The sequence below is a fragment of the Pleurodeles waltl genome, chromosome 2_1 (genome assembly GCF_031143425.1).
Source record: "Pleurodeles waltl isolate 20211129_DDA chromosome 2_1, aPleWal1.hap1.20221129, whole genome shotgun sequence".
In the NCBI taxonomy this organism is placed as follows: Eukaryota; Metazoa; Chordata; class Amphibia; order Caudata; family Salamandridae; genus Pleurodeles; species Pleurodeles waltl.
The window spans coordinates 729,162,040-729,400,468 of record NC_090438.1 but is presented as its reverse complement, the minus strand read 5'-3'; the positions used below and the strand labels follow the sequence as shown (position 1 = coordinate 729,400,468).

The following is a 238,429-nucleotide window of genomic DNA, read 5'->3' as shown; positions in this document are numbered from 1 at the left end:
TTGTCCTGAAGAATAGCAGCATCCCAAATGTGATGTCCCAGCTACAGATGCACAGGGTATGGCTAATAGGTGAGCCCTGGTTCCCACCCAGTATATGTTGGTGTATGGGTATAGTCTGGTACATATATGATAGTGTGTGGCTAAATATTGTCCCTCAATATTTGCAGGTACTCTGGTTACCCAAACCTATCATGGCTGCTGACCCCTGTGAGGAATGCCAGGACAAGGGCAGAAGAATGTTATAATGAGGCACATGGGCGAACAAGAAGGATAATTGAAAGGACCTTTGGCCTCCTGAAGGCCAGGTTCCGGTGCCTCCATCTAACTGCTGGCTACCTGTGCTACTCACCCAAGAAGGTCTGCCAGATAGTAGTGGCATGTTGCACAACCTGGCCCTCAGACACCATGTCCCTTTTCTGCAGGAGGAGGAGACTGGAGATGCCCATGTGGCAGCAGTTGACCCTGTGGACAGTGAGGATGAGGAGGCAGAGGATGAGGATGAGGACAACAAAACATCAGTTATTCGACAATACTACAAATGACACACAGGTAGGACAGTGTAACTTTACATTTCAATGACTTTGGTTGTAATCTGTGTGTCAATGGCATGCTGTAATTTACCACTTCTATGCCCATTTACTGTTCCTTCTGCCAATTCATTTTGTAGATGTTGGTGAATTGACATATACTACTGGTGTGATCACGACAGCCAGCTACAGGTCATTAATTTATGCTCATTCTATGTACAGTTAAATTGCAATGTTTGTACCTGTTTCAATCAATACATATTTGATATATATGACATACTCCAAATTGATTTTTTCAAATGGTTTTTATTGAAGTGCTAACATATAGGGGGCAAGTGCATTGGGATGGGGTGATGATGGAGGAAAGTCCAGGGTATTGTTCCATTCTGTTTGTAGCACAGGTGCATTGTCCAAGGGGACATAGGAAGGGGAGCAATGGCAATTCAAGATGGACAGGGTGACTGTGTGGGACACACGGGGACAGTCAGGAGAGTCTCATTTCCTTGCGGGGGTCTTGGCAAGTGTCTCTGGCTTCTGTTTGGATCGCAGGGTATGTTTGCGGGGTGGTTCACCTTCTGCAGGGGAGGGGTGCTGGTGGCCTGTGAGTCCTATGGCGGGGCCTTCAGGCCACTAGCGGCAGTGGAAGACGAAGGCTGTTCAGATGTCTGGCTAGTGGCAGGGACCCGCTGGTGTGAGACTGCCTCCCTCATAACGTTGGCCATGCTATGGAGATCAGGGTGTTGTTGATGGCCTGCAAGTCCTCCCTGATCCCCTGGCACTCTCCCTCCTGCAGCCACCTGTTCTCCTGCACGTTGTCCAGGATCTGGCCCATCGTGTCCTGGGAATGTTGATAGGCTCCCAGGATCTCGGAGAGTGCCTCCTGGATAGTCGGTTCCCTGGGCCTGTCCTCCCCCTGGGAGCAGTCCTCCCAGTTTCCCTGTTGGCCTGTGCCTCTGTCCCTGAACTGTTTGCCCAATGCCACTGACCCCAGGCCCCTGATTGTCTTGAGGGCGAGGTGTGGCCTGGGGTCCCTGTAGAGGTGGACACACTGTTGATTGACGTGTCCTGGGGACAGAGGTGTGGGTATGCTGGCTGGGTACTGTGGTGGTGTTTCCAGATGGGGGAGGCTCTGCGGTGTTGTGTGACTGGGCCTGGGTAACCGGCTTTCCTGTGGTCCCTGATGGGCCAGGTAGGTCATCCAGATCCTGAAGGCCACAGTTGCTGTCATCCCTGTGGGCTTCTTCAGTTGGGGGGCTGGATAGTGCTGGCACCTCTTCTCCACTGACATTGGCTGGGGTGCCTGTGGGAATGTAAATGATGTGTTAGGGTTAATGTGTCTGACATATTGTGTGCCTTCTACCTCTACGGTTGGATTTGCCCTGCCAGCTTTCACTTGTGTATGTTAGTGTATGGTGGGATTGTTAGTTCTCTCTGCTATGCATGCTTTAGTGATGAGTGTCCATACAGGGCTGTGAGGGGTGTCCATGCATTGGTACAGCATGCAGGACTTTGTATTGGGATGAGATAGATGTGATGGTGGGGTGTGTGGGATGTAGTGGAGTGATGGGGGTGAGGGTGAGGGTATGTGATGGCCTGCAGGTAGGGGGGTGATAATAGTAGAGAGTTGACTTACCAGAGTCTAGTTCTCCTCTGACTCCGGCCAGGCCCTCAGGATGCAGTATTGACAAGACTTGCTCCTCCCATGCTGTGAGTTGTGGGGGTCCACCGCCAGTCCTCTGGATAGCGAGCTGGTGTCTTGCTGCTATGGAACGTACCTTCCCCTGCACGTCCTTCCACCTCTTCCTGATGTCATCCCTAGTTCAGGGATGCTGTCCCACGGCGTTGACAATCTTCCTGGCTATTTATATCTGCTGCACATGTGCTCCAAATAGCTGTGGCTCTACCCTGATGATTTCCTCCACCATGACCCTTAGTTCTTCCTTTGTGAAACGGGGGTGTCTTTGTGGTGCCATTGGTGTTATGTGATGTGTGTTGGTGAGGGTGTGTTGGGTAACGTGTTGGGGTGTGTGAGGTGGAGTCCATGAGTGGCGTATAGGTGTGAGTAGTGTGTGGCCCTGGTTGTGTCAGTGGTCTTGGTGTCTCTGTTAGCAATGCTTTGTAGTCGTAAAGGGTTGTGGGTAATGTGGGTGTGTGTTTTATAGTGGTGTGGATGTGGTGTGCGTGTATGCGTGTCAGGTGTGTGTTGTTTCAATTGGCCAATGTAGTGTTGTTTTGTATGTGAGTGTCCATTGTGAATGTCTGCCGTGGTGATTCGTGGGTCATAATGTGATGGGCGTTGTTCTGTTGGCATAACGGTGTGGGTTTTGATAGCACCACTTTATCACTGACCTTTGGTCTGGCGGATTTGTGTGTGTGGCTGTATTCTGGCGGATTGGTGTGTGTGTGTGTCATCATATGGTGAACGGATATCCACTGCGGTAATTTTGGCTGCCATCAGCGTGGCGGTAAGCAGGATTTACCGACAATGTCATAATGAGGGCCTATGTCACTGTCAGGTCATTTAGATTAGATAGTTTTGAATATTTGGGTGGATTGTCTGGACCATGCAGACACCTCTAATCTAATCAAAGCATGCAGGATCCTAGGACTTTCCCAGTTTGTCTAGCTTCCAGCTCATATCAAAGGGCATATCTTGGACCTGATTTTTTTTCATCATTACCAGATGTAACTGTTAAAAGGGTGTTACCCTTTGTGTTCTGATAATTCAGTGTTTTTCTTTTGTGAATAGAAAGGAAAGCTTACTGCTCTTCTATTTTAAAGAAGGAATTATTGTTAGGCCTTGCCCCAGAGTCATTCCAGGGGTCTTTAACATGGCCTTAGAATCCTCAGACAGAAACTTTGATTGTAAAGCTAGGAATATTTTGGTAGGAAATTTTAACAAGTGTTTTGAATGTCCTAGATTCTAATGCCCAAGTCAATCCCTTCCTTTATTGAAAAGCAACACCTTCTGCCCTTTGGTTTATGAAGGAATTAGCACAAGCAAAGAGAGAATGTAAGAAATTCAAAAGAAATTAGAGGATAGACTGAATAAGGAAAAAAGAGTTTACATGGTTTCTCTCTGCTAATATAAAAAAAGCTAATTAAAACAGCTAGAGAAGTTTTAGCTCTCACCCACCAGACAGCGCAATATCTCTGTTGGTGAAAAGAGCCAATGACAGCTTCAGTCAGCTTAGAGCCTACCCATTACTTGCCTGGCTTTATTGTCTCTGTCATTTGCTTGCTTTTGCCCATTAGCTTGTGTGAGTTGTACAATGAGGCAATTGCCCACTAACCCTCATGACCAGGGTAATATATGTAATAATAATATGCCTTGACACCCCTAGAAATGACGGTCCTCGAAAAAGGTTTATCATTCGTACCAACTACTAAACCGCATTTCTTTGAGACTAAAATTGAGTTACAGAGGTTCTTCAGACGTATTCGCCTGAGTAATTTCTACAGAGATAAACCTAGACAGAGCCCTTGTACCACCACGGTATTTAGACCACCCTCCTCCTTTACCCCTCCTTCAAACGCGATGCCTGTAGAAATCCTTACATTTGAGAAAATGGTACTTAAGGATGTGGAAACTCTAAGCAAAGGGAGGGACTACACTAGATTCAACCTTACATATGAAGAAAACATGGCCCTGCAAGACCTGAAGCAACGACGAGACGTGGTAATCAAGGCCGCTGACAAAGGGGGCGGTATAGTGCTACAGGACATTGACAACTACAAACGGGAAATCCGTAGACAACTCAGTGATCAAGACTGTTACAAAGCAAGTATGACTGATCCCACCAAACAATTGAGTAAAGAAATATTAGAACTAACAACTAAGGGCTTGGCTTTGGGCTTCATTTCTAAGAAAGAACACCAATTTCTTAACAGGAAAGATCCACGTATCCCAGTCATCTATACCTTGCCCAAGATCCACAAAAATTTGATGAACCCTTCAGGCAGACCAATTGTTTCTGGCTGTGGGTCCATCTTGGAACCCCTATGCAAATATTTAGATTATTTAATTAAACCTTTTGTACCCCTCACTGAGGCATACACCAGGGACAGCATGCATGTGATCATGTTGTACGAAGGCCTTAATTTTTCATCGGAAACAGAAATCCTTGTCACCATGGACATACAATCATTATACACCAACATCCCCCAGATACAAGCACTCGACACCCTCGCTAAGTTTCTTGACAGCCGAGACCAACCGGTACAGGTACCCACATGGTTCCTGGTGGATATGATGGGTATAGCCATGGGAAAAAACTACTTCATGTTTGCCAATCAATTCTATTTCCAGACCAAGGGTGTAGCATGGGTGCTACTTTCGCACCTAATCTAGCAAATCTATTTATGGCTGACTATGAAACACAACATATCTTCAGCCATATAAACCCCTTTCGAGGCCATTTGAGAAAATGGTCTAGGTACATTGATGATGTTCTACTAATTTGGCATGGTACTATGACTCAACTGTGAGACTTTCACGTCTGGCTAAACTGCCAATCTAGGGACATCCAATTCACTATGGAATTCAATAAAATAAGCATTCCATTCCTTGACCTGAAATTGGGAGTGGAACATGAAAAACTTTACGTGACCCTTTATCGCAAACCAACTGACAGGAACACACTATTGCATTACACAAGCCATCACCCCAGGGGTCTTAGGGATAATCTCCCCTTCGGACAATTCCTCAGAATTTGGAGGAATTGCACGAATAAAAAAGATTTTTTCAAGGAATCTGACTTTCTGATTAACAGACTAATAGAAAGGGGGTACCCCAGGAGACTGGTGAAAAGATCGAGGAAACAAGCCTGGTTCAATCATAGGGAGAACCTTCTAGAGCCTAAACTACCTGAAATAGAAAACAATAGACTTGCATGTGTCACCACCTTTAACCCTACCAGTAACAACAACCGCAAAATAATTCTACAATACTGGCCATTGATTAAGGACCACCTGCATACACAAGAGGTGCCCTTGTTTTCATACAAGAAGGGTAGGAATTTGAAAGACAGACTCACAGGTGCACTCTTACCCCAAGAACCCAAAAAGAACGTTAACACATTGTGGGGTTTAACTGCGGTAGTGGGTCACTACAAGTGCAGCAACTGTGCAGCCTTCAAAACAACTTTTAACACAACAGATTTCGATCACAATAACTACATGTTTACATTGCCGAAATTAAGCAATTGCAACACGCAGGATGTGATTTACGCCATTTGGTGTCCCTGTGGCCTATTGTATATAGGACAGACCATGCAAAAAGTCAAGTGCAGGATCCTCCAACACCAAAGTAGGATTAGATGCAAAAAGACAGGCGCCCCATTGGTGGAGCACTATGAGACAGCTGGACATAATAGTGAGGAGTTGAAATGGCAAGTGATTGAACGTATCTCCGTGGGACCAAGGGGTGGAGATAAGGAACGCATCCTATCCAAGCGTGAACTTTTTTGGATCGAGAAATGTGACATGATTAGTAAGGGACTCAATACTATCGAGGACTGGCGTCACGCAGCTTTATAAGCTTTCACTGTATGTCTGACCTACCAACGCTATCGTTGGACACCTCCAAAACCGAGATATGTGGTTGGTTGTCGTTGTGGCTAGTTCTCCTCTACACTGATTTCCCAAGGACCAGGGTCCACTCTGATGACCATTATTTATATGCTAGGACTCGTTTGTATGAGCCCTTTGTCTTCATTGTGAACTTTTACAGTGTGTTTATATTATATTTTACAAATGTTTCCATCTATGTATGGATTTATCTAGAACTTTGATTTGCCAGATATATTTATACGGTCCAATGTGACTTAATTTAGTTTATATGGCACATATATGATGTTGTTCACCAGTGCTATTGCATATTTATTTGTTGGGTTTTACACCATCGAGTCGCCGTGCATGCCCACGTACTTGGACGACTTGCGGGATGTTATTACACACATTCAAACACCCCCACCCCCTTTATCTCCCCTTCCCTGTAACTGATATGATCTCTCGTAGCATTAGCGTCCGCCTAATACCGTAGCGCCGACACCCACATGCAGGTCACGGCCTCGGCTTCACATCGAATCCCCCGGCAGTGCGGACCAGAAGGGGAACCCCCACTTCTCGGTCCGTCTCCTGCCTGTCTGAGGCTACTCTGTGATTGGAGGTGCTCTCCTCCAATCACACGCTGGATTACTGGCTCCATTACCCTCGCGGAGCCAGGTATATAGAACGTTCGCCTTTTGAGCGGCGTTCTGCTGGTTGTTTTTACACCGAACTGGACGCTAAGGAAACAGGACGGGGGCCGACTGATGCGGCCGTCTGTCTACAACGAGGAAGTTCTCATTATTAGGTGAGAATACATTTGGCAATTGCCTCCTACTGGCGGCATCATTTACTATGTACCAGCCTCCGTTTTGATAGATATTTTGAACTTTTTTATTCCTAGATAATCAGAACCTCGCCTCCCCGGCTATTTTTAGCCCATGGTTGTTTCAAGTTTATGTGAGTTTCTAAAACCCCCCGTTTTTTTAAAACAATCATAATTCACTATTGAGAGACTCTATTCATTGATCTATTCACTAATTTTGGTCTTTGTTTTATAGTTCACTTTACTTCTACCTTCTTGACGCTTCCTGTCTATACTTAGCCCACGGATTGTTCAAGTCGGTGTGAGTCATTTTACTTACTTTTCAGAATTATTAGCAATACCTGATCCTTATTTAGAGATGTCTAATCAATATATCCTATATATATCCTTAGTAATTCCCTCACATCTGATTTATACGACACTGGGCCTGCCTAATTCACAGTAATTGAACAGAGTGATACCTACCTACAGCCCCTCGGGACTACGATTACTGTAAGTCCCACCTTATTTTAAAGTAATTTTTATTTACTCCACATTTTGTACGATGGCCGTGACTCATGGTTCATTTTTCAAGCAGGGAGATCCCAGCCATTACTGGTCCTTTCTCACCACTGGAACTTAGGTGAGTTGCACTCCAATCTCCCTATTAATAAGATACTGAATCATTAGACTCCGAGTAATTCGGTGCTTTATGCCCCCCGTAGGTGCCTCCACCATAATCATCTCTGTCCTGATGATGACCCCGTCCTGACTCACCTGTACAAGGGGTCGAAACGTCAACACTTTCCAAAAGAGTGAATGAGAAAAGCATATAAGAAACCTTGTGACACACCAGGGCCTCCTTGATTGCAGGAGCCACTGGAAGTCATCAATTTTTATACAACCACACTCTGCACTACTTGTACATATCACCGCCACTCACTTGCACCTCCACACTCTCACTGTTTGTTCTGGAGCACCTACCGTCGTTCATGATGCATAATATGACAATTTATTATTAATATTATATGTTAACATAAGATGCAAATGAAAAAAACGTTTGAAATGCTCAATAAATCTTGTTTGTTTGACATTTATGGCACAGAAAGATTTCATTAAGTTGTTAGCATACCGTGGAAGTCTAGGCCATTAGCTTGTGTGGGCTTTTCTTCTTCTTGTGTGTGTTCCTCCACTTGAGCATGGCCTCATTACTCATGTCCTTCTACTGTCAAGTACTTTTTTTTTCTTTTTGGGTAAGCACATCATGAAAGCATCTTCCTTGTGTTGCTTTCTCACCTGTGTGCTTCTCCTTCCTGAGTGTCACGTTGCTCTTGCTTGTCTGTGTGGCACTTTCTGCCCCACCGTGCTGCATGCAGCCCTGTCTCCCTGTCTTGTACACCTCCATCCACCTTCAGTGTTGCTTATCCCCACCTACATTCTTTGTTTTGCTTCTAATCCCAGCCCCCTCGTTGCTTCCGCTCCAATCCATGCCCTCTATATTGCTTCTTGTTCCTTACACGCCCTATCTCTTTGCTTCTGCCTCCCCACCTTCTGTGTTGCTTCGCTCCGGCCACTTTAAAAAACAATGCTTTCTCTTCCAACCAAGAAATGGCTAAGGAGATAGTTTCCACGCTAAGGAATTTAGGAATAATCCTTGGTAAATGTTTGACTTTTGAACCATGTGTTAACAAAATGATGGGAACTTGCTTTTATTTTATTATTAGGCTGACATAAATACAGCATTTTCTCCCCCAAAGTGAGGAAGTGTGTTTCGAGCAACAGTGTTATCCAGGCTGGACTGCTGTAATGCTTCCCTAGTAGGTAGTCCTAAACAAGCATTTTCAATGCAACGGGTCTCGCATTTGTTCGAGTTAGAGCTATTAGCATTGTAAAGCAAAAACAAAAATGCAGCGCGATCGCGCTATGTAAAATGCAGCCCGATCGCGCTGTGTGGAAAATAAACAGATAAAGTAGTCCGGACTCCAGGCTGAAAACATCGAGCCTTGTATGCTTTTGGTACTTTACCGGTGCTGTGTAGGTGGGCTGAACACCGGAAAAGGCATGACGTGTGCATGCCTTTCACAAATGAAAGCAAGCGGATTTTAAAAGGCAAGCCAACAAACCAATGTAAGTGACTGACGTGGCATGGGCGTGGTTTCAAGCCCAAACAGAGATTACAGAATGGACGGAGCACTTTGTGCTCGCCCATAAAAACTGATTTCCAGACTTCAGTTAAAACAAAACATGGCATTGGTCATTTTCGGAGTTCAGAGATAGAATCCCTTCTCTGCTTGGTTGGACAAGTTGCATTGGCTAATGATTGAGGAAAGAATAGTATTTTAAAGACTCTGCCTGAAACACCAGTAATTAATAAAGTGAACGGTGCTGTCTGCAGACGAAATGTAAATGGTACATGCAGCCTTAAAGATTGGTGCGACCAGCATCTAGGACCAGTCCGCGATATAAGAGCGAAGAGGGGACGGACCTTTTGCGTCTATGAAGCCTGGAAGTGGAAAGCTTTACATGCAGGGGCATATTTATACTCCGTTTGCGCCGGTATTGCGTCGTTTTTTTTTACGCAATTCTGACGCAAAACTAACTCCATATTTATACTTTGGCGTTAGACGGGTCTAGCGCCAAAGTCCATGGAGTTTGCGTCATTTTTTAGCGTGGACACCTACTTTGCGTTAATGAGATGCAAGGTAGGCGTTCCGTCTAAAAAATTGACTCCGAGGCATGTGCGTCGTATTTATACTCCCGGGCAAAATTCACGCCCGGGAGTGGGCGGGTCAAAAAAAATGACGTACGGCCGCTTTTGCGCCGTTTTTTAGCGCCTGCAAAAGGCAGGCGTTAAGGGACCTGTGGGCTCTGAAGGAGCCCAGAGGTGCCCTCCCATGCCCCCAGGGACACCCCCTGTCACCCTTGCCCACCCCCAGGTGGACACCCAAGGCTGGCGGGACCCATCCCAGGGACATTTAGGTAAGTTCAGGTAAGTCTTTTTTTTTTTTTTTTGGCATATGGGGGCCTGATTTGTGCCCCCCTACATGCCACTATGCCCAATGATCATGCCCAGGGGACAGAAGTCCCCTGGGCATGGCCATTGGGCAAGGGGGCATGACTCCTGTCTTTGCTAAGACAGGAGTCATTTCTATGGTGGTTGGGAGTGAAAAAAAATGGCGCAAATCGGGTTGAGGCGAAAAATTTGCCTCAACCTGACTTTCCCCATTTCTTGACACCCAAGCCCCATATCCCCCTACGCCGGCGCTGCCTGGTGTACGTCGTTTTTTTCCACGCCGGCTAACGTCATTGATTAAATACAGCGCCCGCATGGTGCTTCAGAATGGCGTTAGCCGGCGCTAATTCTTTTGACGCAAAACTGCATTAGCGCAGTTTTGCGTCAAAAAGTATAAATATGGGCCGCAGTGTTTCACTGTGGGGCGGGACTCGGTTTTTGGTGGGTTGTGAAAGACAGAGCAATAAACAAAGATCCCTTTAAATTCTGTGTTTAACTTGTCACGTTTGCTGGTGATTCAAAGACAGAGATTAAATGTGATCCTGCGACTGGTATTTACTAGTCTTTCTCTGACTGCAAAGTGAGAGGAGATTTTAAAGTGAATTATTTGACAATGTAGGGTTTTACACAATAAAGAGTAAATACCTGTAAATGAACTGTGTACAACCAGTAGCTACGAAAGCAAAAATAAGGCACTTTTTTGTAATTCTGAAGAGTGCTGGAAACTGAGATTTTAATATGACCAGAACAAATCAAGACACTTACTTGGTGATGCACAAATCATAGATACTCAGGGAAGCCTTTTCCACACCTTATCATTTGTGTGTTATATCAGTAAAACTGTCTGTCTGTGCAAATTTAGTCACCATTTCAATAGAAAATATGTTGTCTGTAAATGACAATCTGCAACCACACAATGCTTTATTTACATTAAAAAATCGCGTTGCTTAATGTCCATTAAGGATAGGTGGGTCGCTAAAATTTGTTAACCTGAGAAGTTGTGTATCTCAAAATTTTGGGAACCATTGCTTACAGGAATCCCTTAGAATATTATAAGACTGTCTGACGTTTAGAAAAGCCCCTTAGACATGGCTTGTAAATGACGCTCATGTTTTTTTTGTGCTCAATTTCTGTCTGTGAGTGATGGTTTGTCTTACCATCAGGCCACCCTTCAGGTATCAGCTGTGCCCCACAAATAATTAACGTAACATAAATAACCACACGGGGATGTCAGTGCAGGGTATGGGTGTTACATGCAAGTGTACCTTTACATATGTGGGATCTGTAGGCAGCCCTCACATACCTGAACAGAAACTACTATCACTATCAATCAGAAGAAAAAAACATTACACGGCTGCCACCACCACTTACTGTGTATAACCCAGGACATGAACAGTAGTCCCAGGTTGACAAGAAAGCATACTTGTAAACCCCACCTCCCCAGATGACAGAGCTAGGATCTGGGTCTCATAACCATGATGAAAAACGTAGAACTCTTCTTGCACACTATTGTTTTGCGTGCTGGGCCAATAAAATCAGGATATGGATAACCTGTAGTTGTGACTACTTCAGACAGGCGTGAAAGCCTGTAATACCCTTCCTCACACTTTCCTGACAGATCCTAATTCTCTCCTTTTTTGATCTGTTGCCTGGCTGACATCTGTGAATAACGAGATCTGGTTAGACTTAGAGGAGAACCCTCCCTTCGTCTGTACACTGGCCAGGGCCTCCGCGTTAGCTGCTCCATACTTGATCAAGAGCATTATTGTTGCATTTCCACTGTCTTCTCCTGAGGACCCTCTGACAGAATGAGAATCCACTACTTCCAGTTTATTCTTCTGTTGTGCTGGATCTAATTGGTCTTTCAGCCAGCATTTCACAACATTTACGATCCTTGCCTTCAGCCCCAGATCATTTACAGTTTAACAAGTCTCATTTCGTTCTCTATTCTCTCAGTATGTGATGCTAGCTGCATGTTCTCTCTTTAAAGGGCATGGTGCATTGCTAGCATATTTAGCATCTTTGCAGCATCTGATCAGCTGTATTCAGGAGGTGTCCTCCAAACCATCCATCCTCTTCTCAGTATAAGGACAGATATTTTAATTTGTCAAACTGGGTACGTCCTATTGACAGTTTTAAAAAAAATGTTTTAGCATTTCCATAAATGCCTGTTTGGATGGGTAGACTGCTTGAAGGGAGTATAGTCTGGAGGCCTCTTTGGTATAGTTGCCGCTCCGTTCCCATATTACTTATGACTCCTCAGCTTTTGTGTTATCTGCTAATATAAAAGGGGATGTGATCCCTGCTTACCTCTGAACCCTCCTTCTCCCTCTCCTGGATATATTAAATGGCTGTCAGGACTGAAATCTTACTCCATCAAGGCTCATAGCCTCCCATATCTAGACCAGCAAACTCAATAGGATTGAAACCAATGAGACATGACCAGCAGATGGTGCATCAGAGTACATGGAATGCTCTCTCAGATCACTGTCAAATTTTCAGGAGCAAATGCTGTCCTGAAGAAAGCTGGGATAAATACAAGTGGGCCACAGATGTTTGTGGAACCGGCCCAGTTTCCTGTGAAAGAGCTGAGATTTGCAATACAGCACCACCTGTATTTACTGCTACACTCTCCTATCCAAGATGACGTGGAAATACTCCATGGGTTTGAAGTTGACAGAACTTCATCATAAGGATGTAAGAAAAGTTGGAGCAGGGAACAAAATATTTTAAAGTAAAAAAATGTAAATGCCTACTATTACAGAGGTGGAATTGCGAAATCTTAGTCTCTGCCAAAATTTCTGCCAAATGTTACTAAGTGTCATGCGGCTATGCACCACTAAACCAATTCCAAATTAAAATTCTGCCGAGTTGACACTAAATATATCCTTGTGTAGCTTGGTATGTAAATAATTTGCACAGAAATACTGCTAAACGACTCTGAAATGTATCTTATGCCTTTGACTGTTGGTGGATATATGAATATAGCATCTAGATAAAGGATGAGAAATTGATCAGAAATATCTCTCAAAACAGAATTAAATGTTCCAACAAGGGAGGCAATGCTACACAAGTAAAACTATATTACAAGACACTCAAAGATTTCATGCTTAGTGCAGCAGTCTGTTTCTCCTTATTTGCACCTCCATAACTCTGCAGTTCACTGTAGACTGTCATTGTGGATTTTGTCTCAGAGCACCACTGTAAAAAGAAGAGGATATCTGTTTGAGTGTTATGTTAGCTATGGCTCAGTAGTCAATACAAGTGTGCATCTTTTCTCTTTTTTTCTTTTCAAAAGGCAGAGAAGACACTGGGAGAAATTTGATCGTAATTTTCCTTCAGACAACTATCCTCTATTTCAGTGAGCACATACATCATGCCTTATCATATCTTGGCACAAGGGACAAAATCAGTGTAACAGTCTTTGGTATATGTGTGCAAAGCATTTGTGTTTTCATGTTAAGGCATGTGGGCTCTTGGTAGAACGTAGGATAAGAATGTTTAATGGGTGAGAGGGGTCTGCTTAATTTGAGCTGTCTGTTGCAGATGGGCCCACCTGCACTCGTTTTTATGGCCGTCACTTATTTTTCTTTTTCAGACTTTCACCACAAGCACAGAGAGAAAAACACAAAATGACGATTTTTGGCAACTCCAACGCCCCGACCTGGGTTCAGCTGGCTCAGGGCTTCTGAGCAAATGTTTGAGCACCGGACATATTGTTTTACAAATTAAGCACTGCTGATGTGGTATGTATAAACCAATGTGATGTCTGCAAGCAAGGGCGTTCATTTCAGCACTTGCAGGAGATTGAGGATTATTCTAAAGGAACCAATTGTGAGTGAATATTATGGGCCTCAAGGAAATACACAGAGAACCCATCAACCTCCCGGTACTTAAGATCCTGAACTCCATATACAACTAAATGGAGATTAGTAGTCCTGCCATAAGGAAACAGGAGAAAGTTTAGGACACCCTTCGTAAATAACTGCTGAGAGAAGAGTTTCTCGAGAGACAAAGGCTCAGGCCCTCATTACGACTTTGGTGGTTTTCGGGCAAGACCACCATGTGAAATGCCACCACCATACTTCCAGTGGTGGCGGAACGTGACCGCTGTATTACGAGTCACAAAGAAGAAACTGCCCAAATACAGCCACAAAACCACTACCGCCAGGCCACCCGAAAGCAAAATGGTGACTGACTACCACGGTACATGCACAGCGGTAAACCGGCGGTCTGCACTGCTGCGGTACAAAAAGGCACCGCCAGAAGTAGCGAACACCACATTGGACTTTACGAATTCTCCACACCTGAAACACATACACACTTCACACACACCTGCTCATGGTACTATATAACACCCCCCACACACACCCACAATCCCTTGTGACTACCACAACTAGCCACAGAGACACGAGCTACGAAGCATACCTAACAAACACCTGCACATTGCACATATGCACACACTGCCACCACAACCCCATCCATACAACCCCTCACTACCAATCATCCCGCACTGCACCCCTCAAACAGCATGTTACGCCAGAAGCACCCATGTTTCACAGACAATGAGTTGCAGGTCATGGTGGAGGAGATTGTCAGAGTAGAGCCACAACTGATGGAAGTTCAGGTCCAGCAATCATCAGTGTCTATGAAAACTGAGTTATGGCAGAGGATCGTCAACAAGGTCATTCAGTCGGAACCTATCCACGCACAAGGGAGATAGGCACCAGAGCAATGTGGGTGCCATCTATGGCCCCCATCACATGAGGGACATGTGCCAGATCGTAGAAGGCAGCTTTTACAGTGGCCAAATCAGCACGATGGGGGAAACCTCATGTAGCTGCGCATATGTTGTAGCAGGGCACATAGGGCGTCCCTAAGGACATTGCTGAACATGGGCTGTGACATCCCCGCTGCCAAACCATCTGTCATCTGGAAGGACCCTGAGGAAAGGAAGTGGAGGACTGACAACACTTGCACTGTGGGAGGGATGGCATTGGGATGACAAATGGCAGGCAATAGATCCGGCTCCAACTGGGTCACCAGCTCCATGATGGTCTGATCGTTCAGACGATAGGTCTGTATGAAGTGTCGCTCTTCCAGAGTGGCAAGGTCGACTAGGGACCTGTACACCAGAGCATTCCTCATCCTCAACCTTCCACCGTACCTGCAAATAGGAGGGAGTAGAAATCATGATGTGCAGCATTGACTGTGTGGACATAGTTGAGCTGTGCACAATTCACAAAATGTCACCCATGACGCACCTTAAATGCACCCTCAAGGCACATTGGACATGTAAAATGGCAGCCACCTCTCCAGCATGCACTGGACAGATGGAAGTGAGTTCATCCCGCCGGCTTAACACATCATGGTGGTAGGCAGTCTAAACCGCTGTGCAACTCCTTATTGGTTAACATGGTTCCCTTTGGGAGATTGGAGCCAATGGTGATTGCCACTGGTGTTGACGGTGATGTCCGCTGCAGCCATGACCGCCATTTCATGTGCTGTTGCTCACTCGACTCATGCACAGAAGACCTCCACTACGTGTGCTGCTGTGTCCTGGTAGCCAAGAAGCCACATCTTGCAGGAGATAGGGCCCCAGCCTTTACCCAGGAGGAATTGGAGAAGCTTGTGGAGGGGGTCCTACCCCTGTATGGACAGTTGTATGGGGCACCAGAGCAGCAGGTGAGGCCAGTGTCACTGTCCTGTCTCTGAGTGGTGCGTATGGGGGCCTTGGGATGAGGCAGAGTGACTGGAGTTTGGACATGGATGAGGAGTCTGAGCCTACGTGGACTGATGACATGTGAGTGTGATTGTGTGATGTGTGCTGTCCCTGTTATGCCCCACTACATGACTTGTCCCTTCTGTCTGTGTCACCGCAGGTCAGCGCCCATCAGAAGAAGGGGATATGGCATGCACACAACCATCTTGAATGCCATCCAAGGACTGTCATCCCAGATGCAGCAGACCAGTGCGTTCCTGGACACAAAGCGCATTCAGATGCAGATATGCCAACATCCACTCCCATCACCGATTCTCCCACCACCTCCCCCCTGACAGTCACAACATCACTCACACCTGCAGTCAGCACCTCCTCAGTCCTAGATCCTGCCACATGTGCCCGTACTTGCACTGTCACCACAATATCAGACCCCAATACATGCACCACATGCGCACACACCACGACTATCAACACCCCCACATGCAGCACATCCACCCTACTTGCAGACACCACCCCAACATTCACTTACACATCCCACCTGCCATGTCCCTGCATCTCCTCCCCACCTCCTCCTCCCAATACACCTAAACGTCCACACTTACCCACCCAACAGTCACCCAGCACACACATGGCATCCACCCACGCACCTGCATCCAAGGCACCTCCACGTACATACCTCACAGCCATACCCTCTCCCTCCACTCCCAAACATCCTCCCCCCCACGACCTACCTTGTGCCCCTAAGAAACGTTTCCTGACCGAGTTTTCCCTGTTCCCCACCACTGTCCCAGTCTCTGTTCCCCCAAGCGCCCTGCAGTGCTCCCCAGACCTCTGCCTTCCACCTCCCAAGCCTCCCCTGGTCATCGCCATGCCCCTCCCCCACCTAAGACTTCCACCCCTACCAAGTCCACAGTTGCCCCTCCCAGTCCAAAGGCCAAGCCCACTCCCTCCACTTTCAAGGCCAAGCCCACTCCCTCCACTTCCAAAGCCAAGCCCAGCCCAGCCCAAAAGAACCCCATCCAAACCCAAACACCCCCACTCCCCTCCACCTCCCACCCCTAAGGTGCCTGCATGCCCCATTGATGCCCCTGCCCTGTGGAGGCCAGCACATTGCAGTCAGGAGTCAAGTTGGGGCGTGCTACTGTGCCCCGTGTGCTCGGGGCATTACAGAACTTTGGGACTGGCCCTCAGGCGCCTTTGTACATGGTTTTAATGCTATTTTAACTTTAATAATATATCTGCACCATTGTTGTCGATGATAACAATCTTGCTGTGGCTTTTGTTCAACATGTATGTGTAGTGAATGTGCGATTTTACGTGTGTGTGTGTGTGTACTAATGTGTGTGCTAGGCTGGTATACTTATGTTTAGTGTCTTGGTCGGCGTCGGTCAATAGCCAACAGGAGCATTGGGAAGACTTGCAATTTGCATGCCATGGTGCCTGTGTTCCTGAAGGTGAGTCTTCCCTTTTATGTTGTTCGTTTCCACCATGCTTTTCATGGCAGTGGGACGGCCCCGGAAATCCTGGCAGTGTGCAGCCTCGTAATAGGGTCGTGGAGAACTGCCTGACCCCCTGCCTGGAGATGCCTGCTGCCGTCCACAGTTGCCTTCCCCCTACTCGAAATGTGGCGGTCTTCACCACCGGGCTCGCAACGGAATGACTGCCACCTCCACCATACTCGTAATGAGGGCCTCAGTCTGCTCCACAGACTTGTCACTTAAAAAAAAGAAACAGCCCACAGCCAATGCCAGGTATTTGGCCGTGAGATCCACCTGACTGTTCTGCAGCTGTAAGCAACCTTGACCCTGTTAGCGCATCTGTCCTTATTTGTTCTTTTAATGTTTAAGTCATAAGGGGAAGGGTTAGAGGTTTGATGGACCTTTTGACTTCGCTTACAGTGATTCCATCATAAGTCTCAATTTTAATGCCAACACATCACTACAGTCTATGAACATCATCAAATATTCTTTGGAGTCAGTAATCTTCACACACCATGACCCATTTGATCACAAATAACCACACTTTTATGTAAAAGTTAGAATGTTTATTTCCCTACATTAATAATGCTAATATCATGTAAATTAGGCGGTCATTACAACATTGGCGGTAAAAGCCGCTTACCGCCGTGCAGAAGACCGCCAACACACCGCCGCGGCCGCGGAAAACCGGCACAGCTATTATGACCCACAGCACGGAATCCGCCAAAATTCAGACACCCACACAAGTCTGCCACTCCAAAGGTCAGTGATAAACTAGCGATAACAAAACCTCCACCGTCACGGCAACAGAAATACGCCCACACTATCACGACCCACGAATCCACGCGGCGGTCTTTCAACCGCGGTATTCCATTGGCGGTACACACCGCCGCGCTCAAAATACACACACATCTCCAAAACACAGCCACATTGGACAATTCGAAATACACACACCTGATACACATACACACACCACTCCCACACACTCAATACAATATAAAACACACACCCACATCACCCACAAACCCTTACGACCACAAATCACGAACGAAAGCCAGAGAGAGACACCACCATCAACAACACTAGCATCCACAGGCACACAACACCATCACCCACATAACTTCCACGCACCTCACACAACACACCACTACATATCAGCACACTTATCACCCCACACACCACCCCACACATCACCTACACCACCCCATGGCACGACAAAGACACCCCAGGTTCTCGGAGGAGGAGCTCAGGGTCATGGTGGAGGAAATCATCCGGGTAGAGCCACAGCTATTCGGATCACAGGTGCAGCACATCTCCATTGCAAGGAAGATGGAGCTATGGCGAAGAATAGTGGACAGGGTCAATGCAGTGGGACAACACCCAAAAAATCGGGAGGACATCAGGAAGAGGTGGAACGACCTACGGGGGAAGGTGCGTTCCGTGGTCTCCAGACACCACCTGGCGGTTCAGCGGACTGGCGGCGGACCCCCACCTCCTCCCCCACAACTAACAACATGGGAGGAGCAGGTCTTGGCGATTCTGCATCCTGAGGGCCTCGCAGGAGTAGGTGGAGGAATGGACTCTGGTAAGTCAAAGCTTTACTATTACATCCCCCACCCTACCTGCATGCCAGCACATGCCCCCACCCTCACACTCACCCCATCACACCTACTCCTCACAAATGTCCCACTATCACAAACCAACCATCCCAACACCAAGCCCTGCATGCAACACCAAAGCATGGACACCCATCACTAAAGCATGCCCACTGCACATACCCATACACCCCCCAAACCATCATCACACAAGGTCCCACACAGGAATGCTAGCACTGGGGTACACGGTCACCCACCCATTGCACACCTTGACACACACAGGTGCAATAATCATGCTTTTATACCCCTGCAGGACCCCTACCCAACCTCACCGGACAGGAGGGTCCACATATGTCCACACCACCAACAGAAGAGGCCCACAGTGATGACAGCACCTCTGTCCAACTGGATTTAGATGACCAGCCCGGCCCATCAGGGACCTTGGGACAGTCGGTTCCCCACACCCAGTCACAGGCCACTACAGAGCTTCCCCCCTCTGGAAACACCAGCACAGCACCAACCCAGCGGGCCCATACCTCCGTCCCCAGGACATGTCAATCAGCAGTGTGTCCACCACTACAGGGAACCCAGGCTAACCCACCACCCCAACAACAACAGGGACCTGGGGGCAGTGGTAGTGGGCACACGGTCCAGGGGACGGAGGCCCAGGAACACAGGGGAACTGGGAGCGCTGCTGTGCCCAGGCCCAGGGAACCCACTCTCCATGAGGCCCTCTCCTCCATCATGGGAGCCTACCACCACTCCCAGGAGACGATGGCAACGGTACTGGCCAAGTTTCAGGAGGAACAGTATATGGGTTACAGGGAGGAACTCAGAACCATCAATTCCACCCTGGGCACCATCGTAGGGGTGCTGAAAGAAGTACTCAACACCAGGAGGGACACTGCGGCACTACAAGGGACCCCTGACACTAGCCTGGACGATGAACTGCCCACCACCTCTGCCGGCGCTAGTGGACAGGAGGCACCGCCACAGGACCACCACACCAGCACCCCACCCCCTGAAGATGGAGAACCACCTCGCAAACGGTCCCTGAGATCCAGGACAAAGACAGAGAACGATGCCAAGACCCCGCCAAGAAAGGAGACCACCCTGATAGTCATCCTACAGTCCCACTTAGTCACCCTGTCCATCCTCAAACTGCCCTAGCTCCACTTCCTGTGCCCATTTGGGCAATGCACCTGTGAGACTAATAGACTGGACTCCGCCATGGACATTCCTCCACCATCACCCCTCACCATTTTACAACCCCCTCCAATATTGAGCACTTAAATAAACACCCTCAAAGCACAAAAAAATCTGAAGTATGTCTGTGATTTCGGAATACTGTATTAGCAATAACTGTGACAAAAAGATTTTTCATTGGTAATGGCAACATACCTATGTCACACAGCTCTAGTCCATGAGGAAATCAAAGCAGATGTCACACAGTGGGACCCACATCTGTGAAATCGTAAGGGAAAGTGGCAACTCAGTGACCATACACTGGGTGAAAACGACAGACAGTAGAGAGGTAGTAGTGTTTATGTACATGTAGTAGGCAGGTTTGTATTCTTACCTGTGTGTCACTGGAAATATTGCTGGATCACTGAGTCCCTGTTGTCAATGTCTTCTTCCTCTGCTTCCTCGTCTTCACTGTCCACAGGCTCCACAGCTGCAACAACACCGCCATCTGGACCATCCTCCTGCAGAAAGGGCACCTGTCGTCTCAAAGCCAAGTTGTGAAGCATACAGCAGGCCACGATGATCTGGCACACCTTCTTTGGTGAGTAGAATAGGGATCCACCTGTCATATGGAGGCACCTGAACCTGGCCTTCAGGAGGCCGGAGGTCCGCTTGATCACCCTCCTAGTTCGCCCATGGGCCTCATTGTAGCGTTCCTCTGCCCTTGTCCTGGGATTCCTCACTGGGGTCAGTAGCCATGACAGGTTGGGGTAACCAGAGTCACCTGCAAATGGCGAGGGACAACTGTTAGACACACACTAACCTGGAGGGATATCCACAGACCCAGACAACCATTCCCACTGACTAGCTTCCAGGTGCTCACCTAATAGCGGTGCCTCTGGAGTTGACCCATCACATAAGGGATGCTGCTATTCCGCAGGATGTAAGCGTCATGCACTGAGCCAGGGAACATGGCATTCACATGGGAGATGTACTGGTCTGCCAAACATACCATCTGTACATTCATCGAATGATAACTCTTCCGGTTTCTGTACACCTTTTCACTCCTGTGGGGGGGTACCAAAGCCACATGGGTCCCATCAATGGCACCTATGATGTTGGGGATATGTCCCAGGGCATAGAAATCACCTTTCACTGTAGGCAAATCCTCCACCTGAGGGAAAACGATGTAGCTCCGCATGTGTTTCAGCAGGGCAGTCAACACTCTGGACAACACGTTGGAAAACATAGGCTGGGACATCCCTGATGCTATGGCCACTGTTGTTTGAAATGACCCACTTGCAAGGAAATGGAGCACTGACAGCACCTGCACCTGAGGGGGGATTCCTGTGGGATGGCGGATAGCTGACATCAGGTCTGGCTCCAACTGGGTACACAGTTCCTGGATTGTGGCACAGTCAAGCCTGTATGTGATTATCACATGTCTTTCCTCCATTGTTGACAGGTCCACCAACTGTCGGTACACCGGAGGATGCCGCCATCTCCTCACATGTCCCAGCGGACGGTGCCTATGAAGGACAACAACGAGCACAGAGTCAAACAACTCAGAGGTACTTACCCACAGCTTACACAGAACACCATTCATACTCAAAAAGTGGCCTGTATGTGTGTTGAGTCTAGGCCTAGGTATGTGTGACGCAGTTGAAAATGAAGCCATGTGGGCCCCTGAAATGGCGGCTGTCTGACCTCTAAAGTGGGACAGTGGGATGTGAGGTAACTGCGCTGGTGTTGTACACCGTTGCGGTAGGCGGTCGAAGACCGCGGCGTAATGCTGCATTGGTTAACATTGGACCCTATGGGTCCCAGGAGCCAATGATGATGTACGCCGGCGGTGACGGTACGCACCGCCGCGGACATGACCGCCATTTTCTATCTGTTCAATCACTCGATACCTGATCTTCGACCGGAGAGGACCTACACTGCAAATGCTGCTGTGACCTCGGTCTGGAAGAGACAATGGCTCGAGTGTCTGGGAAAGGGCCCCTGCCTTCACATCGGATGAGTTGGAGAAACTCATGGACGGGGTCCTCCCCCAGTACACGCTACTCTACGGTCCTCCAGACAAACAGGTAAGTACACTGGAAGCATGATGTATGGGCTATGCCTGTGTGGAGAGGGGTGGATGTAATAAGGAAGGAGGGAGAGTGCGGCGTGCATGAAAGGACGGTGATTGCATGTGCCACATGGCAAGGGTAGGGATGGGGGCCAATCACTTTGACGGTGCAGTTGGTAATAACTTTCTCTTCCCCCTGTACAAATCATGTAGGTCAGCGCCCACCAGAAAAAACATATTTGGCGTGGAATCGGCAAGGACGTCTGGACCCTGGGGGTCTACCACAGACGGAGCACCCACTGCCGGAAAAGATGGGAGGACATTCGCCGCTGGAGCAAGAAGACGGTGGAGGCTCAGCTGGGGTTGGCCTCCCAACGTGGGAGGGGTGCCCGTCGCACCATGACCCCCCTGATGTTCAGGTGGCGTACCCGGAGTTGGATGGGCGCTTGAGGGCATCACAGCAGCAACAAGGGGGTGATTACACTCGCATTCTGCTGACTTTGCGCGCCGTGGAGGGGTCTGGGTGGGGTAGGTGGGCTGTGGGTTTCCCTAGGCCAGGGCGAGTTTCGTAGGCAAGGTCCCTCCGTAAGGTGGCCATGTGGCACCCCACCCCACCTCTGTAGAGTGACAACTACACCTAGTCATGCCCCTGTGTCATCCATGTGTGCAGATGTCGTGCATAGCCTTGTAGGCCATTTCCCAGGAATTGAACAGTGGAGCCCAAGAGCGCGGCGTAGTGCAGGGGGCTTCTGTGTCTTTCGTGTCCGCCAACGGTAGCGGTAATGCATGCACTCAACATGTCTTTCTTCTGTCGTTCCCCCCCTTTTTTGTGGTCTCCCTGTTCTTGTGTGCATTAGCATCATCAGGCGGAGGAGCAGTGGCACCGGAGCACCAGGGGGCTGCATCCCACATGGCCATGGAGGGCCACACTACGGAATCGGACTTCACCAGTGGGACGGAGGGCGAGGGGAGCTCCACGGCGGGGACAGGAGCTGAGACCAGTGACACGGACTTGTCCTCTGATGGGAGCTCCCTTGTGGTGGCGGCAACATCTGTGCCACCCCCATCTACAGGTACAGCCGCCACCCCCCCTTCCAGCACCGTCCTCCCAGCAGCCCCTCAGCCTTCTCCCCGTGCCCGCTCACCCAGAGGGTGGGCATCACCTTCGCCCCAGGCTCATCAGGCCCTGCCCCAGTCACCCCTGCTGCCCTCAGTGAGGAGGCCATTGACCTCCTCAGGTCCCTCACTGTTGGGCAGTCTACCATTTTGAATGCCATCCAGGGTGTAGAAAGGCAGTTGAAACAAACCAATGCATTCCTGGAGGGCATTCATTCTGGTCAGGCGGCCCTTCAGTGAGCTTTTCAGACTCTGGCCTCAGCACTGATGGCAGCCATTGTCCCTGTGTCTAGCCTACCCCCTCCAACTTCTTCCACCCCAACCCAATCCCCTGTACCTCAGCCTATCCCAAGCACACCTACAGACCAGCATGCACACACGTCAATACACAAGGGAAGCTCAGGCAAACATAAGCACCACACATCCCACAGGCACTCACGCAAGCATCACACACATGCAGACACACCAACATCCACTGCCTCCACTGTGTCCCCCTCCTCCTCGTCTCCCTCCTCCCTCCCTGTCTCGTCTACACTCACACCTGCATGCACTACCTCTACAGACACTCGGTCCCTCTCCAGCACACCCACCACCACACCCCGCTCACGTGCAGTCACCACCCCCACTACCATTCACACGTCCCCTGTGTCCTCTCCCAGTGTGTCTGTGACGCTCCCTCCAAAGATACACAAACGCAGGCACACACCCTCCCAACAGCCATCCACCTCACGACAGCCTCCAGCGCATGCACCTTCACCCAAAGTCAGCAAACGAACACCTCCTACAACCACAACCTCTTCCTCCACTCCCAAACCCCCTCCAGCTACCCGTCCCAGTGTGTCAAAAAAACTTTTCCTGTCCAACCTTGACCTCTTTCCCACACCTCCCCCACCCCGTCCGTCTCATAGGCCCCGAACTAGCACCTCAGCCACAACATCTCCGGGACCAGTGATGCCTATAGTCACCGGAATCTGGAGTGCACCAGCCACCAGGGCAGCCAGTGTGGCACGAAGCCACAGCACAAACAGTCCCCCACCTGTGAAGCATCAGAAGTTGGCCAGTGCCCGGCGGGAGATGGGGAAGACTCCAGCCACCAAAACCGCTCCCACGGGTCCCGGTGGGAGTGTGGGGTCAGCTGTGACACCTTCCAAGGTGGGGAAGGGCCACAAGAAACCCGGCAAGTCTGGGAAGAGCAGCACGGCGGAGAAGACTGCCATCATCCCTGGTGCCCAGGAGGCCACCGCCAGCACAAACCCAGCTGCCCAGGAGGCCACCGCCAGCACAAGCCCTGCTGCCCGGGAGGCCACCGCCAGCACCACCCAGCTGCCCAGGAGGCCACCGCCAGCACAAGCCCAGCTGCCCAGGAGGCCACCGCCAGCACCAGCCCAGCTGCCAAGGAGGCCACCGCCAGCACAAGCCCAGCTGCCCAGGAGGCCACCGCCAGCACAACCACAGCTGCCCAGGAGGCCACCGCCAGCACCGGCCCAGCTGCCCAGGAGGCCACTACCAGCACAAGCCCAGCTGCCCAGGAGGCCACCGCCAGCACAAGCCCAGCTGCCCAAGAGGCCACCACCAGCACAAGCCCAGCTGCCCAGGAGGCCAACGCCAGCACAAGCCCAGCTGCCCAGGAGGCCAGCACCAGCCCAGCTGCCCAGGAGGCTACTGCCAGCACCAGCCCAGCTGCCCAGGAGGCCACCGCCAGCACAAGCCCAGCTACCCAGGAGGCCACCGCCAGCACAAGCCCAGGAGGCCACCACCAGCACAAGCCCAGCTGCCCAGGAGGCCAGCACCAGCCCAGCTGCCCAGGAGGCCACCGCCAGCACCAGCCCAGCTGCCCAGGAGGCCACTGCCAGCACAAGCCCAGCTGCCCAGGAGGCCACTGCCAGCACAAGCCCAGCTGCCCAGGAGGCCACTGCCAGCACAAGCCCAGCTACCCAGGAGGCCACCGCCAGCACAAGCCCAGCTGCCCAGGAGGTCACCGCCAGCACCAGCCCAGCTTCCCAGGAGGCCACCGCCAGCAAAAGCACCTCTGGGCCATGAAGAACCGCCAGCAAAAGCCCCGCTGGGCCATGAAGGACCGCCAGCACAAGCCCCGCTGGGCCATGAAGGACCTCCAGAAAAAGCCACGCTGGGCCATGAAGGTCTGCCAGCAGCTGAGTCCCTGCAATGGAGACCGTCGTCTCAAGCACCGCTGAACAGGGCACCGCCGCCTCAAGCACCGCTGAACAGGGCACCGCCGCCTCAAGCACCGCTGACCAGGGCACCGCCGCCTCAAGCACCGCTGAACAGGGCACTGCCGCCTCAAGCACTGCTGAACAGGGCACCGCTGTCTCAAGCACTGCTGAATAGGGCACCGCCGCCTCAAGCACCGCTGGCCCATGAGCGCCAAGGGCACTGACGCTACTGAGTCCGTCACGGGCAGAATGAAGCACTCTGGGCACCATGCCCCCTCCAGAACCAGTGGAGAGATCCATCCACTACCTCTGTCCTTAGCAGGATGAAGCACTCTGGGCACCATGCCCCCTCCAGAACCAGTGGTGACTGTTATCCACTTGAGAGACTGTGGCTTTGCACTCCCCAGGATGGAACAGTGGGCAACCCACCCACTGTATAGACTTGAGAGACTGTGGCTTTGCACTCCCCAGGATGGAACAGTGGGCAACCCACACACTGTATAGACTTGAGAGACTGTGGCTTTGCACTCCCCAGGATGGAACAGTGGGCAACCCACACACTGTATAGACTTGAGAGACTGTGGCTTTGCACTCCCCAGGATGGAACAGTGGGCAAGCCACCCACTGTACAGACTTGAGAGACTGTGGCTTCGCACTCCCCAGGATGGAACAGTGGGCAACCCACCCACTGTAGAGACTTGAGAGACTGTGGTTTTGCACTCCCCAGGATTGAACAGTGGGCATGTGGCCCCCTCGTGGATTTGGCTTTGTGCACTCAACCGGCTGAGGTGCCCCCCTTTCCCTCCCCCTGAGGTGCCTGTTTAGTTGCTCTCTGATGCCCCTGCAGTGTTCTCTCCGTCATGGTCAGGAATCTTGTGTGGGCCTCGCCCATACCGTGTGGGCCCAGTGTTCCACTGACTTAATTGGAGCACTACCTGGACTACTATGCTTGGTATATATTTTGTAAATGGTGTATATATATATTTTTGCCTACTTGATTTTAATATATTACAATGGTTACACTCATTTTCTATTGTCTTTGCATTCTTCCGAGGGGTTTGGGGGGTGTAACTGTGATGTATTAATATGCTTTAGTGTGTGTGTGTTGTAGTGGGTGGGGGTGTTGCGTGTGTGTGTCCCTGTTTTTTTCCTCCCCTGTGTCGTAGGTGCAGTACTCACCGTGGTCTTCGCCGCCGGCGTTCGTGCTCCTGGTAGAGGAGCAGGAAGACTATAGCAGGTAGAATTTGGAGTTCCGGGTCCATGGTGTCCTCGTTCCTCGTGGGGTGTGTAGAGGTGAGCGTTTTCCCTTCGGAATTCCTGTTTCAGCCGTGTTTTTATCCGCGGTGAATCCGCCCCGGAAAACGTGGCGGATTGGTGGGTTGTAATAGTGTGGGCGGTACATTGTCTCCCGCCTATCTGTTGGCGGTGACCGCCGCGCTGTTTGTTTGTACCGCCGCGGTGGTTGGAGTGTTAAAGTGGCTGTCTTTGTTGGCGGTTTCCGCCACGGTCGTAATTGCAAATTTTTTACCGCAGGTCTGTTGGCGGTCTTACCGCCGCTTTAACACCGTCCGCAAGGTTTGTAATGACCACCTTAGTCTCAAAACCAAGTGATATACTTACAAGAACAACACTGGTTGACCAAATGTTCTGAAGAATCTCAATTTATCTAACGCATTGATCAATAAACATTCAAGAGTCACAGTACAAATCAGTAGCAAGAATAACTGCACAATGGAAATAACATACATCTAGATTCAGCAAATGTGCAACATCAATTGTTATTCATTTGTTTATTTCTCTAGGTCTCCCTTACTGAGCTTCTGATTAGAATAGCATGTTTGGACTTCATGCAAAACAATTTAGTCAAAGTCAATTTGGAAAACATCTAACTATGTCTCTACCCAAATAGCAGGTGGTACTTAGAAACAAAAGACAAACTTACAACAAGAACAATAGCATTTTGTTATACCTCTCCTCATATGAATCAGCAAGCTGTGATTATCTTCGTCATTTGGGCAACAGTTCAGTCAGCATCAGCATCGGGCAGTGAAAGGGAATGGTTCAGACATGGGGGTTTCCAAGCAATCTCTGAACCGTTTAAGAAGCCACACCTAAGGGATCATCATTCAGCATCAGAAATGTAAGCAACAAAGTTAAATGTAGAAAGAATCGTCAGGAACCATTCAGCTCCTTAACCAGAAAAGAATAAGCCTGTCCTCCCTCTGTGCAGCTGGGCTAAGTTAACATTATCTAAAGAACTTCCCACATTGTCATTAGTCAAAGAATCGTATGTTAACATTTAGTACAATAAGGATCAAACCTCAAATCTAAGATATAACTAATCTGTCTTTCACATGTCGATGATTGGCTCCTCTTCTCTTGTTCCCATCGTCTGGCTCGTCAAGTTACGTTTTTGTATCTATCCGTACTCCACTTAGCGCATCCATTATTAGCTCCTTGGAACATCGCTGTCTCATGCATCAAACTATACAGTGTAACAATTATTAATACAACATTTTCTAGCAAGCAGTTCTCATGAGAAAGTTATAGACATCTGCTAACGTTTGATCAACACGGTGTGAATAATACATGTATTCATTTTCTGGACGTACATTCCCACGATTTTATTAAACAGTGCAGCTTAATATGAGGCTGTGCAAAACTAGGCCAAAACCTCGCCAACTTAAGGCTTATAATCAATAAAGTGAATACATAACATGTAATCATTAGTATAACACACTGATAGATTTTCCCCAATGCAGGCACTTTAAGTAGCATTTTTATGCATTTAATAAAGACATTTCATATTTTAATGACCGCCGCTCAAGTGGGCACATTTTCCAAGTTGCACATTATTTTCTATATTAGTCAAACTATATGCAAATTCTTAACCCAAAATACATGAAATGAACTAGTATTAAATTTCATGTTCACAGTCCCTCCTCTGATGACTAAATATGTCATCACACTTTACATCATCCCATACATATTTTTGTTCACCTCAAATGTCTTCTCCATATAAGTTGTATTTCTCCTTTCCCTTTTTGAATTTTCCCTAAATAATCTTTCCATTTAATTTCTTCCCTCCTCTGATAATTTTTAAATTTCCTTATTTTAATCACATGATACAATTTATAAATTCCCCATGCTCCAATTATACAAATCACAATAATCAACATTATCTGTATTATTTTCACTATTATCCCTTTCCCTAGGATGCCCAGCCAATTTCCCACGGAAGCAAAACCTTTGCCAACATTTTCCCAAACTCCAGGTTCTTTTAGTTCTATCAAATCAGCGCTAACATTAGTCAGATTGTCAATAAGGCTTCTAATTTCTTTGATATTGTTAAGTATAAATGAGCAACAATGTTGTGAATTCAGCATTTTGCAAACTCCACCCTCCTTTGCTAAAAGGATGTCTAATGCAAGGCGGTTCCGAAGAGTCATAGATTTTACCGCAGCCATTTCTGTGTCCATTAATATTATGGCTCCTGAAAATGTTGTCAGCATGTTATCCACAATAGTAGACAACTTTGGAATTTTCAAAGAATTCAGAATAACTCCCACTGAAGGAGTTATTGCTGTAAATATGTCTTCAACTATGCCAGAATATGATTCTCACTTTTGTCTAACATGATGTAATTCAGTCATTCTAGGTATTTTACTCAGGTTCTCAAGTTGATAAAGCTTTGGGAAAACTATCTTCAAGTAACATGTGCCATACCTTCCTCTAGGAAGACGGTAATATGCATTTGGTCCAGAGATGTAATAAACTCCTGGAATTGCTGGGTCTTGTCCATTTAACATGAACGTCCATTTACTCTGAAACAAAAACACGTGACTACATTCACTGGTTCCCATAAACAATGTATCCGTTCTAGATTTTGGCCTATATACTCAAAGCTTCCCTACATGTTGGGCATCTAAGGCTAACCTCCCTTATGTCTTTATGTCACTAAATGCATGATAATTTCTAAATGTCCTTTTCTCTAATCTTTCCTTCAATGCCTTTCTCCTATTATCTGTCTGGTCTAAGAAACTCTTTTCTACTGGTGTGAGCAAGCATGTTAAATTGTTGCGATGGGCGTAAGCTGTGCCAAATGTCAATGTAGGTTCAAAGAATCCTCTCACTAATTCTATGGTGTATTCATTAGCTATTCTGCTCAGAGACGTAATTATAAGGACAAAATAGCACATCATGGTTGGAATAGAAGTACTTAATGTACTCCTGGTTATAAAATCTTGTTAGTAAAAGACTGCAACTTATTCCATAAGTAAGGGGCAAACTGTGGTAAGTAACTCCTTCCTCCACTGATGAAGGAATCTGCGTACAGACATAGCAATCTCTTGCATCCATCGTCTCCACATACTCATGCAACAAAAAAGAGAAAACATTAGAAGAAAGTTCTCCTTGGTTGCTATCTATGTGCAAATATTTCTCATCTATCCTAAACCTAGCTACTTCAGTGATTGTAGTAGTTGTCTCCAAAGCAGAGGTATGGTTGGCAAAAATCTTATCAAGAAAAGTCATTCTCACAATCAACATGAGACACAATATCATACATACAATTGCCAAACCAATACCTATGTATTTACAGCACCTATTCTTCCAACCCTGTTGGCTATGGTTACTCATAATGTGTAAAGAATCCGGAAGTAGAAGGGAAAAATTAAACTATACAGCAAAACAAAAGTCTTCCATCTTTAGCGGTTATTTACAGCTTTCAGTCCTTTCTCCCAGGACCTTTGTCAAAATTAGGTAGCTTGTCAAAATCGGCAGTTTGTCAAAATCGGTTTAGCAGCTTGTCAAATCAGGTCGTTTAAAATCTCTTCTGGTTACTTTCAATAGTCTCTTTTTTCACTTTCCTTTAGACTAAAAGTTTTACAAAGTTCAGTTCATTGATCTTCTTTACGTGCCAAAATATTGACCTGGGATGTCTCGATCAAAACAAAAAGACAAAATTTTGCTGTGCCATTTACTTGTCGTTGCATACACCCAATGCAGGACCTGCGTGCCTTCTATTTGCAGTTCTCTTTCTTTTCAATCTCCGATCTCCATTCAATTCTCCATCACTCAAGTCTTCTCTTCTTGTTGTGTCAATTTCTTCCTCAGTTGTTGTCACTGTAATTGTCTCTTTCCTTTTTGCTTGTGATTTTGGCCACTTATCTCCTTTCAGTGGAACTTTTGTCAATGCTCTTTTCAGTGCTGGACTTGTAATTTCTCTTTGCTCTGTAGGATTTTCTCTCGATGTACTTGCTACTGGTTCAGGAGGAGTCAGATCATTTTGGCTTTGATCCACCTCAATCCCTTCCCCCTCAGGGTCTGTAGTTTGCTCTGCTTGTCTTTCAAGACCATCTGCTTCTGGGAGAGCCCTCCTCTGACTAGACTCTCCTGTTACCTCAGTTGAGGTTGGTTCACTGTCACTCTCCTGTAGGTTTTCCACTTTGTCTCTCACAGGAGTATTTGCACTGGTTTCATTCTGCTCAGATTCACTCTCTTATTCTCCTGTTTCTTTCTCTGAGCCTGGGTTTCATCTAGAAGTTGTTGGTACTCTGAACAACTCTTCTTCATTATCCAAAGGACAGGGTACTTTCTTTGTATGGCTGGCATGAACCCAGTTCGAAACTCCAGCGCACTTCTCAGTTGTAGTAGTAATCAGTACTAGTTGGTAAGGGACTTTCCACTGAGGCTCCAAGCAAGCCTTCCTCACAGATACCATTTATCTGCTCAGCAAGTCCTGAGGCTTCAGGGCGATAGCTACAATGCAGCTTCTGCTCAATGTTTAAAGCAGAACATAGTAATTTAATTATTTCATTGTTGCACTGCATTTCACCACAGATATATTTACAGGCATTTGAATAGCTTGCGACTAAGTCATGGATTCTTTCACCATTTATAATTGGTGACTGTGACCACAGCTGGCCAAAGTCGTGGACTGTTCCAGATCCATATTGGCTGTCTGCATAAATGGTAACCTTAAGCTGTGCAGAGACATGGCATACTCTTCTCAATCAATCAATCAGTATTTGTAAAGCATGGCTACTCACCCATGAGGGTCTCAAGGTGCTGGGGGAGGGGCCTCATCTGAAGAGCCACGTCTTGAGGTTCTTCCTGAAGATGGTGAGTGACTGGCTTTGTCTGAGGCGGAGGGGAGGTTGTTCCAGCTCTTTGATGCAGCATAAGTGAAAGATCATCCTCCGGTGGTGGTTTTGCAGGTGCGAGACACAGTGGCCAGGGCCATCTAGGAAGAGTGGAGGAATCTGGCGGGTGTAGAAGGAAACGCAGTGGTTCAGGTAGGCTGGCCCCACGTTGTGTATGGCCGTGTGGGTGAGAAGCTTGAAGGTGATTTGCTTCTTGACCAGTAGCCAGTGGAGGGTCCTCAGGTGTTGGGGGATGTGTTCTCGGCGAGGGAGGTCCAGAATGAGTCTAGCGGCAGCGTTATAGATGAGTTTACGTTTTTTGATGTTCCTATTTGAGGTGCCGCGTAGACGGCATTGCCTTAGTCGAGCTTTCTCGTGACTAAGGCGTGGGTGACTGTCCTGTGACAGTCTGCTGGGATCCATCTGAAGATCTTCTGGAGTTTGCGGAGTGTGCGCCAGCAGGAGGAGGCGACAGAGTTTACCTGGCGGGTCATGGATATGGAGGAGTCGAGGATGATTCCTAAATTGCGGGTGTGCTCGGTCGGTACAGGGGGAGCTGCTGAGGGATGTGGGCCACCAGGAGTCGTCAAAAGTTGAGGTGGCTTTTCTGAAGATGATGAGCTCCGTCTTGTCGGAGTTGAGCTTGAGGCAGCTTTCTGTCAGCCAGGAGGCGACGGCTTCCATTCCTGTGTGAAAGTTCCTTTTGGCAATGTCCGGGTCTTCTGTGAGGGAAATGATGTGTTGTGTGTCATCGGCATATGACACGATGTTGATACTGTGGCTTCTGACGTTGGTAGCAAGAGCGGCCATGTATACATTGAACAGTGTGGGTCTTCTTCCCTAAGTGCTTCAATAGTATCATACTTGCATGGTTCTTTTGTCTTATCTGCGATTAATAGGTCATCAATGTATTGGACTAATGTCGATCGGAAAGGCAATTCCTATGACTCAAGGTTCTTTTTCAGGATCTGGTTGAAAATGGACGGTGACTCTGAAAATCCTTGAGGAATTCCGCACAATAGACTTGATCCAAAAATTGTAAACTGAAAATAAATTGACTATTCTCATGAAGAGGTATGGAGAAGGATGCTTGGGACAGGTCCACTACGGTGAACCATTCAGCATCGCATGGGATCTGAAACAATATCACTGCTGGATTTGGAACCACGGGGCAACACTTAATCACAATGTCATTTACCTTCCTCAAATCCTGAACAATTCAAAATTTCCCGCATGGCTTTCGCAGTCCCATTATCGGTGAATTACAGGGACTGCTCAACTCCTCTTTTAAAACACCTTGGTTTACAAACACTTCAATTATAGGTGCAATTCCTTCAATTGTATCTTGTGCCATGTGGTATTGTCAAGGAGACCAGATCCTCGGGGCTTGCGCATGTTCCCAGCATGTCCACCTCTTGGCAGCTCCAAACTCCACTAGTTATTATAGCACAGAGTAAAAGAATAGCCAAGTGGGAGAATGGGTTTTGGGTTGGGAACAGCGGGGAAGGAGACCTGTGGAAGCAAGAGTTAAACAACACAATTGAAAGATTAATCACAATGACTTTCAATAAGCTTTGTTTCAAACAACAATTATACTGAAAACATGAATGGCCTAAAGCTTCACTATAACTAGGCCTCAGGAATTTAGGTACCTGGAAATCAAGAAAGGTTATACAAAGTTTCATATGAACATTCCAGAATTAACATAACATATTTTGAACAAAGAACGCTCTCCAAATAGTTCTTAGAATAATCTCTGCATTACAACAAAAATCAAAGAGCACCTGGTTTTCTCTGCATGAATGAACTGTACTAGAATCATGAATAACACTGCTACGTCACACTCTGATTAAGAGTTCCAAAACTCAAATGTTGAGGAATTATTATGCACCTTAATCAAACTGCACATCAAGATTTCAATGTCTAGAAATGATCGCGCACTCTGCCGATCTGTATTTCAAAAGTTAAATCGCCTGCAATGCATCGCGCACACTGTTGCCGATTCGAACATCTAGATTCAAATGCAATGAAACAATCACGCGCACTGCCGATCTGTAATTCAAGAGTTAAATGCCTGGAATGAATCGCGCACACTGTTGCTGATTCGAACGTGAAGAACCAAATGCCATGAAATGATCGCGCACACTGCCGATCTATACTTCAAGAGTTAAATGCCAGAAATGAATCGCGCACACTGTTGCCAATTCGAACATCAAGAATCAAAGGCCATGAAATGATCGCGCACACTGCCGATCTGAATGCCAAGAGTTAAATGCCAGGAATGAATCGCGCACACTGTTGCCGATTCGAACTTCACGATCCAAATGCTATGAAATGATCGCACACACTGCCGATCTGAATGCCAAGAATTAACTTCCAGAAATGAATTGCGCATACTGTTGCCAATTCGAACTTCATGATGCAAATGCCATGGAATGATCGTGCACACTGCCGATCTGAATGCCATGAATTAACTGCCAGGAATGAATCGCGCACAATGTTGCCATTTCGAACTTCACAATGCAAATGCCATGAAATGATCGCGCACACTGCCGATCTGAATGCCAAGAATTAAAGGCCAGGAATGAATCACGCACACTGTTGCCAATTTGAACATCACAATGCAATTGCCATGAAATGATTGTGCACACTGCCGACCTAAATGCCAGGAGCCAAATGCCAAGAATGAATCGCTCACACTGTTGCCGATTCGAACATCACAATGCAATTGCCATGAAATGATCGCGCACACTGCCGACCTGAATGCCAAGAGCCAAATGCCCGCAAAACAATCACACGTGGTTTTATGTTTAGGCCCAAAACTCGAATTTCACTGGAAACGGAGTCGGGGCCTATCCCGACCTCCGCCTTACCGCCCTGCTTGAAGATCACCAAATAAATTAGGGCAGGCCTGGAAATTACTTGATAGGCCTCCGGGACAGGAGCTCAGGAAAATGCTGCTGCTCTGCACCAGGACATCTGAATAGTGAGCACGTGGAGCTGGGCTGGCTCCCTTATATAGAGCCCAGCCCCGCCCACGAGCCACACCCAACCATGCTGCAGGAAAGGCTTCTAGAATGTCTTAGAATAAGGACCACAACCTGTAATCCTGCAAACAAACCTTGCAAATGAACAATGTATTACAAACAGCATTAATTACTTTTCAAGGTAAAAGCTCTGCAATGCAAAAGGTTAACATACTGCATAGAAACACAATGCATGAAATATGCCCTTGCATAAGGACTGGGTTTTTGCATTTACGTTGCCCGTAGAGCGCACACTGTCCTGATGTTGACAGGTAGTGAGGAATCTGGGGAAAAATTGCATTTGGCTTGAATGGGACCTTAATTGGCTCAACTCCTTTTATGAGACCAATGTATTTTCCTGTAAAATTCCACCCACACTTTCATTTTAATTGTTCCCTGTAAGAAGGAAGATCTCTCACAGTAAAAACTGGAAAGACACTAATCAGGGAGTACTCCTCATTTACTGTGTCACAATCTGTTTGTGGGGACAAGTCATACTCATCATCATTGTTTGTCTAAATGGCAATTCCATCATTTGAGCAAGTAATTGAACATCTTGTTTTACATAGCAAGACCCTTCCTAATAAGGATACTCGACTCAAAACTACGAATTTGTGTAATCCTTCAAAATTGCCAATTTTAACCTGAACTGGTTCTGCAGTTGGGTTTGTCAAATACTGATTTGCCACTCCTACAATCTGGATGGTTTTCCCTGAATGGGGCAGATTTGGAACTTCTGCTGTCCTCACTGTAGAGCGTGTAGCTCCTGTGTCAATTAAGAATGAGACTTTGTGACCCATCACCTTTCCTTTCACATATGGACTTTTCTGATCTACTTCTAATGAAGCTGCTAACATGCATTCCTGCTCATCCGAACTCTCACTTACCCAATCATCATTCGCTTCATCCTCACTGTGCAATGAGAATTAGTGTACTGTGTTATTACTCTGATTAAACCTTTGACCTGTGACCTGTGACCTGCTGAGGAAGCATCACCTGCTGCTGCTCCATTGGGGCTTGACATATTTGAATTTGCTGTCTAGGTACCATTTGAACTTATGGTTGCATTTGCTGCGAGAGGGGAATCTACAATCGTGGCATTTGCATCTGTTGCCTGGGCTGGAAGCCTTGCACTTGATTCACATTGTTTTTGGAAATTTGGATTGTGTCCTCTCATATTTGGAAATGAATTGATTTTGCTAGTTTGCTGAACAACACCTTCCTGCACTAACATGCTTCCAATGTCCAAGGCCTCTGCAAGTGTGACATGACAATAATTATTTCATTCCTTACACATTATTCTGAACAACCACTGTATTCAAATCAGGACCACGGTTCACATTTCCAAGTCCACCACGACATCTACCTTCTGAAACAACACGTTTCCTTGTTGCTGGTGTGAAAGATTTCCCTGTATTCCTGTTTGTACCGCTTTAATCTGCATCACTGTTGCTTTTTCTTTCAGTTTTCTCTGCTTCAACTCAATCTTGTCACTACAGTACTTTGCATACTGCAAACCTTCATCAATCAGCTTTGCTTGCCAACAAATCAAATGGCTCTTAATCATCCGGCTACTTTTGGGTCTCAATCCTTTAACAAATCTGAACACAAAATGAATCATGTCTTTTGTCTAAGTTTTTTTTGTGCCACAATAATGTTTAAATGCCTGTAACAATCTCTCGTAGTATGCATGTATGGACTCCTTTGCTTCCAGGGCTGTCCTGTCTATTCTCTGCCAGTCAATGTTCTTGGCTAGTTTTCTAAAATTTGATCACCTTATAGTAATACTTCATTACGTCAGGAGATGGTGCAGCTGTTGCTGGATCTCTCTGAGGTTCCCTTGTTGGCCAATTTATACTCCTTTTGCACTCAACCCATAAGTCTGCTAGAGCCACTATCTCTAACAAGGTGTTCAAATCCTCCCAAAGACATTTTGTGAGTTTCACAAACCTATCTGTTTGCTGATACCATTCTACTTGTTTCTCTCTCAATCTAGGATAATCATTTGTAAATTAAAAAATGCAACTTCTGCTCCAAGGGACATGGACAAAATTCTCTCTGGGAATTTCCCTCATTGGTCAGATTTTCACTGGATCCTCAACATGCTGCACATTCACAAAAAGATTTGTAGAATCTTTTTTCTTCTTATCTTCGCCCATCTTCCTTCTCATTTATTTAATGCTCCCCATGTTTGAATGCTCTGAATTAATTTCCTAATGTGAATTTTCATTCCTGGGACGCTCATGTTCTCAAAATCCTTTGAGTCAAACTCTAATCTGTAACTCCTCTTTAAATGTTTTGTTTTCTCAATTTCTATGTCATATCTTCTTGCCAAGTCTGCTAACTTCTGATGTGTCATTCCTGCTTTGTTGGTGATCAGTTTGCCCAAATAACGCAACACATCTTCTCTGAAGATGTTATTCCTGTCCCACCCCATTGTTCCCTCAATTAGGTCTTCTACCAATAGCCTACGCCTAGTCAAATTCAATGCATTTCCTCCGCTGGAATCTCCTTGTGTGCTACTCAACCTTTCTAGCCATTCGACCAACTGCTGAGCTATCAAACCTTGCAATGAGATGTTGTTATTACTTACACCGAGCACTTGCTGAGGCTTGGGGACTCTGGTGTCACCATGCTTGGATTAGGACCTATGTATGATCTCACCTCATTATTTGGAGGAGTCCTGAAAGGACTTAAATCAATTAATGGACCAGTTCCATCAAATGTCGGTCTCATGGGAGTCCTCGTTCTGAAAGGACTTAAATCAATTAATGGACCAGTTCCATCAAATGTCGGTCTCATGGGAGTCATCATTCTTGCATTTTCAGTGAATCTCTCCCTTTCTGTTCTTGGATTCAGGATTGTTTGCTCACTGCTCTTATTGTTTCCCTGGGCAAACAACGGTATGACTGGACCTATGGTAACCGGTACTGACACTGCATCTGAACTTGATCAGACATTTGGATCTCTAGGGTATTCTATTCCTGTATTCTGACTGGTCAAAGTGAACATCTCTGTCTGTGATCCTGTTAGGTGAGTGTATCTCGGGATTGAGGATATCAGATTCGGGGTAGAATCTATCTGGACCAAGGTCAGCTTCTGGTAAACTTGTCCTGTCTGCATTATTAGGTTGGTTGCAATATCTACAATAGATACATCTAGATACAATCTGGGACTATCCATCTCTGGCATAGGCCTTTGAATCGCTGAGGTCACTGGAATATTATGACTAACCTGAATCCGGCTCTGTGTAGAGTCAATTGGTAAAGGAGCTGTAGGGTCTACACTTGTACTTGAGCTTCTCTCATGTGCTGCATATGGTGGGGGAAGATTTCTCAGCAACTGCAAAATAAACTCATCATCTTCTGACTCTTCCTCACGTTATAGACTTCCTACTCTCTGTGGATTTCTGCTCTATGTTGTCTGAAGGATAAGAATCCCTCTTCTTAGTACTCCTTTTAGCCTTGTTCCCATTCTCTTGGGTAATTGCCGGAAACAGCTTAATTCCCTGTTAAGTCTAAGTTCTCCAAAGTTTCTGCTCATTATCCCAGCCAGCCTCTGCTAGAGTCTTTGCGGCTTTCCTCATTCGTCTCTCAAATTTTAGTTGCTGTCTAGCTACTAGTTTCCAACTCGCTAATGCCTCAAATTGTGCGGGTCTCAGAGGAGGTTTCAAATCATACAGTACTCTCCTCAAATTTTCTAAAATTCTCAAATTAAATGTTCCATGGATAGGGAATGCTAAGCACCCATCTCCCTCTGTTTCTTTGCACCATTGTTTCAGCCAAAGATATGGCACAGCACCTTGTTCTTCAAATACAATATAAGTGGGTGCACCTTTTGGCGGTGTAATCTCTCCTATTCTACTTGGAATAAATGTATCTCCCCTTAGGGCACTCTTCAAAGCTTTGAAAATTTTAATTTCTGTAATGTATGCTACTTTCAATCAAATCAGGAAGTGACTTTCAATACCAAATCCTTTTCGCCGATCTTCTCAACAAATTACGCTTCACGGTTGTCCACCAATCCATTTGTGGCTTTTCTCCCTAACCAACCAATCCCAGCGCATCTCCAGTGACGTCACACTCACACGTACAGCAGCTGAAAAAGTCTTTCGGCATGTCCTGCTACTCTCAAATTCATACAAAACTATAAGCAAATAATGCGAGCACTAAAAAAAATCAAAAACAAATTTGTCTCTTTGTTACAGGTAGGGTAACACAATCACTTCAGAAACATTCCTGATTTTTCACTGTGGCATTTCAGTTTCACAGATACTCCTTCTATCTCAGCTTCCCTGACTCGCAAGGAAATTCAACCAGCAAATTTCACTCTCAACTGATCATTGGGTCTATCCTGGTGCACATAGGACTCACCAAATCTCAGTCGAAAACCTTTCACTCGCTTTAACATGCACTCTTAATTTGTCAACCACGCCCGATTGACCTATTAAACAGACAATTTACAACATAAACCAGGTGTCTCATACACTTTTCAATACTCCAGAATCTTAGACCACGCAGGGTCCAAAAATCAACAACCACATGGACAATTTCTGAGCACAAAGTGCCACACACATACAGTATAAAGTTTGACGACTTCCCTACTCTCACACTTTGGAGTATGCAAACCCCCTAAACAACTTCATCTGGAGTATTCAGACTGCCTAACCACTCTCAAAGATCACAATTCACCTACGATTTGCTTAAGCTGTGCAAGCACAAAACCTATTTCATTCACACCATCACTAGAATGCCGAGAACGTCCTAAAACAAGCATTGTCAGATTTCAAGGTTCTGGGAAAGTCATAGTAGGTTCTTATGGAGACATAGGGGGTCATTCTGACCCTGGCGGTCATGGACCGCCAGGGCCAACGACCGCGGGCGCACCGCCAACAGGCTGGCGTGCTCCCATGGGCATTCTGACCGCGGCGGTACAGCCGCGGTCAGATACGGGAAACCGGCGGTGTCCCGCCGGTTTCCCGCTGCCCAAGGGAATCCTCCATGGCGGATGGGGATTCCGACTCCCTTACCGCCAGCCTGGCTCTGGCGGTTTTGACCGCCAGAACCTGGCTGGCGGTAACGGGTGTTACGGGGCCCCCTAACAGGGCCCCACCAAGATTTTCAGTGTCTGCCAAGCAGACAATGAAAATCGCGACGGGTGCAACTGCACCCGTCGCACCCCTTCCACTCCGCCGGCTCCATTCGGAGCCGGCATCCTCATGGAAGGGGGTTTCCTGCTGGGCTGGCGGGCGGCCTTCTGGCGGTCGCCCGCCAGCCCAGCGGGAAACTCAGAATAACCGCGGCGGTCTTTGACCGCGCAGCGGTATTCTGGCGGTTCCCGCTTGGCGGGCGGCGGGAAATGACCCCCATAATCTTTACAATTTGTATCATCGCATCTGGAAATCTCAGCCTTTACCAATTTCTCTATCACATCTATGAATTATTTTGAGCTCTTAAGGAAACTAACCATGCTACTCTTCTACCTATTTCTTAAGGGGAAACTTCATAGTCGCTGGCCTCATAAGGAGACGTAACCTTACAAAGGACTCTATGATGCCCCCCTAGGGAGACAAACCATGCTACTCTGCTACCATTTCTGTTAGCACATCTGTCCTTATTTGGTCTTTTAATGTTTAATTCATAAGGGGAAGGGTTAGAGGTTTAATGGACCTTTTGACTATGCTTAGAGTGATTCCACCATAAGTCTCAATTTTAATGCCAACACGTCACCACAGTCTATGAACATCATCAGATATTCTTTGGAGTCCGTAATCTTCACACACTGTGACCCATTTGGTCATGAATAACTACACTTTTATATAAAGTTAGAATGTTTATTTCCCTATATTAACAATGCTAATATCATGTAAATTAGTCTAAAAAACAACACTAGTTGACCAAATCTTAGGAAGAATCTCAATTTAGCTAACGCATTGATCACTAAACATTCAAGAGTCACAGTACAAATCAGTAGCAAGAATAACTGCACAATAGAAATAACATACATCTAGATTCAGCAACTGAGCAACATCAATTGTTATTAATAATTTGTTAACATTCTCTGGGTCTCCCTTACTAACTTTCTGATTAGAATAGCTTATTTGGACTTCATGCAAAACAGTTTAGTCAAAGTAAATTTGGAAAACATCTAACTATTGCTCTAACAAAATAGCAGTTGGTACCTAGAAACAAAAGAAAAACTTACAACAAGAACAATAGCATTTTGTTATACCTCTACTCATATGGATCAGTAAGCTGCGATTATCTTCGTCAGTTGGACATCAGTTTGGTTAGCATCAGCATCGGGCAGTGAAAGGAATGGTTTAGACATAGGGGTCTATAAGCAATCTCTGAACCATTTAAGAAGCCATACCTAAGGGATCATCATTCATCATCATAAATGTTAGCAACAAAGATAAAGATAGAAAAAATCGTCAGGAACCATTCAGCTCCTTAACCAGAAAAGAATAAGCCTCTCCTCCCTCTGTACAGTCGGGCTAAGTTAAAATCATCTAAAGAACTTCCCACACTGTCATTGGTCACAGAATCATATGTTTACATTTAGTCCAATAAGGATTAAAATCCAAATCTGAGATATAACTAAACTGTCTTTCACATGTCGATGATTGGCTCCTCTTCTCCTGTTCCCATTGTCAGGTAACGTTTGTGTATCTATCCATACTCCAGTCAGTGCATCTATTGTTAGCTCCTGGGAACATCGCCGTCTCATGCATCAAACTATACAGTGTAAAAATGATTAATACAAGATTTTCTAGCAAGCAGTTCTAATGAGAAAGTAAAAGAAATCTGCTAATGTTTGGTCAACACAGTATGAATAATACATGCATTAATTTTCTGGACATACATTCCCACGATTTTATTAAACAGTGCAGCTTAATATGAGGCTGTGCAAAACTAGGCCCAAACCTCACTTATAATGAATAAAGCAAATACATAACATATAATCATTAATAAAACACACTGCTACACTTCAGGCACTTCAATTAGTAGTAGTATGCATTTAATAAAGACATTTCTTATTTTAATGACAGCCACTCAAGTGGGCACATTTTCCAAGTCGCACATTATTTTCTATATTAGTCAAACTCTATGCAAATTCTTAACCCAATATACATAAAATTAATTAGTATTAAATTCTGTGTTCACAACCCGAAGTACCTGCAGCTACGAGTTACTGAGACAGGAGACACCTACAGTGACAAGCAACCTTGACTTGAAAAAGCAACAGCTACGAGTGACCGCTCGGCTTTCCCCAGAGGATAGCTGACTCCCTTACGGGTATAGTCTCTATGTAGTACACTCACAGACCTGGAGAGTCCATGTGCAGATTGAAGGCAGGCCTGTGATTTGGGAACCAGCATGTCCTATGTGCTGAGAGAGGCCGATAAAGGTAGGTCCGCCCTTGAATAAAACTCTTAATCTCCAGACGTGCTTATCGTAGCTGAGTGTCAATACCCAGGTTAAGCCGGGACCTGATGAACTCTCACATGTGCCCCATGTATTAACCTAAAGTGAGGTAGGACAGACCCATAATATTAAATACTAAGTATTAGTTTATAAGGAATGAGTTATAAAACCACACTGTTCTGTTTTGCAATGTGGAGACTTTGTGGTGAGAGAATCCCTAAGTTTGAGCAAGTCAATCCTTTAACTGGTCTGACCAGACCATAGGATTATGGCCATAATTGAGTTTGAGAGTGCTCAATATGATGCCATTACTATGATCCTGATAGTCTAAAAAGATGAAGCTGAAAACGGAGGTAAAACACCATATTGATCAAGGGTCTCATTGTGGGAAAAGGTTTCCATTGTTAGATTGCCAGAGCAAATGGACATTGCGTGGTGGGACAGACTGCCTACACTAAAAGGGGAGGCTTACCTAGGAGTGAGAGAAAAGCCTAATGTAAGAATGTGTGGCAGAGGCAGAAATCTAAAATGGCATCTTCCTGTAATATGCAGTATTAATGAGTAGTGTTAAACAGATTGGGGCATCACAGGCTGTGCCACTTGAGTGTCCAGTTCTCCAAGTGAATAAAACCTCTAACCAGGAGGTAGATTGTCAGTGTATTAGATGCCGGTGGGATCATTTAATAATAAAATTACCTTCTATACCTCTGAACATGCTTTACTTGGAAAAGGGGAGATGGGGTAAGATTAAAAACAAGAAAATGTTTATTGGGATGTTTGCTAAATCCTAAACATCTAAAAAACTGGTCAACATGTTTTGGCCTTACATTGCTCTATGGGTCCATTGCCTTCATCAGGACCGCATGTAGTAGATTGGTCGTGATGAAGGCCATGGACCCACACAGGCAATGTAAGACCAAAACATGTTGACCATTTTTTATTTAGATGTTTAGGACTCACTAAACTTCCCAATAAACATTGTCTTGTTTTTAATCATACCCCTGTTCCAATGTTTTCCAAGTAAAGTATGTTCAGAGGTGTAGGAGTTAATTTTATTATTAAATGAGCCTATGGGTGTCATACCCAGACAATCTACCTCCTGGTTGGAGGTTTTATTCACTTGGGGACCTGGACACTCAACTGAACAAGACCCGATGGTGAAGCTACCTGCGATATCTCCCCAATGGAGATAACATACCCTGTGGGTGGGTGAAGACGTGGGTGAGGGTCTCAGAAAAAAATATCTTGGGTTTTTTAAGACTGGTGCGGCTCACTCTGTCTTAATTTACATATGGGAAAAGCCAGTTGTCTGACATCCATTGTTTTGCTCCTAGAGAAGATAATTATACAGTTGATTATATTTTCCAGTTATTTCATGATACTGAGGTGTGTAGGGTATCAGCAGCGTGTACATGTAAGCCGGGGACTGGTGCAATTGACTTCAAAAGTGATATATCTAAGAATAAACCAACCCAGCCTCTGCAGTCCTTCAAACAAATATCCCAAGATGAATTTATGCATTTGGTCAAAGCAAGCAGACCTTCCGGTTGCCCTTCTGCCCCCTGTCCACCACAAATCTTCAAGAACATTATTTTATCTACTTCTGCTGCCACACCTGTAAGAAGAATCATCAACAACTCTTTAATTACAGGAACTTCTCCTGTAGACCTGAAAAAAAGCATACATATGACAGTTATTAAAGAAAACAAACCTAGACCCGCAGGACCCCAACAACTACAGACCAATCACAAATGGACCTTTCCTGGGCAAACTGATAGAAGGAGCAGCATTTACCCAGTTGTCACAATTCATTGGAGACAATTCTATACTTTCAGACTTCCAAACTGGATTCCGCCCAGGAAGAGGCACTGAATTCGCACTCATAGCAATCTGGGATGATCTTAAAAACACAGTCGACCGCAATGGAGTCGCTGCACTACTTCTCTTGGACTTCTTGGCTGCCTTTGATACAGTTGACCATGACACCTTAATTCAAAGACTCCACAAAGCCGTCATAGAAGGGACTGCTCTCAACTGGATTACATCCTATCTTCAAAAAAGATTTAATATCATCTATTCTCCCACTTTCTCGTCCATACCCTACCTCACAAAAGCAGGGGTCGCCCAAGGATCAATCATTTCATCTTTGCTTTTCAACATCTACATGCTATCATTACCAGAACTGATCAATGATTTTCATCTCACATGCTACAACTATGCAGATGACACACAAATACTACTTAAATTAGAATGCCCCAAAAACATTGAAAACTCAGAAATCTTCAGTTGCCTCAGAGCCATTGATAAGTGGATGACCTGGAGCCATCTCAAACTAAATGCCTCGAAAACAGAAATACTCATATGTGGTGACTGGAAAAGTTATGACCCACTGGGCGCCTGGCCTGACGATCTCAGACCACCTCCTCAATTATCCAAGGAAGTTAAAAACCTTGGAATCACCATGGACTCCAAGTTAACTATGAATGCCCAAGTGGACAAATTAGCATGAATAAGCTTCATCACCTTGAAGACTCTACGATGCATCTTCCCCCACCTCAGATTTCCACACAAGGTGCAAGCTACTATCTCGCTTGTACTATCCAAACTGGATTATGCCAATGGCCAGTACCATGGATCATCTCTATCTATTATGAAAAAACTACAATGTATTCAGAACTCCGCAGCCAGACTACTATTACATGTAAATCCACAAGCCCACATCTCCCCTGCCTTGAGAGCACTACACTGGTTACCCGTTGCCAGAAGATGCACTTTCAAGCTGCTTTGTATCACCCACAAAGCTATACATGGAACAGGACCATTTTTTATCAGAAACAAAATAACCAAATACATTCAACAAAGAAACCTCCGCTCAAGATTGGCACCCCACCTTAGAACACCACCATACATAAAAAGACTATAGGTGGTACATCCTTCTCCGTTCAAGCAGCCAAACTATGGAATTCATTACCCCCAACTATAAGAGCCACAGATAACTATCTTGTCTTCAGAAAACTACTCAAGAGTTGGCTCTTTCCTCCATAACCACCATATTCAAACAACTATGGACTGCATATGCCTATGTTGATAAATATTTTTTTCTGATTATGGGCATATTCTAGTTATATATAGTTCTTTAGAAAATATGTATTGCTACTATGTCATAACAATAAACTGCACATACACTCTTTAAACCTGTTTAAGTATATTTACTCATGGTTTAAATATGTATATGTATGTACATATATGTGTGTATTCATGTGTGTATGTATGTGTGTGTGTGTGTGTGTATATATATAAATATGTGTGTGTATATTTTCTATGCTTAACATGTTCATAGGTCATTGCATAACTCCTAGATAAGTTGTTATACTAGATATTTATGAATCCCTGCTCTCATCTTATATCACACTTATCTACCCATCACCATATGTCATGTCTCTATCAATCTATCCTCCATTCCCACTCTGACTCATCCCAAATCCACTCTACTGCTTTCATCTCCTAAGTAACTGCCTAAGCTCTTCCCTCTGCTTCCACATCTAACCCACCAAACCTCACTTTACTACCATGATCTCCCAAACAACCCTACTATATTCTCCCTCATTTATCTTACCCTGCTACTATGATCTCCCTAACCCCTTCCACAGACTCTTCCCTCCTCCATCCTCCCCTTAATTATCCCAAGCCTAAATCCTATTACCATAAACTCCCAATTAAAACTTCTGGGTTCTTTCCTCCTCCACCCCTCCATTACTTCAGTCAATCTAACAAACTCTCATATCCACGGCTCAAATTAACTCATAATAATACTAAAACTGTACTCATATTTCCCTATACTAATCCACCACTAATTCTTGTTGGGTTCCGGAGTAGCGTGCTACTCGCTGAAAAGCGATTTGACGCCTCATCAGGGGTAGTAAGCGCTATATAAATACTATTACAATACAATATATTAAAGAAATTTAAAAAATAATTATGCACCAGATAAAAAGTCAGTGAGGGTGCGATGAATATTCAGTGAGTGCGAAGAGACGCTTAACTGATTTAGTCCACAGGGGGCAGCCTGGGCATCAGGAGGACAGGCATGCCTGCTTTATGGCAGAGCATGGCTCCAACCTGCGGCCGGGCTTCTCCCCCTGAGACAGCACTGTACTCCCAGCATCGAGCAGCTACCAGTCGGGCAGGCTGCCCCATCAGGCCTGGCATCCGGTAATCTTAGCACACATTCCCAGGACAAACTTCTGCTGACATGTCTCTCGGCCCCGAAGCTGATGCACGCACGCCATCATCCCCGGGGCCGGAGCTCTGAGGAAAATGTGTGCCGAGATGGGGAAGGTGTTAGAAGAAAGTGTATTTATTTACTTTGCTTCCTTGTGAAAAGTTTACACCATCCCTGTAAAAAGTTTGAGAACGTTGGCAGTGAAGTGTTGATGCTTATGGTGATGAAGCGTTTATATATATACATACATACATATGTAGCCTCCCTGTTGCTGCTCTCTCCTCCCCACCCAGCCCCCCGCCCCCTCCTCCTCGCTCTCCCCTCCCTTCTTCTCTCCTTTCGCTTCCTTGTTAAAGTCTCTTTCTAAACCAACCAGCTCCCAGCAAAAAAATAGGGCCAGCCCAGCAGCAGCACCAGCACCAGGAGCACTTTTTTCTGCCTTACAGCAGGACCCTGATGCTCATCCATATTAAACCGTCTGAGCTCAGGAATCCGGCCAGATCATCTCCTCCTGCTGCTGCTCCGGGAGGAGGAGTACTGCCGGGAGGGTTTATTTTTAACCAGGACCCCCCTCTGCCCGACAGCATCAGAACAACATTTCGGATGGGAGGCGGCTGAGGGAGCAGGGAGCCATCCAACCTGTTGCAACTGACGGAGCAAACTTCAGGGCTCGGAGCTCGGGATGAACACGTCGCCCTCAAGGTAAGCCAGCCTGGGCTTTTCCTCCCTCTCGCCTCTCCCTCTCCTATCTGACCTGCAGGAGTGTATCTCTTACTCCTTCACCGACTCTCTGTTGCTGGGGTGCATTTTCCGTAGAGATGTGAATGTATTTATACTTTTTGTACCACTTTGGTTTTCTTACGGCAGGCGAAAGCAGATGGCCCTCTTTTTAAATACACTTTTGTTTTTATCCACACTCGTTCTGTTTTAGGTTTTGGAAGTAGAGCTCGCAATATCCGTGTGGGAGTTTTTTGCGTTTGCACTTTGATACTAGGTAGGGTGGGGGAAGAGGTGACACGTGATTCCCCCTTGTAGCCACCATCACTTTTTCGTAGTGTTGTACAGCACGACGCTGCTAGAAAATTGATATTACGAGTTATCGGTGTGTTTTTAGCACACATCTTTGTTTCTGACTACAAAACTATTCTACCTAAAGGCACGTGCTCCCCTATTGCACTTTGATACATTTTTCTCCTGGAAAAGAAGGAGGAGGCGATGATGTTGGCATTGCGTGAGTGTGGCGGGGGATGCCTCATCATGTTTTTTTTTTCTCAAACTTGTGCAGGGTGACACTCCTTAAGACGGAGTTTCTGGGTCGATATAACCACCCCATCGTCTTTCATTAACACGTCAAAAGGCAATTTAAATGTGATTGCGCACTTAAATAATGTACTTTGGGCTCAGAGTCTATAGTGTATGCGTTGCAGCAGGCTTGCACGGCGTGACAGTTGTAAAAAACAAAACAGAAAAACATGATCATGTCCTGCGTCCATCCTTTCCCTGTAGAACGTGTTTTCTTCGGCATCCTTGACGGTGCCTCATTTGCACTTCCGTGAGAAGAGGCGGGGGAGGAGGTAGTGATGGTGGGTTGGAGACGTTAACTTTTACACTCTTCCTCTTGTTTGCTGCAGTATTTCGTTGTGGTGGTGTAAACTTTTGCAAGTTACGAAAAGTTAAACTCGGACAAAAAAAAACGAGAAAGAAAAGTTGGTTTTGGAAGCCGTGGTATTTTTCTGCCCTCCCTCGTGCGTCGCAAATGTTGCGGAGTGTAGAAAGGAGCACAAGGGCTGAAGGCACCGTCACGAGTCCAGGAAGGAGGAGAGAGGCTGCTGCCAGCAGCATCCGAGCTCTGGGCAGGGGGAGGGGGAAGGTGGGCTGAGCTGGACCACGGAGCAGGAGCACCCCTCCCTTCTACCGTACACTTTCCATCAGTTTCTGCATCGTGCGCGGTGGTGTCCGGGAGGGGGCTGTTTCATTAACTTCCGCAGCCGCCCCCCACTTCTAATTAGGCAGCGGGCGGCTCTTCTTTGCACGGGGTGTGGTTGCTTTTGGGGGTGGGGGCTGTGCCGAAGTCTCCGGCCCCCGCCCCTCCTGTGCACCTTGGTGGTGTGGATGCGGCAGGGCCAGCCCGGACTCGTCTCTTAGGAGACTGCGACCTTCATGGTTGCTAAGAGGCGGCCCGGGAAGAGTTTGCTGCTCCCTCAGCCCAGCAGCAGTTTTCTCTTTCCTGCGCGGTGCTCCGGGGAGGGGAGGGCCCGGCTGCTGCTACAACTTTTCTCGTTCTTGGAGTTTGCTCTCAGTGGTAGTGTCGTTGCCGCTGAGGGCCCGGTTTTGCAGCGTTTCCGGTGGCATCCAGTGGATAACGAGAAGCAACAGGTGAGGAGGGGGAGGAGGAGGCGGCCGCGGGCAGCGAAGTGCTGGAGCGGGGGGAGGGGGCGCGGGGAGTGTGATGGGGAGCCGCCGGGCCTGAGCGCACTTCCCCGTAGTGGATGGAGTTTCGAGGGGAACGAGGCGCAAAGGGGAGCGGTTTATGGGTGTGGGCCCTGGTCAGGTGAAGATTTAGTTACCTGAAAACTCGGGGTTTCAAGATTCTACTCTACTATCAACTTTTTTTCTATCCCCATAGTTCTATATTTCGACGCAAAAAAATATATTTATTTTAGGACCATTGTTCCTCAGCATCCAGGAAATCTTTTAATCACCCCGTCCGGTTTTCTCACCACAGGCCATGGGTAGGAAGGATACAGGTGACGCTTGCCCCTGAAGAGGTTCTATATTCTTTCATCACATACAATTGCCATCTTTTTACCTCCCAGTATCTCATCATCCTTGATTGGCTGCGAAAGAGGAGGAGAGAAGTTTTTTTCCTCCTTGCTCAGCAGACCAGGCCTCCCTCCCTCCTCCCCCTGGCGGCTCCTTCCTCACTGTGGACGATAGAGATAGGAGAGCACAGACCCGGATGAGTTCACATTCCACTGCGAAACTATACACGGCCTCTGAAGGCCAACACCAGCAAAGACACAGCACTGGAAGCACCGCTCATAACCATCATCTACTTATAGACACGGGGCCGGCTTAAGTAGGCCTCAAACATTACGCAGTATTAAGTTAATAGAACAATACAGTCTTGTGTGTATCTTCGTGTGGTCCAAACAGTTGTTGCATACGTGTGTGTGGTTGTTCACGTTTGTATGTCAATAAATAGTCGTCTTAAGTCACACAGAAGCTGATTCAGGACAGTGTGCGCAAATCAGTACACGAAAAGACATACATAGTTGGGTAAAATGTATTTATTTATGAGTTTTGTATATGCCTCATTGCACCATAGGCACTCCATGGCGCTGTCGGAAAAGGAAAGACCTTTTTACAAATAAGTTTGGGGAAAAAAAAGGAAAACATAGGAGTTAGAAGTCAGCCAGTTGTTGGAAGTACTGTAATAGATGGATTTTTGAAGGACTCGTTTGTTGGATACTAATACAGTCCAAACATGGTGGATAGTACTTAAGAGTATAGAGCTGCCTTGTAAACCATTCTTGAGGTTGTTTTTTTTAAGTAAACAAATTTGAGTTCCTCGTTGGTCTTCAAGCAGGTTGCGTTAATTAGATCAGGCTTAATAATGCATTATGTGGCTAGAGTTTTTTTCCCTTCAGTCGGGATTATCTAAACTGGTGCTGTGCAGACAGACTGATTGTTTTATCTGTTGTGGTTTATCTTGTAGACCTAGTGATGTAGTCAGTTGTGGCCGTGACTTTCCCCAAGATATGCCTGGTTGTATTACTAGGGTCACCTATTTCCCCAAGGTCGACGTGGCGTTGTTACTAAAGACATCACATTACCCAAGACTCCCCTTGGCAGTACTAGTACCCCCCCCCCCTTTTTTCCAGCACCACCTTGCAATGATTCTAGTGGTGGTGATTAAACGTGTGCGAAGATGCTTAACTGCTGCAGTTCTTAGGGGGAAGTCAGTCTGGTTAGCACGAGGCATATACAGGCCGGGTTTGTAGCGTGGTAACTTCCTCATTTCCTAGGAACGCTGCCAAGCGTGGGACCTGGTACCAAAGGCCTCAGTGAGGCTGCTTTCCCCTGTGGGATGGTCACTTTTCAACCGTATGTTTTAAAGATGGAGACCCTGGCTGCCTGTGTGTTTTCATTTAATGAACTGGTCCGTTCAGCCATCTTTGTTGAGGGTTGTATATTCTCCTTGAAGGTTCAGTGTTTGTAAAGCTGTGCAGCAGCACACATCCATCACTCAACCAGTGAGTCAGGTTACCACAGCAGCTCTTCCAGGGACGCATCTAACGAGGCCTAACAGTTTGCCCTGGATGCTTTCCTACTTTCTAGTTTAATCATTTTCTTTCTGTTCACCGAAGCAATGTACGCTTGAAATGTTATATTCTTGTTGCATTCACTCTTGTTTTTATTAATGTTGCATGCTAATTAATCTGGTGAAAACCATGTGCCACTTTTGTTATGCCTGATTATCATGCTGCTTTTTTTGGGATAATGGTAAGATGGAGGGTTGAGAGCTCAGACAAGCACCACTCGCCCCATCCCATAAGACTTGCTTGTTGGTACACTCCGCTTAGTCTCCCCTCTAAAATACTAATACTCTTATTGTTTGTAATATCCTCTTTTAAATATTGCTCACCAGGATCCACCGAAACAACCCTGTTTGAACTCATTGTTTTCATCTGGTATTTTGGATGTAGTTTTCTTTTTAATGTTTGCCTCTGATGAGGAATGTTTTTTGCCTGATTATTTTCTTACGGGGGTGGATAGTGTGATGGTTAGTTTGTGCCTCTGTTTCATGCAGAGTAAATTGCAGCTGAAGAGTGCTGTGGCACCGTGTGAGACCTTCACTGGTACACGTGGACAGACAGGCTTTTCTACTTGTTGCCATCACTCTTAGCTCAGCCCTAGGACAACGTCTTCATTGTAGAATTTGCAGCTGTCGGAGTATGCAAAGCTGTTTTAAAAAACTAAAGTTCACTTGGTAGCCAAGTGTCCACCAGAAGCATTGACCCTGCCAGTCTGCATTTTCATTTGACAGTATGTATCATAGTTCTAGTCTTATTTGGCTGATTTACAATGAGGTAATCAAGTAAAAAGCAGATTCGAAACGCACAATGGCGCCCGCAATAGATAGAAGCACAAACAAAAATATTCTATTCTCGACAAATAAATATTTGAAATATAAGCCCCCGTTCAGATATATTTATGAGCCTTTTCCAAAGTAGAAAGAGCCTTTCCAGTTTTGTTAAGAGTATATGACCAGATTTAGTTTTTTATGTCGGGATTCAAATTAGGATTTCTTGTAACATGTGCCGACTACAGATGTCCTTGATCTGTCCCTCTGCATGCTAGATGGTGGCTGACAGTACAGGCTTGAGCATTACTCCTTCTCCATCGATTATGACATTTAGGAATATGAAAATCTGGTGCGCAACGTGGCACGCAAAAGTAAATTGAGATAGCAAGCTGGTTATGTTAAATTTGGGAAATGTCATAATTGATTAGCAGTTCAGTAGTTAATCCTTGACAAGTGGTTCTTGCAGATCAACTCCATCCTACGTTGATCGCATACTTCAATTCAGGCTTGCAACCTGAGAATTGGTCCACTCAAGAAGCAGTGATCTACTTACCAATTTGTCCCCTCTCCAGATAATGCATATTTGTCAGATGAATTAATAGTTAATTTATCCTTTGAAAGTGGGTATTCAGAATGTGTTCTAAATGTTCAGATTAAGATGTAGTAAATACAAACCTCCATAACCTTAGATACACAAAAACATAGATCTGGTAACAGAAAACTTTTCCTCACCCAGCTGGTTGTGGGAGACTTTTGAGAGTTTGAATCTTCAGCACAATATTTCCTCTCAGTATATCTTTATTGCAGTTTCAATTGTGCGCATCATTGTTGGCACAATTGAGCTCTTCCCCCTTTCTTTTAAATGCTATCTTACCCAAGATCTTGCCAAATGTTAATCTTTCTTGTGCCCCAATTGAGAAATTGACATGTTCATTTTCTTTTGCTTTCTTGATTTTCTTCTTCTGTCAGACATCTTTCCTCCATTCTGAATCTTAGTAAAAGAATCTTTTTAGCATCCCTCGACAGCTGCTTATGATGCAGTTATGTGCAGATGGGTTAATAGCTTGGGATGGAAACGTTGCAGCTGTTCTGTGTCTAATCTATGACTCCCTTCCCCACCTGTCCTCCAGGCCAGAGACAGTGGCCAGTGTTACATGTCTAAGTAAAGGGCACCACTGTTAACTATCACCTTTACCATGAGTAAGGTAAATGAACACATTGTCTAGAAGTGAATTTCAGGTGCCAACCTGAGCATTTGCAATTTTATGTTGGCTTCTACACGTGTATTCTGAGTTCATGCCCTTTACATATGCTTTTTCGAATAGGGCTCTGCATGCATGGGATTTCGGGCATGTCCTGCACTACTATGAATTCTGATTGTCTCCTTCACTTACATAGTACTTAAAAATCATACAAATATCATAGGCTGGGGAGGTGCTCAGACAGGCTCCCGGACACACTCTGAACCAAGCCATTGACAATCCAGTCTAACAATATTGTGGTTTAGCCTTTTTCAGACACAACCAAAATATTATTTACATACTTTGCACAGCAAGTAAATAGAATATTGTTCACTTCTGAATTTCGCACATCAATTTAAAACAGATAGCAACAGTATTGTTTACAGGATGATCAGCTTAGAAAAAAGTTTGTGGTTGTGTTGAATAACACTCAGATTTGTCTCTGCATTTCCCATCCAAGCAAAACCACCTTCATCATTGGGGACCATCCCAGAACACTACCCATCCAGAAACCTGTTGGATCCGCAAGCTCCCGCATCCCTACCACCTTCCCCCTCGGCAGTTGGTCAGATTACAAGGTCCTATCCCTAGCTGTGAGGTCAAAGGCAAAAAGCCCAGGCCCTGCACAGCTACTTCAACTCTTGTACTGCCAACCACACACATGAGGATAAATTCTCACAGAATGAAAATGTACAATTATAACCCCAGTGCTGTACCAAGATGGTTACCCTAAACATTACCGTGTAGCGAATGCTCATATTGTTACTACTTTGTGGCTTGCTACTTTATGTTCACTGCCCTACTCCATCCAGCATGTTACTTGAAAATATCCACATTTTTTGTTTTGGAAAATTCTTCATGCTTACATCAAATCTGGGTGGATCGCGTGGAAGAAAGTCTGAAGTCAAATTTGGTTCTCCTTAAAAGGCCACAACCTCCTACGATCAAAGCCCGGCAGTGACCTCACACTTCACTAGCATTATTTCATGTCTCAGTGACCTGAAAACCCTCTACAGGCGGTTGTGACACCTGAGGCATGGTCAGTGTGTTTAAATCTCAGAGGCCATGTTATGACGAAGCCTACGAGTGTGAGATAGAACCACGGGCACTTCCAGCCTAATTTTGGTCCTATCTAAGCTGAGTCTGTGTTCACATTCTGTGGCGGAATGGAGATTTCAGAAAGCAACTTGTACATTTAGTATTATTGTTCAGAGAAGGAGATTTCAGAGATGATCTTGCACACATGATAACGTTCTAGGGAAAAAGTTAATTTGACAAATGGTGTCACATTTGTGCGAGGATCAAGATTGGATAGGTTCTGCATATGTAAGGTTTCGGTGTGATCAGGCACGTGTGTTAATATTGTGTGTTGGGGGGATTAGGATTTCAGAGAGGATTTCATCTTTAGAGCAGGTACTTGTGAGGAGCTCCAGCCAACGGCTGTCACAGTAAAGAACGCAATTAACACTACATTTCCTTAATTAATATTGGATATCTTGTGAAAAGTGTCCACCGTATCCCTGATTACAAGTTTAGGTGCTACTTATCGCACTTGAGAAATAACAATACCAGAGTACGCTATCTATCATGAGCAATAAATAACACCTATTATTAGTTAGTGGGGAATAACATGCAGATTTAACACACCAAAATGTACATGATACGATAAACAGATTTGCTTTCCCCACGTTAGATTCTGGCAGGGCAAACCTGCTGAAATGTAATGAGGGTTGAGGTATTTAACACACCCGATAGTTGATGAATGCATTAAATACCCACCAACTTTTAATTCCACCCAGTGTGTAAACAGGGGTTTATGCATGAGTTGGAGTGCAAAGACCAGCTTGTAATCAGTGGGATCTAAGTCTTCATTCAGTTTCTTCTTCTGAATGGAGTTTTTTTTTTTTTTGCATTTGGAGCTTCAGTCAAATTCCCTATATAAGTAGAGAATGGTACAGAGAGAGATGTGATAGGGTTAAGGATGTGCAGAGTTTATCTGGATAACATTGGGGTGGTGTTGGGGGGGGGGGAGGGGAGTTTGTGAATACTGTGTAACAGAAGGAACAACTAGTGCTTTTTCCAGTTGTGCAATTGAGAAAATAGATTTTTGGAACCGGGGAGATGAAACCTAACTATTTGTTGATAGTTAATAGTTGGATGGGTAGTAGCACATGGTAGTTTTAACTTCGGTCCGAGCCTGACCTGCTGTTTAGACCTGTTGCCCATAAATCCATAAGTCTTGTGCATTGGGGAAAAGGTTCCCAAGTTTATCTTCATTGCCAAGAGATCTTAGATTTTGACCCCCTTGGGAAGCTCAACGCTGCTGTTTCATGCCTTCAAAGCCATTCCTGCAGGCACGAGACACAAAAATGGAAGATGCCCTCAATTTCCTTTAACTCAGTTTTTGTAAAGTATGTCATTTACGGGTTGCCTCGCCTCCTGGAACTGTTGCCTGTGATTGTGTCATGGCAGCTCTCTTAATTGAATGCACTCTTGTTGAGGGGCAGGAAGAGGTCTGGCTTCCCAAGTTTCCACCAAATCTGTGTTTGCGAGTCCCTTCCTATTTGTTCTGTAACTTGCCTGAAGCTGTCTGTGGTGACCTATGTTACTCTAGTGTTGGAGGTCGGAATTTTTTAGTTCCAGTTGGATCATTCTTCTGATCATGACTATAACGTAGCATCAGTCTCTAGTAAGAACCTTTAAGTATTATGAGAACTCAGCATAACATATTTGTCATTTTAGTAACAGAAAACCTACCATCTTTGTGTGCATTACTGAAAATCACCAGTGTGAGTTGTATGCACAGAGTCTGGATGCTTTATCAGGTCCAGGGTCTGAAACGCTCGATCAGGATATTCCTTGCTATCTCATAATGCTGAACACCACCTATGAGACAATTGGTGGGTATGGTTTTTTTTGGTATCAAAACACCAACCAGTTGCAGGTGGTGGGAATAATGCACTCCGATTCAGAGAGAATAGAGGTGTTTGGTTATTAGATTGCAAGCTGTCCAAAATGGCATTGTAATGATTTGGAAATTTGTCCTTCTTTACGATAAATATTATTCCACTGCCTGCCCCCTCTTTTTGCATTGGTAACTGGCACACATCTTGGCCGTCTTGTTTCTAAATGTAGATCTTTTTATTTGTATGGATTTCAGTCTTTTGTTGGGAAGTCTTCTTTTCAAGTACTTTACCAACAAGTGGAATATTTGAAAACAGACTGTTTCTCTGATCTTCTACAGTGGTGATTGTATCACATGGCTCTACATCCGTAAATATTCCTGCGGGTGCGTTTTTTTCAATTAATGTGTGGGCTTAATATCTATTTTAATTCCTCGATAGCCTTGATAAGCCATGATATGCAAAACATGTGCAGGTATATGGTGCGAAGTATTAACTGATAAAAATGAAAACCCAAATATAAAAAAATAGCTCCGGAATATTTAACTATATTTTTTAACTAATAGTTCGTACTTTTGTTTTCGACCAAAATTTTAAAAGTAATAGTCTTAGGCATGTCTTCTAAACCTTGCAGCAGCTTTATTGTGGGGGTCTCGACACTGGACATTGGCTTAGTTTTAGGATTAGCATCCAAATTAAGGTCAGGAGTAAGGCTAGACATTAGTTCACATTTGGCTTATGCTCGGGACTAGGCAACAGATTGGGATGAGCTGTAACTAAAGGCTCAGGATTTAAGTTTGCGTTAAGCTTAAGTTTAGTAATATATATTTTTCTTTATCTTATGAATTTCAGAATTATATTTTAAGCAGCTTTGTCCTAATGTTTAGAAACGTGTGAGTATTTACATCTTTAGTAATTTGTTTTTGGCATGCACGTTTCAGATTTGACTGTACTGTGACCTGAACTTAAAATCTACTAGAGAAAGTCTCTTGCTTAGTTTTTCAACAAGAGTGAAACATTGGAGATAACGTGAAGCGTCTACACTACACAACCTCCTTTTAACCACACTATCTGTTAGACAGACATTTCTCTCAGTCCACAGCTGAAAATATGTCCTTTAAATAAAAATCGGCCAACGTATTTTTTCACATGATTTCAGCCAAAAACAAAGCACAAAATATTTCCCCCCACTCCAACAGTATGCATTAAATGCAACCACAACCATCATCATACGCACAACAATGCTCCAAGATGTATAACCAGCTAAGCGTTTGCAGTTGAGCACCTTACACACATCTTCTCACCGATCTACAAATCAACCATTTAGAAGAAGTTAACTTCAGTATACCTCACACACATGCACATAACATTGCATCAAAGCTACCTATTCAGCAAATATTCCTCTAAACTTGGCCACCAGTTAAAGCAGAGCAGTAGGTTGTCATACCTTCCTGCAGAATAAAACTGTAAAATCCATCGGCACATGCTCGATACTGTACACAGATCAATAATAGGATCTTGCCTGCCCAGATCCAGTATGGTATAGTATTAGAAATTAATTATTTTATGCTGGTTTTGTTGCTCGCTATCAAATATTACTTATAGCAATACAAAATTAACCAAACAAGGCAAGAGAGATCACTCCAGTCACCAAACATCCAAGTACCGTAAAAGGGTGCCCAGGTTCTGTAAGCAATTTGGGATCATACAGGAGATTGAAATACGCTATACATACCCGTAACTTAACTACAGCCATTTTGTTTCTTCAAGAGAATATTGGTAAGCTGGCTGTGTGAGCACCTGGAAACTTCAATAAAAAAAACTATGAAACAAATGAAGAAAGTTCACCTACCGAATGCACTTCTCACTGGGTCTTTTGCTCCTCCAGCTGTGTTTTCTTGAGTTGGGCTGCATCTTATTTAGTACTGTTGAGTGAGTTTTCCTCTTATGACACCCGGGGCGGTATTACAGAAGTGCTCCGGGGGCGCGTAACAGGTGCTTGTGCCAGCTTTGTGCGCCCCCGGCGCACTTTGGTATTACAGAAGGCACTACAGATGCTCGTGCACCCCCTTCTGTATTACTGAAAGCACGGGTACACATATAGCGCCGGTGCTATCACCAGCATGTTCCTTCATTTGCATGGGGGCATGGCTCTATACAAATGAGGGAATCCCTTTGCCTCTGCACCTGTGCTGTATTATAGACTCGGACGCAGAGGCCAGGAAGCTGTCAGTAGGCGCACCAACAGTGCGCCTCCTGATGGCAGCCTTCTGGAGCGGGGAAAAAAGGATCCTATGGATCCCCAGATATCCCCTTTAAAAGTGCAGATGGGTTGCCTTCTGCACAATGAAACACGGAGCGGCTTTAAAGCAGCTACTTCGTTTCTAACTTGCATGTACTTGCCCCAGGGCAGCACAAGTATGCAACTGCTCTGGGGGCATCGCATTTAACGTAATAGGGCGCACTTTCTCTGTTTGCGCATGGCGCACCTCTTTTAAGGTGCGCCGTGACGCAAACAGTGAAAGTGTGCCCAGTGGGGAATAGGGCCCCTCGATCTAGTTTTCTGGGGTTCAGATTATAAGCAATCCGAGTCATGTGCTTGCTTAAAGTTTGATCTTTAATTAAGGGATACAGGGCTAGGGCAAGTTTTTCCTCAACTCGCCCTCACCTATTCTTCTTATAAAGCTGTTGAAGCTTCATATACCCCAGTCCGTGCCCCCCCCACCCCCCGTCTGTCCCTCGACATATACATTTTTTTTTAACCTGTGCTTTTTTGTTCCTTGGTAACATTTTGCCCCTTTGGATCTTCATTAAGCATATTTTTCCTGCAGTTTGGACATAGTTTATACGTCTAGTTTCGTGGTATCCACAAAGTTCATGTCTCTTGGAAGTAATTTAAGATGGATGCCTTTTTGTGTAGAGGGGGGCATGTATCACAGCTGGAAAGGAGGGGCAGAGGTGCTACACTGGGATTTGCTTTCATCTTGTAAAACACAAATATTTGGCTGTATCCCATTTTGTGATCCTTCAGGTTACCTTGCAACCGATCACCATGGCCTGCTCACAGTGAATAGGTGCTTCGTACAAAAGATGTAGGTGACGGGTGGAGACTGTTTGCTTAGTCTCTTTCAGGCTGGAAATGCGGAAAGGTGAAGACAAGGGGCCCAGATAGCTTGAAAAGGATTCCCAGGCAGCCTTGACATGCTTTTAGACTGTTGTTACTGAGAGGGAGGAGAGATCTAATGAAACCCCCAACCAGCATTGTTGGCTTTCTAGACCCCCCCCCCCCCTCCACACACATGAGGGGGGGGGCATTTGAGTCGATGCAAACCAAGTTATTTATTCTGTAGCAGGGAAACACTTAGACCTGTTTCTCTTCTACACTTGGTTTGTATAGAGTGCCTATTGACGGTGCTGTTTGTAGAAGGCTACTTGAAATGTTAAAGGGGACTATTTAGGTTACTGCTAAGAGTTAATAGAGAGGGTCGAAGTTGTTTCTTTGGGGTCTTGTAGACAATTAGAGGCCCTTCTGGTGATTGGTCCCTAAACACTGTGTTGTGCTGAGGGTGATGTCTTGATTGTTTCTTTCCGTGATTGTGTGGTAAACGGGGTTATTGCGAGCCTGTTGATGATACAGGGTTGTAGGTTGCTGACTACACATCATTAGTCGTTACTTCTTTTCTTGTGTTGCCTAAATGATCTCTTTTCATCTACGACAAAAGCACTATGCTTTGTAGAGTGGAAGGGGCAGTGTGTTAGGCAGCTTTTAGTTAATGGAAATGTCAGCTGAATGTTCAGAACTTTTACACCTCACCTTGAGAACAATATTCTGTGCGTCACCAGGGTAAATGTAATAAACTGGATGCTAAATGTATACATCTTCCCATAGGAACAAACACACATTAGAAATAATATATCTATATAAAAATGTGTTCCTTGTCCTGTCCTTTACTGACATCTTCATGGTCCCCCAATGGGCACAGTGAGCTTGGAAAAGTAAACTCGAACATGCATGCCACTGTTGAGGGAAGATTTTTATTTATTTATTAAATTTTTATTCATCCTGTTTTGTACTTTGTACACACTTGCAAAGTTTAAAAGCTAGAAGAAAGGTCAAAGGCATCCCAGACGGTTAGTACTTTTTTTCCACGAGGTGAGAGAGTGTCTTTTCGGACAGTGGTTAAAAACAAAAATCGCCTTCTACCGCCAACTTCTGTGGCACCTTATGAAATCGGGTATCTTGAAGTTATTAGTCGTGGATATTCTGTTCATGAGTACCTTAAACGTATGTCTTTTCATCAGTGGAATACAGCTGTCTCCAGAAGATGGGGGGAAAAACTTGCCAATGGTTTATATGTTTTGTATTAAATACTTGTCTATATAATACAATAGCAGAGTAGGCCACACATTATGGATACATTTTAAGTGGTTCGGAAGTGCCGCAATTAGTGAAGAACTCTATATAAATCAATGGACGTGTAATCAAAATGTGTCTTTACGGAAAACAGTTTACCAATATGGAGTCCTACTGTTTACATGAGCAATACTCTTGCAACGATATTAGCTGTAACAATTTGCAGTAGTAACTTATTCCACATGAGATCTTCCACTTGAATTATGAATTAAAAATGCTACTGTACTTACTTGGCACCTGTTCTGTATAGTTCTAAACCTAGATCGCCTGTCCAGAACTTTTATGGTTCGATTACCAAACACTGAAAGTGTAGGACATAATCTCTGATTTGCATGCAACGTTGCATATTTCAGCATACTTTTTGTATTCTCATCTTTCGCCAGAGTCTCTCAGAGGGACTCATTAGTCCAGGATTCTTCTTTGACCACTCTTGACATAACCCACGATGATTCTGATGGGCTTTTCACTTGTGCTTAAACCTTTCAGTTCTTGGTAATGGTTGTCTTTGTACGTGATTTACACACCAAGAAATGCTTTAAAGTATTGTGACAGCTGATAACATTTCATATTATTTTTTAGAAACTCCCTGCTGTTCTTTTTCTTCTCTCAATTCAGTAATGTTACTGTGTGGCTACCAAGCATTGAGCTCTTGAATAACGTGCATCATTTACGTAATAAACAATTAACCTCCTCATCCATATACCATCAATATCTTTGTGAAACCTTAGACAGGTGCAGGCTTTTATTGGGCTCTGTAATTCTTCGAGAGGGACCCAATTTTATTTTCCCTGGTTTGAATGGCATAAATATTAAGAAAACTGGTCAAGTATATTCTTCCGCAAGGATTCTTCTATGCCTCTTTCAAATCTTGAATACAATGGTTACACAGCCTTGTGATCGCAGTGGATCAATTTTGTAAGAAAATGGTGGATGAATACATTTACCTTTTAGAGACAGAAATGATATATAACAATATGATCGGGTATTTGGCTTTTTTAGACTTACAACAAGTTCTTTTTCATTTTTTTCAATTTGAGAGTGTGTAATTCAGCCCATTGAAGGAGTGGTGTGCCTAATGCATCACCCAAGGTACTTGAGCATGGCAAAGATGCCGCAACTTGGTGTCAGTTTGTCTTTTATTTTGATTTTTGTTCAATCTACTCCTGATTCGCTTATGTTTCTTGGTCAACAAATTCTAGGAAAAGACTTCGGCATACTTGCCTAGTAGCTCTATTTCTGTGGATCTTTTCATGACCTTGAACTGTTATCTTAACTGCGTTGGGTACTGAAAATGACTTGGCGGCACATTCCTTAAAGAGTGCATGACTCTAGACCTTCTCAGAGTACATTTAAGAAACTTGAAGTGTCACTTCACCATTATATTGGCCATCCATTCCATCCTTAGTGTTCATAAAGGCTATTTCAGCCATGGAAGAATGTGAAAAAGCTCTCCTCACAAATAATGCTAATATTGCGTGCATTGAGGCATAAAGGCACTTGGGTTTGTGGCTTTCAGAATATTGGAAAATTCTACTCCCCAGAATTCTGATCCTGTATGGTTTGGCAGGAAAATTCATCCGCAATTTTGATTGGTCTGTGACGACCTGCATCCGTTGATCATTATTACAATCCATGTCAGCTTTTGTGATGATGCAAAAATTGAACTTCAGATCAAAATATCTGAAAACAATGTAATGTTTTTAAGTATCTCAGCAAGCTAATGTTGAGCCTGCAGTGAAGCCAATTAGAATACAACTTATCTGGTAGTGCTAACAACAACAAAACATTTCTGATGAAAGTCTACTGTCTGTCTATGAATAATATGCTTGTGGGGTAAAGTTGTAGTTTCATCTAGGTCCAGAAAGATCTCCCCTGATACAATGTAATGACTTATGATGAGGATCGTTTGCAGTCTAAGCCTTCTGTGTGCCAAATCTCTGTATTTGGTTGGCTTGGTTTTGGAACTGGTCAATGCCAGATAATCTTTCCACACAATATGAAGCACAAAATATTCCAAGGTAGTCAAAGGGTGACTACAAGAAGGAAACAATAAGCATGTGTTATCCCATCATTTTAAACTATATTGTACTTTTACAGCAGAGATTGGTATGCTTTGTCCTGAGTTAGGGCAGATGGTTGCCCCCTCTCCGAACCTGGGGCTCTTTCATCTATGATTTTTTCCTCTGGCTTTACTCACTTTTTATAAATCATAGGGCCAACCCACAAAAGCTTGGTGGTTCTTTTAAATGTGAAGTGATTGAGGCTGTGTAATTGGGACTGAAATACCTGACATCACAGACTACAGGTTCGTGGTTTTTGGTTGCAGCCTTCGTATTGTTTTCTGTAGTATTGACTCTACACTGTATTTGATGTTTGTGACAGAACCTGCTTTATTTTACTATACTTGCTGGTTCACTATAAATGTAAGTGATGACTAGCGTTCAGTATGAAAAAAAGAACTGGCATTTCAAGGCGTAGCAACAGTGGCACGAATACATGGTGAGCTTATGTGACTAGTAGAGCACAGTGCTGTCTGTTACAATCATACAATAAGATAAGGGGGTGCAAAAAAGAATCTCTGGTGGCTCGGAGGAACTGCACCGCTTGATTCCGCTGATTGTATATTACTAGATGTTGAACTGTTTGGTCCCCCTTTCAGAATCTGAAATCACATCATGAGACACATCTAGTCCAGCCTGCACAGAGTATGTCACTGCTGAGAGGAATAGAGGTGTGTCCAAGGAGATGTGATGCGTTGTAGCAGGGTTCCTACTATTGTAATCTTCCTACGTATTCCTTTAATGGAAGAGAATAGAGAGGGAGCTCCAGTCCCTGCAGGGTAGCCATTAGGTGGACCAGAAGGCCAGGAAGCACTGCAGGCCTTGAAGGTTGGGAACCCAGTTCTGCAGGGTAAATGAGCTATGAGAAAAGACTGGGGAAATGTTGTTACATCCTTTAATGCTGTAAACAAGTATGTATGGGAAAGAGGACCAGGAAAGTGACTCCAGCATGGGGGCGCTCATTTGCTATGGGTAAGCCAAATCCTGCAAGAGTGGGATGGTGAAAAATTTGGGAGTCGCAGTGGAGAAGACCAAAGCAGAAACACAATTGGGTATTTTGGAACAGTTGTTACAACTGCCCTCCGTGTAGACCCAGTGCTTTATTTTTATTTCTCATTACCATGGTGCTAAAGCCGGTGGTTGGGTTTTTTGCTCCTTGGGGGCGGTCTCTGCAGGAGCTCATGGCCTCCCATAAGGACAATCGATACCAACATAGTATGTCTGGCTGTATTGGTACACAAGGTCAGGAGGCGGGCAGAATTGGTGTGTCATACAAGGCTACCTTGGTTTGACGGAAAATGTCAGTAGACCAACCAATCAAATAAATCTGCCTCCCATCCCTGCACGAAAACTAGTTTCTTTGTTACTCGTTACTTGAATGTTGTAACCAACTTAGAAAGACTTGCCACTGTTAAATGGTAGTCTTTATTTCATGCTTTTAAATTTTAAATGTTCAATTATTGCAATGATTGTAAGCACGTCGGCATAGTATGGATGGAGTTATATTTAAAGTCGATTGGTTTTTGAATATTTGATTGACTCATAAAATCATAGTTTTCCTGGAGTACCCCCGGAATGCTTGGTAAGCCCCCAAAATACAGAAAACGATACAAATCGTAGACCCGTTTTTTGTCTGTTCCTCACCCTGTTCCTTATAAAATGTTTAGGTGAAAGCTGAAAAACTAGTCTGGTGTTGGAGCATAACATGTGAACTGAAGACCATTTTACGTTGTAGTCATTTAGCTGTTAAAATGGCAGTCCAAACAAATGATACCATTCTTTACTGAAAGATTCCTGCATGTATAATATCTGACACTAATTTACATGAAATGTGATATATGCAATTCTTGTGCGATATGTGTGTGTATTCTATATAATTTTAACCAATAAACAAACTGGTGATGAGGAATGATGCACAAAGTGGTTACTAATGTACAGCCTGTGGACTAGACGAAGGATTACGTCTGTCAATTAGTGCTGTTAAGGGGTCATTAGGGCCGCAGGTCAGCAAGGCACTCTCACATGATGGCGTCACCGAGGTGTGGCAAGTTCTTGCTCCACACTGAACCATTGTCAAAATATGCTTTGTCTACCATGGTGTTGTTGGTACTTATTTTAATACTGGTAACAACTCAACCGTACACTGGCAGTAAACAAAAACACTTGTGCAACCATACACACACATATGAATTCCCCTCCTCCACCCCCCCTCCTTTCTTGACTGAGTGCCTTCAGAGCTAACCATGCTTATTCAATAGTTTCCTAAAGTCCCAACTGTGTTTTTTGTTTTTGTTTTTTTACATGTATTTACTTCGGTCACTAGCTATGTAAGCTTTTTCACTAAAAAAGAAATGCCACAAATCTGCTGTAATAAGCCGGCTATTGCATATTTTCACTTTTTAAGTAAGTTGGCGTATAGACTAGTAGGCACGTACAATACCACTTGTTAATCGATACTTTTATCAGCGAGCAATGAAGTGATTGATGTGCATGATTATTGGTGTGCATTTGTGTAGATATAAGATTTAAGGTCCAATATATCTGTGTGTTTGCAAACCATGTAAGGGTTAAATATTTTTTTATTGGAGAAATCAACAGATGACATTTGTCTATGATCGCCCACCACACTATGTTTTGAAGGCAAGCAGAAGCCATTTTAATATATATATAATTATATAATATATATAATATAATTATATTAGGGGCATGTTTACATAGAAAAAGCATCTTTTGACTTGCTTATATCTTGGGCACTGTTTGGCGAATTTTCACAAAATGTTCCAAAAAAATTGCCCTGGTGATTCTTGTTGTGCACTGAAAGCTTTGGTGTGATCCGTCAACTGGGGCTGAGAAAAGGGTGGGGGGTGAGTAAGGCGTAAAAAAGTTGCATTTACCATGATAATTCACATAGAACCTTTTAGACACAACTACAGCCCAAACTGCTAAAAGGAATTACACCAAAATGGGCAAAAAGCTAGCTTTCAGTATGCAGATTGTGCTTTCTTTCACTTATTTGATGTGAATCTGTTAAGTAGTTTTGGAGGTAATAAAGGAAAAATAAATGTGGATATCTCTGGCCGTGACAACTTTGCAAATAATGTCAAATTTGTGCAGGGAAATGCACAGCTCTGATTTAGTTGTCAACACTTCAAACCAGGAAGTGTTGGCAGCCATCTTGGGACTCTGCTTCAGCCGAGTCCCAGAAACAAAAATGCAATAAAAAAAAATGGGCCAGGGTGAAAATGCTCCCTTAGCTCTGGTGGTGAGGTCCCAGAAGGACCCTGCCAGAGCCAAAAATCATTTTTTTTTAAATAAGGTTTTGCCGCAAATTCCCATTATTTGCGAATTCGCTGCAAAAATTAACAAAACAAGGTGGACCAGGTCCAGGGAGCATTTATAATATTGAATATGGGAGGTCTTCCAGCCCCCCCCCCACGGCCCCGGGGACCACTACCAACCTTCACCTTGGCGACCACCACCTCCCCAGGGTAAAATACTTTTTATGTGTAGTGGAGGCCAGACAGCCTCCCCCACACCTCTGGGGACCCCCACTTCCTTGGGTGATAAATAAAATATGTGCGGGGGGGCTGTGTGCCCCACCCCCCAGTCTTACCCCAGATACACCCTCTTACACCTATTCTCACACCCAGAGAGAGAGGCTGCTGCCAACTCCCTTCGCGCACAGCGAAAGGGCCGTGTGCAGAGTAAGGTTAGGTGGTTAGGGGGGTTGGCTGCAGGGACTGGCTACAGGCCAGGCCTTGTGAGCAATCCAAGCTGCCCACGACCAAAGGCCATGCACGGTGCAAGGTTGGGTAACTGCCGCAGCACAGCCAAAGGCCGTTTGCGGCGGTGGTTGATTAATCTATAGTGATGAAAATTGCTGTACGTTAAAAAAATGTAAAAATTCACTAAAAAAAACAAAGGATATAGGGAGGTTATAGGTAGGAAATAGCATTTTAAAAACTATAGAAATTCACTGGTAAAAAAACAAAGGTTACAGGGACGTTATAGTGAGGCTCACATTTTAAACTTACAAAACCATAGAAATATATCTGTTACAGTTAGTTGTCTTAGGTAACTATAACTTGTGCCCTACGGTGACTATAACTTGCGCCCTCGCCATTCACTGCTAATTGGCCCACAAATTACGACACTAATGACATCTTTGATAACATCACTGATAAAAATCAGTGTAATATTTGCAGTAGCATTTTTGACGAAAAAAACTATGCCTGATGGGGGTGCGAGTTATAGTTACCTTAGGGTTTTTTAAATTCTATTTCCTAACTATAAAGTCCCGGTAACTTTTTTTTTTTTTTTTTTCAATGAATATATATCTCCACAAAGCCACCAACAAAATGCCGAATCTCACGAATGGGTGCTTCCCTTCAAGTGATGGTGGTGTTTGTCAATCAAACTGCATACCAAAATTCGGATCACTCATGAGAGATTAATATACATTCATTTGCACCAAACAAACACAATTGATCTCCGAAGTAGTCTCAACAAACTCCAATTTAAGACCACATCATAGTTAAAGAAAGCAGACTTTTGCTTCATTCCAAGATGTTTAATCAGAGTGCTGCCATCTTGTTGTTTTTCCATCACTCATTTCATCTTGTCTCTTCAGTAGAATTAACATTTATGTAATTTAAATAACCTGTTCTCTCCCCCTAGATTGTTGGCAATTAATTTGTAGTGTATGTCATTACATGTCCTTGTGGGAAGTTGTACATTGGGTCTACGTTATTCCCTGTGAAAAAGTGTATTTTGGAACATCGGCATGCCATTTCGAACAATGACGGTTCATATGGCACAGCCAAACACTTCAGTGAAGCCCATGCAAGTGACTGGAAAAAGGTCAGATTTTTCGCACTTGATTCCATTCCCAGAAGTTCAAGGGGAGCTAACACGTTATCTAAATTAGCCCAGTTGGAATCACAGTTTATTCTGGAGCAGGGTGCCTGAGTTCCAATGGTATGAATACCGAGGAAGGTTTAGCAGCCCACTTGGAATGAATAGTGCTTTCAGCATGATAGTAAATATACTTTTTTATTTAATATGTATTTTTTTTATTACAAATGTGTTTTTGTGTTTATTGGATGGTTAGTTTAGGCTCTCGATGGAAATACAACATGGTGATTATGAGTATAATACTGATGGTCTGATTGTATTTTTTAAATAGAAATAATGGACTTACACATTGTATTTTTATTTTAGTTTTTCAGATAATAGGAGTAATGTTTTTTTAAATAGGCCGATAAGGATTGATTGTCCAGATAAAAAGCAAAAATTAGTAGGCTGCCATAGCTTTTTTTTGTGGGACACCTGATTACCACAGATGTATATGAATTTATGTGTAACTGGGAGTGGCTACTATAGCATTACTGTCATGAATCTTAGTACCGCTGCAGACGTTCTGAGTTGACGGCTTTAAGGAATTAAATGATTTGTATTTCAATGTTGAATTTGTTTCTATGTCGATCATGATGAAGAAATATTACCATTAGTTTTTTTGTTATATTTGTAATTATGGGTTTGATTTCTTTGATGAATTTGGCATAAGCAAAATGGTACATGAATTTGATGTGTACGTCTTTTCTTTATTTCACTGGTAGTTCGATAAAATTAGTGGGAAGCATATGAATAATCAAGTGATCAAGACTTGTTCCTGGTCAAAACCTGTTTGTTTGTTTCGTTGCTCCTGAAAAAATACAGTGTTAGCACAATTTATCACTCTGTGGTGTGGCTTGTTCTTATCCACTAGTGTGGAATACCGGCAGAGTAGATTTTGGATAGTGTCGGCAGGGGGACGCAAGCCCTACGAGCCCCGAGCCGCAGCCTGGGCAAACTTCAGCATGTCGCTTTGTGTTTTTTATATATATATATCTCCATACAATTACGTTGCTATGCACAAGTTTAAAATCGAGTCGCACCCAAAATCAGGATTGAATCTCCGTTTAATACATGAAGTAGCGGAGTGGCAAACAAACAACCAGCACATTTTGGTCCCACTGGACCTTAATCACGGGTGCATAATTAAGGTCTGGGGGGGTGGAAAAGCATCCAGCATTTGTTTGCCATTCTGCGACTTTATGAATTAAACATAGATTCAATCCTGAGTTTGATTGCAGTTGCATATATATTGGTCTGTGTCCTGTGAATGAATTAATAAAAAAATAAGTAAGGGGCAGAGTGAGCACACCTACACCTCAAAGGGCATGTGTGGGGGGAAGTGGGGTCCTAATGGGACCCTTCTCCTATTGGTTGGCCACAATATGGACAACATGCTGTGGCAGCCGTTACAGGACTCTAGGGCATAATCCCCATTGAAATGCATTGAAGTGAATGGCAGGTTTTGAGGGTTACGGAAATGAGCACGTATAAAGGGTAATAACAGATTTATGTTACAATATAAGTCATTTGTTGGTGGTACTGTACTAATTTTAGGAATTGTGTGTTCTAAGGTGGTTATCCTGTGAAAAATGCTGACCTACTAGGATTTCATACATCATGTTTGAGAGAAAACGGTTTTCTCCTAGAGGTTATGGAAAGTGCTCCAGAAGCTCAAATGAGCGCATATTTTTTTGTAAATTCACACTATCTTTGTTAGCCATGTCAGAATAAAGTGTGACGTTCTCAGTAAAATGTACTTCCAGCAGCAGCATCTTCAGTTGATTCCTCTCTTATACTGCAGCCTCCCAGAGAGTTCTAAAGAACAACTATAGTGCTAACAATCTTACAAAAGTGTGGTACAACTGAAGTCATCTTGATTGAATTAAACTGGTAAAACTTAAAACATTTAATTCAGAAAATAATAAAATGAGGAGATGGTTAGTGCTGCAAAAATCAAAAATTAGGACACAATTTAAATAGTTTTCAGATAACTTCTCTTCTATTTAATTAACACATTCTGAAATGCAGAAAGAAACATGCACTTTCACCACTAGCAGCAGACTACCAGTTAACTCCCCAGTGATTAGTAGCTTTACCAGTGTTCTAATGAGCAACTAGAGTGCTAATATTCTTAGTTTATTGCAAAAGGGAGGCACATCTGATTGTCATCATGATGGAATTGAAGTGGAAAACTGAAAGTATTTTCTAATGATGTTACTGCCGTAAATGAGAAAATGAAGGATCTCCATAACAAAACAAACAAAAACAAAAAACCAAGATGGCCATCAGGGACAAAGGAGCCAAAATATTGAACAGTTATAGTTAGCCCAATGACGAAAGTGTGCCAAATGCTTACTTTTTTATTTCATTTATTTATTTTGCAGATTTATATATCCTAGACTTGACCTGAAGGTATTTGAATCCTTTACATGAGCATCTGTCACACTATACAAGAACACATTATTTTTGGTTTTAGGCATAGGAAAATTAAGTGATTTGCGAAGAATCACAGAATGTTGAGCTAATGCCAAAACTCGAACCTGGTTCCCCAGTTGCAGTCTGCAGCTCTGGCCATAATGCCACATCCTCTCCCTGAAGTGCAATAAATAATCAAGTGATCAACTGAATACAATAACAGAAATATGGCAAATAATTTATAAGTGCTTTGTCACTATTAGATAACTCAGAAAAAGCCCTCATTTTAGTTTGTTAGATCACTAACCATAATTTCTATGGGAAAAAGACCCCCTCATTTTTATTGCAATTTCTAAAGGAAATGCTACATTTATTACAGTTTTGATTACATCAGGATGTTTTTTCAGGCATGCCACACGTTTGCTATAACAATAGAATGTTAGCAGTCTAGCTGTTCATTAGAACACCGTGGGGAGGCAGAGGTCTGGGGCAGGGAGGAGGAGGAGTAGGCAGAGGCAGCAAGTTGATCATGGTGGGTAGGTGGCAGGGGCAGTCACAGCACAACAGACCATAGAAGGCAGGGAAATTCCCCAGATTTTTTTCATTCAAAATCTCCTTCTTACCCAGTTCAAAATGATGGCAACTATAATACATTGAGCCACGAGGGACAGAGAACATGGACTTGCAAGAGGGAGGTGGGCAGAGGCACCAAACTGACCTTACAGGGCAGGAGCCAGTACCGATACACCACACGGGAGGACAGCGCAGCACAACATACCATGTAAAGCAATAGGGAAGGGACAGGGCCTTACATATGGACAATAGAGAGCAGAGGGGAAAGAGGCATGGGCAGCAAGCTGACTATCCCAGACAGACTTGAGGGGCAGTTGCAGCATAATGGACCATGAAGGGCAAGAGGCAGGGTCCTCTTGGAATCTTGGAAGGCAGGAAGAAGGGATGGGGACGCGCATATTAAAAACAGAGGGCAGGGGGCAATGAGCAGCGCAGGAGCAGAATGCTAGCCATACAGGCAAGGCGGGATGTGCACCAAAAGCACAGCACACCATGGCGGACAACAGGGAGACTATAAGGGCATGCCCAGAGGCAACAGAGGAAAGGTAGAAGGGGGTCAGGGGCAGCAAGATGACCACCCAGAGGAGGTTGGAGGAGCAGTGGCAGCATAAAAGACCATACATGGCAAGCTGTAGGGTTAGTGGCAGCACATCGGCCATGGTGGGAAAGAGGGAGGGTGAAGGGCCATGCATAAAGGACTACGGAGGGCAGAAGTTAGCGGTAAGGGCTGGACCCATACAAGAGAGGGCATGGAACAGGGGCAGGAGCTTCACAACAGAGCACGCAGGACAGGGAGGAGGAGCATTGAGGACAGAAGGGAGTGGCAGCAAAATGGACCATGGAGGACAGGACATGGAACTCATACAATGAAAGGCAGGGTGGAGGCGGCAGGGACAGGTGGTAGCCATCTGACCGTGTTGGGCTGGTCAGATGGGCAGTGGCTGCTCAACAGAATACTCTAGACAGGAAGGAAAGTGACAGGTCCATGGAAATGTGTTGGACAAAAGGGAGAGAGCAGGAGCATTCACACAGGCATCGGAGGGCAGGAGGAAGGGGGTTAGAGTAGCAGGCTAAGCAGGAGGGCAATGATCGAGGCATATCCTCAGATAACAGAGTGGGTAGGGACATCAAACTAACTTGTGGGCAGCGGCAGCACATCGGTCCATGAAGGGCATGAGGGAGGGGGCAGGTGTATGGACTCAGACAACAGAGAGCTGTACCAGAGAGAAGGGGTATGGACTTGGACAATTGAGAGCAAGGGGGAGGGGGTAAAGGTAAGCAAGCTTGAAAGATGTCCGCACAATAGACAATGCCAGGCAGACCCTTCGTCCAGCACCCCTGCCATGCATTACAATGGCCATCTCACTTTACGTTACAAAAAAACCTAGAAATTTACTGAAAAAAGCAAAGATTAAAGTAATGTTATAGTTAGGTGTGATTAAAAAAAGATCAGATTATTTAAAAAAAAATTTAAAAAAATTAGAAACTTACTGAAAAAAACTAAGATGGATGTAACGTTATAGTGAAGTGAATTTGAGATGTCATAGAACATGTTGTGAGTGATGTAATATGTGAGGTCGTAAGCAGTGCATCTCAGGGATTCAAGTTATTGTTAGCTCTGCTAACTTTAACTGGAGAATTTCTGTTTTATTTTTTAGTTCAAAAGTTTGTCACTGGCAAATCCACCTCTTTCAGATTTAATTTTTATTTTTTAAAAATGGACCGCTTCTGTCTGGAATATGACACAGGATTTGCCATTCATCAACATTTTTAAAGAGGCCAGTACAAAAGAAAAAAAGTGAATTATACCCACCCGGCTCAAGAATTTCATTTTCACTCTTGGTGTTTTTCTTTCTCATCAGTGTGGTCAATCTTTGATGCTGAAAGAGGAGGAATTATCCACTCTGGACTGTGGGGACTGCTGCTCTTTTCAGTACTGGATTGTATAAATCTAGATCCTTAAGTGTCAAGATTATGGTGCCGCCACTCACAGTGCTGGAAGGCCCAGCAGAACTGGACAACAGTTTACATATAATCTTCTGCATAGTTTCAACAGAGGCCTGCCCAGAGGGAGGGAGACCAGTTGCTCCATAAATAGAATGCATCACCTTTGTCACTGCACTCACTGTCGAGATGGCAGAGAATCCCAGAACTCTGCTATTGGCGTTTTCTTTTCCCCGTGTTTCAATCGGCAGTGCTATTATTGATCCATCACATTGCTATTGAAGGTCATTTATGCGTACATCCTGTCCTCCTTGCTCCTCTCCTTACCCAGATCTCTGCATCTTGAGTCCACTGCCACTGTATTCACTTTAATCTCCTTTGCTCTGATCTCCAAGCTTTCCAGTCTAGATTCCACTGGTTTTCTGTATAGTATCCAGTTTCTTCAGTGTTGTGTTTGAAGCTGGCATAATGTCCTTCTTCTCTGCCAAGTTGCTAATTGTTGTGAATTTGTTAACGTTTGACACTACACTTATGTGCATTATCATGTGATGCAACATCAACAACCCATCCCCACCCCCAATTTATGAATATTCCGTACTACCGGCATTTCGACCCTTATAATGTGTTAGGTACCCATACAGTACATTTTTTAAGTTGTTTGGGGGTTTTAAAAGAATGGGGTTCTTTCTGTTATGAATTGCCTTAGAGTGGAGAGTATTCCTTATGTCTCCATTTCCCTGTTTAGCTTTTCTTTGCTTGGTCTTAATTTATGTGCAACAAAAGCTGTATGGGTTTTAATCGTAATGTAGTGTTCTACACCATGCTCACACTCAACCTTGTTCTAAAATATACTCTCTAATTTCTAAATTAAGTTCTCCACACAGTTGCTGTTCATTTCAAGGCATGCAACAGGCAAATCCCCAAGAACCATAGGGCAATCAGAAGCAGGTATTAAAACCACTCCTAGACTAGCTAAGTTCCTCCATCTTACAGTGCTTTTACTTCCAAAAGCCTCAAGGTTTTGTATATATAGATCTATAAAACTATAAATTGTCCCCAAAAAAATACCCTAACATGTTGATATCAAAATCTCCAATAGCTTTAAGGTTGACGTTAGTTGCAACAGGCAAATCCCCAAGAACCACAGAACGATTGGAAACCGGTATTAAAAGAACTCCTAGACTAGCTATGTCTCCATCTTATTTTTTTCAGTCTCTTGATATAGTTCACAACTCACTCCCCGAGGAGTATCTCTGCGCTGAGCTAAGCATTCAAGCTGAGACATTCTAAAACACCCAGGTTGTTAACATCTTTTTGAAGTCTATAAAATCTGGGCAAGTACGTAAATAAGGAAGGAGTTTATTCCAATAGTATGGGGCCGTGTATGAAAAGGATCTGCTCCCAAATCTTGAGGTGCGAATGTGTGGGGTCTACAAGAGCTCTTTGAGGACCTTAGTTGTCTGGAGGGCTGATAATGACTAAGTTGTGCATGCAGATAGGCAGGATGTGCCTTGTAAAGTGCCTCATGTGACAGACAGCAGAGCTAAAAAAACAGCTCACTTTCTGATAACCAACCAGAGCAGTTTTCTTAAAATGGGAGTAGGGGACGACCATGCTGGTAGATTGCAGATCAGCTGTGCGGCTGTGTTCTGAACTACCTGCAACTTGGTCCGCAGGGTGTCATTTACTGCAACCAGTAAAGCATTCCAGTTTGCTGCAAAAATGCTTAAAGCAGCACCATACTCTTCCACAGTTTCATCGGCATCTTGTTTTATTTTCACAAATGTAAGTCTTTCAAGTAACACACTTGAATCCACTTTACATTCTTGCCACAGCCTCTGTGTAGAAATCCCAATTACTAAATGAAGTACGGGGAGCATCCACTTCTGGTAGATTATCAAAAATCCTTTGACCACCATCACCAAGTTAATTAAAAAGCAAAGCGTTCATTCTTTCTGGACTGAAATCTTTGCCCTCTAGTGTTACCAGGTAGGCTTAATAAGATCTGTGTCAATATCTCTAGTTCATAGATGGTTTACCAGGGAGAAATAAAAATAAACTTGGTTGTACAACTTGATGTGAACATGCCATGTTAGAAATGCAGAGTTAATGAGGCTTAACCAAGCTCCAAACATAAATAAATAAACGTCTACTAAAAGACTTTAATGCCTAAAAATGTCACTCTGTCACGTCCCGAATTAATATAAATATATTTGCCAATAGCTGTTTCGCTACTTTGTAGCACTTATTTATTTCATTTTTGGAAGGGCGAAGAATACTGAGCACTTGCACATATGAACAGGTGTCACCTGCAATGGAAGTCCGCTGTAACCTTTGAAATCTTGCTGTAACAAAACTGCAATCGAATTCCTCGTGCACAGCGCAGAGTGCATACATAAATATGTATTAACCTCCAGCTATACTGCCTGCAGATTTGCCAATTGTCCAGAATGCTTAGACATAAAGATGAGCCGGTCCCGCTTGATAGTCCTGTAATTTGGTGAACTTCTTGATAACTGGCCCAAAATTCCCTTGTTGCCAGTTTGTTTTACTAAAGCGTTTGGCACTCTGGTGATTAACTATATTAATACTATTTAAAAAAACTACCAATGATAAGGCACTCAAGGAGAAAACAGGGTTGAGAAGGATCCAGCACTCACTACCATTTCAGCTGTCAGACCGTGGAATCCCCTTGATCACAGGATGACCTGCAAAACGGTCCATTTTTGGAGATGCATCAGGTATACAGAATAAACATGGGATGAAAATAGTAAAAACAACACATGAATATAAAAGCATAATGTAAAACAAACTACATAATGTGTATTTTACACTCAACAAGAGTGTGATTAGTTATTTGGTGTATCGTTCTACCTTCGAGGAAGTGCTGCCATTGGAATGTATGTGTATGTAGTTTACATTTGAAATATACACTCAGCCGTCACATTTAGTTCTTAATTTCCTGTATGCAATCTATAAGAAAAACAATCACTTTTTACCACCCTTTTCCATTGATTGGCATAACCAGTAGGACAGGTTATAGAGTGAAAAGCATCTGTATGTGTAAAGACATTTCTGAATTCCTGTGTTAACATGCATTGGCACATTAAAACCAGACCTACTGGTTTTGCCAGTGCTTGTTAAGTCTAGCAAGAAGTGGGGGAGACGAGGCCAAGGACCATTTTCTAGTTCATATCCCTCTCTACACACAAACTGCATTTATCCCTCTATTCCGAATCCGCATATATAGTCATCTGTTTTTAACTGGGTTTCCAGTCACGAAATGGTGAGCAGGAAGAATTTCCCAATTCCACATGGAGGATGCGGAGTTTGGAATTCGGATGCCTTTCTGATGTGAGCAGAACGCTGCCTGATGAAATGTTACTCAAGCCGAGGCCGAGAACGTACCAACTGCAGACGGGCCTTGCTCTGAGTGCATCGGATAGGAAGTGAATCGCTCTGCCCGACATGATGTGCTGTTAGAAGATGGAGGAAGTTGCTACAGTGGAAGCAATTGTTCTGGCCGTCCTGTTTCTTGTGTGTATGGGGGGGGGAAGCAGTGCCCAGAATGTCAGTGTGAAAACTCAATAATAATGGTGTTCTGTCTGCCTATAAACCGGAACGTTGATGTTTTGTGAAGTTATGCGAGTGGCACTGCTGCATTTTGGGGCTTTGAGTCTAAGGTGCAGCTGGGAGTGACGAAGGCTTGGAAATGAGGGGTTGCTGTGCTCCACTGAGAAATGCAGTCAGTGTGCACCGAGCGAGAATGGCCGCTCATCCCCAGACTCAACAGGTCTGTCCGCTTCCAGTCTGCATAGCCTGCGGATTTTTGTGAGCTCCCTGCAAGAAGTGAGGGTGGTGGTGGATAGAGGGAAGGGTGTGCCAGTGCTTGAGGCAGCAACTGTTGTTTTTTTCGGCTTCATATACGGAGAGCTTTCCTTTTTATACCTGGGCAGGTTTTGAAGGGCTGGAATTAACTTTTCTTATCCTACTTTTAACAACCTCTCGAAGATGTGGACAATATTCCCCCATATTAACACTTGCAGTTGTCTTAAAATCTCTGTTTGGGTCCTTCGGTGTGTAATAATACTGCCTTATTTTTTATGTGGTGTTTCCTACCGCAGTTTTGCCTACTTAAACTACTGTGAATGACCGGTGTTAAACTGTTATGCCAATTTTATTTCATTATCAACCTCTGAAGGGCGCAATTCTTTGTGCTATTAAACCTGTAACCTGGCATATTTTACCCTTAAGGGCTGAAACCACCAAGCAGCCTTTCTCGAATCTTATTATTGCTGGAGAAAATAATAGAAATATTGTTCCATACATGTAAATGGTTCACATTTGGTCTTGTGGGTGAAGAATGCATCCAGACATATGAGTGTTAATTCTGATTTGGTTGCAAATAGTCTTAGCAGATAAAACTTTAACACTCAGGCCAAGTTAGGCAGAAGTATCAGGCGAATCCTTTTTAGGGTCGAGCCTGCGTTGCATGCGCTCGCGCATGCGTATCACAGTGAGACGCTTTTGTATTTAGAAAAGGGCTCGGAGCCCTGTCAACTTCAGGTCAGTGTTTTTTATTGGTTCGTGGGCTTGCCTAATAAAATCTGCTTGCTTTCATTAGTCGAAGGCACGCATACGTCATGCCTTTTCTGGTAGCTAGCCCTCCTCGAGCGCAGTGACCAAGTACAGAAAACATGCGAGACTCGCTGTTTTCCATCGGGCTCGTGGACTTCTTTTTCTCTAATTTACGAGCGTGATCTCGCTTGGCAGAAGTCGAGCGCTTTACATAGCTAATTTCACTTTTTCGGGTTGTGTACATAAATGCACTTTTGCCCGATAGGTGAAAAGTCGGGTTAGGAGTTTACAACGCGATCAGCTCTAACATGAGCAAACGCGAGACCCGTTGCATTGTAAATGCTTGTTATATACTGTGTTTTGTCGAAACACTGCAGATTAGTGGATCCTCGTGGGAGTGCACTTTCAACACTCGAACTCCATGCTCATACTCTTTCAGGTTCAGCTTGCCTTTTTTTCTTGTGGACGATAAGGTGTGTGCTGATCTTGTTTAGTGACTCCTGCACTCTCAAAAGAGGCTGCATGATGTCCTCCTGGCTAGAGGCACTCTTGACCTATACATATTTACACGTCAGATCTTCAGGCCCACACAGTAGGGCTCCACCCTGTAATTCGTGCATAGAAGCTCCCCTCGGGATGGCCATAATTGTTTGCACTGACATTGTGCAGGTTGGGTGCAGCTTGTTTACCTGAAGGTTCAGTCCCCAGGGCTGCTGTTCTGTAAAGTAACTGTTCTGTCGCAGAGTGGGGCTTCTGGAACATCCTGTTGTGGGAGTCTGAGTCAAGGCAGTCTAGGTTGTTCACACTGTTCCGCATAGCTTCTTTGCCATAGGTTCTCGTCGGTGCCAAGCACTTACCTTACCAGACACTCTCTTCACGGATGGACCTTGTTCCAAGAGTGCGGTTTCATTTTAGTTATTTTTTTTATAATAACTTTTAATAGCAGCTATTTATTTTGATTGCACTTTGAGTTCCTGGTTAGATGGTCATTTATTTTCTGTCCCCTTTTTAAACGTAAATGTTTAGGCGACATTGTAGCTTCCTGCGACCTGAGTGCTTGGCTAGCTGGTTGTATAGTTGTGTCTCCTTTACTAAAATGTGTGGCACATCAAAAGTTGTTTTAAAATATATTAAAACCATCATCAGTGAAGCAACCACATTAGTGAACGTCTTTTGAATTTGAATAATTTAATACAGGCATATGGCAATCACGTTTAGGTAGCTGCACTTGGAGAAAACATTTTTTTTGCAGATTCTTGCAATAAAAAAAAAGATAAACAAATTTACCATCCCACCAGCATGCCAAGGCCAGTCCTATTGGCTATGATTGTGCTTGTTTTGTTACTTGGTGGATCAGTTAGCTCATCCTAAATTTCAGGGTTCTCTATGGTGATGTAGCCAAGACATTCTGAATGTCAGGTGCTAACTTTTGAATCTCTCCTTGATTACAGACTTGGATTCCTATCCTTATATCAGGCACACATCTGAGGGTAAGCATGTTTTGTGTGTATATATGTATATGTACACACACACGCGCCTACTGATGTTCACCATTAGGTAGTTATAGTTAGGATCTGGTTTCCATAGGAAAAGCATTTTTGGTTTGCTTATAACTTTGGTGTCGGTTGACGAATCCTAATGAAATTTTCCAAAAAATGTGCCCTCCTGTGATTAGTCAAGTGGGGGCCGAGAAAAAGGGGGAGTCAAAAAAGTGTTTCCAATGTTCGGTTCCATAAAGATTTTAGATTCAACAGCCCGAACTGCTGAACAGAATTATAACAAATTTGGCAGCAAGCTAGATCTTGGTCCAGGGAGATCTCTTTTTGTGAATCTGTTTAGTAATTTTTGAAATATTAAAGGGAAAAGAAATATAGATATCTAGGGACGAAGATCCAACAGATTTACATGCTGAGATCGTATTGGCTGCCAACACTTGAACCAGGAAGTGTCGGCAGCTATTGTGGGACTCAGAATTAGTAGAGCCCCCAAAAAAAGGTGGTTAAACAAAAGAGAGATGGGGGCAGGGTAGGAGTACCCTGACCCCCTAGGCCTCTTGGCGGTGAGGTCCTCCAGGGACCCAGCCAGGGCCAAAAAGCATTTAAAAAAAAAAAAATATATATATATATATATATATATATATATATATATTTTTTTTTTTTTTTTTTAACTGCGAAAATCACAAAGGATTGCTAATCCCAGCAAAAAAAGTAAGTTTTTTTTTTTAAGTGCGGTCTCCCACGCTTGTTTAAACATCGGCTTCCAGGTGGGCCAGGTCCTGGAGAAAAAATAATAATAATTATGTTGGGAAGGGGGCATACGGCGACCCCCCCCCCCCCCCTCCTCATGGCCGATCTCTGCCTCAGGGACTGCCACCTCGCTGGGACAGGGCAAATTTAAATTGGGTGGGGGAGGCACGTGGACCTTTTCCCCAAGCCATTTACGGCCCGGGGACTGCCACCTTCCTGGGGCTAGGCCAACATTTCAGAGGGGGGCCTTGTGGACCCCCCTCCTGAGCCCAGTAGGGCACCAAGGACCACCACTTCCTCAGGGCTACGGAGATATAGTCAAAGAGGGAGGTGGAGCCACCTCCTGGGTCATTTTTGGCCCTGGGGACCACCACTTCCCCCGGGCTTAGCCTAATTTTGAATGAGGAAGGAGGGCATGCGGCCCCCCTCCTGGGCCGTTTTATGCTACCCCTTGTGGACCATTTTGAGTCCCAGGAACCACCACCTTCCTGGGTCTGGCCCCCTTCCTTGAGCCATTGATGGCCCTGAGGACCGCCGCCAACCACATCCACCTGCCTATGTCCAGAGGTGCCCACCCGGACATGCTTGCTGTTGCTTGATAGGAGATTTGGCAGCTCCTGCCATGCAAGATCAAACAAAGTCCACTCCCAGTGGGTGGGAGCAGGAAAACTGCTCTTGCCCGCTGGGAGCGGACTTTTCACCAGAAAACAGAATAAAGAATTACTCCTGCACACAGGGAGCAGCATTTGTTGCTGCTTCCTGCATGCATGTGTGATGCCGGCTCCTGCTGGAGACTGGGAGCTGGCAGGGACCACAGGAGCATTGAGGCTCCGCTTTGGTCCCCAAAAGAGCATACTGGGTGCCCTGGGTGGAGCCAGGGCACCCAGCAACAAATGGCTGTGACCTGGGAGATGGGGGGGGGGGGGGGGCTTGTGGCTCACCTTTATAGAGATTTTTGTTGAGATGATTGTATTTGAGAGGTGTGCACTGCCAGGAAGTAATAATGTCCTTTATCTGTGGGCCTCTTCTGCACCAGGCCCAAGTCTCCTGCAGGCTCCCGTGGCTCTAGGGGTGGTCATCCAGCTGCCCCTGAGACCATGTCCTGGTTTTCAAGGGCTGTCATCCAGCTGCCCCTGAGACCATGTCCTGGGTTTTAAGGGCTGCTGCTTAGCAGTCTGTCTTCATGCACTCTATTTTCCATAGCTGCTGAGGTTTTTCCAGAGCCAAGTGCTTCTACAACTCTCTGTCTTCAGGAGAACGATCCTATGCCTCTGTGGCTTCCAAGGAATTGTTGATGTACCTGTGCTTTGTGTGGCATCAGGGGAGAAGAAACCTTCAGCGTTGCACTACAGGGGAATTAGGTGGCAAGCTGTGCTGCAGAGTACATTTCCAAGACCTGGCAAACTTCAAGCATCATTGGCACACTTGTGCTGTCCTCCATTACCTGTTTTTCTTTTCTCAGTCTGAAAATGTTGTTGAGTTACACATAGAACAAACTCTGTTAGGCAAGTCGTCCGGCGCCACCTCTTAGCGCGTCAAGCATCTTTGTTTATATCCTCTGGCGCCCATATGCAATATTTACATGCAGGATCATCTTACTGTTGGTTGGAAATCCTGAACAACTACTATTAAATTGTGAGAAGAAATGAATGGCTATTAGCACTGTGCATGGAATCCTGTGCTTGGCTCAGCCAATCAGAATGTATAGACTGCTGACTCTCGCTGCTGATGTTTGCCTGCCCTCTAATTTTATTGAGTGTGTGAAGCAGGGACATATAGGGCAGTGGTGGGCAGTTTGCCCGTTGTCTGCCTTTGTTGAGCGAGGCTCGGCTGAGAGGTGTTAAATACCTTATTGGCCACAAGCTGTTGGGTGCCAACAACTGTTAATAGATAATGCTCTTCTTACATGGCTAGCCTTCAAGTAGGTCTACTAATATTATATTGGGGTGGGCAATTAATAGCAGCTAACACCTTCTATAGAGGGCATTAACTGCTGTTAAAACTGTTAGGAGTGGACAGGAAAGTTTAAGTAGTATGTCTGAGGCGGCACCCAGCCTAGGCTTCTCGCAACAGGTCTCTCACAGTAAAGAGCTTCGGCCTAGGTTTTTCTCATTGTAAAGAGCCCGAGCACCCCTCACTATAAAGAGAGCTCTTCTTACAGGGTTAATCTCAAGCGGAGTCTAGACCTCTCACTGTGAGCCTTGGCTTGGACCACATTCGCTTTGAAGAGATAGAGGCTGCATCTTCTTCTTCAGGCTTTGCAGAGGATGGGAGGGGAAGGCCTCTCAAGTTTTGGATCTTTGTTATGAAGCTCCCCAGGCTTCCTTCAGTGAGAGCTTATGGACTCCCTTTAGCTTCCTGCGGGTCTAGCGCAGCCCCGTTGTAGCAGCCTCGGGCCAGCGAGGTTCTGCTTTCTCACGTTTGGGCGGCCCCGGACTCCATCGCCACGAGCAGCCTCGTGGTGAACCATCCATTTGCCACGCCGACACTCCTGTAAGGCCCAGGGTGACTTGGCTGCCCCTTGCCCAGGCTGCCTGCCTCGCACTGGCTGAAAAGGTACCATTGTTTGTTCTGCAAACACTGGGTGCAGTTTGTTTCCAAGGTGACTGTGCCTCCATTGCTTGGGAGCAGCACAGGGTGGAAGAAAAGTTACCTTAAACACCTAGTAGCATCCTGCTCTGGCCAAGGGCTGGGGAGGGGCTGACGGCGCTTTGTGCTCCTCCGTTTTCCCACAACAACCTTCATCTTAATGAGCCCGGCATTGTGTAAACATAAATACAAACCGCATCAAAATATGATGGGCGCCAGGCTGGAAAAGGGGGTATTAACCGTGGACCATGCTGTTTTTTTCTGGGTTTTTTCAGTGATGTGAAATACTGCACCTGTGTTTACCTTTCACGTGGTCGAGTGTCAGTTTTCCATGCGCTCAGTTGACAGAGAAATGTTAAAGAAATGCAGCGAAATCCCCCCCCCCCCCCCCCCCCCCCCCCAAAAAAAAAACCTGTCCATTTGCTCATTAAGAAATACCATTTAAGGAACTGGCCTTGCAGGTTTTTAGGTAAAGAAGAAGATTAATCGTCTTGAATTCAGTTAAGTCATAAGTAAAACGCCCAACAATAAGAATTACAAAATATTTTTTTAATTACTTTACTTCGTTTAATGTTAATTCAGTACTTGTTAGTACCGCTTTATGTGAGTTACCCATTTAAAAATATATTAACAAGAAGTATTTTTCCGGGCATGGATGCTGATTGTAGGGGAGAGAAGGCAAAGTTCTGCTATCGGGTTTAATGCGGTTCATGCGCAGGTTCCAGTAAACATTAACCGTTTTTATCAGAGCTCGGAGCTCGACGAATGGTTAGCAAAGAAAATGTGCCGAGACGTAGATGAAACAGAAAAGAGTCCAAGGTCAGGAATGATGAGAGACCATTTTAGAGCAATTGAAAGGACAAATGTCGCAGACTGTCTTGAAGCATATGTCGCAGACTGTCCTGAAGCATAGCGCTTTATTCGAGTGCCTTGCTTTGAAATGTCTGCTCCGTGTAGCTCTTCGAAGCTGGGTACCTTTGGCATCAGATTTCGAAGAAGTACTGGGTTATTCTTAAGAATATAGTTGTGGGTTGTACCCTTTTGTAAGCTTCACTTGCTCCGTGTTCAGGCTGTTTCAGGATACCACGCGAACACTTTCGCACACGTTTGTCATGCGAGGAGGACACGTGAGGGAAGCCGTGCTGCTGTTATTTATAAACTGCCTCACCGGTTCTGCTACTATTAAAGTGGTCTGAGAGGGGGGTGGGTGGGATAGCAAGTATCACCGCGAGCAGGGGGCGGGAGGGGCCACTTTAGCCACATTCTCTTCAGCTCCCTCTTCTGCACCCCCTGTTAATGCACATACCTGCAGCGCCTGTCACATAACCCAGTTTCTCTGGCACGGCGGCCCACCTTTCTCGTTCCTCAACTTTCTATTTACCCTTGAGGGGGTTAGCCGCGCGTTTTCCCGGAGAGGTGGGGTGGCGCGAGGAAGACGCGGGTGCATTGAGGCATATGAGGTGGAGGGAGGGCCGCCTGCAAAATGTACGTGTGGAATCATGGCTGTGAGGCGACGGGATGATTCCTCTGAGAGGTGGGGGCATAGTGCATTAAAAGCGAAAAATGACCTCACAGGGTAGTATGCTGCTACTGAAAATACGTCTGTTGTACCATACAACTGCACATTGAGATTTTTTTTTTTTTTTTAGTTGCACTTTAAAAAAAAAAAAATGTTTTACTTGCTGGCAGTGAGGTGGGGGCAGGAGGTGGATGGCGGACACTGCAGATGTGCAAGCCTGGGAGATGTCTAAAGTTTCTGGTACACTCGGAGAACACTGCACCCCTCTCTGCCCTGTGATGGATAACACCTCCTGCAGTAAGACAGCTCAGCTGTCAGTCAGGGGCGAGAGAGCCGAGCTGAACAGCTGGGTGGAGCATCCTGGTTGGTCCGGTGGTGCCACATGGAAAGCTGGGGAGGAGGGGGCTGTTTCAGCAGCAGTTGACCAATGTTCTTGCCTTGTACTTTGGCCTACATCTTCGTGCCTGCAGCTTTGAAGCCGAGAGCGAGAGAGCGCGAGATTAGCTTCGATTGCAGTGTTGCAACTTTTAGACATGCCCTGTCTACCTTACCATGCTTTTGGGAGGCAGGTTTATTTGTCTGGTAAAGCATTCAGTCGATGAGAACTCGACAGTTAAGGGGCAAAGCTAGTAGGATATTTTATAGTAATTTATAAATGTCGTTGTTTTCGTTTGTATAGCCTCTGGGGGAGTTATTCAAGTCTGCATTTCTAAACTGCACTGGGCACGTTTCTGGGCAAGGAGGTCCTGCAGAGCTATCTGCCTTGGCCGAAAATTAAAGTTCATGTTTATGCCAGTGAACCCACTCGTGGACCATCGAGGGGCAAAACTAGGTTGCAAATACATTGCAATATAGTGCTGCCATTGTTGCATTCCGAATTAATGAGCCTTTAAATATGTTCATCATAATATACGTTTCTTGGAACTGTGCTAGGGGAGTCTGTTGTGCTCTGTGGCTGTGTATCTAGGATACCGTCATATACTGTCGCGAGCTGCCCGGCCATAGCGTTCGGCGGAGAGCGGTTTGAACGCTCTGGGACGGAGAGCAGTGAGACTCATCAGCGGCGGCTTTCTGGGATATACGCTTGTGAAAGTAAAAGCGCAAACGAAGATGTTAAAGTGTTAAGTGTGTTTATACCACCAACCACAACATCATTTTTGGCGACGAGGAGCCAGGAGGCCGCCACGACTTTACCCACGCAATTCTTACTTGGCACGAAGGTGTGGGCACATTTTCTGCTCCCTTCTCGACGAGTCTCTGCTTCCTTCACTACCAACAGGAAACAACTGAATACTGGGAGCTCTGTGATTGGTGCAGTAAGGTGGAGGAAAGGACATATGATTTTGGGAGACGGTGATAACTGTAACCAGTATTTCCCAAGCTGTGGATGGCTTTTACAGGTGCCATCTTGGATGGGTTTCCAGTTTAATGCTCTATTGAAGCCTTAACAGTATTGCCACTGGTTGAACTGTACAGTGGTACAGATTGAACACACAGCCATTAGTTGTTCATGAATGTTTCCTTTTTTTAAAAGGAAAAGACAATGTTTCTATCTATTTGAGAAACTGGAAAAGGGCTTACTTGTAGCTGCTGTCTCCCTGGTTGAACAATGCAGTTGGTTAATCCTCCACCACCTTCCTTAGAGTCTCCAGGTGCACCAGCCATTCCATGGAGGCAATGGTTTGATGGATTCGAGACTTACCTGGGGGCTATAGGGGCCTCTCGTTTTAGACCATAAAGGAAAACGTGTTTGCTACTACATTCTCTGGGATATGAAGGAAAAGAGATCTTTAAACACCTACCAGATGTGGTGCAGATTGGAGAAGAGCTTGATGACTATCAGGTTGCTATTAAGAAACTATCCACAAGGTTCGATGCACTACTGAGTCTGGTAGTTCTGCGGCACAAATTTTTCAAGCGTTGTCAACTCCAAAGTGAAGATGTCGATGCATACATCAGTGCGATTAGACAGTTGTCTTCCAAGTGTGAATTGAGAGATTTTCAAGACCAGTTAATAAGGGACCAGTTTATTGGCCATTGCTCGGACAGGCATATTCAGCAAAAGCTGTTGAGCATGGGGAATCCAATGCTGGAAGATGTCATCAAAGTAGCCAAGAGTATTCAACTGGCGCAGATTTCACTGAAGGAACTCGCAGCTAGTGCTGATGCGAAAAACACTGAACAACTTCAAGTTAATGTTGTTGCAAAAACTGGGGTGGTTAAGAAAGGTGACCTGAAGAAATCTGACCACCCTTTTTTTAGGTGTTCGAACATATGTTTTAGATGTGGGTATGCACCCTATTTCAAGGATGGTAAAAGTTGTCCTGCAAAACATGTATGTAGGAAATGTGGTAAACTAGGCCATTTTGCGAAGGTTTGTCAATCTATGACCAATAGGCAAGCTAAAGTGAGTAGTGTAGTGGAAGAAGAGGATGGCAACAGGGAGGAGCTTTAAGCAAAGGCATTTCAGGACTTGATTGTTGTGGTCACAGATGATGTTTTGGGAGTTAGAGACCAGAACCAATGTATCGATCCCCTGGTGGATATTCAGGTAGGAGAAAAATGGTTATGCTTGTTGGTTGACTCAGGGGCACGCATTACAATGATCACGTCTGAATTGTTCCACAACACGTGGGGTGATAGAAAATTGTTGCCACCGGATAGATCACTTGTCCTGTATGAGGGCAAGAAAATAGATTTAGAAGGATATATAGAGGACAGTCTAGAGTTCAAAGGTCGTAAGATTTTTGGTAAAATGTATGTGGCATACAAAGGTTTGAACATTCTGGTTTGGTACCACCAAGGGTTGTTTGGTATGGTGCTGAAGCCCGGAACGAAAGAACAAGTCCTAGTTGTCGAAGACTCAAAATAAATGGTACCTTTTGAGGATGAGTTTCCCAGTGTTTTTGCCCAGGGTTTGGGAAAAATTGCAGGTTTCAAACACAGGATAAAAATAAAAGATAGGGCCATTCCTGTGAAACATAAGATCAGGTCTGTACCGTTTAGTTTGAGGAAGGATCTCTAAGCTAGTTAAACAGGCTTCAATAGAATGGCGTTATTGAGCCAATTGAGTCTAGTTTGTGGCTTTCACCACTGGTGGTTGGCCAAAAACCGAATGGGGACACACGTTTATGTGTGGTCTTGAGGAGTCTCAATAAAGAAATTTGGGTGGATTCATATCCTCTAACCAAAATCAGTGACCTACTTGAAGAACTTAGAGGCTCTGAGTGGTTTTCCAAGATTGATCTAGCATCTTCTTATCACCAGGTGGTGTTAGATGAGGAATCACGCCATTACACGGCCTTTAATTCCCCGTTTGGCTCGTTCCAGTTTTGCAGGATGCCATTTGGGTTGGCCTCTGCAGCGTCAGCTTTTCAACGTATTATGCACAAGCTGTTAGGTGATGTCCAAGGAGTTCTAATTTTCCAAGATGATGTTTCCATTCATGCTAGGGGTTTGGAAGACCACAAAAATAAAACTAGATCTGTTTTCGAGATTTTTCAGTTGCATGGTGTCTGTGTGAAGAAAAAAAAATGCGAATTTTTCAAGAGAGAGATTGAATTTTTGGGGCAATGTGTGTCCAGGAAAAGGGTAACACTGCAGCCCTGGTTGGAAAAGGCGGTCCTAGAATCTCCAAACCCCAAGGACAAAGATGAATTACGATCGTTTATTGGCATGTGCGAATATTACTCAAGGTTCATTCCCAATTATGCTAGTAAAGTGAAAGGGTTGTCCAATATGCTTCAGAACAAAGTCCCGTTTGTATGGGACAGTGAGTGTCAAACTGCATTCGACAAAGTTAAGCAGGAATTCGTTGATGCTAGAACATTGAGTCCATACGACCCCAGCCAGTTGTGCATCATTACGGTTGATGCTAGTGGGTATGGCTTGGGGGCAGTGTTGTCCCAAGGTGCGGGGGAAATTGAGAAGGTTATTAGTTATGCCTCAAGAGTTTTACGTGAACCAGAGCTCAACTACTCAGTAATTGAAAAAGAGTTACTGGCATGCTACTGGGCGAGTGAGAAATTTAGAAGCTATGTCTGGGGCAGGAACTATGTGATTCAAACGGATCATAAGCCTTTGGTGTACATTTTAAATGGTGACAAAATCAACTACACAACTCCCTGCATTGCACATCTCACCACGAAATTGTTACAATACAAATTCCAGGTTAGGTACATTCCAGGAAAGAGAAATTTTACAACTGACTTTCTCTCTCGGTTACCTATTCACGAGCGGAATTCTATTGACTTGGAGGATGATATGGAAGATTGTTTCATAGCACCTGTAGATGTAGATGAATCCAAGGTGTGCATGGAAACAGTGTGGAGGATGGCTGAGAGCAGTGATGTGGTGTTGACCATTGTTAAGCAGCACATAATCAATGGCTGGCCAAAGGAAAGGAATTTGAATTCAGAGGTCCAACCGTGTGCTAAAGTGAGTTACAAATTGTCTATTGAAGATGGTATTGTATTGAAGAATGACAAGTGTGTACCCCCTTGTGAGGTTCGCTCAAGACTGGTGGACCATGCGCATGAGGGGCATTTGGGTGCCACAATGACAGAGACGTGTCAGGGCTCATTATTGGTGGCCCTCTATGGACAAAGATGTGGAAAGGGCTGTGAGTGGATGTGTCGTATGCAACAGTGCTGAAAAGGGGTTAAAGGTTGTGAAACGACCATTCCAACCCATATCTATACCGGACAGAGCTTGGGTTAAAGTGGGTATTGATATGGTGGGGCCGTTAAATTTTCTCCCAAGTCAGATGCGCTATGCTTTTGTCCTGATGGATTACTACAGTAAATGGCCAGAAGTGCATTTTTTTTTTTTTTTTTTTGCTAAGCCCACAGCTGGTAGTGCCATACAATTCCTCAAGGAAATGTTTTGGAGGGAGGGGTTTCCGGAGTTTATAATCTCTGATAATGGGGTCCAGTTTGTTAGTAATGAAATGGAAACGTTTCTGGTTGAGTCTGGTGTGAAACATTTGAAGAGTTCTCTGTACCATCCACAAACAAATGATTTGGTAGAAGGAATTAATAGAGTGGTTGTGGAGTGTATTAAGTGGGCTAAAGCACGTAAATTTGATGTGGAAGAGGCTGTGAACTCTATGTTGTGGTTTTATGTTACCACCCGACATTCGGTAACAAAAATTTCTCCTTTTGAGCTTCTCAAGGGTAGATGTAGTACGTCTAGACTTTTTCTGGCTTGGTTACCAAATGTTGTGGCCGGTAAACTTACGGATACAGTGGACAAGGACATGTTGTTGGGAGAAGTAAAATAAAAATCAGGAAAAGGTGAAGGCTAGGTATGATCAGAAAAACTCTACAAAGGAACACTCAATTCAACCTGGAGATGTGGTATGCATCAAGTTGCAGACATTTGTGAAGAAGGGGGATGCCAGCTATGGGAGTCCGGTGACGGGGAGGAAAGTGTGTGGTAATGCTGTTATGGTTGAGGGTGGTCAGTGGTGGAATGCAAAGAAGGTTGTGAAGGTCAAAGATGTTAGTGGCAATGGTGTGAAAAAGGGTGATAGGTCGTTGTCTGATTGTGTGGACCAAGAACACAGTGTGTCAGACACCAATAAGTTGGAACCTCACACTCTGCGGAGATCTGACCGCGAAAAACAGGTACCATTCAGACTCATGGAATGTCATTGGTAGTAGTAGGGATGTTATTGTATTAGTGAATAGATATATTGATTTTTTTTTTTTTTTTTTTGTATTTTTTTTTTTGTACTGGTTAGTTTTTTGTTGGATGTTGTTGGGTTTTCTCCATAGTGAGAATATTACATCCTTAAAAAAGAAAAAAGAAAAAAAGGAGATAATATGTTGTGCTCTGTGGCTGTGTATCTAGGATACTGTCATATAGTGTTGCGAGCTGCCCGGCCCCCGAGCGTTCGACGGAGAGCGGTTTGAACGCGCTGGGATGGAGAGCAGTGAGACGCGTCAGCGGTGGCTTTCTGGGATATGCTTGTGAAAATAAAAGCGCAAATGAAGATGTTAAAGTGTTAAGTGTGTTTATACCGCAAACCATAACAGTCGATCACCATTACAGTGACAGCAGAGCAAGTCATTTGGAATTAATTGTGCCAACGACTGCAATTCCAGCCAAGAGGACTATTACAAGTTATAAAATAAGTAATTAAAGTGTCGATTGACACTACAAATAACTTCAAGTGACTTCCAACCTTGGAGACATCCTGTGATTAAAAGTACATGAACCAGAACCTTAGGGTATCACTGAAAATTGAGAAGTTATTGTGAAATAATCTTTTACGTTGTCTAAACCCTTCCAAAAGAGGCATGTTTCATATGTATCCCTTTTTAACCTTTGTATTCACTGACATAACTTAACAGGCTTGCATACTGGGACTGTGAAGCAATCACATAGCATGTATCCGTCTAGCATGATAGGCATGGGCACAAAATCTTTTTGATCATCCTAGACATCACCCACAAAATTCCCAATTTCTTTTCTTGTCCTAATCATCGTTTGGTGTGATAAATGCCTAACTCTTTTGTCATCCTCACCTTCCTTCTGTGCACTCCTTTTCTTCCTGTACAACGTATCTGGTGTATCCTGCCACCTGACAGCCCTTAACCCTCCTACTACCACCCTTCTCCTAACTCACAAAGTCTATGCTAGTTATCCATTTACAGTGTTGTGAGAAACACAGGACCTGAAATCAAACTGTCTCACCTTTGTCACACATGAAAGATGAAAGCTCCTCTAAAACAGACTCAAATTCTTATTAGTACAAAGGTCCTCATTCAAGTTCCCCAATGTTTTGCCTTGAAAATGGAGCATGACTTGCAGATTTTGGTCCACATAACTCATACTTTCTTCCCTTGCTTAAAGGGCCGGAATTTTGAGGTCTACTTGTAATTAGCGTTAAAGGGAGCTATTGGATCCAAGCCAACCATTGGAGGGCTGTGTAATTGGGTAGTGACCTGGCAGTGGACCCCTGCACTACCCAGGGAGTGTCTGTAGGACCATGGTAGACTGTTGATTTTATTTTTGTCTCCCGCAGCAGATTCTGGATTTCCACTGAATGGGCAGGAAGTCGTGTTGTTGTTTTCTGGTGCAAGCAGTGGCTTTTGTTTGGGATGCAGAGGTTTTGCCGTTAAAGACCCCCACACAAGAACAGTCTTCCTTTTTTCTCATCTGCCTTGCTGTAACATAAGGAATACCTCTTGTGAACACTTCACAAGAAGTGCCCCCTCCAGCCTATTATTTAACTGGTTGGTTTTGCAATTTTGTGTTGGGTATGACAAGCAGGGTGTTTAGTGAGTTTTTATCCTTGTTCTTTTGGCCACATTTTAGGGGTGGACTTGTCTAGGTAGGGTAGCAGCACTTTATTTATTCCTTTACTTTGAACATTGCTTTTCATGGTCAGTGAAATAATAACTGGCATACTTGTTCCCAGGTGTGGGTCATGAGGGTTAGACTTTCTTTTTAGGGGGCAGGGGGCTCTTAGCTATCACTCTTGGGCCGCGGCTGTTGGGACGGAAATGTCCCATACATGGTGAGCAGGAGTGTATCTTGGCCTTGAGTGCATGTGAAACTGGCATCCTGACTTACATTTTGGTCCTGGTGTCACTCTAATATAGTATGTGCACAGTGGCTGAGGCCTGCCCATGACAATGCAGGGTACAGGACCTGTCACGGCACCCAAGCGTACACTCACACCAGTTTTTTTTCTGTGTCAGGGAGAGTGTGGTCCTATGACTCCTCTTGTGAAAAGTACTTGTGGTATGTGACACCCAGAACCTTGTGCTAATATCCAGTATGCATGTGAAGTACGTTTGTATGTATAGTGATTGTGTGATACTTGTATAGTTGTAGGCTGTGTGTCTGTCTGTCTGTCAGTCTGTGGCTGGTGAGCTATATCTTGGATGTCCCTTGCTTGGCATGGCACAAGATTGAAGATGGGGTCAGCTTCCCCATGCACCGGAAATGTACTGCCTGCATTCCTTTGGCTGGAGAATGGGGACCTAGCCACTGAAGTAAAGAGGATGGAGACATACCCACCTTTAGAAATTCTTATGAAGGCTGTGTCGCAAGGGGCTGCTGATTAGTTCTTCCTGAGGGCTGCTGTTTGGTTGATTCTAGGGGTAAAGGGTGGAAAAGCAGTTTGTTGTTCAAGGTGAGGACATTTCTAGGTCAGGACTGCCCTTTGTCTGTCCCAGATTACTGGTTCAAGAAGGCTGATGGTAGCCAGATGTAAATAGTTCACAATTAATTGTGCCTATGTTTTGGGTACCCAAACCAGGTCTGAAGCATGAGACAGTAGATCCACAGACGCTGTCTGAAAAATGTGTATAAAAGCGGGATCCAGTCCTTTTTCCAGCTCTACGTTCTTCATTGCCAAGGAAGGGAGTGCTCCAGAGAATACTCCAAGGACAGCTACATTACTGGGGGTTGGTGTCTGCCTGACAGCCATTCTCCCAGAGGTGAAGGGATCTCGCCAGAAATTTGCACTTTCTGCTAGTGGAGAAAAGACACTGCCTACTGCCTGCCTGTCTTGCTTAGAGACAGAAGGGGTCTACCTGATCCTGCAGGAGGCGAGGCAGCAAAAGAGAAGCCCTGTGTAAGGAGCACTCAAAGAAAGTGGAATACCTAAGAGAGCAAAGCTAGGAGTGGCCAGTACTGCAAGTTTCCTGGTCTTCTCTCCGTGGCCCGTGCTGAATACCCAACAGACCGTACAGATTCAACCACCATTCTATCCATTGGATAAGGGCTTCAGGCTGCCTTCTGGTGCTCCTGCGACTGCTGGCAGAGTAAAAAGCTTAGTCGCTGCAGAGGTAGAATCAATCAGCTTTGGAAGCTGCAACTGCCAGGGACACATACTCGCTAAACATTCCACCCATAGGGGCAGGTGGATTGATATAGGACTAGTTTGCATTTGGCCTGTGGTGGACCGTAGCTCTAGAATACGGGTCTCGCCGTGTGCGTTTTTCAGAGGGACATGTTCATTTATGCTCTGAATGGACCCCACTAGGCACAACAAAGACATGGACGGTGCCCAAGATTCCTAGTTGTACAGACCCAGCAAGAAGTTTACACAGGCCTCTGCCTGGAATAAAGAGAATTTAACAGGCACGGAAGACTTAGGCGTGAAGATTCAAGGCTTTTGTGCCCGCACAAATAAATGGGGCAGCAATAAGTGAACTGATTGCATATCTAAAACCTGTGGAGTTATCATAAAGTAAGCTGTACCTGTGTCTAATTCATGTCTCTCTCACAGAACCTTGGGGCCTATAATTATTAGGGTTGCCCTGCGGGAGAGAGTTGTGGAGAGACCCACAGGAGATCGTAACCAACAGTACCACTCCGTATTTGCTAACCGATTTGTAGTATTTAATTCTTCTGTGTGTTCAAAGTGCTTTCTTTCCAATAAAGACAATCATGTGTGAAGGGGACATAATGTTGTTTGCCTATCGAGTTCTTGCCTCACTCACTGCGTCCCTGAGAAGCCTGTGATTTCTCACCCTCGCTACCCTGAGAGCCAAGTGCAGCAAGGGTTATACTTGGCCAAGTTTGCAGAGCCACAGTAGGATGGGCTCTAGGAACCAATGATAAAAATCCTCAACTACCATGGTTGGGGCCCAGCAGCTCCTAGCTGCCCTGTTGCCCCTTAAACGGGGTCTTTCAGTGACACTTATGGTGCCCAGGAAGGGGAGCGGGGCCTGGGATGTTGTCTTTGACAGTTCTCAAAATTCTCCCTCTAAAAGGATGCTTTGGAATGTACAATAACTTGAGCACAAATGTTAGGGTGCAGTTTTCTTCATTGTAACCTTGCGGTTTCGTATGCATTCTTGAATACTCTGCAGTGTTCAGCGAAATTGCAACGAAACCTTGAATTTGAATTGTGACATTTCTATAAGTAATGGTCAAAAATACAACCCTATGAGTAGCCACATGAGTGAGAGTTGCCAGTGTAATTTTTGAGCAGGTGAGGGATACAAACCCTCACCAGGTTCAATACCTGGAAACCACAAATGTAAAATTGCGTTGGGCAAAAATGTTCCTTGGGTCAGCCTGAAACTTGCTACATTCATTCGATGGCTATTGACTAAAGCAAGCTGGTGTATCCTGCTACACCGATTTTCTGTGTTGTGGCACACAATTAAGATGTATAATTCAGTTGTATGCCACTTTGTGATCCTTATCGTGGAGTAATACGTTGTGGGGCATGGCATAGTCTCAGGGGTGATTATCTCTGTCCTTTTTAATTTTTATTTATTTATTTTAAGTTGATTTAATCCTGTTTTTAATGGAGAAGCCTGCACTTCACCCATGTATTTAGTGTATGACCGTGAATGTCTGTCTTAAAATGTGACCATGTAGTATTGGTGATGTAGTGTCGCACGACTTATTGGACTTGATGTAGCACTACATTGCACAGTTCAGAGCTGTCTACTGACTGCCACAGTACTTGTTCCCAAAAAGTAGCTCTTATGAATTGAATGTTCCTCTGTTGTGCAGCTACATCAATTGGTTGCTACCTTCATAGCAGTAAACGCACTTATGTCAAATGTGGTGTTGAATGATTGAATCAGGCAAAGTCTTGCTGGTGACGATCATTTTCTCCTCTTTCTTGCTTAGTATTTCTCAACCTGAAACCCTCAAGGCCTTCTCTAAAGAAGGAATATAATTGAACATTGCTAAAAGGATTCATTTAGTTTAGTCCGGGATAATAATTGGCCAGTAGCAATATTAGACATTTTGCACACAATCCTTTCTAAGACAAACCCCCTTTTTTTTTTTTAGATAAAATAAGAGGGCTTTGTAACAACTGTACAGAGAGAAGGTGATTTATTGAAAGTAATTTACTACTGTTATACACTTTCTATTTTTATGAATTCACTCTTAATGCAGAGACTGCACATTACATGTACTGTATCGACCTCTGAACTGGCTTTGTTGTGGTGGACATAGACCTTATTTATGGTGTTATCCAGTTATGGCTCGCTACAACAAGATGGGGCGGGGGGCGCTGTGGGGGACAGGGGAATCGGGGGTGGGTTAAATAAAAATTAAAAAAGAAAAACACTTACCTCCTCTGTCGCGCGCTGCTCCTCTGTCCCTCGTCGCTGCTGCATGCACAGGCTCCCAGCCTGCCCTGTGGCCAATCCCGACGCTGCTCAGAGAAGCATCAGGATTGGCTGGGAGCGCCCAGTCAGGACGCTTCCAGGCATACTGGGAGCCTGTGCAGGCTCTACTGTGCATGTGTGTTTGCTCGGCCCCAGACGGCCGGTCAAATATACATGCGCAGTAAGGGGGAGTGCTGAGCACGCCCCCTCGCTGCTTCTCACCCCCGTGGACCTGCCCCTTTAAAAGAAAGGGATAGTAAACAAAGCTTTTTATCCTTTTCTTTTAAAGGTTTTGCAACTGCCGTTGCTGGTAGAGGGGGCAACACTCCTCCGCCCTAACGGAGGAGCCGCCCCTGGTGTTAACTCCCCTCTTTGGCATAGATCCATTGCTTCTGCAGCTTTTTTTTTTTTTTGCTGTACTCCACCAATCAGGAGAAATATAGAGCCTGATTTAGATATTGGCGGAAGGGTTACTCTGTCACAACGGTGACAGATATCCCGTCCGCCAAATCTGAATTCCATTATATTCTACGGGATTCAGATTTCAGCGGACGGGATATCCATCACCGTTGCGACGGAGTAACCTGCCTGTCAGTATTAAATCAGACCCATAGGCGTGGTCGATGTTAACCCCTTTCCAACTTCGAAGAGAAGTTCCTCTTTGGGTGTCCGGGTTTGTTATTTATGTCAACACACACACACTCCCCAACCGCTCCCTTCTCTTAGCCACAATAGCCTACACACAGCATAGACACCCACACAAACCGGCAGACATTTTAACCCCTTTAGAGACACATTCACTGAACTGTTTTCTGTTATTTATTGATATGTTGATTTGTTGGTTAACTGTTCAGTGACTGAAAAGGGCATTTGAGGACAGCATACTTAATGGCTTTTGTAACTCGTATTTCAGACAATCTGAAAACAATGTCTGCGTTTGTGTTAATTGCAGCTAAATAGCTTGGGTGCTGTCTCTCACGTGGTATTTTTCAAAGCAGATTCTAGTGTAGTGCTCTGACATTCTCCGCTGTTAGTCTTTCACAGTCGGACTGCTTTTCATCACAGAATAATACAAATATTGAAATACTGCTAAATGCCTCTCGGAAAGAGACTCGCTGCATTTAGTTTGAAACTTTATTAGGTAGACTGCAGTTTTATGCAGATTCTAAAAGTGTGGCAGTTTTCTGCCACAGTGCTTTGTGGCAGATAAATAATTTCTAAGCACAATGATACACTGGGAGGTGAACAACAGAGTATCTAAATCATTATCAGGGCCGGAGGCCAAAATTATGCTTTCTTACTTTGCTTTTATTCCAAAAGCAGCCATTTTAGAAAAAACACAACTCCCATGAACATCACGGAAAAGCTCATGAAACAAAACAGCCAATCAGAGTGTTCCACAGCTCATTATAGGTCCTCGTCAGCCCTTTTTCTTCCCCTTTCTTCGCTGCTCTTCACAACTATCCAATAAATTCCTTTGTTTTCCTGTGAGAATAAATGTGTTAATGTGCATGCCTCAACTGTTTATATCGATTTCTTCCCCTCAGAAGCATAGCCCTACAGTCCCACAAAAGCACATTAGCTTCTACGTGGTGAACACTGCTGTGATGTCGGGCTGTGCAGTGCGGACCTCAGACCGCTTGGGGGAGCCCGCACGTCACTGTGAGGTTTCTTCGCGTCCCCAATGGTCACGTTATCTCTGCGTGCTGATTCAACTACATTGTGGTGCAGCGTGCAGAGACACATCCGTGGCCTACTGTGTTTGACCCGCATAGCCTGGAGTGACACACCCAATACAGGGGTCTTTACTATCCCGCAGAGGCGTTATTGTGAGTGTTTGTTTTTCACACATGTGCGTGACCATAACAACCCGGCTAGCGTCAGTATCAGAGGTCAGTGGCCTGATATGCTTGCACATTACGTCCAGTTGGGGGTGTGCGTACCAGAGGTTTTGGACCTAGCTTTGATGCGCATTAGCGCTGGCTTGGGAACTCGCCACCCAGGCTTCTCTCTGGTGCCTAGTTGGTCAGATTGCTGACTCCTCAACTGCGCAGTCGAATCCAGCGACTACAAAAGCAGCAGTGTTCCCTGCTAATCAGGTGCCATTGGACCCCCCCCAAGATTGTGGCTTTGCCGAAACACCCCCCCGCCTCTCTCCCCGGGCCAGCCCACTATGCAGGAAATCCTGTATCCATCCGTGAGGAGGATGCCATTATCTACCTTCCCATTGATGAACACTTTTGTGACATTATGGATGCCTCTATCCACAAGGCGGCCTCGAAAGCCTTGGCGCCGCTGGAGCGGAAGCTCATGAAGCTCACAGTGCAGTGCCTTAAACCCCTCGACTTGAAGGCAGACCCAAAAGGGCTTCTTACCCTGCAGCCTTTGGGCATGCCCGAGACATCCTCACCCTCAAGGAAGTGCACCGGCATCCATCTGGACCCCTGTGCCCGGCTTAAGCCCTTTTTTCTTAATCAGGCTGCCATTGAACCAGCAGGCCCTTCTAATCCCCCCCACCATTGCCTGACCAGGACCCGCCTTCCCCTCCCTCCAACTTGCTAGGTGCGGGCAGCTTCCCATCTTCTGATGGCGACACTGAACCAAACAGACACTGGCGTCAGTGTTTAGACCCACCCCCTACTGATCGGCCTTCGCTGTTGGCTGCCGCAGATGCAATCTGCTGAACCAAGACTAACTCCTCCATCTATCTTTCTCTAATTGGGTCCCTGCCGATAAGGTGGTCACTTACATGACTGAGAGGCTGTGCAAGCCTCTTGACAAAGAAAAATGAAACCAGCTCAGAACGGAATGTCCCTGCCCATCGCTGACTGACAAAGTCCCCTTAAACTGGATATTGACCCACGTATGGCACCCTTTCTGGCAAAATACATGCCCATGACCCAAAGAAAGAGATCGACCGATCCTACAAGTCATGCCAAGACAAATTATTGGACTTAGTGGGTCCATTGACAAACATTGTGGATATGACAGAGGATGCCAAAGCCTTGGGGTAACTGATTTCCTCCAAACTCCTCTCAGGATGGGGGCAGAGGGCTATTATTTTCTTTGGCACCGCCAACTGCGCTATATCCATGTAATGGAAGCGGTATCTAATAATTATAATAGACCCTAAGCTGGGGGACCTGGCCGCTTCAGAGGCAGGCCTGGTAGCACAAGGGGGCCGCTTTGGCAAGCCGTTTATTAAAGAGCTCAGCAGGTTAGTAGCCACATTTAACTTGCTTGACAAGGCCCAGTCCCATATTAAGAAGATTTTTTCCCCCTGGATTTTCACCGGGGCCAGTCGTGGCAGGGCATGCTCGGCTGGCTGTGGTCAGCAACACGCCTCCTCCTGAGGTTCAGCCCCACACTGCGGGCTGTAGCAGGACCAATTCAGATTTGGAGGCTTCTACCTGACCCGGGGTACCCTGGGCACCAAGGTTCCAGAGGTGGTTTTAAGCAAGGAACCTCCCACGGTGAGTGTAATTCCCTTTTCAGCAGTGTTTTTTCCATACTGGCAATCCCTAACATCAGGCACCTGGGTATTGCAGACAATGCAGGGGTATCGGATAGAATTTTACGACTGCCTGATCCAATATAGGGACCTTCACTCTCTTCAGTTCTCCATAGAGGAAGCCTCTGGTTGACGCTGAGGAGCGAGAACTGCTGGACAAAGGGACCGTTGTCGCCTCATCTCCAGAGTTTCCTCAGCAACTTGTTTTTGGTGGACAAACAAGATGGCGGGAAGCTCCCAGTTATCAATCTCAGGCAGTTCAACTAATGGGTGGTTTACTGCCACTTCAAAATGGAGGGCATCCACCTTCTCTGAGATCTGCTTCTTCCCAACAACTAGTTAGTGTGGCTCGACCTAAAGGATGCCTTTCTGATGGTGCCTATTTTCCCCCTCATTGATGCTTCCTCCAGTTTCAATGGCATCTCTCCACTTACGAGTGCACAACTTTTCCCTTTTGGCTGGCCTCAGCTCCGTAGTGTTTCACCAAACTCCTCTGTCCGGTGGTGGAACTCCTCAGAGTCACCTACCTCATCATCTATCTGGACAACCTTCTGTTGATGAACCAGGATCGGCAGACCCTTGTGTTGCTTCTTCAATAGACAGTCTCTCTGTCCAGTCCTTAGGTTTTGTCATAAACGAGCGGAAGTCTGTACTAGTCCCGACTCAATCCCTCGTCTTTTGGGGATTTGTCATCTACTGAGTTGAGGCCGCTCTCAGCCTTTCTTCCAGAAAGATGTCCAAGATACAAAACGAGTTGACTCAGGTCCTAGTTAAACAAGCTCTCCGAAGGAACTTCTCTCCGGCAGATTGCTCGGGTGGTCGGACTTCTCTTGTCCTCTGTCCAGGCTATTTTTCCTGGCCCTCTGCATTATTGGGCTCTTCAAGGGCTTGAGATATCCCACCTACCTAAGGGCCCCGTGTACTCTGTGTCCCCCGCTTTCAGAGGAAGTGAGGGCGGAGATTTGCTGGTGGGTGGCAAACATGGAGGTGTGGAACAGTCGTGCCATTTTTGGGTCCCAACCGGACCAGGTGATAGTCAGTTGCCAGTGGCGTAGGTTAGGGCACATGCTGTGGGAACTGTCTACTGGTGAAAAATGGCCAGAGCACGAGAGTGCTCTTCATATCAACTGTTTGGAGCTGCTAGCTGGCTCCTTCGCTGTAAGATTTTGGATACAGAACTGGATCCAGTGCAATGTTCTTGTCAAAATGGCCAATGTAGTGGACGTCCTCTGCATCAATCGCCTCAGGCTAGGGCGTTTTGGGGTGGTTGGCATGATCCAAAACGCTATTGGGAGTATTGTCTTGAACACAATTTTGGTCACGGGCGCATTTCGGTAGAATTGGTTGAAGGAGAAAGGTTGTGCTTTTCCCTATTTCTCAATTATCATGAAATTTTCAACCCAGGTGCATTGGCAACAGGCAAAGGTGGTCGTGGTCACGCCTCTTTAGAGGTTTCAAATATGGTTTCCGGTTCTGATGGAACTTTCTTGGGATTCTCCAATCCGTCTACCCTTGTTTCCTCTGCTCCTCCAGGATCTGTCCATGGGTCCCCACCATCTGGTCCCTGACCCTCATGGCGTGAAGGGTTACCAGAGATGTTAGTGCGTCCAGGGCCTTTTGTGATCGGCTTTGGATCTACTCTTCAAGGCATGGGCAGGTATGACTGTTAAAAGACATTGATCGGCCTCGATCAGATGGTTGGGTTGGTGTTGTCAGCAAAGTCTGTATCCCGTGGGGACTTCCATTGTTCACATTTTGAACTTTCTGGCTTCCCTAGCTGCTGAGGGTATAGCTTATCGAACTACTAACTCTTTTTGGTCAGTGTTATCAACGGGTCATGCCCCCATCGATAGCCATTCATGGAGGAACATCCGTTGATTAGGAAACTTCTGTGAGGGGTTCCCCTGTGTCTCAGTATTCGGCCTTTTAGGATGTGAACATATTAATCTTTTCCTCTCTTGGTCAAGCAACAAACACCTCTCCCGAAAGCAGTTGTCAGCCAAATTAGCATCCTTGTTATGCTTGATCTCTTGTGGAAAGGTCTCAGATGTGAGAGCATTGGACATCACTGGCTGGGTTTTTACTCCGGTGGGAGTGACCTTTTACATTTTTAGGAGGACAAAAACTGACTCCAAAGTAATCTCTTACCCGGTGTTTCCAGATTACCTGAAATTATGTGTGGTGAAATGTTTGAAAACTTACGAATTGGTGAATGAGGGATTGCGCCCCCTGGAGAGCGGCAGCTTCTCAATGCCCTTACGAAACCTCACAAAGCTGTCTCTTCTCCTACGATTGCCAGGTGGGTGAAGTGGGCCATGAAAGAGGCTGGTATAGATACTCTGGAGTTTGAGGCTCATTCCACAAGAAGAGCTATGGTCTCCAAGGCTTTTCCTTGGGAGTTCGCCTGGAAGATATCTTGAATGCGGCGGACTGGTCTTCAGGTTCTGTTTTAAAGAGCTTTTACTTTAAACCACATCATTCCATGGCATCGTTAGTGGTGGAAAAGCTTTGAACTAGCACAATCCTTGCCTCCAGTCCTGACATCCTTGCCTGTGTCCTTCATAGAACTGAAACTTTCTGTTATGGAAGCTAGGGAAATTTATATTCACTACTACTCCCTCGAACAAACTGATTTGAAGTTTAAGTAGATTTAATAAAAAATGTGAAAAATGTGAGGTGGGATCATACTACTGAGATCTAGTTATGTTGAATATTCAGTTGGCCATTACTGCATAGGTGCTTCTGTCATTGAGTCTTCTAATTGTCAGCAGTGTTGCACCTACAGCACTGAAGGGTGGATGGGATGACAAAATAGAGTAGTTTAGCTGTTTTACTATCACTGTGGTAGAAAGGACAGCTGTAGAGACCATAAACTTTAGCTAAATATCACGTCCTCATGGAACCTGAATTTATACTTCACAACTCTTCCTCCCTTCACAATGGTTCTGCCCATACTACCCGTCTAATCAAACCTCTTCTTTTTAGGTTGCAGCCTACCAAACAGCACAGCTGTCTGGTTTGCTGAAGACATCTTGGGGACTTTCAGAAAGCTGACCTAGCAGTTCATTCTGCCTTTGCTTGCCATTGGCTTTGTGTTTTGTAACTCACATTTTCGGGCCTTCCATCTGCTGGCTTATTTTTTAGGCTGTCCAGCTTGCGTTCGTTCGTACCTTCCCTTGCCAAAAGCCTGTTTTCTATATCCTTCCATGCTCTCACTTTCTTTTAACAGGCCTTTAAATCTTGTTCTTATCTTGTCACATTTGCTGTGCATTCAAAGGCCGAGGTCAAATGTCAGGCGCAGTATAGCACACAACAATGTTTAAATGAACAGCGTAAGTATTTCAGAGTATATCAGAATTATGAACACAGAAATGAAGCACATTTTAGTCTGTGCACTGTATAGTTTTATTAGTAAAACTGTATGTCTTTGTAAATGTAATGGTCATTACAGTTGAAAATGTTTTGTCTGTCATGGCTGTATGCTACCACACGATGAATAATCCACTCTGTCACTCCACTCCACAACACTGCACTCTACTCTGAACCACTCCACTATAAACCACTCTACACCACTGCACTTTACGCCACTTCCCGCTACGCCTCTCTACTGTACCACTCTACGCCAATGCTCTCTTTGGCACTCTACACCACTCCAGTGTAGGCCACACCAGTCTACTCTGCACAACTACACTCTACTCCACTAATCTACCCAACTGTGAAACACTTCACTCTACACCACTCCACTCCATGCCAAAACACACTACACCAGTGGTTCCCAAACTGTGGTCCAGGGACTCCTGGGGGGTTCGCAAAGTCTCCTCTGGGGGTCCACAACTGCTTAGAAAATTAAATAATATTTACAGATTAGTCCCCAGCTTTCAGTAATGACCCAGTGAGAGGTCCCCGGGTTCCAGTAATGATAAATTGGGGGTCCACAGAAGTCAAAAGGTTGGGAACCACTGCTCTATGCTAATGCAGTTTACGTAATAACACTGACATCTGTTTCCCAGTTCAATACCAATCCACTGTACGCCACTTTACTACTCTGCACCACTGCACTTTACACCACTTAATTTTACGCCATTACACTCTATGCCACTCTACGCAACTGCACTCTACCCTGCACCACTTCACTCTTCGTTACTTCACTCTACTTTGAAACAATCACCACTGCACTCTGCCACTGCACTCTACACCACTCTACTCTTAACCATTGCAATCTACACAGCTGCACCCTGTCAATGCACTCTACGCCACTGCACTCTACTCTGCATCACTGTACTCTACGCCACTGCTCTATACGCCACTCTACTCCATACCAGTCTACCCCACTCTACACCTCCGCACTCTGACACTCTAATCTGCAACACTGCACTCTGCCACTGAACTCTAAGCCACTGCATTCTGATACAATACTCTACTCTGCACCACTCTATGCTACTCTATTCCGCACCAATCTACGCCACACTATGCCACTGCACTCTATACCACTCAACTGTACTCTGCCACTTGACTCTACTCTGCACTCTACGCCACTCCACTCTACTATGCACCACTCCACTCTGCACCTCTCTAATTTACGCCGCTGAATTTTATGCCACTGCACTCTATGCCACTATACTCTGCAACACTCCATGTCAGTGCACTATGCCACTCCAATATATGCCACCTGATGCAACTCCAAACCATGCTACTCCAATACACGACACTGTCTCGTACTCCACTCTACTCCACTCTTCGCCATTCCAATCTATGACAATCCACGCTTCTCTGCTGTATGCCACTAACTTTTACCCATGCCGATCAGCAGCCACCCTGGTGAACAACATGGCTAAAACACATTGGCAAAGCCAATAGCTCTTGCATAGGCGAGTCCTATTGGCATTGCCAATGCTTGTTGTAATTGCTGGACGTAAAATATGTGCTGAAACATCATTGACAAAATCATCCGTCCTCACTATCTAGCCTGCCCTTTCACGCTGTTGGGTGAAGGGACTTCTGCTCTACAACATCTAGTCCAATGCCTAGGCTGCTGCAGAAACAGGCGCCAGTGTCCTTCTTGTTCTGTTATTAAAATTCAGGCATAGATTATTTCTACAGCTGAACAACGTATTCATCAGTCTCCCCCACAGCCCACACCGCTCTCAAAAACAGTAAGTTCTCAAGCAGCCAGCCACTCGCCCAGCAGATTTCGCTGCCTCTTGAACAGGCGCTGTTATGAATACACCATTTGTTACTCGGTGAACAACTGGTAGATGCGAGGCAGCGCAGCCCACTCCGCTGTGGACTCACGTGCTTCTTTGCAACAGACCTGATTGGACCAGATATTTCCACTAAAGGACACTATTTCAATCTCACAAGTTTTTTGTTAATTGTCGGGGTGAGCTCTATCACACAAAGGAGGCGTATGGGTAGTGGGGTCGTTATTTCTCTTGTATTTATTTTATTTGGCGTTTCTTCTCTGTTCTGCAAGTAGTTCACTTGAGAGTGCCTTCTTCTGCGCACAATGAAATGAGGAATGCAAAATTAAAAGGAGTGTGAGCATTGCACTGAACTATCGTGAGTTTCATACCTGTTAAAATAAGCGAGGCCCTTGACTGAATCTTTTTTTGTTTGTTTGACCCAGTGCTACTGCACTGAGAGGAAGTAGAGTGAATTAATATAGTGCTTTGACTTATTCGAAAATTGTGTTTTTATTGGGCAATTTGGAGCCAGCAGCACATTGTTTTGAGAGGCATAGCAGTGTATTATAAAAGTTCAGCTGTTTCTGAGTTCTATAAATTAAGACGATTCCAGAACAACTAAAAATCACCGAAAGAAATCAGAGTCAGAAAAAGAATGAGGAAGTTTAGTAAGGATTGTCCTTACATAGGCAACCTTGTTCAGCTGACACCGTGTTCATGGAAAAAAGAATATATATACTATTGGGTGGAAATGAAGGAAGCTGTGTCGTTTGCATTTGCGTTTGCATTGGTCAGCTACCTCTTTCCAGGCGGTTTCGGGCGGGGTTAGCCCTTTGAAGCCCTTTGAAGCTGATAGGCAGAGCTGTGCAAATTCTTGGGGGAGGAAGTGTAACACCTCTACCTAGTAAGGGCTTTGTTCTCTGGACTCTGAGAGCACTAGCTCTCACTCCAGGGTTCCAGAATCTTGTCTGGTGGTGGCAGGTGGGTTGTGACCAGCCAGCAACCATACCAGGGCTAGTTAGCTTTTGCAGGGGTCACCTCTAAGATGGCCCCAGGATACTTTTTGTAGTAAATCCAATACCGGTACCAGTTTGGATTTGTTGTTCTGAGTTGTTTGATAGCAAACAACCCAGGGTTCAGGATGGCCATCCTGTAGCTATGAAACTCATACTGACCAGTGTTTAGCACATTCATTTGAAATGGCTGCTCTTTTGACTTACTATGTCCCTTTGGCAAGGACATATTAGGGGCATATTGCTGATGCATCTATGCCCACACATGCAGTATAGTGCACCCTGCCTTAGGGCTGAAAGGCCTGCCCAAGAGGTGACTTACCTATATTGCATGCAGTGTGTAGTGGACAGGGCACACATCCTGTGTGCCATGTCACCTTTGCATTTTAGGATTGCACCAGGACACAGCCTGCAGTGGCAGTGCTGGGTGCACTTGGATACATGGTCCCTGAGGGTAGCAGAAGCTGTGCTGCTGCCCTCAGGGGCCTACCCCTAGTACCTCATGCCGTGGGTACCTAAGTACCATTTACTAGGGACTTATAGTGGCAGCTAAAGGTGTTGCCAATTGCATCACAACAGTTTGGGGAAAGAGATCTGACCCAGGGAACCTGGTTAGCAGGGGCCCTGGGCACTAACAACTTTGAAATCACATCAAATACCAGGCAAAAAGTGGCAGGCTAACCATGTCAAAAGAGCCACTTTCCTACAGAGGGGGAGTTGCAAACTTGCCCAGCTCTCTCCACCTATGAGGAGGTGGGGTGCTGGGCAAACATAAATCTTGTGCCATAGTCTGCCTTTGCAGGCCAGGAAGTCATTAGTGCCCTTTTACATGTTACAACTGACAGTCAAGCCATAGAAGATGAGTGGACCGCTGCTGATGACTTTTAAATCCCAAAGCATCGAGGAAATTCTAAAACATATGGACCGGAATTTCTGCTTGAGCCAATGCGCCGGTTGTGAGTGGCGAGAGAAGAGAGATGGTGCTTTTTTCTGGGGTGGTCTAACCGGATGGCCTGTTGCCTAGTAGGTGCCATTGCTCATTTTGTTTACTGTGCATGCAGTGTTGTTGGCCTCTGTCCATCACCTTTTAGATGATTTCTCTGCAAAGAATATCTGCTTGAAACTTAACTGGACTGGCCATTTAAAATAATTATAGGCCTCGTTAGCGCCATTGCTTTTACGGGTCTAGGCATTAGTTTTCACCTTAAATCATTAAAGTACCTGGATGGTACATTGAGGTGTGGAAAAAGACAGCAATGTACCTTTAAAAAGAAAGTAGTGTGATGCAGGACTCTTCCTAACAATAAAGGTGTGGTAGTTGTGAAAAATGGTTTCCTTCTGTATTAGACTGGGGTTATTTTTCCTTCTCAGAAGTGTCCAACCATTTGCATGGTGGCTCCATTTTAGGTGCTCTTGTCCCTTTAGGGTGTGATGAGAGCAGCAAGAGACAAACAGGAAAAAGAAGACAGCGGCTTGCAATCTTGATTGCCAGAAAGAAGTTAAGCACAAAATGCAGCAGAACTGGTTGGACCAGACATCGCAAGCCAACCGCGAATCTACCAGCGCACTAAGGTAGCCTGAGTAAACACCTCCTTCCTCCTCTAAAACCTCTAAAAAGTTTTTTGGCTGCGCCTGTGAATCATTTTCATGAAGATCTTCGTTTAAGGAGTAGGCGGGAATTGTCACCCGGCATCACTCTTACACTGCCAGCAATCTTTTTCAGGAGGCATGCTGTGCGCTTGTGTGTACCCATCTCTGTATGCAGAAGTTGGCTTTCTTTCTGTGTACATCATGCCCTCGCCTTGGCTCTGGTCTCTGATCTGGCTCCTTTCACACATTTAAAAGTCTCATCCTCCTTCATTGAAACCTTCAATCGCAGGTCTCCCCAATTTTGAGGTCTGGTCCTTTCTCCACCTGCAGAACACGTAGCTTGATTAGGGACCATTGAGTTTGTAGTGTTACAAGTTAAGTAACAACACATAATACAATACACCACATTAAAACACACATTGCGTCACAACAGACCCGTTGCAACCTGACTGGAAAGTATGATATTTTGAGACGGTTCAACCCGTTTTTTGCTAACTAATTACTTGGTCATATATTATAATTGCTGGCCTGGCGAGGTCTCATGGGCATGCTTACTGAGATGTATCTGATAAGATGTATTTCCTAGTGTGGCATGGGGCACCCCTCCTGCTGAAAGCCCAGCACTCTCTGCCTGTCATTTATGCTGGACCGTGCCTGCTCTGCTCAACATCCTTCAGTAAACATACCATATATAGTGCACCGCAGCGCAGCCTCTTTGGTAACACCCAGATTGCTTGGCTTGCTGAAACCAGGCTAATAAATAGGATATGTTGCTTAAAAAATAAATATATAACTATGTCGCTGCTGCTCTATTTTCCGCCCTGGGGATATTGCATTTTCAATTTTAAGGCCTGTTGATTTGGTCAAGGTGAGAGGTAAATGGCAGATCTGGTTGCGGGTGCAAGAAAGTAAATAAGTGTTAGGGTATGTTTTTGATAAGCTCCTCTGCAGGGTTACCATCATTTAAGGTTTTGGTTTGAATAAAGATGTTAAGGGAATAAGAGCTATGATTTACAAAATATTAACTGGGAGATAGGAGCCTCCTTGTAAAATACCACCACTTTCTGTGTGAATTACTAGTGGACACTGCTGCAGACATATAATAGACAAACTCAAGTTACTGCATGGCAGCTAAATTAGTTTAGCCACTTAAGGTTTTCCTTTGGATTTTTGTACTTGTAGTGTTATTTTCCTTGCGTAAATGTGGCAAAATCAACACCGGAATGCAAAAAGAAATCTGGATTAGCTGTTATAAATGATACTGGGGTTCTTAAGACTGGTGACTTTATTTGGCGCAGTCTCCTTTTTTCTACCCTCCTTATACCCTCTTCCAGGAAAATACAGTGATGGAAAAGGGCAAGTGTTGACTGAGGGCAGCCTATATTGCTTAAAATGTTCTTGTTGTAGTGCTAGACACCCTATAATGTAGATAGAAGAAGAGCATTGGAACGTCGACTCCCTTGCTTGAAGGACACTTTTCACCAGTTCCCAAGCTTGCTCACGTATGGAGACATGACCGGACAAAGACATTGAGTGGGACAAGAGGCTTGTCCTCTGTGGAGCAACAGGCAGCTTCCTAAGCTTCCTCCTTTACAATGGGAGGCAGTGGAAGGATTATCTGTGGCCTCAAGCATTTTTGAGACTGCAGCGTAAGGTCAATTCTGACGGAGCTAAAGTTTTCAGCAGAGGCAGGGGGCCGGTTAGGAGTGGGGATAAAGCAGTCTTCTCCCATGAGTAGCTCGTGAGCGTTTGGTAGCTCATCAGCTACCTGTAAGTAGCTCTCCTGTGGGCAGCTTTTGCTTTGTTGAAATAATATATGTATACCAAAATTGAAAAGTGTGTATTTCGAGATGAAAATGTGCATATTTTTAGTACTCCTAATTTGTTGTTGCAGAATTTTTTTTGAAATTCCAAAATATATTTAAAGTTGATATTTGAGTGGTGCTGGGAGTCTTATTACTAATACTATTAACTAGGTGCGAGGAACAGTGCAGCTATGGCTGTTATGTGTTACATATGTAAAGCCATTCCACATTGACAAAGCAATTTTTGTATCATTTCCAGCAACCATGCCTGATGCACTGAGGTAATCACAGCATCTTGCATTTGGAGGCCACGAATATAATCTTGTCTTGTGTGGCTACTGTTGCATCTCTCATTGAACATCAGGTAGCTCTTATTTCAGAAAAGGTGGGAAACTCCTGGGTTAGAGGCTTGCACACCCACCACAGGAAGCCATAATTGATTGAGATAGAATTAAACCGGGATAACAAATATTTTTCTTCAATATCTGAGTCACAAAATTGTCAGGGATGATGTGTTCCTTGTAGTTGCAAAGCTAAGGCCTGAGCTTGTTAAGTGTGTTAAAGAATCTAGTGCTGCATAAGTTTCTCGCCGGATAGTGCAATAGAAGTGTCTAATTTATAGACAGTTGCGTGAGGAGAAATGGAATTTCTTTTAAACACATAATGGGCTTAGAATGTTACAGGAGTTTTCTCTATCTGGCACTGAAGTTGTTTTGCAGTTGCTCATTTCATACCCAACCACTTTAGATTTAGCACCCTAACTTAATGTTTCATTCCTTGGTATAGTCTGTCCTCTTCTTGGTGTTATTGTGCTCATCCCTCGTGTAGTGGCACTCCGTAAGGTTGTCCAATCTGGCAATGATCTTGGCAAAGTGGGGGCATCCTTGGTAATTGTATAACTCCTTTGGGTTTATGCCAGTTTACTATGGCACTGTGGTGGCCCTGATATCTTGTTAGCATCCCTGTCATTAGTTTTACCATCAATGGCACATAAATTGCCACCCCAAGCATTGTTACAGTTATCCAGGGCATAAGGTTGGCCATCGGTGACAGAAGTGGGTCCTTTGATTGCTCTGTGCCTCTCTAGCAAATTGAGTTCATCCTTTGCATCAAGTTGGCCACCCTTGACGTAAAAGGTGGTCATCTCAGGCATGGTCTTGGTTATATGTGAAAGACTTGTAGCCATCCCTGCTACAAATTGGACTTTTGCATTTTTGCATATTGTGGGCATTCTTTATCAAAATGGTGACCCTGCCATAGGGTGTATTTCCTTTGTGTATTGTGGGCATCGTTAGAAGAAATATTCCTCTGGCATTACTGTACCCACATTCAGCATATGGTGGCTTTTCTTGGCTTCTGTTAGACATCCCTGACAGGACATGGGTAGTCATGGCATCGGTGGCTATCTGTGTCCCAGGGTGAATGTACCTGGCATGTGATGCAGCTCCAGTCTCTAAGCTTGTGAAATGTTTTTTTTTAACCCAATGTTTAGCTCTTCTGTGTGAGAATACAAAATTTACATATTTTGCAATTCTCATTTCAGAAGAGTAGGTTCTCGCTCATGACATATGAGCCAGACTCTACTCTTTTAAGGGGCTAGATGAAAAGAATACGAAGGTGGAGAAAAGGTAGTTACATGATGTAAAGTGAAACGAGGTCCGGTTATATTGCTTCCTTAGATTATTTGGACTGCCTGCAAAATGTTTACCCTCTTAACCAGCGTTTCTTGGATGGCTTAACCAACAGCCCTTATCCGGTTTCCAACTGATGGCAGTAAAGTGCACATTCTCCATGCATTTTGAGCGGCTAAGTCCCATGACCTTCAATATTCAGTAGCTGCCACTGTTCAAGGCAACAGAACAGCACAATCCAAATACCCCCCAAAAACAAAAAACAAAAAAAGGAAAAAAATGCATTTCACTCAATGCGCGTGCATAACTAGTTTCACTAGTTAAGTTGAGCGCACAAGCAATTTTGGACCTGTTGTAATTCTTCTGTGAGCTTTTAACCACGCCCATCACTTTTACTTGTTCATGGGCTTGCCTTTCAAAAATCCCTTTACGTCATTGGTAAATGCTTTACGTTTGTCCCGCCTTCAGGTGGTTTTTTTACCGCCTTGCAGACTGACCCTGTTACATGGATTATTGCACAATTGCCTACATACTTCAGCGTGGGCAAACTATTTTTTTCTTTTGTCTCTCCCCTTTGTGCTCCATGGCGCTCACAGCGCAGAACAGCAGCACAAACTCCATCCGCGGTATTGAAGTGCTTGTCACATTGGTCCCACAGTTACCTAATCAGAGTCATTTCTTTTGGCTTTCCACTTCACACGCCATAGCTTTCTTTAAAATACTTGTAATTGATAAATGCTTTAGATAAAATTCACAGTAATCCTTCAAGTGGCTCTCGAGACACAGTGGGAGAGCTGATACTACAATATTCCCTGCACTCGGGGAAACTCACCCCATAATGCTTTGCAAGCATTCTTTTGCAAAACTTTTTTGCCCGTAACTCAGCCTGTGGTGGTTCTAGGACAATGGGACCACCATCCAAACGTTCAGCATGACACACTTTTTCTGTCTAGGTCATCTCTGGGTCCCCATGTTAGGTTAGTGGGGACTCCAAAAAATAACCCCTCCCACCGTTCAGTGTCAGTTTAGGCTCTCTCATGGCTGGAACTTGTTTTACAGCTGAGAGTAGTTAATGTTTTAAGGGCCTTGTTTGTAATATTGTTGCAGTGGGCCTGCAAGCCCTGAAAATGTGTAATGTACTATGCCCTCTTGGGGTTAAATATATGCTTGCACTGCATTATTTTCAGCCGTTCTGTTTTCATGTGGTTATGGCCTTTAGGGGCTAACCATATGGTTACATGACAATGTTCCTTAGAAATGCTATTTTTATCTTGGTGTTCTCCAGTGGCTGTTCTGAGCATTACAGTCAAAATACTACAATATTTGCAGCACTCGGAAACTCTCCTCTTAATGCTTTGCACAGCATTCCTTTTACAAAACATTTTTGCCCATAACTCACCCTGTGGTAGTCATAGGACAATGGGACCACCACCAAAAAATCACAACAATTTGATATTTCTGTCCACATCATCTCTGGGTCCCCACACTAGGTTAGTGGGGACCCCAAAATAATAACCCCTCCCACCATTCAGTGGCTTTTTAAGCTCTCTCATGGCTGAATATTTTGTTTTACAGCTAGGAGTAGTTTGTGTTTTAAGGGTCTTGTTTGTGATATCATTATGGTAGCCTGCTAGCCTTGAAAATGTGTAATGCACAACAACCTGCAGGGCCTAAATGTATGGTTTACTGCATTACTTTCTTCCATTCTGTTTTCATGTGGTTATGCCCTCTAGGGGCTAACTATATGGTTACATGACCATGTTCGGTAGAAATGCTATTTTTATTGTGGTGTCCTCTAGGGGCTGTTAGCATTACATTAAAGATACTGCAATCTTTGCAGCGCTCACAAACTCACCCCATATTGCTTTGCAGGGCATTCCTTTTACAAAACATTTTTGCTCATAGCTCAGCCTATAGTGGTCCTAGGACAATGGGATGACCTTCAAAACGTGTTCACCACAGCGTGCTCTTTCTGTCTAGATTGTCTCTGGGTCCCCACACTAGGTTAGTGAGGATCCCAAAATAATAACCCATTCCACCATTCAGTGTATTTCTAAGCTCTCTTATGGCTGGAACTTTTGGTTTGCACCTAGGAGTAGTTTGTGTTTTAAGGGCCTTGTTTGAAAAAATATTCCAGTAGGCCTACTAGCTCTTTAGTTATATGCAGGGCCGTTGGAATTACGTGGCTCAAAGGACCAAAATATGCAGCGGGGTTGACCAATTAATGGGAGAAAAGAATTCTAGTTATAATTATACAATGCCAATAGCTCCACCTCCAGCAAATGTGAGACCTATTGACTTGCAAATGCTTGTTTTTCTTGTTTTCTTTTCCACAGTGTGATAGACCTGTGATTTTTCAGGGTGTTCTGAACCAAGGACCCAAACCCATGTTTGCTTTTTATTAAGCTGTTGCAACCCCTGGGCTGATTTGCTCTTAGGCAAAGCAAAAAAAAGCCGCTTGGGGTTGATGGTTCTGATTTGTGTCTAGTAGCCGGACAGACTGCATGATACTTTTAGTACTGCTGTCCACCTGGTCATGTGACTATCGAGTGAGATCAGGACAGTTTTGAACAACATGCTCCAAGTAAAGTGGAAGTTTACTGTTAAGTTTTCTGCCAGTACTAATTTGTGTGTTGATTCTGTAAAACCCTGTGCCTTTGGCATTTGTGATTCGTTTTGTCTGTCACACCTTTATTTTGCAAGAATGTATCCTAACTATGTTTCCTGTGAGGTTGTGGTCCACATCAGCATCCCATTATCCTCTTACTGAACAGAGGGGGAGATTTAAGAGCCCCTTGCGCCACCTGAGCATCCATATTTTTACGCTAAGGCAGCGCTAATGTGGTCTTTTCCTCACGCCATATTTACAAAGTGGAGCAATGCGTGCATTGCACCACTATGTAACCCTGTGCACCACATTATCCATGCGCCATGCATAATGTATGCAAAGGGGGCATTCCCTTGGAAGGAGGCCCACAAAAATGGCATAAAGAAATCTACAAGATTTCATTGCTCCGTTTTTGGCGGAATTTTTAACACCTGCTAAGTGTGTTAAAAGGATGCACCCATTGTAATCAATGGGCCTCCTTGCACTTTGCTCCATTAGTGTCACGCTAATGGAGCAAAATGCCACAATAGCATCAAAAATGTTTATGCTATTGTTCCTAATTACCGCCATGGAGCGCCATATCATCAAACCGGCGCACACATGGCACTGTTGCGGAGGTGCAGGGGGTGCAAGAAAAGTGGTGCTGCATTGGCCACTTTTCCTAAGTTCGGCCCACAGTGTCCTCACAGGCACCATAATAGCCCTTCAAGCAAATCTTCCTCAACCATACACAACTAGTATGCCTCCATTATCTGTCATTTTAGACTGCGAGACGTCTACACACTCCACTCTTCATTTTATGTGTGGATTATTCGCAGTTCCACCAGACACCGAAGAAATGCAAGCAAACGTCCTATAGTATTTTCTTTCTTCTCAGATGTGTTCATCTTGTCTCATTAAAGTAGTCTCAAATTGGTACACTGATACTGGCAGTACCTACTGTGCCAGCAGTACCTACACATTTAAAGTGCTTGTTTGTACTTTGCATTTTCACCATTTGTGTGTCTTTCATCGATGGTTATTGCTTCATGGAATAGAATGGATTGAGGTGGGACAAGGGAGAAGCCTGTGGCCAAACATTAGATATTGGAAGTGTCATTAACTGTTTCTGCTTATCCTTTCATATCCTCGGATCTCTGCTTATTTATGTACTTTGGGCGTGAATGTGGAATACAAAACATTAGTTTCTGTGGAAGTGTGCAGGTACACAAACTGCTAAAATAGAACTAATGTGTTGGGGGACTGATGTGAACGTAAATGGCTATGGGAGGAACCATAGTCTAAAGGACAGTCTTGCTGAAGGCAGCTAAGGTCTGCAGGCATTTTTTGTTACCTTGAAAAGAGTACACAGCTACAGTGCAGCATGTGTCTTAAAGCACTTTGTGTATAGTATATTCTAGGAAATACACACTTGCTATTAAAATCTAGCCACCTCCTCGGCCTCATTTTCACAGGATTTAATCCTAGAATCGAGGCACAGGAAATGGCAGTCAAATCGGTTTTCGGTATTGCAATACGCTGCAAAACGCATATTCCTGCACAATGGGTAACTCGTGTAACTTATTCATTGGTGTTTCTGCCTGCGGCAAACTCTTAAACTGTACTTCATCCCCAGCTTCTTTTTACACTATAAATGCTGTGGCTACTTTTGAAAGCCCTGTCATCGTTAGAATTTGCAACCTCTTTTGGTGACAGTGTTCATAAGACACACGCCCTGAGCTTCAGTGTGCCTTTCAGAATCAAACATGCATTTTAAGCACCTATGTCTCAATAAGATGTGCAAAGTAAGCCATCTACAGAGGTAAATTCTGAGACCATATAGTACCAGAATCACTTACATTCACAGTTGATACATAGTACCTCGTAAAATTCACACTTACTGTGTTTTCTCCCTGCCTTAGTAAGTTTAGGGTTGGTTCCAGAAAGGAATATTATAGGGGGTTGGGCGTGCACAATGTATGGAACTCCCAAGTTTTTTTTGCTAATCCAATGTAAATGTGCCCTAACAAAAGGTTATAGAAAATATGCCTGAAGGGCATGACAGGCAATGTGTTAGTATTACACAAGCACACATCTTGTTGCTTGACACAAACTTCTTGATTCCAAACACAAAGCTAAACCTGTCATCTTTGTCCAGGATTGTTGTATCTCTTCTTATGCGACACTATAGGATATATAAGGTACAAGCAAGAGAAAGTACAAGGGACACCAGAAAAGCTGCACACAGGAACACTAAAAGAGGTAGGTGCATCTGGAAGCTGAAGACTGCACGAGTGCTATTTGAATGGACTTCTTACATTGGCCTCATCAAAGTGAATTATCTGTGGCTGCTTGCCAGTTTATTGGACGATCCTTTCCACATTTAAGCCGATAAGCTCTTCGCTGTCTGCCTTGATCAGGCTGAGGAGCTGCTAATACACAGCAAGTCATGGCACTTCATACTCTGGCCCCATTTTAGTGGCAGAGTTTGCCAAGAGTAATTTTATATTACGAGCCAGAGCTATGTACCTCATTTGCATTTCCTCTGGTGTATGCTTCAAACCACCTTGTCACTGGGGCCCGCATCATGAATCAACTTTAATGATGTGTTAAAACTTCTATATGAAAGTTGCATATCCTGCTGCACAGAGAACACCGTACCTCTGTGTGTGTGTGTTTTTTTTTTTTTTTAAACCAGTATCTGCCCTAATTTTTCTTCATGTACTTTTTAACCTGGCCTGAAAACCACAAAGGGTATAACAAGCTACAAAGTAATTGATGGTTTTATAGATTTGGTTTGCAGTGGATATTGATGTAATTGTTCAGAGGGATAGGTAGGGTGCCAAATTATTGTGGAACAGGATTTGTGATGGCGATTGAGGTGAGACTAAATAAAAAGGTCAGAGAGAGGTTGCTTTGTGGTACAGCTGTTATAGCGCTCTAGGAGAAAGCTTTATTTTGGTAGAGTAAACTAAAAAGGTCTTGTGACTAGTAATGTTTTGATTGTTGTTTTCACATTTTACTAAAAGATAAAACAGTACTGCTGTTGAAGTCATTCAATATAAAAGCAGACAATATCAAGAAAAAATAATGTACTTAAGAGTGGGCATTAAATGAGATGGATACTTTGGGTTCAGTTAAGGTGGATACTACTTGACCGTGAATACAGTGCATAGGTGTCTTCTAGCTTTGCCATATTCAGAGTTCTCGATATTCTCCCTCTTGTAACGATGTCCAGGGACACTATTTTGCATTTTTTTAAGAGACTACAAAAGACCAAGTTCTTTTTAATTTCTGTTGGATTTGTATGCTGTGTGCTCTGATGCAAAGTTACCAAACCCTAGTCTACGTAGTTTCGAAATCCTACTTTAAAATTCAAAGATGTTTATTTCGGAGGAGTGCGGCACACACTGAGACTAGCTCTCTCATTTGGTCGAAGCTTGATTGGTGAGCAGTGCACCTTCATCACAGTTGCGCAACATTGTTATAGTGCAGTTCACAAAGCACAACTCGACTTGTTTTTTGTTTTTGTTTTTTATGTGTGCCAATAAAAGCAGCTGTAACTATTATTAACGGCTGCTCTGGCTCATCTGGCTCCTAGTTGGGGGTATAAGTAGGAAGGAGCCTTAGGATAATCTGCATTCTGATTTGAATATTCGAAGGACCATTTGTTATTAAGAACGTCTAAGCTCTTGACAAATGAAGTGAGCTTGCCTTTTAGCCCTTATTCTTTGGAATGCGGGTTTTCAGTTTGTCATTGAGACAAAGTGAATTCATAGGCTCTTGATCTCCTTTTTTTCTTTGCAGTGGTGGATTCTTGGTCACCATGCAGGCCAGGTATAGATGATCGTCCTCAAAAATGCCTATGGTTTGTTATTCTTTATCATTGCATTTGAGAGATGATGTAAGTTCTTCTGATGTGAGGGGCACTGCAGACCAGCAAGTTAAATATTGCTGTCAAAGCTTTTTCGGTCGGGCAGAGCTTTTTGTCCTTTTGACTTTAGGCAGGCGCCATAGTAAAACAAGTCAGTGTGGTTTAAGTATGCCCAGCTCATAGTGGAGATGAGTCTGTTTCCTTAACATCCATCTGCAATACCCTCAGTTCTCATTTTAAGGAGAATTGGTAAGAATATATGTGCTATCTCAGTTGTACTGTTTGAAGTTAAAGGACTGCGAGAAAGATCTCTGGCCTGTTTTGTAGACATCCAATATAACGACGGAACTTCTGTTCATTCGCCATTTATTGAGCCTCATCAGTTGATTTCTGTTTTTTTTTTTTTTTCCCGCCCTGGTTCAAGACTTGAGCCTTATGGGACTTCATCCAATAAAACTCTTCCTGGAGTTCGGATGAGGAGACCGTGCACGCAGTTTCTCCTTAAAAAGAAGCTACACACTGGACAGGCTCGGAACAGCTGCAGCATCCCTCCCCCACTGAGTTGGAAATACAAGCGGAGACAACCCATGGAACAAGTTGAGCATGCAAGACATTTGTGGTACAGGCGGACTGCATCCGAAAGCGGGCCAGGAGTATGTGTACAGCTTTCTAGGGGACACTCATCAGAAGACCTGCATCTCTTTCTAGCAGTTGCACATATTCTGAATCCCAATGATGATTATGCACAAATTAATTTTCTTCGCAAAGGAGTGGAGGCTTTAGAACAGGAAAACTGCTCTAGATTTGGCCCAATCACTGCAATAATTAACGGTTAGGTTGCACTACTGATTACAGCACCATCAAAAGACACCCTAAACACACAAACAACCTCAGCCCATTCAGCAGAAGATGACAAAATGGCTGCCTCGCTGCCATTAAGTACCAGGTGTCCTCCTTGCATTCCTCTGTCTGCATGGAATGACGCGCGCAGCTCCCACTATAGCGACGAGCTATGAAATGGTGCGTTCAAGCCGCCATAGACAGCGCCCTCTCCGGACACGTCCTGCTGGGGAGGCAATTATGCACACCGGGCCGCGCGGCCGAGGTGCCAGGGAGTCTGGCGGGCAGCAGAACAGGTGAAGCGATTCGATAGCCCCTTCTCGGGACACTCATGGTGTCGAACTCCTCTCGTCCCGGGATGCCGAGCGCGACATTTCGCAAACCTTCCCTGTTTCAGTCACTGAAAGTCAGTCAGCAGCTAATGTCGGCAGAGAGGCTAGTTAAGGGCCTGTCGGTGGATGTCTGGCGCCGATCGTGGTTGCTCCATCCTTGTTTGGGGAGTTTTTGAAAAACTCAAGTCTTGCCTCCTTCAGGAGCGGATAAACGACACATATGAAGTTGTATTTATCGCACTGTACGAACTCAAAACGAGTATTGCGGCCTCCCCGGAAATGGAGGCCAATGTCAAAAGCCCTCGTTTTAGGGCAGAAGATACGTGTGGAGACGCGCGGACTGTTTCCCCTCGAAAGGTGGAGCAGCTGAACGGCCACAGACGGTTTCAAACTGTTACAGATAATTCAGCCCTTCAAACCATTCAAACGCACATTTAAGGGAAACAAAAGTGCCCGTTCTAACAAACGAGATTACTCATTAAGGCGCAGAGACGTGAGGGATTCACCCCCAGGGACACGGAGACACTAATCTGAGGCTCATTAGGCGACGAGGGAGGGCGGAGTCGAGGGATTTTCAGCCTCAATGGCTCCCTTCGTGAAGTCAGGCCACCATACAGGGAAAGCACGCGGTTAGCAATTCACTGACGTTTTTATAGTGCTAAAAGCGCCAAGGAGTGGGCACCAAAACTCTTCTGTTTTATTAATTAAAAGCGTAGAAAACTTCATGGGGGAAGAAATGTAACATAATACAATAGTTAACACTGCTTTCACAATAGTGTACTCCACCATGCATTAACAAAGGAACTCATTAGTCACATCCCTTAACGTACGCCAACAGAGCCCATATATTCCACATGGGTGGCTATTGTGCTGTTCCAGAAACTTTAATCTCCAGTCGCCACTTTTCAGACCATCCCAAAGTTCAAGGTAGAGAGAAATTTTGCACATTCACACAGCACTACACAGATAGACCACATACTTCGCTATTTTCGTGCACACCAGTCTACAACAGAACACATCATCTGATGGCTGTCAGCACTCTTAGCAACAATAAAAAAAAAAATCTAGCATTCGCGCTAAGAATTTTTCAATTCTATTAAGGACACGAAGGCGAGGATTATGCTTCTCTTTCCATGCTTTATTTTAACAGCAGCCAATGAAAATCATGGAAAGTAAAAAACTACATGACCCAACATTAGTCATATCACATGATCAACCATAGAGGAGGAAGCATATAAAGTGTTGCATCACACCCAGCCACTCCTCTTTCTTTGTTCAAAATTCGCAACAGAAAAGTCAAAGATTAAACGAAATCCTCCAACGAAAAATCCTGAGGACAGATGAACTGACATCCGACTTGACCGGAAGAAGAACGAAATCGCGGCAATCCGCATTACTTCTCATCATTTCCTAGAAAAAATGAAAAGTCCAGGCCATAAAAACTGAATAATACAATAAATATTTATATAGCCATTATTCAAAAAGGAAGGGAAACACTGAAGTACAGTCATTAACATACAAATCAAATAACATGAAATTTTACAATTATGTATACATATTTTACACAGTGCGGCGGGATAATCCTCGCCTCCGTGTCCTTAAAAGAATTGAAAAATTCTTAGCGCGAATGCTAGAATTTTTTTTATTCTATGTCAGGACCGGAGGCTCAGATTATGCTTGTTCAAAGCTGATTCACCACCACCGATGCTATATCCACAATAGGCTTATAATAAAACGTTTTAAAAGTTGAAGGCGAGGACCAATCCGCTGCCTTTAAAATGTCCTCTAAACGAGAACCCAAGCTTAAATACTTCGATGCCATAGCTCCTCTGGCCGAATGAGCACCAAATTTAGAAACATCAATACCTGCTTCACTCAGCAACCAACGCATCCATCTAGCGAGAGTGGCTGAGGAAACAGGATGATATGGTTTAACCAAAGAAATGAGTAATTGACCTCCCATATCAGAACGAAACTCTTCTGTACTCACCTCGTAAGCTTTAAGACATTGTACCACACAAAGCTTGGGATTGTCTCCAAAACAGGGGTAAGATACAGACTTAAAATTGCATTTTGTTCTACGCGAAATGGAAAAAGATACTCCTTCAGGAGAAAACACTCTCCCAGCCAAATCCAGAACCCTAACATCAGAAACTCTCTTACAAGATATCAAGCACAATAACATGGTGAGTTTAGCTGATAATTGTTTTCTAGACAAAAATCTATTAGCAGGCCAAGATTCTAAAAATCGAAGAACCACATTAACATCCCAAAGGGACGAATAACGGGGACGAGGGAGATTAGCTAACCTAATACCCCTCATTAGTTTGCATAGAATAGGAGACTCTCCGATGGGCTTACCCTCCACCGGCACATGACCAGCTGAAATAGCGGATCTATAATTATTAATAGAACGGTAGGCTAACCCAGAAGCTGCTAGAGAGGAAAGAAAATTCAAGACCAGACAGTTGCCTGCTGAAGAAGGATCTGCACTCCTAGCACTACACCAAGCACTCCATCGCTTCCACGCTGAAGCATATCGTTTGTGAGTACTGGAGGACCAGGCACCCGCAATGAAGTTGGAAGACTCCTTCGAAAGTCCTGGGAGGACCCATCTTTCCCTGAAAGACGCCATGCCATCAGGGATAACTTGCCTGACAGGATCAACGGATGCAACAGACCCCGAGGGTCCTGGAGAAGATTCTCTCGGAATGGAAGGAGGAGCGGATGAGCACAACTCAGCTCCATAGCCACCGGAAACCACACCTGCGACCTCCAAAGAGGTGTCACCAGAACTAGGTCCGCTTGTTGGCATCTGATCTGGGCCAAGACTCTGGGAATCATCAGGAAGGGAGGAAAGGCATAACCCAGTTCCCGAGACCAGTCCTGAAGGAAAGCATCCGTCCTTGATGCCTCTGGATCTGGTCTCCAACTGAAAAAACTTTTCATCTGACGATTGAGTCGAGATGCAAACAGATCTATCGAGAAGGGGCCCCACTTCGCAGAAAGCATTTGGAAAACTCTTGGATGTAACCTCCAATCGCTGAAGCCCCTGAGGTGACGGGAGTTCCAATCGGCCACTAGGTTGCTGGTCCCCTGAAGGTATTCCGCCACCACCGAAATCCTATGTTGAAGGCAAAAATGCCAGAATTCCTTGGCAATCTCCGCCAGAATGCGGGAACGAGTTCCCCCCAACTTGTTGACATATCTCACTGCTGAGATATTGTCCATGCGAAGCAAAATACAACAATTCGTCTTGACGGGGGAAAGACTCTTGATCGCAAAGGAGCCTGCTAGGAGTTCCAGGCAATTTATGTGGAGATTCAACTCCGAGTTGGACCATCTGCCTCCCGTGGAAACTGGTCCGCACCGGGCTCCCCAGCCCCAACGACTGGCGTCGGACTCTATCACTACATCTGGGAGAGAGCTGAATATGGCTCTGCCGTTCCAGGCTTCCATATGCTCGAGCCACCAAAGCATCTCTGCCCTGGCTTCCTCTGACAGGGGAATCTGGTCTGCATACCGAAGCCCTTTCTGAAGGTGAGATATCTTCAGACGTTGAAGGGCTCGGTAGTGCAATGGACCCGGGAAGATCGCCTGAATCGAAGAAGAGGGCAGGCCCACCATGCGAGCAATCGCTCTCAAGGAAACAGTCTGTTTGGATAATAGACACCTCAATTCTCTCTTGATTGAACGTATCTTCCCTGATGGAAGAATCAGAAGGGACTGCAGCGAGTCTATCTGGAAACCCAGAAAGTCTATACGATGAGAGGGAACCAGAACCGATTTTTGAGCATTTATTATAAAACCCAGATCTTGCAGTAGAGACACTGCCCATTCGAGATGATTTGACAAGAGATCTCGATCCTGGGCCATGATAAGAATGTCGTCTAGGTATACAATTAACCTGACCCCTCGAGAACGAAGGAATTCCACTACTGGACGCATAACCTTTGTGAAACACCAAGGGGCGGAGGAGAGACCAAAAGGGAGAACCTTGTACTCGTAAAAGTCCATCTCCCAACAAAACTGAAGAAACCTCCGATGGGGAGGAAAAATCGGAATTGTCAAGTAAGCGTCCTTTAGATCCAGTCGGACTAACCAGTCTCCTTCTTGGAGAACATCCCTCAGTAAATGGATACCCTCCATTTTGAAATGGCGGTATAGTAAGAAACCGTTGAAGTCTTTTAAGTTGAGAGCTAGGCGCGAGCCGCCCCCTTTCTTGTCTACCAGAAATACTGGACTGACAAAACCTGACGGATGATGGGGAACTCTGATAATGGCACCTTTTTTGAGAAGAGACAAAATTTCTGCGGAAATAAGACTGTGTTCTAGAAGGGAAAAAAGTCCCTGCCTGGGAAGGCATACCTGATAAGGGGATTCGTAAAATTCCAGCTTGAACCCCTGAACGGTCTCTAGGACCCAAGCATCCGAAGAAATCAGACGCCAATTCCCCAAATTTTTTTGAGTTCTGCCCCCCAAAATCACATTTGAATTCAAGACCAAGCTCACCTGTGGCTCCCGACTCCTGGGAGAAAGATTGTTGACCTTTGGCTCTCCCTCTGCAGAATCTGCCTCAGCCGTACCTAGGCCTTGATTGGGTAGAAGGTAGCTGTGGAGGGATCGTATCCCTGATAACCTCCTCTTCCTTGTTGGAAGGAACCACGATGGGGGCCTTGCTGATTGAAACGGCCGAAAGCACACCCTCTGTAGCATCCGGCCCCTCGAAAAAGTGGACGTAGCACTCTCCGGATGGATCCTTGTGCTTTGTCCTGACTGGCGTAGGTGGATACAAATTTAGATAGTTCCTTCATGAAAGGCGAACCAAAAAGTAAACCCTGTGCCACGGGTCCTGATTCTGAAACAGCAAGATCTGCTAGCTTGGGATCCAATTTCATCAAAACCGACCTGCGTCGTTCAGACGAAATGGCGCAATTAGCATTGCCCAAGAAGCATAGAGCTCTCTGAGCCCAGCCTACCAAAATATCAGGGTTAATAGGATCACCCGATTCCTTGGCCTGAAAGGCTATTTCGAGGATCTTGGTTAGTGGACCAGAAACGTCTAAGAGTTTATCTTGGCAGCCACGCCATGCGCGATCAATACCCTTCTTGGGGTCTTTAGCAGATTTTTTGAGAAAAGTTACTAGGGTAGGATCTAACTCCGGAGTCTCTGTAACTTTGGATGGAAAATCTGGTCTTGGACACTCTGATCTTAATCTCGAGCGAATATCTTTATCAAAGCCATGCCTGATATGGGCCTCGACATAATCCGCCACCTCAGGGGGCGGTAGCCAAAGTGAGGATCTGGGGTGAACAATGTCCTCTGGTTCGAAAGTTAACACCTTAGGGGTGGGAGCCTCCTGGTGATGGACTTTCTTCTTACGTTTACGAGGAGGCGCGTCCTCCTGTTCTGAGGAGGGCTCCGAGGAAGATGATGAGGTTGGAACCTCCTTACCCTTTTTATGCGAACCCGCATTGTAATCATGCTCTTTAGCCATAATCCTTATCAGGGATTGGATATCTGCAGCATGAGGGTTGGAAAGTTGCTTTTCGGGTTGCGGAATAGCCGCAAAGGAGGGATCCTCCAAGGTAGAAGCGCTCCCTGGCGCTGCCCAAACCTATTGTTCTACTAGGCCCAAGAGGTGATGTTTGAAGGGCTGAATGGCCTGAACTAAGGCCTGATTAACTGAGTGACGCACATCTGCGTCAAACGCATAAACTAAGTCCTGGTCAAAAGAGCCAGCAGTATCATCCATGTAGTACAGTTCCTCGGCTGGGTCATCATAGCCAGCCATACTGAATTGCAGCAGATATAAGCTCCAGAGGAGCAGTATAAAATAAAATAGTAACAACAGGAAAAATAAATCAGGACAGTATCACAAAAAAGTCTTTAAGATGTGGAGGGAGTTGTCCTGAAAGGGTTAAAACCCTTAAGCCAGGCCCAGCCTGAATCAAAATTGTTCCAACCCCAGTGTCCCAGCACTGGGGCGTAAAAGGAGCTGAGCCGGTGTAGGAATTTCTCAGAGGGTCTTAAAAGCGATGTAAGATGCTTAGGGGAAGAGAGGTAACACCTCTAAATAAGTTTCCCAACTCTGGGAAAGCTTTCTGCGCTGAAGCGACGATTATTCTCGAGGCAGTGCCTCTTAAATGCCCTCTAGGTGATCAAAGGGAAAAAACTGGGCCGCTCTCCGATCGAGCGTTTCAGTCCGACCCGGGAGAAAAAACGAATAAATATGCCCAGCGCTCCGAGCGAGCGCGGGAATCGGGTAATAAACGCTCCGACCGAGCGTGAGGAAAAAATAGAAGTGATGGCCCAACCGAAGCGCTCCGCTCGCAGCAGAGACGGAGGTTCGGTAAGCAGGAATGAAGCCGGCTTCACAAAGGGCGTCCAATACACACGCGGTGGAGCCGAAAACAGGGAGATAACGCGGGTCATAAAACGCGCTCACGCTGAGCGCCGATCGTAAAACGAAGGAAAGGAAAGGGGAAGAAAAACCTCACCGGCTTGCCGATGGACTGCGCTGGAAGCGCGAGACCACGCTCCCTGCTCCCACTCCACTAGACTTATAAGCGTTCCAAGAGACGCTTAATGAGGGAGGGGAGAAGCCCGCTCCAACGTCATTTAAAAAACACAATACAGTTAAGCAAATAGATAAATCACACTTATCTGGCTGCAAAGCAGCAAAGAAAGAGGAGTGGCTGGGTGTGATGCAACACTTTATAGGCTTCCTCCTCTATGGTTGATCATGTGATATGACTGATGTTGGGTCATGTAGTTTTTTACTTTCCATGATTTTCATTGGCTGCTGTTAAAATAAAGCATGGAAAGAGAAGCATAATCTGAGCCTCCGGTCCTGACATAGAATTGTAATCATTATGGCACAACTTTCGCCTAAATAAGACTGTTTCTGAGAGTCTTTTCAGATTTTGTTTAGGGACCTTCTCGTTTTCACAAACTGCACAGCAGTGTAAGATGGCGGCCATATCACCTACATGCTGCACACTAGTTTTTACACAGAGGGATTCATCCACTGAATTCAGCTACCGAATTGAACTAGGCGTCTGCTGGCTGCTCTTTATTGAGATGTGATGTATAGGAACCCCACCCCTCCAAACGCACCTGCAGAGAACATTCCCCTTAGGGTTTATTGTGCAGCTTTTAAACCTTCCTCACTTACTAGACAGGTTTCCACAGCATCTACTAGCTATAATTGAATCACAGGGCATAGAGCCCAAATGCCTCACATTCAGGAGTGAGCAGGTGCCGCATAAGGTGTCTGGAATTTTTATGCTTATCTTCCACTTTGTCTCTGGGCATCGATTGCACCAGTGATAATGCCAGGGAGCAGGTGTTCTTCTCTGGCATGCGCTTTCAAATTCTGAGGAATTTTGTCTTTGCATACTCCGAAGTTCATCTTTTTTTAACTTTGATAAGAGCACAGTCAGTAAAATAGCCAGCATGATGTCAGTTAGAGCAGAAGGACCAATCATTGGGCATTGATAGAGATGTCATGCCTTCACTAAGGAGCAGTTCTGGACATCAGACAACGCTTGGTCTTCCGGTGCTGAACAAACCTTTTGTCAAAACTGTAGATGTGGGCGTCTTGCCCAAAGCAAATATTCACTTGCAGTAAGCCTGTAAGACTCAAGTACATTGACAAAGAATTGTGAATTAGAGTAGCTGTGAAGTGCCATGGTGTGTTCAGCAGAAACCCATGCTCATGGCAACAGCATTTCTGCCATTTTCCCCATAATAGTTTCATTTGAATCTCTTTCTTGATCAGATATACTCTTTTCATTGACCATATTTTGTTACATGACACGTGTGAGCTGGTCGGCCTTCTCCAACTTTTTCCCTTGCATCACAACAAAGTTTGCTATGTGTAGAGGTACTGTAGTCCTGTATGCAGTACTGAGAGTACAGAAACACATCGATATGTGTGTGAGCTGACCGAAGAGCTTACAAATGACATGATGAATTGAGAGCTCTAGTACTATTTCTTGGTAATACAAAGTCAGTTGATAGAGCACATTGAGCTTTTGTTGTGATATCTTTGTTGTCTTCAAAACGTTTTTAGATAATCTCTCCTTGGTTTCTTGTAAATCTGTGGAAGGACGACAACATAGTTTTAAAAATGAGTGTGAGTTTACAAGACCTTAAAGCAGATCCGAATGAGTTATGATTAAGCCTCCCAGTTGTCCATTTGTACTGATTCATCCAGATAAATACAGGCAGAAAACAATTTATTTTCTTGTCTGTATTGAGTTTTAAATGTGGATCAAATGGAAATTGAGTTGTTTTTTGAGTGATTCTAAATACTGCCTTTCATGAGCTGTGTGGATTGATAGATAAGGGTGTTAAAAAAGAAAGGAATTTTAGTGATGTGGCTTAAACAGCAGTAGATATGCACAAGGTTGAAATTGAAATTTGCGAATTTTCACATAAGTGCGTTGATTTATTTTCTGCCGGTGTTCATATCATTGGAATCTGTCAAGCATGGCTTTTGGTTACATAAATGTGAAAGTATACTAGAATCAGCTTAATTTTTTTCACAAAGCATAAAACAAATATGTATTAATACAGATAAAATAAGCAAAAAATAAATAAAGCTAAATACAGATGGAAATGTCAAAAAAGAAAAATACCATAAAACCGGGACCCCTAATCAGGATATAAAATTGCACTCATTTGAAAGTGCAGAGCGCAATGACTCAAAAACGTATTATTTTAAATGGTTGCATTCAATTATTGGAATGATACTGAACTTCACCTGAGAGGACCTTCAAGATATGTAAAGAAGTGGAGGTCAGCAACTGCGTTGCTCGCAGGTATTAAGCATTAATCATCCCAAAGTGACTCTCTGTTCCCTTGACGCAGCAGTGTTCAGTCTTTGGGCTTTCATTCAACACAGTAATGCATTATGGGCCTTGTAGTCTTGCTTTGCTTCACTCCCGGCACGAATTTAAGAATAAAGTCACAGAATAGTGTATTTTTAAGGGGAAAGCCTAGGACTGGAAAATTCAAACGAGTACGGCAAATGGATATTTCCGTTGCCCTTCACGAGTAGTCCAGCAAGAGTGATGATAGGAAACACAAGTTGTTTCTGAAACGGGAGCGAGCAGAGTGCGAAGATGCAGGATTACCTGTCCTTGCCGTGAGCTCTGTTTGCCTAGCTGCTTTTGTGTGCTGTTGCGTGAATAGATGTTCTGCCGGAGTTCTAATTCCCGCTCGCATACCGCTGATCTACCTCAGGAGGTGGAATGCAGGCCGCGCCCAGGCCCTGCGAGATGTCTTTGGATGCAGTGTAAGCTTTAACCATTCAGCGACCAGGGACGTTCCTTCGTTGCCCAGTAACGTTGCACGTCCGAGGGATGGCAGGGCCTGAAAAGGGAGTTAACACAACCTGGCACCAGACCCAACACGCGCCGACACAAAAAACTGAATTGGTTTTAGGGTTGAAACTCTGCAAACCGAGCAATATGCGTGCCAATGTTCTCTTACAGGAGATACTTTCAGCATGCTTGGTATTAGCAGGTACTGGAATGTAGTTTTTGTTACCGACAAGTGCAGGTTTGCAGGTCCTTTTTGGCCAAGGGCCTGTAATTATCATGTTCAGGCATGAAGGTACCGTGCGGCCTCGAAGGAAGGCCTCGCTTCAACGGAAATGCAACGAATGAAAGCAGTATTTTACATATTTGTGCCTATGAGACTAGACTCTGCGCCTGAATGAGGACCACGGAGCCATGACTGCGCATCTGGGAAAAAAAAAAAACAGTAAGAAAATAAAGGTGCACAGCCCTGAAGCTTCCTGGGATGGATTCTGTCTCTAGATATCTGTAGTTTTTTTTTTTTCTTCAGATAGCAGGACGCTAATTTTGTAACAGGGCTGGAGTAATGCCATATCAGTTGTAAGTAGTTTTTTTCCTATTTGGATATTTCTTTTTACATTTTTGTACATGTGTAAACTTTAGCGTGCCTTGTACTGGATTTTAATCTACATTCTGTTACTTGTCACTTTACTTTTACCATTGCTAATGCAGAAAGACCTGTAGCTGAAAGCATACATAATAAAGCTGAACAGAGCAAGTTAATCCCATTTGACACTGACCATCTTGAAATCTTTAGATCGCATGCTTTGGACAAGTAGAAATAAATTGTTTTGCTATTCTAAATGATCGCACGTTGGACATGCGCATGATGCAGGCTCACAAAGGCTTGCATGGAAATGACATGCACAAGCAGTAGAAAATGAATACGTCAGTGGCCTTGTTTTAATAGTGAGGTGTGATAGTTCTGAGTTGGGAATTGTTCCACTTGGGTTTGGGTAGACTAAGGGCAATGCTTGTATATGGGTAAATGAGCCATCACAGCTGTCAGAAACAAAAAAATAAAAGACAAATTCAAAGTACATGTGAGAGTTTCAGTGCAAGGATTTATTGTGGCACATCCTAATGACTGAAATTGGTGAGTTGAACTTATTCCACAACGTATCAACTTCCAGATTGGTTCTTGATACCATGACATCACTGAAGTAGCTGCAGGGACTTAATTGATTAGTCGAACATCAGCTGATTCTTTTCTTCCCAAAGACAGTGCTGCGTTCTCCACCTTTGCACTTGTTAAGCTTTCAGCCTCCCTTCTCAAACAGGCTTGGGTAGATACTGGACTTTTGGGAAAATACAGTTGTATTTGTGTAAAGGAGGATTTGTGAAAATGTTCAGCTTGCCTCTACCCCTTTATAAGAGTACTGCTGGTATTTGAGAGGGTTGGTCATACATGCCCTTTTTGGAAATTAAAGTCTTAGTTATGTGATCCGGAGAGGGTTGGATCCTGCCTTGTCAAGCTAAGATGAAACTTTCTCCTTTCAGCAGTTAAAATGACCATAAAGAGGAGAAGCGGGGATTCTAACCTAGCTCTTGGGGTCCTAAAGTCAGAAATCTGTAGACAACATGTCCTCCCAGCTGGATTGGTTATCAGTTTACGGCTAATGGCCATGACAGGGCATCGGTTTCGGTACATGATGGGGCACGTCCTTGCTGTATCCAGTTCATCATTGCTTCCCCAATCATCAAATGACCCCTCTCCCCCCCAGCCTTTTTCATTACACCTGAAAATGTCCAGTTGTGCATGCATTGTTCTTTTGGCAGAATACCTCTGCTTTGTTTCCATGGCATTCCTCTCAGAGGCTTTCACCTAGTAATTTCCACTGCCATTTAATGCATCAAGTTGAACCTAAGTGGCGTGTAAGGTATTGTTGATAAACCTAAATACAATATACAGGTAACTACTATCCAGTCCAAATAATTTTTTTAACTTGTTACGGAGTGGCTTAGCACAAGTATGTTGCTCGCAGGTGTTAATGTAATCACAAGAAGTAAGGAAGTAAAAGTATTTTACTCACGGGGCATTAAACGGAGCAGTTTAGGACAGACTTAATTTATTGACTTTGATAAGCGTTTTAGTTTACTAAATGTATAAAACTAATAAGTTAACATTTTCTAGATGTTTGCACTGGTTATCGTTCCAGGCCTTCGAACACCCAATTAGTCGGATAAGGATGTTGATGCTTTTCTACCTGGAATGTTGGTTTCGAAGGAGGTTGCAAGGGTTGAGGTGAAAGTTGTGCAAAAGTAGATGATAAACATTTTGATATTTCTGATGCAGCACACTTTTTTAGAAGGACCCTGTGGCTTTTAAAATTGACTAGGCCATCTGAGGGACCTTGTTAGTTCACAAAGATACAACTTTACAGAGACGCCGGCAAAACATTATATCATGAAAGCAAGTATTACATATATCTTGGACAAACTACCAAAAAAGTACATGGTGTGGATCTTCTGTTCACTGCAGAGTTCTGGAGCCATATGGATGCCCAAGACTGAGTGCCTTTACATAGTGCTTACTTTGTAAAAGAATAAGTGCCAAGGCCCAGAGTTTTAATCGAAAGCCTACGGCCAGCCCTGTCAAATGTCAGTGGTGCCAAATACAAAGGCTCCGTAGTTGATGCCACATCATGTCTCTTTGATCCACTACAAAATACTCTTTCCCTTTATCTCGCCCAACTAGGTTCTTTTTCATCCGTGCCTCTTTCCTTTGTCACTTTTTTTTAGTATTGATCTTCCTCATTCTTCCCCCATTGCGTTTTTGTTTTTCTTTCTCTGGATCACAGTCTCATGAGGAAAAAATAAGTGCAGTTTCCCAAACAATGAGTGTTGGTGGACCCCACTTGCAACCACCGGCTCAAATTAAACCATGTCTTTCCTGGTTTCATAAGTGATTTTTTTTCTTTGTTTGCGGTGGGCTGGGGCTGCTGCTTTATTCTTTGTCCTTTGTCCTTTTGGCCCCCACCAAGACAATGCCTATTGCTCTGCCACTCCGATGTTAAACTTCCCTTTATTGGATATTGTGCTGCTGATGGTATTCTTGTACTTTATTCGCTGGGTAAACTAATAGAACTTGGGGTTGAGTTGAATTCTAATAGAGAAGTTTGTTCAAAGTGTAAACTCTAAGAAGGATAATTAATTCATGGCGTTTTCATAAAGTTTAGCAGTTAGTTCTGTTTTACAGAAGGGATCATCTCATTAGCAGAAGGAGGGACTTCTTTAAGGAGGAGTGTCTCTAGGTGTCTAAGTGTCATAGAGTTAAGGGTGGCCTGACTTTGTATCCCTTCTATCATAAACTGCTGGCTACCGCTTAAAACTCCATGAATGATCATTGGACCCAGTTGTTGGGTTGAAACCATAAAGCTTAGAATGTCACTAGTTTGTCTGTTTTTACGTTTATTCCACTATAAAGCACCGATTTTATTTAAAAAGAGCTGCAATAGTTTTTCAAAACACTTTACTAAGAAAGCCAGGGGCTATAAATTGAAAAGATAGCAGGAGGTAGGAATATGGCAAAGATGCAGTTGTTAGTTTGTGCTTTCTAACAACAGTCTTGGAAAAAAAAAAGCGGTTGACAGTCGCCAGAGTTGAAACCACATCCACTAGGAATGAGGCAAAATACTTGCTGTTTGGTACGATATAAAAGGGAATTTGAGAAGGCAATTTTTATGTTTTATGCAATTCAGAGCCAACAACCGGCCCCTCCTTCAGCCATGGTGAGGTTAAAAACTGGGATGTTGCTGCTCCTGCTGAAAGATTTTGCTGGTGGCAGATGATCTGAGTGAGTCTGACGTTTTTGTAATTCGTGACCAGAATGAATCCAGTGTTTGGCTGCAGTGAAGGGACCCCGATAAATACAGACACTTAGGTTGTATTTTTTTAAATGCAGAGGCTTTATGGCAAGCTTCTAGGTTCTATTCCGTAATGTCCACCATTGCATATTGCGATCTTATGCAGCTTGTTTGAGCTTTTGCTCACTTTGGTACTTTTTTTTTTTTTTAATAACATCTCTTTATTATTTCAAAAGTGACACACATAGTGAAGCACTCCTGAATCTACAGTTCAGGTACATGGAAGTGGAAACATACCATATGTCATAGAAGTAGAGATACAAATACAATATCAACATTAAACTATAAACTATGCTACTTAACAATCAACCCACCTCCTCACCAGTAAAACTGGGGAGGCATAAGCAATAGAATCCAAGGGGGGGGGGGACGAGGCGTCCAAGTGCCTTATAGGTATATGTTATGCTATTGTGCTGGTGCAATGGAGTCGAGCATAAGTAGTACGATCTGAAGAGTGGGGTGAGCCATATCATGGTAGATAGAACCACATGGGTGTCAAAAGTTTCTGCGCGCCGACTCATTTTTTTAGCGCCATTTCCCGTGTGGGAGCAGCAACATCGACAACAATCAACCACAGAGAGGGTATAAACCCGGGGGGGCGCAAGTTATCTGCCTGCCTCAATGTCTGCGGGAGATCTAAGATGGAGAAGTGTCGTCCCTGACATCCATCTTAACAGTAAAGGCATCCCATATGTCTGAGCCGCCCTGCACTAGTCCCCTATACTGTAAACTACGCAGTGTCAGAGCCTCAGCATGGGACTGCTCTAGCAAGACCCGTAACCACCCATCCTGATTAGGGGCGTGTGGTGTCTTCCAATTGATGGCTATTTGTCGTTTGAAAACAGTGTATGCCAAATCAATAATCCTATGTAGTTGCTTATCCTTACTGTAGCGACGCCTCAGTCCCAGCAGACAAGACTCGGGCGTCAGCTGCAGAGCATGGGCGGTGATGTCGGACACCGCAGCAGTAACACGCTGCCAAGCCATGGCCAGCGGGAGACAATCCCACACCATGTGGTAAAAATCTGCCAAAGGGTCCGTGCAGCGAGGGCAAATGGTCTGACGCAGGAAATATACGTTTTATGCGGAGAGGGGACAGGTAAGAGTGATGTATGTAGTTAAATTGGATGTAGCGGAGTCTAGCATTTCGAGAGACGTTTTTAACAGAAGAGAGCGCCAATGACCATGCCACCGAGGACAGGGGAGTGGTTAACGCCTCGTCCCAGAGAGATTTTGCGTGATCTAGTCCCTGGAGCGCGTCCGCCAGCAACATGGAGCACAGTCGTGACACCGCCCTCCCAGTTCCACCCGTTGAAAGGATCAAAGTGAGGATCTGCGACGTAGGAGGCTCAACGTGTCCCATGCCCAATGTGATATGAAGGAGGTGCCATATAGTGCAGTATGCTAAGAAGTTACCGGCCGGTAGCTTCGTGTGGACCGATAATTTGTCGAATGTTAATAGCGTATCGTCCGAGTAAAAGTCTACAGCCGTGACAAGGCCCACAGCTCTCCACGGGGACATATTGTGGTGTGCTAGTAAGGTCCGTGCCTCAGGTAAAAGTGTCAGAGGGTACAAAGGGGAGTATGGTGTGCGAGGTCTTCCGCCGTGAACATAGCGTAGCCAGCAAGTTTTCGCAGTATCTAATATGATATTGCTGTATAGTGGGGGGGGGATTTGTCTGTCAACCAAGTCAACAATGGCACCGGTGCCAAGGCATGAGTAGGTCTATTTGTCCCCTGAACAATGTTCGCCCAGCCAAGCCACTGTAGCTGGGCAGCTGCATAATACATTTCGAAGTTGGGTTCACCCAGTCTACCCTCAATCTGCTGGTGTTGAATCGTAGACGAGGCCGCGCGGCGATTATCTTTACCCCATATGAAATCCGTCACCATGCCCTGTAGTATCTTAAAGAATGTGCGCAGTAAAACAATCGGGAGCACTATAAAGTAGACGAGGTAGGATGATCATCTTAGCAATGGAAACCCTGCCCATAGGGGACAAGGGGAGTGCTCCCCCAGAAGGGCAGAGAGACCCTAATGGAGTGAAGAGCTCTGCCAAGATTGCCCTCCCTGAGGTCCTCCAGAGAATGGTATATTTGTACGCCCAGATATTTAAAGGTGGTATGACACCATGGCAGATGGTAGTCCGGCAATGCCGACTGAAGTTCCGAGGGAACTGGAGATAGGGGGAAAATACAAGATTTAGACCTATTTACCCGCAGGCCAGAGATGTCCGCATAGGAGCCCAAGAACTCCAGAACCTGACACATAGACGTTGTGTAATCACGCAGATAAATCGGAGCGTCATCCGCATACAAGGAGATTATCTGATGTGTGTGCAGCTCTGGAATACCCCAACGTTGTGCGTGTTGTCTGAGGTGGGCGGCTAAGGGCTCCATAGCTATGGCAAACAACAAAGGAGATAGCGGGCATCCCTGTCTGGTGCCCCTGGAGATGGGGAATGGGTTTGAAATAATTTGTCCCGTCTTGATGCGGGCCGATGGGTTAGAGTAAAGTATCTTGATCCATGTTATGAATCCTGCACCAAGCCCCATCGCAGCAAGTGATTGAAAGAGAAAGTCCCAACTCAGCGTATCAAGCACTTTTTCTATGTCTAGTGACACGGCAACTTCATTGCGGGTGGGAGTAGAGTCAGTGTAATGTAGTATAGGGATCAATCTCCTGATATTCAGGAAAGTATTCCTGCCAGGTATAAAACCTGATTGACCCTCGTGAATCAAATGAGGAATATACGGGAGAAGAGGGTTGGCACGTTCACTTTGGTACATAAGCAGATTGGCTCAGCATGTTCAGCAGTAGGCTTGTGTGCACGTCTGGAGCCACTATCAATGTACCTTCTCAACTTCATCTTGCTCTGGTGGCTCCTCATTCATTTATCACACCGCTGGTTTGAGAGGAGGGCACAACGTGGAGACAAAATAAACCCATTTCCTCTTGGATCTGGTGTACCACACTGCAAAAAGATGGTTTCCTTACCTGCCAGTGCTGTATGTTGGAAACGTTGCAGTGCTCCATGGAGGTGGCTTACGCGTTTTGCACTTTGTTTATGGTGCCTTGAATGTTCTGTCGAGATGCAGAAAGCCCCCACCTGTTTTAGATGGCCTCTTTTAAAGCTATAGCAGCATCTATGAAAGGCAGAGCTCCTATGAGCATTGCTGGCCTCATCATTGCACTCAAGGCAACTTTGATTATACTCAGGGATGCTACAAGTGAGAAATCACAAGTACCACTGGCATCTCTCAACCATACCACTTGTCCATGTTTTCCAACTTGTTGTGATGGGCTCTAGCTGATTCCATAGTACACCAAGCAAGTGTGTTCACTCCTCAGGAATAATGTTACGCTTCTGCTCAATAAAATGAGCAAGAAGTCAGTCGGCTGTGTACCAATGGAAAGGCCTAAAACAGGTGCGTGGACACGGTGGAGAGAAGTAATCATGAAAGTAGGGGAGTGGGATGTGGCAAAGGTGCATTCGGGCTTCAGCTTGGGACACTTAGTAAGCGTAGCTTATTAGGATTGTCCTTTTTTTTTTTTTTTTTTTTTTAAATAATTAGATGCTCTTTTTCCTTTGTGCTACTAGCCTTTGGGGTAGGTGGTAGCTCCCTGACCATATAAGTTTTAAGATGCCAACAGTGTGGCATAGCAAGTTGGCAGCAGTTCTGCAGCTAGCAGTGGCACACATAAATGCTGCTTGCAGCTGCTGATTGTTTGGAAAGTTAGGTGCTGATTTTTCAGTCTAACTACACTCATGGATAACATCACTTATGATTTAATGAGTAATTTAGCTACGCAGATGTCTTTTTAGTAATTTTACCCTGGCTGTAATATGTTGTGTAAATTGAGATAGTTCTAACATTGTATGTCCACAGAGGATGGGGGGCAGCGAGTTATGCTGGAAATGAGCATCTCAGAAATGTGTAGGGGGGCTAATGATGCCAGTAGCCTAGAGTTTTACGTGGAGTGAGGTATTACTTTGGCACAGAGTTCAGTGGTGGGACTCTAAGTAGTGGGTTGCTGCTGTGAGCAACAGATGTAGAGATGAATACCTCAAGAGTAGAAATCTTACCCCCACCCCCTCCCACACACACACACACACACACGCACACACACACACACACACACACACACTGAGAGGCTGTTACATATATTCAGTCACTATCTCTCTCCTCATGTTGGCGAATGCCAGAGTTAGAAGTAGCCAAGTGTATTTCCCTTGGGCATCCGGAATGTATTCTATCACACTGTCTTCCCAACCTTATCTCCAGGGTATAGAATGCTGCCTTAGGGCTCTAAATGTTTGTCCTGATTTTCTATAGAAAAGCATGAACACCCTGGCTTTGAGATCTAAGCACCATGTCTAATTCTAGGAAGATTCAGGAAGCCACCCAAGGTACCATTTATGAGGGGATCAGGTTGCCCCTTGTATTTTCAGATGTTTCCTCCTTGTCGGTGAGGTGCAAGCAGAATGTAGGAAAATGTATTTTTTAACCAGAACATTGAAAGTCATAACACTGATGCTTCTATACAATTCGATGAGGCCTGCTAGTGATGCGTTTTGAGGTGATAGTCTCTCTTTTTAGGGTGGAGTGCAAAGCGTTCTGTCCCTGGTGTAATCTCTCTGTGGGCTTTTAACCACACCCATGTCACGCCTATCAGTTTGATTGGTTCATGGGCTTGCCTTTTAAAATTAGCTCAATTTAATTAGTGGAAGGCATGCATACGTCATGCCTTTTACAGTGTTTAGCCTGCCTCGAGCACACTGGCCAACTACTGAAAATATACAAGGCCCCATGTTTTCCGTATGATTTCTGGGCTACTTTTTCTCTTTATTTCATAGGCAGCGCGATCTCACTGGTCAGTAGTTGAGCACTTTGCATAACATCGACCCTGTTCCATAGATATTTTCACTTTTGCCAGTTACATGAACAATTGCAGTTTTGCAGGTTACATGAATAATTGCACTTTTGCCCATATGTTTCACTGAGAGCAAACTTCTGTTTCGTTTTGTGTGTCTGCTTTGTGCTCATGGCGGCGTCGGCTCGTTTATGTGAAATTTTATTACTCTTCGGTTTCACTTTATGTGGCAAGAAAAGTCCGCTTAGGACTTAGCTAATAGCTTTAACTCGAGCAAGCGCAAGAACCATTGCATTGCAAATGCTTGTTCTATCCTCCCGACGCTTCTGCAGTCCTGTCAAAGTTTAGCCAGATATGAGTCACTGGTTAATAGATGTTACAAGGCCTTCAAAATCCCTGTCCCTGTGCTGCAGCGCCCTAAATGCCCACGTAAGAATATCCAAGCGCCGTCTTACTGCAGGTTCAGGCCTCCATAATGTTTCTGCCCCAACTAGTCATTCCCGTAGCAGCCCTTTCTCTCTTCTCAGAATGGAGACGCCTCCCCTTCCAGCTTTTCTGCAAGGTCACTTGTGTGCGCCCAGTGACCTCGGGGAGGGGCGCAGCAAAGCGATAGTGGACCGTACCGCCCCGGCAGTAGGCTTGTAGCCACGACTTTGCTGAAGACCCAATTAAAGTTTACATCGTGATGCCCCCTTTTTTTTTTATTTTTAGGCCTCTGAGTTTCTGTACTCGCCAGTCTTAGCTCTTCCTTCTTTTGCTGAATGAAATGTCGCTGTGTTTTTGTAATCTATTTGTGTGAACTTCTAGGAGGGCCTGTTTGTGCGCAGGGCAGGCAGCAAACCCCTCACTGGGCTGCCCAAACCACGCGGTCTGTAGATACACCCGACAGAGGGTGCAGACTATTCCTGCCAAATATCTAGCATCTAAACTCAGCACCAGCCCCCCAGGCCCTTTAAAGTGCACGCGGCGAAGTGAACGGCGGGAGGAAGATGCTTGGCGTGGGCAGGGTTCGAAGGCCCCAGGCAGTAACAACATTCAGACTAAGCGAGCAGCAGGAAACCCAAGCCCGTGCCGCTTGCAGATGCATGGTCAGCAGAAGATAAAGCCCTGGGGAGGCCGCTGTAGCAAGGGGTACCCCCCTATCACCGGATTTAACACTGGGAAGGCGAGATAAAGAGGTCCAGGCAGAGGGGCAGGACCGCTAACCTTTTTAGTGTTCTTTCGCCAAAAGCAAGCTTTGCATCAGCTGCTTCATTCAGTACCAATCTTCGCGCCGGCGCTTCTAGAACCGGCACCTCTAAGTTACAGATTATTGAAAGACCCACATCCATCCATGTCAGAGACAGTCATACACACAGGCAGCATCTGAATTGAGCTCAGTAAAGCCATCATTTAATGCTGCAGTATAGCACATTTTGTGCGGCAGCGGAAGAAGCCAGAGGGATAGGAGGAATGGATTTGGACCAATACTTACTTGTTTTGCCTATGGCTGCGAATGCTTCTTTTCTGACGCTCTTATTTAGGTTTTCTGTAAAATGAGTAGTGCGTTGGGTTTTTCTAGTCCCTTTAATCTTAGTAGAGCGAGCTCGGCAGCACTCGGGCGTTATTAAGCCATCTCTAGAGAATCGTCTATGAACAGAAGGTCCCTGGTTTAATTTTCACCAGGGGCCATACATATTTTCACCCTTCAAGAGGTAAATCAGAGGTTGGGTGGTCGCAACACAAGGTCTCACTTAAAGTGCTGTGAAGTGTGAAATCGGTGACAAGTGGTTTATTTAAAACAAATAATTTTCTGATCGATTGTTGTTTGTCAGTCAAACGTGGATAACGTTTTTGAACATCTTTCTCTATGTCAGTGAGGGATCACTGGTTTGTTTCTTTTGAACTAGCGACCCTTTTTTATTGGGTGTTGCTATAGGTTGATGTGATCAGTGTAATAGGTCACTCAATTTGGCAACTGTACTTGATGTCGTTTAATTAGAGTACTATGCATAAAAGATGATGAGTACTGAGCTCCACTGCTGCAACTTGTTTATTTCTTTTATTTTAATTTAATTAAAGTTGTCACAGTAGATCCCTAATTGCATATACGTACATAGCAGTGGGAGCTTGCGATTTATAAGCATTGTATGTATATTTCAACAATTCTGTATGTTTCCTTGCAACAAAGCGATAAAGGCATATTGTACATGAAGCTTGAAGTCCATTTAGTAAATATCTGTCTGAACATAAGGATGCTTCTGTTAAGGGTCTGGCATAAATCAGCAATACACTGGGTAATACAGCAAATTGAGTTTTTAGAACTTATTAGGGCCCTCATAAGCGAATGTTGAGTACAAGATGTAAATTTTAGACATAAAACGGTATTAATACAGTTGAAATACTCACGTAATGGTTCCCAGATATCTCTTAGGCATGATGCCTCGGGCAAGCGAGCATTGTACTTATCATCGTTTTTTTTTTTTTGTGTGTTTTTTTTTTTTTGCGTAAGAAAGCATACTTTATGCAATCTTTCGTTCTATGAAGATAACATATGATTCAGGCTATCTCCTCTTGGCATTTAGCCAAAACTAGAAATATTGCTGCAATATTCTCAAGCCCTTTAAGAAGGTCAAAAGCATAACCCATCGGCAGAGAGGAAAATAAAGTGTAACCATTTATGTTTGGGATTGCGACCAGGTGTTCAGTCCTGTAAATCTCTTTGGAGGTACAACGTAGGCCCAGGCAAAATGTCTCTTACGCCGGTGTAATTTTGCAAATTTTGCACTACACTTAATTCCCAGAAAAGGTGAGTGCCTGTTTTTTTATGACATTGTTTTTTGTCCTGTATTTTAGTGCGAAATGGATCATCCATGTTCTTAGCAGTAAATACCAGTTTTGAATTTGTGGATTTTTTGCATAATTAAGCAAAAGCAAACTATACACATTTCGCACCCCACTAGTACAAAGCCCTGTCAGATAAATCAACATGTGGGACCCTACAGCTAAGAAAAACGTGATTAGTTGCTGCTCCAACATCTTTAACGCAGGGATCCGAAAACTTAAGAGGTCTATAAAGATTCCAGGATATTGAAGCAAAAGGCAAATTCAGAGAATTCACCTGTAAAGAGTCTTAATTATCTAAGATCGGCACTAGTTTACTCATTTGTCCTTACAAGTCCGCACTGTCAGTTGCCAACATTTTCACCCCCTAATAAACATGTAGACATCTGGATACTGCCTTGCCTGGCCTGCCACAAATATGACCCCCCAAAAAAGGAGAGGCAATAATGCTTATGGTTTGGCTCACAGGCCTGCAACATTCTGTTCATCATCACAAGGAGGCAGTCGAATCAGCATGCCTTCATCAGACTTCTCAAGACTTATTCTAGATCCAGTTCTACCCAGGAAATACTTTTCAAGGACATGCATGAGTACGCGTGTGCATATGCTATTATTGATATACTATATAATTTCATTTCAGCACAGCTCAATAGAATTTTTCGACTTCAGACAGATGAATGGTTTGAGACCATATGCTGAGACCCTCTGCCACGGTGCTTAATTTGTAAATAAAAAGGCGCCGGTGCTCAAAGCCCCAAGCAAGCGGCTGCTGCAATTAAATGTGTGAACACGGAATGCCCAGGAAGCATAACCCGGAACCCATCTCGTGCTTCTTCAATCCATATAAAGCCACTCGCTACCTCTTCAGCTCACTCTTGCAGCTTTCTGCGTTCTCTCTTTATGACGCTTTTTCGTTTTTCCCTTCATCTGTCTTTCCCATATGTGTCTTTTGCTCGCAGCAAATGCTTGAGGCAGAAGAATAAGCCCCGGCCCTCAAAAATAAGTGCCGGTGCTCAGCACCAGAAACAACAAGCACAAATTAAGCACTGCTTTGCCATGACACTTTGATTTCTGAGCCAGATATATTAACTTGTTGAGTTGCCTAATCTTTGTTATCCATGAAACTACACTTGTGGTGTTAGTTTTGACGTGTCACTTCAGATTTTTTTTCCCTGTGACAATGTGAGAATATGCTTGGCTTCCAAGAATATCTAGACCCAAAATCTCAGCCCCTCCTTTTGCAGTGCAGAAGTGGATCATATATGTGTATGTGTGTATATATATATATATATATATATATATATATATATATATATATATATATATATATATATATATATATATATAAAATAATGTAAACAGTGCATAGCATTTCATATCTTTGATAGTAGATAATACTTTTATCCTAGTCTCTGAAAGATAAAGAGATTGTCCTGCGGGGATAGTAACCTGTGACTAGCTGGCCACAGGTCGCTGCAGCAGGCCCTCAAACCACTAAACTAGGCTAACAATACTTAGCCATCACCGCAGCTGGGTTATTAGAGGGAATTTCAAAAGCCAATACCTTCATTGCACCCTCCCATGAGGGGAAATAATGAACTGGGCGGGGCTTTCTTCACCATGCCCGGGTGGCATTGTCTATGGATTTGTGACCTCAATGGAAATGATCCGATATATTAACGCCAGTGGTGTAATTAGACTTGTGCTCTGTTGTCACCACAACCCCGCCTGTTTGTGGTATTAGATATCCTGAGCCACAGGGGCCAGGCCTTTTCCCTTTGTACCCTTGAGGTTTCAACCCCTGTGCATAATAGAAACGAATATCGGATGAGGGAGACAGGCTTTGGGTGGCACATCTTGGCACCACACCTAATTCACGTTGGTGGTTTAGAGAGCTGCAAATCAGCCAAATTAACAAATAAGTTTGGTAGCAACCAAGTGCAGCACCTAGGCCTTTAAATTATTCTGCATGATTAGGCCTTTTTTGAGCTACTGCTTTCATGAGGGCTCAAAAGCCCGGGACTCGTGGGCCTTATCTGGTTTGGAGGGATCTGGTACTAAGTTTTTACTGGCTGGCTGAAACACGACAGGCCCTGTTGGTCTGGAATGATGTTCAGATGCGCCCATCTCAATTTAAAGTGTCTCTAATAAAATATGTAGATGGTGTGTTGTAGGCACTTAGGTGCCTGTGGGCTAGATGAGGTTAACAAATTCCAGCGAAGGTATCGCCTTGGGCAAGGTGAGTAAGAGATGGGAATTATTCTTTACAAACTGCATACATGCATGGAACTGCTTCTAGAAGCAGGGTTTGTGACGCCCAAGTCAGTAATGTAATCTGAGCAGCCCCAGGGAAGACGCAGATTAATAATCCCAGGGTAAGAAACCGACTAAAATGGACACAAGTCTGCAGGTTTGCCGGCGGCTGGGAAACTGGGCCGAGAAGCCAACGGTTCTGACCAGTGGCAGCCGGTAACTTTAGGAGGGAGGGAGGGGGGCGGACGGGAAGCACACTCATTCATTCACACATTCATGAACATCCATTCACAACACTCATCAACGTTCAAATATACACACACGCACCAAACATTCATTTAAAAAACACACACACACCTTTAGCTCAGTGGTCCCAGGAGGGTTGGGACTGCTGCCTTCCCTCTCTGGCTGACCTTAGGTCAGCCAATGAGGGAAGGCAGCAGTCCCAACTTTGTCACAGAGTGCTATGGGGTCAGTGAGACTGCCGACCCCACCCCACTCTGTGACGAGGTGTCACTGATTGACACTCGCCCTGGGCGCTTCAGGGCTTAAACCTGAAGCGCCCAGGCCAGAGTCAATGGGTCACGCTTCCCCTCGTCACCAAGCGGGAGGGCCTCGGGGCACCTTTGCTGAGCCGAGGACGCATTGCCCATAGGACCTGTGACCTCTTCAGCCCAGCAAAGTTCAGCTCAGGCAGCCAGGAGTCTGCGCAAATCGCGCATGTCTTGTCCTGGCTGCCTGAGCTGAACATGAAGAGCGCCTGTCAGGCTGAACTTTGCTCAGCCTGACTGCCAGTTTTCATGAGGGGTCAAAAAGTGGTGGGTGGGGAATGGCCCCTCCGCCCTAAATGATGGGCTGCGGCTGGTTCTGACCGCCTTCGTCTGTCATCAAGATTTCCTTTTCTCGCTATGACAATGTTTTTTCCCTCTCAAAAAAAAAGTGGGTATGCTCTCGCATAAACTGTGGGGTTCCTTTTCAATGCGAAGGGATTACTGGCAGCATGTACAACTCACTTCTTTACCCACATGCAGGGTGGTTGACAGTAGGATGACCCATTTTAGCTGAGCAATGTACGTCATCCCAAAATAAGCTAACTTGCATAGCCTGGCTATGTAGGATGCTTTCACCACCATCATGCTTAAAATTGGACTGACAAATCAGGAGCATATGTTCATTATCACTGTGAAGGTTTGCTGTGTGACTTCTTGGGCCAGGAAACTGCTAGACTTTCGTATGTAAATACAGAACGTTTGTCATAACCATTGTTGGTCATTTTGAGGGAATTTTCTATTTGTCCCCACATTTATAATTTCCGGGATTTTTCTGTTTATCCCCACAAACCGTACATTTCGCTCATTGCATATCCATAGAACGTTGTTACGTTTTTTACATAACCGCTACCGCCTAGTGTGTACACCTTTTCCTAGGTTGTACCCCAATTAATAAAGTTAACGCCCCTTCCTAGTTGGGGACTCGTTGCCTAGTTCGTGCCAATATTTGTATGTTCTCTGTAGCCTAGTTTGTGCCCATTGCCTAGTTTACACCTCATGTCTCAGATTGTGCCGTTTTACCTAGTGTATTACTCGTTGGTTAATTCGTTAATATGTACATCATTGCTTGCCTAGTTTGTTACTAACTGCCTAGTTGGGGCAGCATTGCCTACTTTCTGTCCCGTGGCCTAATTGTGACTCTGAGAGTTAGAACTTTGTTAGTCCTGTGGAAAGTTACTGCAGTTTTAAAGCCTTTTCGTGTGAATAATCAGCTCCTGGAGTGCGGGTGGGAGCGCAGCACCCCCTCCTCCCTTCCCTGCTGTCGCTGTGAGCATCACAAACTTGTGAACTTGTAGAAAACTTGCATCGTCCAAGGATGAGGAGCCTTTTTAACACACCTCCAGTTGCTTATGAAAGTGTCGGAGGCCATACTACGTCTCCTGTGGTTTTTCACGGCCGTGCTAAATACTTGTTGTGGACAGATAAACGCGTGTAGTTATACCGTGTGTGAACTGAAATGGCTCTCCATGTCTGCCTGGGAAAGGCTGGATCAAACTCAGCTGATGCTGCTGAGGCAGGGCTCACGCAGGCTGCACCGGTGGCGCCGTCCTGGGTCCAGTTGTGCGATCGCATGGATGGTACCACGCCAGGCCCCTGCTCTGTGTTGGGTGGCTCGAATGTTTTGTGAGCAGCTGTTAAGTTTTTTTTAAAATTTTTTTAACACAAGTGAGAAGGCAAGTGAGAAGGGGAGAAAAAGGGTGCTTTGAAATACTGCCACCTACTGGAACTCTGAAAAAACATGCTGCTGCGTACATGTTATAAAAGATGTGAAAAGGTGCCCTAACTTGCACAAAAAAACACCACAAATGCCAGCTGAGAAGCTGCTAAGGAAACGGAAAGTTTTTACTTTTTAACAGCCATTTTGTTTCTTTTTGTGTAAATATCCACCACTTTAATGGTAGTCCGTGGACTAATTCAATTCCGAGTATTTGTCTTGTAATCTACCTATTGGTTTTGTCAAATGCTGGCAGAATGGACTGCGTGGGAGGGGAGTCTTGCGCCTTATGGAACAAGAGCCACATGACGTGTGGAAGAAAGGCTGAAAATATGGACTAATCGCAGCACAGCAGATATTTGAATTAATGTCAAGGAAATCCTCCGGCATGCATACTTAATCAAAATGGTATTTAAATGCTAAGGCCAGTTTCTGCTAAACTCTTGCTAACCTGTACAGTACCTTAATGTAGTTGTCTCTGCTGGCGTTTATATCTAGAGACCAACCCAGTGTCTCATGGCTGACTCTTTCCAGTAAACTCCCTTCTCCAACCCCAACTACTTTTCTACAATCTTCCCACTGTGCCACAACTCTTTCAAACACCTGGTAACAGTTACCAGCAAATTAACAGACACCTTAAACCTAAAGACAAAAGAAAAAAATCATGAGATTGCACATCGCAAAATACCATTGACCAATTGTGTTTTTCTCCTTATGCTACCTAGCCATAAGGTACACATATGGGGATGGAGGGGCTTTAAGTTTACCCAGTTCTTCCCCGAAAAACATTTTTTGTGCATCTGAATTGAACTTTCATCAGAACTTTCCACAGTCGAGCCACTTGAATAGCAGCAGGACTGTTTCAGGTGGAATGGCAAAGTAGGTGGCTGGCACTTTCATAGTAAGACCACCCACACATGTGAAGAAATATACCACTGGTGCGGGTCACAACTAGCCACGGTACCACAAATACATAGAAGGAAGATTTAATGTGTTATAGATGTTGAATGTCCGTATTTTATTCCTTGGTGCAGCCTACACTTGCATGTAGATGCTGTTCTAAGCTATTTCACCAAGCACTTTAGTCACAAAAGATTTTCTAGTTGCTTTGTATGGAACCACACAGACGCCATCTGTAGAGAGCCTGAGGTCACCATTAGAAGCGGCAACATTTAGCCCCTACATGGATGGTGGTGGGTACAGTGATTTAGGCATCACAATGTTAGCTTAAGTAGAGCTGCAAAAACAGTTCAAATCAGCCCTAAACATAATCTGTAAAAGAGAGAGAAGATATGGGAAAAACAGTCATCAGGAAAAAAGCATGAACGCATGTGAAATGATGTTCTCTACCGAGGGTAACCCTTATATGAGCTTCTCCCCTTCCAAGCATGCACATTTGGCTCTCAGGTAATCATGCCAACGCAGAACATGATGTGACATGTCATGTCTTACAAGATCACAATTACTATCCAAATGGGATTATTAAATAGACTTAATAATGGAAGTAGAGCCGATTTGCTCAAGATTACACATTTTGGTAGTTGGGAAGCCGGAACTAGAACTTGTGCTTCAAGGTTCATTCAGTTGAGACCGTCTGCAGAGGGAGAGATTAGCTGGTGTGCCGCGACAAAATAGCATATATTTCGATAATCGAACCCGGGAAAACATCTGGAATGGTTGGCAACAGGCCCGACTGCTTTGGAACCTTATATCGAAGTGAATGATGGAAGAGACACTGGAATAACTTTGCATGGTACCTGCTTGTCTCCTTTCCGTGCAGGCACAAGTGCTGAAAGTCGTTCAATGCTATCTTTCCTGTGCTAGTCCCAGTAACGGAGAAGGGCGATACTAGTTTCAAAAGCTTTGTTTTCTGATCTTTTTTACATAAATACGTAAATAAGGTGCGATTGCTATTTAAAATGTCCAAGTTCCCAAGCTGATGTTTCTGACCTCCTTGTCAGGGTTACTGCAGACTCCTCCCTTCTACGCCCGTGATTTTTGCATTCCTCCGACTGAAACTTCCGGAAAACCGATCTCCCTTCGCGCCTCGTTTGTCAGGTCGAGTTCTTTTTAGTTTAGCTGTGAAGAAAAGTGCGTATTAGGGGGCGTTTCTAATTAGCTTGTATCTTTTTCATGTTCGGGGCATGCTATGTTTTTTTTTTATGTGAGAGGATGTTATTTTTTGTCTTCGTTCGGGGCACGCCTCTTGTTGACGTGCTAGGGACATGCTTATTGGTGTAGTGTCACAAACGTGTGATTTTTTAAAACTTAGGTCAGAAACATGCATTTCTTGTTGTTGCAGGCTCTGAGGTGCTGTGTGAATTCTGTCTCTCACTTCCCAGCATACTGAGCGGGAGGCGAGTAGTTAACTGTGGTCTTCACTGGGTTGAAGTTGCCATTTTGTTGGGAGACTGTCTGTTTGCTTGGTGGGGGCAGCATCCTTTAATTACGTCTTTGACTAGGGGTGGAGGAAGGTGACCGCGGCAGGGGGCGAGGCAGTCCCTGTCACCAAACACTTTGTTGACCCGAGGATCCCCGTTGATAGCTCATCTGAAAATAAGAGGGCCCTGTGTGTGCCGACATGGTTCTTGTAATAAATGACTGCCATGTGGCAGCTGTCTCAGTGCATCCAGAGCTTGGCAGCACTTCAGCTGTCAGGGAGGCATGCACCTTCCCTTGGTCCTCTCCCAGAAGAGAAGCTGGGACAGCGGGGAAACTGTTCACCTAAAACGTAACGTACTTGAGGCGGTATGACTGAGGGAAATATTTAGGACACACTGTCTGCTGAAAGATGCCTTAAGAAACGGATGCTGCTTTTCTTTCTGCTGTGTGTTAACCTCATTTTCTTAGAAGTCGCTTCTTTAAAATGAGTGTCCGGTGTAAATGCTCTAGATTAGCTTGGAATCATCCTAGTAACATGTTCCTGTGTGTATTTTCATTAATTTATAGAGCTATTGGAAATTAGTTTACCGTGGTGTTTGATCTCTTTCGGTGTGATGTAAAGAATAGTGTAACTTGTGTATGGTTGAAAAGGTGGACCCCGCCACCCCCAACACTCCTACCTAATACAAATAATGAAATTATATAAAACTTACTGGTGCTTCGAAGCGCTACGATAACAGATTGCATCATAACACAATCCCACAGCATTCCTTTTATCAGTCTCCTAGGGCTACAGGTTACATATTTCTCTAACCAGTGCTTAAAGCCATTAGTCAATTTCACCAGCACGAAGCAGGGGCTATTTTAGTGCGTCTACAAACTTGTTTATGTAGAGTTTTTTTAATAACCTCCCAGCAGCACAGTATATGTTTCATTGTACAGCGGGAATCTGTTTCTTAAACAGAACCCTGCTCTTTTGTCATGCGAAGTAGACACACCTATCTTATTGTCATCTGGATTTCAAGGCAGCAATGAGAAGTGTCTTGGATTGTTTAAACCAACTGCTGGATTGTTTCTTTGGAGTAAAGAACAGTTATTTACCCATAGTTTGAGAACCGATTATGTGCATTTCTTGCCACAGTGTGCCAGCTTTGGTCACAGTCCAGCTGTGTACCTCTGGAGTGCACTTTCCCCTCCAGCATCCCAGGCACATAGTGCAAGAACAGACTCTATCAGTTGTTTCCCAGAGAACTGTGAATCAAAGCTGCAGCTCTCACTCTAGTGAGGTTGGAGGCAAATTCCATTCCAATGCTTTCCAGTCCACGCTTTCTCTCCACCATAAATAGAGTCCCCTGGAACAGTGATACACTAGCATGTGATAAAGACAGCCTGGCGCGATGCTAGCATACACGTTTCTTCCATTTCCTTCGCACACTCACTGTGCCACACACAGATGCTCAAGCGTGTGTGGTAGCCTGGTCACACCAAGTCTACTGGAAGTGTTACAATTTTTGTTTTTAGCAGAGTACTAACATAATGCAATGTTTTTTCTTAACCAGTGCAGTTTGGCTTTGTAAAACAAGTTCAGTGCTCTCAAAATAGGCCACATTCCAGCCCTCTGCTTGAATACTGAGAGGCACACTTCTCAGCCTCTCTCTCGTTTGACTTCTAGCTCTTCCCAGCGTCACCACAGTCCATGCTCTCCCTGGTCGTATACCTACAAATCACCAGCCCCATCCATTCTTCCTGCTTCATGGCTTCACAGACCTACCTGGATACTACTCTGCATTTGCTTTCTCTTTCTGTACCTTTGCTTGCCTTGGACTGCCAGGACATGTATAGTTTGAGTCATAAATGCATTGCTCCATGAAAGCACACAAAAATGCTTTCCAGCAATACGGTTTGCGCACACCAGCGTGGCTGCATGTGCAGCAGTCACAGTACTTATCAGATATTTTTCTTTTATGTTTATTTTCTTTGAATTACAACATATTGAATCATAGTCACTGATACTGGTTTCAAAATAATATTGGGGTTCTTATAGTCTCGTGTACATGTGGTTGAAGCAGTCACTGGCGAAGTTGGCCTCCATTGTTGGCGACCTTCGGATTACAGCTGTGCCATAATGAGGCACTACACTGGTTTATCATGTGCAGGTTTAATTACATGCCCTAACTTATTGGTAAGACTGATTTCCACTGTTGATTAACCACAGTTTTGTGATTAATCAACTAAACTGGCTCTGAAATGGAAGCCCCTAGAAGTGTTTTGTGTATTGGTATATAGTATACCTAACCACTGTGTTTATATTGGGTAAACCCTAGTTCGCTTGATCTCCTAGAGATATTATCAAGTTGAGGCCCTTGAGTCACCTTTTCTACTTTTATCATACAATAGTTTTCAACTAGCAACATTCATCATGAGCTTTGAAGTCAGGTAGATGCAACCGATTAGGAAGTGGGTGGGCAATTAACACAATGGTCAATTAGAAAATTGCACTGAACTTGTTATTGGTCCACAGCAAATCCTTCACAGCATTAATTTGTTTTGTTTTATTTCTTCTAGATTACTGAATCATGGAAATCTGCCCTGTAAATGATCAGGTGAGACTTGCTTCTAAATATTATTGTCACGCAATAACTTAACAGATTTCCGAAAACCCGCTGAATGAACAAAATATTTCTATTTCTTTTTGGTTTATGATAAATGTTTGCATACCCTCACCCAAAAGTTAGTATGTACAATTTGCTATGTTTAGAGATACGGCCGCCAAGATGGACATATGGTAATGCAGTACTTTTTGTTTTGCGCAAAGAAAGGCCAGTGATGTGATTAACGTTTTGCAAAATGTTTAAAGAGGTGAGCAGTGCTTGGACTTTGGCTGAAAGATTTCCAGTGTTTACAGACCTTGTGGAAAGATTTAGCAGTGCATTAATGTGGTTAGCACAGATTGGATCGTTGTCCCAAAAAATTAGGTGTGATAAAATGGAGTTTGTGTGTAAGAAGACCATATACTCTAAAATGTATCATCACTTATATGTGCCACTGTGCTTGCTTACTATGGGCATGACAAACTATTTTTCGGCTAAGTCGAACTTAGGTGTGCAAAAAAGTTAGCTGCGAGTAAAGATGTAATGAGACTGGTTAATGGAATCCAGATCGGCAGACATTCATTCACTCGTAGATGGAATTTAAAATTGTGTATTATGTGTCTCTACAACAGATTGTTTGTAGTAGTAAGTTCAGGGATAGTGGGAAAGGGGATCCAGCAGGGAGAAGGCCATGCAGAATGTTGTATTAAGTCATTTTTATTTTTAGACTGCAAGTTGGTTGAAGACTTTTGGCATATGGGTAAGAAAAACCTTTAGAAACACATAACTGCAGCGAAAGATCCATAGACTTGTACGTTTGTGGGTTTCCACAGAAATGTTGATGCTTGGGTCCCACCCTGGACAAGCATATAAATATCATTGTTGCAAAAGTCTTCCCCTGGGTGGATCATGTAAGAGAGCACACTAATATTTCAGGGTGGTGGCCGTGGGGATTATCGAGGGAGCTCTTGATTGAGAAACTGTTATCCCTGAAGGGAAAAAAGTAGTAAAAAAGAAAAGTAGAAACACATGTTTCTGTCCAGTGTGTACTCCAGGCAATTTATCTGCTGCTAGGGTTGGTCTGTTAAACGGGCATGGAGGGACCAAAATGCTATTTTTTTTGTAAACTATTTTTATTAAAACAAAGCTCAGGGCATCAAGTACATGCTTTAACTACTGTAGTTCAAAACGTCCGTAGGTGTATTACATGAAGTGTCGACAGTTGTGACACACCATTTTTCGTAATTGAGGCGCTTGTGCAAGTTTGTTACATCTGTCTAAGGGCATTATATAGTTGGTCTGCTTCCCTCCAACACAATGCGCGTAATTGGTCACAAACCAGTCCCTCAGACTCCCCTGGTCATATGTCTTGGTCCCCAAGCGTTCTCCCCTTTTTTAGGGTATCCCGACTGATACACCACTTTCTCACTTCGTTAACACCAAGCAAGATCTGCCTCCCAATGTTCCACCATCGGTGGCGTTGGGTTACCCGAATTTCTTGCTACATTTCGTTAGGTCAACATCGCCCAAATCCCAGAGTGATGTGCAGTAGGATCCACTTATCAGACATGGGGGTGGAAGTCCTTGGATTTGTATTATTCTTTCATTTATTGCCGCCCACTAGGTCCGAATCACTGGGCAGTCCTATAGTGTATGGAAAAAAATGCCCTCCTGCCTGCAGCCCCGGTGTCAAATTGGCGTATCAGCCTTGTGTATTCTGTGTAGGAGGGATCGAGAATAGTAGGATCTGTGTAAAAGTTTTAATTGTACCAAAAGGAACCTGGGTCATATTGCGACCACTCTTGGGCTTTGGATCGCCTCTTCCCGGTCTTCGTCAGCTAGTTCTCCCAAGTCTTGGGACCATGCCTCTCTCCGGGACCGCAGCGAGTCTGGTATGTTGTGCATGAGTTTCCTGTATATTATTACAGAGATAGATATGTGTGGTATGGGTTCGTGAGTAACCTGTCTTCTAGCGGGGTGGATAGTGGCAATTGTTCTCCCTCCATAATATGGTATAGCACAGCATGACCAAGTCGTAGGTATTTGTATCATTCCTTTTCAGTCAGAGCGAATTCCGCTGCAAGGGATTTGAAGGAGATGAAGGCATGATCCCACCAAACATCGCCTAATCGCTCAATGTCTATAAGTTGAAAAATACTATTTGGACATAATTTTCCACTTAGATTTCAGAGGAAATTTGTGAATCCTTTAAAAGTTGTGGATTAACTAAGTCTTAGACTTAAGTCTATAAAACAGACTTTTTCGACTTTTCAAAAATGTTATAATGTGAAATGGGCCTTATTTTCTCATGATAAATTTAAATCTTTGAATAGGCTAGCAAATCATAAATGTATGTATTTTGTGGTGCTGATAGTGAAGGTTACCAAGTTTCCCAAGTGATCTGTAAATGCACATTGTGTGGAAGCTGCCTTGTGATGTCACAGTGCCATACAAAAATCTTAATTTCTGCAAAAATCACCAGTACACCACAACACAAAATGTGTCACAGTTAATAGTTTTGTGTAACAGTATGTTTCGATCAAAAATCACTTTTAATGGATGTATTTAGCCCTTTTAAGACATCGATATTTTTCAGTCTGTAACCAACGTGATTTTTAAATTTTCTGTTATGTGCAGTCATTTAGATCGGTTTATAATGAAGTTCAGTCTTTTTTTTGTTCTTTTATAAAAAAAGGTGTATGCAAGTGAGACTTTTAACACTTAGAAGCTCTGCGGGTACTGCCTGAAAGACTACCATTGCCTTCAACTGGAAGAAGGCTATCTTGCAATTGTCTCACTGGTTAGTGGACTATCTTAGCTTTGGAACGGTTATCCAGCAACATAAATGGTTGGAACGGTTGGAGATGCTGAGCCAGGGAGAGCGGAGTGTGCTTTGCGCCCTAAATGGAGAGCAATGGGGTTGTTTAGTTAGACGACAGACCCTCAAAAGGTTCTAGAAAGGCACCCTGTAAAGGCTTATATAGCTACTACAAGCAATCCAGCATCTTAAATGACTGGTTGGTGCACCTTCGGCTGCTGGGGGGATTGTGAATGGTATTATTCTTGGCATTCTCCTTTTAGTGGGATTACAAACAGAAGCATCAGTGTAAACATTAGCCAAAACGCAGCACCACACGTGGTTTGCAATCTGTTTTTACCCATATTGTTTCCTGGAAAAAAATAATTTGAAAAAAAGTTGGAAGCTGATTCTCTCCTTCAACAACCACAATTAGGCAAGCGCGCCATTTCTGGACCTCCTGTACCTGGCACACATACTAGAAATTATTTGCCCTCCTAACATTTTCTTAAGCTAAGGGGTGCTTGGGGAGTTACGGCCTTGATGTACAAGACATGGGGGTAGCCAGATGGCACAAAATTATGCACAGATTCAATACAATGGTCTTGTGCAGGGAGAAAACCATACTTCCTGTTACTTACTGTAGAAGAGTTGGATCATATTTTTATTTTTTAGGCTTTTCGTTACCATTGTTTTTGTCTCGCTCTATAGCACTTTCTACCGCCACAGGGGTTGACGTATCTGCACTGGTTACTTGACTGACTGGAACAAAACGGCTTTAAATTCTCTTTGCTCTAGTTAGCTGCAGTTCATGAATGATCTGGGGGGAGGGAATCAGATATAAGGCTGCCCGAGCCTCGTCTTCTAAATGTGCTCCATTTGGTACTTTAGTTTCACTGGTGCCCAAAGCAGTTGTCTGGACGCACAGTATGCCCCTTTGAAAGGGTTCAGTCCTGTTTCTCAGTCTGCAGTTTTCCACTGAGAAGACAGCTGGGGAAGCGGGGAAACCAGACGCAGAACAACTGGACATGATGAAGCCAACTGCTTCAGGATGAAGCTGGCCATTGTGTGTCTAAGTCATGCCTTTTATGCCAGCACACAGATTATTCTGACGCAGTACAACTAAAACGGATTTTTTTTGTTTCTTTTTAGGTCTTGGAAGTACGCTCGTTAGCGTTTTTAGAGTTGTGTGTACTTTAAGTGGCGTTATTAAAGCCTGGCACAACACCTCGCTGGACCAGTCCATAACCCTCTGTACGTTTCAATTATCTTGAGCACGAGAGCAGGGTGTTTTTTGGCAGGTGTATCAAAGTGCTGACCTGTTGTGCGGTCACTGTTGAGAGTACACAGACGGTCAAAACAAAGCTCAGAAAACGAATCATGAATTGGGCAAGAAAGTTATCAGCTAAAAGTGCTGAAGTGAAGAGTAAATAAGACTGGGCTGTACTGTGCTGCTCTCAGCAGTAAAATGGCCTTCTATGATGCTGTGTGTGGTTTTTGTGCAGATCCTTGGGGCTTGTGTTTTTCCTGGGATGTGTTACCCCCTCAAACTAAAAATTAACTAAAATGGTCATCACAGCTTTGTTTTTCTCCGGACGAATTAAGACTTAAATAATGCAACTTTTCAATCGTAAACTACTTTTTCCCCTTAACAAGTGATGTTTTAGCAACATAGCCCTGACTGACAGATTTTATAATGAGATTACATCTGTATAACACGTTTTAGCATCTCCTGTCATAGAAGAAGCATCTAAGATTTTGGGGTTTTGAGCACATCATTGTTATTGCTCAACATAACATGCCTCGTTCCTGTGCTGCCCAGTCCCATTTTAGTGACTGGGCCGCAAATGTTCTCACTGTCTATCAGCGATTTGGCAATGAGATTAGCAATCCCACAGGTTTGCATCCTGAGGTTTTGTCACTTCTGAGAGTCATGCCTGTATTACACACCATCAGATGTATGCTAATTTACAATTGTGCCAAGCACCTCAACCCAAACGTTCAAGTTCGCTAAGTGCAGGCCCATAAGCAGGACCAAGTTATGGAAACAAAATTAGTGAATTGCTTGAATTAATCTCAGCTGCTGACAATGTACTATGTGCTGTGATGTTTTATCTTTTGCCCTCCATGCCACCTCAGACAAGATCCATATGCAAATCAGTCTTGATCCTGCTCCAGTAAGAACATTCAAGCCCAAACAGCCAGGCCCCCTCTGAAATGAAACACAATCAACCCCTGTTTGGATCCGGCCTACTTTACACATTCATTCTGATTTGTATGGCAGAGTGAGCAACTGACCTATGTTTGGCCATACATGTTTATTTTTAGGACAAACTCGCTGAAGACAAAAAAAAGTGATGGGTGGATTGCTTCAATTAATCTCAGCCACTGGTAATTACTCTGGGCTGCAATCCAATCCATCAAAACCAGTCTGGGGTTGAATGGCAAAGTGGGTGAAAAACGATGGGTTGAATTGTAGCCAGAGTAATTGCCAGTGTCTGAGATTCATTCTAGCATTCCTTTCTTCACTTTATTTGTTACAGAAGATTCCCTTAAGTGCACAGTGTAGGCTCGGACATGGATCCCATGCGCATTGTACCATAGAACTCAAGCAATGGCTCGCTGATGAGGCCTACAAAGGCTGAACCCAATCTTGGGTCACTTATGTTACCATGTCTATTAGATCTGGTGTGGCAGTTCGAGCTGGACTATTCCTATTTGAGCAGGCCCAAAGCTGATTTACATAAGGCGGGCCTGTGCCTAGAGAGGCAAAATGGTTAATGAAAATGGACAGGAATGCAGCCTAAGTGAGTTCAAGTGGCTAACAATCATTCAAGCTTGTATTCAATCACTTTGTTGTATGTTGCACTTGATTTAAGTGAGGTATATGTGTGGGGGCAGATTTTAGTCCCTTTTTAGGTCCGGCTTGACAGCGCAGTGGACAGAAACACATTTTTACCAATTCTTTAAAATATATTGAGTGTGCACTTTGACTCTCAGCTCATGATATTTGGCTACTAGGTGTATCATGCCACATTCTAGGAAGTGTTTCATTTGGAATGCACGAGTAACTATTTTTGCTGTACATCTGAAAATGCACTCAGTTGTCATGCTGCTTATCACATTCAATTCTCCATCTACTATATGCTTTCTATACAGAATCAAGCTTTTTTGCTTTTTCTTCTATTATTGGCAAAGCAGCGCAAATAAGAGGCATTTGTGAATGTCTTTGTTCACATTTCTCAATTTAAAGCCAGAATTATTGTCTTTGCCAATGCTTGTTTATTTTTCTAATCACCAGGCATGGTCCATAGTCGCATAGCAAAATGCCCTGCTGTGGCCTGTGACAGCTTGGATTTGTTATGGAACCTACCATGACTCTGCAAGGGTTTCTTGGCCAGTAACTTAGTTATAACAGACATCAAGAACTATTTTGCATGAGGTGTGCAACACACCCTCTATACATCAGTGATCAAATAGAAATGAATCCTTAAGGAAGAGTAATCCTAGACGCCCAAGTTCAACAAAGTGTATTATTGTTTGAAAGGGGGCCCTATCTGGATATCTGTGTTGCCCTTCCCGTTTGGATCCTATCAGCCAGAATGCTTGACAAAAAGATTTATCAGAATTAATGTGTCATATGATTACAGGTCAACCTTTTAGAGCAGAAGGAAGCATTACAAGCATTAGACTAGGGCGATCGAGCTGCTTTGCTTTTGCACTCTGACATTGTGTTTTCACGGTTGTAACCACGTTGTTTAATGTCTTGTTTTAATGCACTACAAACTTCCCCACTGGGAAGGGATCCTGCTTCCCTGCTCATCATGACTTATTTCTTTCCTATAGGCTGCATTGTATTGGCGTCCCAGTGTTGGCAGCAGTGATATTTCACTGTCAACCAGCTTTTCTTCTGCAGGGTCCCGGCAGCATTCGCTCTTTCAGCAGCAAGTAGAAAAAGGTAAGCCAGGAATCGTGTGAACGGTTATTTGTGCATTGTACCACTTCACTTGCGTGCACATTTGAACTTGATTTCTTCTGTATGTTTAGAAAATACCATGCAAGTGTCAGGGCACTGAGTGGTTTCACAGAGTGCAAATATATCAAATAGATTTTATCTTCTGAATCCACACTTTGAGAAGTAATGGGTATTCAAAAAGAAACGTTGTTACACGTTATACATTCTCTGTATTACATTACCACTACATAACCAGAGTATTTTCGTGCGTCATCCACACATCAACCCTCCCTGAGCTCTTTCTTTTTTTGAAGAATATCGATTATGTAATATCTACCCGACCTTTCCCAAAACGTGGACCTGGTGCCTCCCTGTGGATAGGCTCATGGGCAATGTTTTCTAGCCTCTATCTACGTCGGTACAAAAGGAAATACAACAACTAGTTTTCACACAGAAAAGTTGGGAAGGCGGGCGAGATCTCTTAACATAAGATTGCTGGGATCGTTTCACGCAGCATATTTAGTACAATTTTTCAGTCACTTTGGAGTGCTGGGTTTCATCCCTGTGAATCCTAAGTCGTCTTGTTGATAGCAGCTGCGTCAAGCACACCTCAACTCACGTTTGCTATTTTTAAAACGTATCGTTATTTTATTTATTGCTTTCATAAAGCAGTATTGCAACCGTGGGATGATTCTATAGTGCTGCGTGCAAAGAGGAAACCACACATTTCTTTGACTCCCCCATTCCATTTTCGGCGAAATGCAGTGGCCTCCAATGAATGCCGCACCAACGTGCGCCGCCAGGGGTTGTGAGGATGGAATGCTCGGTGTTCCTTTAGTGTAGAGAGAAGTTATTGATGAGCACTGTGACGACCGTGGTGCCAGACGGAACTATTGGATCTATCAAAACGCAGGCAAAGTAGCCCATCACAACCGATGCGAAAACCTTGCGGACGTGCAAAGCATGTTGTCCATTTGTCTGTTTCATGTTTGTTCAAAGAAGCAGTGACAGGATCTGGCTGTGCATGTGGGAAAGATAGGACAACTCTTCCCTTCTATCCCACCCTCTCTACCATCATTCAGGACTAATGCAAGAGGTCACCTGCTGCTTTCAGAACAGATCAGGGCTGCTGCCTCCCATCCTCTGTCCTGCAGTCAGTTACGTTGGTGAAATCATGGCATACAGACAGTGCTCAGACCTTTGGTGGTCCAAGCACGCTGAAGTCAGTGGGTGTATTAATCACTGTTTTACTTGTTTTTTTAAAGATCTTGAGCAACCATTCAGACCGCACAGTTGCCTGCACTATCAATCCTCAGTTGTAAGGGTGTTTTTTAGGCCTCGGACACCCAAATCTGCATCCCAGTTTCCCTTGAGCAGCCCTGCGGTGTACATTTTTGTGATGCTTTACAGTTGCCTTTCTCATGTCATTTTCTTGTTCAATTCTATTTTCCAGTTTTCGAGAGGGCCAGCGAGGACCAGTCCATTTCCAGGTGCTCTAAAGTAACGGAAGGTTGCAAACCAGAAAAAAAAAACCAACTCCAGCAGGAAAATAGAGGTAAAAGCTTTACTGTGTCCTTCATCAGGCTAGTCCCCACTGTAGAACCTTCTGCCTTATGTCCATGAAGTCCGTTGTCAGAAAAAGCATTCCTGTATCACGCAGTGAAACCCAAGGGACAGTATAATTCACTTTGAGCATATTTTCTATAGATTTTTAGAAATGAGGGCTTCACACCTCGTCATCAAGGTAATTCCTTACACTTCTCTCATCATGTAATACCATACCAGTTTACTCATAATCTTTTTGTATCATCAAGATAGTGTGACAAAATATACATGTATTAATCAGATCATGAAATAATAGGGGTATTCAACATAATGTTTGAAATTCTAGAGTTAGTGTCCCAAGTAGCGGTTGACTTGTCGATCCTTTTAGAGTTAGTAAATAACTTCTGCGCTTAAAAATAGCACAGCATGGAGTATACATGCAGATCCCGTTAGAGTAATATGTTGGTTATTACCATTATTAAGGGCAGGGATGGCCACTGTGGCCCGTTTGAGGCCTTAGTGAGTCATGGTTCTCCCACCGCCACAAAATGGTAAGCAATAACACCGTACACTGCACATCTGCTCTCGATTTGTATGTACGTGTGTATTACATTGCTTGTATTACATTTCTCGAATTTTTATAGTGCATGTTTACCAATTAATTGGTTGCATAGAGCATTTTGGGGCAGAGCCTGTCTGAGGTTGAAGATTTATCCTCTGGAAGAGGCAGTGTTTGCCATGTGGGGTTTCCTCATACAATCTCTGGCCCCAATAAGTGAACACGGCATTAAGCGGGTGTTAGATTTTACCCTGTCTTTGAGTTCGGAATGGATCAGAGATGGGCCTTGGGACTCGCCTCCAAAAACTTGTTTGTTTTAGGATGTTTGTGTTGTTTTTTCAGGGGTGCAATAAAGTGTGGGTGGAGAGGGACAAGGCATGTTTTTCATCCTTCACCTAATGTGCGTCAGCTGTAGATATGTAGTCCATTGTCTGGCAGTTATTATGGACCTCTTATAGCAGAGTGTGGTCAACTGACTTTTCCTTGGTGATTGATTGTGGGTGTAGTTAGTCGATGTTTGCAGTATGTTGCTAGTTGAGCTTGCAGAGGTGTTCTTCAGCTGAAACTTTGGGCTGAGATTATGACTGAAGGATGCATTCTACTCGTTGTACATCTGAATTAAGCTGTGTTCAGTTCAGTAAAGCTCTTGCTCTTTTAGCTGTTTGTAAGTGTTCTGGCTCATTCTCTCTGGTGATCTGCCTGTTGCCCTTGGTCTGTTTTTGTGGTCTCCCCGAGTCCTGGCCTGTGTTGGTGTGAACTCAAGTGATTTCAATTCCTTGTTCTAGATTTTTTCTCTACATATCTTGATGATCAACTAGATTTATTTCTGTTAAAACTTCAGACACAAAAAAAAATTCGGCCTGAAGTCCGAAGGGTCAAAATAAACAGATCCGTCAATTAGGAATAACTTTGACCGTTAAATAGATGAAGCATTAAGATCACTGTTCTGCTATCATGCACATTGATTGATGACTGCAACTGCTTGCATCATTAATTGTGAAAAAACGGCTGATGCATAGCATGTTTATAATACCTGAATTGGAAAATGGTGGTTTGTTTTTCGAGGCAGTGGATTATGGTGCATTATGGGAAGCAGAGTTAGCTTTATTTCGGTTAAAAAAAAAAAATTAAAAAAAACATAAAAGCACATGTGCAAATATACAATAACTATATAATTAAAAACAACACAAAAGGTACAAAACATAGAAGGAATAAGAAACGCACTATTTATTTACCCAGAGAAAATAAATAATCATGATAATTAAACAGGAGCACTTTCAATCAAAATACAAAACCCTGAGTTAAAATGTCCTTGTACATAAAATCATAATGTTCACAGAACAAGACATCAATAATAATACAGCCCTTGCATATCTCATCTGGAGCATCGTGAACACATTAAAATATAGCTAGGTGGCAGTTATAACTTCCTGCTCTTTGTCAATGATCCAGGCTGCGTGCAGAAATGTAACTAAACTAATGACAACCACCTCACGTGTGTCTGCTTTTAGTATCCTAAGAGCTGTCCCAAGGGCTCTTATACCTAGAAGCCTACACATTGGACCAATCCACTTCCTCCTTGGAAGTCTATACGCCACACAAAACAAAGTGCAAAGTTGTTGCAGGGGCACTGCCACAAACTGGACAAACGGTACTAAGGGCTCTGTTTTCTCCCCACCTCACTATACACTCTAGCTTAGGGAGAATCCTGTATCTAAACTTCAGACACAACTGTTTTGGGAAGGAACCCTGAATGACATCTAGAGCAGGCTCATATGCTGGAACAATCTTGTTGCCGAGAAATTGGTCCCCCCTTTACAGTTCTTAATTATTTCACCCCAAAGACCCTGCATCGATCCTTGATTGACTGCCTAGAAATCAAATAGGAATCTATCGGGTTATCCCACAGGTTCTCAAGTGCAAGTGATTTGGACATTTTCTTTATATAGGATAGTGATGCGATCCGTGAATGGCCAGCTGCGCTTAGGAGTTCTCTAAGGGGGGATCTATAAGATCCAAGCTCTGGCTTTGTCCACAATCTGTGCCACAATAGTAAAGGTCTCAACTGCATTGTTAAACAAATGTGGTAAAGGCCCAGATCTTGCAACAAGGGAAGGGCTGGGGTACTAGATGAAAGATTGATTAATTGCTTAATAAACTTGCTCTCAACCACTGAACTCATTTATAGCAGAGTAACCCCAGAGCTCAGCCCCACACATGCCTGCATTATTTAGTTTTGCCTTGACCCTGTATAGCTCTATCACAAGCAGTATACTTGTGGACTTCATTTTTTCACCAGCTTTAGTATTGCCCCAGTCTTCTGCTGCAATTTCTAAACATTTCGGGCTATTTCAGCCTCCCAACTAAGATTATATGAAATGGTCACTCCAAATACACAAAGTTTGAAATTTGCTCAAGTGGCGTATTATGGACACATATTCTTGGTTGCGCAGATTTGTAAGGATTAAACACCGTGTACTTCTTCTTGCTTGCATTCAACTCTAGACTAGCATTAAGAGAGCTGGGCTTCTATCATACACATTGATGACTATAACTAGTTACATCATTAATTCTGATGTAGAGCATGCCAGTCTTATGTGAATTGGAAAATGGTGGTTTGGTTTTTGAGGCAGTGGATTATGGTGCATTATGGGAAGCAGAGTTACTTAACTTATTTTGCAAATACATTATGTAGAAGTTAGCAGCCTGTTTATCGTGGACAGGGAAATGTGGCTGTCTAGTTCCAACAGTAGGCTGACAGTTGTTGGATGCGCTCATTGCCTTGTGGTGCGTGAGACTAACAGCAGTTGTGTACAGTTCCCTTAATAAGAATGTGGCAGTTTGCTATGAGAAACATATTTAATGGTTGCATTATGACATATATGTGTATATATATATAGTGTGGTACAAAAGTTATTAATGACCTTTTATCTGCTGCTAGTGCTTCATATCGTTTGTTCTTAAACTGTTTGCAGTATCTTCTTGAAATATAATATTTACTGTGAGTAATATTTAAGAAAGAATTGCTGCTCTTTGTGTTATGCATCTCAAAGCAATGTTTTCTGACCTTCTAGGGAATGAGCAGGAAGACCCGAAAAGCAACAACCATACAAAAACATCAAGTTTGGCTAGGGTCCCAGAGGGTTCAGACTTGTCCTCCATAAACGCTATGATGACGGCAGTGATGAGCGTGGCACAGATTGCTGAAAACAGCGACAACCCTCAAAATGTCAAGTCCTCTCCAAAGTCTCTGGCACCAAATCGGATGGGCAGGCGGACCCAGGTAAAGAGACCATTCTCAAACTCTGTTAGTTGAAAAAAGTCCACTTGGGTCTGTGACCCGTGCTACGCATGGAGCAGTGCACTGGGCCTGTTGCTATTGGGCTTTATTTATATATATTTTTTGTGGTGGTATGGCCTTCCAGGCACAGCCTCATTGACAAAAAAAAGCAGACAAGCGCTTTACAACTATGTTTTTAGTGACTATGAAACTATATGCGTTTTGCACAGTATGCAAGGTTTGTACAATATAGTGATAAGATAGTAGATACCATACAGTTTGTGGCCTGTGTTCAACTGCCTGTGCTTGCTGATTATTCAAGTTGGAATCATGCAGTGGAGGCCAGCAAAGTTTGTTAATTCCCTTGTCACCCAAGAAAATGAATTCCCTTGTCGCTTTTAAAAAAATAAAGTGGAAGGTGAGGAATTCAGCGGGGTAAGAATTGTACGTGTATTCCCTTTTCTTTCATAAAAGTATGCTTTTCACTGCAGGAAAGAATATCAGGTGTGTGAAAGAAGAGTGGGATGTTTTTAATGAATGAGGACCTGATAAATAAAACTTAAGTGCTTAAAAAGTGTCATCTACGCTTGTAAGTTAAAGATCTGATTTAGAATACCCAGTGGCGGCTCATGTGGTGCAGGCGGGGCAGCGCGTGGGGGGGGGGATTAAAAAATAAATTAATTAATAAAAAAAAACACTTGCTGTTGCGCCGCTCTACTCCTCCGTCTTCATGCTGCAGACATAGGCTCCCACTTTGCCCTGCGGCCAAAGGACCTGTAATTGTTGGTGTTGTACACAAAAGGTATTTTGACAAGACAGGTCAAGATACTCATAGGCGAGACATAAAAGCTGTAAGCAAGAGCTGAAAACAGGAGTCTTTGAAATTAACCATTATGATATGGAGCTGATTACTGACTAGGACTACTGGAGCTCTGGTCGTCAGGGAAACAAACTTGGCATTGCTTGGTCCTTCATCTTTAATAAAACAGGCATTAGCAAAGCCAATAAGTCTGGGTTTTATGTGCTTTAGCAATAAGGTTCTGATGGATGGATGGAGAGGAATGAAAAATAGTCTCTACTGCATTGCAATATCTGCACTCTCCTGAAGGTGGAATGCTACTTCAAACACCAGTAGCATACGGTGAGCGACAGTAGGAAATACATAAATATTCCTCTGGGCTGAGCAAAGATGTAATTGACAAAGTGTCAAGTCAGTGGCTAAAAGAGGTCGGATAAAATAGCCAGTGAATGAAAGGGGTGGAACTAAAGCCCAGTGTATGTGGGGAAACAAAATGCCTGTTCAAACAACTGTGATGTTAAACCAAGACCTAAACATATTGCCAGATGGGTGAAATGCTAAATGTTGCACCTTTTTAGAGACATTTCTGAATGCTCGAAAAACATTTGAAAATTTAAAATTATGCACTTTTGTTGTGCGCAAAATCATTGTCTACTGGTGGATCCGCACTGTGGATATAAAGGGGCATCACAGACGGGGGGGACAAGCACGACGTAGCATGAGGAAAGCCATATTCCCAACTCTGGTGTACACCAGGGACAAAACCCATGACCAGGCAGGCGGCAGGGCTTCTGTGTGTGCTACTGTTAGATAAAAAGAGCCGTGGCCGCTCAGCCCAGATGTGATCCCTGAGCTGGTGTTCCGTGTTTTGACACTGAGCGACAGGTCATGCCCTGCATCCTCTGCTGAGCACTTAAGGCATTTCACGCACTGACATAGCTACTTGCAAGAGTCAACAGCAAGGCACCTAAAAATATTTTCCCCAAAGATTTAAGCTCTGTAGTTAGAATAATAAATGTTCCCGTCTGCAAATATTTGGACGCATCTCTGTGTCCCCCAGGTTTTGACAAACAGCATAAAAATACGACTGCCCCCAAGAAACAAAGACTGGAGAGCTTCAGTGCTTGGAACACTGATCTTCTGTTATGATGCTGGCTTCGGCTCCGCCCCCGTCGGTACCACAGAGGATGTACAAACACGCGCTCCAAGGGACTTGCAACACACACAGTCTCTCTCTCTCTCGCGCTCTCTCTCTCTCGCTCTCTCTCTCTCTCGCGCGCGCTCTCTCTCTCTCGCTTTAGATCTAGTTGTGAGTAGTGCTTTAGTGACTGCTTCCGCAGGTTTCCCCAACCTCCACTGCAGCGTACATGTGGTGGTATGGTGGAAGGTTCGCCTCCGGGTTAATAATCCACCATAAAGTCAATACTTATCTGCCCCAGCCAGCCTCATTGTGTGCATGCTCCCAGCTTCAAGGTGAACCAGCAATTACTCTGACGTTTTTATTCGGTTTGTCGTTTCAAAGGGCAGGCACTTCGCAAGTGGGGTTTTGGCAATTGTTGCATTGTTCTGCTAAGCTGTATCCTTTGGTCAACAAAAAACACCACGGGCAGATAATGTCGCACACGTTGATGCCCGCCAAATTAAGTCCTCTTTAAATGATCTGCTTAAGTATTTTGTTCTTTTTTTTGCTGGGTGCCATCCTTCTGTGTCTGATTTATTTCCCTCCTAATGTTCAGCTCATGTCATACATAGACTGCGAGGAGAGCAGTATCTTACAGAGAGCTGTTCCTGCTGACTAGAAGGTGCCACCATCTAGCTGCCACTGGGTTGAGCACAAGGTCACTAGTACAAGTTCTGGTAGACGCGACCCAGCCTTTCATCTTTCAGCTGTAGATATAATGAGTACTTTTGTCGACCGCGGTTGTTAAATTCACCAGGAGACAGTTTGGCGTCTAGAGTGTACACTGCATACCTGGTCATTTCCTTTTCCTGATTTTGTGAAATAATTCAGTGAGTTAATGTACTGATGCAGAGATCTGTACCTAACCTGCAGGTCACAGCTTGAATTTCAAAAGAGTGGTTGATCAAATATGCACCATAGGGGTCGGTTGCGCCAGGAGACCTTGACATTTTTTCTGTGGATGTAGGTTGTTTTGTTTTTGAAGATATGTTTAGGGATGTGGTGACTAACTTAGCGTGTACCATGTGAAGTCCCCTAGAGACAGAGAGCATGAACCTTTCCATTGTGTGACAGAGCAACGTAAGGTAACTTCCCAGGGGCATGGAAAATATCTGCATCCAGGGATGTGCAGTAGAGTGATAGGTTATAATTTATGAATGACCCTTTCTAAAGCAAGAATGGGTTCCACCTCTTCGGGCTGGTGTAGTGAAACAGTTGTTCGGCTGTGTAGTCGTGGCTTTCTTTACCGTGGATGTTGGTTAATAGGCAGTCACAGTGTTATTTTTCATGGGCACATAAAAGTGATGCAGCTCGGAGAAGTAGTCCATGCAGTTGCAGGAAAGGAGGTTTGGGTCTGTTGCTTTCACAGCTATAGAAATACCATACATAAAACTGAAAGCATTTGGAGTTTCATTGGATGGGGAACTGAGTGGCTTTGCAAGTAGACGGGTGCCCTAAACTGTACATGGCAGTGAGGGTCACGCAGAGAGATCTGTTACCGGATAAAGTACATTGGGTGGTACAACAGAAGCTCCTGGCCCAAATAAGTCACATCTCTGAGTTACATGCACCCACCAGAGCCGAGAACAGCAGTCAGGAGCTAAAAGATCAAAGAAGCCATAACTCAAAGACAAAAAAAAATAAGGAAACCAGATGTAAAAGCACCCTGTGCCCGCAGCAGGCATAAACAAAACAAAGTGTACAAAAAAACATATGAAAATAATTATATGTATCTGACTTCTTTTTGCTCACATTTAGTACTTTCAGTGCATATCTATATCATGGTGCAAAATTCGGAAGCCCCATTTCTTTACAGTTATACGGTAATCAGCAGACAAAGCATTGACTGAGTTTGTCTCTCTTTACATTGGTTTCATGCACACTCATCTATAGCATGTGTTGACTAGCAAGACTCTGAAAACTAGCGATCTGTGATGGACGGTGGTAGCCAGACTCATGGAAGCGTGTTGTTCGGCATTACCTGTCAGTTTGAAATGTAAACATGCTTATATTCTGTCCTTAAAGAAAACATATATCGCAGATGGTATGTTTGGAAACATTGGTATGGAGCTACTTTTCTTTTGGTGAAGCTTCTGGTTGGTATTTATAGCATTGTGCTTTTGTCACTGTTTTATTTTTTTGTCCCTACCTCTGCCACGTATGCTTGATTACCTTTTATTCTTCCGCTAGATGTTGAGTTATTAACCCCCCCTCCAATGCCACACCCCGACCGTAGAAATTTGAAAAGAGGGACTCCCCCTATCTAAATGCACTGAGCATAACTACGAGAGAGAGAGAGAGAGAAGAAAAAAAATGACATATTGTCCGGCCTCAAAGTAGGGTTGTCCCTTCCATTGGTGGTAAGCCTGGGAGAGTCTACCCAATGTTTATATCCCATGTCTAATCTGTCCCCTGGTTGAAACCTTCCCCTAAGACATTTGTGCTAGTGCAACAAAAATTGCAATATAACTCAAGGAAAATCATCAATCTCCATGTGTATATAGTTTCACGAAACACACACCATCTGCAGACCCGCCTAACATCCTCCACATTACTTTTCGAAAAGAGCCCAATTCCGCAACGCACACCAGGTTCATGAAGACCAAGATATTCCCTAAAGCATTTTTTAAAATCTCATAGGGGCTTACATCAGGGCTTCTCATGATGCTATTTTGGGGGAAAAAGTCCTAACTCGGATGTTATTTGTAAATGTAAAATGCAGGCTCTTTTATTTACTTTTTGTTTTCGATGTTGTTGTCTCCGACCTTGTTGGAAACAAGCTCCAATCTGCATAGTTGTTTTAGAATATACTGATTCCAGATCTACGCTTGGAAAAGGGGTTAAACGCGTTCCTGTGAAAGTCTGACTTGCCGCACCCTGAGATTTTTCGATGCCGAGAACTGCCTTGTGGGTGGGTGCGGTCCTGGCAGTTAGAGAGGAGGCCTTATCTCTGGCTACCAGAAAGGGTAACAACATCTACTGCAAAATGCGCAGCTTCTTGCAAACTCCCTGGCAAATTTATGAATGTAGTAATGCTGATACACCCACCAGCTGGTTCACAATGCCACAAAGAACCAAAAACATTCATGCCAGACTCAGTGGCATTGTTATGAAATGCGGTTTAACCTGTTAAAGGTGTTATGTCCCTGAGCTAAAATCAAAATGACTGCTTCAAACCCTGGGGGTGCCAGTCACTGGTTAACTGTGCTCCATTTAGAGATTTCTTTGTTGTGTGTTTGCAGGAAAGTAAAGAAGACAAATCTCCCCACATCTGCCCATTGTGTGAGAAGGTCTGCAGTTCACAACACCAGCTCACCATGCACATTCGCCAGGTATGCTGCCTTGGTTTTGGTGTCCATATTCTGTATTGTACTGTAAAATACAAGGCGATTTTTAAATGAAAGACTACTCAAGTAGAATCAAAACCAATACGTTTTTTTGCTGTAAAATCATCTTTTTGGTGTCAATGTGCCATGGTGAAATTTATTTACAATTTTAGGGTCCTGTGGAGAGTTGCAATTGAAGGCGATAAATGCAGCTGTTTAACAGTAGAAAGTACACTTTCATACACCATTAAGTGTGAGGGAGAAACAGAGGGGATATCAAGTTGAGTTTAGTGGAAGTTTGTTCAAGTTCTTTGCAAATAGACAGAGGGCAAAATGTTAACAATTAAATGCAGATTTTATACAGATAATCAAGTAGGCAGCTGAAATTTTTAGAATAAGGAATGCACAGATTTTTTTCCGTGTATTTTCTGATTTACAAAGAACTGATCATGTTAAGTCACAAACATTTATACCTTATCAGTCCAAGTGTAGCAACATTGTTTCTTTTACTTAGCATAATACCGACACTGGCGGGACAGACCACAGTTGCAGCATCTGCGGGAAATCCCTGAGCTCCGCCAGCTCCCTCGATCGCCACATGCTGGTGCATTCTGGGGAAAGGCCCTACAAGTGCAATGTGTGCGGCCAGTCCTTCACAACCAATGGAAACATGCACAGGTGAGTGATGACTGATGAGCATTTGGTTATGGCCTGAAAGATTGCAACAACAGTTTGCTACACTTTATTGTTAGGGGTTTTAAGCAGTACAAGTCATTGCCTTCAACGTTGAAGTTATTGGAAGAAATAAAGAAGCTCGATACTGTGCTCTGAATGGATTGTCCTGCAATCCTTTTTGGTTACCACATTTCTAGAAGATGTCGGTCTGAGTGAATAGATGCATACTGGGGCTGAAACCTTTGGCAAAGTGACTTTTGTTTGCAAGTAACCAGTAGTGGTTCTGAGTAATCATGAGCATGCTTCTCCTCTTTTAAGGTCGTTACATTGTAACTGCAACTTCTCCCTTCATTTATATTACAATTGTTTTACTTTCATTTCATATTGTTCTTTAATTTGCTATATTTATCTCAAACATGTCAACTGAAACCACGTTAAAACAATAGTCTGCTTCTTAAAGAGGAGTAACAAAGTGAGACAAATCTGGCTCATGTTGGGAAGCTTGATGTTACTCTTGGTGGGCACCAGGAGTTGATGGAGTGTAAAGATATACACGGTTTAAAATCTGTGTGGCGCGTACAAAGGCGTCAAATGCTGGTATTAATTTCTGTGCAGCTAAACTAACGACTTCGACATGGAGATAATGAATGTCACCCATTATTTGCCACCCTTAGCCTAAACCAGTGTATAATTCCCTTCTTATTTCTGTAACAGGGCATACTGCAACCCTTCAAGAATTCCAGTATTGCCCCTTTGGCATACCGCCAGATCGTACACTGTCACTGAAGTGTTCTAACAAAGCCAGTCACTGTGGGAGGCCACCATGCTGACCACAGTGAATATTTGGTCATGTTCTACAACGAGAATTAGGTTCATCATTCTGGAGAAATTAACCCTTGCACCTGCGTGTTATTTTTTCACAGACTGTATAACCCCAGGTGCAGTATGTGCTTAGACCCAGTAACAAATGAATGGAGAGAAAAGTGAAGGGACACCCTGCACATGAAACTCTCTGAACGCTGTCAAGAAAAGATGTGGGGTTTATATTTTCCCCAGGGGAATAAGAGGTGGCAGGCACCTGTCCTGGAGCCCTGGCCCAAAAGCCTAGATTGGAGCATGGCTGTGGAAAGATTGGTGTGTGGAACTTAGGGCTGCCTAAGAATTTTGAGAAAATGTGGAGCCGTTGGAAAGTATTTAGAGATCTTAACGGGATAATGGGAAGAAGGCCAGAATCTTATGGAAGGGACTGAGGGAGTGGTAACCTTCACTAGTGTTCTCCACTCTGAGGCGGCAGCATCGGGGGCTTGAATGGACCTCTATGGACTAAATATCTGTTTCTGTCACAACCATCCACAGAGAACTAACAAATGAGTTTATGAAATGTAAAATTTATTATTTTGGATATGTATACCTATTAAAGACAATACAATGTTAAAAATAAAACTGAATATTCTGTGTGTACTCTTAATGCAAAACTGTGCAGGAATAACCAAATCTAGCACAGTGTCTTGTGAACAGTAACTTGAAGTTTGGGCGTGCCCTCTAAAGCACAAAATATCAGTTTGCGTTATGGTCATTAAGTGGGATATTGTTGTCAGTGTAAGTACCGTAGATCTGCTGTGGTAAGTTTTACGGAACTCTCATTGCTGTGGTTCTGATCTGTGGCATGCTAGGTTAATATGTGAATCTCTGCAAGTTGTGCAGCATTTTAACACTGCGTTTAGTCAAGCAATGCACATCTTACTGGTATTGATCCAAGGGTGATTGAGAAGATGGAATGGCAAGGTCCAAGCATTCATCCTAACAGTGCAGTGCTTGAATTGAAAGTAGAGAGGCTGCTGCCAAAATATTTGTTTTCAATTTGTAGTGGACAACTTATTGTATGCGGAACTGAAAGTATCGTGAATGAGATGTGTGGTCCTTTAGCACACTACAGTAGCAGTGGACACTGCTCAGATGTCAGCACAACAGGACCCCAGAAGCCAATAATTTTTGGAGAAAATGAATCTGTAGGGAATCCCTGGCTATGTGCAGTGCCTGATCTAGCAAAACGGAGGGAATGCACTGAATGGTAACACCAGCATCATCTTTTGAGCAATATCTCTCAATATTTTCTGCAAATTCAATATGACAAGGGCATATAAGTGGAGCTGTCCGTGGTTAGGAGGCACGTATCTCGAGTTTGAGACCCTCTGACACCAAGACCTTTCAAATTCTGCTTATTTCTAGAGTAGTGGTGAATCGGGAGAAGTGGTCAATCAGCCTCTGACACACGAGAAGTTTGAACTCCCATCCAATAGTCACCTCAGTGTTGTCTGTGAGTACTTTTAATTGTCCCTTATGAAAAACATTCATGGAAATGCACCAAACTCTCATGATTTGACTTAGAGCAGAACTCAAGACACCCTTCTTCCAGTAAATAAATATAGGAAAACATGGTGCATTCTTTTTTGCTCTTCATGCCAGATGGTACAACTACAAGTGCCAGCAGTATGGGCAGAGTCATAGGTTCTCCATCAGTCAGTCACATATTTTCTCCCGATTCCAAATAAAAAAAATAAAAAAAAGAATCCTCTTACAGTAGGAGTTGTTTTGTGATTATTGTAACACCAGTCTAGACGTGTTAGCCGTGTATGCCAATCACTTGTAGTTTTTGTTCCAGGATCAGGATAGATTTCTTTGACCTCCATTGGACTTTTAACTTAGGCTACAAACCCCCTCCAACCTTCTATTTGCCAGGCTTTAGTACTCGGTTTTAAGGAACTAGCTATTCATGTAAAGTTTTGTGCATCTAACTGCAAGATCTTTAGGATAACTTTGAAAGGCTCAGTTAAAAAAGACAGTGGTTTTTGTTCGGTCACTGAATCCTGACTCGAAAATTCAACCCATTTAGTTTACCTTTTGGTTCTGAATGGGTCTGCAGTAGGCTACGTGGATGAAAGGGACACTCGAGTATTGTTGCTGATAATCTGGCTCATGTGAATACCAGCATGGTTGAAAATACTTGTTGGTGCGCAGCAGTAATAGAGCTGCTGAAAGCCATCCGAACCCAATGGCAGAAAAAAAAGCGATCTGAGATGGAGTTTGTATTTTGATGCATTAACGAGTCACCTTGAAACCTATTTTTTGAAGAAAAAAAAAGTGACATGAGTTGCGCCCAGCTTGTGAATACCAGAAGCTCCAAATATTGTTACAGTTAAGTAATGTTTTCTTTATCTAATTCAGTCAAACGAAACAATTTTTGATGAACTTTTCTAGGTGTTCCTTCATGTTTAAAGTGGGATCTGAATTGTGTTTGGGCTTTTTGACCGCATCCCATTTTGAGCCATTGGCTTCCTAGTTTTAAAAAAAGGCACTCTACCTTAGAAGCCAGCTATTTTTCTGGAAATTTCCTCTGTAACGATAAACAATGCTCATGGGTTTGTTTCGGTGTCTTGCACGAGTGTTAGCATGAAAACCACGGGTACATTTTTTGCTTCCCAAAAGTTCATTCCTATCAAGGACATTTGAAGGACAGGCACATTACTTTGGGTTCTGCTGTAGAATATTGAAGAGTGTTCAGTCACAAACCTGTCTCCACGTCCTTCCCAGACAATTTTACTTGGAAATGGGTTTCGCAACTTGAAAAGGAAGCGAGTTAGTCATCCACTAGTAGCGCTGGTACTTTTAGTTCATTGGTTCTCTTTTGCTGTTTCTGTTCTTTTACCACCACCCACCGTGCTGTGGCCAACTTAGTCCTAAATATCGCTTCGTTAACTATTTTGCTTTATTTGTTTAGTACATTGTACCTTCATGCATAGCATTAGCAGCATCTTCACAGAACCTTTTATAAACAAAGGTCGGGTGCAAAATATCCGTCTGTGCCCTTGTGTTAACACAGTCGGTATACAATGGTACCTCATGGGAGGTGTGTTCTTCACGTAAAGGAAGTGTATCTGCAGCAGTGACTGGATGAGTGCAAGCTGCATGTAAAAGATGCAGAATTGAGACACGTGTGTTGGCTCTTACTCTCCCCTCTCTATACAGGTGTACCCAAGATGCTCGAAGTACATGTGTTGGTGCGAGGTAAACACGAACATGCACACAAGTTGAACTGTTGGCGTGAAGCGTTGGTGGTTACTTTTGATTTTGTGCGGTGGGCTTGCTCCAATGTGCCTTAATGCCAGACAAACCATCATTCGCACAGTGACTGAAGAAGACATTGGTACGCCAGTCATCCTTCCTCTTTCATTGCTGCTCGTTTCGTGGCTCTGAGCGCTTCAGGGCCGGGGCGTTGCACGTCCAGGAACGTCTACAGTGCGGGCAGGTCGCCTCTGACAAAGGTATCCTGCGCGCAAAAGCCCCACTGCGTTCCAGGCGCCATGGCGCAGCATATTCCGAGAGTGCCGGGCTGTTTTTGTTGTTCAGTCCCCCCCCCCCCCCCCCCCTCGCCCCCATATTTATCTCCCAAGAGGAGCTGGGTTAAGAATATTTTAATGAGTTAGAACGTGAAATAGCTGAAGGGGCCGCTGAAAGTACCAGGCGGGCTTTTCAGCTGTGCAAGATGAATTGCGCATGGAAAGCTCTCCCTCCCTCCCGCCTGTGCACATGTCGGTGCCTGCGCCGGGCAGGAAACGGGGGTGGAGACAGCGGAGGGAAATGTCTGCAGGATGCAGCGCAGCATCACTGACACAGCTCCCCTGCCCAGGCTGCAAGATGTTCACAAATGTTTCCATTTAGTGCTCGTCTCCTGGCCGCGCTGGAACAATGGGGCTGCGTCGGGCCTATCCCAGTGCAAAACCCGAGAGCAGCTGAAGACAAACACGCAGGGAGGCTTCCTTCTCTAAAGAAAAAAATATGGCAACTCTTGGCAGGACGATGTCCTTTTCCCGCTGCATTGCTGTGTCTCTGCATTGTGTTAGATGCTTGCTTCCTGAAGTACATTTTCCCAGCGAACAAAAAACACCCAGGCGCAACCTGCTCGACCTGTTTCAGTGAGCGTGCTTAAACTGGCAAACAATGTGACCCTATTTAGTCAAATTATTTTTCTTAAACTGTTTAAACGTAAAAAAGGTCATTTTTTTGTCGGCGAGCTTGGTGTATCGTTAATTTCGCTTCTTCAAAATAGCTTGTAAAATGATTTCTTCTACAGAAACGCTAGGTGTTCCTCATGGAGTCGTTCATCTTTTTCCTGATGAAGACCAGGAACATCAAGCTGTACTGGGTACGGTTTGTTGTGAGCCAGCTGCACTGAGAGAGTCATGTCGTGGGCCCTAGGCCCTCATGCTGACTAAAGGACCACAGGGACACGTAGGTGTACTGTGTAGAACTGGCCATGAGCACGTGCACTCGGACTCCTTTTAGTGGCAGGGTCACCTGACCAGTGACGCCTGTGTTGGATGGGTGTAAAGTCCAGCCCTCAAGGAGTGGCTGGCTAACAAACACTAGACTGTGTCCATTAGGACACTACAGGTCACTGAAAATGAGTTGCGATGAGCGCTCGCGTTTACGTAGTCACTTGCTCAGGTCTTTGAGTGAAGGAACATTTAGAGTCGAAGCCTTTTCAAAAGATGTATCTACTGAATTGTTTGCTATAGCCAGAGTAGGTGGCACTGACTCATTAAGGCACTAGTAGGCAGCTGCCTAGGGTGCCACCAGCAAGCTAGCTCAAAAGTACTAAAGAAACATCAAATCTGGTCCCTTTGGCAGGGGAGGGAAAGCAGCCTGTTTTGTTGCTTACCTTACCCCACCAGTGGCATAGCCAGTATGTTATGGGCCGTAGTGCAAGGAAGAAAATGGGCCCCTGACCGCTGTTTGAACTGTATGTAAGATCCAGCAATAACCAGGGTTCAGTGGGTCTGGGCCTCGGTGCCACTGCACCTGCTCCACAAAAGCAGGCTACGCCCCTATACCCCACATAATTTTCCTAAAGCTTTGCTTCAAACCTGCAGTTCCTGTTGCTGATTGTGTAAGTGAACTAGGAAAACTGACTCATCCGATAGGAACAATTATGTCATTCCAAACCCAAGGTGTCTTTGTTTTTTGTGAGCTGGAGTATTTTTCTCCTTTCCTTAATATTTAAAAATTCAGTTTCACAAAATGTAGGGTCGAGAGTCAATCATTTGTTTCTTGAAAATGCCTGGAATTGTATGGCAGTGCCACTTAGTGGGGCCTCCCTGATTCATTAGTACTTTCCATCCTGTCAGCACTGAAAGTGCATGTTTGAGGTGTGTTATAGTGTTACAGTGGCTTGTGCTTAGCTTGAGCTGCTGACCGTACAACTAACCCGATGCACAAATGCTGTTCCAAGTTTATAAACCGGTGCATCGACCTCTGACCATTTTGAGCGGCAGTAGTTTCTCACAGGTGCGGACTGCAAGCTTTGGTCTGCACCTAATGGCAGCTTTCAGACCCCCTGCAAAGGTCATAGGGTTCGGTGGTATTCCTGTTGCATTATCTTCGGTGCTCCAACTCTTAGCGGGATCATAGATTTCAGTTCTGACTTAGCTGATTCAACCGTTCATCTTTCTGAAGTTTATAAAATGAATGCAGTTAGAGCTAGGTTATAATAAAACAATCAAAAAAACCTTGCACTGGTGAAAAAGCCATTGTGTTTCCATGTGCACCCTTTTTGCTCCCTGTGTAATGCAGAATGGAGCGGCAGGGAGAGCTTTGGGGAAACAGTTACGGTTTTTGCAGTTTCCATAACAAGTGAACAAGATATATTTCCCACACTGTTCAAATGTAAAATAAGGGTCTGTGTTTGGGGTGAAATCCAGTAGTTTAGTGTGTACGAGCGTGTAAAATCACAAACTCGGTTTGTGTAATTTTAAAAAATGTTATTGATTTTTATTGTTTTGTTAAAATCTCACGATCATTTCAAATAATTTATCAGCCTTACTTTATCTAGGTTTTTTTTTTCTTTTCCGCCATGGTGCAGAAATCTTTGTGAAATGGACTGGAAGAACATCTGCCTGCTCCAGCCTGCATAACGCAAACAGTAAAATGGTGCAACACGGTTTGCCCCATGTGTTTGCACAATTGCTAGGTTTCTATTATTCTGTGATTTCTGTTGTTTTCAAGAACAAAGAGTTGGAAATGCTGTGGTAGCAGTCTTATTCCAACAAAAGTTATTTTCGCTTGATGACAGATCTGTCCTACAATTGTTTTTTTTTTTTTTTTTAATTCAAAGGACAGTGCTTTCATCGATGTCTTACGTGAAGAATACAAAAAAGTGAGGGCTGGAATGCTTGAATTAATATCTGCCATATGTATATATTAAGAACCGCATCCCCCTCCGCTGTTTACTTTTGCCCACCATGCTACCTCAGATTAAACTCAGCCATATGCATAAGGTAGAAGAAAACAGTTCTTGTTTTTTTTTCTGACCAGTGCCACTGTACAAAATTACACAAGGTGAACTCGCTGAGAAAAAATCTGCATATTTTTTCAGCTATGCTACATTTCTTAAGTGAAAATAATCTCCTTGTTGAAAATTATTTCATGGAGTTCACATAAACTTTGCAGAAGTACGGGTAAAGTGGAATACTTTACACATGTGCAAAAGTGGTGTAAAGAGAAAATGTCTCTAGAGGAAAAGAACCTTCACGCACCCCTTACTCATACCCTTTCTTAGACTGGTTTGGAAACCCTCATTTGTCTTCTTATCATCCTGTTGGAGTGACTGCAACATGGATGCATCCGGTTCCTCCAAGCTGTTTGAGCCCCCTCACAGACAGACTTGCTTGTGGCTGCCTCAGGAAAAAAAAAAGGCCAACATTTTCACCTGCGTACCGTAGAACAGCTCACTGCCCTCAGTGGGACCTGTCAGAGACTTCTTTGAAAAGAAATATATTTCTCTAGGGGTTTCTCCTATGGTTTTGAGCTGCACCACATACCAAGGAAAGAAGTACGGTTTTGCAGATGCATTCTCTGGTGTTTATGGTTGGTGAACAATTGTACACAGATGTATATTTAGAAACCATAACCGTTTTTCAAGACAAATAACTGAAATAGAGTGTGAAAAACCAACATTGCACTAACGTGACTTGTAGCAGAGATGTACAAGAGAACGTCAGCTCACAAAAGGGATCAAGAGGAAACAAAATGTGAAACAGGAAATCCCACTTGCACAGAGTCATATGGACATTATGCTGAGTGCTTCCTACCACAAGAGGAAGATCTGCAGAATGAACAGCACAATGTTACACAAACAACCACAACAGGCAAAGAGGCTTTTTTGTCTGTGTCCTTCCCCTTGTGGCCATGTGTGAAACATCATGTAGTGATAGTTGCAGCACACTACTAGGAAGGCACGGATAATTTGTAGCCACTGGGAACATGCAAAAAAGGAGGAGGGTGTGTTCAGTTTCCTTTACCAAAAAGCATACTTTGCTATTATAATACTGTTGAAAAACGGATTGTGATGGACTTTTTAGTCCGATCACTCGAAATCACTGCTTTTCCCCAATGGAAGGATGCAGCATCTGTCAAGGGACTGAATGCATGCTCTGCATGTCTGCTATTTTCCAGCAGTTTAGATTGATGGGGCAGAGGAGGACAGGCTTCTATGATCTTTCATGTCAGGGGAGAGTGTAAGTAATGTAATAAGACATATTACTGCCCACAATTGTCTTAAGGAGATTAGAAATGAGGAACTAAAAATGGTCGTCTTTATTGCTTTCATTGCCTTTTTGCATTTTAGGCTTTTGACAATGAAGCAGTAAACTCTAAAGAAAACCAATAGATCTGGACGAGGACTTCACATTCTTTTGGTTTGAATTGCTAATGAGAAAAAAGGAATATCTGGGCACATAGAAACTGCCTTCTGAATTACTTTACATACTGAAGAAGCGGCTCGGACATATATACTTGTGCCGGAAGACCTCATGTCAGTGCTTTGCTGGAGAGCTGGATCAAGCTAAGTGAAAATGGGAATGTGACCATGTTCATTGTAACCAGCCCACACCTTGTTGGAGTCTTCTAGCTAGTAGTTCAGCATGCTGTAATGCAACTCTCCTCCATAGTTTTCTGTCGATGCCCTGCAGTCCTGACTTTTAGGCCTAGTTATGCAGAATGTATCCTAATCACCTTGTCTACTAGTGAGACATCTTGTGGTTTTAGGTCTTGTCATTTGCCATGTAAAAATATCCAGCTTTCCCCCACCATTTTCATCCTGCCGATTTACGGGCAGTGATCTGCGTGACAGGTGCTGCTGCACCTGCTGCACCCACGGCACTGAGGCATTGACGACGGCTCCATGTCGAGCCGTAGGCAATGTCCCGGCCCTGCATTCTGCTGGGACGGCTGGCGGAAGCAATGTTTCCGCCTGCCGCCCCAACAGAATGTTCGTAATGCTGCCGGGGCGGTCTCAAGGGGGCTGGCGGTCTATGGAAAGACCACCAACATGAACACGGTGGTGTTTACCGCTGTGTTTATAATGTCTCCCTATATCCATCTCTATGGATGTTTATAGTCTTACGACAGTAGCAACATGTTATGTTTATCAGAAACTCCTGCTGCGTGGGTTTTATGGAACTAGCAAGACAAATACATTGGCGATGTCCACCGTGACCGCCTCTTTGCATGTCTATAAGTATCATTATTTTCTCGAGAGTCTCCTCTTTAATGCAGAGCTAACCTCTGTGCAGTGCGCTGCTGTTTGCCTCTGCATTGACTGAACAGTGACCTTTCTTTCAGGAGCAGTATTAAAATACAGCTCTCACTGTAGTTGTGGATCTATTTTTCATTCCTAAAATGTACTGCTATGCTGCCGTTTCTTACTCTGGGAAGACATTTGCCTCAAAGTGAACCTCAAAGTAGTAATTTCCTAGTCCTGACGTTATTTTTCTCTGGATTATCCCCTGCAGTTTGTCAGTGCAGCATGTGAAGGGTCAAGTTAATTAGATGCCTCTAAGTAACTGTTGTCGCTGGCATCTAAGTCGAGCAGGGATCGAACAGCGACATGCAATTATGAGTTTTCAGGGTTTGACAAACACATTTTTAACTCGGAATGCCACGGGGCATTCTCATTCAGTATAAATTGCACAATAAATATTTGCAGTTTGGTTTTCTGTTGCCCTTTTATATCTGAGGAATCAGCATGTGATAGTGTTTCATTCTCCTTTCTTATTTTTGACGCTTGTTCTTATATTTAGTTGGTGTTTTAGTATGCTAATTTAGACCTGTTTCTAAGAAATCTTTTAAAAAGATCCTTTATCAGTTAACATTTTCCCACACTTAAGACCATTTGGTTTTGCAGCATAAACCGATGTTAGATTCACATGCGGTACCTTATTCTGCCTTGTAGTGGGTTTTGCTCCTTGCTTTTCTCTGCTTTCAAACGCAGTTAAGGAATTTAAGATATTTTAGATATGTTGTGGAGCATTGTGAGCTTAAAGTCAATGTCAGCGTGAGTCCTCCTGTCAACACCCAAAAACCTTAAATTCATGTTATCAAGATGCTTTTCCGAGTGCAACCAATTAATGGCAGAATAATGCACCATAATCAATAATAGTTAAACTTCAGAAAATAATGTTACAGGTAAGTAACATTTTTCCGTTTGCGTTCTTCAATGAGCTGTTGTGGGCATTGTGATTGACATGGGCAGCATGCGCTGACCATTGGAAGTGTGTGTTCGGTTATGTTTGCCATCATGCCTCTGAACCAGCCTTTCAATAGACCAATAAAAATAGCAATGTTTCACACTGAGGATACACCTGTAGATCCTTTAATTCTCATCAGTATATATGGTCGCATTTGAATTCCCATGAGATTTCCTCAAGAAGATGAGGAGCAGTTCCCGTCAACAATATCTCCAAGAAATGGGAATGTGTTCAAATTGAAATGTGTGTTTTTCACTCCAGCATCTTCAGATCAGTGTGGCAGCTTTCAGTGGCTGATCAGGGCTCAGCTGGTATTGCCAGAAACACCCCAATATTGAGGATGCCGATCAAAGATATTAAAACCATGAATGCTGCTTCTAGGAAAGGCTGAATTGACAAATTCTCAGAGATGAGTTGGTCATACTTGGGCATCGACCAAAAGCAAATGCATCTTAGAGGCCTTGTTATGTCTGTTGTGTGGCCCCCATAGTTGCTCGATGTAACCATTGAGCGGAAATTCAGAGGAAATATGTGCAGATGACAGCTTTAAAGGGGGTGCTCAGGGAAGGTTGGGATGAATTTGCTCTGCGGGGTAGGTGAAAATAGCACTACATTTTCGTTTGGGGGTGGGGGGCTATAATCCTGAGCAGGTACGATGTGAAGCCACATAAGGGTCATCCACTGCTATGACTGTGTGATCAAGAAAAAAAAAAGAAAACAACAGAAAGTAAGGTAATTTCTACCTTGCTGTGGACATCGAAGAGAACGGTTAAGCAGGAGTCTGAACAACTGAATGATCTAAAACACGCAGCATGTAGTATGTTGAAGCTGAGGCTCAGAATTGAGGCAGATGCCATCTAAACAGATTTTCTGAAAGGTGTGAAAAGATATTAAACGTGAGCATAATGTGATCGTATGGGGGCACAGCAAGACCAATAGTGTAGAGGAGCTGAAAGTGTGCCACAGACCCTAGCAGGCAGGAGGAGACCACTGTTTTAAGGGGACATAGCAAACAAACACACAAGAAAACAGCCTAATGTCAGGTTGCAATATTCATAGGATATTCAGTGAACAAGAGAAAGTTTGGCCAGGGCATCTTTTTAGATATATTTGTAAATTTACCTCGGCCGTGGTTCCCTGAAACATGAAAGTACAAGCAGGTCAGATAATGTCAAATGTAACTGAGTGAATAGAAGGGCCCTAAGAACGACCTGGATATCCAAAGGGGCTGCAGAGCTGCCCCTCCATTTTAGCCCATGATAGACACCTGAGGTACAAGGTAAAACACTGATACCTACAAAGAGTAAGAGCCATCAAGTGCGAAGAAGTGAATAGTATTTACTTCTTCCTACACTACCATTCCTATTGTATTAACCTACAGAGTACTACCCCATATTAATATGTGCCAGTCTCATGGGGTATCTATCTCATCTTCGGAATGAATTTCAAAAATTGTACTTGCCCACGTTTCCCCTACCGACCTCTCACCTAGGCTTCCAACATACTCCTATCTACTCTGCAGTAAACGTTCCATGTATCTATACCTCCCTTTTTGCAGAGAAGCCTACCTCTGCAAGGGAAAATCTCAATTAAAGTACCCACACGTCCAACCAGAACTGAGCAGAAACATAACACTGAAAATCAAGTAGATCGATAGATTAGCTGCAGAAAGAATCTAAAATATATTTCCCCAGCAGTCACGTTTTTGTCTTCATTTGACATATGTTTGTAATGTGCTTCAAATGCCCTAAAATAAGGTTTAAAAAAGAATGTGAGAATTCGTAGAGATCACCATACTATAACCATTGGGTGCATGATGGTTACGATCTTAACTACAGTCATTGGGATTTCAGGTGTTACAGGAAGAAGACGGTTTTCAGAGCCTTTACTGAAAAGTTTGGTCTCCGATCTTCCCTAGTTCGTTGGGAGTGGGTTTTACACTTGGACCCCAGGGAAGGGTGACTGTGGCCTATGGCAGTGTAGTGGAATGATGAGATACTACCGGGCGAAGGTGTATGATAGTGGAGAAGTGTGGCTCAATGGTTAGAGTGGCAAACCCTGATGCAGAAGTCTGGCCCGGGACCAGGGTTCAATTCCCGCCTGGCGGTTCTTGGGCTCAATTTCCTCTGACCTGATAATTCTTGCATCGGTGCCTAATCTAATTCATGGGTCCCACTCTGTAACTCTGGGCAATAGCTTGCTTAATCTCCACAACGGCCCCAACAGCGCTGGGATGCCTGGCTTCACCTTGGAGGTTGCCCAGGAGTGGGCACCTCACAGGGAAAAAGCCAGGAGGGGTTCCACAGTGGTATGCGTACAGCGCCTTGAGACCCTAACTGGTGAGTAATGCGCTATACAAGTATGAAGTTTACAGTTTATGATTTCCGTTGTCACTTAAAATGCTTGTGTTGAACTTCTCTCCAGTACTTGCAGGACGAGGTCTTCAAATACATGTTTGTTTTATTTATGTAGTTTCCTGGTTTATCACTGTACTTCAATACAGAATTAGCTGGCAATTGCGTTCAGGTGCAGTCTGGATCAATGTCACATTTTAGAATTTCCCAGCTAGCATATGACATGTTAATCAGATGTCTAACTTGATTAACTTTCACTGAGGCTTATAGAAGAGAAATTGGAGTTAAAATATTGCTTGTCTCTTTCAAGCATGTGCACGTCGATTACTCTGCATGCTTTAAGCAAAAATAGTTTGTGACAGGTTATGGATGTTTTATGGTGCTTTCAGTTTTAGTTTACTTGGATTATATATTGAACAAGACAATCATTTTATCTGTTTTACATTGAGTGCAAAGTTGGATTTTCTTGCATGATTAAAGGATTGCTTGTTCTAGTTTCACCCCAACCTCTCTTTCGTCCAGGCACATGAAGATACATGAGAAGGAACCTGGCGTTCCTGTGAGTGCCAGCCCACCATCTCCCCCAAAACGGCGAAGGCTTTCGACCAAGCGTAAGCTGAGTCTTGACACCGAGATGGAGAAGGATGAACCAAGCCCTGCAAAAAAAGTAATTGTGAACGATCGATGCAGTGATATAACAAGCCAGATTTTCTCAATCTACATTAGCCCAGGTTTCCTTTTATGCGCTTGTCTTGTTATTTTTAACAAATGTTCCTGTTCGTATGATATACAAAAACATGCAGACTGTTGTGCATACCTGCAGACTCTCATTACCCATGACGTCACTTGGAAGACTGTGTTATTCTACCTCTGCGTACTGCTATCATTAGTTTTCAAGTGCAGGTATCTCCTTTGGAGCGATCCAGCGAATGTGTGAAGATCTACAGTTCACTAGATCTCGAGAGGCTGACAGGAATAAAGACTAGTTATTTTCACTAAGATAATTTCTTGTTCAGTTGATGTTTGTGTATTTGGTTAAGCTTGCTAAAAACTCCTTGACCCCTCTCCACCCTCTAACCAGATTTTCTTTTATTTTTTAATGCTGTTTGGTAATTAACTGGTATGGTTACCCAGAATCACATGACAATATGTTAACTGTATTACACAACAGCTTCATCTCTTCCAGTCTTTTAACTAAATGTACCTTGAAAATAACTTAATGTTTCTATAATGAATTCCAAGATGCAAAGCAAATAATGTTGACTTGCAGGAAATATTTGTTGTCTCTCGGAAGAATACTTTTGAGGGCACCTACTAATAAGTACACTGTGTGAGAAATTGCAAGCTTTACTTCATCATAGGTTGCAACTGTGTAGTCTAATAACATTGTGGTGGCATAAAATGTAGTTAGCATCTGTTCACCTCTAACTGATAATGCATTTGAGAAAGTAACTCGTGGAGCAATGTCTCCTAAATAAGTGATATGGCTTCAAGTAACTCCACACTGTGTTACATAAGTAGGCTAACACATGTGGTGTCTTCCTTTTCTGTAAGGTGGTAGAAGAGATCCAACCCATCGAACTCCCCAAGAAGATAGAAGAAGAAGTCTTCCATTGTCCAGTTTGCTTTAAGGAGTTCACTTGCAAATTTGGTCTAGAGAGCCACATGGAAACTCATCCAGACGCATCACTAAGGTAAGGGAAGAGTGGATAGGGCTGCATGACTCAACTTGAATTAATGAAGCTCTAGCATGTATTGTTTCTAGGCTGGGGAATAATGGCCCTTCTTTTCTCTTTCCACTGAAAGATCGGTGTGGCTTCTCCCCATCGATCTAGTCCTTAGAGACCCCAGTGCATATCTTTTACTGAGAGTCCGTGCACCTAAACCTGTCTAGGTCCAGGAGCAGTTGCCAAGATTTCCCAGAGAACTTTCTAAATCTTCCCTGGGTTTCAATTAAAAAAACACAAGACCCAGGGAAGTGCATGTGTTTAGGACCCTGCATTTTTTTCAATATAGCTTTAGTACCATGTTCACCAGAAGGATGTTTATTTAAAAAAATAAAAAACTTATTTAGACTTGCTTGGATTAGACCTGTTGCAATATCTTTTTTATAACTACGGATATATTTAGATGTGTAATCTCAACAGGGCAATTAATGCAATGTCATTCTCTCCTTGGCATTCAGCATGAAGCTTCACAGTGAAATATAGCAAAGTGGGCATTCCTGGTTACGTAGCATCGGGTACCTCATACCGGAAAGAGGATGGCAGGCCCAAAGGCCTTCACAGAATATTTTCATGCTTTATTTAAATGTCAGAGGCTCAAAAAGTGGATTATTAGCAGGAAAGAAGTTGTTGTTGTGAGGTCTCTTTGACTTATAAGACATGGGCCAACCGCTTCCCCTCCCCTGTTACTAAGAACTATTCAGAGGACTGAATTTGTCAGGTATCTGCAATATACTGTTGTATGTTACAATATTGATAAAAAATATTGTAGCCTAAATATCAGTTACAAAAACATTGGCCCATTGAGAGTAGATTTGCTGTCATTAATTCCAGTGAAGCTATATTTTTGGGCACAATATTTAGGACACTGTATTTATGTCAGGCAATATCAGGACCACTATATTCTAGTCCATACCTACTTTGCTGCTGAAAGCTTTTAAGTGTTTTAAAAAAAGAAAATAATTTTATGTAATTGAAGCACTAATTTGTTAGTGGAAATCGGGATATTCTTAAAATGCTTCTCGTGATTGATTAATTGCGAGTCACAGATCAACTGCAGTGTGAATAACTGACATCTTCTTATCAGGAGCTGCTATGATTGTGCTCAACTCTTTTTACCTGGCCATTGTCTGTGTAACAGGGGACAGCGAGCACAGCAGTACGCTCTGGGACTTGCAGTGTCTGCCGTAGCTTAGCATGTGTTTTACGTCTTGCAGCAGGTAGACCGATCTACAGTCCTTAAGTACGTGGCACTTCATGTGCTTAAATGAAAAGGTACCAGAATTTCGTAACCAAGATATAGTTGGAGAGAAATGTTGTCCTAAATATAGGTCACAAAAACATGATACCCATTAAAGTGGACAGTGGAGTTCATTGAAAATATACTCCCAAACGGGCAGTATTTTTGTAAATGATGTTTAGGACACAATCTTTCTGTCAGACAATATTTTTGCTAATGATAATCAAACATACAAGGGTTAAATGTGTACATCAGGCCCGAAGTCACAGCTCACACACATTGCCAGCAGAACCATATTGTATCATTTACTTCTGGGCTTTACAAAATCTGAAGTGGAATATAATGATGGCGGGAAGGGCAGGTTCCAGGTAATTGCTTTTGGACAAGGTTGTGATAGTGGGATAGTTTGCTGGTGCGAGACTTTACAGGGAGTGCAGAATTATTAGGCAAATGAGTATTTTGACCACATCATCCTCTTTATGCATGTTGTCTGACTCCAAGCTGTATAGGCTCGAAAGCCTACTACCAATTAAGCATATTAGGTGATGTGCATCTCTGTAATGAGAAGGGGTGTGGTCTAATGACATCAACACCCTATATCAGGTGTGCATAATTATTAGGCAACTTCCTTTCCTTTGCCAAAATGGGTCAAAAGAAGGACTTGACAGGCTCAGAAAAGTCAAAAATAGTGAGATATCTTGCAGAGGGATGCAGCACTCTTAAAATTGCAAAGCTTCTGAAGCGTGATCATCGAACAATCAAGTGTTTCATTCAAAATAGTCAACAGGGTCGCAAGAAGCGTGTGGAAAAACCAAGGCGCAAAATAACTGCCCATGAACTGAGAAAAGTCAAGCGTGCAGCTGCCACGATGCCACTTGCCACCAGTTTGGCCATATTTCAGAGCTGCAACATCACTGGAGTGCCCAAAAGCACAAGGTGTGCAATACTCAGAGACATGGCCAAGGTAAGAAAGGCTGAAAGACGACCACCACTGAACAAGACACACAAGCTGAAACGTCAAGACTGGGCCAAGAAATATCTCAAGACTGATTTTTCTAAGGTTTTATGGACTGATGAAATGAGAGTGAGTCTTGATGGGCCAGATGGATGGGCCCGTGGCTGGACTGGTAAAGGGCAGAGAGCTCCAGTCCGACTCAGACGCCAGCAAGGTGGAGGTGGAGTACTGGTTTGGGCTGGTATCATCAAAGATGAGCTTGTGGGGCCTTTTCGGGTTGAGGATGGAGTCAAGCTCAACTCCCAGTCCTACTGCCAGTTCCTGGAAGACACCTTCTTCAAGCAGTGGTACAGGAAGAAGTCTGCATCCTTCAAGAAAAACATGATTTTCATGCAGGACAATGCTCCATCACACGCGTCCAAGTACTCCACAGCGTGGCTGGCAAGAAAGGGTATAAAAGAAGGAAATCTAATGACATGGCCTCCTTGTTCACCTGATCTGAACCCATTGAGAACCTGTGGTCCATCATCAAATGTGAGATTTACAAGGAGGGAAAACAGTACACCTCTCTGAACAGTGTCTGGGAGGCTGTGGTTGCTGCTGCACGCAATGTTGATGGTGAACAGATCAAAACACTGACAGAATCCATGGATGGCAGGCTTTTGAGTGTCCTTGCAAAGAAAGGTGGCTATATTGGTCACTGATTTGTTTTTGTTTTGTTTTTGAATGTCAGAAATGTATATTTGTGAATGTTGAGATGTTATATTGGTTTCACTGGTAATAATAAATAATTGAAATGGGTATATATTTTTTTTTGTTAAGTTGCCTAATAATTATGCACAGTAATAGTCACCTGCACACACAGATATCCCCCTAACATAGCTAAAACTAAAAACAAACTAAAAACTACTTCCAAAAATATTCAGCTTTGATATTAATGAGTTTTTTGGGTTCATTGAGAACATGGTTGTTGTTCAATAATAAAATTAATCCTCAAAAATACAACTTGCCTAATAATTCTGCACTCCCTGTACAAGACCATTTAAATGTGACAGAAAAACATGTAATTTACATTTAGGCCTCATCTCTTGGTATTAAGGGGCGACTAACTAATAATCTGTCATTGACCTCGACCCTGATTATTAACATTTAACCACCCAAAATACTGATAGTTATGTTGGCAAATGTTAGAATAAAAATGATGTTTGCCTTTAGAGTTCCGTGTATGACGACCATATACCACTTTGAATGTGGAGCGGGACAACGACATTAAGCAGATATGATGGCTCATTGGGCACCTTTGAGAGTGATTTTTGCTTTTAAATTTGTGAAGTAAGCATGGTGGTTTTAACCCATCTTCAGCTGGCGTTCGGTCTCTACATATTAGCACACTCTTCATTACAATTGTCACCCCACAAATTTGGTATACATGGAAACTTCAGTTGGCTTTTGTCTCAATGGAAAAGCAAATCAGTACTGGGACTAGAAAGGCTACTACCTTTACCTCCTTTGTAAGGGAGTAACTCCATCCCTAGATCTTCAAAGTGAAGAAGGTGGAAGAATGTACTGGGTTACTTGTTATTGCCACCAGGAATGTATGGAGTGTGCAGACTAACTTTACTCAGTACCACACAAAAATGTCAAAGAAAATGCGAATTTAAATTATAACATCTATTAGAACATTGGAATGTTAAGAGCGCCATCGAAGACGGTGAATTTGGTCAGGACAAATACTAGCTGATGTAGGACTTCCACTCCAAAATTACAATGTTTTTGTTTGTGTTTCTTCTGCTTTAATTTAGAACACACTGCCTTCAGTAGATGGAATGTCCTAATAGCCTTTTAGCCCTTGTGTCTCAGGTTATACTGGTGGTTAAAGGCACTCTCCCTCTTTTTAGGTCCAATGGGCTATAAAACTGTAATATCATTTTTAGTAAAACAACTTGCATTTTTTCCAAAATGCTTTTTTTTTTTTGCGTCAGAGAATGCAACCCCATTTTTTTCAAATGCATACAATTTATACCCAGTGTCCACTTGGCATCGTTGCAGAAAGTAAAGCTTGAAGTGTCTCTTGTTAAATCATTCACTTAGGACGGAGCTGGACTCTGATCTTGTGTTTTGAAGCTGTGTAAGATAGCCATGTGTGGGTAGGGAATCTGCCACAGGTCGGTTTAGTGAGGCAGGGGAGTCTTTGTGATTAGCTCCCACCCCCTCCCCGGTTTTTGACAGGGGTGGGGGATTTGCAGTGCCTTTTAAATTACCACTTTGTTTCGGGTTTCTGATGTGAGCTGCCGAGCTGTTTGGAGTGTGGCAACGTGCCAGTGTTAAAAGCTGTAGCCTGATTTTCAGAGATGATGCTTTGCTCTAGAGGTATTAATGAGGTTATAAACTGGTTATCATTTAATTAGAGGCAGACTGACTCGAATTAATAATGAGCTTTATATTTTTGACATGACTTCCTGCAGTTAAGTCTCCTTCCTTTACTCCTCCATCCATTGGTGTCACATATATGGTTGATTAAAAAAAAAAAATGTAGGGTTAGAAAAACAAGCCATGAATATGTCACACAAGCACACGTCCCTCAGGTGGATAAAACTGCAGTTTAGCTTGGATCGATGCTTCATTTGGATGCTGGCGATTTAAGTACTCCTACAGTGTTTTCATATTCCGATTTTGTGTCAATCCTAAGCATTGATGAGACGGATTGAGACTGTACTTTTCTACCTTTTATCACTTCATGCAGCAGAGTCTGAGAATCAGGCTACCGCTGTTCATCGAGTTGTGCACTCTTGCCTTTTACAACTGACCGGACAGGACCTTTTACTTATGCTATGACCTGTTAATTTATGACTATACAATATGGGATTTTCATCAGCACTCTTTGCACCTGTCTGTCTGTTTTTCTCTCTTGCACTTTGTTCGCATTTAGATTGCTGTTGGTATGGTCAGAGCCTTAGTTGCCTTATTGTAGAGAATGTATTTGCTGGTGCCAACTTTCTAGCATTTGGGCCACTGTCACTGTTGGGGAGATCTGAAGGGAGGTAAACGGGCACTTCACGTACACTCTACAGATAACATTTTCTTAGGTTTAGGTGGAGACTGAATTATTAGTTTGCCCAGCTGTTGCCAGCCTGTTGTACTAAAGCCTGGCATTAACTTAAGCTGCTTCGCCCCCCTCTTTCCAACTCGCTGATGCTTGTAATCTGTGCATACTGAGGAGAGCATGTAAGAGTAGCAATAAAATGTATAATTAGGGAAATATTAACTGATGGAGCACATCAACTACATTATGTCAGTTTGATGAACAATGGGAGGTCACAAAACAGCTCTCTGTTAAACACTACTGTGGAAGTGTGAGTGTCTGAGCGATCTACGTACTGCATGTTCCAGTCCAGGCATGATGAGCCCAGTGGCGGCACCGATGATGTTTGTGGGGGGAGGAGAGGGGTCCATGTTCCAGGCAGCCCCCTCAGCACAGTACCCTGGACTGAGAGCTGCTGAGTGAGTCCAGGGGACACTATCCATATACAGTTCAGGCGCTCCCCTCAAGTTTCGTTACACCACTGGCTCAGCCTCTCACGTTTCCAGATAATATATGTATGGATTTAGATTCTGTACATTATTCATATATTAAAGTTCTATGTAAAACACTTGATGAAAGTAATTGGAAATAACAGCTTATTATAACAGCTGATGAGCTGAGAGCAGATATTGCTAGGGCAGCAATCAGTTTAAATCTGAATATGTATGCAGTTGCAACATTGAAGATGTTTTTTCAGCTTGTTGTATAAAATGCTTTACCTGAAATCTCTCTCCTGTTCTAATTTAGCAAATGGTTCATTTTAATACATGGACTAATGTTGATGTAAACGATGATTATAAAGTTGAGCAGAGGTGTGGAACTCCTATAGCCCGACACCCAGAACTATTATTTGGGGTCAAGGACAACAAGATTTATTGTTTATTTTGTCCTTGGGACAAGTAGGCCCAATCCCCTTCAGCATAAAGCCAGTTTACTATAACACAATATGGAGCAGGGAAGGTAGTATGTGTCTCCACATGTTGATGCTGTTCGAACTTGTATTTTTGGTTCATTAATGCAAAGCGAGTGCACTAAGGAAATGTTTTAAGCTCAGACTGCAGTACTGACAGGCATTCCAGTATAAAAAAAGATGTACCTTTCCAAAGTTTAAATATTTCAGGCGACATATAATGCTCCCAGAATGCTGTCTGATTGCATGCAAATATTTGCAGATGCTGAAAGCAAGAATAATGATTCTTTGCTTTCAAAAAAAAATGTTCCTAAAAAAGGCAACTAGGAAAAAAACTTTTTGATAAATTGCTGTGAAATTTTAGGCACCATTTCTTTGAAGCATCATTTAATAAAATGTGTTTATACATGCTAGATTTTGAAAAAAAATATTCATACTGGAAAATCAGTGTAACCAGTTTCAACAAGATTATGAGGAATATTAAAATAAACAAGCAATGGCAAAGCCAATAGATCTAACATTGGTGGCCAGCCTTTTCGTTTTGTCAGTGCGTGTCTTGTTTTGACATGATTTTTGTAAAACGTTGTTGTGGGAGCTGCCAGTCTGTTGCCATTTTAACAAACATTAGCAAAAAGCTAAAATATTTTTTGGTCTCAAAAAGCACACATTGACACAGTAGTTCCTGGCACTGAACAAAACTGTGTGTGCTGATATGCACCTTATGAAAGTGAAGTATGCTGTCCAGTGAAGCCAGCAGATAGAGAGATAAAATGTTAATAATTATGAACAATCTTGGTTAACGCTAGACCAAATGAGATGACAATTCTTAATGGAAAATGTGCACCTGTGGTGTATGTCCTTGTGTTAGTGTAGTTTTGTGGCATTCATGAATTCACAAGAATTTACCTTAGTAGGCCAGGAAATCATACCCTTAGAAAATATTTGTGAACTCCATTTTAGCAGAAGCAAATGCTGCATGCGTAGATTTGCTCATGCGAAAATTTGTTGAGCAAGTTTACAAGTTCACTTTCTCTCCATCCATTTTTTTTCCAACCCTGAAAGGCGTTTAACTTCTGCCCTTGTCAAGGGGTAAATTTCCAGCCTTTTCCAGTATGGGAAAAGATTAGAGAATAGCTGGTGTAAATCCCTAAAACATACAAGTTATTAGGTTTGCAATATACTCTAAAGGGCACTCCAGCCCGGGAACTATTGCTTACTGCTGCCTCCAGTCCCAGTATGCAGACCTGCGGAAAGGTGGCAAAATAAGGGAATTGCTATTATTCAGCCATACTATAGTATGAGCCCTGACTTATTCAGAGAGGCTATTGTCGGAGCTCTTACATCATGAGATTGCTGCCATCATTTGTCGCTGCACTACAGAGCACCAAAGGGACAAGTGGATTTAGTTACAGGACAAGTAGATTTATGAAGCAACCTGTCCCATGGACAAGTAGATATTTTATGAAGTTCCACACCCATGGTTGAGGAATTTTGAAGGATCTGTAATTTTGTAGTGTTGTTTAAGGATTTTGTTGTCATGGTAACCTGTGTTTTTCAGCAAAGGTGAAAGAAAATACAAAATACGTTTTATGAAATTTATAAACCGACTACACAGAAAAGCCTGCATAAGACTGCTGGTATTTTTCAAACCTACCAGAGACTTCTTGAAATTGTCTACCTTTCTCTTAACTAAACAAGCCTTTTAATCTATACGAGAAGGGGATCTTACATATTTTCTTGAAACAGTGTTGCGTATTTAGACGTTTTAGTACATTGTTGTTGTTTTTTAAATAAGATGCCTATTTTTATTGAAGTGATTACGTAAAAGTAGGCATAACTGACATTCAAATGGAGAAAGGTCTGTGTTTAAAAAGAAAAGGGCTGTCTGCAAGATTTACGTAAGGCATTCTGACTGCATTGTAGGACTGAATTTTAATGCAAATGAAGAGCAGACAGTTAATATATATATATATATATTTTTTAAAGAAGGCTTCTGTAGAAGGCCAAACGTTGCTTGACCAAAAACAACCACAAAGAACAACCAGCAAATGCCAGAAAGGTCGACAAACCGGCTGAGGTTCTTGGCTGTGTCCTTGTCTGTGCGTGGCTGTGCAAGAGAGAAGCCTTATTTTATTATCACGGGACGGGCATTGCAAACAGGGCCTGTGGAAAGGTTGGCTCGTTTCCGCCAGAGACGTGCAACTCGAGTACTTTGCATGTGCCGGTCCAGCAGGGCCCTGCTGAATGTGCACATCATCTGTAGCTATTCTGTATCCAGAGGCCTAAAAATAGGAAGCCCAACGCCTGTAACTGCTTCAGCTAAAGAGGACGTGGGCCCTTCACAGAACAGAGCAGCTCCTGCAGACCAGAAGAGAGCTGCATGAATGCCTGCTTTTGTCCATCACTCCAGAACCGTGGTTTCTCGGTCTTTATTCTCACTAATAAAAAATGTACGTCACCTCCAAGATTAGAGGGATGGGCTTTTGAAGAGGGTTGAGGGGGGCTTGTGGCATGAGACTGGCGGTGGTAATTGGAGAAAGGTGTAGGTTGCAACAAGCGCAAGAAGAGGGAAGGTAATGTAATAGGGCTTATGCCAGGATACCCCAGGGGACCCATCGGAGGCAGCCACAGTAGTAGTGGGAGAGCTGTCACTGTTCCATCTTACTGCCTGCTGGCAACTGGGGAAGATTAGTGCAGCTGTTTGATGTCCATTCCCCAGGCTAGTGGGAGGTTCCTGCATGAGGAAAGTGGATGATGTTTGAAACAAGGTGCGGTTTCACAGCAGAAGCAAAACCTAAGTTCAGCATCCCAACTTCACTTTCCCAGCAGACTATGTAATGAAACCCTGTCAAGCTCTGCATTCTATCCTGGATAACCATTTAACAAAATCATATGAAAAGGTTTGCTATATGTATAAATTAAGCACTGATGAACTTGTTAAAAGGGTGCGGTATAAAAATACACAACTAGAACTTTTATCTGTTGGATAGGACAATTTACACCGACGATGTATGAAAACATAAATTTGAACCATCATGGGACTTTTCTCTCTCCAAATTGTCTTCCCTCAAGAAATAGTTTATTTTCTATTTTATAGGTAACCCATATTGATGGAGTCTTCCCTTTTTGAAAGACATTATTCGGGGAACTTGTTAGTACTGTGGATTGCTCGTTCTCTGGACTCTATATTCAGCCTTGGGTTGTTCGAAAAGGCTGCAGAGTTGATAACGTATGAGAACAATGAGATGGTGGAAACTTGTGTTTAAAAGTGCATAGTGCACCCCTCATCCGCGATTGAACTGTTCATTCTTTAAACAGTTGGAGTAACTGGTTTCCTGTCCCAAAAACATTGTTTTTCCATTACCATTTGTGTCTGTATTTTTTTTTGTGCCACATTAAGACATAATTTAAGGGAAAAGAGAAAACCGAATTGGGCACTCTATCTAACTAAGGTAGGGATGGCTCGATCACCACTGAAGGGTGGACGATGCACTTTTCAATGTGGCTTTTTCCCTATTTGAGATGGTTGATGTTACTTGTTTACTTTAGTGGGTGAGTTTGGCAAGTACCTGTTACTCGTAGGGTCGTGTATCTGAAAGACTTGACAGTTGTGCCTGTGCCTGTTTGATGAGGCAGGTGTGGGTACTCATACAGCAGCCTCAAAGCCAGTGTATTGCGAAATCTATAAAGCCAGCAACTGTCTCATACTTTTTGATGTCAGACCATCATCACTTGTGTCTTGGTTGCGCAGTATTGTGGGAGGGGTTTGTCAGTAGAGATGTTCCCGGTTATAAGACATTACTCTGATGTCAAGGAAAGATCATTTGCTGGAGGCAAGCTTTCCTTGTATTTTTTCCCCTTTTGTTATTATTCAGGCTTAAGTTGTTGATTGACGCTGCTGTTCCCCTTGTAGCGTTAGGCAAGTGAATGGCGATGCATTGTGTAATGAGCCCTGTGGAGTACTTCCTGCACGCAATACAGCACATCCGGGTTGGCATATTTAACAAGCATCTGGAGGAGGCCCATTGGGTTCCGGGATGTTTCAGGTTTTACCTCCGAGGCAGGTGCCACTAATGTGCTGTGCAAACCAAAGAGAGAGCGTTGGTCCCACTTCATTGGTTAAAAACAAGCTCATCTGTGTCTTGTTTGTTTTGTTTGGCACACAGTACAAATTAAATAGTCTTTGTGGGGAATATATGTATTGGGCCCACATACCAAGGCTGTCAAGGCACATCTCTGAGCATGGCGGCGGATCACACTGAAAGCGCTTGTATATTGTGGAAAAGAAGCCAGCCCTCTGTTCAAACAATCAAGGTGCTATTCGGTGTGCGTTTTTGTGTTTTCGTTTCCTTTTTAGGGGACTGTTCGTGTTTACCCAAGATGAGAACCTGCCTGACTGGTGCAGTGTCTGTGCTCCAGGGTCTTCACTGTGACCTGTTACAAGGAGCCCGGATGTCAGGCCGTTCTAAGAATTGCTAAGAGTTCTTGCGCACCTGGGTACGGGGAGGGAAATAATGAGGATGGTCTGCTCCAGGAATAATTTTGAAAAGGTAGGAGATAGTCGACAGTCCTGTTTACTCGGGGAAAATTCAAAGACCCTTTAAGCATCCGTGATTTATGGTAGGAAGTCACAATGCTGATGTGTTTGTTTTTTAGGGTATTGGTGTGAGGTGCAATCGGGGTGATTTGTATATTTTTTTAATATAAAACTGATATTTGTTGTTTAAAACAATAACTACCAGCTCTTTTTTGTTGACTATCATTATGCCCCCACCTTTCGTGTGTCCGCCCCCCACACGGAGCCCACGGGTTCGCTAAGTATTTTGCTTTGCTTCTTGTGTGGGTTCAGATGCAGGTATAAATGAGATGTGCACATTTTAACGAGAGAGAGGAATTAACAGTGCTAATTCCTTGAGATAGTAGGCCAATCTTTCTAAAGGCATAATTCGTTGACCGGGTCCATATGGCGTGATGCTGATTAAAGCCATGTAAAAATGGCATCCATGCTCCTCCCCCCAGGAGAAGCATTCTGTAGCTGTATGGCTGCTAAAAACGCCTAGAAATCCTTTAGCACGCAAAACATACCCCGAGTACTTCCACCGTACCAAACGAACACGCCCGTTGTCGTCGCTGTGCTGCCGCATTGGCCCGTGTTTAGGAAGAGGCTGCGGGGCATGTGCGTAGCTCGGGTGGGTACCATAGCTCTCTCCGGGAAGATGCTGCATTCATCCCTTTCAAACTCTAACGAAGACTGACAAGCCCAAGCGCGGCCTGAAAATCCGGTGAGACCTTAAGAGCTTGTGGCTCTGGCAGCATCCCTGCGCATCAGGCCTGGATTTACAATGACCTCTATTGTCCTTGCACGGGAGCTTAGCCTCAAGGTGCCAGGAGAACTAGCTGGGAGTCGCCAGCCAAGAGCCTGCCTGATAACGGCCGCTCCGAGTGTGTTCTGGGTGACGGCTTTTCACAAAGGTTTTCGCTTCAGCGTTTTTTTTCTCTGATTGAAGGCAGCCCTGACAACAGGTGTGGACTTTGTGTGCGGGAGGCGGGTTTTGTTACACCCCCTCCAGGTATGCTGGAGTTTGTTTTCTCCGGAGACCAGCAGCTCAGGCTGTGCCTTTGTGAGCGCGAGAGCCCGGGTTTGGTTGAGAGGGAAGGCCTCTCCATACCGGTTCTGTAGGCGCGATTTAGCCACAGGGACACTGTGAGTGAGAGTTCACACTATCACCGAACCTTTTTCAGCGGGATGAGCGAGGCAGGCGTCATTCTTGGGATGTCTGTAATGGGATGGTGCGCATATAAAATTCTGAATATAGGCTTTGTTACGTGTATCAGTGACTTAGCTAAGTGAAAGGACGCCTAGTTAGGTAATATATATGGTGCACGAAGCGGAGTGCTCCGGCTTAGGCCGAGTGTGTTCAGTTGTACTTTTAACATAGATACAGTGAAGGTTATTGGCGAATGTTCGTAATGTAGTTGCACTTGCTTGAATATTAACTTCTGAGAATTACAGTACTCGTTTGATAGCGTTCTTGCTGGTTCTTGCTGTTGGCACACTTGTGCCGCTGCTGAAAACCGTGCCCTGGACGTTCAGAAATCTGTAAAACCAGTGGAAATATGGCACGTCCTTCCTGCAGCATTTCGGTACACTGTCATGCCACCTGCGCATTTTACTTCCATTTTTTTCTATGTATCCCACCGTGGTTCTTAAAGTGAAAGCCTGCCTCATCTATCACGAGTGCTGTAAGTTACCCAGGGATGGCAAGTGTTGGGACTAGGGGTGTTTAAACATTTGGAATATTGCAGTAGATAAGAACCAATATCATCTGCTTTATTTCAACGTTTCCCCAGCATTTACGGAAGATTACTAGGTATTGGATGCTTGATAGAAGTGACCTTGTAGGCAGGGCGCGACATTGGCAGACGAGGCTAAAAGGGTCGCCTTCCCTAGCTTGCATCAAGGTAGTTTATGAGCGGGTTGTACAGATGTGGCTGCCTTCCAGCTCCCAAAGGTTACAACTAGTGCTTCATTTGTGCTTGTTGTTTCTGGTGCTGAGCACCGGCACTTATTTTTGAGGGCCGGCGCTTATGCTTGTGCCTCAAGCATTTGCTGCGAGCAAAAGACACATATGGGAAAGACGGAGGAAGCGAAAAACGAAAAAGCATCACAAAGGGAGAAAGCAGAAAGCTGAAAGAGTGATCTTAAGGGGCAGGGAGTGGCTTTAAATGGATTGACTAGGCCCGAGATGGCTTCAGGATTACGCTGCCTCAGTATTTCGTGTTCCCACATTTATTTGCAGCAGCCGCATGTTTAAGAGGGAGGGCTTTGGGCACCAGCTTGTTTTTATTTACAAATTAAGCACTGGTTACAACGTACCAGTAGAACATCTCAGAAGCTCCAGTGCTGTGGTGGGATGGGCACAGCGGCTTCATAGAGGATGCCTCTTATAGCTAAAAAAAAACAGAAGTTTAATTATAACCACTATGAGACTAATTTTACCGTTTAACAGAACAAGAAGGATTTTATTCCTCTGGGAATTTTACTCCTGCCAAATTAATGAGCACACATGCTGCCACCCAATTCACAATTATTCTCTACTGAGCAAATTAGGTTCTGTCTTCGCTCAGCATGTGAATGGCGCTGGTCTGCAGTTATAGAAGGAAACTGTAGCATACTTGCGCGGTTTTGGCTTGAAGCACAAGTAGAGCTTAAATGGGCTGTCCACTTTCTTATCACAGCTTCTGGTCTGCCTGCTAAGAAAGGCAGTGAAAGGCATGGAACTTACACAGAGTGGCCAAGTACTCCCATGCTGCCAGGACCACAGTTGTGGCTTTTTATCCAACAAGACTTTGCATGCTTGGCCTTTTAGTTTTTCTTTTACCCTTATTAAGTTTGTAAATCTCCCTGATTTGAGTTTTTCAGATGTTGGCTACTGAAGTGATGTCAAGTTGTTCTGTGTCGGATGTGATCATCTCATATGTTTTGGATTTCTGGGTTCTCTGTGCCTTCCTGGAACATCCTGAATTGTGCATCACAAGGACCAGAATGAATAGAAACACCGAGAAAAAGGATGCTCTTCCCACATTTGACAAGAGTGGAAAGTTCAGTGTGCATGCAGTAGGGCACCGTTGACAAAAATAAATCAGGAGACTGCTACTTATCCTTGCTTCTTCCCACTTTTATTTTGCTTCTCAGTTTTCGTGAATGAACAGCTTGTTCCAAACAAATGTGAACCATTTAGTGTTTGTAACGCAACCGCAATGGAAGTTGCCTATTTTGTTGGTGTACCCTTCAGCAGGTCCTGGCTTTGTAGCCAATAGCACTGTGGATTCTGTGACTTGTTTGTCTGTTCGTCAGCACACGTATAGCCCTACAAGTCAAGGTGCCAAATGGTATTGGATAAGAAAACAGACTAGCAGATGTGATCAAGTAGTTGTTAAACCAGCGGTCTCCAACCTTTTGATTAATAAGAGCTAATTACGTTCAATGGAAAGCATCTGAGCTACTAAAACTAAACTAGTGTTGTTAATAGTGACCACATCAGACAATATTACGTTAGTGACCAACCTATGCAGGAATAACAGCAGTGATCACCTCAGTGCAGGGTTGCTGGCAGTCATGTGAAAAAAAGGTTAGGTCAAGTTGAAATGCCTCTATATAGATATGCTGCAAAGCCACTGGCACCAGTGAACGTCAATTGTACAGCGTTGGAAATTAATTATTAATATATCAATCACATATCACTCGGAAATTAGGAGTTCTAAAAATTAACACATTTTCTTCTCGAAAAGGCACTTTTCTCTTTTGGTATACATATTTCCATTTAACCAAGCAAACACTTCAGATATAGCAGGATGGGGTGCATACAGGAGAGCTACTTGCAGGCTGCTGGAGAGTTATCAGGAGCTCACGAGCTACTCGTTGGAGAAGGCTGTGTTAAACTGTTATCACATAGCCGCTCTTTCCCTCAGGAGGCCCGCACATGACATCAACAAGCAAACTGCTATATTTTAGAGTGGGGTGCTGCACTTTGTTCTTACCATTTACCACAGGTTGTTGTATGTTTCTTCGTTTCTCAGAAATTATTTATTTTCATTGAAAAATGAACAAAAGAGTTCTGATTCGAGCAAACATTTTTAACAGCTGGTGCGTCTTTCACGTGCCGCGTCTCAGAGCCATCTCCACTGCGAGAACCTGCTAGCTCACAGGACTGGAAATTCTTGTTGCTCCACTTTTCACACAAGAGGCACACAGTTCAGTTGGTGTAACCTTTTGTTTTGTGCTTATACATGCGTGTGCATTAAGCAGAGCTCCGTCTGGTTCCATCACTGCTGCTTGACACTGTGGAAAGTCTTCTGTGTGTTTCACGTTGTGAATTCTGTTGCTTGCAAGAGGGAGATTCACATGAAAGCGTTTGCACATTTCCTGCTAACCATTTGCTACCAGCACAATCAAAAGTAGAGAAAACTTCTAAACCCTGACATCAACTTCTGTCGAAGAGAGTAGTAAAAACAAGGGGGGGGTGGGGGGGCGCATACTTTTCTTACTAAATATCAAAACATATTTATTTACTCTTTGTGCCTGTTTATATAAATAGTGGTTTTAATTCAAGTTTAGCAAATTACTTGACATTGTTATGAACAGGAATCGTACGTAGATTCACATGTTGCCATAATCCTGACATCTAGTGATTCGTTCTAACAGCTCGTTAAAAAAAATTGAAACATTCATATTTTGGGTGTCAGAGGTTCTTCTTTGTAGTAGGCCCTCTTCCTGATGTTAAGCCCCGTTTCACAAAATTGCAACTTCTATAATTTAAAAAAAAAACTCAATGCAGGGACAGCCAGTATTTTTTTCATAAGTGCCCCAGAGTCCTTTACCAGAGTTACTGAATGGTAATATAAGAGGGTAACCCAAGGTTACACTTTTAGATTTATGAGATATTACTTCCTGGATGACCATTTCTGCCTTTAAGGGGGAGGAGAGAGAGGATTTTGAGAGAGAAGGAGCCTGTTGAAGAACATTTTCTCACCTGGGGCAAGCAGGATAGTGATTTGTGACCAAGACTTTGAGATTGTGTACAACCTGCATGTGTAGGGGACCCCAATGGGGTGAGGGCACCTGATGTCAGGCCAGGGGGAGTCTCCATCTCCTTTCTTTCTTTCGCTCTCCACCTCTTCCACCCTTCATTGGTAAAAACTCCTTTTGAATGTTTTTTTTCTTTGCAGGTGTGAAACTTGTTGCATCACCTTCCGCACACATCGGGGCTTGATCCGCCACAATGCAGTCATACACAAGCAGATTCCAAGAGACTCGTCGGGAAAGCCTTATATCCAGAATAATCCAGCAATCCCAGCAGGTTTCAATGATTTGGCCTTTATGGACTTCTCGTGTCGGAAATTTCCTATTATTTCTCAGGTGAGCACATCACGGGCCGCTGCTCAGATTGCTGCCTTGCTACTTTCGGGAGCTAGAGAACCGAGGTGTGGCAGTGGAAAGAAAGTTTAATTGTAAATTTCCTTGTATCATTATTAGGATAAACGGCACACTATGATGCATCGTTTTTGGAGAATTATGAACAGGGTCATGGAATACCGCATGTGACTTTTATTTTTTACTCAGTCTGTGCTCAATGTAATATTTAAAGTTGTGTTTTTATCCAAAGAAACACATGCTTGTTGAAAACCTGTCCTAATGCTCCCCCCACGTTCTGCTCACTCTTCTTGTAGTTGAAGAGGGGAACACTATTCAGCCTTTTCAATGCATGTAGTTGTGGTAGGTTTCGACAGAAGACGACAACCCAGGAGCTCCTTTAAAGGACCACCCTTTATGTTTGGCAGGTGGACCGACAGGTCAGCGGAGGCCTGGGCCTCTGCTCTCCTGGTGGAGCGCTGCCCTCCAACGTTGCAGCTCTGCACCTGCATGGCAGGGATCTCAGCCTACAGGGCTTCCACTGTGCAGTGAATGCACTGAATGGAGAGGAGAATGCCAAGTCGGTGCTGTCAGTGTTTGGCCGTACTTGGAATTCTGTATATGAAACCAGTTTATGAAGTGGGAGATTAAGAAGAAAAACAGAAGAATTGATTGCTCTGATGCATAGGGTGACTTTTCCTCTGATTTTCAGAGCCAGTGGTTTTCCATGGCTGGAATAGCTCCGCCTCGCATTACAATGTTTGGAAATTCCGTGTGGGTCACCATTGCACTGCATATGGCAGGGCAGCTGCCACTGTGCCAAGCTGGTACTTTGGTGAAAATACCAGTGAGTCCACGTTCCTGCCATCGGTGGCTGCTAATGCTCCACTGGTGGAAACATGCCAGTTACCCCAACTGTAAATTAAGTGGGGAACCGTGGGTTTGCCTGTATGGACGACAGAACTACATCAATTCTTCCGTTTTGACAAACAGTAAATGACCCTACGTATGTTAGAAAATGAAAGGTTTTTTTTTCAAACATGATTTAACTTACACTATTGTGTTTTTATTTTCTAAAATGATATAAATACAGGACAACACAAATGTAGACAGCTGTTCACACCTATACTAGCTTTAAGGATCTAACAATCAAGTTTCCAACAATTCATGCAAAAATTACTTTCTAAAGAAAACAGTATAAAAAGCACAGAACAGAAACTCTCTCCCCGCTCCCGTGAAAAGACATAGTTTGATCGAATGGAATAAACCCCTTAAGGGCCTCCATTATTTATTATCTATTCTCCACACTCTGCTCTACGTCCCTCCAGTTCCCTGACCGAGGATACCTGTCCAATAAAGGAACTCAAAAAATGAAAAAATTAGGCAAACACCATGTCACTGACGCAGGTCTCACAATTCCAGGTACCCTGCTCAGTCTGTTCGATCTTCTCAAATCAATGCATCTTTTTACTGTGTCTAGATGTGCACCCTGTTTATTGCTGCATTTAAAAAAAAAAAAAAAAAAATTTTACTGGAACATTTATTTCTTCATGCTTATTGATTTTCATATGAATTTAATGGTAATTAGATTAAAGTTATCTTATCTACTTCCCCTCAGCTCTCCAAAAGTGTTTTTTTTTAAATTCACAAATCACATATTTGCTTATATAATGGAGCCTTGTCCTTTAGTAAAATGCTTAGTGTTTTGTAATCGAAATGTCTGTCTACACAGTGTTCACTTCTTCTAGCGCTGTGGGCCAACTAAAATATGTCATACTTCTTTTTTCTTGTGTTTATGGATTCAGGTCTGGTGTGAAACTAATCTGAGAAGGTGCATCAGTGAATTTCACAGTTTTATCTGTGAGATCTGTAACAAAGCGTTTCCCATGCCATCGGCACTCAAACTTCACATGAAAACCCACAAAGAGGATCAGGGAAGTGAAACCCTCAATGAAAACACGAAGAGCCCTGCCGCAGAAGATCAAGATCAGACTTCCTTCATGGCATCCTTGGGCTTGCAACTGACCAAAGAGACGAAGCAAGTTCAACAGGAGGATCCTGCCCAGGATGACTTCCAAGCAATATGGCTCGAATCACTGAAGAGCAACCTACCTCAGGAACCCCGCAGTGCCAGCACGGAGAACCTACCTCCAGTGGACTCTCCATCTGCGGGTAGGGCTTTTTCCGTCTTCCAGCCTACAAAAGACAACCTAAAGCTCCTATCCCTTCAGCCTTTCCAAAAGGGATTCATCATTCATCCTGACAGCAGTATTGTAGTCAAGCCCTTCTCTGCAGAGCTGGCGGACATTCAGCAGATTTTGAAGATGGCTTCCTCTGCACCATCTCAGATCAGTCTTCCAGTGCTTTCCAACTCCTCCACGACTGCCTCACTTTCCCTTCTCAAGCAGGTCCCTGTCCTCAAGCCAAAGCCACCAGTTACTCCTCGGATGCTAGCTGCAGCCTCTACACCCGATCCACTGATCAATGTACAGCAGGCTTCCCCAGGCTGTATCAGCCCAAGCCTGCCCATACCGCCACCGCTGAGGCAAAACAGTAGCACAGCAGACTATGCATGCAGTTCCCTAGTTCCACAGTCCAGATCAGCAGCACAGCCTAATACTTCTGCTCAGTTATCTGTCCAGCGTACAGCTGATTCAGTAAACCAGATTGAAATGAAGTTGCAATTGCAACAGGATAAATTGACTGAATCGGTTTTGCCTTTGGATTTAGAAAAGAAAATAGATCAAGAAATCCCAGCAGTGGGCCTTAAAAACACCATTGATGGAGCAGCAAACAAAAAAGCTCCTGCGACAAGGAAAGTTTTGTATCCGTGTCGTTTTTGTGACCAGATATTCAACTTCTCTGGAGTCTTGAGAGCTCACATGCGGTCACACTTGGGTATCTCGCCCTATCAGTGCAACATCTGTGACTACATTGCAGCTGACAAGGCAGCACTGATTCGGCATTTGAGGACACACAGTGGCGAACGACCCTATATCTGTAAAATTTGCCACTATCCATTCACTGTGAAAGCCAATTGCGAACGACATCTGCGTAAAAAACATCTGAAAGTCACAAGGAAGGACATCGAGAAAAACATTGAATATGTCACAAGTAATACGACAGACCTGGTTGATGCAATGTGCTCTCCGGACACTGTATGCAAGTACTGTGGTGATGACTTGAAACACTATCGAGCTCTTCGTATTCACCTTAGAACACACAGTGGCTTACAGAAGAAGAAACCCTTTGAATGCAAAGAATGCGGCACAGCATTTTCAGCAAAAAGAAACTGTATTCACCACATCCTCAAACAGCATCTCCATATAAAGGAGAGGGAAATCGAGAAACACATTCTGGCTGTGGACATTAGACAACCTGAATCTACACAGTCAGAAGTCAGCACTTATCTAGATCGCAAGCCAACCCCTAACTTCTTTGATTCACAGAATGGATTTATGCATGGTTCTCTGTCCCAGTACCAGATAAAACTTGAACCAGTAAACAATTTTCCCCTGGATCTAGACGAACCCTTAGACTTCTCCCAAAAGAACAAGAATCTTGCAATCTCCCAAGTGAAACAGGAGAACCTGTATGTTTCCCCTCCCCAAATTCACGACGACTCTTCTATGGAGCCAATAGATCTGTCCATCCCTAAAAACCTTAAAAAGGAAATAGACAGTGTTCCACGCGAAGCCAACAAATCAGATCAAGCTCCAGAGCCCGTTGACCAGCTCTGCAATAGTCAGCAGTCTTCTGTGGCATTTAGTGCAAGTAATGCTGTCAACAATCACACGTCTTTCAAACATTCCAAGCCAATTAAAGCTCCTCTGCATTTAACTGTTCCAGTTATATCTCCTACTCTCCTTTCAAACGCTTCAATTCTCCGTCCTTTAAGGCCCAAGCCACCTCTTCTTTTACCAAAGCCTCCTCCATCCCGAGAACTGCCTCCACTGGCTTCCATTGCACAAATCATTTCTTCGGTTTCATCAGCGCCAGCCTTGTTAAAAACTGAGATTACGGACTCTCGCCCCCCAGCAGCCAGCAGCTCAAGTGTCTTGGAAAAGCAGGTGATATCCAAACCAAAGCAGGGACCTGTACAATCCATACAAAAAGATGTTGCAAAGTCTTGTGATCCTACCTGTGACTTGAGCAGTCCTCCAAAAGTGACTGAGAATGCCTCTTCAGGAACCTCTGTGGTGGGAGTGCCTAAAAAAAGAGGTAGAAAGAAAGGGACAAAAAATAAGCCCAAGGCCCCTGCTGTTGACCTGGAATCCAGTGGTGAGTTCGCAAGCATAGAGAAGATGCTGGCAAATACTGACACTAACAAGTTCAGCCCCTATCTGCAGTCCACACAGGATGTAAAAGAAGAAGCTGAACAAATTGGGACAAGTGAGGATGAAAGGGAAACAGCAGAGGATAAACTGCTAAGAGGAAAGAGGAACTCCTACTCCAACTCCCTGCAAAAAATCACCTGCCCGTACTGTCCAAGAGTCTTTCCTTGGGCAAGCTCCATGCAGCGACATATGCTCACTCACACAGGTAGGAGTATTGCGCTGGTAGGCTTTGTCTTACATGTTCTACGTATGCCATAGTAAAAACAGTGTGTGAAGGTGAACGATATCAATCCAGTCACGTTTTTACTTTGTAAAGATGTTGTCAGTTTTGTTTCTTCCAACAGTTAGCTTGTCTAAATAACTTTATACAACATAATAGTTAAAAGAACAGGGAACCATGGCAGCAAATGCGTGGCATTGCCTTTCTGAAAAGTCTTTACACCGAGGGGATTTCCCTATCAAAGTGGGAACACCACAGTGATGTCTGTTGAGACATACACATGGAAGAGCTTTTGGAGAAGTGGGGCCTGCACCCCTCTTTTTACATTTTACTAGTGTACTGCCCGTCAACAATGCATCCACAAGAGTTCTTAATCTACCCCGAAGTCATTTTGCTGCCTTCCTCAGGAAGCTCAAAGGCATGGCACAGCCACATTTGTATATCAGTGGGGGCCTCTTGAAATTCTACATAATCGTCACCATTTCTACTAAGATGGGACTCCAGAAAAGCTACCTACATTTTCTGCTCACTCCTGCTATGATGTAGAACAAGATAAGGCTTTGGATTATTTTTTCTTTCTTTCTCAATGAGGGTAGTTATCATTTTTTTAAATACGTTTTGTGCATGCTCAGAGTTTTGGTTGGTTGGTTTCCTTCATACGTTTTGGTAAATGTAAAAGATGATTGGCAACCAGAAGCACCTGTCTTTAAAGGCAAGAAAAGTAAGTATTACATTAGTGAATATTGTATTTTGTGTTATGCATGCTTTGCATTGAATGTCTTGATAAGACTATGGTAACCTGGTTAATTATTTTAGCATATTCCTCTTTGTGTCATCTAGGCTTCTAAGCATCCTAGTTAATGTGAAAAGTGTGATTTGATTTGTTTGGGAAAAAAAAAAGGTCTTGAATCGTTTCTCGTAGCTGCAGCATTCTGCGTATAGGATGAGATCATTCTGATATAATTATATTTGAGCTAGAATGAAGCAATATCCAAATTGTAGTTTGAGATTTACTCTTGTTAAAGGCCATAGTAAGTTCCTAGACGTGGTTGGAATTAATAGTTGGATTTGATTTGAGTGAAGGTGTTTTCTCACATGGAAATCATTTTTCTATGGAGGAAAATAAAGTTTTGATTTGCAACTTCACTGTTGCAGAGAATGTTCACATATTTACAAGTACACCTACTACACTACATATCCTTAAATCCCTACTATGAATATGTACTGTCCTGACGTGCCTCTGGACCTCAGATGGAGATACATGGTAACATCCACTGCTGTGACTGCAGCACAACAGCTAGTGCATCGATAATGCTGCACTGCGATGGAATGCACCAATATCTGTGAAAAAGTCCTTCACTGTGCCTATTTCACACTTCTGCAGAAGCAGGTGCCTTTTATTCTCCCCCACTTACATTGTATTAGCCCAATCTTTAAATTACACAGTGATCTCGGTTGCATCTTGATAAAATTCATGGGTCATCAGAATTTTTCTGATTTCCCACAGCGTGTTGTGACAAGACTCCCTTAAGTATATTTAGCCACAGATGAGTAATGCTAGTTCAAAGTCATCTTGCTGTGCAACTTCTGCTTTTAACATGTTTAAAAAGTAAATATTCTGTGCTATCTGTCATCTGTTCCTCAGCCCTCTGCCTTGTTTTAAGGTCTTATACCCTACTTCTGGGATGGTCCAGGTCATGGTTGCTTTTTGCCCGCATGCAATGTTGAGTCTTTCAGAGCGTTTAACTTTTGGCAGACATGGTAGGAAAAAGCATCGTGAGCTCACGATCAGCATTGCAGCAGTTTATCAGAAATGAAGATCCCTTTCTAGCCAGATGCCCCTGTTTCTTGAAGAGCTCGCTAGAAGTCATGCTCGCTGGTGTGAGATGTAACTCTTGACGTTATTGTTCAACTAGAAAGACCAACTAGTTTAGAGCACTCAAAGCGTTGAGGTTAGTTAGTGAGAAAATATATGCTAAAGACAATTTTTAGATCACTCACAGCGCAAACTGATTTATTCCTCGGGGCTCTTATATGAAGGTGTCATCGTCCAGCTCGATGGTGCTGGTTGTGACTGAGGTCTCCATTATAGGCACAATCAAAGAACACAGCATGCCTACAGGGAAGTTTAGAAATGGTACGATTGAGTGATGTATGTGAAACTTGTCTGAGCATCGGTGGTCACGTGGTTTAAACAGTTGGGGCGTAGCTTGGCCAGTTAGACTGGAGGTGTGTGAGTTTTAGGTGTTTTTAACAATCACGCTGGCATATAGTGTAAAAATACATTATATGACAAGAAGGGTGCCTGAGAGGGGCGTGCGAGGCAGTGAAAAGGGAGAGCAATGCAGATTGGTAGGGGTACTAAGTGAGAAAAAAATTAATTTTGGAACCTAACCAACATTTTTAAGACTTTCAAAACAAAAAGGGGGGAGAGGGAGAGTGCGTTTGTGCGTTTTTGTCTGTATGTATGTCAAACTTCTGGTGAAATCCGATCGCCACATCACCATACCCCACCTGTACCAAACTATTTACAAGAAAATACATGTATTAGGAGGGTGTAACAACCCCACCCCGAGCTACGCCCGTGGTGAAGAGTTCATGACGAACCCGGGGACACAGCACTACAACTTTGTGCCTCTTAGTCTCATTTTCAGTGATGGATGGTCTGAGACTTGGTGGTGCATGCCGCTTTATTTAGAAGCATGTTCAGTTCTATTTCCGTCTGTGGTCGGTCGGCTCTGGTGTCCCCTCTCCTCGTCTCCTTGGACGTGCTGATTCCATGGTCCTACTTCATGCAGCAACGGCCATGTGAAGCACTCTCTCCCCACCTTCAAACCAGCGCTTTGTAACACTCGCACTGCATGCTGCTAATTCTTCCCTTCCTTCTCCCTGTATATCCCAGCTTTTCTCTCCCCCTTTCCTTTTCTCTCCATCCCTCTCTCTCCAGCCTTTCCCGTCGCCCCTGCTTTCACTCCTCTCGTCCTCCTCCTGTTTCGGTTGCCCATTCCCTCTTTCATCCTCTTCAGCCTTTCTGCAATCCCTCTTTGACTGTGACCCTTGCAGTCTCCTCGTCACTTAATTTAAACTTGCTTGTAATAGTTCTGAGTCAGCTAGACATGTCACATGTTGGGCAATGCCAACCTTCTCTAAACCAAAGCATGCATTTGGTTAGACTCTGAGATCAAGCGTTTTGGGTCTGAGCAGGGCAGACAATCTACTCCAGTGGTTCCTAACCTTGACTCCACTTAATTATCACTGAAATCCGGGAACCCTCACTGAATCATTATTGGACCCTGGCCTAAAGTAATTTCGATAAGACCTATAAAAAAATATGTAAACAAGCTTTCCTCAAATCATGAAATCTATAATTTATAAAACAATTAGAAAAAAAAAACAGTTTTAATGGTGAAGAGTAGAGCTTCTCTAATTTAACTTAGGCCACCCATTGTCCATTATATATTCTGTTTGACGCACATGCAGTGCTCCCACGAATCCATCTGAGGATACCAACATAATTTTTAGCCTCCAATATCTAATTTCTTCCTATTCACAGTACGCTTAAAAATGGTAATTTGTACATTTTTGCCTCTTTATTTATACACACCTTATTAATCTGTTGATATTATTTAATTTTTTAAGCGTTGCGGATTTCCTGAGTATATATCAGGGACACTAGGATTCCCAAAACCACTGGTTAAGATTAGCTGAACTAGTCAGTAGAACAGAGTGCAATGATTCAAGTATCCAGAGTCAAGTAATTTGATATGTATTGTTCCTCAGATCTTGTAGCCAATTGTAGCCTATTTAGACTTCTAATACGTGTTGCATTATGTCTTTCGATCCTGTCTGCGTGCTATTTTATCAAACTTACTATCAGAATATATCATCTGCCTGCAAAAGAGGCTGCAAATTTGGAGGAGGGCTTCTTAAAAAATTGAGTTCTTCGACTGGGTTATTGACAAACTGCTAGCATGCAGCTCTGTCAAGCGTCTCCATAGCATGAGTAGATCCCTTCTACTCTCCACCCACCCAATCTGAACGTGAGGGCCTCGCCCTATGACCCTATGTTGCTCATACCCAAACCACTCCCGCAGCCTGAACTTTACAGAGCTCTCAGGATTTACAAGCACAGCATTTGTGATCTTACTTTCTCCTGCTGGAGCAAGTGAGATCAGCATGTGCTGGCCAAGTATTTTGCCTGCTGCTTGCAAACGCAGAACCCGCAAAATAGGCAATTGCCCCAGGATTCGCATCTGCTTACTGCCGATTAAAACAAGCATTGGCTAAGCCAAGAAGCCTCACCTTTCCCAAACTATTGGCTTTGCCAGTGGTTTTTACCCAGATGTAGAGTATGGCTAAAGTAAAAAAAGAAACAACTTTTATGCAGCCACCAACCTAATTTTTTAGGCATTCTCAACATGCTTGGGCACACCTACGAAATGAGGTAGCTGTTTTTTTTTTTTACTAATCCAACTTAGATCAGTAACTAAAAAGCAAAATGCAAAAGTGGTACTTTTTTATTCTTTTTTTTAATAAAGTGGACGAGGGAAGCGGAAGTAAACGGAGAGGGGCAAGGAAGAGGAAGAAGACAAAGCAGCATGGGATCTAAAGCAACATGGGGAGGTTAGGGTGACACGGAAACAACACGAGGGGTATCAGTTAGCAGATTCATGGAGAGAATCCGACAGGCGAGCACAACAGAGAAGGCATTGAGGATAAGCACACTGGGACCCACAGAATTAAAAGGGGTGAGAGAAGTACACAAGGGATATGGCTTGAAAACACGTGTACGTTCTGTGAGTGCTTGCCCAAAAAGAAAAATAATAGTTTCCTTACATAGAGCACAGTCACCAGACAGACACACTCATGGTAAGGAGGCAGTGCTCCATGAGAGGGACAAGCACAAGGTTGAGAATTTGGGACATAAATAAGAAGTAGGCAAAAGAGTGACGAGTCAACCGATGGTAAGAATCGTGTGGGCTTTAGGCTCCTCTACATTTGTGGTAAGCCAGAAGAAGCCTCGTAACAGACTTCACCTAAAAACAAATGCCAACTCCTACAGGCTTTGCAATGCTGGGAAATCTTGCTTGCAGTTACAAACGGTCGAGTAAGGCAGCAGTAAGGGCATCTATTTCATGCAACTGACCTATGGAGAAGGCTCTATGTTAGCAGGTGCCGTTGGTTGGTCTATCGGGAGCGGGGTCAATGGCATCTACCCCAGTTTTAAAGCTTTTGAACAGAGTGACCTGGTATTGTGACATGGGATATTTCTGGAGACCTCACAGTTCCCCCAAATGTAAGACTATGCTGGCAGCCTTCGGCCATATCTCCAGCAACTGAGCCCACGTAAGTGGCGAAGGAGCGGTTCTCGATTTCCAGTAATGTGTAATCCCCCTCTTGGCCAAAAGAAGCACTAGGTCAAGGAGTCTGGTGACAACTTTGTTTTTCTTTGTGGTTAAACAGGCCAAGGGCGCTTATGTCCCAAGTGTACAGCAAGGGGTCCCCGGTAGCGCAAGAGAGGTGGGCAGTGACAGACATCCAGTAATCTGACAGTTGAGGGCACGACCAGAACATGTGTCTGAAATGCGCATCTTCACGCAGGCTGGGTACAGAAAGCATGACGGAAGAACTGATTATCTTTGCAGGGGTGAGATACTCTGTGTGCAAGGCATAGAACTGTATTAGCTTCAACTGTGCTTTCTGTGAGACAGTGGCAGGGTAGGCTAGATTTGCAGCCCACTCTGCATCGCTGCACACCCGGCCCAAATTCCCATTTCGACCGGCCGTGGATCGTCTTGATGGACAAACAGGTGTGTTCATAGAGCACTTTAGTAAACCATGTCACCAGGTGATGCCCTGTGCTCAACGGATGTAGTTGTTGGAGCAACTAATGGATTTGGCTCGGGCTGCAGGGTCCTCCAAGCATATAGATGATTGAGTTATATGTGAGGGATTGCCCGGGGGGAGTCCAGTTTGATCTCGCAGGTAATTAAATGGGATGGGTGCACAGTCAGAAAAGAGGTCGACTAGGGTATGGAGGTCCACTTTGTGCCACGGGGCTGTAGCCGTCATCTGTAGTTGGTTTTTAGTCAAGACACATCTGGTGCTAAAATAGTTAGATGCTGGCCGTTTGAGATATGCCAGTTTTGTTTTCCATTTAATAGTTCCAATAGGAATTAGTACACAGTATTTCCATCACATCAGTAAATAGCAAAAGGTAAAAGAAATGTCTAGAGAAGAAATAGAGAAAAATAAAGCCTTGCAGAAATTGTCTTTTTGCACTATTTCGAGCACTTGGTTGCTGGGAATTCCAAATTTAAGGAATCTTGCATAAGAACTTTATCTCAAGTAACTATAACTCATTCCCTAAGGTAACGATAACTTGCGCCTTCGCCATGCACTGCTAATTACCGCACAAATTACAGCACTCATAACATCTTTGATAACATCATTGACAATGTCACTGTAACATCTACAGTAAAATTACTAATCCGATAACTGCATGGCAGGGGCGCGAGTTATAGTTGCTTTAGGGTACGAGTTATAGTTACTTGAGATATCTCCAACTATAACTGGTGAGTTTCTATGGTTTGATACGTTTAAAATGTGAGCCCAGCTATAGGGTCCCTGTAACCTTTGTTTAAGTGGATTTCTGTTTTTTTAATTCTATTTCCTAAACTATATACACACACACACACACAAAATAAGTTGTGATAGTTGTTTATATTCAAGTTAAGATTGACTACATCTTGCAACACATTTGAAACATCAAATGCAGCAGACCTTACCTGAGTATGGTATATGTTCTTTCTTGGACACTTCGTTCTTCATACATGATGACAAAGACATGGTCAAAATGGACACGATATGCACAGCGTTTTATGAGACATCCTGAATGCGCTGTGGTCGATGAGATTCCATTACAAATGGATTTAATAGGAACAGCACTGCACTTTGGATCCCTGTAAGAGGCAGGCAGGCTAGTGGATCGCCTAGGAATTACTAAAATGAGCAATCAAGAGGACATGAATCTCTCACCTCATGATCCAATGCATAACTTTCTTCCTATTGAGGCTGTATGTCTGTGCAAATTGAGGCACTATCTAGTTGTCTTTGTTATTGCACTCTAATTTGTAACCGTGTATGACATTTTGTGTCATTCCTTCCGGCTGTAAATTTGCTACTTATTCACCATACAGAGTCACATTACATTCATCCATGGCTCAGTATGTCACCTTTCACAGAGTGACATGACTGATGTTATTCTGCGTGGCGTCGCTTTATGATCTATGGAGCACCACAGTTGAGTCCCTGTGCTAACCATAGCTCTGTTGGCAGAGGACCTGTAATATTTTTATTTGACAAACTTGCAGCGTTGTAGGTTGACAGAGTAACCGGGTTTAGTGCCGCGATTAACAGTTCACGCTCCGGGTTTGTAAGTATTGCGACTCCCAAATGCAGAACGAGTTTTCTTCCTTTGACACTGCATGCCTTTCCGCGTGTATAAACTTGCACAGGGCTTCATTTGACTCTGCTGTAGACGGTCTCCGCATTGCTGTGCCTGGCCTTTGGGGACGGTCATAAAATGAGATGGACAGATTGCTCGAATCAATCATTACCTCTGGCATTGCTCTGGGTGGCATTCTAGTACGTATTTTTTGTCATTGTGCCGTTCAGCCAGGGAGCAACTATATGCAAATCTGTCTTAGACTCGACCCGTGATTGCTTGTGCTCTCAGGCAAGTCGCACTGGACTCTTTAGGGCCAGGACAATGCCGATTTGTTTGTTTATGGTTCCTGCCTGCAGAGGCACAGCTAGCTAAAAACGATGAACTGGAATACTAGGCAGCACAATCCCAAGTGTTTGTGGATATTTAAAGCACTTTCACCACCACATCTTTTTTTGTTTTCTTTTGAATAAGATTGTAACGCTTTCAGAATGGCTGTCTCACACTCTGTAATGGTTGTTTTTGGAGGACTAAATCCATATTCTTCACAGTTGAAATGTGTTCGAGTCAGTGTGTCTGTAGTTGCCAGTAAACACCTTTCATTTTCATATTGTCTATCCCCATATATGAAGAACAGGTAAAAAATTAAGGAAATTGTTTGAGGTCCCATTGACACTAGTAGCGCCTACTTGCATGCCTTATTGTGTGACGTTTCAGTTCTAGTGTTTTTTTTTAAAATGCTTTGACGTGCGTTTCTGGCGGACTAGCTTCATGGAAAAAGCAATTACTTCAGCAAGTTTTAGACATTGACCAGGATGTATGTTAAAAACAGTTTAACATCAGATAGATGAACATTTTTTTTTTTTTTTTTGCTTCAGGTCAGAAGCCCTATCCCTGCGCAAAATGCGAGGCCTACTTTTCTACCAAATCTAACTGCGAACGCCACCTCTTACGCATTCACGGAGTTGCCAACCTCTCTTTAAGAAGAAATGGTCTCCTCCCTCAGTCTAACGAAAGTGATGATGGATCTCAGGATAGCACAGGTAGTTCTTACAGTGTGCTCAGCCTATCGGACAACACGTATAGTAAACCTGATACCTGATGCAGGTGCAAGTGCTGGCTTTGCAAGCCAGAAAACACCTAATGTCTTGTTTCAGGTTTTAGACCTGGTGTAGACCACTGGCAGTCTGTTGGGTAGTAAATGTGCATGCTGCAGTGTGTAATAAGCCTGTACAGTGACGAGTCTGATGATAGGGCACACGTGTTAGCTAAAGCAATATTTTTCATTTTTTTCATTGTTGTTTTACTGTTTGCAGTACATTTGTATCTCACTCAATCAAGCACTCGTAGGTGCACTCTTAAACGTCAGAATTTTTCTTGCTACCTTTAACAGGATTGCCAGGAGGAATGGAAAGGGGGTATCCTACCCACTCAGTTCCCCTGTCTTTAAGCAACAACAAAGGAAGGAACTCTTCTCTGATGCAAAGCTATTTAGCAGCAGCCTGTGCCTGGAGCGGTTATGGGTCTTTATATTAAGGTTTACCTTCTTAATCGGTCTCTCCTTGTCTCCCGTACTCCTGTCCTCACTTCTTTCCTCCTTGTCACTCATTTTCGAGGTCTTCCATCTGACACTTTGTCACTCTGTTCCTTTCTCTACTCTCCTTGCTGCAAATCTGAGGTCTTCTAGAGAAGAGGCAAGAATGTTGGTCTTTTAAGTAGCCATGCTGAGCAGAGCCATAGGGTGGTCATGACAAAGGGCCGCCTTAAGATGAGCCCCACCTGTACTAAACTTTTGATGGCACTTGGGGTTACACATACCCTTCAGTCTTATCACTGTCGTTAATAATTACTTCTATGCTCAGAGATGATGCTTAGATCTTTACGATGAGTGTTAGCATCAGCCCTACCCCTTCTCTCTTTAATTATTATATATAGATTATCTGTAAGTCTGATTTAAGATATGAGGATTGTCTTCTCTGTAGTTATCATATGCTACCAAGGCACAGTAGGGGGCTTTTTTTTGTGGGGGGTGGAAAGAGCATCTCCTTGTGGCTGTGATGGTTAGGGTATGGGTGCAGTGCCCTACAACGTGGCCATTATTTTGAAATGGTTCTGTCTGCATCCCTTTTGTTAACTTTGCAGCTTTCAAATACACCATGAGCTGCTGTGTCTGCCACTCCGAGATTCCAAGCTGTGTATTCTGCAGCTCGTACACTAATATAAAGTTAGCAGGTTAGAGTATGTGCTGCAGAATGGACAGGTCCAGAAAGGGATCATGGTGCTGCCTCGTGTGCCCATTGCAGCGAGATTCTGTACACAAAGTGGGTTGTGATCTTAACCATTTTTGCTGTCACTTTGTTCAGTGATTCAAGTCATATGTTCAAAGCTTGTTCGCACAGTTTTGTTTTGTTTTTGTTTTTTGGAATGTTATGCGGGTTAGCACAGACCTGCCCCTATATTTTTGCTCAAATGTTATTGGCAAATTGACCATGATTAATGAGACCATTAGGTTCTGGTTGATAAGCTATTGCTATCCAGTGTAACAGTGTTTGAATCTCCAATGATGATCTTTGGATTCATGCTTTCCTTTAGTAACCTTTGTTCGATCATGGTATCCTAAAAGTAATCCATGTCCAAAACCCAAATTCTGACCCCATATTGGTAGAGTATACCTCAGGCAGTTAAAGCAGCGAAGACAGTGGCTTGCTAATTTGGTAAAGGTTGTTTAATCCTGGCTCTGGGATAGCAGAATAGTACGTAGCTTATAAAAGGTGATTTTGTGCATTTGCATAAATCAAACTGAAATGAGTTTGGGGCTTGGGCTTGTGTATTGTTGTCCTAAATGTAGATGTTTTAGTTGTTCTATAAATATTTTGTGCATTGAAGAAAATGTGGGAGACTTTTGCTCCGTAGACTTATATTGATTAAATGAGACAATTTAACAGCGACTGAATCTATCACTTGTGAATCTCTCTTCTATTATGTGCATGTAAGATTTACCTACAAAGCTATCATATCATAAACCATAAGCTTGAATTTCTCTCTCACACCCCTCATCTATCATTCCATTAAGTATTGTGTCCTAAGACGAGAAAAGAGCACCTCTGTGGTCACTGATGCATTAGGTTACCCACATAGGCTCCTCACAAAACAAGCATTGACAAAGCTAGTAGATCTCGGCAATCTGGAAAAATGATGGAGGGGTGGACAATTATTTCTTTGAAGTGACCAGTAACTAGTCTTCTGACTTTGAGGACTCAAATGACCTACCCCCTGGGCCGGGTTGCCCCTAAAGCCCTGATGGCATGGCTGCTGCCGATCACGAATGGGTAGTGGAGGTAGGAAAGAAACAAAGTCCATACCAGAATACCCCTCATAGAAAGATGAAAGGCTGAGGCCACTTAGCACATAGCCTAAGCGGAGCATTAACAGCCAGTGGTTTAGGCAGCTGGTGCATAACGTCCTTGCTGTCTCCATAACATATGCTCAGAGGTGGGTTTATCCTCCGTCCCAAACCCAGTGCACGATGTCGGTCATACAAAAAGCAGGTACATCCTGCTTACAATGTATTAAAGGGCTGCAAGGTGCTAAATAAAGCACACAGATGCACACTGAGGTCCCATCTCAACTGTAATGCATGGCACCAATGCTCAAACCTAAAGAAAAAAGTAGCTCCTAAAACGAAAGTAGTGGACACGAGTATTTGGTCAAAACTCTGGGGGAGGGCTAAACACAAGAGTAGGCATGACACATGCATGTCATGGACTAATGGGGACAAAGGAAATGAGACCGACGATGGGGCCAGCAAATGGTAAGCCAATGGGCAGGCTGAAGCCCACCGAACACAACACGTCACTTCAAGACAGGGAATGCCCTGTACCGGAGAGTGCTACTCCGACTGGTAAGCATTTCAGCGTTCCACAGGGGCAATGAGTGCCATTGTAAATACTACAGTTCCACCAGCTGCTGTCGGAAACTGTGTTTTCAGTCTCCTTTAAGCGTGCTCACCTTCTCCTTTGCTTATTATTCTTTCTCTTGTATAAGCTGCAAGTTTTTTGCTTGAGGGACTTTTCTTTTTCGTTTTCTTTATGAGAATCACCTCAGATAAGGTTTACCTTTATTGGTTTTATTTCTGCTGAAATCAGGAAATAAAACCTTACAACCAAGACTCTTCTGGACATAAATTGTCACTTTTTTATTTTGATTACACAACTTTTCTTAGGAGAAAGCTGCCCTCTAGAGATCACTATACAGATTGCATTTGGAAATCTGTTACTGCGCACACTTGCTACCAGGGTCACTTATACAGCCATGTTTTTTTTTACTGGGCACGTTAAAGGGCAGTCACTCAAGGTGACGAAGCACTATTGGAGGTGGCCGTGAATGAAGACCACACTTGCCCATTACTCAGTGGCATAGCTGTGGTGTCATGGGCCCTAATGCAAGTAAGTAAAAGGTCTCTTTGTACCTTCAGTTACATAGTAAAATACAGCCTTAATTCTGCTGCAGTGGGCTCCTGATACCCGTGGGCCTGGGGCCACTGTACCTACTCCAGTATTGATAGCCGTGTTCCTGCATTCACTCACAAACTATAGTACTTCGGCAGTATTTTTAATGCAAAAGTTGGATGAGGTATGTAAAGATTAGGGGTTAAATTGTATATCTTTTCGGAACGGGAAAAGGAGAGGATTTGTGTAGCTGACTCTCATGTGCCACTCAAGGCAGGCAGAGTAATATTAGAAGGCTTTGGAGATGGGTGTGGATGAAGACCACACTTGCCTTTCAGTTACAAAGTATAGTACATCGTGACATTGGCAGTATTTTTTGTGCAAAATCGGTTCAGGTACTTCAAAAGAGCAGAGGGTAAACCACATATTACCTTGTACTGGGAAATTGATGGGAAATGGAAGAGGACTTATTGGTCAGACTGTCCTGGGCATAACTGCTCATACTCAATAATAAATGGGGCGTTCCTGTGATATTCCAATGATGATGGTGGTGAATTGGAATGCTGAGTTCATGTTTGTGAATGTATCGTATCCTATCTCTTCCAGTGGCCCCAAGAATCCAGTTATAATTGCCATGAAGGTGTTCGTCATGTGGCTGTTCTGCTCTACGTTAAAGCTCATGGCCACAAAAGTGACTTCAATAGGGATTTCCATTTTTTCATTCCCTTGCTGATCATTTCTTTTCAAGTCTAGAAGAGAATGGCTAGAGAGGATCTCACATCGAAGTCAGCTATGCTTAGCCCGGTTTCCTAAGATATATTCCAGTGTTTTTCTGGAACAGCTTTATTTGTCACTAGGATTTGCTTTAAAACACGTGGTCATCCGCACTGCATCAAAATGATGCTCGATTACAAATTGTGCTGCTGAGCATCATAAACATACCATGCACATAGAAAAATCTTCAAGTTGGCATTTCTGTTAATAAAGATAAGATATGCATTAACACAGGAATACAACTCCTGAGTTCGAAAACAAATAGTCTTGTGGCATTGAGCCTTGCTAACATAAATTTTTCACCAATGCTCTCCATCCTCTCCAAGTTTCTTCCAGGGAACGAGGCACTGGGTTTGGTGATCTGATGACTTTTAGATGCATGCTCCACTCCAGTCAGTCTATCTCTGACCCCCTTCTCAATTGCTGTTAAGTAGTTGCTGGTCTATCTTGATCATCTTCTTATGAACTGGCTTCATATCACTGATAAATCACCGTTGGGCCATTTACTAATGATTTTGACCTAACATCTATAAACTGGGATGATTTAGGTAATCTCTTCACAATATATGAATTGAACATTTGCTCTGCAGTTTTCACTGATGTGTCTCTGAGTGAAAATCGTAAGAATATGTAGTAAAATTAATAAATGAATTACTTTCAGCCTAAATCTTGTCTTTGCTTTTAGTATATTGTACCTGATTGAAACGGTATCTCTTTTTTTGCATACAGACAGCCACTCTGATGCGGAGGTGCTTGCTCCTGGGAATGATCTACTAGACTTGACATGCACTGACAACAATCAACCAGAAGTGCCAGGGCTGTTGGCGAGCCAGCCAAGGCCTAATAGGAACTCTCCTGACAGAGGCAAGGATAGCTCAAGAGAGCAGATGGATGATTGTAAAGATGAGGCAGAGGAAGACTCAGTCAGCAACAAAAGTCTTGACCTCAATTTTGCCAGCAAGCTGATGGACTTCAAACTGGCTGGCAGCCACCCAAGTGCAAGGAGCCTCGCTCAGAAAGAGAAGAAGAATATCTGTGAAATCTGTGGCAAGTGCTTCAAATTTGCTGCTACCCTTGGTAGACACAAAAAGGCTCACTTGAGTGAAATCAAAAAGGATGCAAAGAGTAGTGAGGATGAAGACAAAAGTTTGCAGGCTCAAGCCGTCCTGAATGATGGGAGCACTAGTCAAGTTGAGCAAGAAGAAGCAAGCCCTCTAGACCTGAAGGTGGATGAACTGTCAGGGGACTGTGAGACAACCGTGAAGGAGAACGAGGAAAGTGAAAACTTCTCTGACGGGGAAAGCTCGGAGCGACGAACGTCTGAAAAGAGTGATGACGATAAAGAGTTAAAGTCGAATGGTGCAAAGGGGACCATGAAGGCAGACAAAAGGAAGAAAATATGCACTGTATGCAACAAGCGTTTTTGGTCTTTGCAAGATCTGACACGGCACATGCGCTCACATACAGGTAACGAGAAAAAGCCCAGGACAAGGGGAGAGTTTAACATTTGTTAATTGTTAATGCAGCCGCATGGTTATAATCAATTGCGCAGTAGGACTTGTATATCTATATATAGCCGAGGACGTTTTAAATGATGATTTTTGAATTGAGGTCTTTGTACCTTGTGGAGTGGATTAGGTTGTACGGTGAAAAGAGATAATGCTTATCTATTCTTAAAGTATTCAGGCAATGCCTATGCTTTATAAACCCAACATTTCTCTAGCTCATTCTATATAGAGCAATCCTTCCACAAAAAAACAACAATTAATCTGCATATGTCAACTCGGTCTTATCTGAGCACTGTTTCTAAATGTAATTAAATTACTATTATATGCCATCCTAACACTTACAGTATACTAGCCATGCAGCTTATTAGCTTCTACAGGCTTCAGGGGCAGGAAGGCAAGATACACCCAATTCTTGTTTGCACTTTACTTATTTATTCACTGTAATGTGGCGCAAACAGGCATGTCAAGCAAACATGTCACTTAATTGAACCAGGAGGCGGGTCAACAAAACAGATGTGTTTTGAATGCTTTCCTAAAATTAATGAGATTGAGTTTCATTTTGACCTCTGGAAGCAAGGGTCTAGACTAAAACCAAGAATCTTTGACTTCCTCTCCATCTAAAGTGAGTGTTTGGAATTGTGGCCATACCTTGGTTTCCCCACTCAATGTCCTTACTGAATTAAAGAAGGCCTTCTCCCGCAAATATGGCAGAGCTGTTCTGTAAATATATTTTTCAAATTTAACAGCTTAAACTCAAACTTAACAGCTTAAACGCAATGTGTCTTTATTTGAGAATCAATGCTGTGACCTGTTGTCAGACTCCTCGTCTTGAGGAATAAACGTACAGCACTGTTCTGTACCTGCTGTATGGTGAGGCCATCCTTCTAGCAGAGTGTTTGCATAAAGTGGTTTCCATAATTTAGCTTTTGTTTTTCACTGCTGCTTATTCTCTAGTGTGTCCTAGATCTCCAGCAAAGGAATACATTAAGCATGTGCTAAAGAAAGTGTGAGAAAATTGAGAACAAAAAAGTCAAGCAGAAGTCAAAGCAGTCAGCCAGAACAAAAGACAAAGAACTTGAATAAATGGAAATAAAACACATGAAAACATATTTGTATATCTGTTAGCTTTTTAGAGAATGCTATTTTTTTGGTCACAGCCAATATTTCTGGTTCGTTTTCTTTCCGAATATCTAATGTGAAGACTGGAGATGATGACACATGTTAGTGGAGAAGGAATTTGCACTAACTGCTCATTCATACAATTGCTTGTGCCAATGTGCACAAACAGAGTAGCCATTGGGTATTTAATGACATTGAATATTTTCTTCTTGTCCACGGTTTGAGGTTGTGAACTCCAAAGTTGTAGGTAATTTGTTAAAAAATAAAATACATAATAGAGACGATGTCTGTAATTCTTATTCTGGTGCATTTTATCACTTGTGCTTTGCTAATGGATTCAAATTTGAGCTTTTTTGAAAACGTCCTTAAAATGTTCTTGATGAGTGATTGCAGTGCTAAACTAAAGCCAATCACGAGGCTTTGATAGGCTTTATGTACGGTGATGATGCTTGGAAAATGATTGATTAATCTTATCTTTTCATAGGTGAGAGACCTTACAAGTGTCAGACTTGTGAACGGACCTTCACTTTGAAACACAGTCTGGTGCGCCACCAACGTATTCACCAGAAAATAAAAGACCCAAAGAGCCGTGATAAAGAGGATGGTCTTTCTCGGTTTGAGGAAGATAGCGAAAACGAGTCTATCCAGAGTGGGACAAACCCCATCTCCGAGAGCGAGTGTGACTCCATCCCCAGCCTTAGTAACTATTCAACAACTGAAATAAGTCAAAAGGAGAGCGCAACAGACTCCCCATGTACACAGGAGAAAGCAGACCCTCTAACAGGAAGCACAGAGGCCAGCATGGGCACTGAGCAGCAGAGAGTCTTTGCCTCGGACAGCATGAAAGACCAAGCAGCGTGGGGGAAGCTTGGCTCAAAAGAGCCAGTGGAGTTTCTTTCTGGGATAGCGAGCGACGCGTGAAAAATCTCCTGTTAATCACATTGTCGCCTTTACAGACATCGCTTCTAAACAATGGGAAGCTGATTGAACCTGCATGAAATCAGCATTCTCCACAGCAAATCCTAAGAAGGGGCAAAAGGCCGTAGAGCAAGGTGCTTGGGAGATCCCATTTTGCAATCAATTTCCTTGGCTGTTGGAGAGAACAGCAGACTAGATAGAGGCTGTGCCACAACCTTTCAGTATAATAATGCAAGAGACTATGATTTTTTCAGTGCCTTACTACTTTATTAAATCTTTTGGTATCCTACTTTTTTGGAGGAGAAATGGTTTTTTTTAAAAGAGAAGCAATATTTTAATAGATTTAGTAGAGAGGAACTTTTCGTTTAAGCATTAAAATGTTCATCTTTTGTCGGTATGCAGACGCTTGTTTATGTACATATGTTCTGGTCACTTTTTGTTTTTCAAGCTGGAAACCAGAAAAAACAGCCCTCGAATACAACCGCCAATAACTGGAAGTGAACTATGTAAATTTTAATGCCAGAAAGAGACGTAAAGGTGGGCATAATTTCTCTGTAAGTACTTTTAGTTCGCTGTGCAATAGAACACTCTTCCAGATCCTGGTATTAAAGATGTGGTTTATGTGCAGTAATTGTGCAAAACTGGCTAATGCCAAAAACCAGGGAAAACAATTGCTGAACGCTGTTGTGCTCTCGAGATGCTGTTTTTGATTGCGGTGGACCATGAGCAGATTTAGCTTACAGCGATGATGCTGTCCTTTTATGCCGGACAGCAGTTCAGTGTGCTTGAATTAATCAGTTCTTGTAGTCTCTGGACTCAGCAACAGCAATCGCTGGGCAATATTTGCCTTTCAGATCCTCTGCGTTTGGCCCTTCAATCCCAGATTGTAGCTGTCATCACTTTTGGAAGTGCTCTTATCTTGTAGTACCTACATTGGCCTCATTCACTGGAAAATCAGGGCAGCCCGCCTTCAGCATGGTGGAAGACTTCTATAGTTAATAGGGGACATGTGCTATCTCCCGCCACCAATCTCGTCGTCAAAATGCACAAGGGGGACACATGAGGTGCTGCACAAAAAAAAAAACCTAAGACCTGCATACTGGTGGATTTGTTCCAGCGAGTGAAAAAAATCAGTCTTCCATTTCAAAGGAAAACAAAATGCCTTATCCTCTTGCTGACACGTTTGTTAAGCAGGAACGTACTACTGGTAATAAAGTACAAGTACGAATGAAAAATAAACTTTCTTCCTAACATTTTGGGGACAGGTGCTTACATTGGTGAACATGTAATTTTATATAAGTACGCACGTATGTGTGTATGTGTATAATATATATATATATATATATATATATATATATATATATATATATATATATACATATGTATGAATATATATTTATATATACATATATAAAAGCCTACATGTATGTATATTCAGAGTGCTATTTTAAGGAATGTGTCCTACTGTAGTAATACATTTTAGTTTAATTTTTTTTTTTTTTTCTGTAACTTGTAAGATGTTAAACATGATATTCGGAGCCATAGTATGGTTGAGTTCTTTGTGTGCTTGATAACCATCTTGACTGAGAGAGTTGCCCATAAATAAAACCAAATTCACGCACAGGCAGGCATAGGCACTTGTGACTTTTGTGAAGATTCTTCACCCCTGAGTATTGGTAGCATCAGATTAAATCTCGTCAGCATTTAAGCTTTCACTTTAATTTTAAAATGGAATCCAACTCCTATATTCCAGGAAAACAAAATTTGTACAGATAAAAAATGTTAGATATGCGTGACTGTAACAGGGCTAATGAGAACTTTTCTGAAAAGCGAGCAAATTCGAGGGATCAAAAGCGTGCAAAATGGACGCTTTTCAGACCCTAGAATTTGCTCTGGAGACCATATTCTATTCGTGCATCCCTTGATATTGTTTTTTCATATTCCCACACTGTCGGATTATGTGGAAGGGAAGCCATTTCTAAGATAAATGCTGGGGAAAGTAAGGCAGCAAATTCCCTGCCAGCAGCCAGTCCGGGACATCTGCTAGCAATCATCACTTTTAATTAAATGCTTTATTTAATCTTTGTTTCTAGTTGGTTATAAGGTCTTGCCATGTGTTATATTCATTATTAGCTGGGTTTCATTGCAAAAATGCTTCTCCCGTCTACCACAAATATTAAACTGTGAAATGTATTATGTATTTAAACTATGGGTGAATCGTAGGATTAGTTTGCATGTTTGGCTAATTGTCTCCATAATTTTTGTTTTGATTTCTTTACATCTTCCTCTCTCAGGGCTTTTACAAAACACGTTTTCTGAATTTCTTTTTCTGAATTGCAAATTTATTTTAATGATGTACTTTAACTGAGTTAATTTAATCACTACATTAAGCACTTGACTGTGAAAGAAATTAAAAATGACACGTGATCAGTTGTTATTGGGTTTCTATTTGAGGGCTCTGTATAAGTCCAATTCCAGTCTCATAAATATTGATTATTTCCTCACTTTCCGTCTCCCGTTCATAAAGGACGTTGCTCCTTGTGATTCCAGCCCATGCAATAAACAGGAATTTTTTATGAATATGTTGAATAGTTCATATTTTTCTAAAGGGAACTTAAACTGCTGCTATGAGTTGTGTACAAGACTGGTCAGTGCCACATGAACAGAGAATCACATGTTCCTTTTGGTACTTATTGTTCTTTGTATTCAGTTGTACATCCAAATTCAAAATGAAAGTAAGCTGTTGTGTATCAAACCATCTAGGCAATAAAATGTTAAGGATGTTATAGAGGTACATGGCTTACACACTTTATTTGTTGTAGGTGCCTTCTGTTTTAAACATTTTTCTGAATTGTCACAGTTTATCATCAGTTGACATCCTTGAACTTTAGGAAATAATAAGGCACTGGTAGGGTCACTGTGCTAAACAAGCCATTAAAGGAGGGGCGGCCCCTCTACGTGGGCGGAGGAGCGTCGCCCGGCAGCAAAATGCTCCCATAACAGAAAAATAAAATGGTAATAAACGTTATTACCTCTTACTCTTCAGAAGGCTATGTGAATTTTCAGTCATGGTCCTGTTTTCCATATAATGTTCTCAAAAGTGGAGAATTCTGCATTGGGAAAACCGGATTCTCTGTGCAAACCTTCACTACTTTTTGTGGGCAATCTGAAGGTGATCTACTTCTCTCCACATCCTGCAATGGACTAACTGCTAGAAAAATAATACAGCAGAAACCGCAAAGAGACCATGTTCTTTCTTCATGTGCAGCATCTGTGGCAGGGCATGTGCGATTTTTAGAAGGAAGGGAATTCCCAATTTAAGTGGCAATATTGTTTAAAAAATAAATAAATCTTGAAAGGTCACTGGAACATATGTAAGGAGACGGTGACAAGTTGAGCTACGGTTTGGAGCATGTGGGCGGGGGAATAATCCGCACTGAAAAATATGACTTGATAAGGAATTAAGACGTTTGTAAACAGTCCATAGTGAAACCGAAACCGTAGGACGTCAGCATAGAGAACACAGAAAATGTGTGACATAAAGTTCAATTGACAAGACCGAAAAGTACATGAGAGTTGCACGGAGTGGCTTAAAAGAGTAAACGCCGTGTTTGGGTAAACAATTTTAAATGAACAGAGCATAGTTTGCGGAAGAAGTGAAAAATCGTATCAACGTGTGATAAAAAGTGTGCCTTTGTTTTTCATAAAAAGATTGAGGGCAGTTTGAAAATTCAACCTAAATTGTGTATCAGCGTGGCAGCCAAAGGAGAACAAAGGAAAATGGATTGTGCAAAGTTAGGCCAATAAGACCACAAGATAAAAAATCACCCATTTTCGAAATATTTAGATGAGGCATCTTTGTCTTTACTAATATCATACAGTAATAAGCAGTAATATCTGAGTTAAATTAGTCAATAAAGTTGGACTTCACCAACTTCTGGATGTTTTTAAATTGATGGGGGATAAAAAAGTACAGAGAGAATTTTCCAGCAGCATATTTGAATAGAATTTCGTTCCATAGCTGAGGATGGGCATACTTTTTGTATAATGCTTCTCACGCTTACATGAAATCCAAAAGAGTGCCTCTTAAACCCAGTTTGTACAGTAGTATTAGAGGAATGCCTTGGTGAATGGTTTCATAGGCTGCAAGAAGATCTGGCACCACAAATGTTGTCATCAGTTAAGTTCCACAAGTCCTTGAGGATGGATGTTCTGACTATCTTCGTACAAAGAAACAGTCTGAAGCCTGTCTACTGGGTCTTAAGATTGTTGTCTGAAAGAGTGGTTGACACTTTTCTGTCACTATCTGGCTAAATCAGTTTGAACTGACCGCAAGTTCAAAATTAGTTTAAAAGGGTCACATTTATAGAATCAACTTCTTCAGTAATGGGGTCACAGTGGTATTTTGAGCTCATTGGGCCCATGCTCTGATTGCTAGGGAGAAATTAATTGTTCTGTGAAGGCTTCTGCAAAATGAGATGAGAAAATTTACTCTACACTAGCAGTTGTTAGTTTCCAGTATCTCAGCAATGCTAGAATTCTTCAGCAGGAAATGGTAAAAGTAGTTAAAATTAGACTGGGTACTTTTCTCCTTGGTGCGAGGTCAGTAACTTGTAACACTGTTCGAGTTAACTGGCATACGTTCTTGATGTACTTCAATATGGATTACCAGCAATTTGATTTAAACATGTTGCAACATAATCAAAGATCGAGGCAGACAAATTTTTGGTTTGATGCTAGGGGTTTGCAGGCTCGGCCCGTCCTTTAGGGCGGAGGGGACACACCTCCCCACCTTTTGCCCCTCATGAAGAGTGTGTCTCAGGCTGAACAAAGGTCAGCCTGACAGACACTCTTCATGTTCAGGTCAGGCAGCCAGGAGCAGACATGCGCGATTTGCGCAGAATCCTGGCTGTCTGAGCTGAACTTTGCTGGGCTGAGGAGGTCACAGCTCCTATGGGCATGACCTCCTCGGCTCAGCAAAGATGCCTCGAGGCCTCCCCTGGGTGACTAGGAAAGCGTCACCAATTGACTTCGACCTGGGCGCTTCAGGTTTAAGCCCTGAAGCGCCCAGGGCGAGTGTCAATCAGTGACTCTTCGTCACAGAGTGGACTGGGGTCAGCAATCTCACCATAGGTCAGCCAATGAGGGAAGGCAGCAGTCCCAACCCTCCTGGGACCTCCGAGGCTGAAGGTAAGTGTGTGTGTGATCTTTCAAAATGAATGTTTGGTGCGTGCATGTTTGAATGTTATGAGTGTTGTTAGTGTGTGTGTGTGTGTGTGTGTGTGTGTGTGTGTGTGTGTGTGTGTGTGTGTGTGTGTGTGTGTGTGTGTGTGTGTGTGTGTGTGTGTGTGTGTGTGTGTAAAAGAATGAGTGTGTGTGTGATCTTTTAAAATGAATGTTTGGTTCATGCGTGTTTGTGTGAAAGACTGTTTGTGTGTGCTTCCCGCCGGCCCCACCCTCCCTCCTAAAGCTGCCGGCCGCCACTGGAAGTTTGATTTCTTCAAGGTACAATTTTGACAGGCAAACGAAAAGACAGTAAAAATAAATGTTTTCTACCAATACGAGCTTTCTGTTTGAGGGAGAACTTCAGATTTCTTTCTTGCATTTTCTCATATTTGACTCTCTGCTGCCTTTCTAAGGAGCATTTTTACCTATTGGACTCCAATTAACTTTTGTGACAACCATTTTCTTCTTTAATTTCATAATTGTTTACTGTTTCAAATTGATTCGTATAGCTAAGGTTTTGGAAGGCATGGGATGTGCAGGTATAAGGCACATTTAATGTAAGATTTTAAGAGATTAATGTGCTCTTCTGCTCTATATATAGAGGTTAGTTTGACATTATTTTATTTAGTTCATATTTTAAACAGCCATTGACTACGCCAATAGGTCTGGCTTTAAAGGAATGTTGAATGATATTGTGAAGCATTACAAGTAAATAGCATGTGAAGGAACATGTATTTGTGTGGTTGCAAAGTTTTGTAAAATAATATTGGTGTAGGTTTAAATGTCAGGTGACAGTTGCACTGTGAAGCTAGGCCTAAAATGTTATCTAGGTTAATGACTGCCTTCCTCCCATCTGTGCTGCTACCAGAAAAAGACAAACACCATAGCTTATCTGGCTATTGAAGATACTTTAATGACATTACAGTGCAATATGTGTGCCCCTGAAAAGTTCAAGCTAAGTCAGCTGGATAAATAAACAAAATGGTCACATCTGTGTGGAATGCAAGCACTTTTTTTAATGGAACTACACAACTTCTATCCAATCAAAACATGCACTTTTGGCTCCCAACTTTAGTGATGCTCACATAATTGTCTGGCAACAGCTGCACTATCAATCCAGACCATAAATATGGCTAGGTGATCTGAACTTATTCCGGGACTTGGAATGTGTACTAAAATAATACTTTTTTCCAGGTTACGTAGCCTGAGTTGTACTACGAAAGATTGGGTCGGGCCTTGTACTAGTTGTTTAAAGTCCTGAATATTGAGCGTATTTACCACAATGCAGACCGAAGGTGCCCTGTTGCTGAATGCAATTGGTCAAAAAGAGAAACAATGGATGATCTGACATCAATCTAAGAAAGAGAGATGAAGAGCCTTCAGAAAGAAAATAAATGGTATTATTTAGTGACAGCCCCTGCAGCTGGGAGAGGTGACTAGCAACCAATTTACACAAGTTGAAGCCTAGTGAAGACGAGCAGTAGTTTCAATAATTTCCAGCCTACACAGAGATTTGGGTCAGGGGGGACAAATCGAGAACTTCCTTTTGTTTAATGTAAGAGAAGATGGGTGTTAGAGATGGCTAGATACCAGCGACACATAATCTTATGAGTATGCACAGAGTTGTTAAAGCTGGACCTTCAATGTCAATCTCAGAAAGAACACACAGAATGCAGGTATATTTGGGGACCCTGATTTAATTGGTGGTGGGGGGCTAGAGGAGATAGTCTCCTCGATGGATGTATGGAAGAATTTGGTTAGAGAGGCTCCATTTGGCCCAGTAGATTGGAAATTCTAAAGCGTGAAGCCAAAGTTGAGGGTCAAAATTGTGTTGAATAGTAATCATTTTATCCATAAAGTGTTTAGGAAGCGTGCATAACTTTTGGGTAGGAAGAATTTGGTTGTTACAATACTTGTGGTAAAGGAATTTTTTGATAATAGTGAACATATTCCTGAAACTGTTACTGTTTCTCACTACCTTTTCTCAGTAATATGCCTTATGCACTGCGCCCAAAGAACATTGATAAAGTTAGATGGTTCCCTACCTTATTAGAGTATGAGCATCTCTATTTACACTTGTGGGCTCAATACTGACATTTCTTATTCCTAACTACTGAGGAGCACCATTAGGCAGAGTATTATGGTAAGTATTGCAGGTTTCACAGTGGACAATATTGTCAAGGATGGTCAGATAATATTCCTAGCACTTGTTTCTTTATCAGGGGTAAGATAAATTAGATCGCTATTAAGGACAGTGTTGAACATGCTGTTAAAGCAGCTGTTTTCTTGTGTTCAGAACAGTACTCTACTTTATATCCAGGATATTAGGCCAGTGTGTCATTTCATCCTCAGTGGTTGTCTTCCATCCCCAGTATTTCTTTCCCTATTAAATCCCTTGGGAACCGTCCAGCCTGAACTGCCAGGCCAGGTCTTTCCTGGACCAGAAACAAGCATCCTGGGAGCAGTTTTGGAATATCGCCCCTCATCAGTCATGCTAGCTTGAATCTAGCGACACAGTGAGCACAGGACCCATGTCTGGGCATGCCCTGCCCACTTATGGTGACAAAAGCAAAAAGAACAGGTTATGGGCGGAATGCGGAACAAATCAAACATTGATCCACCGTCACAGATGTGAGCTTAATCCATTGTTTCTTCGCTCACCATCCCAACCCATTTTGGACCCAGCCATATGCAAATCAGTGTTGACCCTGCTCCCCGTGGGACCAGTCCAGCCCGAACTGCCAGGCCAGGTCCTCCCTGGAATAGTAACAAGTGTTCCTGGGACCGGTTTCGGGGTATCACCCCTCATCAGCCAGGCTTGCTTGAATCCAGTGTCACAGTGAGTATGGAATCCATTCACTGGGCAAGTCCTGAACACAATAGAGTTTGGGGCTTTCCCTTAGCTGCTAAGAACCGAGAACATTACTATATTTCCAGTGTTTCTGGCAGCCTAGGTCTTGGCTCATGGTGAGGGCAGCTCTGAGGATTCTTGCCTTCTGAATCCTGCTTGTCAGCTATGCCAGGTGATCTGGCTGCAATTTTAATTTCAATTGGGTCCAGCATCAAGACAGTCTGACTGGTGCCATCAAGATCTTGTAGGAGATAGCTTGAGATATATAGTGGTGGCTGCTTGAATGCAATTGATCCATTGGCAGGCATCTATACCTTCCCCACGCAGAGCTGATGGTGGTGATAGAGATGTTTCTACTAGGCTGGAAGGTCATCTGGGAGAGGTGGAGATTAGGAGAATCTGCCCTCCAGTGTAGGGCCACGTCCACATCAGTCTCCTGGAGATGGGCCATTTGCCTGTCTGAAGCCCTTACTGCCATCCACCCAGGGGAGGTTGGTGCAGTTCCTCATGGACAATACCACCGTCATGAGAAGTCCTGTGTCAGGAGGCTCTGGGCCGCTGGAGGTGGTTGGAACACCAAGACATTTACCTGATTTCGAACCAACTAGCACGGTACCTGAATGCCAGTGCAAATAAACTTAGCAGACAGGGTCTGGTAGATCTCAAGTGGTGTTTACATCCTGAGGTGGGACATGGTGTCTTCAGTTGTGAGGAGAACTCTGGCTAAGTAATTTTGCTACCATCAGGAATGTGCAGTGTCAATGGTTTTGCGCATTGCCGCCTTATCCCTGCCTCTCCTGACTAGAGGTCTGAAAATAATCAAGAACGACCAGGGTCAAGTCATCCTAGTGGCTCTGAATTGAGGAGTTTGATACCTGGACCTTCTGGGCATGAACAACTGTCCTGCAGTCATGCTACCGCTTCACAAGAACCTCCTATTTAACTTTTTCTTACATGCATGGAGAGTGGATGGCAACAGTTAACTACTTTTTATTTGCTGCCTGAATTGGTGGATGTTATCCTTGATGCCAGGCAGCCTTCAACAAAATCCATTTATGCTGGGACACATTTTTTTGCCTGGTGTGGCCTTGGCAAGGCTGACACCTTACAAGTAGCACTGTTGGATGTGATTTTGTTTGTCTTCTCTTTGGCTTGTCAGCTCTTTCTACATTTTCTGGAGTTAGCATCCTTATTTAAATCACCTTTTCCAATTAGATTTATTAAAGGCTTGACACCTGTTCCTTCCTTAATCATTTGTGGTGCCACAATTTGCATTAACATGATTTTGACGTTTCACTAAGATTACATTAGGTTGTCACATGAGTGAACTTCAGGCACTTTCATTGCAACTGCCCTACACTATTTTGTTCCCCATGGAAGTTGATGCTGAGGACTTGGACAGCTTTCTTACCGAACGCCGTAAATACGTTCCAAATTGGGCAATCCATTACTCTACTGGCAATCTCTGCATCCCCTCACACCTCAAAAGAGGAGCAGAGGCTCCACTAGTTTGACCCCAAAATCGATCTAAGCTTCTGTGTTGATCGTAGCAAGGACCATCAAGTGACCAATCAGTTTTTTTCAATGTTATCCAGAGTAAAGAAGGCGGTGCAAAAGAGGACCCTGTTGAGGCAAATAACCTTCTATTACAATCTGCTAAGACCTGGCCAAGAAGCAGCCTACAGAAGGTCCGAGAGCCCATTTAATCAGGGCTAAAGCTGCTACAACTGTGTTGGCATGCAGAGCTGCCTGTCCTTGATATTTCAGACTGTGAAGTGGGCGTCTGTACATAACTTTTAAGAAATCTTACTGTCTAAAGAGCCAGGTCTGGTTGGAAGGGCATTACACCCGCTCAGTCCTGTAAGACTTTTTGGTCTCGATCCATTCCACAGACCCTCTACCTGGGGAGGTTCTACATTGGTATCTATTCTAAGGTGAGGAATCTGTAGTTAGACATATCCATCAGAACAACACATTAACTCATGGGAAGGAGGTGAGGAATCAGTGGTTTAATAGAAATAACCCAGGGAGGTTTTCAATGCTCCTAGTATGTAAGACAAAAAAGGTTGTTTAGTTATTCATTACATTGGTGCAGCGTGAAACACCATAATTAGGCTGGTTTTCAAAAAATCCAATACGTGAAACCTATGGCTAGACGATTTTTTATGGTGTTCCAGTATGTACGTGACATAGCTTGGCTGGTATATTCCCTCCTCATGGACAGCACCAGGAGCCAGAATTGTCTATGCATACAATATCCTGTCCTGACATGTAGCCTCAGTATGATATACGGAATAGCAGAACTATATTCCCCCACCGCAGGTAAGGGCAGAAAATAGTCAAGGAGAACGGATAGTTCAGTGGAATTGTGGGATTATAGAGTGGGACTGGAATTTGAATAGAAAAATAATGTATTATAGTGGTGCATGCAAAGCTTATTAGTGACATGGATACTTTGTGGTAGAGGGAGTGGCTGAGTTCACAGGTAGTGTCAAATATTACATTACTGGCTTCAGAACAGAGAAAACCGTCCATAAAGTCGGTCCTATGTCAAGAGAAAATGAGTTTATTACAGCCCATGAGTTGTACGTGGTAAGTATTTGTGACAGCTGGGTTCTAATCTTTCTGGCATAGGCAACTCTGTTTTTTAACATGCTTCCTTCATCACTAAAAGTGTTGAGGAGAAGCAGATGGGCTTTCTCTTGAGAAGAAGAAACTTGATAAGGATCATAACCCATATTTGAGTCTGCTGGACATTCGTGATAATGTTCTGTGAAGAGGTGGTTTCCTCAGTGTCTTAGAAAGTCCTTGTTGAGAGCCTTATCCAAATCATACAAGATATAGATAAGACATTAGAAGACGAATGAACTGCCACCTGAAGCCCAAACGGAATTGCATAGTTGTCCACCCAGGGAGCAGAGATTAGTTAGAGTGGGCACAAGGAAATGGAGCATGTGTGCAATCGTTTGTGTGGGTCTTGCCATGCACTGGCGATGCCAGAGCGTATACACGGGTCCAGGTATACTAAAATGCGTTATGCACATAGTGAAAAACAGTAGCCTTGCATTACACAAAGGGTAAAAAATATCACCTAGTGCTTATTTAGTAAGAATGACATATTGATGTCATGGCCATACTTGCACTTTAAAAACAAAAAAAAGCGCATGTTATGTGAGCTTTGTCTTTCTTGTGCTTAGAAGCCTAGGCTGCTTAGACATTAGTAAGGATCTCGACTTGTGGCCTGAGACGGTGGGGCCAACCACAGTCCAATCTTCTGCTTGCAGTGTGGCCATGCAAAGGCCGCTGTTCTAATGGAGATATTGCCCCACACATACTGATCTTCAGTTGACGACACATCCACATATAGGCTGGATTTTGACTCCTGATCACAACCTCAATGTGTCCCGGTGATCACAGTCTGAGTCTTCAGGGTTCCCATCCGTAACCGTTGTGGGGAGACTGCAGGCCCAAAGGCACCATGGTCCACTTGAGAGATGCAAGCACAGCATCTGGGTATGGAGCATCTTCATCGGTTCCAAAGTCCAAGTCACTGAAATCCTGAGGCCATACAAGGTCTAACTGGTCACTTAAGGAGAAGCTGGGAACAAATGGCAGACTAGTGGTCCACTTCCCACTATTTGTCCTGAATAGTGTGTTTTTGAAGCATGGGCCAGTCTCCAAGAATATACCACTAATAGAGATTTTCCAGTGGCATGGCACCCTCAAGTACTATGGACACACACAGCAAGTCATGGTGCACAAGCAGCTACTGGCAGGCAATCTGTGCAGAACCATAGGGGCTAGGACGGTGTTTAGAATGGTTACAGATTTATAGTGACTATTTTAGCTGACGAGGAAGGGGACGGGTGGCAAAGACCAACTGTCATCCTGATCTAGCTGGAGCAGCAAAGAAGAGAAGTACAGATACCCCACGGGCAAGTCGAGGTCGGAATCATGTAGGCTCACTATTGAGTTGTGGAGGTAATGCAGCAGCTCCATGCTCAGATGTTGCGCTTTCTTTGTCTAAGCAGATGGACTGGGCTCTTCAAAATGAGCTTTCCAGTATGCTGGGCCTTGAATTCGCCTCACTTAGATCATGTGATTCCTCCTAGCAGGAACAGTCCAGCTCAAGCAGGTAGATCATTCTTCTGGCCCCAGGTCAAGCACCAAGGTAATTTGGTAGGCCTCTCAGACATATGCTCAGTGTGGAGAGAGAATGGCAGCCAGGCAGAAGATCCACTCTAGTTTTCTTCTCATGTGTTGGTGCAGAGGCATCCTCAGTGTCCAGTCCACACATTGAACAAAGTACTGGCTGAGGGAGCTAGATGTAGCTTATGGTGGCCATAAGTAAATTGCTACAGTCAAAGTGGCGGCACTTTTCAAATGTCCAAAGATTCCTCCAGCCCAGGGGAAACCCATTACCACTTGTGAATCAAAATCCAAAACTCACTGCTCTACTCTCCACCCTCAGTTTAGAGTTATCTCAGATGTCCATTTCTAACAACATGGTGTTGACTTACTCCATGCACACTCCACTGTTATATACATGTCTAGTGGTGTGTGTGTAGCTCACTGAGCTTGAATTTGCTGCATATTAAGTATATAATTCTAACTTTTATTTATTCTTTAGATATGTGTATGTTAATGCCTCTGCGGTTGTTCTGGCGTATTGAGAACCAGGACACCTTTTGGGAGCAACCAGTGGATACACCAATGTGTGTTATTCAGTGTCCCAGATTTCTCATGATCAGCGTGCTCCATGCGATGCAACAGGAAGGGAAAACGATTAGTCACATAGATTATCATTGCTGAAACATTTGTGACTGCCTGTAATGGCTACCCCACCTATCTCTCCCTAGTGTGGCCCTAGTTACAAAATCTAATTGCCCATTACCTGGCTCATAGGGTGCATGTAAACATGTGAAGTCTGCGTCTCGGTTTGAAGTGTATCACAAGTGGTATATTCTGTGCATATTAAAAAAATGAAGGCATATAATTAATGAAGGCAAATATATTTTACTGCCTGTGGTTTTAAGGCAGATTACTCTGGGCCAGAGCACCAATATAAAGTGTGTACTAAGCTCACGTTGTTTGGATTTTGCAGATAGTCTTTCCTAAATATTGTAACTTCCGGGTACATTTCAGTCTGTAAATAGCTAAAGTCATGTTACAGGTGGTAACGATTTTGTGACCCATGTATATTACATCCATTGCGTGTGCAAGTGCAACATAGGGTGGTGGTGTTTTACTGTTATTCAGGTTGAAGGTGTGCCAATTTTTCCTAGTTATTTTTTTTTAATGAATTTGTTTATACGTTTTATAGAACATAACAATCAGTAAAAGTAAATCTAACATACAATAAAATAAAGCTGTATTAAGTCTGTCCTTGCAAGATTACGGTAGAAAACAAGGCAGAAGTAGACATGAAAAGGACCCTCACATAAGAGTGATTCTGAGTAAGACATCCAGCTTCCCCAAATCCTAACAGGCTTCACTGGGCTCCTCTGGCTTTATAAACATATTTATCTGCAGTGGCAGCAAAGTCCATCCCCTTAGTCCATTCAAGAAAGGGTGGAGCTCTCTGGGTCATCAGGGCCAAGCAAAGTCCCTCTTTGTGATAATAAGGCCCACCCCTCCCAGGTGTCTGACGGGCCTAAAAGAGTCAGCTTTGAGTCCAGTGGTACTGATCTGTGTGTGACGTGGGAAAAGGCAGTACAAATGCGTGACCAGTAGGCTTGTACAATGGGGCAGTCCCAAACCATATGGTAAAAGGAGCACAATGGGTGCCAGCATTGTGGCATCGTCATGATCTCCGTAATGTGCAGGCTCTAGGGACTGTTGTACACGTGGTTAAGATATTTTAATTGGATGAGGCTGAACATCGATATCGCAAAGGATTTAGGTGCCATATTCGCTTCCACCCAGTCCTTGTCATCCAAAGGGCCCCAACTCCTAAAATTGTTCCGGACAAAAGTGTTTTGAAGTAAATAATTCAGGGATAATCCCAATCCTTATTAAGGATATCTCACTTTCCCAATGAGATGCATGAAAGTAGGTATATATTTATTCTGCGCAAGTATGTCTTCAGAATTAGCCCACAAACTTCCAGTAGAAAACAGCCAAAACTTGTTTTGCCCCCTCCTGGCTCGGAAGCCATATTTTTTTTTTCAAGGCGTCGCATGTGGTGCGCCACGGGAATTGCAACAAGGGGTCAAGTAGGGCACTTACATAAGCCCAAACACTTAATGTCTCATCAAAATATTCATGCGGTCCCAGAGAGAACTGCTAGGAAAGCAGGTTCCCAAACACTGGTATCTCGTCAGTTATTAGTTAGGTCCACAAATAAGCTGCTAGGACAGCAGTTTCCCAGGTCCTTAAAGAATCCGAAAGTCACTATGGTCCCTGAGAGTAGTATGGTGGTATAGGGCATTATTCACTAATGTGCAGTAAAGGCAAGACACGCCTCTCTTAACAAGGTGTAATTCAAGCGGATGAGCCTCGAGAGACTTTGACTAATGGATGGGCTTTGAGAGATCTAGGGAGGGCTCAAGGGCATGTCACAACTGCAGAAAGCAATATAATTGGGACATGCAACTTAAAGGTATTGGCCAGATGTTTAAATGCGCACATGTCTGAAGCCTGCCACACAGTGGCTGGCCCAATAGTATAGTTGAAGATCACAGAACCCCAGTCCATCCTCATAAGGGTGCAACACACATTTGCGGATGGAATATGAGAAAGGCCTCCTGCCCAGGTGAATTGTGTTACCTCAGCTTGTACTGTGCGAAAGGAGGTAGAGGGAATGTGGGGTGGGGGTAGGTCTGTAGGGTTTAGAGAAATCTTGGCAAGGAAATCATTGTGAATAGTGCACCTTTGCCGGCTATGTTAAGGGGGAGATTGGCTAAGTGAGCCATGTCTCTCTTAGCTGAGGTGACAAGGAGTGTGATATAAAGGTCCCATGCTTGTTGCCAAAAGGTGGTGTGCGTCCCCTGGTAGTGGAAGTGCTCTGTGGACCACCCACTGAAACAGGGTTGTGGCTCATATATCATTGTGGGGGCCCTGGATCTGGACTTAGGTAGTCTTGGACCAGTTTGTCTATGATGCCGGAGACACCAGGATACACTTGTAGCATGTGTAAGAAATGAGGAATCATGACCTCACAGTTGCCCACATAATCAAGCAGATCATCTGTTTATAATGAGACCAGGGTGTCACGGCCATCAAGCCAACGGAATCCGCAGTTGTGCGTCCCTCCGAATCCACCCCGCTAAGGGTTCAATAATGAATGCAAATAAAAGGGGTGAGAGGAGGCAGCCCTGACCCATGCCCCATTCAATAGTAATGGTGGGGGAGGTCACCCTGTTGACTCAGACCCTCACCCGGGGATTTGAGTAGAGCGTCCGCACCCAGCAATGAAAAGTGGGGCCAAACTTCATTTGCTCAAACAGAGAGAAGAGAAAGTGTCAATGGACTAAGTCAAAGGCTTTATCAAAGTCGATCGAGACAAGGGCTTGGCGTTCTTCTGTGTCTTCGGACAGGGGGATCTTATTATTTACCCTATGAAGGCAGCATCGTTTGCTGCACCCAGACATGAAGCTGTTTTGTTCCGGGTAGACAAGGGATGTAATGACCTTTACTAGGCGGTTCACTAAGACTTTGGCCAGTATATTAAGAATGGAGATTGGCCTATATGACCTCCAGTCCCTGAGGGAGGGGAGGGTTTACGTGGTTTAAGGATGACAGATATTGTTGCACGTCGAGGTCGTAGGGGAGCTTGCTCATGCTGAGTGCTTCGTCGAACATTGCAAGTAGGGGAGAAGATAAAAAGGAGGTCTATTATTTTTATACACTTCAAGTTGGACCCCATTGGGGCCTGGGGTTTCCCCACTGGGAAGCGCCCCAATAGCTGAAATAATTTTGGCTGCCATTATGGGTTCCTCCAGTGCTTCTCTTTCACTGTCTGTAAGCTGGGGGAGAATAAGGTCCTCCAGAATAGGGTGCAGGCGTTCAGCCTCTAGTTTTGGCAGTCTTCCTTGAAGTCAATGTAGTAACGGGTGAATTCCTCTGTTACCCAATGTGGGTCAGCCACCTGTTGGCCTGCCTCCGTAGTTACGGAGGGGGCCAGGTGGAGAGCCAGGTTCCGGCTTGTCAGCCAATGCAAAAGTTTCCCAGCCCTGTCCCTGACTTCATAAATTCGACCCTGTGAGGTGAGGTGGGCTGAGGTTGCGGTGTCCAGTTGTTTCTGGCACAGTGTGAGCCATTTTAGCTCTGTCACATGTTTCAGGTGGACAGTGGGGTTTGCGATGTGGGCCTCCTCTGTGGTGCAAAGGTATTGTTCAAGATGCAAGACCTCAGTGAGTCTACTGGAGCAGGTAGCTGAATGGTAGGAGATTATATGATTGTGGAGGGTCGCCTTCAGGGCCTCCCATAGCATAGTTGGGACAGTAACGGATGTTGCATTGATTATGAAATGTGCCTGAAGGAAGTCCACAAAGTGGGAGTTGGTGAACCACCATGCGCTGAGGTGCCAATGACTGAGTTGCTGGTGTCTGGAAGGGCCTGAGAGTCAAGGTGATGGAGTCAAGGAGCATGATCTGTAGTGACTATGGGAGGATACGTGCATCGAACAGCCTGGTAGCACCAGCAGATGGCAGAAAGCGATAGTCCAGTCTATTGTGGGATTTATGGGAGTGTGAGTAAAAGGTGCATTCATTGGGTCGGGGGTCGGGGGTGGTGTAGGTGCCAGGAGTCAAGGGAACACTAAAGCGGAGGCCAGTTCTGGCGAGCAGAAGGGTTGCTCGAGTCCAGCTGTGGGGCCACCATGGAGTTAGTCACCTCCCAGAAGGGTAGGTCTGGGGAGTGGTTGGAGGAGGAGGGGGTGAGGGCCTCCAGTGTGGGAGCCACCATCACAGGGAGCATAAACAGAGGCAGTCATCCAATGGACCACCTGCAAGTCCCCCTCCACCAGAACGAATCGCGTGAGGGCATCGCAGTGTGAGCGTGCTATATTCATTGGGAGTCGTTTGTGGAGGAGACTGGCAACGCCTCAGGAGCTGGTTATGTACCTGTCATGGTAAAATCAATTATAGACCCCTCATTATACCTCTGTGCAGTGAGGCCATTTACATTCCAGGAGAAAGCAGTGAGCAGTGTATTAGGGCTTGTCATGCACAAGGTTATTTTAAGGATGTGTGTTGTTGATGGACGTACATCATGACCACAGTTATTGTTTTCTACTGTGTTCTTAATATTCTTTCTAACAGAGTTGCTGTGAGTGTTGAGAGCCCTCTTATATGTTTGATTTACCACTCTAGTAGGATATGCTATTCTCTTTAGTCTGGTTTTCAGGTCTCGTGCTTGCTTAATGTATGCATTGGCTTTACTACAATTCTGGAAATTATGAAAAAAAAATGGCCTACAGGCAGGTTTTCCCTCAGAACATGAGAGTAATGGGGACTGTAAAGTAGGGAATTCTTATTGCTGGGGTTTTGATGAACAGTGGTTGTACCTTCCACTGTACTATCCAGATCAAGGTCAGTTATATTAGAAACACTTGATATACATGTAAAGTATAGATGAGGGTTCAAGTTATTATGCCAGTGCATACATTTGTTTAGTTTCTGGTTATCACTGTTCCATATGCAAAACACATCAATGTACCACTTCCAGATTTTTAGATGCTATGCATAAGGAGTGGCTGTATGGTAAATATAGTTTTCCTCAAAAAGTCTCACACATATTCAAACTAGACTTGGTGCCAAGGTTGAGCCAATTTGCACCAATAAATATACCAGAAACATGTAAAGGCTGTTTTCAAACTGAAAGTAATTCTCTGTTAATGTTAATTCCATATATTGGAGCACAAATGACTGCGGTGTGCTGTAGACACACTCCTCTGTCCTTAATGCTTGTGCTACTGCCACCAATGTTGCCTCTCTGTGGAATATTGTTACAAAGAGCCTCAATGTCTAAAGTCACCAGAGCTTGTGTTGTTGATCAAGCTGAACTTCTTGAATCAGATGAAGTCTGGAAGTGGTGTCCTTAACGTAGGAGGCTTAACATAAGAGATGACAGTTACCTTTAGGAATAAATCTGCAAACTCAGATAACAGTTTCAGCCCTGAGCCAAACCCATACACTGTGGGGTGTCCCGGTAGTGGGCGTGTTGGTTTATGTATCTTGGGAATTATATAAAATGTCGAAATAGGTGGTTGAGTGCTACCAAAAATGTTGCCTCTTTTTTGTTATCCAGTATCCTTATTCGGCTTCACTTACTAGGTCCTTGATAATGTTAAGCAAACTTTTGGGGATCTTTAGTAAGAGGCTGGGAGTTGGCTCTGTCATTCAGATGTTGCAATACTTTCTGTCTATATTCTACTTTGTTTAGGATGACTATAGCTCTACCATTGTCAGCAGGTTTTATCATTCTGTTGTTCTGTTGTAAATCCTGGGTGGCCCGGTGCTAAAATTTAGTCAGGTTATTGACCTTATTTTTGTTTCTGTACATCAATCACTTTATTTGTCACTATATGTTCAAAAATGGCAATTTTGGAGACTAGTGCTGACATGGGAATAGTAAATGTGGTTGGGTTTTGTTGAGAACTGTAGCTATACGGTGGACCCCTCGGTTTAACTTCAAAATATTTGTGAAATTTGAGTTTCTTAAAGGTTTCATGAAACTCCATTCTGAAATGAAAAGGGACATGTGTTGCAGGTACAAAACCCAATCCCTTTTTGAGAACTTGGCTTCAGTTTCTGTAGGTTGGTACTCTGACAAATTAGTATGATTGATCAAAATCGCCTGGGTTTATAATTTAGATTTTTTAGTTGAGGTTACTCTCCTTGATTTTGGTTGTATAGGCGATATCCACTTGTCTGAAAAGCAATCTAAATGTTTTAGGTGATTCACCATCTTTGATCCACAATGAAGGTTTTATGTTCAGTTATATCACTTTGGAAGGAAACTATTTGTGCCTTCATGTCGCTTGGATTGCCTCTTTTTCTTCTAGAATGTCCTTAATGAGTTCTTCGCTAAGGTGTTTGCATGTATTTATAATACAATATTAACCTGTCTCCAGTGCACTTGTTAGCTATATAACTCAAGTCCAACCCAAATGCTCTTCACTCCAGGAATATTTTCAAGGGTTTGATGTGGATCAACAAACTGGCTGGTGCTGCATTTGTGTGACGATAATTCATGAGTAGGTATCCAGGTGGGCCATTGTACTTTGCTCCTTATTTATATTTGATAGTGTAGTCGACTGTTGGTGCCAAGGACATGTTGACATCTGCCAATAATAAGGGTGCTAAGATCTGTGCATTACCAGGAAATTCTTAGCCATATTCACTATGGCAATGAAGGTAGTTTAAAGCTTTAAATTTAGGTTGTAGTATATGATCATGGTTTGTCAACAACTTGTTGGGTCTTGTAAAGATTGATGGTGTGTTCCACATTCCGAGCGGAAAAGGGAAAAAGGTTTTGGAATGCGGGTGTCGGTTGGGGGCAGTCTTAGACGGGACGCAGAGGACACAAAAATAAAGATACTGCTGTTCACTTATCCGGTGTCGTCTTCCCTTCAGTGGCGACGAGCGGGCATGAACTCTCACGCAGGAAGGGTTCTGGGTGTCGAGGCACATGTAACGCGACGAGAGGAGAAGCGCAGGAGGTGTGGCTTGAGGTCAGGCACGAGTAGAAGTTGGTGGGCGGAGGCGGAAACAACTGCGGTTGCGTACATTGAGGAACGCCTTAAGAAGCATTTTTTTTCCTGAAAAGTGAAGAGTGTAAACATCGTTTGGGAGCCGAAAGAATAAGTGAAGAAGGATTACGGAGCTGTAACGAACAGCTCAACATGCATGTCTGGTGGCCATTTTGACTGGTTGGGAAAACACGACAACCCCAACCAGTCATAGAAACAAATGCTCAGCTGAAACTGTGGCAGGCAATTTGGGAGTACTGAATGTCAAAAGTTACAGAGTTCGCAGAATAAAAGCAGTTGCGGAAGTATAATTTGATGCACAAAGATAATGATGAAATAATAAAATAAACACAAAAAAAATTCTGACCATATTCTTGAAAATAAGACCAAGTGTGCTGGGTACAAAAATATCTTATTAACATTTTGGACATATGGAGAGAATATTGCCACCTGCACCATTCTTACAGACGGCAGGAACACCGCTTGTGGATTGGCAGACATAGAAAGAGACATTTGATGCATATTTGGAGGCGATTAAAGGCAACGCATTTACTTCTAAAAAGAAAAAAGCACTATTGATCTACAATTTGGGAACAGAGGGAAGGAAAATTTTAAAGACATTGCCATTAGAGGTAGTTAGTACCCTAACGGTAGGAGATGATGGAGTAGGGTCGACATCCACTGTTGATGAGTATGCCTCGATAATTAGTACATTGGACAAAATATTTAATCCAAGGAAAAATATTATCCTTGAAAGACATAAGTTTCTTCAGTGTGCACAAATTCCAGGAGAGTCAATCGACGATTTTGTGGCAGCACTACGTTCGCTGGCGACAACGTGTAATTACAGAGAGTTTAGAGATGAGATCATACGCGATCAACTGAATGAGAGAACAAATAACAAAAAGATCCAGGAAAAACTTTTAGCTACTGAAGATCCAGATTTGGAAATGGCTTTAAAGTTGGCAAGAAGTATTGACCACTATCAGAACTGTATGTGGGAGATGAACGACAATGCAAAAACAATGGAGATCAGACTTATAAAAGCAAAGCAGGCATCTAAATCAACAATGAAGAGTAGCAAAGTAAGTGGTTGTGACGAGCATGAACTCTTGTCATCCAGAAACAGGAATGTCAATAATGACATGTCTTGCTACAGGTGTGGAAGTAGGGCACATATTGGCAATTTGAAGAATTGTGCAGCTGTGAATCAAACATGTTACAAGTGCGGAAAAAAAGGTCACTTCACGAGGGTATGTAAGGGAAACGTTGGCATGAAAAACTCTGTGCAGACTGTCAAAATGATTGACAACACCTGTGTCCCTTCAAATGAAGACAAGAATGTTATCCTTATGCTCGCGTCCAGGCATCAGGAGGACAATGGTATTGTAGAAATATCTTCAATGGTAACAACACGGAAGAGGAATCCACCATCTTTGTATAGTTTCGGTTGACAATAAGGATGTAAAATTCCTAGCTGATTCAGGATCTCCGTTCACATTAATCAATATGGTAGATTTCAAGAATATTGACAATATGGTTATGCAGGATTCTCACATCAAAAGATTTACGTATGGAGGAAAACGTATAGAGGTTGTGGGAAAGTTTGAAGTGCACCTAAAGTTTGGAAGCAAATGTGCAGCAGGAACAGTGTATGTGGTCAAGGAGGGTGCAAATCTTTTGGGCTGGGAAGAACAAGGAGAGTTGGGTATCATTCTGGACCCGAATCATCCTGATATGGTGTTATCAAAACATGGAAGTGATTATCAAACGTGTGCGGAAACAATCAAGGATTGGATCAATGACTACCCAGAAGTTTTTGCGGATAGTTTGGGAAAACTCAAAGGATTCCAGCATCAAATAATTTTGAAACAAGGTGCAAAAGCCGTGGCTCATAAGGTACGCAAGGTACCATTAGCACTACAGACTGAGTTGAAGCAAGAATTGGAAAAGTTATGTTCGTTGGGCATAACAGAACCAATTGAAGGATCTGAATGATTGGCACCTATAGTTTTGGTGTGGAAAGCAGATAAATCAATTAGGCTCTGTGTGGATTTGAGAGACTTAAATGCAAAGATTTGGGTGGATCGTCAATCGCTTCCCAACATCAACGAAATGTTGACAAATTCAAGGGGAGCAAAGTATTTCACATCACTTGACATCTCTTCTGCGTACCATCAAGTGGAATTGAGCAGGGATTCTAGGCATTACACATCATTTGTAACCCCTGAAGGAGCATATAGATATGTATGCGTGCCGTTTGGGTTGGCACCTGCATCTGCTGTATTTCAACGGTTGATGAATAAGTTGTTCCAAAGAAAAGAGGGTATTGTGTACTTCCAAGACCATTTATTAGTATATGGGGACACTGTTGCTGTACACGATGAAAGACTAAAGAGTGTGTTGGAAATTGTTGAGTTGTGTGGAATGACTTTAAGGAAGGACAAGTGCAAATTTATGCAGGAGGGCGTAGACTATTTGGGATGTATCAGAAAAAGGTGTGGAACCAAAGATGAACATTTTGGATGCAATCCGACATGCACCAAAACCAGTGGATAAGGATCAATTACGATCTTTCATAGGTTTGGTGGAGTACTATGCA

At 43.8% G+C, this 238,429-nt stretch overlaps 1 protein-coding gene across 3 annotated transcripts; it reads left to right on the top strand.

Annotated features, from left to right (window-relative positions):
* The first annotated feature begins 46,458 nt into the window (after positions 1-46,458).
* Positions 46,459-218,867, top strand: RREB1 (ras responsive element binding protein 1). Of its 3 annotated transcripts, none has more exons than XM_069217317.1 (14): positions 46,459-46,756; positions 146,382-146,419; positions 153,051-153,162; positions 154,613-154,714; positions 158,338-158,546; positions 163,765-163,854; positions 164,363-164,526; positions 177,983-178,127; positions 179,015-179,154; positions 195,101-195,290; positions 197,090-199,826; positions 208,167-208,331; positions 213,240-213,977; positions 215,622-218,867. In XM_069217317.1, exons 2-14 carry the CDS (start codon positions 146,393-146,395, stop codon positions 216,056-216,058), a joined length of 5,256 nt encoding a protein of 1,751 aa, XP_069073418.1. In that variant the 5' UTR covers positions 46,459-46,756; positions 146,382-146,392; the 3' UTR covers positions 216,059-218,867. The 3 variants fall into 3 exon arrangements, with proteins under 3 accessions (XP_069073418.1, XP_069073411.1, XP_069073426.1); XM_069217310.1 differs by lacking the exon at positions 46,459-46,756 and adding an exon at positions 47,920-48,430; XM_069217325.1 differs by lacking the exons at positions 46,459-46,756; positions 208,167-208,331 and adding an exon at positions 47,920-48,430.
* The last annotated feature ends 19,562 nt before the right edge of the window (positions 218,868-238,429 follow it).

What these genes read in the sequence shown, in the direction of transcription:
- RREB1 (XM_069217317.1), top strand. Translation starts at nt 146,393, where the DNA reads ATGGAAATCTGCCCTGTAAATGATCAG. An exon ending in ACTCCAGCAGGAAAATAGAG is followed by an intron (nt 154,715 to 158,337) that starts GTAAAAGCTTTA and finishes CTGACCTTCTAG; the next exon opens with GGAATGAGCAGGAAGACCCG. An exon ending in ACCAATGGAAACATGCACAG is followed by an intron (nt 164,527 to 177,982) that starts GTGAGTGATGAC and finishes TCTTTCGTCCAG; the next exon opens with GCACATGAAGATACATGAGA.